General features: G+C 41.7%; 2 protein-coding genes across 2 annotated transcripts in view; both read right to left on the reverse strand.

The window, feature by feature from the left end:
• Positions 1 to 45,120: 45,120 nt before the first annotated feature.
• Positions 45,121 to 201,411, reverse strand: PRDM5 (PR/SET domain 5; the record flags this gene model as incomplete). Its single annotated transcript, XM_084252352.1, has 14 exons — positions 201,267 to 201,411; positions 190,942 to 191,025; positions 168,315 to 168,437; positions 146,318 to 146,492; positions 143,809 to 143,983; positions 142,347 to 142,468; positions 138,479 to 138,558; positions 132,878 to 132,962; positions 131,276 to 131,433; positions 122,119 to 122,212; positions 118,061 to 118,221; positions 114,786 to 114,879; positions 92,162 to 92,247; positions 45,121 to 45,285 (listed from the first exon to the last, which is right to left on the reverse strand). Exons 1-14 carry the CDS (start codon positions 201,357 to 201,359, stop codon positions 45,121 to 45,123), a joined length of 1,695 nt encoding a protein of 564 aa, XP_084108478.1. The 5' UTR covers positions 201,360 to 201,411.
• A 78,947-nt stretch (positions 201,412 to 280,358) lies between these two features.
• The window catches only part of NDNF (neuron derived neurotrophic factor), a gene marked incomplete at its 3' end in the record, with an annotated part of 8,840 nt that continues 840 nt past the window's right edge, over positions 280,359 to 288,358 (reverse strand). The window contains exons 2-3 of the mRNA XM_084252353.1: positions 284,469 to 284,593; positions 280,359 to 281,752 (exon numbers count right to left, since the gene is read on the reverse strand). Of these exons, the coding sequence (XP_084108479.1) occupies positions 280,359 to 281,752; positions 284,469 to 284,593 (1,519 nt within the window). The remainder of the gene's footprint in view (positions 281,753 to 284,468; positions 284,594 to 288,358) is intronic.

The raw sequence follows: 288,358 nt of genomic DNA on the forward strand, positions 1-288,358 counted from the left end.
AACTCTCTCCCAAATCAGTCTTCATTGCAGCCAGAGTAAATTTTTGGAAATATCATTTTGATTTCTTGCATGCCAGAACCCCTCAGCCTAAAATTCCTGGTAGACTTCCTATTGCTCCTACAATGAAGTAGAAGACTTTTAACCTGGCTCAGAAACCACTAAATGATTTGTTTTTCACCCATCTCTCCAGACTCATGTCCACACTCACTCATTATGCCTTGTTCTGAACACAACTCCAGGCCTCTTTCAGTTTTTCACAAATCTTGTTTCTCTTCAGCCAAGGACCTGGTCTGTGCTGGAATAATATTTGCCCTGTCCCCACCCATCTCATCAGCCACTTTTGTCTGTTGAAGTCCTGAATATCCTTCATTATTTGCTTACAGAAGTGTTTTCCTTTGAGCTCTTATCCTCTCTGTAATGACATGTTTGTTAGTAGGATTATTTGATTAATACTCTCTCTGCAAACAAGAATTTACTAAAGTTCTGAAATATCTGTATATTGTTTGTCCAGACTTGAATACAGCCTTGCAGTAACTGTCAAATATTGGTTGAGTGAAGATTTCACTCTCTACACCCTGTATTATTTTATCTTTTATAGGGTATATTGATCACTTTTGTAACTGAAAATGAGTGGGAAAAGAAAACAGTATCAGCCAGGTAAGAATTAAAGCTGAAGAACATGAGCTTTAGACTTGGGAAGAAATTTTCCTAAAATAGTTATAACTTGCAACTTCCCATCTATAAATATCAGTTAATGACATGATGCCTACATATCAGGGCAGTTGAAAATGCTAAGTAGAAAAACAAAGTGTTGGGTACCCTATAAGATACATACTTTATAAATATTAGTTTGTTTCTTTATTTCTGAGGAGTTGAAAGCCTATTTTTTTTCAATTTACAAAGAAATCATTCTGGAATAATCTATTAGTTATTTGAGAGGGCAGATACTTTCAGGGCAGGAAATAGACCTTGTGGGTGATATATTGAATGAAGTATTAATAGTGAGGTCTGCTGATGAATACTGAGTCTGGTCTTCCATGTTTTTTTTTTTTTTTTTTTTAAAGACCGAAATCAGTCTGGTGAAGATGAAGACCACATGTGCTATAGATTTTCAGTGACTAAATGCCAAACTGACATAAATACATAAAGTGGTGGGAATGAGGCCAGAGTTATCTGGTGATTTTCAATTAGACTGTATCTGCGGGAGGGCATTTTATCCTATGTGAGAGGATGATGGACTAGAACATTCTAGAGTATTCAGCTAAGCCCAAAGGCATTCAGTTTTACTGAGAATATCAGAGTAATGCATAGATTTAAAAACAGCCAAATGATAATAAAACAAAAAGTGTCCTGCTCTTACATGAAACAGCTTTTGTGAACATGATGGTTTGATCAACTATTAACCTTGAGTAATAATTGAATATGCCCAAAGGTCACAGAAGTGATCTTTCAACCATGTGATACTGGACACATAGGTAGTGTTCCCTAAATGTTGTTGAATGAATGATCTCCATTCATACCTTATTTGGGTTTACGAGCACACCATCTCTAATTAGGACTATTAAAATTATAATAGTTTCTCCCCATAGTAGTTAATGATTCCCAAGAAATATTTAAGAGTTTCCCCATTGGTTGGAATAAAAATCAAAGTTAGCTCAATTAAAATACCTGAATATTTTAAACATAAAGTGGAATACCTGGTACTAATTAGATACTAGTAAATATTGAGTTCTCGTTTTCTTGCATGTATTATAATATACCTTTAATTAGAATTCTCTCTCCTTCATTCCTATCCTTTTTTCTTTCATTTTCTTAACTGCTTGTAGGAATTATAGGTACTCTATAAGATACATACGTGATAAATATTAGTTTGTTTCTTTTCTTTTTGGGAAGTTGAAAATCTGCATTTTCTCCCCTTTACAAAGAAATAGTTCTGGAATAATCTTTTAGTTATTTGAGAGGGCAAACACTTGCAGAGCAGGAAATAGGCCCTGTGGGTTATAAATTGATGCCTACAACAGACCCTACATTTTATCCCCTTCTGTGTTCATAGTTTTCACCTCTGGGCACACATTAGAATCACTAGCAAAGCTTTTAAAACATTCTTCCACTGGATATTATGATTTCATTGGTGTGGAATGAAAATTCTAAAAAATTCTTAAAAATTCCCAGGAGTCCTGCTTCTGAGGAGGTATGAACCTATGTCTTTAGATCATGTACAGTTTTATAAAGCACTGTATAAGATTTGTTACCAAAAACAAATTTCTAATAGATTCCAAGTACAAAAAAAATTCTAGAAATTATAGTAAGTTCAGAACCAACAGCAGAAAAGCAAATAATTGTGACACAATGATAGGTGTAGAACAGAAGTGCTCTGGGTGTGCTTGGAGTAACACACCTACTCCAATCTCAGTAGGTGGATCAAGCATAACTCTTCCCAGGAGAAATGATTGTTAAGCTGAACAGAAGAGAGGAAGGGATGCACTGACACTGAGAAGATGCAAGGGAAAAGAGGAGGAGGAAACTTATATAAAGAGAAAAGCATATATGGAAACATGTAAATTCTGGGATTGGCAGCTAGTGGAACACATTGGAAAATAATGGGATATGACTGAAAAAAGATAAGCAGAAACCGAATGTAATGTGCCAAGCTAAGTGTTTAGATTTTATCCTGCAACATTTTATCCATCAGTAAGATCATATATAACTTTTGGAAATATCACCCTGAGAAAATTATGATGGATGAGTTGAAGGGCATCTAGAATCATATCAAGGAAGCCAATCAGGATATACTTACTGTATTTCTAGGGTAAATGAAGAAATAGGAATGAGGAAAAGTGCTTTAAAAATAGCAAAAGATTGAGAGAATGCAAATATATATTAAAGGGCTGTGGTTTGAGCAATTAGTAAGATAGTGTCATCATTTTTTCAGGAAGAAAATGTGGCATGAGAAACTTTGGAAAGAAGTTGATGATTTCTATTTGCCCACATTTTGTCAATATTTTAGATATCTAAAGGAGACTTAAGTAGAAAGAGATTTAATAAGCAGTAGATGTGTCATCGCCAGGAAATTTTGAGCCAAAGAGAAAACATAGGTGTCATTTAAGGGCTTAATGGATCTCTGTGTATGAATTGAAATTACTCAAGGAAGAGCATTTAGGCACAAATAAAAAGAAAACCCAAGACTAATCAAACCCTAATATATAGTTGCTTATGTCCATATCTGGGGGTTAGCTTCTATTTGTCCCGAGACATTGGATGTGCAGCCAGAGCGTGCACTCAGGAGTGCCCTGTGAATGGTTTTCATCATAGGATAGGAGCAGAAGTTGTGAATGTCATGTTCTCCTAACAGAGCTTTTAAGAAGAGTATGTGCTCCCCCACTTTTTCTACCTCATTTCATGTGGGATCTTCAAGTATGTCAAAACCAAAAAAAAAAAAAATCCATAGTCTTTGAATAGCCACAGAGTAGAAAGCCACCAAGAAGTCCCCCCTTCCACCCACCTTGACGCTGTGACATGAACAAGAAATAAACTTTTGTGGTAAGCCACTGAAATGACCACAATAATTGCTCACACTGTTTTGCTTACCAGATCTGCTCTTCTCCTTTGACTCTGTTCTGATGAACCATCTTGCTCCTTCGAAGCTCAGTTCAATCCCTTCCCTTTCATAGATTCTTTCAACTATGGTGACCTTCAGTGATGATTTTGCCTTCTGATATTTTAGCACAATTTTTGCTCACTCGTTTGGCAAATAATCATGCTTTTTGATATGTACTATAATTGTAATTGACTTCATGTATTTTTGGTTTCTCTAGCATAGACAGTCAGGATAGTATTCAGTATGCTTTTCATATAGTTTTTCAAAGGATGGAAAAAGTTTTCTCTCCACCAAAAGAGAGAGAGAGAAAGAATATCTAAACTGAACATTAAAATAAGATGGAGTGGGGGGTTGAATTTTAATGTTGATTGAACAATTATATAAAATTTATGTGCTTGGCAAAGGAATTAAGTTTGTCTGTGTTTGTGTTCTGGATAAAAAGGATTATATTTTAGGAGCACAATGAATTATGGAACCAATTAGAATACTGTGGCCCTTAGTCAAGTGTCCTGAGCATTTACCTTTATTCTGGGTTAATCATGGAACCCATCATATGCATTAAATGCTATGGCACTCAGTTTTGTATTTTGGAAACATAACTGAAACTACTAAATAATTTACATTGCTATGTATTAAGTATATTTTTCTTAGACTTACTGTTGTCATATTTTAGGCAAGTTTCATTCTCTCATATGATAATGATAAAATTTGATTTCATATGCAGCATTAACTTTATCTTTCAAAGTCTATCAAAAATATGTTTTGTGGCATAATGCAAAGTGTTAGATTTCGCCAGTGTTATGCTAAAAGTTGGAATTAAGGGTGGAAGACCCAGTATTCTGTTCCCTTTGGACATAGGGTGGTTATTTTGAGCCAGGTTTTACCACATCCTATATAAGCTGTCAGCTCTGAGAGGCTCTTGGCTTGTAGCCCACTGAGTATTTTATTCTCATGTTCACTCCTAAAATAAATGACTCTACATCTTTATTTCCCATCTATCAACTACATGGTAGACTATAAGGCTAATTTATTATTCTACCAATTTGGAAAAAGGAAAGGTGATAAATGGTTTAATTAGATTCCTTTTTTTGGAAGAAAGCATTTCTGCAAATGTGAGCCTGTGAAAATCATGCCTAAGGGACAGAATTAGGAAAGGAATTTTTTTTCTAGAGAAAGCACCAAAGTGTTATGACCATAGCCCAAGAATGATGAGACAGAAAGAATATGGGTTGTTTATGACCACACTGCTGCAAAGGCTCTCACCCCTGCCAGCCATTTTGGTGAACAAGAATAACACTCAGAAGATGCTTTTATAATATTTCACTGCTACTACTACAATGTGAAATCTTTATTGGACTTTGTTATTGGTGATTTCGAAGGCTGCACTTCAAAAGAAAAATGGTATAACTTTCAAATGGGTCTTCCCTCATATTTATTTTCCCTTGCAGGCAGCTGGTGTACTTGTTGTGGGGGTGCAGTATCAGCGCCCCCATGCACTGCCACCCCAGCGTGGTGGGGGTAGGAGGAAGCAGGAAGTGAGGTGGAGACAATCACTGCATTTCCAGTTTTCCCATGCACTGCATCTAAAATCCAGTGCTAAGTGGACCAGAAATAAATAATGACTAGGGCTGAATAATGCAAAACTTAAAAAAAAACTATTGATAAATGCTTTTTATTTATAGTTCCTTATAGCATCATTAAAACTGCAAGTGATTTGACCATAAAAATGCCTAAAAGTGACATCTAGATGTTGGTGTTAATATCTTAATGTTCATGGGACCCAAGTCATAGTTGCCTCTTTGGTTTATTGGAAATGAGTTATCTTCTAAAGGTAAATAAAAGAATAGGTAAATAAAAAAAGAGTAGACTTTCCATGACCTAAGATACGGATATTTCTTTTTAAGATGAGATCTATTGTGACTTCAGAATAAAAGTCATAGGTATATAGTAATAGAAATTATAATATTAATGTTTTACTAAATAAGTGAAGAAGCTTTGGAAATAATAAATTGTTAAAATAAATTCTGAAGAAATTTCCCATCTGGCAATTGAGTATCACCTAAAACCACATTGTAAGTGATGGATGTGTAATTTCAGTCCATTTCATTCTATGCTCTGGGAAAAATTAATAACCTTTAATCATCCAGTGGAACAATGTATTTTTATGCCAGTGTTTTTGAACATTTGAAAAACTGTGGACCAGTGAATGGATGATGATGTACATGCAGATGATAAATTTTAAAATAAAGGAGAAATCCAATAGGGTCATTATAGACGTTTCAATGTGAAAATTAAATACATTTCTAAAGTAAAATTAATGTCTTTTTAAAAGCAGGAGGATGACATTGTTGGGAACCATCACCAAGGTATTTGTTCCAGTTCAGTAACCACTTCTTTGGAACAAAATCAAGTGCTACATGTTATGTAAAGATCAAAGAAGTAATTTTTCTTTATTCCTATTAAATCAGAAAAAAATTGAAGTCAAGATGATAGGGTAGGAATGGGAAAAAACCTTTGGGTGAAATTGCATTGAGCATTAAGGTTAAGAGATTGCAAGTTTGTTCTGTCACGAGAGCTGTGTGTCCTTATGCTAATTTCTTGACCTCTCTGTGCTGGGTTCTTCAATCGTAATGAAAATAATTATAATGCCTAAATTCTAGGGCTTTATTAAAATAAAGCCATTAACATGGGTAAAGATATTAATTAGAAGAGTGCCTGGCATAGAGCAAGTGTTCAGGAAATATTAGTCCTTGCTCTTTGTTGAATCAGTTACATCAGGGTCAAAGCTGAGATTGTGCGTGATGGGGTATCCATACCAGTGGTTAGTAACCCCTATGTGTGGTTAAGACAACGTCTGCTCATAACAGTTGCTGCATATTTTGAAGACCACAATTGGCAAGTTCCTATATATTGACATAGATCACAGATGAAAATATTATGGAGAGATTCTTCACTGAGCTCTTAGTACTCCAGTGATACTAGATACAGGAGCACCTCAATCTAGGTGTTTGTCAGTTTCCAAATGGAGAAGGAAGCAAATTGATTCCTGAACCATTAATTTAGTAGATTTCGTTTTCCAAAGTAGTTCTTGTTCACTGATGAATTTGAATATAGTTTAAAATTTATATCCAAAGAATTATTTTTTGTGCAATTGTGTGCGTGTAATAATTGCATGTGTAATGGGAGGATGTTGCTAGGGAATTAACATTAGTCAACGTACTAGCACATAATCACTTTCAACACCTCACTTTTGTGATATGTGGGTTAACATATTTAATTCTAGTATTAATAGTACTCTAGGCACTGTTACTATCCCCACCTCGTGAATGGAAGAGCAGAGCCATGGGTAGGAAAAGTGATTTCTTCACGACTAGTAGCAGAGCTATTATTAAAACACGAGCAATGGGCCTCCCGGGTGGTGCAGGCGATGGAGGCTCCATACTGTGAAGCTGTCTGCAGCTTCTGCAGCTCTGGTTGGATCTGGGCGGGTTGTAGAGATATCCACAGCAGACCTCTTCTGTCCCGCCCGCTGCTCCCCTCAGCAGTGTATTTCAGTCAGTCTGCCTGTTCTGGTCCCCACTCTGTCTCTGGTGCATCCTCTCACCCTCCCGCGCATCTGGCCTGTACCCCAGTTCTTGCATAAATAAATCTTAAAAAAAAAACTTGACTCTGTGAAGACAAGGACCTTAAATAAATACTATAATAAACACTCTCACCCCCACTTTTCCTTCGACTGTAGCTCCAGCCAGTCTGTCCTCACGGCCCGTGGGGCGCGTCCACGTGGGCGGAGACCACAGCAGCACCTGGGGCGCAGGCTGCATATAAGCAGAGCCCGGTGCGGGCCGCTGCGCCTGTGGTCGGAGTCGCAACGCCTCTGGAGATCCTTGGAGCCACCACCCGCTCTCCGGTGACCGGCCCTTCCTCTGTGCTCTCGCTCGCCGGTGTGGGTGCCCAGGCTGCAGGTCACCCAAGGAGCCCAAGAGACTGAACCCCCATCAGGAGGGAGCCCTGGCCAGAGTGAAGCCCGGCCTGCATCCGGGTGGCCGCGATCCGTGTTCCGAGCTGCACACAAGGGTGGCCGCCTGGGGACGGGGCGCCCGGGAACCCCAGTGGGTCGCTGCGTTGGTGGGAGACTGCTCTGCACCCCAGCAGAGAAGAGCAGCGCGTGCCTGCTGGGCGGGCTGCCGCATCCAGGGCACTCTGGCCGAGCTCCGTGCCCACGGGATGCTGAGACTCCAGGGAGAGCAGAGGAGGAAGAGCTGAGGTTCGAGAAGGAATTTGGGGCCACGACTCTGCCGCTTGCAGCTCAGACCAGGTAGGCGGGCAGGAGAGGGAGTTGGACCCAAGGGCAGGAGGCACCAGCTGCCTTGGATTAAGGTCGGGTCTTTGCCAATTATGCCTGAGTTGCATTGGGGTTGCCAAAACGTTTCCAGTCACCCTAAAGTCACAGAGGTTTCCTGCTTACTTTCCTTTTACAAATCTTAGGGACTTGCATTTTATAATAAAGTCTAAGAACCACTTGAGTTAATTTTATGTAAATTCACTGTAAATATTATTTATTTTCGCATATGGACGTCCATTATTCCAGCACCATTTGTGAAAAAAGCCTGTACTTTCGCCATTTATTTTATTCTAGACCTTGGACAAATACCTAATCAACCATATTTGGGTGGGTCTCTTTCTGGACTTTCTACATTATTATATTTGATTTATATGGTTATTGTTTCATTGATGCTGTGATTTATGAGGGAAGGAAATGTGTTAATATTTTAATTCTACACTCAACAATGAGATTCAACCTATAGTGGGCCTCACACATTAGGTTGGAGAAGGTTCTTTCCTTCTTAAAGTCCAGTACTGTTGTTCTGCCCTCCCAGGCCGGGGAGGTTCACTATCGGTTCTAATAGTTAAAGAGAATTTTGGGGCCCTGGGCATCATCATCACAGATTTTAATAATAAGCAGGGGAAACAAGATAGCAGGGAGACAGTAATTTGAGCTCCATTGCTCCAGGGTGACCCCGCCTTTACCCCCTCCCTCCTTGGCTCAGGTGTGCATGCCCGCACATGCACACACACCTATGCTCAGGTGTCCACAATCAGGCACACTGCCCCAAGCCTACACTGCCCCCAGCCCACTCGCCTCCTGCATTAACTTGATCATGCCACAGGTGATAGCCACAGAAGCTAGTGGCATAAAAGACCTGATTAATTCATTTACCCTACAAGAAGGAAATAAAAAAATTCTTGAAAATGTTTTATTCCTTAGGAGTGTGGAAAAACTTGCCTAGGAAACCATCTTGTGAGGTGTGTCTTAGAAGGAAGATTGTTAATTAAGGAGTGGATGTCTTTACTTCAGAAGATTACCAAATTTATATTGCCTGTGGGATAGGTTTTTAATGTTTAGATTTCGGCCCTTGTCTTCTGAAGTTTTACTTTCTGTGCCAAAGTAGCATAAGCTGAGCCTATCAAACGGGAGTGTGTGCTCTCCCAGGTCTGCAGGCTGGAGGCCTCCTGGAGGATGGATTCCTTGGAGGGCTGGGCAGGGAGTGTGGTATGTTCCCAGTTCTGTCCTCACAGCCGAGGTTTGCTGGCAACCAGGAGTTGCTTGGTTTCTGGACATATCATCCTGATCTTTGCTTCATGGCCACCCAGTGTTCTCTGGCCTGTTGTATTTCCTCGTTTTCTAAGGACACCAGTTACGTTGGATGGGAGCCATCCTACTCTAGTGTGAGCTTGTCTTAATTAATTACGTCTGAGATTAGCCTAGTTCCAAACAAGGTCACTTTCTGGGGTGCCAGGAATTAGGACTTTAACATAGGAATTCAAACAAAATAACAATCCTTTTCATTCTCAGCTTTTTTAGGGAAAAGTTACTGTTTTTAAACTACTGCTTTACCTGCACAAGAACTATTGATACATTTTGTAATTGAGGTTCTTGTGTGCTTAAAGAAAAAAAAAATCCAAAATGAAAATTCACCGTATTTCAAATGGAATGCTTTGTTAAGCATGTTGTGAGTTTGGCCTTGTTTTCTGCCTTCATTGTTTTAATTTGAAAACTAAATTCAAAGTTGTTCTTTTAGCCTCATTAAAATGTAATCCAAATACTTCAGTAATTTGCCACAAAATTACTGCTGTTGTCAATTTTACCTTGGCCCATTTCTAATTTCTCCCAAATACACACTAATGTCATCATTTTATACAAGTTGTTTGGAAATTTTTCCTAAAAAATTTTGCTTTTTCAAAATCTTTATTATTCTATCAGTGATGTTTGTTACGGGATTTTTCTTCCTGGAACATATACTTTATTAATTTACTGATTGTATGTTGTTGGTGGTAATATGTTTCATGTTTGATTATGTGAAAAAGTCCTTCCTGAAAAATAGAGTTGTCTGCCAGGATTTAGACCTCGGGATTTAAGCCTGCAGTAGAGTTTATTTTTTATTTTTCTTTTTAAAGATTTATTTATTTATTTATACAAGCACTGGGTACAGTCAGAAGCATGGGAGGGTGAGAGAATTCACCAGAGCCAGAGCGGAGAGCAGAACAGGCAGACGGACGAAGTACACTGCTGAGGGGAGCAGCAGGCGCTGCAGGAGAGGTCTGCGTACCATGTGGGACCCTCGCCTGGCAGCCGGGATCAAATCGGCGCTGCAGAGGCTGCAGGCAGCTTCACAACCCAGGGCTCAACCACTGTGCCGCTGGGGAGGCCCTGCAGTAGAGATTAATCTTGCGAACCAGTTGCCCTAAACTAGGGGGGGGGGGTGGCCTGCATTTTCCAGGTGCAACCAATATAGTATCGGGGTCTTTGTAGCAGAAAGAGGGAGTCATGAAAGGAGACTCAGAGAAAGAGCTGTAAAGATGGAAGCAGTGTTACAGAGAGACTACGTTGCTGATTTTGAGGATGAAGGAAAAGGGCCATGAGCCTGCGATCCCACGTGGCCGCTAGAACTTGGAAAGGCCCCTACAATGGCTTTTCTCCTAGAACCTGCAGGAAGAAATCCACTCCTGCAGACTCTTGGATTTCAGCTCAGTGAGACCCAGGTTGTACTCGAATTGTAAAACTGTATGATGATTAACTTTGTTTGTCTTCACGAAGTTTGTGGTAACCTGTCACAGTAGCAGTAGAAAAACCATCCAGATAACTTTTTTCTCGTTTGAAATTTTTACTTAACAAATACTTTGTTCTTTTGTGCATCTGTCTTCTTTTTTGAATTATTTTATTTTATATATTTTTTAAATCATTTTTCATTTTTGCACAATGTTTGCATTTTCATCTTGGTTATATTGTTATATTCCCCATACAATTCCCACCCCCTTATTTTGACCCTATTCCCTCCCTCCCCCCCACCGTAGTGTATCTCTGATTTATAGTCGCTTGTTGATTTTGATTTTTACTCTATTACAATTAGTCTATTTCCTGGTCCCTTTTTTAGGTTTTCTAAATTCTTACTATAAGTGAGACCATCCGGTATTTTTCTTTCTCATACAAGAGCTGGGGTGCAGGCCAGAGAAGCGGGAGGTGAGAGGATTCACCAGAGACAGAGTGGGGAGCAGAACAGGCAGATCCACTAAAATACTCTCTCTTCTTTGAATATAGGCTGTCAGCCTACCGGCCTTTCAGGTTAAAATCTCTGTGCTATAGTTCAGTTGAATATTTATGCTTGTCTTTATTCTTCTGCTACTATTTTCTCATCTTGCCTGTTATGCTTTTTTTTTTTTGGCTCATTTATTTTCTTAGTTATATAAGATGTTTAAGCACTAACTTTCAAAATATTCCTCTACCCTACTTTCTTTATTTTTTAGACCCCCATTTATACAGTTACTAGAACTACTTACTCTATCCTCTACATCATGATAGATATCTGTTATTTATTTTTTGTATCTCTATAATGTGTTCTTCATTTTTTCAGGCCCAAATAAAAGTTTCCTAATTCTCTTGAGAGCTTTATTTCATAGACTACAATTTACTGAAAAATTAGGGCAGAGCAGTTTGACACTTCTTTATTTCAGTGAACCTGTGGTGTCTCACTGGATCCCAGGAGGGAGGACAACCTAGTAGGTGCTTGACCCCCCACTGCAGTGCTGCTTCCTCAGCCTACCTGTTTTGTTTGTTCCATTTGTCTGTTTACAGATCTCTGTTGCTCCTCTTGGCACGATGTCTGTGTGTGAATCAAGTTCTATTTGTTTTGTAGTCATTGTTCACAATGCTTTGTATAAGACAAGCTTCTACATTAACATCATTGTTGTCTTTTAGTAGGTAAACTGTGAATGAATTTTAGAGAATAAAAATACTTTTAAAGATACATCTTATTTTTCAGGGAACTTTTGTTGCTGATTTTCATAAATCTCAAATTTACTATCCACTTTTTATTCTAGGCTGTATAGGTGATTGAAACAGGAATAGAACCACATCCTGCCCTTCAGAATTTTCCGAGATATGTAAGTGAAATTTACTTTATAAACTTGTATTTTTCAGCAAGTGTGGTGTTATATGGGAGGGGGATAATTGAGTATTAAGGAGCTTGAGTTTTAAAAATTCTAAATGTTTCATCTAGTCAACATTTCTTGATTGAAATAATTGTATGAGTTTAGCAATTATGTACATATATCATCTTAAAAAAGGATAGTAAAATGAGAAATATATGGATAATGTCAAGGGAATATTAATATAAAATGTTTTAACTCACTTTTAGCATAATGAGCAGTCCTTTTAATTATGGTTACCGTGGGAACTTTAACTTGCTGTTACTTTGCCTTTTTGTTGATTGCTTGGATATAAGAAAAAAAAAACACAGTGGTCTTGTATCTTTTCTGTTGGGGTATTAGGGATTTGAGTCTTTTTTTATTCTCTTAAGAAAGAACATAAAAACAATTATTGGGGCTCTGTGTGTATGTTGTGGAAAAACAGGCAGTTTTTTGCTCTGAGGTGAAGCTAATGACCATAAATCTGAGCACATGGCAAGGGAAAGGGAGCGAGAGGGGTCAAAACTGGAGGGACACGCACAGGGACCAGGGTGATGTGTCACGGGTGCTGTGATGGTGGGAGAATTATGGGTACTGCATTTGAGGGGAGAAATCAGTATTCTCCAAGAATTAACAAAGGCATAAGAAAGGTAAATAAATATAATAAATAAAAAAGAATGGTGTTGAAAGAAAAATAGTGAGACTTACAGAGCCGAATCCTCTGACAACCAGCCAGACTCCACGTGCGTGAGCACCATCTCATCCTCTTGCCGTAAAAAAAGGTAAGTGACCTGCGTCGCTGTCACTCTTTCTCATGCACACATCACCAGGCTCACTGGGTGCTCATTTTTAGTCCACATGCTGGTTGGGATCCTAGTTACAGAGGGATTTTATGAGAAAGCATGGGTTTCACTTAGCAATCAACTCATTGGTTTTATGCTACTGAAGCAGAAAATTTAATAATGAGATAAGACAAGACTATGAGGACTACTTTACAAATATAAATAACCTATTTCTTTATATCAAAAAGTATTGTATTCGTTCTAGTAGTGTTCACGTGTGTGCTCATTGGTTTTCATTATTCGGTGAGCTGATTAAGTAATTTCTTGAATGTCATAAGCCCTCAAATTTTAGTGGTGGTGTTTTACTATTAGATTTCCCTATAAAATGGTCTGGCATTTTAGCGTGTACATTTATTTTCTTTTCCCAGGAATAAATAGAAATCTTGCATAGCGTTGTCAAATAAAAATTGTACAGGATAGAGTTAAGGAGGCAAGGGAAGTTTTATTCACCTCTCCCAAAATGGACAGAGAGTGGATTTAGCTGAAACAAAATTGGAGGACGGAAATTGTAGCAAGAGCTGTGGAAAGCTCTAGAGGATATTCAGGTGAATCCGTCAATATGATTTGACCATCTGTGTTTGCTAATTGTTACTTTTTGAAGTTAGACTCCTACTCACCCAGAGACTTGGAATGTAAGGGTGCTCTCTCCTTAGATCACATTTCAAAGGGGTTGCTCCCAGGTTCTTGAGAAGGACATACTGTGGATTATGAAAACTAGCAGAGTGGGAGAAGATACATATCTCAAAGGAGCAGGAAAAGCATTACAATTTTTCGAAATTGGATGCATTAAGAAAATGGAGGACAGAGTCTATAGTCAGGAAGAAGCTGTCTCAAGTTTGCTAAAGTTGAGGGTAGCAATAAGGCTGATGCACACTTACAAAATGGTTGGGTTGGGGAAAGAGGGAAGCAAAGTTTCTAAACTATCCTGATAAATGATTAGTCCTTATGCTAATTGGAATTAAAATTGCTTGGAATTCAGAATACACTTGTGAACAATCTTGCATTACTTAAAAAGATGAATATCATTAATTCTATGTAAAAAATAGAGTAATAATCTCTAAGATACGTTTGCCCAGTGAAAAGGTCTTCTGAGACTTCAAACACATTATCTGTGCTTGATTTTAAAAGTATAAAGCTATATTACTCTATTACTTTTATTTAAGTAATTATTATTTGCTTATTTATAAGTAGTACTTATACTACTCTATTACTTTTACTATTACTTTTATTATTAAGAAATGTCAAAACACCACCTCGCCTTCACTTTGTAGTTTTGTCCTGTGGAATTAACCCACTCGGTGATCCACTCCTGTAGGGGAAAGTAGGTTTTGATAGAATCGGATCTTTTAACAAATACTCTGACAATTTCAATTTCCCAAAACACCTGCTTGGGTCAGTGGTGCAAATTCTTCTATTGATTTGACACTTTTGAATGGGCACTGATGAGAGTTAAGGCTTTTGCATTCTCATTATATTTGAGAGTTGAAGTTAGTCGCCATGTCAACTTTGATTTGAAGCTGGACTCCTAGGGTTTTTCAAGAGGCTCCAGTCTCCCAAGGCTTAAATATGAGGTAGTAGCTTTTCCTGAGTAATTGTTAATACATTGGGTCAAGAACAGTGGTCATGAAACAAATCCTCATAGTCGCCTCAAATGTTACAGAGGCTTGTAACCAGCAGGAAAGATAGGAATATACTATCCTAGCATACAAAAGCTGCTTCTGTAAGCTTCTGCAACTCTTAAAAATTACAGCCCAGTCCATCCATAAAACTCTCTGCAAAATCTGTTTTCAGGAAACATTTTTATTATCAATCCAAACATCACAGAGCAGAAACAGAAAGACTACAACTTAATTAGAATCCCAAGAGTATTATCATCCTGCCCCTGCCACAACATATGAATTATGCTCAGAGTGAGCCAAGCAAGCCTCCATCTCAAAGATGCACGACCCCCATCCTGGGAAGAGCGCACCCAGGGAGGAGCATGACAAGCTTTTAGCACCAGGCACCCCAGAGGCTCTGAGTTCCTCCAAGAATTCTTATTCTAAAGATACAGCTTCTGCCCCAGCTCAGCAGGCAGCTAGTCCTGTGCTATTAATCACTTAATTTGTTTCTCCTCTGCTTAAATTTCCTCAGGGTATAACACAGCAGTAAAGGTTAATAGTAAAAAATGTAGGCTTTTGAGTGGCCATCCAAAAATCCTAGGATCAAATAGCACCTTTTTTACTGATACTACCTTGGACAAGTTAATCAAGCTCTCTAAACTTGGGTTTCTTCATTGGTAAAATGAGGCTAATGCCCATGAGATTACTGGGAAAATTAAGGTAATGCATGGGAGACAGTAAAGTTTAACTGTTATCTTCATTATCAGTACTGTGATAAGGAAGTTAGATTAGGTTGTCTTCTAAATCTTCAATCCACTTCTAAGAGTTTATGAAATAACAGGATTTGGAAGAAAGCACCCATTTAACCTCTCACTTTATTACCATAGAAATTCATTTGCTCATTCTGTACCATAAGGATAAGTCAGCGCATCCTTGCTGACTCAGGCATCTCTGTTCAAGCGTCAAATTCATTTTATATTTAAAATAATGATTAATCATTTTCCATTTCCTTTTCATTTTTTTTAAAGATTTATTTATGCATACAAGAACTGGGGTACAGACTGGAGGGAGGGGAGTGAGAGGATTCACCAGAGACAGAGTAGGGAACAGAACAGGCAGATCGACTGAAATACACTGCTGAGGCGAGCAGCGGGTGAGACAGGAGAGATCTGCTGCGCCATGTGGGTCAGCTCCCTGGCCGGGGATCGAACTCATGCTGCGAGGCTGCAGATAGCTTCATAAGTTGTGTCTTAACCCCTTGCACCACCAGCGAGGCCCTCCTTATTTATTAAATAATATAATCTTAAGGTGTGACCTTAACTCCCTCATTTAATTAGCTTTCCTGACAGACTAGATAGAATTTACAAAAAATGTGAATAGCAAGTCAAAACACTAATTTTTGAAAGACATCCAGAAAAATCAGCATAAAACACTCCTTACCACACTTTCATAAAGGTTATCATTTAGGACCTCCCTGGTGACCTATTGGTTAAGTCTCAGTGCTATCAGGGCTATGGCATGAGTTCTATCCCCAGCCAGGGAGCTGATCCACACATGGCGCAGCAGACCTCTCCTGCCTTGTCCTCTGCTCCCCTCAGCAGTGTATTTCAGTAGATCCACCTGTTCTGCTCCCTGCTCTCTGGCCTGCACCTCAGTTCTATTAAAAAAAAGATGATCAATTAAAGAGACTGCATATCAGTGGGATTGATAAACAAAAAACATGTTTCCCAGGGAATTACAGGTAACGGTGATTTATACTTAGGTGTAAGTCCCCTTCTCTCCCAAAGACAAACTGAAATGATAAATGGAACGTAAAAATATCAAAATGTAGCTTCCCTTTTGATTGCCCTAATGTTGCTAGGCCTTCTATCTATTGCGATGAAATAGTGATCGCATTCTTGACAGCTCCCAGTTTTGTCTTTGAAATATAAGCTACCACATCAGCTTTGGTTCTTCTTGCCTGTATCTCTCATCTGTCCTTCTGGCAATGAGTGCTTCAACCTCCATTCCTTTATTCATATTTATCACTTGGCTTTCAGCTTTATTGAGGTCTACTTACTATACAAAAAGTTGCACATATTTAATGTACACAATCTGATGAGTTTGAATATAGGTGTACATGTGTAATGCTCTCACCACCAACAAGGTAAAAAACCATATCCATCAGCTCCAAATCTATGAACTCCAAAAAAAAAAAAAAAAAAATACCACAACCTGTCACCGACAAATACTAGTCAGATAAAATCTTAAGGGTTCAATAACCCATACCAAATAAACAGAGCAAATACCATACATAGTTAAAAAAGGGTTTGTGTTTGTGTTTTTTTCTTTTTGGAACTCTGGTGAGCATGAGGCATGCCTTTAAAGCATATGCTATGTTCATCTAATGGGTAAAGGTTAATGCAGTTGTTGCTTGATCTTTATGGACTTAGACCACTGTGAAGATACTGTTGTAATGAGCTACTTTAAAGTCTTCTAATGACAAGCTGGATAGACATTGTGCTGAATTTTTAATAGATTGGAAATGATCATATGGAGGATCACTTTGCATTGGAAACAGTGTGGAAATCCACGAGGAGTAACCTCAGTGACAATCATCGAGCCAGATTTTTTCAGTAACAGATGACTTAATGTCAAAATAAGGTTACCTGTTCTTTTTGTTAATTATTTTTGCAGTGAAGTTTTTAAGCTCTGTATAGTCCCACTTGTTGCTTTTTTTCCTTCTGTTTCTGCTTTTGGTATCATCCAGTGTGGAAGAGCTTCTTCCCTATGTTTTCTTCTAGAAGTTTTACAGTATCATGTCTTACACTTAATTCTGTGATCAATCCCTTATTTTTATTAGTGGCATAAAACAGAGCCCTATTTCCTTTTTTTCTTTTTTTTGATACATTTACTCAAATTTCCCAACACCACTTGTTGCAGACACTATCATTTCCCCACTGCTCTCCCTCCTGGATATTCTTGGCTTCCTTACCCAATATTAGTTGAAAGATGATTCAGGGCTTTTATTCTAGGCTCTGTATTGTGTTCTGCTGATCACTAGATCTGTTTTTATGCCAATGCCATGTTTTAATTACTATAGCTTTGTAGCATAACTTGAAATCAGCAAGTATGATGCCTTGAATTTATTTTTCTTTTTTTGTGATTGATTTGGTTATTCAGGGTCTTTTGTGGTTCCATACAAATTTTAAGGTTTTTTTAAATATATTGCTACATCTATGAAAAATTTTGGAATTTTGATAGAAACTATGTTGGATCTATAGGTGACTTTGAGTAGCATGGGCATTTTAATACTATTAACTTTTCCAGTTTATGAATATAGACTGTCCTTCCACTTGTGTGTTGTCTTCGATTTCTTGGTTTTCAATGTTATGAATGAAATAGTTACATCCTTTTCAGATGTTTCATTGCTGGTGTAAAGAAATGATACAGATTCTTGTGTATTAATGTTATATATTGCAGTTTTACTGAATTCATGGATTAGAAACTACATTTTTATTAATATATTTATATATTTTTTTTCATCATTGCTTATTTTTGTACACTATTTGATTTCTCTTCTCAGGTGTAGTCCCCATAAAATTCCCAACACCAAGTCACGAGTGAACTGTCACCATAGTCTCTTGGGCTCTTCTTGCCTGTTTTGACTACCCCCCCACCCTCCCCTTTGAATGTATCCAATTTAGTTTGCCTGCTAGTCTTTTTTATTTTTCCTGATCCTTGTTTATTTCCCCTATATTCCTCCTATAAGTGAAAGCATCTGATAATTTTCTTTTTCCTTCCGGCTTATTTCACTGAGCATAATCCCTTCTAGCTCCATCCATGTTGCTGCAAATAGCATGAGTTTATCTTTTTTTTTGATTGCTGAATAGTATTCCATCTTATATATATGTGTGTGTGTGTGTGTGTGTGTGTGTGCGCGCGTGTATATTATATATCTCCACATCTTCTTGAGCCATTCATCTGTATTGGGGCATTTAAGTTGTTTCCATATCTTAGCTATTGTAAATAGTGCTGCAGTTAAACACAGGAGTGCAGGATTATTTTCATATTGTTTTTGTGTCCTTTGGGTAGATTCCTAGGAGTGGAATTGCTGGGTCATATGGTCGCTCCATTTTTAGTAGTTTAAGGGTTCTCCACACAGTTTACCATAGTGGTTGAACCAGTTTGCATTTCCACCAGCAGTGTAAGAGGGTAGAATCTACCATTTTTTGTTGTATTTGGGATGTTCAGTTTTATGTGAAAATAATTGCAATTTTAATTCTTCTTTTCTAACTTGGGTGTCTTTTGTGTCTTTGTCTTGCCTGTTTGCTTTAGCTAGGACTTCCATGTCCTGATCTTAGAGAAAAAGTTCAGTTTGTCTGCACTGAGGATAATGTCATTTGTGAATTTGACATATATGATTATAATATATTGCTGTATAATCCATTTATATGCAGCTATACAAAAATCTGTTGAAGATCTTCATGAAAAGATGTATTTGTCAAATCCTTTTTTTCTACATCTTTTAAGAATGATCATGTGATTTTCATTTTTCATTCTGTTAATGAGGTATATCACACTAATTTGCAGATAATGGAATTATCCTTGCCTCCCAGAGATAAATCACTTGGCAAAGTTGCACAATCTTTATTTCCTTTTTATTTATTTATTTATATATATTTTACATCACTGTTAATTTTTAACAAGTTTTTGCATTTGGTTGCTAAGATTTTGAGAATATATTCAAAAGGGATATCTGTCTACAGTTACCTTCTCATTTAGTGTCCTTCTCCAGCTTTGATATTAGGGCACCACTGGCCTTGTAAAGTGAGTCTTGAAGTGTCTTTTAAATTTTTGGAAACATTTGTGGATGCTAAGCGTTAATTCTCCTTTAAATGTTCGTGACAATTCTCTGTGGAAATCATTTGGTCCAGGGAGATTTTTTTTTTTTTTAACTGATTCAGTCTACTTATTTGTTAGTGGTCTATTCAGCCTGAACATTTTCTTCTTAGTTCAGTTAGTATGTATGATTCCAGAAAAGATCCATTTCTTCTAGATTATGTAATCTGTTGGTACATAATTGTCCATTGTAGTCTTCTGGGTCCTTTGTATTTCTATGTTGTCAGTTTTCCTTGTGTCCTCTTTTATTTCTGATTTTAATTAGTTTTTTTCCTAAGTTTCACTAAAGGTTTGTCTATTTTATTTTCAAAAAATATAGCTTTTAGTTTTGTTGGTATTTTCTCTTTTTCTGATCTCAAGTTCAGTTATTCATGCTGTGATTTTTAATATTTCCTTTGTTCTGCTGCCTTTGGACTTTATTTGTTCTTCTAAATCTATGAGTTGCAAAGTTAGATTGTTTGAGATATTTATAAATAGCTATGTCCTATATGTACATTGTTCACTATAAACTTTTCTCTTGCAACTGCTTTTTCAAGGCCCCATAGTTTTTGTGTTTACATTTTCATTAGTTTTGAGATAGTCTTTGATTTGCTTCTGATTTATTTCTTAACCTGTTGGTTGCTCAGTAATATGTCCACATATTTCTAGATTGTCCAGCTGTCCTAATTTTTTTTTGTGTTGTACCAGCATATTTGGAAAAGATACTTATTATTTTAGTCTTAAATTTTGCTGAGACTTGTATGACAGCCTATCATATGATCTATATTTGAGAATGTTCCATGTGCACCTGAGATGAATATGTATTCTGCTGCTTACAGATGGAAAGTTTTGTAGATGTCCCTGATGTCTTTTTTTGTTTGATTTGTGGCTAAAGTGTATTGTCTGTTCCTGCAAACAAAATATTAAATTTTTCTGTTGTTTACTTTTTAAAAAAGATTTATTTATGCATACAAGAACTGGGGTACAGGCCAGAGGTGCGGGGGAGGAGGTGAATGGATTTACCAGAAACAGTGGGGAACAGAACAGGCAGACTGACTGAAATACACTGCTGAGGGGAGCAGCGGGAGGGACAGGAGAGGTCTGCTGCGCCATGTGGGTCAGCTCCCTGGCCGGGGATCAAACTTGTACTGCATCCTTTTGGTGGATTGTTAGATTTGGTTTGCTAAGATTTTATTTGCATTTGTGTTCACTAGGGAGGACTGACCTGTAGTTTTCTTTTCGTGTATTGTTTTTGATTTTGGTATTAGTGTAATGTTGGCTTCGTAAAATGTATTTGGTAGTATTCCTTCTATTTCAGTTTTTTTAAAGAGTTTTTGTAGGATAGGCACTGGATCCTCTTTGAAGTTTTGGTAGAACTCACTTGTGAAACCATCTGGTCCCATACTGATACATATTCAATTCAATATTATCATTCAAAAAAACAGTTGGTAGTTGTTTTTTTCCCTAATTTTAAGCCTATATAAAGTACAAATTTTTAATTTATTTTTATGTATCATTACTTTTATATTAAATTTTAAATTTGGACTTGTAATTAGCATGTTTTTGATGCTAACATCACAAATTTGTTACAGCTCTGGGTAAATGAGAGGTAATGGAGGTGAATTTAACTCATTAAAACCTAACACATTGAGGAGATAGTCAGAATGACTACTGAGGCTGAAGGACCATCACTATAGAGTAAGCAAAGATGAAATTGACATGAAAATCTCATTAATCATGTTTCTTTGGATTTATGAATACTTCCCTGTGTTGCCATTGTAATTTATGGTGTTCTAGCCTTTCTAAATCTCTACCCTCTTTATTAAAATTACAGGGGGTGGGGGCCTCCCTGGTGGTGCAAGGGGTTAAGACACAACCTATGAAACTGTCTGCAGCCACTGCAACATGAGTTTGATCCCTGGCCAGCCAGGGAGATACCCACATGGTGCAGCAGACCTCTCCTGCCTCGCCCGCTGTTTCCCTCAGTATATTTCAGTCAGTCTGCCTGTTCTGTTCCCCACTCTGTCTCTGGTGAATCCTCTCATCCCCCCACACCTCTGGCCTGTACCCCAATTCTTGTATGCATAAATAAATAAACCTTTAAAAAATTATAGAGGGTGTATATTCAACTGATGCTAATTTCTGACTTAGTGTTGCAGGTAGGAGAATGAAGACTGTATTCTGATAGCCTTGTAAGCACACTAATGACATGAGGCAAATATCTAGGCACCCAAGTTTGTCATTCTCTTGTTTGTCATTCTCTTGAGAGTCGTTGTATGAACATTGTTCTCCAGCAGTGTCCTCCAACTCTTCAGGACACGTGGACAGCAGACACCTGGTTCCCTAGCCAGGCCTTGCCTCTAATAGGCTTTTTATAACTAGGGGTGACTAATGACATTTAAAGTGTTTTGCCACTTCATGACACTTAACCTATAAAATTCCCTTTTTCCCCTCTCTTGCTCTCAAATTATACATGTGATTTCATGGCATTTGAGGTCAGACTAGACCGAATTGCCCTATCACTAAATTCCTCCTACTAAATCCTCTGTGGTTCACATCCCTGGTGCTTCTCTGTCCTAGTTTCTGTATCAGCCAAGCCATTTTACATGTAAGCTACTAAAACCCACACTAACAGATGTTAAGTAAAGGAGTATTGTATGAGTTACAATTCTCCATAGAAACAGACTAATAGAACATATATTCTACACACACACACACACACACACACAGATATTCACAGATATTTATTATGGGGATTTCCTGGAAAGTTTGAAGTCTACAGTACAGGCCAGCAAGCTGGAGACACAAGAAGAGCTGCTATTACAGCTCTCGGTGGAAAGAACACAAAACTCCTTTGTCCATAAGGAGCCTCAGGCTTTGCTGTTAAGGCTTAGGCTGATTGGATGAGACCCACCCATATTATGGAAGATAATGTGTTTTACTCAAAGTCTACTAATTTAGATGTTAATGATAGCTAAGAAAAAAAACTTCACAGCAACTATTTAGCTTGGTATTTGATTAGAAAAAAAAACCAAAAACTGGGTAACATGGCTTAGTCAAGTTGACATGTACAATTTACCATTAACAACAGCAGAATATACATGCAGCTTACACAATTGTAAGCAGGTTTAAGAGCCAGATGTAGAAATGTAAACCAGGCCAAACCCCCAAAGCTGTGGCTTGCCCACCTGCTTTCCCTGTCATGGGTCCAGGCTAGCCTGGATTGTTACTAAAGGGGTTACTAAGCCTCTTTTGAGGTACAAACTTCATCTTATAATCACTAAAGCCACCACCCATGCTACCGTGTGTGACCTGCAGCCAAGGAACATGGGGGGAAACTTTGTGATCTTCGCTCTATTGATAATTTGTCATTCCTTCATTTAATCAATATAAATTTATCAATGATTATATTCCACTGATTATACTCCATTGAGATGTTCCAGCTACATAATGGATATGAAAACAAGGATCCTTGACCTTAGGAAACTTGCTTTTTAAAAGCGAGCAACAAAATCAGTAGGAAAGTAGATACATAGATGAGAAAGAGGGGCTATAAAGACAAATACATAGAGAAAGAGGGAATAATACCCCTGATACTGTAGTCTTGACTACAGTGGTCTAACTGTGAAGGAGGTACTGGATAAAATTGTGACAAGGTATAGAAGGAGTGGGAAATACAGTTACCTATGTTAAGAGATTCTAGATGATTTAAGACCACATTGAAGAGGTGGCTCTTTCCTGTTTATTGGGGCCTTTTAATCGGGGGAGTGAAATTCCTAATGTGTATTTAACACAATCCCTGTGGCTGCATGGTCCCTGGCTGGAGAATATTGAATGAAGTAAGAGTCAAAGCAATGAACTTAACTGAAGTGGCTATTCCTGAATAGGCTATTCCTATTACTCGGTGAGCGGTAATAAGCATTCAGATCCAAAAAGCATTTTTTTTATTAAGGATTTTTTTATTTTATATATTTTTTACATCATTTTTCATTTTTGCACAATGTATGTATTTTCATCTTGGTTATAGTCCCCATACAATTTCTACCCCCGGTTTTGATCTTACCGCCCCCCCCCATTGTGTGTCTCTGGCTTATAGTTGCTTGTTGATTTTGATTTTTACTTTATTACAATTAGCCTTTTTCTGGGTCCCTTATTTAGGTTTTCTAAATTCCTGCTGTGAGTGAGAGTAGAATCATCAGCATTTGCAGCTGATCTAGATGTAACAAGGGTGTGAAGAGTCAGAGGTGATTGTCAAGTGTGTTTCCTCAAGAACTAGAAAGATGTAATTGCCATAAATTATGAAGAGTGTTTTTCCGAAGTTCCGCCTTGGGACTACTGAATTTTTGATGTCTGTAACATATACAAGTGGAGAGACTTAATTAGAGCCTGGGCATTTGCCTCTGTAATGAAGAGTAGAGATTGAGGATGTGAAAGGGTGAGTGAATGGAGGGAGAGATCAGATCTCCCAGCTGAGTCCAGCAAAAAAACTACGAGGATTCCCTTCCAGAATTCTCCACACAGCAGCTAGCAGAACCTTGTTCACCATAAACCAAGCCATGAAAATCTACTTAAAGTTCGCAAATAGAATCCTGTCCTTCTCACATTGTATTTAAGAGAAGATAACCACTCTCTTAAATGCTACAGACTAAAACAATGGAATGGCGTGAACAATACCTGATTAGAATGGATTCTAGAGACTCTGGAGAAAGAACTCACAGTGATTGTGTGCGAGCAAATTGATGGATAATTTCTTTTACACATAGGAGAAAACCAAGATGGCAACTCAAAGGTGAAAAGGAATTTTGTACTTAGTATAAAAATAGGTTAGGGTTTCTTGAATATCAACACCAGTTCATGCATAGAAGCAGGACGAAATGTCAGTTTAGGAGCAAAGATGTAGGTAGGCTGGTTATTAATCCTTAATCTGGGAGGAGAGTATGAGTTTGGATGAATCCAGGTCTATAAATCTTTACTAGACTTACAAAGTAGAGAGAGAATTCAATCATTTTCCCCTTTGTTTCCAGAGGGGGAATGTGTTCAACTTCCATTACCCCTATATCAGGAAAACCTCCGAGGAAAACAGTATGGTTCAGATCTGTCTGTTCTCACTTCTCATCCCCTGGTGAGCTCCTCTGCCTACGTTCAGAGCCAGGCTGCAGACCTCACAGCCCATGGTTTCATGGATCCAGGGTATTTTTTATTGGACTTTGACTTCTGTTACTGACTGGATTTTAACTTGAGCGCTCTTTTTTAGTATTTAAATTTTCTTTGAAGTAGTCTGTTGGCTCTTCAGTTTGTTAACTTGACTCAAAAAAATCTTTATGATATTTAAATTATTATTTATTATATTTAAATTTTGTCTATGAGACACATGGAATCATAGGGGTTGGGGAAATTTGGAGTTTTTTAAAATAGTATAAAAGCCTTTGGCAAAAGCCCTTTTATTAAACTTTGCAAGCTTGGTTTTTGTCTTGTTTTTACTGAAACTCACCAGTCAAAGGCACAGGAGTTCATTTATTGGGCAGCAGAGCTTCATTAAAACAAGGAAGCAGCATCTCTGCCTTGTGTACAATATAGAACCTGTTTTGCTTTACATGCCTAATGGAGCTTGGCTTTAAGCCTTGATCAGTACACCATGCCTTTTGTCATTCTGGGACAAAATAAACATGGGCAACTCTTCCTAATCCCTGTGTAAAGCCAGTCTTAACCTGAAGGGGTAGTGGTGGTGGCTGTGTGGAGGAAGGATCTGAATATATTCTATTTGAAATGGAATTACATGTTTTTATCTTCTAATTAGCCTTTCTACAGTCTGCTAGGAATCAGTAATCATTGAATCCTCCTCTTCCTCATGTTGTTAGCTGTTAAATCTTTTTCTTCTGTATATTCTTTATCTTTTAATGAGAGCTAGGGAAACAGGCAAGTCTGACATCACTAACAATTAACAGCGATACTGAGACGCTTAGGAATGCATTAATGATAAAAATTACAGCTGATAGGAACTGATGGTTTTTGACTTAGAATTTATTACAAAATTTATATTAAAATGTATTTCCAATTTTTGAGAAGTTTAATAAGGTTTATCAGTGTGATACCAAAACTACCTCTGTAATCCTTTGACTATATATTTTCATATAAGTGTATGTAAAATGTAGAAATGGGAAGAATGTAGGAAATGTTAATTATTTAAATAAAAAGATATTTAATCTAAAATTAATGCTTTTTAAAATTATAAACATTTTGAAAATAGCATTGTAGACTTAAACTCCATTTTGAGCATCAGAGTTGTTTGCTAAGTAGGTGGCAATGCCTTAGCTGTATACATGTTGTGACTGAAGCCTCTCCCATCCTTGTCAAGAGGAGTGGTAACCTTTCATCCCACACTCATAGTTTCAAGATTTAATTGCAATATTTTGAATACTTCCATATAAAAGGTAGTTTTGATGATGCTATTAATAAAAATGAATATAAGGTCTTAAATAGCAATTTTAGAAAAAAAAAATTTGGATAAGTTATTTAATATCTAATCTACCCAAAATGTATCTTAGAAAATTCGTTTTCACAACAAATGTGAAGTTGGTTCCTATTTTTTTATTTTCACTGCGTAGTATCCTGACAACCATGAGGTTTAAGTCACTGATTTCTATCGGTTCTAACTATATTCCCAATAGTGAAAGGACTGGTAAAAGTCTTAAATACCTTAAAGGATTGACTAATATTAGATTTATTTTAGTGAAAATTACTACAACAAGAATGACAAAAACTATTATTTGAAAGGAAAGAAACTTGGGAATGTCGTGCTCAGGCTGCTGCATATAATCATCTGTGCACATGTTTCTGCAAATACATTAGTAAACATAAAATTCAGTAAAACTTTTGCAGATAATTTTTAATGACTATAAATGTTGCCTGGTCAATTTATGATGTAAAATTTGTTTTAACTGGATGTATTTTTAATGAGATGATGACTTAGTAGATTGTAATGGATGCATATAATTCTTTCAGTGATACAATTATTTTTTATCTAAAACTTTTTCTGCAAAACTTCATGTTTCAGGTTCTACGATTCACTTAAGTTTGAATATGTAAAATCTATACTACATTTAAAGTATTGCTGTGAGCTTACATATTTATAAGATACACTCAATGTGGAAGAATTGATTGTATCTTACATGTGGGTGTGAAATTTGAGGTATTAAAATTTAACTGTTTAGAATGAAATAAAATACATTCATATTATGGATGGGCTTACTCAAGGAAATATCTGAAAACATTATATATGAAAATCAATCCATTTACATGATTAATTTCCTACTTCTCGGTTAAAACTTCCAGTGCTATTTGATCTTTAACTATGAGTGAATTTATGAAATTAATTAACTGAATTAATTAACTGAAATCATTATAGCACTTAAACATTACAGAGCACTTTCCCATGTAATCATCTCATTGACCTTATTTGATGTGACATAATAATTCAGCTTCTTAAAATTAAAGTAACACTGCATTATAATAGTATGTAAGTTTCAGGTGTGCATCATTAAAAACCAACATTTATACATACTACTTTAAGTTCACCACTAGAAAGTCCTTTTCTGTTTTTCAACATACAGTTGACTTCTTTTACACAATTTACCTCCTCATCCCCTTTCCATTTCTGGTAACCACTAATTGGTTTTACAGTCTAAAAGTTTAGTTTTATTTTGTCCATTTGCTCTGTTTCTGTATATACTATATGTAAGTGAAATATTAAAATATTTCTTTCTTGGTTTGATTAATCTGACTATGCATAACACTCTCTAGGTTCATGCATGTAGTTGCAAATGATAGGATTTCATCTTTTCATGACCGAGTAGTATTCCACTGTGTATGTATACTTTATCTTTATCCACTCATCTGTGTTGTCTCAAGTTCTTGACTATTGTAAATAATGTTAGTTACAGTTCACATTTTTTTTTTAATTTCTTGGGTGAATACCTCGAAGTGGGATAACTAAGTAATATGGAATTCTATTTTATTCTGTGTATCCTCTACAATGCTCCTTGTTTTTTCTTTTGACTAATAGCTATTCCTACCGGTGTTAGGTGATATCTAATTGTTTGATTTGCATTTCTCTAATAATAAGAAATTAAGAACTTCTTATCATGACCTGTTGGTCATCTGTATATCTTTCATGAGGTGATCATTCATATCCTCTGGCCTTTTTATTTATTTTTATGCTTTTAAACTTGTTTTATTTTTTAATTGAAGTCATTTTATTGTATATATTTCGCACCACTCTTTATTTCTGGCCTTTTAAAAATGAATTTGTTTCTTTGTTGAGTTTTATAAGCTCTTCATATATTTTGGATATTAATCCTTTGTCAGATGTATGATGTGCAAATAAGTACTCCTATTAAGAAGGATGCCTTTTGATAATAGTTTCTTCTGCTGGGCTGAAGCTTTTGCATTTGTTACAGTCCCGTTTGTTTATTTTTACTTTTGTTTCCTTGGCCATTGGAGTTGAGTCCCCAAACATATCTCTCAGGGCAATCTCAAGGACATAGCCCTGCTTTTCTTTTATGTACTTTATGATTTCATATTTATATCCAGTTCTTCATTTTAATCCATTTTTGTTTATGGTTGTGATAGTGGTCCAGTTAACTTAGTGGAGTCCTTGGGACTAGTGGAGACCTTGGGACTTTTTAATATAGATTTTGTTATCTGTAAATAGTGGTAAGATTCTTGCTTCCTTGTATGTGGCTGTTTAGTTTTCACAGAATTATTTATTGAAGAGACTTTATTTTCTCCATTGTGTACTCTTGTCTACTTTGTCATAAATCAGTTGTCCATACATGTGTAGATTTATTTCTAGGTTGTCAGTTGTATTCTGTGTGCCTGGTTTTGTTGCAGTAACATGCTGATTTTATTACAATGACTGTGTAGTATAGGCTGAGCTTGGGGACATGATTCCTTTTTTTCTCTGGGGTCATTTTTGCTCTTGGGATCTTTTGGAGTGCCAAACAAATTTCAAGATTTTTAATCCTATTTCTGTGAAGAATGCTATTGGGATTTTGATAGGGGTTGCATTGAATTTGTATACTGGCTTTTTCTAAAATAGCCTTTTTAATGATGCTAATCTAGGCTCATAGATACCTTTCCACCTCTATCTTCTCTTTCAACAGTTTGTCAATGGGATTGTTTCCTTGATTTCTCTTTCTGCTAGGAATTTTCCTACAGAAACACAACTGACTTTTGTGTTTTAATTTTGCAGCCTGCCACCTTGCTATATTTATTGTTTCTAGTGAACAAATACTTTTTAGTGGTGTCCTTGGGACTTTTTAATGTAGATTTTGTTATCTGCAAATTGCGGTAAGTTTCTTGCTTCTTTTGCAGTTAGGATATCTTTTATGGTCTTGTCTAATGGCTGTTGCTGTGACTTCCAACTATATTAAATAAAAGTTGTTAAAGGTACAAATTTGTCTTGTTCCAATCAGAGGCAAAGTTTTCATTTCTTCAGTACTGAGTATGATGTTGCCCATGTATTTGTCATCTATGGCCTTTATTACATTAAGGTACATTCCTTCCATATGCATTTTGTTGAGTTTTTATCAAAGGATTTTGGATACTGTCAAATGTTTTTTATATCTAATGAAGTAATATGATTTTTGTCCTTTTGTTGATGAGGTTTATCATGTTGACCAATACGTGTATACTGAACCATCCTCACATCCCTGGAATATGTACCATTTAATCATTGTGTATGAGTCTTTATTAAAAAGATTTATTTATGCATACAAGAATTGTATGAGGCCAGAGTTGGGGTGGGTGAGAGGATTCACCAGAGACAGTGGGGAACAGAACAGGCAGACTGACTGAAATACACTGCTGAGGGGAGCAGTGGGCGAGATAGGAGAGATCTGCTGCACCATGTGGGTATCTCTGTGGTCGGCTGGGGATCGAACTCATGCTGCAGGGACTGCAGATAGTTTCACAGTGCTGTGCTTAACCACGTGCACCACCAGGGAGACCCCTATTGTGTATGGTCTTTAATGCATTGTTGAATATGGTTTGCAAATTTTTGTTGAGGATTTTTTCTTCTGTGTTCATCGGAGAGACATACCTGTAGTTTTCTTTTTTGTGATGCCCCTTTTTTGGGTTCAGATCGAGGTTCATGGAATTGGCTTCATGCAGTGGGTGTGGAAGTTTTCCCTGCTTTTCAAATTATTTGCCATTTCTGTTTTCTATTTCTTTCTTGGACTGTTGCATGTTTTAAAGAATCTCTCCATTTCATCTGTATTGTCCAAATTTGCCATGTAAGTGTTGATAATACTCTTTTGATCTTTTGTATTTCTGTAATATCTGTTGTAATTCTTTCTCTTGTCATTTCATTTATTTATCTTCTTTATGGGGCTATTTATAGGTTTACATGTTTTGTTAATTTTTTTCGAAGTACCAATTTTTGGTTTCATGTGTCTTTGAGGTTTTTTTAACCTTTATTTTGTTAATTTATGCTCAGGTTTTTAATACTCCTTTGACTGACTTTTTTCTTTGTCTAGTTCTTTGGGTGTAAGCATAGACTTTTTGTGTGAAACTTATTTTCTGAAGTAGGCCTGTATTGTCATAAGCTTCCCTTTTATTTATTTTTCCAGTGCATCCCAGAAGTTCTGATAAATGATGTCTTTATTTTTATTCATCTCCAATTTTTTATTTAGCCTTTGATTTACTCATAGACCTCATTAGATTCTTTATTGTCCAGTAGCATGTTGTTTATTCTCCACAAATTTGTGTGTTTTCTTTCTTTCTTGTTTTGGTTGACTTCTAGTTTCATACCAATAAGATCCAAAAAGATGCTTGATTTTTTTCATTGTTAAATTTATTTAGACTTGTGTCTCAACATATATTCTGTCCTTGACTATTCCATGAGCACTTGAAAATATGTATTCTCTTACTTTGGGGTAGAATGCTCTGTAAATATCTATTCAGTCTGTCTCATCTAATTTGTCACTTATGACCATTGTTTCTTTTTTGATTTTTTTTTTTTAACTGGATGATCTGTCCATTGATGTAAATAGTGTTGTTACCGTGTTCCCTTCAGTGTATACCTTATGTCTGTTAATACTTGTTTTATATACTTTGTTTCTGTTATGTTAATTGTTAAGTTTTCTTGATCCCTTTATTGTTACATAATATTCCTCTCTGTCTCTTGCTGCCTTTTTGGCAGGAGGTCTATTTTATTTGATATAAGTATAGTGGTTCCTGCTTCTCTAATATTTTGATGGCTTGGAATACTGTTTTCCAGGCTTTAACTTTAATGATGTTTGTCTTTCTAGCTGAGTCTCTTATAAACAGCATATAATGGGGTTTAGCATTGTACTCTATCCTGTAAGTCGATTTTCAATTGAATTTTTTTATGTCAGATTATACAACTTATCTATAAATCAATATTTTTTTTGCAACAAATCAACCACTACCATCCATTGGGCCCCCTCCACCTATACTCTGTCTGTTCCACCCTGTGGTAACCCCAGTTGTGATGTCACTAGTCACTATTTTATTTGCTTTGTTTCCTTATAGGTGTAATCATTCAGTGTTTATCTTTCTCCTTCTGTTTACTTTGCTTTGAATATCCCCATTCAGTTGTATCTTACTGAAAAGGGCAACATTTCACCTTTTTAATCATTGAATAGCACTCCATTTTATTTAATACTACATGTTCTTTATCCAGTCATCTATCAATGGACACGTAGTTTTTTTTCTATACCTTGGCTATTAAAAATGCTGTTACAGGGGACTTCCTGGTGGTGCAGTGGGTTGAGCACAGCGCTGGGAAGCTGTTCGCAACCTCTGCAGTGCAGGTTCGATTCCCGGCCGGCCAGGGAGATTCCCACATGGTGTGGCAGACCTCTCCTGTCATGCCCGCTGCTCCCCTCATCAGTGCTTTCAGTCCGTCTGCCTGTTCTGCTCCCTACTCTGTCTCTGGTGAATCCTCTCACCTTCCACACCTCTGGCCTGCACCCCAGCTATTGTATAAATAAAAAATAAATCTTTAAAAACAAAACATGTTGTTACAGGCATTGTGGTACCTGTAACTCTGCAAGTAAATGACTGAATATTCTTTGAATAGATTTCTGGATCATATAGTAACTATTCTGTTTTACGAGGAAACTAATGGTAGCACCAATTTACATTTGCACCAACAGTGTACAAGTGCACCACCTCCTCCAGTCTACCCTACTCTTCTCATTAGTAGTCATTTTGAAATAAGGCATTTTCACAGGTGTTAGATGATCTCATTGTGATTTTTGATTTGTTTCTGTAATAAATGATGAACGTTTTTTCTGTTGGCCATCTGTACGTCTTTTTAAAGAAGTGCCTATTCAGATCTACCCATTTTTAAGTTGCTTTTATATCATTCTTGAGTTGCGGGTGTTCTTGATATATCTTGGACGTTACATATAATACAACTGATAAGGGTTAAATATCTTCTGTTCACTAGGTTGTCTATCCATTCTGCTGATAATTTCTTTTGCTGTGCAGAAACTTTTAAATTTCATGTAGTTCTAATTGTTTATTTTTGCTTTCCTTTCCCTTACCATTGGTGTTCAATACCCAAATACATCTCTAATGCTGATGATATAGAATACATCTCACATATATATATTTAATATAGTTATGGCTTAAAGTATTTTTTTAAAGATTTATTTATGTACACAAGAGCTTGGGTACAGGCCAGAGATGGGGGGGGGGGGGGCGGGGCGGTGAGAGGATTCACCAGAGACACAGCAGGGAAGAGAACAGGCCGACTGACTGAAATACACGGCTACGGTGAACAGCGGGTGAGACAGGAGAGGTCTGCTGCGCCATGTGGGTTGCTCCCTGGCTGGCCAGGGATTGAATTCACGATGCAGAGGCTGCGGATTGCTTCATAGTGCAATGCTTAACCCCTTGCAGCCACTACTGAGGCCCTGGCTTAAAGTCTTGTACACAAGTCTATACTTCATTTTGAATTTATTTCTGTGTATGAATTCAAAAGGGTGATCCAGTTTCATTCTTTTGCATGTGGCTGTCCAGTTTGGCCAACACCATTTGTTGGAGATGTCCCTTTCTCCATTGCTTCTTGGCCATGACTCCTTTGTTACAGATTAGGAGTTGCTAGTTATGTGGGTTTATTTCAAGGCTTTAGATTCTATTCCATGACTTCCATGTGCTTGCTTTTATTCTAACACTGTGCTGTTCTGATTATTGTTGCTTTATAATATAATTTGAAATTTGCTACCATAACACCCTTCTTTCTCTCTCACTCGCTCTCTTTATCTTTTGGTCAGAATTGCCTTATTTGGAGCCTTTTGTGTTTTCATATAAATTTTAGTGTTTTTTGTTATAATTAATTGAAAAACATAATTAGAATGAGCTTAAGAATGGTATTGAATCTGTGTATTGCTTTTGGTGAGATGCCCATTCTGCTCACCCATGAACATAAAATATCTTCCTATCTCTTTGTATCTGTTTCTGTGTCTTTTAACAGTGTTAAAGTTTTCATTGGATAGAGCTTTCATTTCTGAAATTACCCCTAGGTATTTGATTCTGTTTTCATGCATTTATAAATGGTATATTTTCTCAATTTCTATTTGTTATCCTTATTTACATATAGGAATGCAATATATTTTTGAATATCAATTTTATAGCCTGGCGCTTTATTGTATTCATTTATTATTTCTAACAGTTTTTTTAGTGGAGTCTTTATAGGGTTTCCTTACTTAGAAATCTGTACTTTTTTGATGTTTACTGAAATAGAAAAAAAAATGCTATGTCCTCAAATATCTCCAAGCCAGGATTTTTTCAACTTGATATTTAAAGTCAAAATGCTGTGGAGCAATTCCTTTAATGTTTTTAGATGTTTGCTTCTCTGACATTGTGTCTAAGAACTATGACCCGGAATCATTCTGAGGCGTCAGCAAGTCTTTCACCTGTGCACTTGGCATCATTTTAGCCTTATATCACTTATTACTTTGTGAATTTTGCTGGATATGGAAGTCTGAGAAACAATCTATTTTGTTCAACCCGATAAGTCCTAGATGTTTTAAATTTCTCTCAAATCTTTAGACTTACACTAATCCTTTCCTCCTCTCTATCTGTATTTTATCATATGCAACAGAAACAAGTAAGTTATCGCTACTTTTAACACACTGCATAGAAATACTCCAGCCCAAATCCCCCAGTTCATTATATGTCCTTTTGTCCATGTTTCCACAGAAGTCTGGGTTACCGTTTTTTTCCTGTGCTACACAGCATGGGTATTTTTTCCTCAGCCTCTCATAATTGACTCAGTGCCCTTTAGTTACTCACTAAAATACTCTGAGGAATTTATAGTTTTTATGTGCTCTCCAATCCACAAACTAGTATTACATCTGTAAGTTATTTTGTGGCCGTCTCCACAATACCATCTCCAGATACCAATTTCTGTTTGGTTACCGATTATTTTGTGACACAAAAATATATTTTAGGACAAAAATATTGTGTGTCCTAAACCAAAACTATTTTATATCTCACAGGTTTATGAATAAACTGGGCTCACTTAGGAATTTCTTCCCTTTTGTTCCCACCGTGCTTTCTATACAGAAGTGGTTGGTGGGAACATAAAGTGATGGAGCTGCTGTGGTGGTTTTTCAAAGATTAAACATAAAATTTCGATACAATTCTGTAATTCCACTTTTGTATATCCAAATGAACTGGAAGTCGGAACTCACTCAGATACTTGTATACCATGCTCAGAGCAGCATCATTCACAATGGCTCAAAGGTAGAAACCACCCAAATGTCTGTTGATGTATGATAAAACAAATGATGAATGGATAAAACAAATGTGATATAGACATATAGTGGGATATTATTCAACCTTAAAAGGAATTAAATGTTGCCACAATCTACAGCATTATGCTAGGTAAAAGCAGCTTTGCTCACAAAGACGAATAGGCTGTGATTCCACTTTCATCACTTACCTCACACATCCATAGAGGAGAAACAGAATGGGGAAGGGAGGGATGGGAGTCATTGTTCAGTGGGTTTAGTGGGTTTCGGTGTGGGGAAATGCTTTTGGAGCTGGTGTTGATGTACTTAATGCCACTGAATCATACACTTAAAAAATTATATACTTTAATTCCCAAATTTTAGGTTTTGTGTACTTTATATCTCATTAAAAAGGAGAAACTGTTGAAAAAATTAGACCCGAATGTTCTCACATAAAAAAAGTCCATATCATTAGTTATATACTCATAGGCAGCACCAAAAGGGAAAAGGAGAGGTGTGATTTGTGTTTATATTTGATGACACATTTTTCTCAGTTACAGTGTTACACAATTTATTCATCTTATGTTCAAAATTAAATAAATTTTATATACATTGTATAAATAATACAATGTAAAACATATTACTCTGATAAACATGTAACTGTAGGGGGAAGAAAAATCCCTCTGCAGGAACTGGGGGATTTGGTTGCAGTATTTCTTGCAAAGGAAACTAGTGATTTTAGAAATGTATCGCTTGATTTATTTTCACACTTCCAAGAGGTTGGCATAGTTTGCTGTGGTATGGAAAACCACAAAAATGAGTAGTAGAATTAGGACATCAGTCAAGGCACAAAAACACTGGAAGGGAGAGGCCAGAGTCAAAAGCTGAGAAATGTTAGGGACTTTGGTACGGTGTGAATCATAGAATACACAGTGCCACGGGACTTCAGGATCAAATCACCTTTTATGTTGTAATAGTTTTCATCGTGTGTTTGCTGATCTTCATGAGATAGTTTAATATGTTCTCAATGAACTGAAAGAACTAATACTCTTAAATACACCAGGGTGCTCTGTACTATGTTAAGGCCCTTTAAAAATGAAGATGTAAGCCCCTTGCCTTTTTTGGATCAGTGCTTCTGAGTATCTGGTTGATCTTTATAAACCCTCTTTAATCTGAGGACATAGTTCTGTCTTCTTGTCTTATATTCCTGTCAAATCAATCTGATATATTACTCCTTAGAGAAACTTCTTAAGAAGCCTTGATTCCAAAGGACGAGTACAACTTGTAAGCTCATAGCTAATGTTTCTGCAGTGGTGCTATCAGGGTTGGGACAGTTCTGGCAAAAGTAGCTCATAAAATTTTTAGAGCTTACATCCCACTAATCTTTGTACCAAAGAACTGGTGTCCTACTATGAATGCTACATAGAAAAATGGACATTTAATTCGTAAACTATAGTATGTTTATGATAAAAATTCATTCCACAAATATTAAATGTACTGAAAGTGAGTATTTTTCTAGGAAACAAGAATTGCTTAAGAAAGCTATTCTTTGCAAAGGAATCACCTGGTTCTACTTAAATAATGTGTTTCTAACCGGTTAAAAGAATTAAGTATATTGAGAAAAGTTAACTAAATAAACCATTCCTAATACTGTCACCCAGAGACAACTGAGTCAGTGTCGGTCCATCCCAGTTGGAAATTGGTCCCTCCCATATTGGAATTGATTACTGATATAGTGCACAATTATTCTTAACCTCTTCCAACTGAACACATTTGGTGCCGTATTACTATAACGTCCTCCATTTTATCTTCAAATAATAATGCTGTTAAATATTGTAGTGCAGAGTCTTTTGTTTTTTAAGATTCATTTATTTGTTTATACAAGCACTGGGTACAGTTAGAAGAGCGGGTGGGTAAGAGAATTCACCAGAGCCAGAGCGGGAAACAGAACAGACAGATTGACGAAATACACTGCTGAGGGGAGCAGCGGGCGCAGCAGAAGAGGTCTGTTGTGCCATGTGGGACCCTGGTCGCCTGGCGGCCGGGGATGGAACCGGCGCTGCAGAGGCTGCAGGCAGCTTCGCAGCCCAGCGCTCAACCACTGCGCCACCGGGGGAGGCCCCAAGCGCATAGAGTCTTTTGGATTGATGGTTTCAGGTTGGTTGGTTAGATTCCCAAGAGTGGGATTGTTGTGCCATATCATATCTCCACTTTATTTTTAAAGATAGATCTGGATCACTTTTAATAATGGCTGTGTACATACCTAGCAACAGTGTAATAGGCTTCTTTCTCCACATCTTCTCCAGCTCTGGTCTTTTGAGGACTTTTTAATATATGCCATTCTCATAGGTGCAAGATGATGTCAGCGTGGTTTTAGCTTGTAGCTCTTATTAAAAGCTATGAACACTTTTCCACTTACCTGTTGTCCTTTTGGATATCCTCTTTGGGGAGAACTATGTTCAGGTCTGTTTCCCATTTATTCATCAGATTATTTCTTTATTGAATTGTCTTTTAAATATATCTTGGATATTAACCCCTTGTCAGCTATTAATGTGTAAACACTTTCTTCCATTCATTAGGATGTCTTTATAGCCTACCCATATTTTCTTTCAATATATAAAAATACTTTAATTGGAGGTAATTCCAATTGTTGTTTTTTTTGCTGTTATTTCCCTTGCCACAGGGTTTGCGTCTCAAAGATACTACCACTGATGTAGTGGAAAGTATCACCAATTTTTGTCTTACTGAAGGTCTTATATCTAGAACTTGAATTCACTTAGAATTAATTTTTGTATAGGGAGTGGCTCTCCCTTCCCCATTATATGATAAGGGAAAATTAAGTATTGGTATGTACATAAATTCTGGACTTGAATCAAAAGTTCCATTCACCCATTTGTCTATTTTTATGCCAATACATATTGTTTTTAGTTCTATTGCTCTATATGCAGTTGCTTTGGGGCTCCAATCCTGCATGCATTGCACATGACTTGATTAACATAGCTGTATAAAAAAGATAATGTTTTTGGAATGTTTTCCCTTTTCTTTAAGGAAAAAGATTCTTGCCACCTATAAATATTCTCATTAATTTTTTAAAGATGTCTGGATAATTCTTTAGATCTTTTGCTGGAATTCATTTATTAGACACACAATGTAAATTATTTGTGAAGTGACCCTTTGACCTTCATTATTCCAAGTTTTTGTTTGTTTTTTAAAGATTTATTTATGCATACAGGAACTGGGGCACAGGCCAGAGGTGCAGGGGGGTGGGGTGTGTGTGTATGAGAGGATTCACCAGAGACAGAGTGGGGAACAGAACAGGCAGATCTACTGAAATACACTGCTGAGGGCAGCAGTGGGAGACAAGGAGAGATCTGCCTCACCATGTGGGTAGCTCCCTGGCCTGCAATAGAACACGTGCTGCAGAGGCCGTGAACAGTCCCATAGACTGTGTCCCGCCCTTTGTGCTATCAGGGAGGCCCCCTTTTTTTTTTCTTTTAGTTTTTATGGGCACCTTAACTTCTTTCACATGGTCACTTTTCTTACTACCAAGTATTGTTTTTATAGTTAGTGACTGCTTGTTTTTAATATTAAGTAGCTATTCCATCTGAACCCTTGCAGTTTTGCCATCTCTACCTGATAAAAGTTGAAGGCATTTACAGAAGCACAACTGTTGACAGAGACCCTATCATCATGTGTACTTTATTCATTTTCTTCTTTCCCTTGCTCTTTGGGGTTGAATGAAGGCTTACTTTACTAAGTTTTGCTTTCTTTTTTTTCCTTCCCCAAAGGATATATTCAGATGTGTTCTGATAAAATTTAGATGATGTTGATTTTAAATATAAATGTTAAAAATTTCAATTATTTCATTTACTTGCCTTCTTACTACCTTAGAATATTAAAAGTTTGGTATAATTTCTTTTGTTCCTTTATGACATTGTCAGTAAGCTACTTAATTGTTTTATATCCAAAAATAAGGAGCATGTCACTAGTGTTGTTTTCTCTGTATTTTATAGTTTCAGGTCTGATATTCCTTTAATCTATTTTGATTTAATTTTTGTATATGGCATGAGATAATGATCTAACTTCAATTTTTGTAGGCCATCCTTTTCTCTAAACTCCAGGGAGCCATCTCTAAAGCATCTCAGGGCTGATTTGGATACCAGTGTTGGATGGTTAAATTCTGGGTATGGAAAGTCCCTCCTCTCAATCAACAAATTCTCACTTATGTGGGTTGGGTCTGCTTCCCCTCTCCCTGGGGCTGCACCACTAAGGCCAGTTTAATCACTCTTCCAGTTCCTGGAAGTAAATAACAATACTACACAGAAAAAAACTCAACTTTCTTCCTTTTCCATGCCCAGCACTCTGTTAAATAGCCCAGAGTGACATTTGACCCCATTTACTGGAGTAAGGGCCAGGAGCTAAGGAGATGGCATATCTTGGGGCCACAAAGTGCTTTCTTGCAAGGAATTTACCTGATTTAATGCCTGTGCGATACCTTTAGGCAACAGGTGGGGGAGGGTGTTTGCTGGTATCTAAATGGAGAGAGAACCACTTGTATAAGTTAAAAGAATATAAGGAAATCTGGGTTTAGTGTTTTCAAACACATCAAACCCAGATTATCCATAGTCCTAAACTCAGGGCCACACTCTTTCCTAGTAGGGCTCTAACTGGTGTTGGAGTTATGTCAAGATGCAAGTAGTGAATTTAGTTTTCCAAGTTTGCCTCTTTTTGCAATCAAATCCTAGAATTGGTCTTCAGCACAGTCTACCTTCTGGCAACAGAAGCGTGTCATTTCCTTTAACATAATACATTGGCGCTTCCAGCAACCACTCAGTTCCACAGTTCACATACTTGATATTCCGCCATGCTAGAAGTACAAGTCAGTGCAGATGCATCTATTTCTTTTACATTGCAGTTCATTGCACTTAGTCTTGTGTTATAAACTGTACCGTGTGCTTGAATTATCATCATTCCACTTATTACTGTCAGGACCACCTGACTCATACTGTGGGAATAACCTGTACTTGGCTCAATGTCTGTGTGTGTCTCTCACCTGTGCCTAGTAAACCCTGGGTCTCCCACAAAGGCCTTGACTGCTCTGCCCTTTCCTCTGCTTCTGCGGGCCTGGGATGTGTACGTGTTATTGGTTTGCTTCCTGGAGGATTTGTGAGTTCACTCAAGTCTGTCTGGTGTAGAGCTTTTTTGGAGTCCGGCCTGGCTCCACCTGGTTTTTCTCTGATCTCTTACAGGAGGTGTGAGAGGAAGTGCCCATGCCCCAATTGTGGGGATTCCCAATTTCCAGGGTGGGAGTCTGCAGAGCTCCCACAGGTGCCATGGCCCACCCTGGCATCAGAAAAATTCCTCCAAGGAATTTTGCAATATGTCCTGGGTTTCCCTGGGCATGGCTTGGGAAGTCAACCCCCAGCACGGACATGGCCCCTGCCCCATTCTTTCCCTAGAGGCCACCAACCTTAGTTCTGGAACTCCCTGGAGATGTCTAGCAGATTTGAAGCATGTGGATTTTGCTATGTGCTCATGTCAGCCTTTTTTAATAGTTGTTTTCAGCGTGGAGGGTGATTCCAGCCTCTCTATTTCCGCCATGTTGTGGGTCACATTTAAATTCTTAAACTGGAATATCCTGATATGGAAATTTTTGCCACTTACTAATTTTTAAATGGGCATTGTCATGCTTCTGTATGTAGGACACAGTTTTGAATTTTTTACTCTTCCCTCCATGCTAGCCCCTCTCTAAGGACACATAAGCACCCAGCCATATGCCCTGGGTTAGGAGTATAATCTGTAGCTCAGAAAACTATGGAATAGTTTTTCTCAGTAGAAAGCCAGTTGGCTCTACACAGACTTAGTCTAATAATACCCTAATCAGCTGAAGTCATCTGCCCCAATTTCACATTTTATAGTCAGACAGAAAGGACACAACATAATATCCTAAATATCATAATTTGAGTTCAGCAACAATACCAACTTGTCACTCTGAAAACTGGTGAAAGTGGAGACACCAAAATTAAGCAGCAGCTGAACTAGCACAGGAAATGAATTGTACGTGAGCAGGGCAGGAAAAGTCTGGAAGTGTCGCTGAGAGGGTTGCACTGGACACTGCTCTAGTTTGTGTTCTGGGCAAAGTTGTGCTCTGTTTGCCAGGAAGAAGATGACCTGAAAACAGTTACTTATGTGGTAAATCTGACGACCAAGTTCAGAGATACCCTACATTACATTTCCACAACAAAATCAGCTATAAGACAGAGTCCAAAGTAGAGATTATTTCTACAGAACTTAACTTTTTAGACTTCCTAATTACTATGTAATATGCCATAAGTTTCATCACTTTGCTAATTAAATGAATGTTAGAATCAATTAAATGTGGTCTCCCTTCCTCCTTCTATTTTTTTATGTTCCTATTTAGCATAGGAAATAGGCGGCTTCCATTTTATAGAAGTTAATTTCAGACCTTGCTTTGTCCATCGAAGGCAGCTGCATCTCTCCAGATGTGAATACTTTAGAAAGGAAAAAAAGGAGGCCACTGCACTTACTTTATGTGGGTTGCTTCATCATTTAGTAAAGAATGAATAGACACTGTTGGAGTAACTCAATCTCAGTAACAGTGGCGTCTCCCTGTAGGTTTCAGCAGTTGTGCTGCTATCTAGTCTGTCAAAGCTCAGTACTCTTTAAGGAATCTCCTCTAAGCTGTGTGTCAGCAGCTTCCTTGGAGCAGGTATAGCCATACAGAGGCAGCTCTTGGATTCTGCCTACAGTGCCAGGCTTTTGTCACATTTGTTGGTGATGAATTTCATGGTAAGTGTAAATAAAGCGCCTCTCTATCTGAATACAGCCTCTACTGTGAGCCCAGTTAGCCACCCAAATGGAGGTGGGGTGAAACTCTGGGACACACTGGGTAAATCCATCACCACAGACTCAAAAGCGCACAGTACTGTCAGACAGGTTAAAAACAAAAAGTGAAATCTTACCATAGGGTGTTTATTAAAAACATAACATTGACATATCCAGAGCAGTTTCCAGAATGGAAAAAAGGATGACCAAACAGGTACAGGAAAGCAGGTAAAATTAACGTTGAGGAAAATAGCATTACCTGATGGTCTACAATAAGACAGAACAAAAAAGTGAAGTCATGGAATGATTCAGGTGCCCACTATGGACTGGAATCTTTTCATTTTTATACTATTTTTTGCAGAGGCAAACTTACGGTGTTGTCAAAATACAATGAATTCTCATTTAGTCTTCAGTATTTGTTGTCAGAAAGTGATGTTTTACATGAATTTATTAATTTAGATGATTAAGTTTTACATTTGTACCATTTTCTCAATTTTCAGTGTACGGATTAACATTAATAACTTAATTAGTTTTCCTCCTGCCATGTAATATGTCCATGTGGCATGGGCTCCAGGAATAAATCCATCCACATTTCCTAAATGTTTGGCAGGATTAGGAAGTACATTGTGCCATCATGTATTTTAGGTTGGTTATTTTATAACCAATGTAAACACTTGTTTGATCATGTTCAATATTTTTGTTAAAAGGGGAAAAATTTGGACACTATTGCAGCAGCACTGTAGTATACGAGAGCTGTTGTGTTCCTGCCCACATTTCATGGGTCTAGGAAATCTAGGCTTTTCTAAACCCACTGCTTGGAGAGGCGTGATGATGCTATTTGGTATCACAGACACCTCGTTAAGAGCAACACCACGGCAACAAATACCTGAAACTTAAGCTATAACTTTTTAGCACCATTACTGTTTGTGATGATCAGAAAACCCTTGTATTCAGAGACGCTGCTCTAAGTTAGGCTTTTCATTCCCAGTGGCGTTTCCTCTTACATGCTGGAGCGTTTGGCCCAGGATGAGGTGAAAGGGAAGGCTGATGTTCTCACACTGCCCTGATACCAGCTTGGCTGAACTTCAGTGGTATTTTCCGGATTTAGAAACACCTACATATAAACTTTAAAACTTGAGCTCTGAGAGTAATGGCAACTGCATTTCCTTCTTTCATTACACCTTTTCAAACGTTCGTTTGGATTTTACTGTAGAACTGTGCTAGTTACAGCTGGGCAGTAAAATACCATGCTGATAGCACCGCGACAATGGTTTATAATAAATTTACAATAAAAGGAAAATCTAGGGAAGTTCTGTATTTACAAATGCTACATTTATATAAATGTAAATACAATTTAATATTAATGCTAAAATCTTAGCGTTTCAAAGAGGTATAGGCATACTTCCTCCTTAAGGACACACTGATGAAGGCAGAAGAGGATTCCTTCGTAAAATTAAACAAAAAAAAAAAAACAAATTGAGTAGGTTCATTAGAATCAAGGTGATATGTAAAACCGTAAGAATGGATGAGATCAGCTATGGAGGGAATATTAATGGGGAGAGGTGGGGACAGAAGGAAGTAAGAGGACAGGGGTGGCTGAACAAGGAGTACTTTAAGACACACAGCTGTCTTGAGCGTTAATAGGCAAAGACAATAGCTATGAAAGCAGCTCTTCTACCCGTATGACTGAACACCTCTTAAAATTATTCAGCCCTGACTTCAAGGGCACCTGAGGGTGTGGTCTTTCCGGCAAAGTACTTGAGCCATCATCTGGTACAGCAGGAAAGAAAAGAAACAGACACTTCATAGTGGGCACCTGTACTCCAGCGGTTTATAGGACTTTTCCTTTGTCATGAATTTCTTAAACCTAAAAAAAGAAAATCAGTTCTCATCTTCAGGTTATTACTAAGTGACTTACAGCACACAGATGCTAACAGAGATAAAATGTTTATCAGTAATCTTGTGGCTAAAGGTGATAGCGCATGAATAGTCTAAGTACCTGCTTTAGTTTCAGCCCTTTGTAAAGAAAGGATGTACCAGTATGTCTTTCCCCACCTTTTTCTAAAATTTTCCTTGACTGTAGTACCACCTTCATTAAGCCTGAGAGGACCCTGCGTCTCTCCCTCATCACTATCCCCCGCAGCCTGGCGACAATGCAGTTTCAATGGTGACTTCCTCAGCAACCCTGTAACTTGGGAATCTGAGATCACACCAAATTCGCATTTGGCTTTCTATCAGATTTGCCGTTCATCACATGATGGGGAGACAGAAGGTAGTCGCCAAAGAGATGAACAGAACTTGTTTAAATATTCCATACTACTAAACTTTACAGCTGTCCTTTTATCTTCCAGTGATACTAAGCACACTGTCATGTTAAATTCAAAACACTTCAGGATCAAAAAACGTACTGTTAAAACAGAAAGACCGAAACCTATTTTTATATAAAATACAGTATAATTTCAGATACAAAATGCAACATGTACCTACAGTTAGATCTTTTCTAAGTTACAATCTGGGGATTTATATTTTTTAAAGTTACCTCTGGTGACTTTCAGTGCAGTACCTGCATGGAGTTTAAATATACTGAATTTGTCTTTTAAAAACTGGAACAGAGCATAAATATTCCTGACTTCAAAGAACTATTTTCAGATAACCTTTTCCTTTAATTCATTAGAGAGACAACTTCCTAACTTCCTTAAAATCAGACATGGGCTGGTTTTGCGTGGGCACCAGTTCACGACTGGATCTTCCATTTGGTCTCTGCATTTTTGGATTCGTCTATGCTATTTTGATAGCACTATTGCCTTTCATCATATCTTTTTTCCAAAACAAGGTGTTCATTGTATGTCAATGTAAAGTATTTAACCTAAGGGAGGAAATTACGCTGCTTGTTTCAATTTCCCTTAAGCATCAGTGATCATTTCAATCATTGCAATTGCCAGGTTTACATTTTTCATTCTAGATTCCTAATTACGTAAGATGATTGAGGGCAATTCCAACATGTTTGAGAATCACTGATGCAGAGATTCTGGAAAGTCTTTTACTATGTTTGCACTAACAAACTGTGCTTTCATGGAACGAGAGGGTAAAAAGACAAGGTTCATCCTAACTCGTAATGCCACTACACTACCATGCTGTCAGTCACCAAATACTGGAGACTTACTCTGCTTCAATTTTTAGCTGGGATGTGTGTGTTTGTGTTGCTAATTTCTAAAGATGACTAGTATAAACTCAGGAGGCTTGGCTTGATAAATATATATATATAAATACAGAGCCTAATATATACACACATATATATAATGTGTATATATTTGGCTTTCTAAATATATAACTATATATATATATGGATAGACAGATATATGTATATATGTGTGTGTGTTTGTATATATATATATATATATATATATATATATATATATATATATATATGGTTATTTCGTGTAGATCCTGTAGAAGTATTCCAGGGCATGAATGTCTGTATCTGAATGGTTACAGGAAATCATCTTTCCTAACAATTGTCTAAAAGAGCAACATTTCAATAGATGTTTTAGTTTATAAATAGCTATTTGATTTCTTTTAACAAATAGCTATATATAAACTAAAAAACCTGACCTGTTGTAGGGAGCTGTTAAAAAGTAAACTTTAGGTCAATTTAACAAAATACCATGTGCTAGCCTTAAGGCTTTGAAAACCCCTGCTCGTACCCTTACCTGCGATGAAATAGTTGGATGCCACAAGGGTACTAAGCAGCAGCTGCAGTAACGAGCATGTGCATAGACAGACACACAGGATAACTATAAAATAAAAGGCCTCAAGGAGAGTGTTAAAAACCTTCATGAAAGGGACACGGCCAAGGAGGAGAGTGGGCCTTGATCCCTTTTACCATTTTTGCAGAATGCAGCACAAGTGGTATTTGTGAAGCCTACAAAGGTACCTTTTTTCCCCAATTTGTAGCAATTGTTGTTAAAAGCAGAGTTTTTATTTTTTTCCTTGCATAGGCAACTACAGACTCTAAACGTAGGCAAGTGAGCAAGAACTGTGAGACCGGGGACTTGCTGGCCTGCTCCTGCTATGCTAACCGGGAGAGAAGTCTGGGTTTCGGATCAGGATCCCTTGTGAATGGTTTAATTCCTTGACAGCGACCATTAGCTGTCAGCCTCGCCGTGGATATTGTCCATGTGCACTTTGAGGTAGTCATTCCTTGTAAACTTCTTATGGCAAAACTGGCATTCCGCCAGCGGACGATTAGGATTATGAGTCATCTTGTGCCGGATCAGCATTTTCTTCAGGCTAAAAGCCAAGTCACAAACCTAGAAGAGACCCGGAGAACCCAGTATTGCACTGAAAAACCTGAAGATACACCCATTTACCATTTACACAAACCCATCATGCAGAGTCCTGTTATCAAGTACGTGCTGACAGGAATAACACAAATTTGCTCGCGACATAAATGCACATGCAACAACCAAACTGAAGGGTAAAAAAAAAGCAGATTAGTGATAGCTCCCTAGAGTTAGGGCCATTTAATGTGTATCACTCCGCACCCCCACCTGCTGTCCTGAACTCCCCCTAGAGTAGCAACCTCTGGAAACATCATTCTCACCTGGACTTTGACAATTTCATATTAAATCTCTTGAACAAAATGCCTGTAGGTGTAGATTTCTCCCCTTGAAGGCATGAGTGGCAGAAAACTTAAGTCACCGGGAGTCCTTTCCATTTAGTCCCATTGTGAAGAAAAAGGTCTTGCCCCTTATTACAACTGCTTACTTCTTATACATCCTCGCTTAATAAGGAATGTAACAAGTTTATATCATGAAAGCTCCACCATACTGCAGCCAGGCTCAACATACGTTCAACAGGCAATAATTAAAAATGTCAAATGAATAGACAAAATGGGAGACATAATTAGTCGGATCATAAAAGGAAATAAGGGGCCTCCCCTGATGGCTCAGCGGTTGAGCACTGGGTTGCGAGGCTGTCCACAGCCTCTGCAGCGCCAGTTCGATCCCCAGCGAAGGTCACACACACACACACACACACACACACACAAAAGGAAATAAAATGGAATTCCAGTAAGCAAATATTAATACCAAAACCTCGAAGTGGGGTGTGAATCACAATTCTATTTACGTTAACTCTTGCAAAGCACATTCGTTGTAAAATGTCACATTGAATAATATGAAAAAGAAAGTGGAAGTGGCTTGTAGAAGTGTGTCCACCAAGCCCAGGGTGGGGCACAGCGGGGCTGCTGCAAGGGCAGCGCCTACTGTGCTGGTGGGTGTGGCGCGCTTAGTAGGGGCAAGCAGCCGGCACACGCTATGAGATGATGCCAATTACTAGCTGGCTACGCCACCTTTCTTGGTGACACATGTGACAGCTGGGCGCTGGCAGGACACAGCCCACTGCACTACTAGTGCTGGTAGTGCAGGCTGCTGGAGGTGTATGGGGGTGGCCTGTTGGATGGAGGGGTGTGGCCCAGCTCTAGAAGGCAGATAGGGCTGCTTGTTGGCTAGGGGTGAACCCCACCGCTAGCTGTCACTTGGCTCTCAGCTGACTTGAGTTACTCTGCCAAGGTAGGTGGAGCTCACTTGAGGGGTTTGCCTCAGGAGGCTAGTGTGCAGGGTGGATATGACAATGGCGCCCACCCGTGCTGTTGTGAGCGAGGTGGTCAGAGGCTGCCTAGCAGTGGTGCCAACCTGGACCCTGAGGGCTAGTTCTCAGTCTACATACCTTGAGCTTCCATCGCTGCTTTGCCTCTCACCATCAATCGGGGTTGGGGCTCATGTTCACTGTGCTGATCAAAAGGGTTGGGGTATAGGGCATAACCCTCCCCAGGAAAAAGTTCTGGGCCCGAGAGAACTCTTGCTGACTGCACCTCGCTGCCCTAGCACCTCTGCTGAGTGCCCCTTTCTTGCCTCAGTCTGGGTGCTGCCTTGACCTTTGCTGTGGAAGCCAAATTCGTCCACATTTCAGGGCAACTCCTGCAGGCTGGTATTTAGCTGTAGATTTTGGTGTGTCTGGGAGGAGGTGGGCGCGAGTTCTTCCTGTGCTGCTTCCTTGAGCCTGCTGAGTACTGTTGACTACTGTGTTAAGCCTCAGGTACAGGATTCCTTTACTTAAAAGCAGTTCCCATGATAAGCTGCATCTCCACCTAACTGCAGTCCTCACAGTGAGCTGAAACAAACAAGCAACTCAGACTGTTCAGCCACCCTCCGGCACTGAGTCACCCTCCACCCCTCCCAGGGTACTCAGCACTATGCTGCACCCTGCAGGCCGGCTGACAATGACCAAGTAGGTAAGGGCACCATAGCCAAGTCCTCTATTCAATGATTGAAATGTTCCTAGTTTTAGGAGATACGAGAAACAGAAATCAAAGTTGTAATCTGTCCTTTCCATACCCTAGTAAGTGTTTCACTGGCTGCCTGGGAAGCACAGCAGCTCCTCACTGGAGAAACCAAGGCCTAGACTATTCCCACCATTCTGAGGTTGTAATTCAGGGCTGGTACACTTTCTATCCCAGCAGAGAGCGTTTGGCATTGTCAGGGTGTTTCACTGTCACAGCGCCTGGGATAGCTGCTCCTGTTTTGCATAGAGACAGACCAAAAAACCCTGTAATAGGAGCATAACCGCACACAATGAGAAACAGCTCCGTGGCTAATGACTGTCTCCCATGTTCATCCTCATCCCTCCAGCCATGCACAGACACAGCTCTTGTCAAACTGACCAGCTTCCCTGCAGCCTCTTGAAATCAGTCTTCCTGCCTTAACTAGCTTCTGCCTAGCTTTCCTCAAAGTCCTCCATTAAATGTTCTCATAGTAATATTTACTTTTTTCCTTTACAAAATTTACCTTGAAAGCAACTATCAACACAATCTCTTGAATAAATCTCACTAGTCTGAGAGGAACATGAGGGCAACAGTAGAGATTCCAAACATACTGCTGAATTAAAGAAAGCCGGACAGGCAGCTAGATGAGTCCAAATCACTTTGGGTAGCCTACCTGCACCAAAGATCATGGACTACTTCTAGAGAAATCAAGAAAAGCATCTTAGACAGGTTTTCAAGTAGAAGAAACTCAAAATAGACTTTTCAAGTTAAAATATCATAAGGTAGATTTAAAATGCATTTTGTATTGTCCATTTCCTTGGCAGCTTTGCTAAACCTCATGTAAAAATGGCCCACAGGGCCTCCCCTGATAGCGCAGCAGTTGGGCGCTGGGTTGCTAAGCTGCCCGCAGCCTCTGCAGCACCGGTTCGATCCCCGGCTGCTGGCGAGGGTCCCACATGGCGCACAGACCTCTCCTGCTGCCCACTGCTCCCCTCAGCAGTGTATTTCGTCAGTCTGTCTGTTCTGCTCCCCGCTCTGGTTCTGGTGAATTCTCTCACCCTCCCGCGCTTCTGACTGTACACAGTGCTTGTGTAAATAAATTAATTTAAAAAAATAAAAATGGCCCACGGATACGAAGTCAGTAGCTTCCTGCTGAAATGAGACTCAAAGGCATTTCCATGGCCGAAAGACCACCCATTCTCCCCCCCAATTTACCTGGCATCCACCTCGTTCTCCCCCCGCATCTGTCGTCTTGCTCTCCCTGAAACCCGGGCCCTTTCCTGCCAGCACACCTTGGTGGACACTGCTGCATGGGCGCGAGGCGTTCCTTTCAGACACCTCAGCTCTCAGGTTACTTACAGTCACATTCTCGGAATTCCCCCCTAGCCCCTCTTCCACAGCCGCCTTATTTCTCTTTTCCAGTCTGCATCATAAACTCCAATTAGGCATTACTTGTATTTGTCTTAATGTCTCTACGCTGCCTGAACGTGAATTCTGGGACAGCAGGAGACATGGCATCTGACTCACCGCAGTGTGCTGCAGGGAGGGGGCTTGGGGCAAGCAAGGTGCCGCTAGCGTGCCAGGAACCGTCTCCGTTCGTAAGCCTTAACTCGGTCAGTCTTCACAACCCCCCTTTCAGATGGAGGGGCAGGAGGTGCAGTAGAGGAGTATCACCCCTCTTTTGCCTATGGAAACTGACACATGGTGGGTCTCCACCAGGTGCCCCAAGGTCGCAGTCCCAGCCAGCGGCTCCCAGGGTTTTTAAACTGACAGTCTGGGTTCAGAGTCTACCTCACCCTGCAAAGATCCATTATAAGTAAAGGCTCTAAATTCACAGATAGACGGAATTTTCCATTTGGCCAGCTGACACCGCTTTTGAGAAATCCAAACCTCTCTGGAGTAAAGGGGGCGTTCTGGAGTGGTTCCTCTCCAGTGTGTGGTGGGGGACAGCACGCGCAAGTCCACTTAGACAGTCGCATGGGGGACATCACAGCAGCTGCCAGCTGCAGAGATGGGAAGGAAACTGAGCAAGGTGCTGAAGTCACTGCTAATGGCTCTGCCCTTAGCAGGTCAGCCACTTCACACAGGACATGAGGTAGGGACGGCCCAAGAGATGGTGAGTACAGGATTCAGCCTCAGTGACTCTAGAGAGGCTGAGAAACGGCTGTGACACAACTACCTAGGCCCGAAAAGCCTAGGAAAGTACCTGGAGAGAGATTAGAATTTTATACAAACAACTTCAATTACCAAACATTTAGCACAGAAATGTGCCTCCATTTAGAATACTCTACCCTGCCCTTGTGGTGGCCACAGTCCGCATGACAGCTACCTGGAAGTGCATGAACACTGCACTGGGCGCGGTCCAGGGGACAGTGCAGTCAACTCAGCTCGGAGACCTGGGGCTTTTCACGCCCTAAGTCTGGGAATGACAGTCCAGGGAGAGAGAGGATGTTGAAAGGTACAGACGTATGAAAAAGAAGGCTCATGTGAAGTAAAAACAGCTCACTGAGGCTGATGCTTGGATGTCATTACAGAAATAACCTGAAGATGAAGTTACATTTGAGGGCTAAACTCAAATCATAGACATCCCAGTAATCATAATTAGAAACTGGTAGTATACTCTGCAATTGGTGGAAATTCATCAAAGATTCTAAAGAGAGAGACTGACACTAAACACATTTAGCCAGTAGGCCAGAGAAACTGGAGTCAGGGCAAGCACTAGACTCCACTCCAAGCCAGAATGAGCTGGACAAGAAGTAAGACAGTGCTTGTAAATTTGTGTATTCAAACATATTCACGGAGTGCTGCTATGCGCCAGACATTTTTCTGGGCCTGGGGATAGAGCAGTGGATAGTAAAGATAAAACTCTTGTCATAGGGTATAGAGCAGATGACAAATAATTTCAAGTGGATAAATATTTCAAGTGGATATAAGTGCCATGATGTATATAGGGTGAGGGTTAAGAGGTGTAAACAGGAGCAGGGCCTACAGATAGCTGAGGAGCCGATGCGTGTAGCAAGCAGGAGAAATAGCAAATACTAAGATCTCGATGGAGGCGTCTAATTTAGTGTGTCTGAGAACAGCAAGGAAGCTGTGTGGCCAGAGTGAGCTGGACGGTGGGTGTGCAGCTCTCATGGGGACTTCACACCATGGTGACACAGGCAGTATCTTCACACTCCCACACACATACAGATCTGTCTATGCACACAGCCTGGCTCAGGTTCTGGAAAGATCATCCTGGCTAGTAAATTTAGGGTCAGAGAATAAAAGGAGAGGGCTCAGTTAAGTAACTATTGCATTATTCCAGACGACTAAGATGGCAGCCCTGGAGGCGTGAGCAGTATTCAGATTCTCAACTTACTTTAAATGTTGAGCCAATCAGATTCGCTACTGGACGAGATGGAAGGTGTGAGAGTAAGAGCTGTGAATGAAGGAGGCGAGACAGGTTTGCGATGTAAATAGTAGCAAACAGGGACAGGAATTACTGGCGCTGAGGAGAAACCACATGGGGGTGTACCCTAGCATTCTACCGTGTTCAGTTAGAAGTTCCTCAGCCTCAGTGAACCTAAATGGCTTCACAGAGGTTGAAATCAGAGCGAATCCATGAGAACTGTGGAGCACCGTGTCTTTCCCACAATACAAATTCAACTAGATGATGCCGTCAGTTGAGGTGCCTTCTGTCTGTTTATGCCCTCGTATCCTGATCTTTCCATGGAGATAGATAATAATAGTACCTGTGTTTTGGATTCTTTGGAGATAGCAGACTCCTCGGAGAAAGGAGTCGAAGAAATGTAGGCTAGCGAGAGATCTGGAAATGATCACCATGTGGTTAGGAAGCAAAGATACTGAGTTGACAGGTACGGCCTGCTGGAGGAACGATGTATAAAGGAAAGTCTGGGCCTAAGGGATTACGGGAGGGTTCATGAGAGAAGAGGCATTTGAGCCACATTTTGAAGAACTGAGCTGTAGATCGATCTGTATCTATACCTATTCTGGGAGTAGGAACAGGAGATGAAGAGGAATTTGTAGGTGGAAGAAACAGTACACAAACTCAGAGCTTGCAGTGACCAAAACCAGAGGGAAAAATGTACGTGGGAAGATGGATTTTTATCCTGTAGGTTGTGAGAAGTTGTCAGACAAGCACGTGGCTGCATTTACATTTAAAAAGTCACGGTACTGTGAGGCCAACAGTACTGCTACCAAAGCTAAACAAGGAGAGAAAATTGCAGACTAATATCCCTTACAAATACAAATGCAAAATAAAACCCAGACAAGCCAAATCCAGAGACAAATTGCCATTTATCCTGTGACCAAATGGCAATTCAAAATAAAATTAATGTAATAATCACATTGATAGAAAAGAGGGAAAAACGATGAGCATCTGAAAATGGATGTAGAACAGTTGTGAAAAAAATCCAACACATTGTCTTGATAAAAATAGAAAGTCAAAGGAAACCTCGTTAACACAATAAAGGTCACTTGTGGAAAACCCACAGCTAACATATTCAAGAGTGAGTGGCTGAAAAAGAATGAACTCCCTGCCTTAATGCTATATACACACATTTTAACTCACATGGAAAAGTTCGTGAATGAAAGGATATCATGAAAGTGAAATAACCAACAGAATGAGAGAAAATTCAAAGCTGGCAAATGTCTGGAATATACAACACTGTACAGTGAATGAAAAGACAAATACAGCAGTTTTAAGAGGACGTGAGTATCTCTCTGTAGATGACACCAAATGGCCAAGCAGCAGGTACATGGGAAGATGCTGGACTTCGTTACACCTCTGGGAAATACAAATCAAAAGTAGAATGCGAGACCAGTTCACATTCCCTATGATGAATATAATTGTAAAAGGGAAAATAATGATGGACAGTTATTAGAGAAAAAGAGGTGTCTTTTCTGTTTTGTGCCTTGGTTTCCTGATATTTATGTGGTGATAATAGGACCTGTGTTTTGGGTTATTTGGAGATGGCAGAGTCCTTGGAGAAAGGAGTTAGAATCCTAGGTTAGAGAGAGAGCTGGACATTGGAATCCTTGTTCTTTGCTGGTGGGAATATAAAATGGTATTGAGTTACTATGGGAAAAACAGGGCAGTTCCTCAGGCGAATAGAATCACCTTTGACACAACAGTTGAAACGAGAGACTCAAATACATGTGTGCATTCACGCCTCACAGCACAGTCACAACAACCAGAGACAGAAACAACCCAATTGTCAACAGATGACTGGGTAGACCAGTTGGGCATATAGATCCAGTGGGAAATACCATGCAGTCATGCAGAGGAGTCACAGGCTAATACACGCTGCCATATAGATGGACACTGGGAGCATGAAGCTAAGTGAAAGCAGTCAGTCCAGAAGGTCACAAACAGCATGAACCATGATTCATAGGAAATACCGAGAACAGGCCAATCTATAGAAATGAAAGCAGCAGAGGACTACCAGGGTCTGGGGAGACTGGAGAATCAGTGAGGCATGGCACGGAACTGTATTTTGCAGTGGAAACCATGTTGTGGGGCCAGAGAAAGGTGCTGGCTGCACAACACGGTCACTGCACTAAAGGCAAATGATTTTGCTCATTTTAATTCATTTTACGTGACTTTCCACTGAATTAAAATTCACGTTGGCAGGCTGACCAGGCGAGCACACATACACTGGAGACAGGAGGTGACAAGAAACAGGGAGGCTATTTCTGCTAGAGGGAATGGGAAGTGAGAGGAAGTGATGGGTTTGAGAGCGATTTAGGAAGGAGACTTTTGGAACCGCAAGCCAGTTGGCTGCCGAGTGCTGCATTTCACAGACGCCTAAGAGCCATTTAACTTGTTCCTCTACTCAACAGACTAGTCTGAGCTACAGATAAATGTGATAGAAGCAGACTGAAGATAGCATGCTGGGAACACGATGGTCCCGATGACGCAAGGAAGTAGCATGAAGTCACCAAAATCCTCAGCGCAGACTGCAGATCTCCCTTACTCTGTGCAGTTGTGCAATTAAATCACCTAAACCGTTTTTACCATGATGATGACAAGTGCAACAAAAGCGGCACCAATTAATGAATGGCAATGACTAAGCTGGGGTGAACCTCCAGTTCCAGACATTTCTTTGTCTTCAAGTCTTTCTTTCCTGAAAGCAGTTCACTGTGGATAAAGGCATTGTTATGAGCTTGCCCAAGGGGAGTACGTGGTTGCTTTAAACTGAGCACCAAATTTTCATGGAATGACAAGGAAGACATCTCGTGCTTGTTTGTCTCCTTTCATGTGGACCATTCACCCCAAACTTTACCCCTTAGGACCCGCCCGTGGGGGCGAGTGCTCCAGTTTCCCTCAACATTCAGCAAGCATTCGGTCTCGGCAGGGCCACACGTTTCCACTTGAGCTGCAGTAATACACTTTTTGCTATTTTAGGGTCAGAAATAAGCTTCCAAGTGCTTTGGCTCATACCTGGGTCATTTCTCTGTCAATCACACACAGGAGGGTGACATTGTTGCTTGAGAAACCATTCTTTTTCCCCAAATTAATCACACTGAGATAATTTCATTTCAATTGAAACGCCACAGCAGGAAATCTAAACAATTAGCAGAAATTTTTTTTTTTTAATGGAGGCATGTTTTTATTTGTTTTGTTTATACAAGCACTGGGTACAGTCAGAAGCGCGGGAGGGTGAGAGAATTCACCAGAGCCAAAGCGGGGAGCACAGCAGGCAGAGGGACCAAAGCACTCTGCTGCAGGGAGCAGCGGGCGGCAAGAGGGTTCTGCATGCCATGCAGGACCCTCCTCCGCAGGAGAAGTCTGCGACTTGTCCCTCCGCAGGCCAGGGAGCAACCGGGGATTGAACCGGCGCTCCTCCGCAGGGGAGGTCTGCGCGCCAAATTAGCAGCATGTTATTTTAACATAAGAGTTTCGAAGCCGCTTGCCTTGTACAAAGCAAATAATGAACACCTGACCCGTTCAATCTCCGGTTTACCTGTCAGTAATTGTTCAAGCCATCAGCGCTGACAGGTGCCTGGAATCATCAGGCACTGCTATCTTGAAAGTACCCAACTGTGTTAAGACAGGGTGCAAACACAGCTTAAAGCAAATCAGAGCTTAGCTGCTGCCAGTAGACTCGGACGAGTCAAATCACTACCATGTGGGTATGTGGGTTCTGCCATCCCAAGATATAAACGGCACAAGACATTAAGAGATAGAGACCAGCACTGCAACACACACAACCACAACCGTACAAACACAGCAACACAGCGCCCTCACCGCCCCCCCCCATCCCTGTTGGCCAAGAAAAGAGAAGGCGACTCACGTCACACTGAAAAGGCTTTTCTCCGGTGTGTGTCCGCTTGTGCTCGTCCAGGCCGCGCTTCTGGCTGAAGGCCTTGCTGCACTCGGAGCACTTGTAGGGCTTCTCCTGCGGGCAATGCAAAGAGCCCGCTGTGAGTGTGAGGGGCCACAGCGCAGGGCTGCCGCGGGGATTATGTTCAGGGTAGTTCAGTTTCTGCATCGCATGATGTTATACTTTCTCGGGTGGAGTCATTTGCCCACCTAGATGGTGAACGGTTGCTGGGGTCTAGCTACTTCATAAAAGGCATGATTCAAAACCACCAAAGTCTCAGAACCCTGATCTGAATTGTTCACTGTCTAAGAAATCCTGGGAAGGAAAACTTCAGAACCAAATTTCAACAGATTTTTGTCACCTAATCTCTTTCCTAGGCAGGTGTTTGTTCTTTTATAAAACCTAGCTTATTTAATGAGGCATTTTTTTAAATAGTTGATCTTAAATAGGAGAAGAAATGCCAGCTCCTTAGCCATCTTTGATACCAAGAACTTATATTCCCATTTATTTAAAGCTCGGAATGAACTGTGAAGTAAATTTAATAGTTACATTAACAGAACAGCTCAGTTACTGGATGATGAAAGAATTTGTTTAAAGTGAACTTACCAGGAAATTGTTTTACAAATACATCTTGAAAATTATTGCGGTGGTTTTAATTTCATGTACTGTAGACAAGTTGTAGTTTATGTATGTTTTAAATTTCATTTTAGTATTTAATATTAGAAACTTGTTACAATCTCAAATATTAAAATGAAAACATAACTGAAAATTTCATACCTAAAAGTCCGTACTAAGTCACCAAATAGATATTTATTTGTCCACTGACTGGTAAGCTTTCCCCTCACTTGTCACTGGTACACCCCACCTTGGAATATCGGTATGTTGGGTATGGGCTAGCATTCTTTACCTTTGTCTATATTTCTACTGCATATATATGGAAGGATCTCTATGTAAAACATGGCATTTTGCATTTTAAGATCAGGTTAATAGTTTGTTTTTCTGAGGTCTTTATCAACCTTTAGTTCCCACTTTCATTATTTGAACACATGTAGCTCCTACACATTAATTTTGAATGCAGAAACTAGTATTAGATTAGATCTCTGGATAGAACAGTATGATTATAGACAGCCTCTTAGAATATACTGTTATGTCCTAGCTGTACACTATCAGTTTCATTTGCAAATGTTGACACTTTAGTTATTTTCCTCCAGGACCTATTGTCATTATTAAAGTGAATTTCCTATCTGTAATACATTTTCCACCTTTATATTAATTTTCTGAGTATAGGTCTCTAGTATGTGTCTGGTAGAGCCATCATTTTAATTGCAAACAGTCTTTATACCCTTATTTACGAGGAGTAACTCTCGTGAACACCATGCAGCTTCCATTTTTAAAATCCAATCCTAAATCCACTTTTTACAGAAATAATGGGAAGGATGTCATCAAGATGGCGACAGAAGCCATTTCCTGCTTTGCTCACAATAGGAGATCTAACCATTAGCCAGGAATGGGACACCACTAATTGAATGCTTTATCATGGGGGTCAGGCTGAAACCCCTCCTGCCCTTCAGAGACAGACTGCACTAGAGGGACAGGAGTCCGAAGGTGAGGGTGGAGCACAGGGCTGCCGGCCAGGTCATGGGGAGGCGGGAACAGTGGCGTGTACCCACCGCGCGTGCAGGTGGGCTGAGTCCAGGGACAGGAGGGGGTTCCATATACACAATGACTAAGTGCGACAGACTCCACCATCACCAGCAGGACAGAAATCATGATGAGCTCAGTCCTCACCAAGAAAGCACTGGACAGAAAGTAAAATCTTATTACCATTAAAACAGTGTAAGAAAGGTCGCATGTGGCAAACAAAGTGCAAGGCCAAAAGCTTTTCCTTCCAAGGTTAGGAATAAAATAATCACCTCTACTATTCAGGGTGCCATGGAAGATATAGCAAGAGAAAATAGGCAAGAAAAAGATAAAATTTTATCCAAATTGGGAAGAATGAATTAAATTTACTTAAAGATAGGAATAGTATAGTAATGTGGCAGGTTAAAGATTAAATAAGTGAAAACCAGTATCATTTCTATATGGAAATTATAAATCAGGAAAGCAACTACCTCCAAAATAGAATACTTTAGAGTACATGTAACCAAAGAACTAAAACCTATACATTGAAAAGTGTAAAACATTATTCTAAGAAATAAGACAGTGGAAAGATACCCTGTGCTCATGTAGTTAAGAAGTGACAGGGTTTATTTACATGGCTATGTACCTAAAGATTCAGATTCCATTAATCCATGTCAAAATCCCAACATTACTCTTCCCTGAAACAGAACCAGAAATCATGAGATTTAGTTGAAACTAACAATAATCACAAGTAGCAAAATCTTGAGGCAGAAGACCAAAAAAAACGAATTATACTACAAACTAAAACTGCATGGCACTAAAATGAAGTCAGTAGAAAAGAAGTAAGAGCCCAGAAATAAACGCACACATACAGGCAATTTATGACAAAGGCGGCTACAGTCTGCAATAGAATAAGGAAAGTCTCTTCCGCAAGTAGTACTGGGGAGCTAGGATAAAACCAAACCACTTTCCAACGCTAGAGGAAAACATACGTGATGATACCTTGACGCCTGCCCCGAGCATGTGTGGGACACAAAGCTAGGCAAACAAAACCAAACTACAGCAAACTGGTAAAGCTTCTGAAAATGTTCTTGTCTTTCCTCCTGCACCTGCTTGGCTTAGGATCCTGGGCAGGTGCAACCAGGTGCTCTCCCTGCCTCTCACCGCCTCTGTCCTTCCTTTGTAAGCCACTCACCTCCTTTCTGGAACCGCAGCGTCTGTATGCTTCAGAGGAAGAAACGCTTTCTGTTGAAGCTCCTTCTGAGCTTTCGTTCTCAGCTTACCACAACCTGCCCTTTTAAAGCTAATTGTGCTTGCAGACAAACCTCAGCTCTTTCTTTCCTTGTACCCATGCCAACTGTGTGCAACAGTGAAGGAATTTCTGAAAATAACTGAGATACATTTTTGATGAATTTAACAACATGATGCAAATGGTACCAACCTGATTTTTCTGACCTTCTGTCACTTAATTCATAGGCTTGTTGGTGGGGGAGAAGGCAAACACTGACCGAAACTTGCTAAATAGGAAAATCCTGCCATGTAATTAGATCTGCTCCGACTTGTGGCGAGAGGCTAAGCAGTTGGAGCAGTTGCTTTCATCAAGCCACTTTTATAACCTTTCCTAAACCTATTGATTGGAATAAGATTCAAGCTTGTAGAAAAAACCTTGATTATCCAGTCAATGACTAATTACTATCAGCATCCAATTATTTTCATAAAAGTTTATATATACTCAGTGATCTAGATCAGTGTACGACCTTTTATTCTGTTTATTAATAGACTGAGCCTAGTCCTTTCTCTTAATTAAAAGACACAATGGACTAGGAGACTCTGTCTGCTTTACCCATCGACTTGCCTGTGCTTTCACCATGTAATTAGACATGCAGAATCAAAAATAGTTTTTGCCATTACTGTAAAGGACACTGGAAAAGTGATCACCACAAAGTTAAGAATTTTAAAAGCATGCAGTCTCGCAATCAGTCTTTCCAAAGTGCTTCTAATTCCCGGTGGCAGGGCTTCCAGGAGCCAAAACTGTTTTTCCCAGTTGTCCCTCCTAATTGGCTGGGAATAAAGCTCTCCAAACGGGGAATAAATCTCTGTGCTTATTAACACTAGAGTTGTATCTTGATGCTTTACCCCACAGTACAGAATGTACCTGCCTGAAAGTACTGAGTCCAATAGTGGGGATTTGCTTTTTTAAAAAAGGGATCCTTTTCTGAGTATTCCTTTCTGTTTAGGCCCTCCGAGAGCTATACATCCACTTTCTCCTGGTTCCTCAATTTCTCTTCATTTATTAGGCAGAGACTTCTTAAAATACCATCATACTGGAGATCCTTCTCTCAAGAGGGGTAACAAATTCTCAAGTTTGAAAGTAAAATCAAAATAATCAGCCCAGTGCATTGTAAAAAAATCAAAATAGTCAGCCAAGTGAATTAAATTTATCTTGGACATCCTGTATTTGCTGTCTCTGAGAGCACTTTAAAGCTGCTTCTGGAGAGACCGATCTATGTCATCAGATACCATCCTCCTTTTGGGAGAATTCTGCTGTTGGCAAAATACATAGGGCACCTCTCATCAAAATTCAAGCAGATGCCTCTAATTTCTCCCCAGCATTAGTCAATACCTTCTAAGTTAGAGGCTGCCAGAGCTCATCCTGTTTATCAGATTCACCTTTGTATGTATGCAAAGTGAAATGCTCTTGGGATACTTGAAAGACTGGGGGGTCATCATCAACCCCAACAGCTAGACCCTTTGTGCTTAAGGCCACTGAGAAAATCGAATGGGATCCCCTCATTTTTGTATGTCATACAGTAGAAAACCCCCTGATTTTCTGTCCCCTAACTTTTTTACCAATCAGCTGCCTTACCGCCTAAAAACTTCCTTTGCTGACTGCTCCCAATAAAACTTTCCCATGGTAGTAATAACCTTCACCCAGCCACTTATCTTGCTGCCACCAGTGCAGTTCTCCACGACCTCCCGACACTGATGGAGCAACACCCTACTCTTGTGGGAATCTGTAAGAAACAGCCCTGGAGGATGTTGAAGCAGTATTTGGCCTGTGGCTAGCCCAGTCCAACAAGCTGAACTATGCCAGCTCACTGGACCTGTTCCTTAGCCAAGGACAAAACTGACAACTTTCACACTGACAACAGATAAGCTTTCACAGCTGCTTATGATTCTAGAATGTTGCAGAAGCAAAGTGATTTCCTTAGAATTCCAGCAGAGATAAAATTTAAAATGGGCTATAAATGCTCAGGAATTGCTGGATGCTATACTTTGACCTGCTGCCTTAGCTATGAGGATGGTGCCAGGACAGTCTAAAATGGACTCTCGGCACTACAGGAAATCACCTTGCTGATACTGCTGTGGGGAATGCTGCTTTTGAAAGAACCTCACTTTTGAAGAGAGACACACTATGTATTTTGCCAACAACACTAGGAGAATTTTCCCAAAGGAAGGATGCCATCTGATGCCATGGATCAAAAATCAAAACCCAAACTCTGATGGTCAAAAGGGGACATTTTTCCAGTAGATACTTTAGAAGATCTGGCCAAAGAGGTAAACCGGTGGTCCCAGACAAAGGAAAACATGACTGGAAATTTAGCAGCTATTGGTATGACAAAAAAGCAAGCTCTGTTTTGGATAAAAATAACCCATTTGTACTGGAAACACTAATAAATGCCCTATTCCTAATGTCTGTACATGCACTAAACCATTGGTTCACCAATGAAATGGTAATACTCACGGGTCAACTAGGGGTGAAGGCTTTGAAAAATGTCTACCTCTCCTGTCCCAGGTGTCTAAAGTACTCCTCTAGGACGTTTGTCTGCCCAGTTCCTGTTTAAAATGTCTAAAGACACATTTGCAGTCCAGCCATTGGATTTCATACAGTACCTATATGTCCTGGATAGAAATATGATGTAGTTATTATGATCTGTAGGTTTTACTCGTGGTGGAGGAAGAATTACACTCACCTGGGAAAGCCCTCTTGAACTGTACAGTGATTGCTGAGCAGGTGCTTGAAGTGATGCCTCTGGCAGCCCTGCAGCACTTTTGTGCCCACTCCCCTCAATTATCTGATACACTGGAATGCAACAACAGCAACTACTAGAATGCAGCTGGCCGAATTTGTAAAGATCCTGCAAATGTTTAGACCAAAACCATTGCTTTGTTAAATCCATACCTTTTGGAATTCTTAAGCCTTCCTTTACTGAGACTGTCAGAGGCTGCTTAAAATGTCCCTACTCCTTGCCTCTTTGATCCACGGTTGAATTCGGGAGAGAGACTTCAAAACCACCAAATGCTTCATTACTCTGATCAAAAACATAACCCAGTTTTCTGGTCTAGTAATCTTTTCACACAACACTCCAGAGGGACAAAGACCTAAACGAAAACTTCCTACACCCCAGAGATTTCCTCTTCCTCTGACAACATCACCATTACCAGGCCTACCTACCCTTCCTACCCCACCTACCTTTCTTCCTCTCTCTCCTTGAACAGACCTCCCACCTTATTAGAAGAAGAGAGGACCTTTATGATTATTCTTACTGTGAAACTTAGGCTATTTTAACCAAATTCCACAGTTAAAACAATTCAGCTCAGCAAGTGTTGCTTTTCTCAGGAGCTAAAACAGTTTTGAGGAACCGCATGGTCCAAAGAGGTATGTAACTGTAACGGGATCACCTGTTTGCAAGGACAAATGCCTCAGCAAAGGTAGAAACTTAATGATAGAAAAGCTAGAAACAAGTATGTGAGTTTCCAGAAATACACCACACGTCCTTGATCTAATTTTAACCCACTGCCTTTTCACTTTTGGCTTCTAGTGAGCACCGCTGCACAGACGGGGCCTGTGATATGGCTGAAATTTCTGCCTTTGTGTTATTTGAAAACTTTTCAGAAACAAGATGCTACACAGGCAAAAGAAATGATGCTGGAGCAGCGCTCAGACAGGGCTGCCACAGCCTGAGGCGTCCACAAGATGCTGTGGCCTTTGGACATCACACCAAGAAGTTCTTTCCAGGCACTGGGAGACCAGAGGCCACCAACTCTGCCGTATACCTGACTGACAGCCAGAGATGCTTTCAGAGAAAGATCTAGATCAAGAGGAGAAAATGTGGACATGGACATTCAAAACCCTTGTAGACAGTCAACAGTTGACGTACGACATCAGTTTCAGAGGCACACCACGGTTTGCTGTGTACACTGCAAAGTAACCACCCCAGCAACTCTAGTTAACAGCCATCATTGCGAAGGAGCACAGTCAATATTTCTTGGGATGAGAACATTTAAGATCTACGGCATTGTTACCTATGCTGTGGACTGAAAAGTGCGTGTCTTTTGACCTCCTTCTTATCTGACTTTAAATGTCCAGTATGCAATAGAGACTGATTATCTATACAACCATTACAGGTTAGCGTTACTTACATGCTTCATCGTTTCTTTACGTTTCATGCTTATGTGCGTGTCTGACCTTCAGAGATCTGTTTTCATTGGACTGAAATGAACATTTCTCATTTACTATTGAAAGTCTATAAATCCAATTAAATACTCATTCTGCTTTTCATGCCTCAACCTCCTTTTGCCATCACCACCTACCGGCTGCACACTATATATGTGTGTGTGTGTGTATAAATATAAATACACACACATCTATTTTAGGGTCAGATTGACTCTCTCAGCTATGAGTGACTTAAAGGGTTCATTTGAGTTAATTTAAATTACCACATTTTTAATTTTGAGAACTTTCTTGGATACAATCTGTTTACTCATGTTTTTTATAGCGATTTAAAAATACTTTAGCATGTATATAATTTTCTTTATCTGATACATCGTTGCCTTACATTTTCTGGAAGTCCGGTTCTGCTATTTGTGGTTTCCCCTGGCTCTCTTCCTTGGGTGTTTCTGGGATTTGGAATCGGAGCTTACATTTGGTGGCCCTTATGTGTTCACAGGCCCGTGCCCCTGTGTTGAGGGCAAAGCCCTCCAGACAGCATTGTTTGCTTTTGCCAGGCACACTGGGACACTATCAATCCAAGAACATTTGAAGGTTATGTCCTGCCTTAGGGCTTTCTGGTTAGGCAAGGGTTTAAGTGTGAACTCCAAACACTTGTGGAAAGGATTGTGGTTACAGACTCCAAGGAGAAGTCCTTCCCTAGCCAGCAATTATTCCAAGACAGTTAAATGTCCTGAGTGTTTCCAGTTGCCAAAAGTAGACTATTTCCAGTCCCCAATGTCACTGAGCGTATCCCTTCCAGGGTCCCAGGGTCAAGCTGGACGTGACTCCACCTTGCCCTCTGTCCTGCCTAGGGCCTCTTTTCCAGGATCTGAAGTCTCCTAAATTGCCAGAAATAGAAGCCAATAGATAGACAATTTTCAAGATTTTTAAAAGACTGTTCAGAGTCAACAGGAAAAAAAAAATTACATTTTCTTGGCATTACAAGAAGCAAGTTTACTGCTTTTGTCCCTCTAATAAGAAACAAGAACTTCTTTCATGCACTGCATTACCATTGGTGCCTATTATTTCTTCAAATATTGCCTATTAAAAAAAAAAACAAACAAGAGAAAGCAGTTCTACGCATTTAGATCAGAAAGTTCTTGCAGCTGCTGAAAATAGCTTTTATCATCAAAGTGTTTTTCTTAAACACTTAAAAGAGGAGAAGAAAAGGAAAGCTTTTGCCCCTACACTTTGTAAAACAGATCTTAGGAAGAAGTGAGAGGCACATCCTATGGCCGCTGCCCAAGCCAGGGAGGCAAAGTGGCTGCAAATCACAACTAGCCTAATGCGGTCACGGTCTGAACAACCCAGTTACCGCCTTCCAAAAATCACTCCTTTTCAATTTCCTCTAAGGAGATGGCCCTGTGGCTTCTTCCACGTCAGAAGAATCTGATTCTACTGAGGGCTACAGGCTTTGAGTTACCTCAAGAGGTTTGAAAACCAAATGTGTACCGTGCACTGGCTTCGACGGAAGAAATGTCTTTACCCGCATACATTCACCCACTCCGAGCACTATCTTTGTGATATTTATGGATGCAGGTAGTGATGAAATACAATGAATTGAAACAATGACACTGCAATGAGTCCAGTATTCACGGACCATGTCACTGCAGTCCTATGGATGGAGGCTGAGGACAGACGGGCCGTGCCTAGTACAGAATCGCACGCGCAGACTGCAGGCGGCCCGGCCACACTGGACGGCTAATGACCTGTTTTCTTTCGATTTAAACTCTTGTTCTGAACTGCGATTCCTCCCTGCCGATGCCGGACATGGATCCCATCAGCAATTCACCCCACAAGCCTGGGTGAACCACGGGCAAGATGACCAGGAGGCTGATAAACTCTGGGGGCTGAACGTGACCCATGCACCAAGCCCTTCAACTAGGATGGGCCGTCCTGATGAAACATTCACTTCAGGCTGTTTTCGTTCAACTCACTACAAAACAGCCAGTTAGAGATGAGGTGTTAGAACGGTTTCCTCAGGGAGATGTGCCCGCCCTGCTCAGATCGCTGGCCAGCTGTCTAAATAAACACGCTTCTTATGGATGCCATTCCTGTCTCTGCTCACTGGCTGTCAGTAGTGACAGGCAGCAGGACACGGCATTCCTGACAACAACATTCCTTATTTTCTCCTAAAAAGACACCAAAAGTACAATGGTGCTCACTTGTCTCTTAAGTGTGTGCTGTCAGCAAAGCGGTGGCGGGGGTGGGGGATTTATATACACACACTGCACCGGTTCAAAAAAGGTGGAGACTCACCATTCAAAGAGGCGATCTGCTTGCATAGTCATGTGTCTGCCAGGAGGCCTCCACCCAGAGCCCCCTGCACACGGATTCCCTGAGGGTTTGGCCATAAAAACGCCACAATCATACTTCTATCTATGCCGAGAAAGAAGGCTGCTCTGCATCCACAGGCCACAGCTCACTACATTCCTTGCCCCTGGGTCTTACAAAAAGTGTCCACGCTCTTCCTGAAGCTACAGCAAGGCAAGAGGTGATGACCTGACAGAGCCTGGTCGGACTGCCCGGAGTGTTCCTTGGAAGGACCTTGAAAACCCACCCAAAGGGAATCCAGTGTATCGTCCACAGCGCCAACACGAGTGTAAGGGGAGCCCCATGTCAGGAAACAACTTTAGGTTGTTCTGACCGCATTAGGTGGCAGGTCAGAGGTCACTCACCTTCCAAGTTTAGAAAACCAAATGAATTGAAATGAAAAAAATGCATCAGTTTCTTTCTCAGAAATGAAATCCTCTCCTCCCTTCCTAATTCCTTCTTATTCCTAATCAACCAAGCTGGAGAAGTAGTCCCCCTCACATGGCGAACACATCTGGGTGGCAAGAGGGGGCCGGAGAGAGTGGGCAGTCACTGCCGTGGTAGAGACGTCTATACCTCCTCCTGTCCCTTTCTCTGAGAACGGTGACAAAAACTTCCTGCTGCGTTTAGAGCATCCCTAGGTACACTCAGCCCTGACTTTCCAGGCCGGAAGCATCCGTGCGTGTGTGCACGGGTACAGGAGAACGGGGATGTCTCATCTTTCTGGCTCCCTCACCCGGCAGTTCGCGCAGAAGGGTGGCAGCCAGAGTGGCCACGCAGCAAGAACCACACGCGAAAGCAAGCTCATGCACCCCAACAGGCTGCCCCTGCTGGCTGCCAAGTCAGGCGAGAGCAGAGGCTGAGCCGTCCACCACCTGCGCAAGGACGCGCCGGAAACAGCCCGCAGGCCGGGCAGCCACAGGGAGAGCGCGCGGTCTGATACCCCGGGGCTTCCTGAGCCTCCTGCCCTCCCCCAGGAAGCCCTTCACATCCTGTCTCTTTACTACTGAGCGCATCCGAGCTCCACTCCTTTCGCACGCCATCTCCCCCCCAACACACAACCTCTAACAAGGGCCCAGAATCTGCTGCAATCACATGCTAAGGAGAGTGTTCCCGACGGCTTCCGAGGGGACAATCAGCAGAACTTACACATGTTCACTCATTAACTGGATGTACACAGAGATCAATGATTAGCTTCTTGATTCTGGTTCTGAATGATCACACAGTTAAGGGCCAAATAACTTGTCCTTTGTTACCATGACTTGGGAGCCACTCCTGAATGGAGGCAAATCTATTTTTCAGCTGAACTGTGTCATCTATCAAAGGCAGGAATAATCAGGAGTCTAATCAGTGACGTCCTGATCAAACAACGTTTGGCACGACTCACTCCGCTGGGATGAGGTCGGCTTCTGTGCCCGATGCCTTGCGAGAAACCTAAGAACCACCATTTTTGTGCTGTTAATGCCCTTCTAGACAACAGAATGACTTGAAGTGTCCTATTTTTTTTTTTTTTTTTTTTTACCAACAAAGACCAAATCATTCGTAATATCCCTTGAAAAGGCTCTATAACAAAGTCACAGTCCTGGAGAGATGGTGCAGAGTTCTCTGAAATAGGAGATGATTAGAAGCCTCCTCTTAGTTTTACTAAGGGGGGGGGGCTTGCCAGGAGGTAGAGAAGCACCAGCTGTCCCCCCACCACCCCAGCATCCCACCAAAAAAAAAAACCAAAATGGTCCTGAAGATGATTGACATGCCCTCGGTCCAGAATCCTATGACTCCTCACTGCTGCTTTCACATCAGGTCACAATTAAATAGGAAGAGAAAATACTACAAATGAACTACCCCCTTGCAGTCAGAGGTCAAGGCCAGTGGTGTCAAGTAAATCACAGAATGGGCCTCCCTGGTGGCGCAGTGCTATGAAGCTGTCCGCAGCCTCTGCAGTGTGGGTCCGATTCCCGGCCAGCCAGGGGGATGCCCACATGGTGTGGCAGACCTCTCCTGCCCTCGCCCGCTGCTCCCCTCAGCAGTGCTTTCAGTCCATCTGCCTGTCCTGCTCCCCACTCTGTCTCTGGTGAATCCTCTGGCCTGCACCCCAGCTCTTGTATAAATAAAAATAATAATCTTAAAAAAAAAAGAAATCACAGAATGCTTCATTGATCATCCTTATGACACTCCAGTCCTCTCCCCAGTAAAATAAAGGAAGGAAAATGAGGAGGCAGTTAAAGGACGGCGGTATCCAGGGAGCGCGCTGGGCTGCATGCTTGTGGCAGGCCGGATGTGCAGAAACTGGCTGCTCAGTCCAAAGGAGGCTCATTCAGCGAGCCAGACGCCACCTGCCTGGCCGTCCCCTCCTGTGTATACACAGGGACAAAGCTTTCCTCTGCCTGCTCAGGGCAGGGACCCTGCAGGAGGCACTAACTGCCATGTGGGCCACGGGAAATTCTGCAGCTATTAACCTTGACCTGTCAGAGGCCAGAAAAATAGTGGCATCTGCAGGACAGTCTACTTGTAAATGTAAAAGAAAACCTTAGAAACCTCTTGAAGCATAAATATGGAAGGAACTCCTGAAATTTCTAAGCACACAGCTTCCCAGGTTCTCAACTCCAGGTAGGGTTGACATGAAATGGGCAACTCGGAACTGCAGGGGCTGCCTTTCATTTTTAAAGGATTTGGGGCAAAAGTCATTTAACCCTCAAACTTCTCCATCTGCAAAATGTTTCCTGAATTCCCTAAGTGGCATGTGGAGCTTCGCGTGTAGAGGACATCGCATGCAACCAGGCTTGGAATGTCTCCAGCCTGCACCCTGGCAGGGCCCATGGGCCAAGCTGTCCTAAGACAAGGCCCAGAGCAGCCACGCCTTCCACTGTGCCGGGGAGCAGGGCCTCCAGCTCGGCACCACTGCTGTTTATGGCAGAAAATTGTTTGGAGGAGCTTTCCTGTGCACCCATGGAAACACACCACTCCCACAGCCCCCCAAGTTGGGACAACACAAAATATCTCCAGACAAATGGTCCCTACCAGTATGTCTGTATGGGGGGGAGGGGTGTACAGGGGTAGTTAAATAACAGATGCACTGTAGAGAGAGTGCGTCTGGAACTCTGCAGTAAAATGCTGTGCGTCCCCCTCTGTGCTGCACACGATACTTTTGCAAAATAGGACAACGTGGATAGCTACAAAAATGATCACACACACAGATGCACAGCAACGCCCAGGGCTGTGAAAGTTCTATGCATGTCCTCGCAATTTCTGCACTCAGCACGGACCAGAAACAGCTTGTGGCCACACACTGAACAGAATGGTGAATAAAAATGTCTGATCCCACCTTATACAGTGTACCTAACAGCAGAATTACATCTAAACTTTGATTCAAATACTAGTTCAACACATCTAGAAATTCCAGATGTTAAGGTGGGGCTAGTGGGCAGGTGATTAAAGGAAAGGAGCTGACCATGGGGGAACATGCACAGGGTATGTTATCTTCCCCTCTCTGCTTCTGAAGACTTGAACAAAATCATTGAGGTTACAAGAAATGATTGAAAATTGTTTCACATATTCTAAAACTCAAACTATTGCCATTCTCCCTCCTTTCCAAAGACCCTGTCTGTTTTTGGGGTGGACGCGCAAACAACCACGTCAGCAATGCCCACGAGGGAGACAACAGCCCCGGAGCTGGGCTCTGTCAACCACGCAGCACCCTGGGGGAACAGGGTACCCGGGCAGCCCCCTCACCCTGGGGTGCCCGGGTTGCCAGCTTGAATCACACCTGCATGCCCAGCAAGGGGCTCCCGGCGCTGCAGTGTGAGCAGGTGGGCGCTCTCCTTCCCCAGGGCACGGCCCCTCGCAGCTACAGAAGAGCTGGGCCCAGACACCCGCTGCCCAGCGTGGCCGGGGGCAAAGCCCTGCTGCTGTTTCCACGGCCTGCCGCTTTCCTCGGCGCCACGCGTTGTCTGAGCGAGACTGGCTCTGGGACCAAGAGCCGAGGGCCGGTCCTGTCCAACGTCCACCGCGCCACGGAACTGCGGGGTGAAACTGAGGGAGTCTGGCGCTGGCCCCGGGGCCGCTGTTCCCACGGGAGGGGCTGCAGGCCACCTAGCTGACAGGTGCCCCGAAGGCCGGCCCCGGAGCGCACGTGCAGCTGCCGAGCTGCGCGCCATTAAAAGGCACTCGGTCTGGCACTAACGAGCAGCCTCGCCTAGAAACTTCTTTCACAGATGTTTATAGCTCTTGTGGCTTTTTACTCACCCTCTTATTTTTACAGCCGGTGTGATCTTTCAACATATGACAAAACATACCCGTGGCCTAGTAAACAATGCACCTAAAAGTCACCCCTCTTAGCCTGACAGAAAGCGAGGAGATTGAAAGCAGGTTGCAACATGACGCATCCGTAATTGGGTTTTCATTGTAACTAATGGAAACCACACTTTCTATAAATTAGGGGAATGAATTGCACAATTCACATATACAAAACTAAAAATAATCACAGTTAAGAGAATAGAATTTTTATATGACAGTTGTCGACTTTAAATAGAAACGAGGGCCCTCGGTCCCCGCTTCATCAATCCCACGGCGCAATGTGTGCCGGCGAAGTGGCTGCACACACAGTCCTCTCCCTTGCACGGAAGGGAAAGCGGAGCTGGTGACTGGGACATGAGCAGAGATGCACCCCAACTAGCCCCTGACCTTGTGTTGCCAGAGCAAGGTGGGGGGGTGGACTTGAAAGGATCTGCTTGGAATAAAGAAACAAAACTGACAGACACAACTTTCCCCTGATGCCCTCCTCATGTCTAGCCCATGGATCACATCCCCCCACGCGCACTCCAAGTCCCCAAGAACTTTTTGAAAATAGCCGTGCCTGGTGCCCAGCTCCTGAGAGCCTGCTCTGACTGGGGTGGCAAGCTCCTGGGGGCTCATTGGAGTCACCTTGCTCTCAAGTGACAACCGCAGTGAGAACCAATCATGGGAGGGTAGCGACAGCAAACTGCATCGCCCCAGACTCCCCCAGCACCGCCCTGGCACACGGCAGCAGGGCGGCTTCCTGCAGCTTGGCAGAGGGCAAATGCACTTGGTGCAGGAGCAGCACGCTGGGTGTGGCTGGGCTCACCGGGCAGAGTGAGACAGTAGCTGAAGTCACAACCAAGGCAGTCGTGTAGGAGGGCAGCTCTCAAAACAAGGCACTCTGCCTCCGCTCCATGTCCACAGTCACCGGCCTGGCGCTCACTTTCTGCCATGTCAGGCTCTCCAGGAGAGGACACCCCCAGGACCCTACAGCCCAGAGAGGGGATCCTGATCTAACTGAGATGTGGCCCCGAAACCTGCCTGCGTGTGGATTCACCCAGGGAGCTCCCCAAAATGCTGATGCCAGTGACAAGCCCCCCAAAATGTGATTTCATAGCTCTGGCGTATGACCTGGGCTTTACTCTTAAAGGATCCCCAGGAGATCCTAATTTGTGGGCACATTTAAGTGCTGGGCTGAGCCAATGATGGTGCCCCACTTCCTTTGCAGTGGTTCAGGCTAGAGCAGGTGACATGACTGCAGTTACCAAGCAGAGAAAGGAAAAGGCCCTTCCCTGCCCCTTGAGGCAGACAGTGTACAGAAGGATGCCTGAGCACCGAGGAGCTCACTCGGGGCAGGAGGGCGAGAGGACCTGGGCCACTGCAGACCCTGAGCAGCCATTGTGTCAACCAACCAGGGGACAGCACCACCTCTGGTGTTCCTGCCACGCCACCTCGTAGAGAGCCTTGAATCCCTTTCCACTTCCGAGCGGGGCAAGTGCTGTACTGTTTTTATCTTCCAATCATGATGCCACAATCCTAAGACCCTGCCGCCGCGCCAGCGATGACTCCAGCATCACACCCAAGAATGATGCCAAGTCAGAGTTGGTGCCTGGCTATTAAAAATAATGATGCAGAACTGACTCTAAGACCCCCAGCTCTAAAACTGGGAATGAAGATTCTTTTGGAGAGCAACATTTTTCTTATTCTACACACAGGGAGTTCTAAAGGAGCTGAAAATGCATTTGCTGGTAACAATGCTGAGAACAATGGAAGATTTGTGCATTATAAAGAATGTTCTCTGCAGGCCTCAGAAGAAGAATGCTGCTTAAGTGAAAGTGTAAAGTGAACTGATTTCTTTCCCTGCATAATTACTAACTTTAGGTTTTTTCACAAAGATCTTAGAAAAGAAAACTTATGATATCAATGGGGAATTCTTGTAAAGAAAGAGTTATAATAAATCAAATTTTGAAATATAAATTGAAAATATAAGGAAGTAGAAGAGAAATAAACATGCTAGAAAATATAGAGGATATATTGGCTAGATCCTCAATATATAGAGGATATACTGAAAAGATAAACACACAGGGCCTCCCCTGGTGGTGCAGCAGTTGAGCGCTGGGCTGCGAAGCTGCCTGCAGCTTCTGTAGTGCCGGTTCGATCCCTGGCCACTGGAGGAGGGTCCCACATGGCGCGCAGACCTCTCCTGCTGCCCGCTGCTCCCCTCAGCAGTGTATTTTAGACAATCTGCCTGTTGTGCTCCCCACTCTGTCTCTGGGGAATCCTCTCACCCCCTGCATGTCTGGCCTGCACCCCAACTCTTGTATGTATAAATAAATAAATCTTTAAAAAAATTAAACAGCCTGGTTATTTCCTGCAAGTTCCAGAGTTTCATTTACCAATGAAATGTTCCTGAAGACTTGATAGTCTCAGACACAGAAATCTACAACCAAAGGCAAACTCAGGAAGGATAATATTAAATCCTTCCTCTAAAAAGTTCCTTCCCTGCATCTGAACTAGCACTTTTAAGATTACATGCCAATTAGTTGAAATGTTTCAGCCTCTATTTACAAGGAGGTTAGTTGAAATCAGGATAATTCCCATGACCAGATGATGTAACGGGGTAAATTCACCAGTGAAAGTCCTCATTGCTGTTGAGCAAGACACCGTCTCAGAAGCTGATGGGCCTCCCTAGTGGCACAAGGGATTAAGTCTCAGCACTACGATGATGCTATTCACAGCCACTGCAGCAAGAGTTTAATCCCCAGCCAGGGAGGTAACCCACATGGCACGGCAGACCTCTCCTGTCTCACCCGCTGCTCCCCTCAGCAGTGTATTTCAGTCAGTCTGCCTCTTCCGCTCCCCACTCTGTCTCTGGTGAATCCTCTCACCCCCTGCATCTCTGGCCTGCACCCCAGTTCTTGTATGCATAAATAAATAAATACAAGTCAGATCTGATCAGTCCACAGAGAATCAACTCAATTCAACTTGCCTACTTCCAAAAATAACAAGCGTGCTTTCTGACATCTGTCACGGTGGTGAGTGTAATGCGTCTCTGAATAAAACCAAAAAGTTTATTTGCAAGTCCGCAGGAGAAAGGAATTATGTAAATGTAAAACCTTAGAAAAGGGATATTCAGTTCTAAAGAAATAACATACTTCTCCCATTACACAATTTTGAAAATTATAAAAACACAGCAGAACGGGGCTGCCACACACGTAACCAATTTGCCCGTGGCCAACAGAGCATTCGTGTCAGCCAAGTTCACATCAACAGGTGAAACGGAACCACGGAGAAGCAGGCAGAAGTCAGAGGAAATCGCATCAGCGATAGAAATCCCTCTGCATCCAGGCACTGCCAGACAGCGCGGAGCTCACAGCAAGACCCGCCCAGGAGGCCTCGGAGAGGCAGGAACAGCAGCCTGTTAGCCCAGGTGAGGGCAGAGACCATGCTAGGTTGGAATGTGCTTAAGTCATCAAATGTTTCCACAAAAAGAAAACAAAATAAAACCAGAGGTAAAAGGTGACACAGCCAGTTACTATAATAAACAAGGATATTTTCGTTCTCCAAATTTGAATATTATTAGCATATTTTAATCCCAAAGGTAACTAAAGAATTTTATTCTCATCCCAAACATTAGCATCTTCACTCTCTCCCTTTTTCCATCTGATACAGTTCATTTTCTGCAAATAAATTTTAACACGCTCTTACAGGATGAGGGGTTCTTTGGAGGGAAGCTGTGACCTCTGGCGCCAGCAGGCACCTTCACCTCCTGCCCAGTACCGCTCCTACACCCAAGTACAATGGCCCGGTTCACTTTTTTTCCTAAACAATGATGACCTTCTACCTACTAGATTCCCATTGTTTGGGGTTCCGGATGTTGCTGCGAAGGGCATTCTCATTAATCCCCTTCATTTAGGAAGAGATGTCGAATTCATTCAACCTCAAAAAGGGTTCTTGGGCCTCCCCTGGTGGCGCAGCGGTTATGCACTGGTCTGCGAAGCTGCCCGCAGCCTCTGCAGCGCTGATTCCATCCCTGGCTGCCTGCGAGGGTCCCACATGGCGCGCAGACCTCTCCTGCCTCCCGCTGCTCCCCTCAGCAGTGTACTTCGTCAGTCTGCCTGCTCTGCTCCCCGCTCTGGCTCTGGTGAATCCTCTCACCTTCCCACGTTTCTGACTGTACCCAGTGCTTGTATAAATAAATAAATAAATCTTTTAAAAAAAGGGTTCTTAATGATCATTCGAGAACCATGACTATTGCGAACAGCTGTCCCCACTTATGGTTTAGCTCTGAAAGTGCTACATTCCAGGAAACTCCGTAATGCGGCACTTGATAGTGACAAGTGGGCTTCTCTATTAAAGAGCATCACTTGAATTTAGGAATTAACAGGCTGTCTTAATGCCTGGTTCAAGGATCCTCTAAGACAGGGAAGTCACCGACTGACAGAATAAGCAGCTCCTGGTAGCCCTCAGCTTGAAACCACTAACAGAAACCAGCTATAATTTACAGTTCTCAACAGTTCATCACCTGAAGATGCGTGGCTGCCCCACACGTGTATTTCTGCAGGGGGCCAGGGCCAGCCTCCAGGGAGTGACGGGGCCTGTACAGGGAAGATGGTGCCACAGACACACCCACAGGAAGATGGAGAGTGACCCATGCACACCCAGCCCCAGCAAAACCCACAGCTGAGGTGAAGGCCCACACAGCATGCCAAGACTGGGAGATGAGGCCAGGGGCCAGAGGCTGAGTCTGGCTAGTGTGGATGGCAGCAGCACATGGCACCGAGCAGCCTGGTCATTAAAGATGTCAGAGAAAGCTCTTGCTGGCACCAGAAACCAGTATTTCCATGGGGTGCACTGGAACACAGGCTTTGTGGGGCCTGCGCTGGTACAAAGGAGCAAGTCTGAATCAGGAGGAAATAGAAACTTGATCACAGCAATCATGAGCAAGTAAGTTAAAACAGTAATCAAAAGCCAGGGGTCCAGTGGCATCACTAGTAAATGCTACCAAATTTCAAAGATCTAATTTTTCTCAAACTATTCCAATAAAACACACAAACACCACCAACAACCAAAAAAATTGGAGCGCGGAGATTGCTCCAAACATATTTTATGAGGCCAGCGTTGACCTGATTCCCTCAAGCAGACAAGGGCAGCTCAAAAAAAGAAAATTATAGACTAACATCACCAATGAACAGATACACAACCCTTAAAATCTTCACAAGTTGACGTCAACAATGCATCACCAGTGGGATTTATTCCAGTGATACAAGGATGCTTCAACACACACAAGTCAGTAAGTTTAATTCACCCCATCAACAAAAGGAAAGATACGATTTCATGGTCATAATGATAGATGCAGAAAAAGTATTTGACAAGATTCAACATCCATTTATGGTAAAACCGTCAATGATATGGGAAAAGAAGGAACTTATTTCAACAAAATAAAAACCATAAATGACACACCCACAGCTAACATACTAAAAGGAGAAGAATGGAAAGCTTTTTCCCAAAGAAATGGACAAGGATGCCCACTCTCATGATTACTGCTCAACGTTTTATAAGACCTCCTCTGGGCAATGAGAAGTGAAAAAGATATTGAACAAAACCAGACTGAGGAAGCAAAACTGTTTGTTTGCAGAAGACATACTAATATACACAGAAAACCCAAGATGTGACCAAAAAAAAAAAAAAAAAGCTTCATTTCTATACACAATGAATTAGAAGAAAAATTTTTTATCGAAAAGGTAACATCCCGGGAATAAATTTGACAAAGGAAGTGAAAGATGTGTACACTGAAAAGTGTAAGATATTGTTAAAAGAAACAGAAGATACAATGAACTGGGGAAATATTCTGTGTTCATGGGCTGGAAAAATTACCCTTGTTAAAATGGTCATTTTACCTAAAGCGTTACACAGAATCAACACAATCCCTATGAACATTCCAATTTTCAAGGAAATGGGACACTAGAACTATACAAAAACTTGTAAAGAACCACAAAAGACCCTAAATAGTCAAAGCAATTCTCAAAGAAAAATGGAGGAATCACATTCCCCTCTTACAAACAAGATGATAGTAATAAAAGCAGCCATACAGATAACCTGGATAACACTGTGAGTCCAGCAAGAAACCCACCCATATGCGGACAGCTGGTTCACAGCAAAGGAACCATGAGTTTAAGAAGGAGCAAGGAACGCTTCGTCAATAAATGGTGCTGAAATAAACTGGACATGCAGAGGATCAAAACTAGATCACTAAAACTATTCATAACACTTCAAAATCGATGAAAAGGCCTGTATATATAAGACCTGAAACCATCACGTTCCTAGAAGAAAACATTGGGTGTATGTTCCATTATGCCAGCCTCAAAGGGGCATTTGTGTACTTGATTCCTGTTAGAAGGGAAACACAAGCAATAGAAACAAATGGGACACGTGGAACTAAATACTTCTCAACAGCGAAATGAAAACCGCCACAGAGAGGAAAAGCCATCTACTGAACGGGAGAAAATATCTGTGAGTCAAATGTCCCATGAGGAGTTAATATCCAAAATCTGTAAAGAACTTATACAACAACAACAACAACAACAAAAAAAAAAAAACAATTGATTAAAATTTGGGCAAAGGATCTGAATAGACACGTTCCAAAGACGACAAACAGATGGTAAACGGGCACACAGAGAGATGTTCTCTGTCTCTTGTAATTAGGGAAATGATAATCAAAAACACAATGTGATTTCACCTCACGTCTATGAGACTGGCCTGTATCAAAAAGACTACAAAAACCATTGGTAAGCGTGCAGAGAAAAAGGAGCTTCTGCACACTATTGTTGGGAATGTAAACTGTCTTAGCTTCTATGGAAAACACTATGGAGATGCTTCAAAAAATTAAAATAGAACTATCATATCATCCAGCACTTTTGAACCTTTCCTTCTCATACTGAGATAGTATGCTTTGTTATTTTTTTAAAGATTTATTTATTTATGCATACAAGAACTGGGGTGCAGGCCAGAGGTGTGGGGGGGTGAGAAGATTCATCAGAGACAGAGCAGGGAGCAGAACAAGCAGACTAACGAAATGCACTGCTGAGGGAAGCAGCAGGCGAGACAGGAGAGGTCTGCAGCACCATGCGGGTATCTCCCTGGCCGGGGATTGAACTCATGCTGCAGTGGCTGCGGATAGCTTCATAGGTTGCATCTTAACCCCTTGCGCCATCGGGGAGGCCCCCTGAGATAGTATGTTTTATTGTTTTGATTCTTCACACATTTGTTCCTTGGTTTTGGATGCACCACTGCCTTCAGAGTGTGCTAACATGTAAGAAAAGAACTGCCAGTACCATCTCTAAAATATCTGTTCTCTCTCTTCTTTCATAGTTGCAGTTGCAACAGTTTTCCTACTAGAAGCCACAGATTCTATACGTCCAATCAACATAAACAATACACTGTGCGGAAGATTCAGTGAACTCAATTATTTCTTTGCACCTGAAGGCACTATGTCATGAGGCCCAAATGCTTGGGGAGAGATTGGTGAGTGCATGTATTTCTTTCCTCCCAAATAAAGTACAAAACCAATCTCCAAAGACCTCTTTCCAGACGGGGAAGAACAAAAATGGGGTAGGGTTGGGAGTAAAGCGAGTTTCCGGGGCCTGGGGCCCAGCATCGCATGGAAGGAGCAGACATTGAGCACGGTAGTGCTAACAGCGCCGAACAGCACAGATGTGGGGGAATTCATTCCTCTCCTGCCAATGGGAAATAGAAACACAACTGAATATTTAAAAAATGCAAGATTCAGCTTTTGAGCCATATATTACTTGGTGATAAACTGTCCCGCATGTTAAAGACTATATTCTAGATGGAATGTCACTTCTTTGGCAGTGACGGACACATTGCTTACATGTCTGCAAACACATGTTAATTTTAGTTCTTTCACTTCTGTTTTCACTACAAAGCCAAGTATATTTAACACATCCAAAGTAGTCAGGCACATATTTCAGCAAAATGTTAATTTTAACCTACACTGGCACAGTGAACCAAATCCATTCATTCACTGAATAGAAGGAGTAGCTGAAACTGCAACCCAACTTTGGAAAAAGGTGTGTGTATGTACAGATAGTAATATGCAGACACGGAGATCTGAGTGCCTATATATGCATATGACAAAGATTTGCATTAAATTGAATGAAATCAAATTATTTCAGCGTGATGCATATTAAAACTAGTTCTCGATAAGCCATTAGACTTCCCCCCAGATGCCGACCATTTCTTGCAAGCCGATTAAGTCACCCACAATTTGCCCTTGTCCTTGAGTGAGAGGTTCAAGCTGGTTATGAGTCCCCAAGGCCCGTCGCCCATTCATGCTGGTTTGTGATTTCCAGAACACCAAACCTCAGGCTGTGACCTACACTGTTCATCTGCTGCAATGCAGCATCAAGGCCAGAATATGCACCGTCAGAATCACTGTAGACCAAAGTTTCATAAAGGAAAATATAAGCCCCAGAAAAATAATCCATCTATCTGACATCTTTAAAGTATAAATAACTTAAAAGTATAAATAACTAACACTTCATAGCATAAATGTTAGAGAAATTTCTGTCAACTCTGGTTACTAATGTTTCAATTTACAATCTCAACCACTTAGGCAACTATGTTGGGGAAAAAAAAAACCCAGATTTAAAAAAAAAAATCAATAAAATTTTACCTAATTAATGTGCACTTTGATACATTTATAAAATGATTAAAATTTTATTTGTATTGATCAAAATATGACATATACTTATATATTTTATAACTGTATATTACATAAAGAATATATAAATACATCTACTGTTTATCATTCTGATTCCACCCAACACCCAGTGGTGATTTCAGAGAACACTTAAATTGAGTAGTATCCAAAAAGTTCATTATAATGAAAAATACCAATTGATTTTTCTTGCAGTCGGGCCTCTTGTTCACTTTGCAAGGACACGCCATCACAGAACCTGGTCTGCTCCTCTCTCGCCTTTTGCTTTCCCACCAAACAGCACCTTCATGCCACCCCCAAAATTCCACCTAGTGTTGCATAACAGGCAGGACACTAACCTTTTCATCTCCACACCTAAACACATTCTCGAAATCCTGAACTCACAGCAAAGGGCAATGCGCACATTACAGATTTCCTAAAAGGAGATTTATCAAATGGAAACTAGACACAAGAAATAGGACTCGACTGAAAAATACCCCAATCTGTGATATACAGGGATGATTGCAATTGAGAACAGAAATGAAACAGAAGAGCACAAAGGCCAAGCTCAGACTCCACGAGCAGTGTGCTGAGTGGCCTCGGCGTGCTGGGTGTTCACCTCACGGCAAATGAAGATTTACTCTTAAGCAGAAAGTGAAGAAAAAGACAACTGGAGGGTCAGTGTTTCTCGAGGGAGGTGTAATTTTTAACTTCAATACACTGTGGCTTGGGTACAATTATAAATGATGTTTGTGGTGTGAACTGCCTCTCATGAAGTTAAAAACTGAAGAAATCAAAGAATAAGTCTCTTTCATAGAGAAAAAGGAAACTGTCATGTTTTAAGCTGAAACCAAAAACGACCTCTGTCCTAAAGGCCCTCTGTTTCTTTCACGAATTTCAGAATAAATTTCACTATGATGCGTACAAATACTGCAATCCAGCCCCTTAGAGGAACTCTCAACCTCTTGAGGGGCAGGATGTCCAACACGGAGGCCCTTCCAAGCCAGGGCCCCAGGGTCTGACCACTGACCTTGCTATCAACCTGTTGTGGACCTACTGGGGGCCATTCTTGGCCTCGATGAGTCTCCCTGGATAAAGAGTTTACCTAACATGGGCCTCTTCAAAGATCTGAAAGGTTCTTACATTGAATAAGCAGCTTTCACTTCCGTGGCTCAGAGAAAGTGCAATCTGAGGGACTTGGGTGAAATGTGAGAAATGTATCTGCTTACACTGAAATTTCACTTATTCAAATGGATTATAAGGAACATCAAGTATCCCTCTCTGGTAGCTTTCAAAATATCAGCAGTATTTTAGTGAAAATAGCTTAAAAATTGCAAGCAATGGGAAAATGTCTGTAGAGGTCAAATGTCTGAGTCATTTTCTTGGCAGGGTGTCTTGCTGGCAGTCACGAGGACCATCTCTTTACAGCATTCATGTGCTACCTACACGGCCAGCATGGTTCCTGAGGAGCCTGCAGTTGTGCGTTCCGGGGGACTCAGGAGGTACTATGCCAGCAATGGGCTGGCTGTTTTTTGAACTCGACAGGACATGCACCCCAGTTTTCTTAAGAGTTTTCATAAAAGATTAATGGATTTCTACAACATGGCACATACCCTAAAGCACATGCATACGGCTATAGACATAGCCATAAGGAACAAAACCTCTGGCAGTAATGAGGCCACCAGCACTGCCACAACTGGCTATGTGACTCCTGTCACATTAGCCCCCCTCAGCCAACCTCCTGGACCCCCAGCAGGAGAGACCCTCCTCCTCCAGACAGGGGCTCGCTGGCTGCAGTCCTCACTCATGGTAAGAATTCAGTAAGGGCATTTTGTATAGGATAATAACCTGCTTCCTTTTATTTATTATCATAGCATGCATATGCATAAGGTAATTCAAACTGAGGAAAGCACACACATTATGAAAATATAATTGAGATGCTTTTATGAAGAAAAGAAAGTAAGTAAGAACCTCCACAAAGCATTGTTCTTGAACTCCACTGGGAATATCACCCAGACAGTCTTTTATTTCAAGATTGTTATGATACTTCGGTAATTAAACCCCCCTGAATAGGGTGCAAGATGAATATAAAATTCCGACTCAGAGAGAAAATAGTATAGACAATGTGTTACTCCTCTAAGAATGGCCCTATTTCTTTTAAAAATTAATTGTATATTGCCTATCTTAAAAACAAAGAAAAATTCTCTTTATATGTTTCAGACAGCATGTACTTTCTTTCACACTCTGAAGCGTATTATTAAAGTCGAAAGATAATATAATGGTGGTGAAGCAGCCATCAGCTTAAATGCTAAATATTTATAGAGTTTTATTTCAGTTAAATCTACAAGCTGCTCTATACAAGCTCTCTGTCAATGTACCGAGTTCAAGGAGTTGAGCAGACAGCTCTGAAACACCTGCAGTGCTTTTACAAACAGGCTGCCCACGGCTGGGAGATGTTCTCTTAACCCCTGGGTACCTGATCTAAGGCCGCCAGGGTCAGGTCAGAGGCTGCCAAGTTTCCATCACCACGGAGCCAGCTACACAGAGACTGTGCAGGTGAACACCACCAACTACACCCCCGGGGTTTACACCTATCACCAACTGGCACTCAGTGGTCATTTGAACAAATGCCTAACGACATCCTATTGTGTGCCAAGTAGGCCCTGACATTCCACCAAGGATCAAGGCGTCTTCTCCAGTATGTGGAATAAGAGTGACAAGGGACTGTACGGGGTGAGATGGAGCATGCAATGCAGACTCAGCAGGGATACTGGATCCAGCCATGGGCTGGCTGGTCAGAGACAAGGGAGGAGCTATGTGGGGAAGGCAGGGCAGCAGAGAAGGGGAGCTCAGCCTGAACAGGTATGGAAACACAGTTCAGAAAGAAAACGAGGGCGTCCCGGTGGCGCGGCGGTTGAGCACAGGGCTGCGAAGCTGCCTGCAGCCTCTGCAGCACTGGTTCCATCCCTGGCCACAGGCGAGGGTCCCACATGGCGCGACAGACCTCTCCTGCTGCGCCGGCTGCTACCCTCAGCAGTGTGTTTCATCAGGATGCCTGTTCTGCTCCCCGCTCTGGTGAATTCTCTCACCCTCCCGTGCATCTGGCCTGTACCCTGGTTCATGCATAAATAAATCTTAAAAAATAAAGACAGAAAACAAAATGAAATTTGGGCTGGTTGACAACATTGGGGAAACACCTACCTTATATATTATATCTCCCCCTTCCCTTTAGTAAAACAAACTGATTTTTGTAGGTATGGCAACAGCCTTTTAAAAATGGTAAGCTTAAGAGACGACTGCTCCAAAATCCTTATAGCTGCGTGTGGGCATGTGGCATGGTTCTGGGCAATGAGGTAAGTTGTTGGGGACTTCAAGAAAGTTTCTTCATGGAAGGGAATGGACTCAGGCACATCCTATTGCCCTCTCCCTGCTTCCTCTTTCATGTTACCTGGAATGAGGAGGTGAAGGCAAGAGGACCAACATGTATTCTGAGCTGGGACACTGGAACCTTGGCAACAGAAGCCAGCTGCTGAGTGAAGAACAGAAATATTAAGGGAATCTTGAAAACCTTGTGAAGCTTCCACAGTGGGCTTAGACTGCCTACCTTGAGCTCCTATGAATAAACCCTTACTTAGTATTTATTTAATTGAGACATGAGTGTCTCTGGGTTGCTGAAATGGCTAGGTGTAATGATGTGAGTGGATGGCTGAAGGTGTCACAGTTGACACAGCGGAAACACGCAAGAAATTGACTAGCATTTCCTGAGATGCACGCAGATGGACTGTCACCTATCTCAAAATAAAATTAGGAGCTTCAGTGGATTAAGAGGAGTTTCTCAAGCCTTCTGTGAATGCATGGAAATTATCTAGGAGATTGGGAAGTGAAATAAAAAGGACGAAGTTACATGATCTATTTTCTATTCCTAATATGGAGTACATTTTACACAGCTGTTAGGATTTTTGGAGAGATTTCTGGATTAGAGTGCATATATATAAGTAGTAATATATAAGTAGTTAAAAGTAAATGTTCGTTCATTCTAGAATATATTCACTTATACCTAATATTAAGAAATGAATGATTTATATTTTTTTATTCTAGAAACTCTTTTCCATTTTAAAAATTTTTTCAAGGTTTTTAATCTCCAGAGAAAACAGATAAATTTCAGTAATAACTGAATTTAAATATATAAATTCTTAACTATTAAGTGAATTCTATTTTCCCACAAACTTGTGTTTTGAAATCAAATGCATTGCTTCAAAATAGCTTTGATCTCTGAATATACTACAGTAGGTGATTTCACATTTTTGAAAGAGGGTAATACTTTTACATGAAATACTCCTAAAAGTTAAAATATGATTATAACTGTAAGATGACAATGTAATTACTCTTTGATCTGAGCTGTTGTATCCCTTTAATTTCAAGACCAAATGGATTGGAAGCAGAGTAACTTCATCACAGAACAGCTACTGTACTTGTTGCTAATACATAGCAACTCCACCAAACTGAGAGAAAGTCCTCATTTTAATTTTATTTTTTGAGACTTTGTTTTAATTTATTCACATTTACGTGCCAAATTCAAGAATTATTTGCCAATCACCTTTTGGTCTCCCCCTTTCACCCAACATAAAAACATGGCATTTTATCTCTCACTTAACATAAAAGACATTTTCAGAGTATTTGTCTGGAATCAGAGGCACATTTTATAGCTCGCAAAGTTTTTCACAGTAGTTTCGGGGTTACCGTTTTGCTTTGTCATTACCCTCAATGGTCCCTAAGCAGTAGAAACTAGAGGCTTCCTGGCAAGCTGGGTTACTCATTAAGGACAGAAAGTAAAGGTTACAAATCCTTAAAGAACAAAGTAACCTAGTGCTGGCAGACACTTTTCTTCTGCTTGAGTCAATAGTTATTCCTAGAAGGAACTAGCTGCTGCAAAATACTAGGTAACTACTAATACATTGTACATTCAGACTATGCAGGCAGAGGGCAAGCCCACACCTTTCAGTGTGTGTTACCATTCCCTCATCTTTATTTATTTTTTAAAGATTTATTTTTTATACAAGAGCTGGGGTACAGGCCAGAGGCACAGGAGGGTAAGAGGATTCACCAGAGACAGAGCAGGGAGCAGAACAGGCAGACGGACTGAAGACACTGCTGAGGGGAGCAGCGGGCGAGGCAGGAGAGGTCTGCCGTGCCATGTGGGTATCTCCCTCGCCTACTGGGAATCGAACCCACACTGCAGAGGCTGCGGACAGCTTCACAGCGCTGCGCTCAACCACCTGCACCACCAGGGAGGCCCCATTCCCTCATCTTTAAATCAAGAGGCTGGATCCTGGCCTTCCAACCCTAATACTGTTTCCAGACTGCACTCAAAACTAGTCACAGATGATGATGAAATGTGAAGAGTACACCCCCCTGTATTTTGCTCCACCATTAGTGATGGTAGTAACTGCAGCCTTAGCAACTGTGTTACATACAGTTAGTCTCAACCTGCCACACAGTTAGTGACATAATAATACCTCTAATATAAAAAGTAAGAAAATTCAGTTGAGATTAAGTTGCTAGAAATGAGCATTTGTCTTCATTTCAGTTTTGTGTTTCCAATAAGCAGGGACCATCTAGGATCACCGCCTGTCCTCCTTCATTCCCTCCTGGAAACAATAAAAGCCTGTGTGGCCTTAATATGACACCCAGAGCCCGTCTCAGCACAGAGAGTTCCTCGGAGTCGTGCAGAAAGCTGCCGGTTCCCACATTAGACTCAGGTCCCCAGGCACACCCTGGGGCTCAATGACTGGGTTTCTCATCAACTCACAAAGCACAACTTCATGTCGTCTGTACAAGCGCCGGCTGATTTGGCACAGCCCACCCCCACCTTTGCTCTTTTCCTAGAAAACCCGTAATCGCGTTTTCTGACCCAATTCAGGCTTCCTCGGGGGCTCTACCTGGCCTCCCTCGGGCACCAGGAGTAGCAGGTCTCCACATCCCCGGGGGCCCATGGCATGAAGGTCTCTCTCTGTGCCAGTGGTTCTAACTGAATCCCTTCGGGGTGTGCAGAAAGCTCCCGGGGACCCAGCACAGGTCTGAGAAACGTGTACCTTTTGAGATGAATGAAGATCTACTTAGAAAGTTGCATTTTGACAGGAGGATGTAGGATAAGGATGAGGATAAAATGAGGAAGCTGCATTGCTGCATGACTAAATGCATGAATGAACTAAGCTCTAAAAGAAAAAGAAATTTGATAGAAAAAAAAAAAAAAAAAGCTTAGCTAATTGAATGTAACTGTTGGAACAGTGACACACCCCCCAGCAGAGAAGGCAGGGGAGAAAGTGATGCCTGAGCAGGAACCTGAAGGAAACCCGAGATCTCCGCGGGGAGAGCGCGAGGATGAAAGAGACCAGAAAACAAGAATTATTCATATCTGCAAGAAATGCTCAAGCAGACACAGGAAAGCACTGCTGATCTTGGAAGCACCCTAGCCAGAGGTGCAAGCCGGAATGTGCGTGCTCTGAGGGGAGCACAGGGGGTGCCCCGTTGTGCCCTCGGGACAGAGACGGAGACACCCCAAAGGCACCATTGTGGGGCTGTACTGAGGGGGGTCAGACCAGGCTGCAATCTTGTCTAGAACACGAGCCCCGTGACACACAGCGCGCATAGTCACACTACACACTCCCGCGCCGACAGTCACGCGTGCAGCCACACCCACGCATGTCTCCCACACAGCCACGGCCCCGCTCTGCTCCAACTACCCGGGCAGGCGCCAGGCTGCATTCCCCACACAAGAAATACCTTCCCTGGGGTTTCCCAGAACCCACAGTAAACCGACAGATCACGGGCCTCCCCCAGGATGGCGGTGCACACGGCCCCCCGAAGAACAGCCACGCTCCTCTCTGCGCCCCTCTCAGGTTCTCCTTCAGCCTCGGTGGTTGCACCAGGTTACACAACAAAACACACGTCCTGGGCTGCACCCCCTCTCTCAGCGAGGCAGGGCTTCCTCTGGCCCAATAGCACCCACACACTTCTCTGGGGTGCTGGTCATGCTTTCTGCTCATCTCCTCCCCAGCACCCCCAAGGGCTAGGACTTTCCCTTAACCTTCCTTGAACACAACCCTGTCACAGAAGACACCCCACAACCTCCAGTGGGCCCACTGAGAACAACATGCACTTCCAGATCTTAACGAGTTACGATGAGAAACACACCACATCAGTCAGAGAGAGTTTCTTTAATCAGGAGCTCTCTCTACACAGCGACTGTTTGAAGTCGTCGTTAAGCCAAGTTAAATAGAAACTGTCACCAGAGGTTCCCTAAGATAAATGCTTTTGTTTTTAATTTTTCAGGCACATGAGATAATCAAGAAAGGCCACATGTCATCATAAGGAATTGCGACGCACAACAGGGATCTGTTTTTTTTTTCTCCTTGTTCGGGATGACAGCAAGAGAAATCAATTAGCCAAGTATTCATAAATAATGCCTTTAAATGAAGTCCTGAATTTTGCTCAGAAACTCCAATGATAACGAGCTCAAAGCTTCACCAATAACTCAGTTGAAACATCCTGTTGATCCCAGCTGGGGTGGTGGGCCCTGAGGGGTATATGACAGATGAAAATAAAAAGGCACTGACAGGATGATTATGTTTGTCTTTGTGTTCCCGTACCTGCTGGAGCAGGGAAGAGAGGGTCACTTAGAGTGGGGAAGAGCCCCCGTCAGAGACAAGGCACAGATGTTTGACTCCTTGTGCTAAACCAGTGAGGAAAAAGAAAGACTAAAGGCAGACAAGGAAAATACTTGATCGTTACCTCTCTACTCCGCACCAAAGGACCTGGGCAGAATAATCAAAAGTCACCAGCGGGGCCTCCCTGGTGATGTAAGGGGTTAAGCACAGCACTGTGAAGCTGTCCGCAGCCTCTGCAGCATGAGTTCAATCCCTGGCTGGCCAGGGAGCTACCCACATGGCACAGCAGACCTCTCCTGTCTCGCCCGCTGCTCCCCTCAGCAGTGTATTTCAGTCAGTCTGCCTGTTCTGCTCCCCGCTCTGTCTCTGGTGAATCCTTTCACCTCCTGTACCTCTGGCCTGTACCCCAGTTCTTGTATGCATAAATAAATAAATCTTAAAAAGAAGAAAAAAAGTCACCAGCTAGTTGGGAGAGTACACGAGACCCATGAACACAGAGCAGCAGCAGGAAAAAAACAGATTCCTAACATCTAAGAACAAAGTCCACTGATCAGAGTAGAGCTGGTACCGGCTAACGATCCACTAGGAACCAAGAACTTAGCAGCATCTGGAAAAGTCAGACCCGAGGCCACTGGCACTCAGCAGCCCTGGGGATTGAGTCTAACTACCTTCCCCAGCTTCCAAAGAGCTGCCAGCTTCTGTCTTCCCCTCACCCTGGAGCCATCTCTTTTCTGCACTCCTTTACAATGAATTACTCCCCACACCTGTCACATTCAGGCAGTTCCTGACTCTCCCTGGCCCCTTGTCCCCTGCAGTCAAGCACGTCTCCCTAGGATGACCACAGCCCTAGCTCTCCGCAGGTTTAGCCCTTTGCACTCCGAACCATTTTACGATATTTTGATTTAATTTCTTGTGCCATTTCAAGATAAAACTTCAGGGAAACATGCATGTCTCAAAAAGTTGCGTTGAAATAACCTCAATTCCCCGTAATCACTAATAAAGTGCAATGTCCCCTGAGAGGGGACATCCGAGTGATATGCTAGAATTCCGATGTCCCCTGAAAGGGGACAGCAGAGTGCAAAGGGTTAACACATGTGCTGGGCTCTCTCGAGGGATACCATGACCTCAGGATCACGACCTCGTAGCCCTGGGCAGATTGTGAATAGTAAAGTACCTTCTCATCTGATCCCCCCAGGGTGACAGCAAGAGAAATCAGTTAACCGAGGATTCCATCAGTACCGCCTTTAAATGAAGTCTTGAATTTTACACTGCACAAACGGCACCTAATCTACCTCCTTTTCTGAAAATGAGATGGGCTGGGTTTGACTGCTGTCCCCTAGGAACACATTCTCATTCATTTCCCTCCTAAGTGCTCTCTGCAGGGGGCAAACAGCAGGGTGGGGGGAAGCTCTGAACTTGAAGAATTGTCCAAAGTCCACCCTGAGGTCTGGGGTGCACAGCCCACTGGAGTTTCACCTGTCAGGTGTGTCAGGGCAGGTAAAGCAAAGGAAATGTCCATCGGCAGACCACAGCCCTCCATTCCTCTCTGGCAAATAAACCTCCACAAGCAAAGCCTTTAGATCTAGATGCCATGAAAGGCCCAGGGGACGTCAGTGCCACACGAGCAGCTCAAGGCAGCAAGCAGACAGTCACCTGTTTACTCGCTGTCACCTGGGTAAAAGCAGAGAAGCAGGTGAACCGCACACACAACCATCCCAACAGAGAAGGGCCTGCCGGACACCGGGCCTGAGGACTCCCAGCTCCATGGCTTTGCACACTTGTTAGATTTATTACTTAAAATAATGTTCATCCTTCCTGATGGGTACAAGACAGGACCCGTGACCACACGTTCTGACACACCATGTGCATGTCACAAGTGCTTGTTGACTGCACATGTGCTTGTCCCCTCGGGCCGTCTGAGGATGGCAGAACTGCACTTACTCAGCGCTGTGCAACCATCAGCACTTGTCCTAGCCACCTGCTACTACAAAACAGAACGCTCCAACACGTAATGACTTCGAATGCCTAGGTTTCCTGGCTCCGGGGTGGGAGTAGGTGCTGCAGCAGCCTATTTCCAGCCTCTCTTGCAGCTGCCCGGGGCCACCCCCAGCTGAATCCTCATGTCAAGGCTTCCCTGGATTCATACTCAAAATTACTGAGTGGCCAGAGCGGCGTCAGCACGTGCCTGTGGCTCTTCCACATGACCTGGGGTCCTCCCAGCATGGGCACTAGTGCCAAGAGACACACACAGGCAAGTGCTGCCAGGTCCCTTATGACCCCTGAGGTCCTGAGCATCACATCTGCTACACACTGACGGAAGCATCATTGTGCTCAGCCCGGCATGAAGGGCAGGTAGACGCCACCTGTTGATAAAGAGTAGCAGGTGCACACAAAGCGGGACTCCCGCCCCAGGGCAGCATCCTGGAGACTCCAGGATGGTTCTGCATTTTTTCCTCCCAAAATCAAGTTAGGCATAGAAACACTGAATGCAATGGTAAGTATCACGTTTTAAAAAACTGCAGAAAAGGCACCTCTGATGCCTGAGTCCAGTCCAATCCCTCATATGAATGTATTTCCAGTCCTGTAACCCCAAATACAGTGAAACAGATTTTAACTCCTTAAAAGATTTTTGACTACTTTCCTACTGGCTAATACATCCACCCAATACATCTATCAAGTGGATGGAATCCAATTTTTCATCTCTTACTCGCAAAGCCCAGGGGAGTTCAGGAACCACTCAGCCTGCTCTAGAAGGCCTGGACCACAGTCCTAATTTTAGGAACATCATCTGCTCTGCCAAAAAAGTATTCCTAGCCAAGGAACTGAAAACTCTCTCTGCTGGTGACTTCAAGAGGGCTGGCTCATGGGCACAGCAGCAGAGAAGCAGCCCAGGCCACTCCTAACCAAGTAGGTGACCGTCACAATGAAATTTCACAGAAAGGCAGAAAATGATGCTGTCAGTCCCTGAAAAGGAAGCTTTTATTCAAATGCTCTGGCTTTACTTTTACAAGGAAAGGCAGGTTTTTTTGGCAACAGAATAAGAATTTTCAATTTCATGAAGGTAGAATCTCCGAGACAAATAAAATAAGATAGTTTCTTAAAGCCATCCATCTTCCATAATTCATTTGCCAGGCAAATAAAATTTCCTGAAAACTACATGGGTTCTAGAAACAATACGAGATTAACTCCAAAGCCAATTAAAGGTATTTGTAAACAGTGGCAATGAGCCATATGCTGTTACTCCCACAACACAAAAGCTGATGAAGTGCAGAAAAATAAAAGATGGCAACACATTTCAAAGTTTCCTGTATAATCTAATTGTAAGTTTTTAAAAATGTTATTAAAAGTGTTTATTTGGGCCTCCCTGGTGGTACGAGGGGTTGAGTTGCAGCATATGAAGCTGTCCACAGCCACTGCAGCACGAGTTCCATCCCTGGCCAGGGAGATACCCTCATGGTGCAGCAGACCTCTCCTGGCTCGCCTGCTGCTCCCCTCAGCAGTGTATTTCAGTCGATCTGCCTGTTCTTCCTAATCTGTCTCTGGGGAATTCTCTTACCACCCCCTGACCTCTGGCCTGTATGCATAAATAAATCTTTAAAAAAATTTTTAAAAGTGTTTTTTCACCTCTTCCTCTTATCTAGATGTAAAACCAAAAATAACCCGCATGCTCCAAAGAACCTCACCCATACGAGGAGGGCACCCCCTCCCTCTCCTCTCAATCCACCAGCCACACGCCCTCCTCCACGTGGACATCAGCAGACCCCACAGTGCCCTTTCTAGGGATCCAGGATCACCCGGGACTCCTTACTCTTCTCACCGAACTGCATGGCTTGTGCACACCTTGTCAGCACGACTCGGGAGGTGCCCTACCTACAAACCCCAAGACCACCTGTCCTGTGGGCTCGCAGTCTCGCTCACTGGGCTCCAGAGACCTGGCTGGGTCTCCCGGCACCAGCCCTGCCTCTTTCCATTCTCCCTCGAGGATGACTGCAGAGCAACCTTTCCAAGAGAGCTGAACAACTCACTCAAAGGAAGAGAGCACGCTTTCAGCATTCGGATCAGTGCCTCAGTCCTGGCCCGGCTAACCTCGGTCAGGCTTCAAACATGCATCCTCAGACCGACTCAGTGAACAGCCCCCCACGGATCTGCAGTTTCTGTTCTCACTTGGCCCACGAAGTCATACCTCCCTAGGCTACCATCCTGCAGGTTCCTCAAAAGCTGAACAGAAATTCCACCTAGAATCAACTCACCACCCCACCTGCTCAAGTGGCCCACTTCTGCCTCTGTGTCCTGGGTGTTCTGTGCATGCCTCATAATGTGCTCGGGGGGGGTCCAAGCTGATTCTCCACCCTTCGAAGGTCCTTTCTGCTTTCAACCAAGGGGACAGAGACCCTATATGATGCTCCTGCAGCGAGGGAAATTCTTCTTGCACCCTCTTCCAGTTAGTATTATCTTCTGGCTCCAACTCCAACAACTTCCCCATAATGAACTCACTTTTCTTATCCCTTCACCCCATCACACTTACATGGCACCTCCGTGATTCACCGGCTAGATGCTCTGGCCAGGTTTTTTTTTTTTTTTTTTAAAGATTTATTCATTCATCTATACAAGCACTAGGTACAGTCAGAAGCGCAGGAGGGTGAGAGAATCCACCAGAGGCAGAGCCGGGAACAGAACAGGCAGACTGACGAAGTACACTGCTGAGGGGAGCAGCGGGCGGCAGGAGTTTGGGGGCTTTTTCACATTGTTCCACTGGCATCTTTCCTCAAAGCCTCTGGATAAACCCGGCAGAGACTGAAGCCTAGGAACCGAGACACCCACCCCAGCCTGGCCTTAGGGACTCAGCGCCCCTCTGCCTGGGGTCAGAACCAAGTGCAAAGTTCAGGCATTGGATAAACCCGCGAAATTGCTGAACCGTGTGGGAACCAGGGGTAGGAAGTCTCACGAAAAAAATAAAAACGAACAAAATATAAAACAAAACAAAAGATCTGTCGTTACTTTTAATTCCATTTAAAATATTTGGAGGCGCTCATCTGGCTGCCATGCAAAGGCTGAATAGACAGCTGTGATGTTTGAACCCTGAAACTTGGGTCAGCTCCTCGGGTTTTTTTCACCCGTGTTCAAAAAGCAGTTTCCCAAATAACTTTCTAATTGGTTCAGTTGCTTTTCATGTTGAAAATCAAAAGTGATTTTTCAACAAGACTTCACCCAGCCTTCTGTGGGAAATAGCTACAAAAACACAGTTTCTTTTCAACCTGATGTTTACACAATGGTGATGTGTTGGCGAGTGTTTTGGCTCAAAGTGTCTAAGACAATAAAAACCCAAGGCCCACCATGCCCAGATGATGCGCAGTTCCTAAGTTACATGCTCAAGTGGGCTTGAAACATTACACAGAAAGAACTAAGCAACGGACACTTATTTAGCTCAGACACAGTTTGGAGTGGTGAGGGAGCCCTTGTAGACAAAAGACAACAGCGATCAGGAGAAAGGACCTGGCAGGAGTGCCTGGAACATCTCCACAGCTGAAAGCTCAGGGCAAATTCCTATTTCCTCTCTAGGGTGTCTTATAAAGGCTTGGGCTGCAGCCACAGTGTCGTCCAAACCAAGACAGCTCCCCTACAAGAGTCCCTTCCCTCTCGAGAAATGTTTCCTCCATCACACATGGAAGTAAAAATGCACATGAGTGGGAAGGAGAGGGCAGGTAGCTAAGACCAGACACACAGCAGGAAGGCTCGCCAGGCCCTGCGTGGGCACCCCCAGCTCCCCACACCCTGGGGACAGAGCCCCTCTGAAAGCAGGTGCCAGCCCCATGGGGAATATATGACTTCCTCCTTCTACCACCTGCCGGGGGAAAGAGAGGCATTAAGTGGGAGAAGTTACCCCGACAAACTTAGACAGCCAAGAATCAATGGCTGTGGAAACACCCAAGGTACATACCCGGACCCACAATGAGGAAACCCTGGATCAATCTACATCAGATTTGAACGAAGGGTCATGAGCTATTTTGTGAGCTGAGGTCACCATAACAGGCAGAGGAGTGGACACAGGCAGAGGGCACTTTCTTGACAGAAACCCATCAGGTATTTTTCCCCGAGGTAATTTTGACAGCTCCTCCTGGGGTACCTCCATGTCCCTCCCCAGCAGTCACAGGAGACAGGACTGCATGCACCCAGGATGCCCAGGCTGGAGTAAGCACCCCTGGCTTCCCTAAGAGGAAGCACAGCCCCTTTGCCTGTATGCTGACATCTTTACAACACAGTGACACAGCCTGTCCCCTGCACACATGTAATCTACCTCTTAAGCCAGACTAAAACTTATACTGATGCTCAGTGCAAAATAAATATTCGGAACATATACATGTAAGTCATTATCAAGAACAGTAATGCTTGCCTACTCCTGTATATTGTTTACTAAGCAATTTTATCCCCCAATCTCAAATTTCTACTTTTCATCTACAGTAAACATGCTAAAGTGAGACGTCAGCTACAGAATGGCCTGTCTCCGTCACCACTAAAGTAAAATATTTTCTTAACAGACCTCAGAAGTATCTTTTATGCCCCACAGGATAGGGCAGAAAGCTAGAAGTTGATTATACTGGACAGGATATTACTACTAGGTTTTTTCTCTTAAGTTTTTATTTCAGAGCAAAGGTAAAAAGTGAAATCCAGGAGTGATCCAAATTAGAATCACTCTGCAGGACCTTGGGCAAGTCTCTTAAAATTTATAAAAAATCTATTATTTCGATAAAGACCTTAAGCACCTCTAGAAGCCTGAAGGAAAAAGCAAGCATGTGAAAGGCAATGCCGTCGTAAAAAAGATTTGAAGAGCAAAATCAACAGGAGCTACTGACAACATCAGCTTTCCAAGTTGCAAGTTCACAGGAAGGATTTAACTGGGCCCAAAACTGAACAGGGAGCTAACAGCTGTATCTGGATGGATAAGAAACAGACCAGAGTGACAGCCGTCCAGGGAGAGGCCGACAGCTGGACAGAGGGCACATCAGAATGAGTGCCGGTCTGCCCCAGGCCGCGCCTGCAGGCTCACCACCTCCCCAGGAACTGACAACTGTCAATGTCTTTCTTACAAACACACCAGCTCCCATGCAGAGAGACTCACCTCCATCCAAGAAGGCTCCTGCTCCTGGGGAGTCCTCTGCAAGACGGCGCCTCGGTATTTTATTAGCATTAAAACATTAACCACCTTTTTGGCAATTTGTGACTGGTAACCCCTACAACTCCTGAAAACCGATTCACAATTCCTAGAATGAGCCCCTTTTCGGGTCTAGATTTTTGTTTCTTTCATTATTTTGTCTGTTTTTTAAGCGTATCCCCAATGATTCATTGTAAGTATAGAATTTCAGGGACATGTGAAGTCAAATACCTTAAAAAAAAAAAGCAAGCATGGCTTATACAGTCAATCTTAACAAGACAGCACAAGTTCTTACCCTGGTGTGCGTGCGAATATGCATCTTCAAGCCATCATTTTTGCTGAATCCTTTTTCACAGTAAGGACACTGATAAGGCCGCTCACCTGCAAGGAAGCGGCTGGGTCAGAAAAATATCAAAATAGAGATGAACACCCTGCCCGACCCCACCCTAGACCCCGCAGCGGGCCCCGGCCTGGCCAGGAGCGGCTCTGGGCCTGGCTGGCGGACGGCTCGGCAGGTCAGCACTGGCCAGCAGCCGGCTCGCTCTGCTGTCCTTGTAACACGGGGGCCCAAGTTAATCTCTGATCTTCATGGATTCATTACAAAGATTTCCTATTAATCAGCTTATTCTGCCACTGTACAGACCATTATGAGGGTACAGATACAATTATTCATCGATACAAAATATTGTATCTCAAGGCGATGAATTTCTTGAATTCATGAAACTGGTTGTGTGTTAAATAACCACAAATTGTTAAACTAAATAATCATCAAAACAAGAGGACAAGAAACGTACACACACACACCCCTTTTTTTTTTTGAATTCCACTGTGAAGTGACAAAATGTGATCTTCAGGCGGACTCGGAGGTAGGCTCAGGTCAAAAATGGGCAGTGACTCAAGATCACTCATTTATTTATTCCTCCACTTAACGATGTACCTGTCAGGAAGGAGGTTAGACCCTGCTGCAACCAGAGGTCGAGGCAATAAAGTGTTTGCCTTCAGCAAAATAAAACTTGTGTTTTCCTCAGACACAGGCGTGCATGCCCTTCCTCCACCCTCTCATGTCAGTTTGATTTTCATCTGATCCAGTGCAGAACCGCTCACATTATTCCCAAAGCTCCTTCTCAGGTCAACAAAGGGGCTCAGTCACCTGGCTCCATGGCCGCCCCGGCCTCCCCCGTCCCTGCTGCAGACACGAGGGCACGTTCTTGGGTTCTGATGCCCCTGCTCCCCTGATGCCTTGCTCTGTGCTGCTGGAGGCTTGTCATCAGCAGCATCCCGAGCACAGCCCCAACACCACCACATCCCCCCAAACTCCGCTCCTGGAGGAGCCCCAGGCACCCTCCCACTGGCCTGGGCACTGGAAAATTATGAAACTGGGACCTCCCTAGTTGCGCAAGGAGTTAAGTTTCAGCACTATGAATCTATCGGCAGCCACTGCAGCAGAGTTCGATCCCCAGGCAGGCAGCTACCCACAAGGCACAGCAGACCTCTCCTGACTCACCCGCTGCTCCCCTCAGCAGTGTATTTCGTCAGCCTGCCTGTTCTGTTCCCTGCTCTGTCTCGGGTGAATCCTCTCACTCCCCACCGCCCGCACCTCTGGCCTACTCCCAACTCTTGTATGCATAAATATTTTAAAAAATAAAATAATGAAACACCCCAAATGGAAAAAAATAATACCCTAAAAATAGCAATGACAACACCCACTAGAAAAAGGACTCTAGAATGACCTCTCAGATTCGTCAGCTTCTTCTGTGAGAAATAATTGAGCTCTGCACCACGTCAACTGCCCTGGAATTTGTCCATCATCACAGTGAGGCCTGAGGAAGGGGTGCTTCCCACAAAGAATATGGGCTTTATTGCAACAATATGAAAATATAGTCGTAAACCTACACTGATGTGTTGATGTTAATTCCAGATCTGTTGAATCTAAATCTTGAACTATGCAATTTTTATTTTCTTATTCAAAAACTATGAAAAGCAAATTAACTTTTTACATTTTTCAAAGAAAGTTTTACTTGAGTGACAGATATTGAAGTTTGCTAACACAGATCCTTCTTAATGAGCTTATTTGCCAGATCAATCAATAAGCCATATCTTGATAATGGATAAAGCATGATAAAGCCAGTAAAGTGGTTTGCACTTACAAAATATACTTCAGAATTTTTTAGCAAGTCTAAAATAATCTAATATCCACAATAATTCCCTTTGTAACACACAGCTTTTTGTAGGATCTTGCTCTCCAAATATCAATAAAATAACCAGCTACGACTTGTAGTTAGCATGTAAATTAAATCTAATATGATATACCATATTATTCATTTCATAAAAACTAAAAGTGATAAGCAAGGAAAGAGCTACAGTTAAAGAATACGAAGACATTTTAGAGAAACATAAAAAAATTAATCTATTGTACCTAAGGTCCTAATATAGAGAGTTCCCCTCTATACATGAAGGTTAACTTCTTTTAAAAGCATAGCTTTCCTTCCTGCTTTAGAATCTGACCATCCTGGGTTTGAACGCTTCTCAAATTCTTTCCAGTTTTAATTTGGGGGAAGTTGCTCAACCTCATGGAAACTTTAAGATACGAGATAAATTCTACTTATCTCTTAGGGACAGTGCCCATATGTCCAGCTTGGCCTAAGGTAGCCTCAGTTTAAGCAGCGTATGTTAGAACAATTATTAATAACAATCCCTTCACAAGGGACTGACCAGAACAATAAAAATTTGTGACAAAGGAGCTAAGAATATACAACAGAGTTAGAAAATTCTCTTCACTAAATGGTATTGGGAAAACTGGATAACCATATGCAGAATAGATAAATGCATGCCCAAGTTCATTATAGCATTATTCCCCAACACTAAGAGTTGAGCGAGCTAAGCGCCACTCTAGGAATGAATGGATAATGGTGTGTATATATACAAGGGACTCATACTCAGCTATAAAAAAAAGAAAGAAAGAAAATGGAATTCTACCATTTGCAACAAGGGTGAATCTTGAGAGTATTAAGCTTAGTTAAACAAGTCAAACAGAGGAAAGACAAACGCTACCTGTTTTTCACTTGTATGAGGACTATAAAGAAACCAAAACAAACTCTAAGCTGTAAGAACAAAGTAGCCAAAGGGAAGATGGAAGAGGGTGGGTAAATGGGGTATAAGGGATCAATAGATGAAGGATGGAAACTCGATTTTCAGGGGGAACATAATACAATATATACAGATGTTGACAGATGTTTCTCTACACCTGAGCCCTATATAATGCTATAAACCACTGTTATTTCAATCTTCTAAAGGTAGGGAAAAAATGAAAAAAAGACGAACAGGTGAAGAAACAGACACATCAGGAGAATGGGGAGAAGGCTTCTGTCAAGACTAGGGCTGTGTTGCCACAGGCAAGGAACCCCCAGAAGCCATGAGAGGCCCAGAATAAATCCTGCCCTAAACAACTTTGGGGAGGACACAGCCCTGCTAGGAGTCTCATCCTGCTAGAATCTAGAAGTCCTTGTCCTTGGACTTCTAGGTTCCAGAACAGTTCACCAACAAGCTTTTTGTCATTTAAACTACTCAATCTGCGTTGCCTTTTTATATGGCCCTAAAAGTGACATGATTGTACAATGGCCATTGTCATCAATGATGTCTATGCAGGCTGCCCACAAGGCCTGGGAGGGAAGCTTGTACCCTGCCTGCACTCTGACCTTGAGTCACTGGAGATACTGAAGTTCAAGTCCCCTTATCCATTCTCTCTCCCAGAGCATAACTCCACTTTCAATGGATGCCACTGGGCAAATAGCTTTGAAAAGCAAAATTTATTTGAAAATGATAGTCCGTGGTTTAAAAGTCAGACTAGATTCTACAATTAGCCGCTCCCCTTTGAGTGGGAGCACGCTTAGGGCAACACTGCCTTCCAGAGACTCTGAGGGCACAGCCACCTGCTGTCCCAGACAAGCTGAAGGTCACCTGTGCAAGTCAACCTGCTCACAACCACTGACGTTATTTGCTTTGTTTGCATAGTAAAGAGAAGCTACTATTTTTTCCATACTAAGCAGATGATACTTCTGTTCGTCATTTCAAGTTAGGGTGCTTGAAAGACTTACTTGCACAGGAAATTATTCTGCTGTGAATAAGAACTAACCTGCGTCAACTCTAAGAACACAGATCTTTCTCATTTCAGCACTGCTGTGTGAACACAGGTTCTGATCAACCAGATGATACATAATGGTAACTACCACTCTTTGCTGTCTGTTAGGTTTAGACACTGTCTTCATTTTGCTTAGGCTAGTCACAGTGTGCAAATTCTGATTCCATGAAAATGTGTCTGATTTCAGCTGTAAAAAGTTGATTAAAAGAAAATAGAAGTAACCAAACTATAAACATCCAGAGCCTACATACATTAGCGATTTTATTTTATTTTTTCTTAAAGATTTATTTATTTATTTATACAAGCACTGGTACAGTCAGAAGTGTGGGAGGGTGAGAGAATTCACCAGAGCCAGAGCGGGGAACAGAACAGCCAGACAGATGGAGGACACTGCTGAGGGGAACAGTGGGCGCGGCAGGAGAGGTCTGCGCACCATGTGGGACCCTCGCCTGGCAGCCAGCGCTGCAGAGGCTGCGGGCAGCTTCGCAGCCCAGCGCTCAACCGCTGCGCCACTGGGGAGGCCCCATACATTAGCAATTTTAATTATTGCAATGTTACGGTGGAGGTGTAGCTATCTATAGTTTACAAAAGAGGAAAGTAAGGCACAGGAAGACGAGGACTCTGCTTAGATCACACAGCTATTAATGGTGGAATCAGAATTTTAGCTCTTAACCCTTCACTTTTATGCTATCACATAAATTAATCGTATGACTAGTGTTTTGTATAAATTAGACTTCCTAAAGTTATTGACAAACACTGTGCTTCTTGGGAACACAGCTAACATTGACCAGACCTTTCTGACTGGTAGCTTTGGCTGCTCTTTCAGTAATCAAAGTTCATCAGGAAAAGTTAGGGGGCAGGTGGGGAATGTGTGTTATTTGTCAAAGACGGCCCCAAGTGAACACCAGTGCTGACAGGAGGTGAAGCTGAGCCTTCGGGACGCACGCAAGTAATCACCTTTGACCTTTACAAAGGAAACGCAATGTTGGCCACTATCACACACTACACAGTGAGATTTAGCCACCAATAGTCAGAGTTCACGAGCAGAGCAGCATAAATAATAATGAAGGGTACAGAGGAACAAACTATTTCTGTTTTAACTAAGGAAGACAGATGAGCTCTCTGCATCTACTTCTCTCTGTAATTATGTTCTGACATGGAATAACGTTAAATCCACTTATGTTTTCCTCAAACACAGAAGGAACAAACAGAAACATGGTAACAACTGTAAATGTTGATTTTTAGCTTATTTTCAAGGTATCTTCTAGCTATGGTGTTTACCAAACAACAAAATCACTGTCTCTTCAGTTTTACTCGGTGTGCTGAGAAGGACGAGAAAACACCAAAGAAAAACATCTGCAGGTACTGATACATTCTATGAATATGAAACAAGAAATATGTTTAAGGAAGACATCTGTGTGACACAGGCAGGAGAAGGACAGCTAAGATCCTAAGGTAAAAGAATTGAAAGGCAGCTTCTGGATGCCAGTTTAACCCTATTCCAGCAAGTTGTGTAACTCTCCAGTCTTTGAATCAAGCCTTCAGCAACAAGGGGAACAGAAGCAAAAAAAAAAAAAAAAAGGGTCTAAACAATCAAAAATGTTTTTGTACAGTGAAAGGAATTATCATTAAAATGAAAAGACACCTTACCGAATGGGAGAAAATATTTGTGCATCATGCAACCAGCAAGAGGCTAATATCTAACCTCTACAAAGAATCTATTAAATTTAGTGGGAAGAAAACACATAACCTGATCAAAACCTGGGCAGAAGACCTCAACAAGTACTTCTCAAAGGAAGACTCAGAGGGCCAACAGCACATAAAAAATGCTCGTCATCGGGCCTTCCCCATGGTGCAGCGATTGAGTGCTGGGCTGCGAAGCTGCCCGCAGCCTCTGCAGCGCCAGTTCGATCCCCGGGCACCAGGCGAGGGTCCCACATGGCGCGCAGACCTCTCCTGCCACGCCCGCTGCTCCCCTCAGCAGTGTACTTCGGTCCTTCTGCCTGTTCTGTTCCCCGCTCTGGCTCTGGTGAATTCTCTCACGCTCCCGCGCTTCTGACTATACGCAGTGCTTGTATAAATAAATAAATAAACCTTTAAAAAAATGCTCGTCATCACTGACCATCTGGGAAATGCAAATCAAGGCAAAGATAAACAGCTGGGACTATATCAAATTAAAGAGCTTTTGCACAGCAAAAGAGACAATAACAAAAACAAAGAGAAACCCCACCAACTGGGAGAACATTTTTGCACCCAACACTAATGATAAAGGACTGATCACAAAAATCTGCAAAGAGCTGATGAGACTCAACAACAACAAAGAAAATAATCCAGTCAAAAAATGGGCAGAAGAGCTTAAAAGAAACTTCTCTGAAGAGGAAATGCAAATGGCCAACAGGCATATGAAAAAATGTTCAACATCACTTGTCATCAGGGAAATGCAAATCAAAACTACCATGAGATACCATCTTACACCAGTGAGAATGGCACATATTAAAAAAACTAGCAACAACAAATGTTGGCGAGGGTGTGGAGAAAAAGGAACTCTCCTGCACTGCTGGTGGGAGTGCAAACTGGTCCAACCACTGTGGAAAGCTGTGTGGAGATTTCTGGACCTACTAAACATAGAGCTTCCATATGACCCAGCAATTCCACTCCTAGGTATTTACCCAAAGGACACAGAAACATCAATTCCAAAGAACACCTGCACCCCTATGTTTATAGCAGCACTGTTTACAATAGCTAAGCTTTGGAAACAACCCAAATGCCCAAAAATAGATGACTGGATCAAGAAGATGTGGTACATATATACCATGGAATATTACTCAGCATTCAAAAAAGATAAACACATGCAATTTGCTGCAACATGGATGGCGCTGGAAGGGATCATGCTCAGCGAAATAAGCCAAAAAGAAAAAGAAAAATACCGGATGGTCTCACTCATAGCAGGAATCTAGAAAACTTAAATAAGGGACCAGGAAAATGAATAACTATAAGAAAGTGAAAATCAAAATCAACAAAAAACTATGAACCAGAGACACTTTTAGGGGGGCGGGGGCGGGAGGGGAGGGATTGGGGTCAGAATGGGGGGCTGCAATTGTATGGGGAATATAACAATAAAATTTATAAAAAAAAAAAAAAAAACAAAACCACAATGAGATCCCCCCCAAACTCCAGTTGAGAATGACCTTTATCAAAAAGACCAGAAACAAAGAGCTATGTGAGGTTGTGGAGAAAAGGGAACCCTCTTACACCTCTGGCAGGAATGCAGACTGCTCTGGCCCCTATGGAAAGCTGTGTGGCGGTTTCTCAAATATTAAAAATAGATCAGCCATATGATCTATGAATCCCACTCCTAGGGTTCTGGCCAAAGAATGCAGAGTCACTAATTTGATGGGATGTCTGCACTGCTACGCTCACTGGAGCGCTATTTACAATAGCCACGTTATGGCAACCACCAAAGGGCCCAAGGAATGATGAGTGGGTGAGGTAATGAGCAGGCTAGATGATTGAATATTACTCAGCTATTAAAAAGGTGAGCTCTTGCCATTTGTGATAATGCTGGAGGGGCTTGTGCTAAGTGAAATAAGTTAGAAGGAGAAAGACAAGGAGCAGATGATTTCACTCATGTCTGGAATATAAAGAAACAAAACAAAGAACAGACAAAACTAAGCCAAACAAACAAAAGACTTGAAATTTGAGTGCAAAACCAAGTATCCCAGAAAGGGAAGGTGGAGGGTGAGAAGCAAGGACTATGGTGGGGGATTACAGGGGCTTTGCTAGGGGGGGATGTGGTAACACACATCTGAGGAGATGCGAGCCTATCCCCCAAATCATACACAGTGCTGTAAACCAGTATTAGCACAATAAAACATTACAGGATTTTTTTTAATTAAAAAGTTTAGGTTTCTTTGGTTACTGAGCTTAAAATAAGTATCTCCAAATTCTCACATCTGAGATAGAAATAGTTTCAAAGTACTGAAATGTGCCCAGTGTTGGGATTAAGGGAATGTTTCAGAAAAGAACTCCAGCACATTGGGGACAGCCTTTCAAAGGCAGCTAGTAACACTGAAAAGGGACAGAGAACACCTAAGCAGAGCCTTGCCTGGACTGGAAAGACACTACCTGAGACTTTGACAGGGAAAATGAATTATGACAACAATGATCTACTAAGAAGTATGCCTTGGGGAATAATAAAAAAAAAAAAACAGGAACAAATCTGATTCCAGTTAAATATATGCCATTTGATTTACTGATGTTACCATTATTTTATGCAATATAATTTTAAAGATAGCAGAGGAACTCTAGCCCTCACCAAAGGTTGAACATAGTATTAATAATATTAAAGCAGCATCTTAAATGTTGTGATAGGCACTCCAGTGAGCATGCATTTTCATCATAAATAGACCCTAAAGCCTCTCAATCTCTGAATACCCATCTCCCATCATGGAATCACCTGAGTGTCCAACATGTTGACACAAATCCTTCTACAGATCTATGCTGGCACAACAGGACATTAAGAGAAATCTTGCAAGCCTTCGTATTCTAAAACCAGACATGCTGATATTCTTAGTAGACTTAACTAAAGAAATGAACTTGACCACTCTGTCAGGAGGCTCAAAGATGAAATTTCATTTCCTGCAATTCAACACACTGAGTGCAAAAGATTCAGGAATAATGGCTGTGCTCCATCGTGAAGTTTAAAATATATTTAAAATGAGAAATTTTATGCTCTGCCTGTTTTACTAGGGTTTTGGTTGGTTTTTTTTTTTTTTTTTTTTTTGGCCTATATAGTTGTGCTTTGAAAAGTTCTTAAAACATCAAGAAAGTTTAGTATTTAAAGCATCTGGTGAAGAGCAGTTTGATTCAAATAAGTAAAATACCTTTAGGGGGTATTTTAATAATTTTAACTATTACTTCATGAGTATTTTATTTTGTGAGTATATTTTTGAAAGCTGTGTACATTTCAGAGAATGATCATCCAATAAAAATCTGCAAACACAGAAAATGTAAGAATAATCAAACTTATTTTCAGTGAGTCCAAAGTAAATACTATTTAAGTTATTAAATGTTTAAAGATTCTAAGCCCAAATTATCAGTTTTCATTTTCTAACAAAGGGGCAACTTTCAAAACTCAAAAGCGTATGTTTTGTGAGAAATATGCTAAGATGCCTCCACCTAATTGAACTCTGAAATACATGTCATATGTGGGAATTCTTTAGAAAAAGTTTGTATTTGTTTCCCAGAATGATCATTGTTCTGGCTTACTTGTTTTGGTGGGCTGAGAAAATGGTTACCAAGTATCAAAATAACTTACTCTAAATGAAAATTAAACCAATAAAAATAATGGTGCAAGCAGCACCCAATCAACTTTCCAATCCCTCCCTTTCAATCCCCTGGACGTCTAATAAATTACAAGTACACCACAGAGAGAAGGGAAATGCTATCCAGACAAGTGGGAGGAGCTCAAGCTCATTTTTGGCACTTTTCTATGAATGGAAATAACTTTTTTCTGCAGCAGAAAATGCCAATAAAAGCCTGCTGGTCCCGCTGAACCCCACACAGTCACTCTCAGAATGCTCCCATTAATCAAACCCCAAAGAGTCTCTCCTGATGTAAAGTCAATCCCAAGGACGCCATCTTTGAAAGAAAGACAACAAGAGTCTGAATTTGACATTTGCTTCTTGAATAGTTACACAGAATCTCTACTTAGAAAGCGTAAAGGGTGTGCTACTGTAAGGAAGTGGGCAGTAAAATGTACAGATTGGAAGGTGGACTGAATGAATGAGCCTTTTCTCTCAAAATACTCCTACTCCCGAATGAACAGAAATCCAGTATTTTTTTTAAAAGCAAGATTCTGAGACAAACAAGTAAAAGATGCCTCTTTTCCCGTAAGAATCTTAGAGTTATGTTCTCCCCACCGTTTTAAAGAGAGGGCGAAAGCCCAAATCAGATGAGATTCTTTACTTTTAAATTTCTGCACAGAAGAACTAGGGTTCAGGCCAGCAGCACAGAGGGTGAGAGGATTCACCAGAGACAGAATGGGAAGCAGAACAGGCAGATTGACTGAAATACACTGCTGAGGGGAGCAGCAGACAAGACAGAAGAGTTCTGCTGTGCCATGAGCGTTGCTCCCTAGCCAGGTATTGAACTCAGGCCATAGTGGTGATAGCCCTGAGACTTAACCCCTGAGGCCACCAGGGAGGCCCCCAGATGAGGGGAGATTCACTGGGAAGAAGAAAGAAAGGGCAGCTGTGAGCTCACTGATTTCCTCTGAGATGATAAAGAGCCAGCCCTGTTCATGGATTGAGGGCAAAATGAAAACTGCATTTGGTTAAAACAAACAATTGCAAAACTAAAAAGGACACGAGTTAGTGAATAATAACCTAATGCAATTAGCTTACGAGAGAAAGTGGAAGGTTCCATGCAGGGGTTCCTGCACCCCAGTACCCAGATATATAAACAGCAGGACAGGAGCCCAGTGTGAGGAACAGGACCCTCGAGGTCCTGATGTGCCTGCTGCCAGCAGCGCGGGGGGCGGGGGGGGTGTGTTTCACAAGCAGGACAAACTTCCCAACAATCCAGACACTGGCAAAATCTTCAAAGTTCTGGCCAAGAAAGACAAACTCCCGTGTGGATTTCTACACCGCTACATTAAGAGAAAATTTAAAGTAAGGTGTGGGTTTGGTTTTGTTGTTAGGGAAGCAGACATTGGTAGGGAAGATCGTTAATCCTTTCACCCAGCAGTTGTCCGTGTTTAGGAATTTCTGCCTGCGATTTATTTAAGCCGGGATTTACAGGCATGCTTGGCCAACAGTGGTCGTGGAGCAATAAAGCCGTGACACTCAGGTGCCGGCACATGAGGGGGTTTCCTGTGAATAGTGCCAGCGAGGAAGAATTAGGAGGACGGGAAAGCCAGACATTACTCCTTACTCCAAATCTAGAAAAGCCATAAAGCCTCCCGAGCCCTCAAGAACAACTCAGAGCTGGCAGGAAAAGGCAAGAGAGAAATTGTCACTGGGGGAGGAAGCGGCAGCAAGGGTAGGAAATGCTGGTGTTTCAAACTTAATTGACGTAGCTACTGGTGACATCAGCTAATAATTTACCAACTGTATTTCTGCTGCATAGTGGATGAAAGCTGTGGCTTAAAGTCTCTTCCATCTTTGAGGATCCCAGTATATGCAAAAAATGCAGAAATGACCAGGGACAGCTACATAGTGCAGGTGTGTTTCACGGGATCCCTGTGCCTGTATTATCACTTCGTTTGGAGATCGTGCACGAGACAAGACAGACGGTCACCCCTCACTGTACCTATGCACCGTGTGCCACTCTGTAACAAACATACACACTATCACTTTCGTATTGAAACCCTAGACTGTTGATGTTTTCAGTGAAAGAGAACAGATAATCATGCTTGCAATGAAAATCAAAATGAACGGTCTCTCTCCTGTTATGTACGCTTGTGACGAGCAAAAAACCAACTGGGGCAGATTTGAGTACCGAAAAAAGTGGGGGGAGGGATTATACCTTCCACAGATGCACTTGGAGATCAGAAGTTATTTCAAGTGAAGAAATACTTCTGAGAAAACAAAAATCATACAGTAAAAGGCTTTAACCATCCAGGACAATTTCTTAGTTTTGCAAATAGAAGTTCTTTAACTGAGAGTTGAGGAAACTATTTCCATGCAGAATCTATATGCAGGTAGTCTCTTAATTCTGAGACAACGTGCAGATAAAAGAACTTTAGATTTGGCCAAAAGGTAGCAATTAACCACTTAGAAAATAAAAAAAAAAAATCCCTCTTGACATTTGAAGCTAGTTCATTCTAATAATAAAAAAAAAGCTTTAAATTTTCATTTATACATAATCAAGTATCTATTTTTATTAATTTACAGTTACTGTCTTATACTGACTTTTAATTATCTATGGCTATTCTTTTATGACTCTGAACAAATACTTGGAAAAAAAGAATAAATTTTTAGAAAAAGCATTAGAGAATGAACAAGTGGTTAAAAATCCAAGTATAATATAATTATATTATAACTATAATTATATTATAGTTATATTCTGATCCTTTCTTTCTAAGCTGATCATGGGCATTCTCCCCCACCCCCCAAAGTAAATATTTCCTAAGACAGTGATTCAGGACTACATTCAAATAACAGCATGGGAGCCAGCCTAGAACAGAAGGGCCAGCACAGCCGGTCTCTATTAACACGCAAAGTTGGTTGGAACTGTAGGCAAGTAATTAACCTTCTGCCCAGAGCTTTAAAAACCCGAAAGCAGTTCCTAGAACTCCTCTTGTAATTTATGAACAACTGATAGAATTTATGTCACAGTCCGTGGATCCCCCTGTGGAATGAATCCCACTCTCACTGACCCCGAGAAGCTATAAACCTCAAGAGAATGTGCTCTACTATTTCTGCTGACCCAGAGAGCACCATCTCTGCCATTCCAGTCTGGAAAACCAGGGGATAAATCACAGAGCTGCCTGCCAGGCACAGACCCAAACACTCACCTCCGCTTATGGCAATGGCAACACACAGCACACGTAGCTTCGCTCCCCGCAAGCTGCCCTGCTTGACAGCAAACCCTCATCCGTGTTCTGAAGATGATCTATATGCTGCTGCTAAAGGTTATATAAAGATGTTGCCCAGGACACCGGGGACAGAGGGTCACGGTGTTCCCAGCGAGCATGACTGCCCGTGATTAAATCCACGGAGGAGGAACAGCATCGGCAGCAGCAGTGCCCCTTATCCCCACCTTTCCAACCTGCCTCACTGTGGGCCGTGCCAAGTTCTGCACATACACTTTCATTTCTTGCCCCAGAAACAGTGCTATGAAGATGGTACCGTCAGGCTCCATTTGTCAGATGAGAAACTAAGCTTTTAAGAGGTTCAACAACTTACTAAAGCTCATGGAAGGAGAAATTAAGAAAGCGGAGTTTGAAAGTCTGTAATCTGACTCCAGGATCCCTACTCTGGATGTGAACCAGGTATTAAATAATCCAGTATTCTAGATAGTTGATTTATGGGGTGGGAAGCCAAGTTCTTGGTTAGACCAGAAGTAACCAACTTAGAGACCCTCAAGCTTCTCAGTGGAGATTAGTATCCTCAGTTGGCTTATATATCAACAAGACAGTATCATCAAACCTTATGGAAGGAATTATGTAATTCCATGGTGAGTTCATGAGGAACAGTCAGGGTTAAAAGGTCCGTGAAAGAATATGAAGGAGAAATATCAGTAATGTGATATATCGGAAACAACTTACGCCCTTGTTCAGTGGTAGAGGAACCTCAGAAGAGCTGTGTAAGCTCAGCAAATCACTCTATTTTGTTGGGCATTACTTCAACTACAAGACTTGAAGCAGGTAATTTCTGAAATTCCTTTCTAGTCAAAAAGTCAAGAATATGATGCTTTAATAATCTATAAAGGCAGATGGCCGGTCACACTTGTCTTGGGTGCTCTCCTGCCAATCACCTAATAGGAAGAATGAATGGGCTTAAGAAGGTAGATGCAAGTTCATGGACTTAACAGTTTTGTCGGACTTTACCCTACAGGACAAAACAGTGGTGTGGGATTAGATGATGAGAGGGAGCAGATGCAGGGGAAATATCAGGAAGCAAGACACAAAGTGGTGGTCACGTAAGGGTAAAAATCAAGCAAAATGTCCAAGCATCAGAGATTTTCAATGTTTTTTTTTTTTAATACTTTCAATTAAAAAAAATGACAACAAAGACTTAAATACTAATAAGACTGCTCCTAGAAGTTACTGACAGGAGGAACCCAAGGCTGAGTCATTACTGTCTTATAAGATCATTCATCACAAGCCAAGAAGACCCGTTCTCAGAAAATTTATGTGACAGACACTGCTTTAATGCTGTGCAAAAAAAATACTGTGCTATGTCAGACAGGGAACGATGAAGGAATAAAGAGTTCTATTTACTCTTCATAAACTGTAGAGGTATTTGATGTTATAAAAAGAGACCTGGGCCTCCCTGGTGGCACAAGGGGTTAAGACACAACCTATGAAGCTAACCACAGCCACTGCAGCACGAGTTCAATCCCCGGCCAGGAAGATACCCACATGGCACAGCAGACCTCTCCTGTCTCACCTGCTGCTCCCCTCACCAGTGTGTTACAGTCGATCTGCCTGTTCTGTTTTCCACTCTGTGTCTGGTGAATCCTCTCACCCCTCCCCCCCCCGCCCCTACCCCTCTGGCCTCTATCCCAGTTCTTGTATGCATAAATAAATAAATCTTTAAAAAAAAAAAAGAGAGACCTGACTTCTCAAATCACTGGACAGTTTCAATACTATAAAAACACACTAAAAATGACACCATTATAATGGAAAAGAGATGAAAAGATTATTAAGTTCATAAAAATCTCGTCACATTACAGTGAAGTCAAATGTACATCCACCTCATTAAAAGGTCAAGCTACCATTAATAATTCTTGCCTAGAGATTTAAAAAAAAAAAAAAGGTGTTATGGCCACACAACTACATGACCTTCTGGAAAAACTATGGAGATGGTGAAATGATCAGAGGTTGCCAGGGACCGAGGGATGGGGTGTGAACAAAGGAATTTCAGGGCAAGGAAAATACTTGGTGTGACATCGTAATGATGGATGTATGTGGTTACATATTTGTCCAATACCCCCTTGATATACGACATTGAGCAAGAATCCCAGGTAAACTACAGACTGTGGGTGATTACAACGTGTGAGTAGAGGTTTGCCAGCTGTAACAAAAGTACCACTCTGACTGGGATGGTCAATGGGGAAGCCTTTGCATGTGTGGGGGCAGGAGGTAGATGTGAAATCTCTGAAATAATTGTGGGGAAGCCTCAATTTTTGCGGTGTAACCTATGACTGCACTGAAATTAAAAAGTCAAGTTTTTTAGAAAGGGAAATTGATGAAACTAAATGTAATCATTATTTCCTCTGTGTGACAACTCCCTGCTATTACAGATTACTTAGGAATAAATGAATATGGGAATGCTAAACAGGAAAAAACAAAAGCACCTTTTGTTTGCCTCTAAAGCATGTAATTTTCATTCTCATACTACCAAAATAATACAAGGCTTGGAATTTTACTCATCTTTTATACTGGGAAAGAGTTTGTTTGACCTGTAAGACTTTACTATACAAAAGTTTTAGCCTTATACAAATATATCTGTGTGGTTTTGCAACATTTTTCCTTTCTTTTCATGTTAACCATTACACATTTATAATGTTTTTACTGTCTATATACTACTCTAATTACCAAAATTACTTAGTCTCCTCAGTGCTGGATATAAGTTATATTTCCGATGTTTTCTATTATGAAACAATTCTATAAGGAACATAAAATATACTTTTTGAAACAAATCTTACTGCCCATAACCTACTTCTGGACTTAGAAATCAAACATACTTTGGTTTGTGACCAAAAAATGTAGTACTAATGTAATTTTTTTTTTTTTTTTTTTTGTGGGACCTTCGCTGGTGGCCGGGGATCGAATTGGTGCTGCAGAGGCTGTGGGCAGCCTCGCAACCCGGTGCTCAACTGCTGCGCCACCAGGGGAGGCCCAATAATTTCAAAATTTAAAAAAAAAACCAAGGGCAAGTTGCAATGTTATAAGGCAAATATTGAGTGGTTGTTATGAGGTCATTTTGTTTTCAAGAAAAACATTAGTAACACATAGCCCAGAATGTGAAATATCCCCCAAAAAGAGTTTCCAGCTGACTTGATCATCAGAATATGGTCAGCTAAAGTGCACTTTCCAAAGGTAATACATTAAGAAAATTCCATGGTGATAATTATGCCTGACACCACAAGTTAACTATCAATAAACAAACAAGATTATGTTTACAAAACTACAAATTTCAGCATAATCAACAAGTTAGTATCTCAACAAAGTTGTAAAAAAAAAAAAAAGGAAAAAATATAGAACATAAAATTCTCAGACCAATTCCCTGTAAGAAAGAAAATCTAAGGAACAGAACATGACAGTATAAGAAATTATACTCAGTAAGGCCTGGCCGCTCAAAGCTAATGAACACCACTCACTTAACTCTGGCAAAGGAGTCTTCACAAGTAGCACTATTACACAAGCATTTCAGAGATTAAACCATTAACTGACCCTCTACTATGAACCCTACTGATGATTTTACAGACAGGATTTAATATATTATTCACAAGGAACCTCTGTAGAAAAATAGGCCTCACAGAGGTGAAGTGATTTGCTCACAGTGCAAATGAGGACGAGCTGGGGGTCAGGATGGTTTTCTCCAAAGAGCCCTGTTCTTAGGAGATAGAAGTGGGACCCCCACTGTGGATCACAGAAGAAGGACTCCCTGGGGTGTGCTCCCACCCAGCAGGGGGTTCCTTAGGTGGGAAAGTCATTGAACCTCATCACTCAGACCTCTCCAACCTCAGACTGAAGATTTCAAATATGTCATTTCACAAATGTCACTGTAGCCAGGGTAACCTTTTAGCAAGTCTATTTTTTGGTGTCTCCAGGAAAATAATAGTGGTAGGTTGTGTGCTGTAACTACGAATTTGCCCAAATTTGGAGGACCTTACATATTTTTCTATTCCAGTCACAAACATAACATTATTAGCCCAACAGCAAATCAAGAGCTCAATAAATGCAATGACAATAGACCTTAGAGGGGAGCTTGAAAACTGACTATTAAGAAAGCCAGCATAGGGCCTCCCCAGTGGCGCAGTGGTTGAGCGCTGGGTTGCAAAGCTGCCCACAGCCTCTGCAGCGCCGGTTCGATCCCCGGCCACTGGGTGAGGGTCCCACGTGGCGCGCAGACCTCTCCTGCTGCCCACTGCTCCCCTCAGCAGTGTATTTCATCAGTCTGTCTGTTCTGCTCCCTGCTCTGGTGAATTCTCTCACCCTCCTGTGTACTCAGTGCTTGCATAAATAAATAAATATATCTTTAAAAAAAAAAAAAAGAAAGCCAGCATAACCGTGAGGAGCAATACCAGTCTAAGCAAGCATGCAAGAGAAACATCCCAGTTTAACAGAGCAGTCTTTGTCAGCTGGGTCCAGTGAGCATGGACCAACCCACTCTTTGCTCTTCTACCCACCTGCCCCAACACACACACAAACACTCTCTTTCCTGCTTTCCTAGGCAGTTAACATCGAGAGCATTACTTCCCAATGTATGGCCTCTGTACTCCAAGAAATCCACAAGATTCCTTCAGTGATGAGCAAGGTCAACCTGTCTTCATATTATTACCATTGTTCCATTTGCCTTTTCACTGTGTTGATTTTGTATTAATAGTATAAAAGTAACAGTGAGATTGACTGCGGGATGCCTTGCTACAGATCAAAATGGTAGGACCAGAACTCACTAGGAGTCACTATGTCTCGACAGCCAAACTCTGGCCATAAAAATAAATGCTACTTTCATGTAGGGATACCCTGGATGAAGTACAAATCATATTTGAAAGCACCAGCTTTCGAATACCCTTTGTGGTAAGATGGGAAATAAGCACTTTTAACGGATACTCATCCACCAAAGTCATCTCAAAGTTGAGCTGTTGAAATGGAACACCATTTCTCCCTGAAACCAAAATGACAAATTATGGTAATTCAGACTTGAGTAGTTGGTAAACATTTTGTTTTGTTTTTAAATAAAAGAAGTGAATCTATCATTTTGGAAGAAAGGAAGAAGGATTGGGTGGAACAGAAGTCTTTCTGACCAAATAGAATATTCAAACAGAACCTTGAATTTGGAAAACTTGTGTCTGCTACCGCATGCTTGAAGGCTTCTACATACTCAGACATGACTAACACACTGATGACATCAACACCAGATTTTCCAAATATCTGTGTGTCGCACTACAGAATAAGCCATGGGAGAAATATACTCAAAAGTGCAAGAGACACTGATGGATTTCATTGTGACAGGAAAGGAAAAGGTTCATTGGGATGATTTTTGTTTCCACGTGAGATGTCTTTAAAAAAAATCTTTTTTTAACAAATAAAATCCAGAATTATTTGACAGTGGCTATATAAAAACTTCCCCCCTCACCCTAACTATGTATCTGTGTGAGACAAGAATTTCTGCAAATTCTATACCAAAAGAACATATTGCACAAGCTGAATGAGGAGGCAGATAGGAGAATCCAGCTTTTCCTCTTGAACCAAACATTAAAGAGATTTTCAAAAATGTAAAACAGTGCCTCCAATCTCACGAAGTTATTTCTGGTTAGGAAAATGTAATAATGTCCTGTAAAAATAGGTTGTTTATGTTAACATGGAGTATGTGGATTATTTTTAACCAGCCAGTGTTTTAAATGTTCTCAACTTTAATTTCCAATACAGTAAAGAGCTACAGATAAAATTATATTAGGTGCTAGGAAAATTGGAAAGCCACACATAAAAGAATGAAGTTGGATTACTCAGTAACACCACATACAAAAATAAGTTCTAAATGGCTTAAAGATTTAGATAAAAGACCTTACAATAATAAAATACATAGAAGAAAACATTGGCAATATGTTCCACAATATCAACAACTAAGATATTTTGGTAATTCAACCCCTGTAACAAGGGAATTAAAAACAAAAATAAATAACTGGGATTAACCCATTTTAAAAAGTTTCTATACAGCAAAAGAAAATACAAAATGACTAAATAGGCACTCCACGGAATGGGGGAATGTATTTCTGCGATATGTAGCTAATAGGGGATTAATATCCAGATATGTAAAAATCTCACACAATTCAAGCACAAAAAAAAATGATAGTGACAATCCAATTAACAAATGGGTGGCAGATACGACAATTTACTACAGAAGATATCAGGATGGGCAAAAATCATGAAAAAATATTCATGGCCACTCCTTATAAGACGGTGCAGATTATAAGCACAATGAGATACCACCTCACACCCATGAAAATGGCACATATCAAAAAGATATCCCCACCAACAAGTGCTGAAGAGGATGTGGAGAAAGAGGAACACTTCTACACTGCTGGTGGGAATATGAACTGGTGAAACAACTATGGAAAGCAAACTGGATGTTCCTTAAAATATTAAAAATGGAAATGTCATATGAACTGGCAATCCCACTCTTGACATATATTCACCCAACCTGAAAACTACCAACCAAAAAATACAAACCCACATGTTCTGCAGTATTTACAGCAGCATCCTTTACAATAGCTGGAACATGGAAGCAACCCCGATCTCCTTCAGTGCATGAATGTGTCAAAGAGAGGTGGGACATCCAGATCATGGAATATTATATAGCTGCACAAAAGGATGAAATGCAGCCATTTTGACAAAATGGAGGGAAATTGAAAAAATTGCAACAAAACAATTCAAAACAAAAATATATATTGGACAATCATGGAACAATTTGACACCATAAAACTGGCCATTAACAAACATCCTGAGTCCTCAATTACTTTAAGCAAGATCTGAAGGACTGAGGCCACAATGTGAGCATCAGGGGTCACCAGGGCCAGTTCTGCAGAGGCTGCCTCTGCTGCTTGTCCTGACCGCACCCCCATTGTCATGCGTCCCTGTACTCCCCCATGCTCTTCCCAACAGTATATAACCAAGAACATTCTCAGTCATAGGCTGTGGCCTCTTACATATGGAATGCTGTAGCACAAATATAAATTGCTAAACCTACTGGGATTTTCCCTAGTGGAAAAGGGCTAAATAAAATCATGTGGATCCCTAAGGGAAAATAATAAAGGGAGAAGGAAAAAAATGCTTTTATAAACTCAAAATAGGAAAAGCACTAATGTCATAGTAGCCAAATAACTTCCATAAGCCCATCTGATGACTGAGTCAGTGTCTGGCTGAGGAGGTAAATGGATGCACATGATTTGGGGGATGAGACAAAACAAATCAAAGAGAAACAGTAATGTCTTCTGTCCAGGCCAGAAAGCCCACACTCCAGCAGCCAGACACCGGGAGGCTCCAGCCACTTTAAACACAACCTGGCCATGCTGCCAGGCAGTGGTCACCAAGGACACAGGCTGGACATCAAAATACCAAGGAACCATAAAATGTAAAAATTAAATGAGTCAGCTTTTAAACAAAAAAAATCTAGTTATACTATTGATAAATGCATACATATTTGCGTGAACCTGGGCAAACACACAGACCACCTTATATAAATATAGATTTTTAATATAGATTTTTAAATATATATATAAATAAATATATATATAAATATATATATATTTTAAATATAGATTTTTAAATTTTCCTTACTAAAATGCATGAAGTAGTCTATAAATTGTAAATTAATAAATTAAATATACAGATTTAATGTTATTTATTTAAAAGAATGTGTTGGCTGTCTCGGTACGGTTGTGTGAATTTACATGGTCAGTTCTGTTGATTAGAAACTATTCAGTAGGTCAGAATCTGTCCAACATTGGACACGGATTCACACACACAATAAATAGCCAAATGAATTTTAGAATATTCTTTAGAGTAGAATATGCACAACAGAGAACAGAGACATGACAACATCAAAAATCACTACATATACTGGATTCTTTTTATCAGGGAGAATTCTTGGAGCTCAAAATAAAAATACTGCCATTCTGTAGAGGTTAATAGTCATTTCAGGAGCAAGCAAAATTGGAAGTCCTTTACTCTTCACTACCCATCCTTCCCAACAAGGATGAGTTATTTTGATTAATCAAGCTTTCTACTTCACTGGGTTCATCTTTTCTTGCTGGAATCTATGTCTTATTGCCTTCTGAACAATACAACCCAAGCCTTTTAAAACACACCACGCTCTTCATGTACGCACTCACTCAGGGATGGATCTCAGGGATGTATACTCAGTAACGTAGGTCAGTGACATCAGGAGGTCTCAGAGCATGACCTTCAACTTACTACGAGGATCAGCAGACACGGTACACTCCCATTTCTGACCTACCCCTCTTCCCACACATGAGCTAAGCACACAGCACACACGACCACAAACAGGCACGAGACACATACGCTAAGGAATAGTGTGCTGTACCTTCAGGTGACTATATTTTGCACATCTCCAGAAATAACTGACACAGAATGGCAGGGGGTGATCTCACGCTTGCCCTTAACCTCCCTGCACATGCCCAGCACACCCCTGAATGGGTGGCACTGCTGGACCCCAACTTCTGGACCCTCTCTCTTCTGCTCCCTCTCCACAGCGCCTGCAGGGCTGCACTACGTCAAGCACAACCACCCCCGCATGGCCCTCTGCCGCCCTTCTCCTTGTGCCTCTTCCCACTGCTATTTTAGTTCCACTCAGCTTCTGCTCTGCATGTTAGATTTGTCCTGAAATCTTCAGTCTTGGTCGTTCTCAGCAAGAGGACCTCCTTGTCTGTCTTTCCATCCCTAGGCACTATGGGTTATGCTTGACCTGCTCTGGTTGTGGGTTTCATTTGACTATATTTGAAACTATTCTCATGGCCTTTAGACTAAGTTAATAGTAAGCATTAACACCCAATAGTAGGATGATCTTATATCTTTTCATTTCAGACAGAAAATTTCCAACGTAAGAAAGTGAGATCTTGGGCCTCCCCTGGTGGTGCAGCGGTTGAGCGCTGGGTTGCGAAGCTGCCCGCGGCCTCCGCAGCACCAGTTCGATCCCCAGCCACCAGTGAGGGTCCCACAAAAAAAAAAAAAAAAAGAAAGAAAGAAAGAAAGTGAGCTCCGTGGCATCCTCTCCCCCTACACCGTCATCACAGCACTGATTCCTCAGCCTACGTGAACTTACATTTCTTCATTCACAAAATGTTACTGTGCTATGGGTCCTGTGCTAGGAGCTGGGGAAACAACAGTAAAGGCCGGGCTAGGTCTCTGGAACAGGACGTGGCAGCCAGGTAAGCCTGTCACACACAGCCCAGCTTCGGGCAGCAATCTGGGAGTCACTCCAGCCAAACTGAGTATTCCCCCCGAGTCTTTTCAAGCACTTCTCTGCGTTACTGATGAATCCCAACAAGGACCTTTCAACAATATTTAGCTGTGCATCCCCCTTCACTGGGGCACAGCCTATACCCAGTGCAGAGGCTTCCCAGAGCCTGAAGAAACAGGGGAAGTCTAGGGACCGTCCCCTGCATAACAGACCCCATAGCCAGCACCGCTATAACCTATAAAATCCTGAAGCATTCAAGCCCCATTCCAAGGCTTTTATGAACTGCAAAAGGTCACCAGGGATGTGACTTCAGGAGGATATTAAAGAGGAGGCCTCACCCTTGTGTAAAAAGTTGAACTGCTCTTCCTTTCTTCATCCACCAGAGCACTACAGAAACTAGATCCCAGGACCTCCCTGGCGGCGCTAGGAATTAAGTCTCAGCACTATGAAGCTATCCACAAGCCACTGCAGCACGAGTGTAATCCCCGGCCAGGGAGGTGACCCACATGGCTTGGCAGACCTCTCCTGACTCGCCCGCTGCTCCCCTCAGCAGTGTATTTCAGTAGATCTGCCTGTTCTGCTCCCCACTCTGTCTCTGATGAATCCTCTCACCCCTCACACCTTTGACCTGTACCCCAGTTCTTGTATGCATGAATAAGTAAATCTTAAAAAAAAAAAAAAACTAGATCTCAGTCACACCAACAAATACCCCCAGGTTCCAACTCAGATATTTAGTATGGGAAAGCAGATTTAGTCAAAATTTTTCTAGAGTAAGGGATTGGACTGTATAATACTTGAAGAGAAGACAGTCAAGATTAATTCTTAATCTGTGAGAGAGACTGTCTACTTTCCCACACTTGTGTCCTCAGAACAACCTGACTGGCCCCCTGTCACCACCTACATACCTGTGTGGCTGCGGATGTGAACTCTCAGCGTCCCACTGCTGGCGAATTTCTGGCCACAATACGGGCAAATTTTCTCCTTTTCTCCCGTATGTGTCTAAATGGAAAGGCATAAAAGGAGTTGAGGACAAAGAATTAGGTAAACATGATTAAATGCCTCTGACAATAGCAAATCCTTTTTTCCCAGGACTATGTTTCATTAAAATGATTTAAAACCACAATGTGATTTTAAACCACTTATCATGAGTATTCCCACTTGTTACAAAAAAAAAAAAAAAATTACAGGGGCCTCCCTGGTGGTGCAGCAGGTTGAGCGCAGCACTGTAAAGCTGTCCACAGCCTCTGCAGTGCCAGTTTGATTCCCGGTTGGCCAGGGAGATTCCCACATGGTGCAGCAGTCCTTTCTCTCTCTCCCTCTCTCCCTCTCTCTTGCACGCTGCTCCCCTCAGCAGTGGATTTCGATCCTTCTACCTGTTCTGCTCCCTGATCTGTCTCTGGTGAATTCTCTCACTCTCTGGCACCTCTAGTCTTGTACCCCAATGCTTGTATAAATAAAACAGTATTTAAAAAAATTTACAAAATATTCAAATCGTGTTTTTCTGTTAATTTGCCAGTAATTCTGCATTTACCTTTCAAGGCTTTCTAGAGCTGCCACCTAGAAATGATTAAGTCACACAAAACCAGCAAGTGCTAGCAGAGCCACAGAGTGGAAATAGGGCTGGAGCACCTGTCACTGCTGGCAGGACACACTTCCTGAGGAGCATTTCTCACATTCTTTGTGTGGATTGAACTCTTGAGGAAAGAACTAACCTCAAGAAAGTCACCCACTGCAGAGCAAATAGGCATATAAAACTGCCTAACTTTTAAAATCAGCAGGCGATGGGCCTCCCTGGTGGTGCAAGAGGTTAAGTCTCAGCACTATGAAGCTATCGGCAGCCACTGCTCTCATGCTGCCAATAGCAGCACAAGTTCAATCCCCGGCCAGGGAGCTACCCACATGGCACAGCGGACCGCTCCTGACTCACCCGCTGCTCCCCTCAGCAGTGTCTTTCAGTATATCTGCCTGTTCTGCTCCCCACTCTGTCTCTGGTGAATATTCTCACCCCCTACATCTCTGTTCTGTACCCCAGCTCTAGTATGCAGAAATAAATAAATCTTTTTAAAAAATAAATAAAATCAGCAGGTGTTCACTGAGCAGTCAACATGAAAGAACTTTCCTTCCTGCCCTCAGCATGCCTATAATCTGGGCATAACACATGCCTGCAAGGAAGCTATTTTCACTAAACTGTTAGAATTCAAAGGCAAAAGACTGACCTCTCCTAAAAGAGGAGGCAGACCCAGGGTTGAAACCTGACTCGTCAGCATCTCGGGTGAACACTTACTCTACCAACACCAAAATAGATCACTCCAACACAGGAGGGGCAGAGCTACTTTCCAAGTCTCTTTGTTTTCCAAACACAGGAGAAGGGGAAAAAGAAGAAGGTGGTGATTCTTTGAGATATCTGGACATTTTTATGACCCTCTTTTTAGACTATTTCAATGATAACCTAAAAATTAAGAAAAAGGTGTAGTGGATGAATTTTACTATCACAAAGCACAGCTCCCAGGACCTGTGTTTGCATCTGTTTTCATGTAAATGACTAGCAGTATGATTATTTGAGTTGCCACAGGCTAATGAAAAAATATTTGAAAAGGTTTTTTAAAGCTGATGTGTCCTCAGAAGATGACGCATGGACTAGCATTGAGAGAAAGGGGCAGGGAAGTTACCTCAACACCTGACCACCTCAGAGAGCCACCAATTCAGCAAAACGTGTTCATCTCCCACATAAATGACTTAGTGAGTGTAATATCTTGACTTCATAGTCTTGTTGGGATCTAATCTGTAAATCTTCATCTCTGAATTACTGCCTGTATGCGGGTGCATACAATCCTATATGTAATTCACAAAAGAGCCATAAACTAAATTTCTTGGTCAGCATCAGAGTCCTTCAGATTTTATTCCTTTGAAAAGCACTGATAGTATACGCAAGCTTGAGAGAGATCTCGTCCAGTCACCTGTCACTCTATGACAACATCTCCTTGATTCTGCACCTGGCACGTATTTTTAACTTCTCATCTCACTCCAAATTCTTTTTTTTTATTTTTAAAGATTTATTTATTTATTTATTTATTTATACAAGCACTGGGTACAGTCAGAAGCACGGGAGGGTGAGAGAATTCACCAGAGCCAGAGCGGGGAGCAGAGCAGGCAGAAGGACCGAAGTACACTGCTGAGGGGAGCAGCGGGCGGCAGGAGAGGTCTGCGCACCATGTGGGACCCTCCTCCGGTGGCAAATGAGCAGCCGGGGATCGAACCGGCGCCGCAGAGGCCGCGGGCAGCTTCGCAACCCAGCGCTCAACTGCTGCGCCACCGGGGAGGCCCCTCACTCCAAATTCTTAAACAAAATAGTTACACACCCTTTACAACTCAAGAGCTCTGCTCTCGTGATCCACAGAGAACCCAATTTCAAGCAAACAGTCTAACAACAGAACACCTACAGGAGCTTCATTCTTATTCCCTGACAGAAGGACCAAAATATGGCAATTCTTTCTTTTTGACGGCAAAGTTGTGAAATGGTCTGTAGTATTACAACAACACAAGATTGTTCCATACAAGTAACGCCCACTTTATTTGTCATACTGTATAAAATCCACAGAATTTCTTTTCCTGCAGCATACATGTTCCCTTGTTCAAAAACATGACCCACATTTCTTGTCACTAGTATAATTTCAAAGAATATTAAGACACCACTCGTGAAAATGATTAAAATGTGCCCTTGATTTAATTCAAATATATATCTTATTATTAGAGACTGAATTTGGTTAGCTGGCGTTTAAAAAAAATATTTAAAAACAATATAATACTACAATATATTGCGGTCTCCCTGGTGGTGCAAGGGGTTAAGACGCAGCACTATGAAGCTATCAGCAGCCTCTACAGTGCGAGTTCAATCCCCAGCCAGGGAGCTACCCACATGGTGCAGCAGACCTCTCCTGACTCGCCCGCTGCTCCCCTCAGCATTGTATTTCAGTGTATTCCCCACTCTTCTCTGGTGAATCCTTTCACTGCCCCCCACTGGCTTACTCCCCAGTTCTTGTACACATAATTTTTAAAAAAAAAAAAAAAAGTTAAATATGTTGGCAGAGTAGTATGAAATTGACCACCATGTGATAATGACATTCCTGTCCATAGGGCTTAGATATGCTGCTCACTCGGGTCACAGCAGGTCTGCACTTACTTTCTTGTGACTTCTGAGCACCGAAGGCGTGACGAAGGCCTTATTGCAGAGCTCGCATCTGTATTTCTTGTGTCGTTCGTGGACCACTTGGACGTGCACATTCAAGGTGTCCTTCCTTTTAAAGGTAGCATCACAGTGGTGACACTTGAAAGTCCTCTCACCTTAGAGTCAAAAAAGAGAAACAGGAGATCAGGAGATGCAGCAGCAGGGTCATGCTAAGTGCCTCCCACCACCCACCCCCAGGGTGCACCGGATTTACTGTTGTTTAATCCCAACAGCTAGCTTTAGAGTCCTAACAATTAACCCTAACCATTAAAGCTACTTTTCCAGTACAAATGTCAATGTCCTATTTGTAGATTCGCTATGTGATCAGGGGCAAGTCCTACAACCTTCTTATATTCTCAGTCTCTTTATCCAGAAAACATGGGAACTAAATTAGCTAATTTCCTAGCAGTACGATAAACTCTCTGCACATTATGGATTGCTAGGGCTGGGGATAAGATTCATGTGGGGCCCCTCCTGAATGTCCCTTAAGTCTCACCACCCCCTGGCCTGCAGTGGGCAGAGCAAGCTGGGGTGGGAAGGCCGTGAGGGCAAAGAGACATGTCAGAGGGGAGCCCTCACCCCAGAAAGGTGCCTACACCCCTTCCTGATCTGCTGTGAAACAATGGAGAAGGTGTTCAATTTACCAAGTCTCAGGGATAGTTTGGGGGCCTGCCCCTCTCGGAGTAGCCGATGGACTGGGGTGGCAATACCCAGAGAGGAGAGCACCCTGCTTGCCTTTCTGCACGAAGGCCCAGGCACCTGCAGGGATTCTCACTGCTCATACAGACCAGGCCTGCAGCAGGGAGCCACTGCAGCAGCTACACTGAGGGGTCATAAGGTGATTTTTAAGCGTCACTTGTAAAACCTTCAGTTCTTCTTAACACCATGCCTAACGTTCAGGAGTCTGTGTTCAGCAAAGAATGTGCACTGAAGACAGTGATGTCTCCAAGGAAGTGCTAAAACCCATGTGGCCTTTATTAAGTGAATATGACAGACTAGTTAGTATTTGAATATATTTCCCTTTTAAAAGAACAGCCATATTAGCAGATTCGCACCTAACGGACACTAGAGACAAGACTTTCTACAACTAAGTTAGAGATGACAATTCAATTTCAACCCAGTTCTAATCCTTTCCACCTCCCTTACAAAAACTAGCATAAATTTGGAAAGGTGAAGACTCCAATAATCCTTCATAACCAAATTTAAGGCCAAAGGGAAAGGAAAAAAGGAAATTACTTTTCCTGGGTTTTTTTTTTTTTTAAGATTTATTTATTTATGCACACAAGAGCTGGGGTACAGGCCAGAGATGCGGGGGGTGAGAGGGTTCACCAGAGACAGAGTGGGGAACAGAACAGGTAGATCTACTGAAATACACTGCTGAGAGGAGCAGTGGGTGAGACAGGAGAGGTCTGCTGCGCCCTGTGGGTAGCTCCCTGGCCGGGGATCGAACTCATGCTGCAGAGGCTGTGGATCGCTTCATAGTGTGGTGCTTAACCCCTTGCGCCACCGGGGAGTCCTTCCCTTGGTTTTTTCAACCAGAATTATAACTCCCTCATTCAACCTTTATAGGCCTTCTGAAATCTTAAGCCTGAACCTTGTGGATCTGAAGCTAGGATTACTTGCTGCCTCTGTGCATTTCTTATCTCAGAGTGTTACCTAGTTTGCCTTTATGTATCTTTTTGGGTTTACACAAATTATTTAGTTTTTTAAATGACTGGTGAGAGTAAAAGGAGCTATCCATTGATAAAAGCTTTTAAGGTCAAATATCTAGATACAGATGGGGAAGTTTTTCGAGGCTGCTGCTGATCAACATTATGTTAAATACAGAAAGTACATACACAGTCACCACTCAGGACTTGGGTCCTCTGTCACAAGATGATGAGAACCAATCAGCTAAAATCAAAAGTGTTTGATTCTATTAAAAGTTCCTTGCCATTATGAAAAATAAAATTTCATCTAAGAGGCATATCCTGAGCATCAGCCAAGTTCAGTCACGTTAAGTCTTATCACTGGTTTAAATATTCTAAAGTATTTAGAATACTGTAAAATAAATATATGTAAGTCATTCATCTCCTTGGTTTGTTTTCGTAATTAAATGATAGCGAAATGGGATGGAATTACTGCTGGCATAGGACAGATTTTATTTCATAAATACATAGTAATTGTTAATTTAAAAAAAGGGAAGTGGAGCTAACAGCTACCCCAGGGTTGTAAGTGGATGTAAAATAGCTTAATCAGAACTCGTTTTTTGTTTGTTTGTTTGTTTGTTTGTTTTGTGGGACCCTCACCGGCGGACCTGGAAATGAACCAACGCTGCAGAGGCTACGGGCAGCCTCGCCGCCCAGTGCTCAACCCCTGCACCACCAGGGGAGGCCCTCATAACTCATTTTTTTAATTAAAGAAAAGTACATTTCAGGGCCTCCCTGGTAGTACACAGGGTTAAGTCTCAGCACTATGAAGCTACCTGTAGCCACTGCAACACAAGTTCAAACCCCAGCCAGGGAGCTGACCCACATGGTGCAGCAGACCTCTCCTGTCTCGCCCACTACTCCCCTCAGCAGTGTATTTCAGTAGATCCGCCTGCCTGCTCCCCACTCTGTCTCTTGTGAATCCTCTCACTCCCTGCACCTCTGATCTACACCCCAGTTCTTGTAAACATAATAAAAATCATTAAAAAAGTACATTTCATCATAATCACCACTCAGTATTTATAAAAGCTTTAATCTTTTTTATTGATCTGCATTTTAGATACTTTCACTTGACTAGAGAAAATGTCATCCCAGATTTTATCTATGTAATCAATTTTCAAGATTAATTGTTCTGTTTTCCTCAGAAATATTAAAAACTTAAATAGCAACAGGGACGCGACATGTTGAGGACACTGCACTGATTAGATCTGAATTAAAAGCAAGATATATATTATCTGTGCTAGACTGGTTTTCTTTTATTTTAGATACCAAGTGTCATAAATCTTTCTGATTACTTCAACATCTGAGGAAAGAATCCACCTTGAAACCGAGATCAGCAGTAACAATATCTCCTCCATCAAGTGCTGTCCTTTGGCAACGAGGCACTCACTGTGCTGTTCTAAACCCAGCCCTACCTCTAGCTGCTACACACACCTGCATGGCTACCGCAGTAGAACTCAACCCCCCTTCCCAAGCCTGCTCACCCCCTAAGAAGTCAGACTTAGGGGGGCAGATAGTAAAAAATACCACTGTCAGACACTTGGGTTCCCCCTGTGCTATGGAGCCTCAATGACATCACTGTGTTTCTCTCAGTCCCAATTTTCTCATGTCTCCTCAAATGAAGAGTTTAACTTAGATGTGTACTCTGAACCTTTTCAACTTTAGAAGACAGCCTGTGAGTTACTAAATTCATGCCAGATTCCGAATGCTTTCGAGTCAGACATGCCTCTCTAATCATCACATTTAAAAAGAACAAAACAGCAGCTTCATCACTTCAAAGATATCTTACTGGGGCTGCCCCTGGTGGCGCAGGCAGTTGAGCACAGCACTGTGAAGCTGTCCACAGCCTCTGCAGTGAGGGTTCCATCCCGGCTGGCTGCGAGAATCCCACATGGCACAACAGACCTCTCCTGTCTCACCTGCTGCTCCCCTCAGCAGTGTAATTCGGTCAGTCTGCCTGTTCTGTTCCTCACCCTCCCACGCATCTGGCCTGTACCCTGGTTCTTGTAAGATAAATAAATTAAAAAAAAAATCTTTAAAAAAAAAGATATCTTACTGAATGCAGAAAAATGTTGATATTCAAATGTCAACACAAAGAAATGATACAAAATATGAAGAAGTCCCTTGGAATGACTCCTCTTACTGTGGGAAAACAAAGCCAGGATAAAGGAAGAAAGAAAGGCAGGGTTATCCCTACTCTTTCTTTTTACAAGCAGGTTATGTGACTACCCATAGTTCGCTTCTGCGATGCCATGTTCTCACAGGTTACAAGAACAGCGCGAGAAAGGACTCTGTCATCGACCACAGTGCTTGCGTTCCACTTACTGTTATGTATGAGCAGGTGTCTCTGCAAAGAAAACGGGGTTCGGAACAGAGCTTTACATTCCTCACACTGGAACGGCCTCTCCTCAGAGTGGGTCTGCAGATGAGAGAAACCTAAGTTAGGAGCGTCTAGAAATGGTGGGTCCTCAGAATACCTGGGGCCCAATTCACATGTGAGAGGTAAGAGGGAAAGCAGACATTATCTGTTTTCTTCCACTCACATTCTCCTGCCATAAAACCACCCACACAGGGCCTCCCTGGTGGTGCCGGTGGCTGAGCACTGCACTGTGAAGCTGTCTGCAGCCTCTGCAGCACCGGTTCGATCCTGGCCGCCAGCGAGGGTCCCACATGGCACGGCAGACCTCTACTTTCTTGCCTGCTGCTCCCCTCAGCAATGTATTTCTTTGTCAGCCTGCCTGTTTTGTTCCCTGCTCTGTCTCTGGCGAATCCTCTCACCCTCCCATGCATCTGGCCTGTACCCTGGTTCTTGTATAAATAAATAAATGAATCTTAAAAAAAAAAAAAAAAACACCCACACACATACTCTAGGCTTGCAGGAGAAAAACAACTACATCTGTAAATTTTCGCATGGATTACAAATTTGAGAAATAGTAGAAGGCACAATTACCGTAATCTCAAAATGCTAACCTGAATACATATTGAGATTCCTCAGAACCTTCTTTATAGAGGGAAATGATGTCATTTCTCTAAAAACACAATCTCCTTAACCACTGAGCAGGTTCTAACTCTACTCCTACAACACTTTTTTTTAAATATTTATTTATTTTTTTAAAGAGATTTATTTATTTATTTATACAAGCACTGGGTACAGTCAGAAGCGCGGGAGGGTGAGAGAATTCACCAGAGCCAGAGCGGGGAGCAGAGCAGGCAGAGGGACCGAAATGCACTGCTGAGGGGAGCAGCGGGCAGCAGGAGAGGTCTGTGCGCCATGTGGGACCCTTCTCCGATGGCCGGGGAGCAGCTGGGGATTGAACCGGCGCCGCAGAGGCTGCGGGCAGCTTCGCAACCCAGCGCTCAACCGCTGTGCCACCGAGGAGGCCCTCCTACAACATTTTCAACAAGAAAACTGTTAAAAAGGAGGTTGTTTCCACCCTTTTCCCCCAACTTAGCTGAATAATTTCAAGTAATTTTTAATCCTACTTGCTTCAGTTCCTCTAAATTAAACTAAAACATTTATCTATTGTTATAATCAACATTTAGCAACATTCATCAAATACTTTACATTCATGAGAAAACTTTACATGAATTATTTCACTTTAACAGCAGTCAGAAGAATAAAATGTTATTATTGTCCTGATTTTATGGATGAGAAAACTAAGTTTCAGTAACAGGTGAAAGACCAACCAGCAGGGCTGCAAGCACTTTGAAATATATGAGAAATAAACAAATATTGATAAACTAGAGTCAACAGAGAAACACTTGATACAACTAAACTCAAAAAAAAAAAAGAGAGAAAACACAAGCTTATGCACTTCAGCTACTGTCCATCACAAAACATCCTATTCCAACAAAATGACAAGTTAACATTGCTCATAAAAAATAAAGAATGGATGTCAGAACAGGTATTTAAAAATCAGGATCAACTGCAGATATTCAAATATGCCTTCGGGAGATGAGGTCAGACAAAGACAAGAAGCAGGGAGGAGAGAAGCAGGTCACGGAGGGCTGGCCGACTGCGTCTGTGTTTTACCGAGACACACATAAAACCTCTGAAGGGTTATGAGCGGATGAGCTGCGGAATTCACCTGACAGTTAATAGGATTCTAAGGTGCTGTGTTGAGAACAGGATGTAGGGTACAGGAGGAGCAGAAGAGAAGCAGAGAAGCAACAGCAATAAACCAAGCAGGGGAAGATTAAGCCCTATCCCAGGATATGAGCTGCAAATGGAAGGAGAAGCTTCTGGATATATCACGAGAATGGACAGGTTTTACAGAGACTTAGACATAAAACACGAGGCCCCAAAAGGAGAGAGTAAGCCTGCCTCCCAGCTGAGCTACAGGAGGATGGACTAGCCACTAATACATATATGAATAAACAGTGTGAAATATGTTGGGGGGAAAGCTAGTGGGGGCAATTTTGAATGAGTTCAAGTAACTGTTAATATTAAAAGATTATTTTAAGCCTCAATTATTGGGCATAAAATCTGGAGATGTCAGATTTTATATGGCATTCCTATGTAAAGTCATGAATACAATGAAAGAATCAAAAATTCAAAGCGGGATATGGGTATCTTTCTAGGTGGACTAAAAGATAAGGATGCATCTGGTAGCTGGGGGTGCCAAACTTCTGAGGAGCAGTGTAGCTTTATGACCAAAAGAAATTAGCCAACTACCTTTATAAAAACATACTGACAAATTTTTGCACAAGAAAAAATGTTTTAATCAAAGAAAATGCCTAAAATGTCTAACAGATAAAAACCTGGTTAACTGAATTTTTATGGGTCTTGTATATTTATTCCCTTTGACATACAACAAGATCCATAACATGCATTGAATGTCAGGGCAGAATGCAATCCCCATGTAGAAGATACCATACTGCTTATGTTTTCTTGCACAGAACGCCGTCCAGAAGATGCTCCAGAAAACACTGAGCAGTGTTTCCATAGAAAAGCAGAAAGATATTTGACAGACCTTTTGCTTTCTTCTTTGTACCTTTCTCTGAAGTTTTAATTTTCTACCATGAGTACGGACCGATGAATAAAAAAAGAAATTTTTAGAGTGTCCGCATTTGAATACAGAGTTGCTTCAGCCTTCAAAAATTATGATATTCCACCCAAACCAGCTCCTCTTTTTCCAAATCTACAGTCTAACAACTTGTGGGTGAGATTTAGTTGTCTGATTATGAACAGAGATGGACAGCGTAACGCCTCATACCTAGGGGGGCCAAGCCAAAGCCACAACATGCAGATCAGGGTGTGACATGAACGTCCCACTTTTAGCAGTAAGCTGTGAGTCCACAGCCAGGCCAATAAACTTCCTTGTCATAAACATTCTAACACCACCAACCCCTGTTTTGATAGCATGACCTGTGAGTCTCCGCAAATGACCCCTGCATTCAATTGAACCAAGGCCCCTGAAGCAGCCACCTCCTTGAACTAGTGCAGCAAAAACAAGCTCACACGTGGTGGAGAGGACTTCTGTCCCCAGGATGGAATCCATTTCACAAGGACCAGATAATGTAAAGCTTTCATGAGGTGTCTCAGCCTTCAATTTTTCATCTCTAAAGGGTACCTTCTACAGTCTGATTAGTTACATTATCCTGAAATACAGAAAATCCCCCAATGCCAACAACATCTGCTAACCAAAAAGGAAAAAAAAAAATGCACTGGTCTGTGAAATAGTGCTGTGAAATGTAATTTTATAGGCACCGATTCTTTTTATGCACCAAGTCTGATTACTGTTGCAGATGTAAAGTATTTGTGGCACTATTTATAATACCAAATGTCTCAGAAATGCTTCAGAAGGCTATTTTAAGCATATTTTTTTTTACAATATTACCAAATTAGCACATTTCTAGCCAAAATGATGAAATAGTAATTTCATGGGATATAATAAAACTTTTAACAGGGCTATTCAAAATTAAAAATGAGGACCAGGATTATCAGGAATATATACTGTTCCACTGTAACAGTATTCACTGGGAATGGTATTTCTTCTGAGAGTAGTGTGCAAAGCAAGAAAACAATCATAAAATTCAGGGGAAACAACAAGAGATAAAATAAAATATCCCAGAGATAGATTTGTTATTCTTTTTGGGGAAAAAAAAGAGTTTTACTGAAGTCTCCAGTCTGCATGAGTGTATTACTGCCCCATTGGGTCACATAATAAACCTAACACTGCATAAAATATGTGTCACCTGCTTGATTACAAGGTCTGTGGATTAAATTTTTATTCTCAGCTTCATACCTGGCTACCTTAAAAGGACTCCTCCTCATAAAAATGAATGGTCACTGGAGCGATAAATCAGCTTCTTTAGGTACATACAGGGAGAAGGGAGCTCATGCCACATGGCCTTAAAGTTCCACCATTTGGGTTTGTAGGATATATACAGCCCCGCACAGCCAAGCCCACCCTTTCCACAGCTGGACAGCGACACCTGCACTAGGGGACTTAAGTCCCCACAGCCTCAATGACCCCTCATCAGGGCAAAGGGACTTTGCTAAGAGAAGGAATAATCACAGCCATTTAAAGCTCCACCCAGGAAGCTTTCCTCCACAATGCTGCTGAGACTAGACACTGTCTCATCTTTCTAACCAAGGATGCTTCCAACACACCTTTCAGGTATGCATAAATAATAAATCTTTAAAAAGAAAGAAGTTGACATCCTCATTTTAAAGTTCTGCTATTACAATGGCCACCATTTATTAGCATCGAGGCACACAGAACAAGTTTATTCTATCACCCGCAGTGAAGTTCTGTCTGAATAGATGCAAACCATCACAACATCCCTTCACAGTCAGACCACACAAGCAGCTTCACTCATGACACCAGAGTATTCAGATGCATCATGGTCATTATAAGGCAGAGTTTGCCTATAGATTATAAGGTAGAGGATGCTTGTAGAAGCTGGAATCCTAGGGTCCTCCCTGGTGGCACAAGGGGTTGAGTACCAGCACTATAAAGCAATCCAGAGCCACTGCAGCATGAGTTCGATCCCTGGCCAGGGAGCTAACCCATATGGTACAGCAGACCTCTCTTGTCTCACCTGCTGCTCCCCTCAGCAGTGAATTTCAGTAGCTCCGTCTGTTCTACTCCCCATTCTGTCTCTGGGAAAATCCTCTCACCCTCACATACCGCCACACCTCAGGCCTACACCCCAGGTCTTATATGCATAAATAATAAATCTTAAAAAAAGAAGTTGACACCGTCATTTACATAACCTGTATGACAACTCATAGCAACTACACTAGACCTGCATTAGTTCATCTAGTGGGTAACTTGTTTGCTAGGCAAGATGGCAAGGTAAGTTAGTATCCTGCATTTAAAATTTACTTGCCATCTGAAGAGAAATGAGTGTAGTTTCCTATAGTACAAACAAATGTACAACAGTGGAGTAATTCCGATTCATTTAAACTATACTCTCTAGAAATTAATGGTAGTTCTTGAGTAAGACATTGTTTTCTTATAAGATAAATCACTAGAATTAACAAATGATAATACTTTTCCAAATATTTTGTTGGGCAAGAGAAGAAAAAGTGTGTGTGTGTTCACATATCTGTAAGCCCCCAACTAACTCTCAAAGTGAGCACATCTCCAGAGGAAATATACTCAATGAAAGTCTCATGAAAACTAATGTTTTGGGACTTCCCTAGTGGCATAGGGGTTAAGTCTCAGTGCTGTCACCTTGTGGCATGAGTTCAATCCCCAGCCAGTGAGTTAACCCATATATGGCTCAGCAGACCTCTCCTGTCTCGCCCGCTGCTCCCCTCAGCAGTGTATTTCAGTAGATCTGCCTGTTCTGCTCCCAACTCTGTCTCTGGTGAATCATCTCACCCCCTGCACCTCTGGCCTACACCCCAGATCTTCTTTGCAAAAATGAATAAATCCTAAAAAAAAAACTAAAAACTAATCTGTTTCCTAGTAGTGGGTCAGCAGGAGCTATAAGTTAAAGCAGAGTCTATCTTCAAAGCTTACAGTCTAGGATGGGAACCAAAGTGCTCAAGTCAGAGGCTGTACAATGCTATCTCATCATCCACTTCTAAGAAAAATCATTTAATTAGGGTAAGTGATTTGCCATTAGTTAAATGAGCCTCAGATAAACACCTGCATTTTTTGCTTCCCCTTACGCCCCTCTTGGTGTGAGAATCTTTATCATTGCAAATGTGCTTCTAGAATATAAATGTGCCTCTAGAATACAAAGACAGGCAATTCTGTAACCACCTTAAGTAACCACCCACTTCACCTACAGTGCACTTGAATAAGGGAAATCTGATGCAGAGCTGAAGGGAAGAGAGGCTGTGAGAGAAACATGGAGGAACTGTCTCTAGTCTCCAACATGGCACCTTCCTAAGAAATTTCAAGGACTTTTTTTTTTCCACTATGCAAAATTTATGCCATAGAGCATGGTTTTAGAACCTAGCCCATTATCTATTTAGGAAGAGACCTGCCTTTTTCTTCAGGATCTAATAAAATTTCACATGGACAAAGTCTGATCTGCAACATCTTTCCAACAGTTTCATCATGACCAAAGAAAAAGCCTTTATATCAAAATCCAACACACACATTTTAAATTTCATTAAATGACCCTTTGTCTCTCATACATTCCATTTTAATTTTTAGAGGCTATTCATGACCCATTAAAGTGATTTCTAGAGCCACAGTGGGCAGGGCCCAGAGCTGGGGAAGCCCTGAATGAGCTGGTACCAAAGAAGACAGTGGGATTATTCCAGGGGAGCTGATGACCAGCATACCCCCAAGGCCCCCACAGCTCATCCCTGGAGCTTAAATACAGGATAGGGGAAAAAGATCCGTTATTGTAATCAATGCACCTATAACTCCAGGAGTTTGTTTATCACTTCAGACAACACTCCTCTATACTCAACTGCATCATCAAGCCAATCATGCTACCCCCAGGATCCACAACAGCTGGGTCCATCCAGATGCCCTCTAGAGCAGGAGTGGGGTATGGGAATGGCATCCCAACACTGCCTTGCATTTAATGTGATAGGAAACTAGTATGGAGGGTGAAGACGAATCCCTGGTTTCTGTCTCCTGTGGTTCTCACATCTTTCCAACTGTGATTTAAAGACCCAAAGAGCAGTTGAATCCAGTAAAATTTTACTTTAGCTAGATCCTAAAATGCAACTATGAAATCAGGTGAAATGGTTGGCAGAGGGACCAGAAAGAAGACTTATTTTGACCAAGATGGTGAAAGAAATAATGAAGTTTCAGAAATAGAAATCATCCCTTCCAAATTTCATACATAGTCATAACCATGTATTGTAAAAAATCTACTGACCTAAAAACAAATAAGTATGATAAAAAGAATGGGTCACATAATCAAAAACAAAAATGATTTAAAATAAGAACTTGTGCTCATGCTACTTGATGATCTATCTGACTCAATGGCTTTTTTGTTTTCCTTGCACAGCCTCATTTTTCAGTTTTATGACTAGCCATTAATGAATAGTGGCAGAAGGAAAACTTTGATTTTCTTTTTTCACTTTGACTCTTGGACAACATGGCAGCATGTTCAAGCACACCCTAGGATCCTAGTACAATGACAAGGAGCACATGTGTCCACAGCAGAAGGACTGGGTATGCTCCTCACATAGGAGAGTGCAGGCACTGTGGGTCTAGCCTTCCCAAGATGTCACTGTTACTTTCCTATGATTTATAGCTCAAAGTATGAGAGATGGTGCAAAGATCCTGTGCCACATTCCCATGTGGCATATAACATAATGCAAACTGTGAAAAACTCATAAATGTGGATAGATCAGTTTCACCAAGGAAAGGAACAAGAGGGTTCCAGAGACTGAGCAGGAAACAAGCCAGATAATTTTTTACAGTCCTGTCATTCCTAAGCAGCAGTAATGAATGCAATCCCGCCCCTAAACACACAATGCTGTAGTGAAACGTAGGGCAGTTGGCAAGAAATTAGGCAGAGATGATTTGGAACACTATCAATCATGCCTGTCTACTCTTTGACAAATGTGCCTTTTATTTCCTTTCAGACTGAAGCTGTAGTTGATATCATAACTTCATAACTTTTCAAATGATTTTAAAAGATATAAAATAATGTCTGAAAGTCCTAGTAAGTACTGAAATAGTACAATCTCAGTGGAATACTACAAGTGAAATATGTTATTTTAAAAGAGATTATATGTGTTGGAAAAGCATGCTAAAATAGGTCAACCAAAATCAGTAAACAAACATTGAATATATCACAAATGCATTTTAACATACATTTCTAAGATGTCGAATGCCTTTGGACGATTTTTCTGAATTCAATTCAAACATTATTATCCACACAAAGAAGATCAAAAACTAACACGTTCTGAAACAAGATCTTGAGTAAAGTGCAGGAAATGCAAACAAAAACCAGCAGAGAAAACTAAGTTTGTAACTTCAAGAGCTTCTTATTAAAAGGAAGAAGGTTGCATTAGAGGCCACGCAGAAAGACAGGCAGTCCCAGGTATGCTGAGTGCCAAGAAAAAAGGGGCCAAAGGTGAAAAGTCAGCTGAGGCCATGGTGTAGAAAACTTTGACCAGGTCAAGTATAGATACTATCACTTACGCAGGCACCAGAAATCTACTTCTAATCTTCAAGCATGAGGGTGACATGTCAGAGCTGTGCTTTGGGAAGACTTACCTGGCAGGGGGTTAAATGGGAAGAGATAAATAACCAGAAGCCTAATTTGATGGCTATTAAACAAAGGAAGATGAGTGGTAAGTCAGAATTTGAAATGGTGAAGGGGAAAGTGATTAGACCATGGACAGGGTAGAGCCTGAATAAGTTGACATTTCATTTTTAACAAGGGCCAAGACTGAAAAAGGAGGATAATCATATACTTTCTTGTTAAGAAACAGGCAACTCCAAAAAGAGCAAAAGGACCAAAGTCATTCTGAGGCAGGTTGAATTCAGTAGGTCAGTAAGATGCTCAGTCATGTAACAAGTAAGTGGTAATAAATGTGGGTCTGGGGCTTGGGACTTAAAAAAAATAGGTCTCTCTGGGTATTCCTCAGCAGAGAGTTGGTGGCAGAAGTCACGGATGCGGGTGACAACAGACAAGACAAGTCCAGTCACAGCTCCAGGACAACCTCCTAGGGAAGAAGGAGACAGAGACATGTCCACAGACCCCACAGCCCTACCTGGGTACATTGCCCAAAGGTACTATCAACAAGGTTGTCAAGTTTTATAGAAAGAAGGGCAACAACGAAGACTTGGGAGTGAGAACATCACCGGGAAAGACTGGATGATGCTTTGCGTGGGCGAACAGTTTTAACAGAGAACGGAAGGCAGAAACAAGGCACAGAACATAGAACCTGAGTGAATGGGGAGAAGTGGCAACAAGATTCTCTGCAATGCTCACAACGGACAACACAGCCCAGATACACGAAACGTTCCTTAGAGATAAACAACAGGCAATCACATCGGCAAATGAGCCAAAAACACACACTCCAGTAAAAACGAGCACTTACCTTCTTGTGATTCTTGTAAACATTTCTGTGGGCAAAGCCCTTTCCACAAAGCTTGCATTTGTAAGGTTTATCCTCACTGTGGATGACTTTGTGAGCTCCCACTTGATCGAGCCTCTTGAAAGATTTATTGCAAATCTCACAATTATAAGGTCGTTTCTCTATATAAAAAAAAAAAAAATAAGTGGAGACAATCTCAGATCTAGATAAAGGTAAAGCATCAAAAAGGAAACATCCTTACTTTATTTGCTACGGGTAAGTCAACTCCAACCTGATCAAAACAGCTGAGAACTACCTCCTGCCCAGGTCATCTGTTAGATATGTGAGTCTATTCCCTCATGCCTTTCTAGACCTAGTTTGTAAACTGTATGCAATAAGGCGCTTAGCTAGAAAGATGAAGCTTAAATTCAAGGAAGGAATCCAACTACTAATGAAAAACTGTGCTGATCAGTGTGAGTTTTGAGAACAGGGGCCTGATAGTAAAGGAGGTAAACCACAGGCCTGCCCCTCACCGCATGGTGGGCCCCAGAAGGCACAGCTTCCAGTTTTCGGCAGGAGCTACACGTTTAGAAAGTTAAGTAAAATCTGTATTTCTAAAACATTCATGTAATGCTGACAAGTAGGAAAAAAAATACTATGTTTCAAACAAAGCATACCTAAAGGGCACCAAGTTTATATCTATTTGTCTCCCCAAACACTGGATAATCAGAAACATTCTAACTTCAGTGGCCTCAAAATTATAGACACCCTAAACTCCACGAAGACACCTCATAAAGCAAAGATTTTCAGAGAAGGATTTTTTTTTATTTATTTCTGTACAACAGACCTGCTATTCGAACTTGCTTAAAATAAAACGATGGTTTTAATGCCTGTCTTTCAAAATGGATTTATAAATTTTTCACGAATAGTTACTAGTGCCATAGTGATCTTGTGTAAGCCTCTAGAAATGCTGCAACTTTAACTGTAGAATCCTTCCTAAATGTCAGCGTTTGCTAGTGGGTACATACATGGCTTCATTTAACTTTCATAGCAATTTTGAAAGGAGGATCCCTTATCACAGATGGAGAAGAGAGACACTGAGCCACAAAGAAGAGCAGGTGACACAACAAACAGTGACTCTGGAGATACTCAGTTTCATTGAATCTAACCACCTTGGCTTTAGAAATGCATTAAGGTCTAAAGAAGTTCATTAAGTTATTCAAAATCACACATGAAGGGGCGTCCCTGGTGGCGCAAAGTGTTAAGACACAGCACTATGAAGCTGTCTGCAGCCACTGCAGCACAAGTTCAATCCCCAGCCAGGAAGCTGACCCACAAGGCACAGCAGACCTCTCCTGTCTTGCCCACTGCTCCCCTCAGTGGTATATTTCAGTAGATCTACCTGTTCTGCTCCCCACTCTGTCTCTGGTGAATCCTCTCACCCCCCGCATCTCTGGCCTGTACCCCAGTTCTTATATGCATAAATAAATCTTTAAAAAAAATCACCTTTGCAGTTAAGGATTGAGCTAGCATAGCCTGGTCTCATCACTCTTCGGAGTTTGTGAAAGTAACAAGATAAATCCTTTCTAGTAAACATGATATAAATAAAGAAAATATTTCTTTTACCTGAGTGTGTGATCATATGACGTTTTAGTTGATTAGCTGAAATAAATTTCTTCATACATTCCTGACAATCAAATATTTCATGAATCTGCAAAAGGTTCAATGGACAGTTAATAAATTACAAGGAGCTTAAGTAAAAGTATAAACATGGGATAATCGCTAAATAAAATCATGTAATAATCCAACTACATATGGTAATGCAGCCCCAACTTGTTCCATTACCCTACATAGATTGAAAAGGCAGTATTTGTTACCTAACAAAAACCAATCAGTAAAAGGACAGCACACTGTTTACATATGGAATACAGCTGACCTACTGTGCACATATTTAATTTATACTCAGGAAAAAAAACTATCAGTCTATATAAACATTTTCTTTGGCACAAATTTAGACTTGAAAATATATAACCCTAGGTTAATAATATTCCCCTTAGAGTAGGCAATAGTATTCTCAGCTTGAATGTATATCTATAGAACCGACATTATACTACTGTGGAAGACAAGAAAATGTGTAATTCTGACATACACGTAGCCCACAGTAAAACTCCTGCACAACCATAGGAAAAGATTAAAAAAAAAAGAGAGAAAAAAATGAGTGGGGGAGGTGTAATGTTTGTAAACAACTGACTCATATAAATATTACTACATCACAGACACTGCATAGGTGGTCTGAAGAGCAGTAGCCCAGAAAGAACATCAGAAAGAAGAGACTAAGTTCCAAGAGGAAAGAACTGTGTGAAGCCTCATGTTAGAAATGCTGACCCCCTGTTCTGCTGAAGATCCACAGCTGGTTTGGGGCAGGCACATCCTCAATACAACCTCACTAACGGCAGAACTATTGATACAAAGCCAGACAAGATGCCCTGCTGTTCCTGCAGAGTAACTAGGGCTGCTACAGGGAAAAATACCACCAAGCGGCTGGGGGAGGTGAGCAGGTGCCAGGCCTGCAGGTGGCAGGAGGTTGGAGGTTCCTGTCAGATCCTATAATGTCATATTGGAAAAGTTAAGAAACTCAGGGGTATTTGGAGCCCAGAGGGTCCTGTGGTTCCTCGGAAGGCAGTGAGGGGTCGCCACAAGGATTCAGAGGGCAGGTCCCCGCAGTACAGAGGGGACATGGTCAAGGCAGCCTCTTCAGTCACCGAAGACTCTCACAGAGACTTGGGCTGAACCCCCACAGCACAGGAGTGATGACATGAAGTATAAAGTTTAAAGATACTTAGAACAGACTTAAGTTCTTCAACTGTTTTTGTAATACCTAAGAAGCAACTTCCATAGTAGTAACAAGAGGCGTACCTGGATGAACACTTATTTACAGTTAACATGGGTTCCGATCCAAACCTCACGAAAAAGCAAGCATCACAATAGAGTCACAAATTTTTGCTTCCTGGTACGATAAAAACTGTATTTACGATGCACTGTGATCTACTAACTGTGGTTTTTAAAATACCTAAGTGCTAAAAAATGCTCGATTTCTAAAACTTCAGATTCCAGCCTACCTGATGGTATAGCAGTTAAAGTCTCAGCACTATCAAGCTATCAGTAGCTACTTTGGCATGAGTTCTGACCCACTTGGCACAACAGACCTCTTCCGTCTCTCCCACTGCTGCCCTCAGCAGTGTATTTCAGTAGATCTGGGTGTTCTGCTCCCCGCTCTGTCTCTGGTAAATCCTCTCACCCACTGACCCCACTTCTGGCCTGCGCCTCAGTTCTTCTATGCATAAATATTTTTAAAAACAAAACTTCAGATTCCTAATATTTTTGCCAGTGGGGGGCCCTGACTCCACACAGATGAGCGCTGACTCATGGCGGGGTGGGACTGAAGGCTGGGGTGGCAAATGCTTAGAACAGTGAAGCTTGCTGCATTCATTGCCTTTCCCTCCCCCCCCCAGAGATTCATGGCAGTGTTCGATGCTATTCTGGCAGCATTTTATCCCATTAGAACATTTTTCAGAATTGGGGTCCAGTCAGTCTTCTCAAACACCTGCCATATCTACAAAGTGGATGTCATAGTCTACTCTTTTCTTGTCATGTCAACAATGTTCACTGCATCTTCACCAGAACACTCCATCAAGAAGCTACTTCTTTTGCTCATCCAGATGTTGCGACTCCTCATCTTTTACTGTGAGACAGAAGCAACTGAGTCACATCTTCCAGGCTCACCTCCAATGTGTCACTTCTTTTGCATCTCTACCTGCATTGGGTTCCTGGACCTGGTTCCCAGGTGAGCATGTGAAGCTTGCCCATGCCAGCAAGCACAGGACGCCAGCAGGGTGTCTGAGAATTTGACTCAATTCTGACACCATCTAAGTGGAGAGTCAGATTCCACAGGTTAAGAGCTCGGCCTCCCAAGACCACCCTCCACCTCTGATGCTGGCCACGAGCCTGGGCGCTTACCTGTGCTTCAGACTGACTGCACATAAATCAGAGGTTCATCCTCAGGTTCAATTAATTTGCCACAGCAGCTCACAGATTCAGCAAACCTTTTCTCACTAGATCACCAAGTGATTACTCCAGACAGAGCTAAGCAACAGGCAGAAGGAAGAGGTGCACAGTCCCAGGAGTGGGACAAGGGCACAGAGTGCTCAGCCCTCCCTGGGCGGGCCACTGTCGCCAGCCTGGTAAATCCTGCGGAAGAGCGTACTCAGATGTGCTCATTTATTGACTCATTGCTTCTGAAACATGCAATGTTCTGCAGACAGAACTGAATTGCTATCTCATTGTGGCTTTAATTTGCATTTCCCAGACGATTATTTATGGTGACCATCGTTTCACGAGCCTGCTGGCCATCTGTATGTCATCTGTAGAACCAAACATGTCATCAGGTCCTATCTCTATCTTTTTATCAGATTTTTTTTGGTTCTTGAGTTACAGTTCTTGTGTAACCCCTTGCCTGATGTGATTGTTCAGTATCATCTCCCCTTTGGTAGACTAGCTTTTCATTTGCTGGATGACTTCCTGTGCTGTTTAGGAGCTTCTTAGTTTGCTATAGTCACATGTGACTATTTTGCCTGCTGGAGTTAAAGCTAAAAAAATGCATTGTGAAGACTAAGTGCAAGGTCTTACCACCTGTTTTATCTTTCAGGAATTGTGTGGCTTGAAGGTCTTACTTTCAAGTCTTTAATTCATGTTGACTCTGTGTGTGAGACAATGGTCTGTGGGTTTTGCCAGAACTATTTATCAAAGAGACTATCCTTTCCTGTTATGTATTACTGGCAACTTTGTCACTAGGTGACCATGTGGCTTTAATTCTACTTTTTCTGTTCTGTGCATTAATTGATCTATGTCTCTAATATTATAAAATGATATTCCCAAATTATAAGATAGTGCATTTACTGTCCATGAAAGCACTTTTGCACTGACTATACCACAAAATTCAAACCCATGCTGGTCTCAAAACTCCTAAAAAGATTCAATAGAATAATCACATTTAAAGTAAAAATGACAAGTGATATTCTTCGTGCTGAATGCTAATTAAAACATTCTGTAAAATGTACAGCTTACCAAATGGACATGGAGGATAACTTCTAATTTGAAGTCCTAAACTAAGTTTTCAAGAAAGATCATAATATATCTTACCGTAATATAGGACCATTATATGGTAATGTAGTTACTATATTAGACTATAATGTAATTAGGCATATTCATAAAGCACCATCTACTGGCCAGGTGAAATACTGCAACCAAAGCCCATAAGACATTCACACACCCCACTGTAAGAACAGAATCAAAAGTGGCATCAGGGAAGGCTGCCTATCGATTCAGAAACACTGTAAGTAAGAGGAGCAAAGCTGTAATGGAGCGCTGGGCTGCCATCACAACATATGTCTTTGGCAAAAGGATTATTTCACAGGTGGGACTCCAAAGGCTGAGACGGCCTTGCTCCTTCTTGAAAGCCATTTACAGGTGTAAAGGAAAATCTGTCTTTTTAAGGGTCTTTCTATTTGGGGAAAAACCTCATCTCCTTAACTCTTATTGGTGGAAAGACAGAACTAAACCTGCAAACAGGTCATACCTTTGCTTACTATGCCTTTCCTGGTAATCCTGTAACTGACCTTCCTCTCTTTCACCCCTGCTCACCTCCCTCCCTTGTCTTTATCTGGGGTTATTGAAGATGCAGACTGAGGCCATGTGGCTGAGTTACCCGCACACTCTCTCTGGGCCTCTCCTATGTGAAACACTCCACTTGGTAAAATCTTAAATTTGATCAAATACCTTAAATTTCAACGTAAGGCTTAAAGAGATCAAGAACATAAATCAGAATTATAAATGAGGTTATTTAGAAAATGTCCAGTCTACTGAATTTTTTTCCCTTTGTCTCAGCGGGAGTCCTGATTTAGAAACCATAAAGGTCAGAGAAAGGGAAAAAACCTAAAAGGTGAAGCTTTGGGCTGGACGTCTGGGTAAAACTCATTTTTGAAAGAAGTTTCCATGCTCACCTGCACAGCACATATGTTATTAAAATGCGGATGATACAAGAGAAGACTGGAATGGCCCAGCACAAGAATCACATGCCAATTCTTGAAGTATTGCATATTTTTTAACAATTTCAGACAGAACACTGGTCAAAACACTGATTAACTCAGTATCATATTTCATAAGAAAACAAAAGCCTGATGTGACAGGGAGTGCTGATGAGGAAGAAGATAACGCTGTCCTAACTCTGCCAGTGCCTGCCCCATTACTTCACCCTGCAATCACAGAACTACCTCATGGTGTAGAAGGTTAAATCCCCAGCACACAGCCGGGCTACTGGACTGAACATCTCATGAGTTGCTTTGGAATACATCTATATCCAAATCGAGACAAAGTTCATTTCACAATCCACAACACAAATATCACTGGTACCATCTCCCCACCTCATTGGTATTAAATCTCTAGAAGAAAATCACATGCATGTAGATAATCTGAAATAATACATTAGATGAAGAAATACTTCTATCTTTGTGAAAGTAAGAAAATGAAATTTTTGCCATGAGGAACAAAAATCTAAATTCCATTTTAATTCTACTAAAAAGTATATTATCTTGTTGCAAAAGTTGTTGGGGTTAATAACTTTTTCAGACTAATTTTTCACATGAAAAATTACACTTATTATAAAATGCATAAAATGTATTTTCTCCCAACATAATCATTTCTGCCAACAGTCTGGCATATTTGTACACTTTTTGTAGCTCTTCAAAATAATGGAGTCTGTTTTGTCAGACTTTAATACTATGCACCCTTTCAATAACTGAATCCAAGGTGGATCATAGTATTAGCATACACACATATGTAGTTTCCTCAGACACATACTGTTTCCTGAACAAACAGCAACTGATAAGCTACCCACCAAAGTGAGGTGAGGTGATGTAGTGAAGGACATCGCTTTGCACAAGACAAACAGTTCTAATTCTGAACACAATCAACAACTCCACATATATTTTTCTGCAGGAGTTTACATTCTTTTCTATCAGTCTTGCATTTCAAATGTTACTATTTATATTAATGACAAAGCTCTGTCTCTGAAATATTAAAAAAAAGGCTGAAAATTGGCATGGCAGACACTATAAATGACTAGACAGACAATCTTATACTCTGACCAGTAGTACTCTGTATCTTACTGACCTTTCTATGTTCCTGAAGACTTGATGCTGAAGAACACTTTTTATTGCACACTGAACATATGAGCTTTTTCTTAGGATCGCCTAAAATAGAACCGATATTAAAAGGAGTGTCAGATACAGTGTTTTTGTGTGATATATAAGTTCTAAATGGGTATTCTGCTTTTATCATTTAGAAAGCTAAAATTTTCACTCTTGTGGAGTAAGTTGTATTTCTTCTTATATTTGAGTTGTATTCAGCTCTATCCACATATATAATACTTGCACTTTTCCACATTCTAATTTAGTATTAAGAAAAAAACATTTCTATGAATAAACTCAATCAAAAATCAAATTAATCAAGTGTGTTGATAAAGGGAAAAAATGGATTCAATAATCCATAGGCTGGTTTTACTACTTCCTTCCAAATTTAACCACATGTGTGACTTAATCAACTGGATTTTAAACATTATTCTTTCCAGCACTAGGCTCTTGCAAAAGAGCAAAAACCAATACCATAATACACTGGATTGATATTCATAGCACTCAAAAGCCCAATTTTGTCTTCTTACATGGTCATTATATTTGCAGGAGCTCATTACATATTTGAAATTTCATAGTGGTTACAGAAGTCACTCAATAATAACCTTTTCAGGCACATTCTAGTAAAGGTGTCATCAGATCCACCACAAATAATCTCCAATAAGTAAACAAATATACAATCAAAAATAAGCATCAGGATAGTGCACTACAGTGTCTCCATGGTCTGGCCCCACACCACTATCCACACCCACTCCTGCCCATTTCTCTGTTATTCTGAAGCACGTCCAAACTAAGGGGGAAAAAAATCAACATAACAAAATGATTGGCTTTTATTATAGGGCTGTGTTTATGAAAGAGGAACTTTCAGAAGAAACAAAAATGTAAACTCTCATTTAAAATCCTTATTTCATAAAATGCATTATTCTAGCATATTAAATCGAGCAATGAAAATGTTCCTTGGTGAGTGATAAGTAATATGGCCAGTAAGCAAGAAAATTGTCCCAAGCAAAACAAGTGTGCGGCCCCTGGACCTGTCTCTACATACACACATATATGAGGGGTCCCTGAGACAGCACAGCCCTCTTTTTTTAAAAAGTATTTATTTATGCATATAAGAACTGGGGTACAGGCCAGAGGTGTAGGTGGTGAGAGGATTCACCAGAGACAGAGTGGGGAGCAGAACAGGCAGACTGACCAAAGTACACTGCTGAGGGGAGCAGCGGGCGAGTCAGGAGAGTTCTGCTGCGCCATGTGGGTGGCTCCCTGGCCAGGGATTGAACTTGTGCTGCGGTAGCTGTGGACACCTTCATAGGTTGTGTCTTAACCCCTTGCGCCACCAGGGAGGCCCAGCACAGCCCTCTTTTCCAGCACCACTAGCTAGGGTTTCCTTTCTTCAACCCATGCTCCTTTTCTGCCCTCCCTCTTCCCTCATACCAGCTGCTCACCAATATCAGACCCACTCCTGCCGCACGGGAAGCTAGGGAAAGTAGTGAAGAGGGAAGGAGAGAGACTGGAGCCTCACCCCTCTTCCTCCTGCCACTGCTCCACCAGCAGGGAGCACAGACTGGGGAGCACTCAGCCCCCAACCCTACCCTCCAACTTCTCCCTCCTCCTCACATCTTCTCCTCTTCAACCCAGACCTGGAACCCTCACTCCTCTGAGAAGAAATATGGGCAAAGTCTAGGACTGCTAGCCTGAAAATGGAGATAAATGTTATCTCCCATCAATACAAAATCTGATAGAATCCACAGCCTCTAAGCAAGAGAGCAAAGATGGGGAGGGGTTAGGGAAGTCAGCTCCTTTGCTCTGTTTGCTCGTGTTCACTATGAAGGGTCTCGCCACCCTACCAGCTTCCCCAGGTTCAAGCAGACTTCACTCTATTCTAGTTTTCCTGTATTCAGGGACATCTGCTACTTAATTTATAGGAGTTGCATGAGAAACTGATACAACTATACCAAAAACCCAGTCGCTTAAATATTGCATGTGGATGAAGTGGGCTGCAGGGGCTGGTCTGAGAACCTACCTAGCACAAACTACAGCTATGGAAACCTGAGAGCCACATTTCCACATCCAGCTTCTCCCTTCTCAACATCTTCAGCTCATGCCACCTGACTAGGAACACTTGTCGCCGTCAGTAGTCACAGTGGCAGGACGTGTCTTCCCTGGAACGCCTCTGCCTCTCTAGTGACTCTCTCCACAACCACATCTCAACACTGTTGTCTTTGCTGGTCTGAATAGGAAATAGTCTTCCACTGCTCACAGAGAAAAAAGGAGAAGCAAGAGACAGGCTGTGAACCAGAAGGGACAAAAGGCAAGATGGTAACCTGTGGCTGAAAATACAGAGTTTCACATGTTGTAGGCTCCACAACATAGAAAAATAAAAACCTTCCCTTCGGAAATGATTTCTGACAAAATCACCATGAATTTCCAGAATCAGTATTATAATGCTCATCGTCAACTACAAGAAGCCTCAAAGAAAGGATGCCCCCAGCCTGAACACCACATGCCCAGAAACGAGAAGGCGAGCTTCCAGTATTTCCGTGTGCATCTGGTTTTTCACTTAGTTCAGCAAAGTTAACTTTAAAAATGACATGAAAGATTTGTTATAATCCATTGCAGACAAAGATGGAGAAAATTAAGTACAGCATTTTCAGCAAAACAGCTTTATTTGGGGGAAAAAAAAAAGACTGAAGTCAGGTCTCTCAAAAAGTGAGGCTGGCCTTTTGCAAACATAAGGTAGGTCCTGAGATAATCAATTTTTTTCGAAATGCTGTATTTGCTTCCAGAGGGAAAAAAAAAGCTATCAGAACACAGCAAGGTGCTGGAGACAGCCGGTCCTGCAGCTCTCCTTCACAGCCCACACCCCCTACACCCAGAGCTTTCACAGATGGCCTGCCCATCGTGTACAGCCTGAACTGAAGCAGCAGCCCCTTCTTCTCAGCCTCTGTAACTTTACCATTCAAGGAGACACTTGGACAATGAGCAAACACAGGCTACAAAAGCTGAGAAGACATTATCCTTTTCTCCTCTGCAGCATGGAACAAACAAATGGGAGGAAAAAACTCCACTTTCCCCATGTCCAGGAACTCCCAGAAGGGCAAAGGTGAACACATGAGGGGAATGCCATACAAGGACGGCGGGGTTCCAGAAATGGCAGCCTTCTCAAGGAAAAAGAAATCCAACGTCAACTCTGACAACACAGCCATCTGTTCGATTCAGTGCAATCGCTTCAAGCCCTAAACCTCGACACATTTACCATGTGCTAAGCAGATGAAATCTAAGAGACAAGTCAAATGTTTTTTCTCGTTTAGCTAGCCATTAGAAGGAACTCAGAGTATCTGCTTTATTAATCCAAACATATTCCACCCCTCAAAATGCAGTCTGTTCTTTTTTTCAATGGAGGAAAAATAGACACATTTAAAAAATTTAAATTTAAGTTCGAGAGCCATGTGATACTGAATCGCTAAGAAGCATTATAAAAATATGAAGCCAGAAAGGTATCACTGAATGATTTCTAGATATACCTCCCCAAGTAAATTTTGCATGCTGACATACTCAAATAATTATTGAAAAAATTTTAACTCTTTGGCCAACCGATTACCTAGCACAACTAGATTCTAGCTGCAGTTTCCCATTCTGATTACTTCAGGCAGGAAGAAAAGACAAATGCTGCTGGAATCAACTTGAAAAAGAAATGGTGCTCACTGGAAGACAAAGGCCCACAGGCCCAGCTCCACATCTGTGTGAGTACAATGGGAAAGCCAGCACTAGAGCGAGAATTACAAACAGATCCCTGGAGCCTGGGGGTTCGAGTGAGCCCCTTTGAAAATGACCCATCAACGACTTCTCACCAGCATGGACATTTTCCTGGTGTCGTCTCAGGGCATCCTTGCTCTTCAGCCTCTTCCCACAGCTGTCGGCCTTGCACACAAACCTGGCATCCCCCCGGCAGGTCTCCTGGTGCAGCTCAAAACTGCAAGACAACCGGGAAGGGGGTCAGGAAAAAGACGTGGTGAAGACCACCTACAAAACTCTGGCATCATGCTGGCTTCTGAATGGTGTGCTCCCTACTAGAGGCTCAGGGGCATGTCATGTGTTCCCTGGACAGGTCAGGAGGAAAGCTCTTAAGTTCGAGAGCCATGTGATACTGAATTGCTAAGAAGCATAAAAGCACGCATGCCAAAACGACCCACGACTATGTGACATCTGATAACTCAGACACAAAACCTTGAGGCTGAATTGAAGGATGAACTGCAAACAGAACACTGAAAACTTCGTGAAGAATCCTTCCCTCGGCTTTTTGCTGTACACTGAAGAACACTGGAGGGAAATAGAAAAAAAAAGTCTAAGACAAAAATCTATAAAAATATATCTACTTTGAGTAAAGTCATCCTATCTTTTCCCTTTTAAATATTTAGTAGCACCCAATTTAACTATATTTTATATAAAAGATACATCTGAGCTAGTTCATAAACAATATTCCATAAAAGCTGGCTAGAAAGCAGCTGTAAAGCCCACTCATGAAAAGGTATACAGCCCTTGCTTTTTTAAAAGCCTACAATATACAATTCCCAAATGTGTAATCTCTTGCTTTTATAAAAGGTTTGAGCAGAAATTGTTCGTGTTAAATGTCATGCACAAAAGGTAGATGCATAATATGGAGATAATCTAAAATATAGCATTTTTCAGAATTTGACTTTAATGAATAAAGAAATAAAGCATTACACCTATGTTAACTCTTGCTTATATGCAAGGTTACATTATGTTAAAGATGAAAGTATGTATGTATCTACTCTCTCACTTTTAAGATGCACTGTACTATAAAATATTTAAGCAAAAGGATAATTTTACATGCTGTCAAAACAGTTGAACTAACAAAGGTGCAAAGCAATGAGTGGGATCATTTAATTCATCTTATATCCTACAGCTACTCATCTTCGGATTATTCCTCCAAAGTTTCTGTGAAATAAACTACTTCAAACCAGTGAGATGCTGTTTTATAGTAAGGTATTAAATATGATGATATATTAGCATAAACAATTTTTACTAACTATATATATTAGCATAAACAATCTTTACTAGCTAAGCTTCATCATCAGAATGTTTCAAAAATCAATGTACTAAAAAAAAGGAGAATTAACCAGAATGACAATGAACATGTGGAATGCTTAAATCTCTATCTTCATCACAAACACACATTCAAATACACACACACACTCACAGCAAAGCACATAGCTTAGAAACCATAGGACAAACCAAATGGAATCATTTGAACACAGTATTAGCTTATAAGGTGGTCTTTATTGTACGTACTGTCTCTGCAAAGCCTGCTTTACTGGGAATTTCTTCCCACAGTTCTTGCATTTAAATTCTTTCTCCTCTCTGGGTTTCTGGTGCAGTGTCTGAAGATGCTCAGAAAGGATTTCCTCACTGGTAAAACTCGACTCACACTGAGGACAGGCATAGTCCTCTTCGCAGTCGAAGCAATCTGCACATTCACAAGGAAACAGATTTTTAATATGAAAATTTAGATACAAGGACTGTTTGTCCTCATTTCAAGATCAATTGATAATTGAGTTTAATGGTATCAAGTCAGTAATCCTGAACATCTCTATGAATAGTAATAGCGCTGTCCATGAAATTTAACAGCAGGTGTTATTGGCGAGAAATACATTACTGTTTAAATCATTTCACTTGTTTAAATCATTTCAGTCATTTCACTTGTTTCACCAAATTAATACAAAATGAAGTCAACTTTGAATTTACCCTATAAGGTAACTTAACACATCAAAGAGTTATGATAAATGTTCACTGGAAATTAAAAGTTGTCCCTGAAAAGGTTATTTTGAGTTCATTTTTAGCCAAAGAAAAATCCAACTGAAGTGAACTACACGTAATTAACAAAGGGAATCTTACATATGTGAAAAAAGACCAAGGTCATCAAAACTGCTCTTTACAGTAGGTACAATGAGGTTCCTCAGTCCCAAGCAGACAGACAGGACTCCATTCAAATTTGCCAAAATATATTTCAATTCCATGTATTTTCTGATTTACAAGTAAGATTTAGAAAATATGAATGAAATTAAATCACCTATAGTCCCATAACAAAGAGACCACCTATTCCCAGATCTGACTTGTTATTTGCAAATTCATTTTTTATGCAAAAATCAAGAAATAGCTATATTTATGATCATACTTTATATGCATTTTCATTTGCTGCTCTTTTTCCCACTTAACATTATACCAAGTCAAGGTATTTTTAAAAAAATTAAGGTAAGGGTCTCCCTGATGGTGCAAGGAGTTAAGATGCAAACTATGAAGGTGACCACAGTTACTGCAGCACAAGTTTGATCCCCAGCCAGGGAGCAACCCACATGGCGCAGCAGACCTCTCCTGTCCCGCCCACTGCTCCCCTCAGCAGTGCATTTCAGTCAGTCTGCCTGATCTGTTCCCCGCTCTGTCTCTAGTGAATCCTCTCACCCCCTGTACCTCTGGCCTGTACCCCCATTCTTGTATGCATAAATAAATCTTTAAAAAAATAATAAATAAATAAATAAGGTACTGTAACTGATTTGCCCAAATTCTCCACTGTTAGACATTTGGGTGTCTCCCTGGTTTCTTTCGTTGCTTGGTTAGTCATTCTTGTTTTGGATGATTTATTTGCTTTTAGAAACAAAACAATGTAAGTAACTCATTTACATCTTTTCAAAATGTTTTGAAGTTTCTGATGATTCTTATTATGAAAATGGAATTTTTTTTTTTAACTAAAGAAAAACCAGGGTGGTAACAGATAGGCAGTGAAAGACACAGCGACATCAAACCCTGGGTAGTGGAGGAGAAAAATACAAAAAAAAAAAAAAAAAAATCCCGTTACTAAAAATCTGACATTCCAAAAGGCATAATGCTTATTTGAAAAACACAACAGACAGCTCGTCCTCATGTTCTCTTTAAATAATCCAACTAAAATAAACAAAAGCATAAGCCAGCAATGCTAAGAACACTCACACTTACTCAGCAGGGGCACACAGAGAACGGAAAATGCAAGACAGTACTATATGACAGCTAGTAGAAGAAAGCCATCCTCCTGAGGGGACTCTGCCAAATGCAATGGACATACACTCAACAGCAATAATCATTAACAAATTGTGAGTACCTATCCTATCAGGAAGAGTTCCCTCGAACCCCATCAGGAGTCTAACACAAGAAACAAGACCCAATAAGAATGGTTTATTCCCAAGCAGGTGACAAACAAGTGAGGTCTACCTCCAGGGTTAGAAGACTGGCCAAAGGTCACACTTTTGGGGGGACCCAGCTAAGATGACCTAGCCACCCTGCAGGCCTTCAGGATCGAAACCCAAAAGATCCCCAGCAGCTCCAGATTCTTAAGGATCTCCAAGAGAAGGGAGCCCCAAGAATAATCTTATAGAAGCCAGCACAGCCCCTTTCCTCTTGCCTCTGATGAACACATGATAAAGTCAAGTCAGAGAGGCAGTAATATGCCCCATAACCAGGTTGACTAGTGGCAGATTCAGGTATAGATGCCAAAACTCCTCCCACCCAAGGGGCCTCCTGCACAGAAGAGCCCCCACAGCCAGGAGCCACCTCTGACCTTGGCCAACCTCCAGGTGAACCCACACTCTGCAAGGTCTTCCTGCTGGAAGAAAGATGGACACACAGCAGGATCCCCTCCAAGAGCAGTTTTGACATAAACTACCTCTATTTTGAGAACATTCTACTAGAATACAACTACAGTTCAACTCCAGTCCCAACTGTATCTCCCCTACAACTGTCATTCTCTCAAACCACCCTTGAGGAGCAGTACCTTTTCTGCCAGCTGAGCATTGTCCTTTAGAAGGTCTCACTTCGCCTTCTTGGATCACTGTCATGATTTGCTGCTCTTCCTCCTCTGCCTCCATGTCGCTGTCCAGGTAGCCAATCAGAAGCTCTGTGTCTGTTTCTATATCTTCAATAGCCAAATAGAAAATGTTTTCTCCTTCCTGAGAAAAAAAAAAAATTTGGATCAAAAAAATGCTGTTGGTCAAATGAATCTCAGTCATTCCTGCAAAATAGTGAGTCAAGTACTTGTTTCTCCATAAACTGCATAGAAGAAAATGTATGTCTTGTAGTGTTTTACCTATATCTCAGTAACATCTTGAAAGACTCATCACCCAAAGCAAAGAAAGTTAAAGAAAAGATAAATGCCTGGGATTACATCAAACTGAAAAGCTTCCGTACAGCAAAAGAGACAGTAACCAAAACAGAGAGACACCCCACTGACTGGGAAAAAATTTTTGCACTCCATGCAAGTGGTAAGGGACTGATCACAAAGATATACAAAGAACTAACATGACTCAACAAAAACAAAGTAAATAATCCAGTCAAGAAGTGGGCAGAAGAATTTGAAAGACATTTCTCCAAAGAGGAAATGCAAACAGCCAACAGGCATATGAAAAAATGCTCAACAGCCCTTATCATCAGGGAAATGCAAATCAAACCCACACTGAGATACCACCTTACACTAGTAAGAATGGCACATATCAAAAAAGCAAGCAACAACAAATGCTGGGGAGGATTCAGTGAAAAAGGAACTCTCCTACATTGCTGGTGGGAGTGCAAACTGGTCCAACCACTATGGAAAGCTGTCTGGAGGTTCCTCAGTCTACTAACAATGGAGCTACCATATGCTCCAGCAATTCCACTCCTAGGGATCTACCTAAAGGACACAAAAACACTGTTCCAAAAGACCACCTGTACCCCTATGTTTACTGCAGCACTATTTACAATAGGTAAAACCTGGAAACAACCCAAATGCCCAAAAACAGATGACTGGATCAGAAAGATGTGGCATATATACACAATGGAATATTATACAGCAATCAAAAAAGATAAACTCATGCCATTCGCAGCAACATGGATAGAGCTAGAAGGAATGATGCTCAGTGAAATAAGCCAGAAAGAAAAAGAAAACTATCACATGGTTTCACTTATAGCAGGAATATAGGGGAACCAAATAAGACATCGGTGTAAAAAAATAATAGTACAAAACACAACAAAGCAAAAACGAACAATTATAAACCAGAGACATCCTACAGGGGAGGAGGAGGGAGAGGGATCAGAGGGAGGGAGGGAGGAGCACAGGGGACTGAGGTGATGGTGCACAGGTGCATTGGAGAAGGAAACTATGGGGACTACACCTCATGGGGTGGGGGGAAGCAAATATTGTTTAAAAATTAACAACGATGTAAAAAATAAAATACTTCTTTCTGACAGTAATTAGGAAGTCATTCTAACTACTATGTGCCCATTAAAGTTACTATTCATGTCTGCAGCTCAGCTGGACACCAGAAAAAGAAACTGATAATATTCAGTTCCCTACACAATGGGACACAAATGCATAGTTTACGGAGACAGTGACATTTAAGGGTAATCATTGAAAGTGAATTTTGTAGCACTCATTCGCAGGATGTGGCTAACACCTTGCAGAGGCCTGTAAATGTACAAGAAGTTCCAGTAATGATGTTATTTACATACTCAAAGAGTGTAATGAGATATTAATGACTTCATTATGATGAATGATTTCACTATGATTAACATGAAATGCCAAACTGAAAGGAAACAATACTTTCAAGTCACAACACACACCGGAGGAGCTACAAACCAACCCTGCTAGAATTTCCACAGAGCTGAACAAGAAATGGAATTTTCCAGTCACTGGACAAGGCATCCAGGAGGTCCCAAGCACTGAGGGAATCTCCCTGTGCACCGCACCTCACTTCTATATCCCACTCAGTGGCAAGGGAGCAGACAAGACAGCAAGGTCCCCCATCAACATGTCAAATTTTTTCAAGGAAATTCTAGAAGACAGAAATCAGACAGAGCTCAAATGACTGATAACAAACGCAGAGCGAATCTCAAGCCAGAACAGACACAGAAGGGCAGGTCCTACAAAGAAGAGGCTGCTTCCCAAGGAAACCCCACAGAGACTTCACACTTGGAATCCTGGGGCACAAAAGCCCCTCCGGGCCTGAGGCCAATCACCAGGGAAGCCAGACCAGGGGCCAGGAGCCCCCAGGAGCAACACCAGCAGTGCTGTCTTTTACAGAGTTGCGGAATTTGTTCTAAGAGGCCTCCTAGTGAGGCTGCCTGGGAGAAAAAGAAGCAAAGCGTAGCCTGGATTTATTGGACCTTTGCGGTAGGCCAGGGGAGGAAAGGACAAGACAATGAGCTCCACCAGGAGTCAAATTCAATCAAGTTCAAAAGGCGGAACAAAGCCTCCTCTCCCTGGGCAATATCACAGCACTTATGTTCAGGAGGAGGGCCGGGGAGCACAGGGAGAGGAAAGAGGAATGTGTAACGAGTGAATGGATGGACTGGACGTACACACGAGCAGGAACCCCATGAAAAACTGGAAAAATACGCATCAAACTATTATAGTTATTTCCAGAATGGGCGAGGGCTAGTCTCTATTTCAATCCGTTTTTTTTAGTTTTGTTTCTTTTAAATAATTGCAAGATAAACTAGTTTTATTTACAGTTATCTTTAGGTCAGAAACATCCCCCATTGTATATTATTAATTAGAAAACAATTAGATTTTTTATATCAATTTGAGTATATTAAATTTTTTTGTTGTTTTTGCTTTCTTGTATTTTTACATCATTATTCATTTTGGCACAGTGCATGCATTTTCCTCTTGGTTATAGTCCCCACACAATTCCCACCCCCCTTGTTTTGATCCTACTCCCTTCTGCCCCCCAACCCCCACCGTAGTGTGTCTCTGGTTTATAGTTGCTTTTGATTTTGATTTTTACTTTGTTATAGTTATTCTTTTTCCTGGTCCCTTATTTAGGTTTTCTAAATTCCTGCTATGAGTGAGACCATCCGGTATTTTTCTTTTTCTTTCTGGCATATTTCACTGAGCATGATCCCTTCCAGCTCCATCCATGTTGCTGCAAATGGCATGAGTTTATCTTTCTTCATTGCTGAGTAATATTCCACTGTGTGTATGTACCGCACCAGTATCTATGAGAACAGTCCAAGGGAGAGATAGAAAGGACAATCATTTTCAGCATATACCGTGCAAGAGAGGACCTATGCAAGAGAGAACCTACGTGAAAGTCCAAAGTGATGGAGGACAAGAATAGAGAAAAAAAAAAACTGTAAAGGAGGCGCTACAAGACCAGAAACCAGGCTCACAAGGAGGTTGGGGTACAAGAGATTAGCATAGCCATTGACACAGCTATGGCAACCGAGATCCTTAGACACAGAAGACACAGTTGCAGAAACTAATATCCTTAGGCACAGACACCTAGATTACAAAGCATAACATCCAAGCAGGTTTTGGAGAGCACATCCAAAGGTAAAGATATGGAGATTGAGTCCATTGTAGGATCTCCCTTTCAAATTCTACATAGTTATTCAAAATTAGCAACTGGAGGGTCACAAGGAGTGAGCCCCTCCCAAACAGAGGAGACTATGTCAGTGCAGTCTCTGCACAAGAGGTGGGGAAGGGCAGCAATCCACTGTCCACCTGTGACTATACAGGTGCTTCTTTTCACCAACTCTCTCCCTCAGCAGGGGAGCTGCCTCCCTGCCTGCCCATGACCTCTACCTGCGGGCTTGCCTTTAGTGACCTCCCTCAGTGGAGACAGCTCTTCTTAAGGCCGCCCACCTGCAACCCTGCAGGCCTCTGTCAGCAAACCTGTCCCTTCTGGGGCAGCTCTTCCTGCCCGCTTTTGTCTCTGCAAGTGTCTTTAGTTTTCTGTCCCTTTCCTTAATAAACCTGCCCTTTAAATATAATTAACGTCTCTGTCTCGTGGAGAAACTCACCTGGGGAACTCGCCGTGTGCCGCTGAAAAGGGAGCTCTGGTGACACCTTTCCCAGAATGAACCCAAGGACCCTGCACTCGAAACCCACACACTCCAAAAACCACAACACAAAGCACTGAAGCAAATTCAACAACTAGCTACAATTCATTAAAGGAAGATGCCATAACACTGAGAACATCCTTGGAAACTTCTGAATTTCATACCTCCAGAAACATGAAAGGTGGTATTTCAAGTAAGAACACTCAATTTTGATGCAACAGTGTAGGGTAAAGAAAATATCAGGCTTTTCTGCCCTTCCGCCATCAGGATAGATGATGGATCCTTGCGGTCCTGAATGCATGCCTGATGGCAGGCACCTGGAGTAGGGTGTGGGCAGATGTAGATAGGATTCACCTGGGCTAAGACTGTGCTTTTAAGGGCGGCGTCACGGGGACGCAGCAGCAGTAGTAGCAGCAGTAGAAGCCGAAGCAGCAGAACCAACTCCAGAGAGCCCAGATAGAGTGAAGACTTTCTGGGGGCTGGGAGGCCTGCCAGCCTCCCAGCCCCCCAGCCAGCACCCCTGCCTGCCATATGCCTGGTGAACCCCAAATAAAAAACCTGCAAAACTACTGAGGACTCTGACTCCTCCTTTACCTGGTCTGCATGGGATCAGAAAACCTGCACTGTGCCTGGTCCTGCCTTTACAAACAGTAACACTTAAGCAACAAAAAAAACAACACACTCAGGGAAAGAGAGGTCTCTTTCTAGATTAACTGAGATGCTAGACTTTCCAGGGTTTGGAAAGCACTAGCTAAGAGCTGCCCCACTCCACCTCGGATTCACCTAATGAACATCACAAAACAGAGTCATAAATCTCAGTGCTTATCTGATCAATATCCAAGGAAGTTCCCTGAATGTCTTTTCAGCACATTAATCACCAATTTTGTGAGGGCCTTCATAGCTCTAAGGGAAGATAAGAATTTTTCATTTTAAAACATGGTAGCATTAACCTTAACTGCAACCCTGAGGCACAGCCTGCCTGCGTCTAGGTCCTGTGATAAAAGAACATCATCACACAGCAGCCTGAAGGCTTCCAATATAAAAAAAAAAAGCCAGCGGGGTTTCTAAGATTTCAGCTGTACCCAGCTCACTTCTGCCCACACATGGCAGATCCCACAGGTCACGGGGTTAGCCTCCCAAGTTCTGCCCCACTTAGGCGTCAGCAGTGCTGGCCACCAGCCACAGACTGGAGGTCCCCCGCGAGCCCATCCTCAGACTTTGGGTGACAGCCCAAATTCAGGGTAACCCCTGGGCTCGTGACCAATGGGCTTTGCATCAGAGGTTCGCGCAAATCTGGCTGCAGGTTCATGTGCTAGAGTGGCTCAGAGAATCTGTTGGCTTACCGGATATCCAGGTTACCAAGGACCGGAGTCAGCAGCAGCCAGACAGAAGAGAAGCGTAGGGCCAAGTCAGGGGAAAGGCATGGAGCTGCCAAGCCCCCTCCAGGAGATGTGTCTCCCCAAAACGCCACGTAGCCCCCAGTCCTGCAGCTCTCCCAGCCCCACCTGGTGGGTTTTTATGGAGGCTCCGCTACACAGGCACGACTGATAAACTCACTGGTCATCAACAATTGGATTCAGCCACAAGGCCCTCTCCCCTCCCGGGAATCACGGGCAGGAGTAAAAGCCCCACCCTCCATTCTCGCTGTTTTCCCTGGCAACCAGCCCCCACCTCCGGTGTTTTCCAAAAGTTATATTCATTAAGATAATAAGAGAGGGCCTCCCTGATGGTGCAAGGGGTTAAGACACAATCTATGAAGCTGTCCACAGCCTCTGCAGCCCGAGTTTGATCTCCGGCCAGGGAGCAACCCACATGGTGCAGCAGACCTCTCCTGACTCGCCAGCTGCTCCCCTCAGCAGTGCATTTCAGTAAATCTGCATGTTCTGCTCCCCACTCTCTCAAGTGAATCCTCCTACCTCCCCACAACTCTGGCCTTGTAGAGTAAGGAAAAATGTCAGGCTTTTCTGCCCTCCCGCCATCAGGATAGATGATGGATCCTTGCGGTCCTGAATGCAGGCCTGATGGCGGGCACCTGGCGTAGGGTGTGGGCATAGGTAGATGGGATTCACCTGGGCTGAGACTGGGCTTTTAAGGGTGGTGTCACGGGGACGCCAGCAGAAGCAGAGAAGCAGCAGAAGCTGAAAAAGAAACCGAGAAAGAAGCAGAGAACGCCAGAGGGCCCAGATAGAGTGAAGATTTGCTGGGGGGCTGGGAGGACAGCCAGCTTCCCAGCCCCCCAGCACTCCTGCCTGCCATGTACCCGCTAAATCCCAATAAAAGACCTGCAAAAAAACACTGAGGACTCTGACGCCTCCTTTACCCGGTCTGCTGGATCCTAGAAAACCTGCTCAGTGTCATTCCTGCTCCCTACAGACCTGTACCCCAGTTCTTGTATGCATAAATAAATAAATCTTTTTGTAAAAAAATAGTAAGAGACACCTGTAACACTCTCCTTCCTTAGGAAATCCTCAGGTTTTGGGGAGCCACAGGCCAGGAACTGTGGATGAAGACCAAATATGGAGGAGCAACAGATTTTGAACATATTTGACCGGCGAAGTATCTTTCTTACAAAATACAAGATCACAAGCAGTGAAAGCTTTCATGTAATAAAAGTAACGGCAGCATTACAGGCTGAAGGATATATTTTCCATCTGTATGCTAGAAATGAGAAAACAGAAAGCCACTATAGGTTCTGTTCCACATTATTACCTGTAAGAATTACAAACCCCTGTTGTGATTAACTTCGCTCTGATCTGCTCCAGCTTCAGCAACTGTTTTAATAGAGAATCCTGAAATATATTTCTTATTTCTGGTTGTTGAGTTGTGGTTTATTCCCTTGAACACAATTTCTCCATCGCTTCTCGGCCTTTTGGCTAAGATCAAGTGAACACAATTTCTCCAATTTCTCCATAACACAATCATTCCTTGTATTTAAATTTTAGCAACAGTCACCGATTTTGAGACTAAATCAGGGAGATAGTGCCCAGTTTATGCTGCCACTGGCTGCAGGTGATTCTGCTGAAAATGCTTGAGCTAAAAAAAAGCTGTTTACCAGCAAGGTCTGAACACAGTAAATACCTTCAGTCACTTGTGTTCCTCGTCCTGACACAGGGATACAGCACAAAGTGATGTGATGGTTCCTCATCGCTTACATTTTACAGCAGCTGAATTTTTTATGTTTTTTAATTATTTCATTTTAATTTTACTTGCATGCCATTTTTGGCAAATTATTTCTACTTTAAGCTGTTTGTAACACCAAGAAATTTAAGGAGCCTAAATGATGAACTGTAAAAGTTGGAAAAAATTAAATACCTAACAACTAACTTGTAGGGTAAGGAAAAATGTCAGGCTTTTCTGCCCTCCCGCCATCAGGATAGATGATGGATCCTTGCGGTCCTGAATGCAGGCCTGATGGCGGCACCTGGAATAGGGTGTGGGCACAGGTAGATGGGATTCACCTGGGCTGAGACTGCTTTTCAGGGCGGCGGGTCATGGGGACGCCAGTAGAAGCCAAAAGAGAAGCCAAGAGAGAAGCAAGAGAAGCAGAAGCTGAGAGAAGGCTGAGAGCCCAGATAGAGTGAAGACTTGCTGGGGGCTGGGAGGCTGGTCAGCCTCCCGGCCCCCCAGCACCCCTGCCTGCCATGTACTGGGTAAATCCCAATAAAAAGACCTGCAAAAAGCCACTGAGGACTCTGACTCCTCCTTTACCCGGTCTGCTGGATCAGGAAACCTGCACCGTGTCCATTCCTTGACCCTATATAACTGTTTTTTTTTTTTTAATTTATTTATACAAGCACTGGGTAGAGTCAGAAACACGGGGGGGGGGGGGTGAGAGAATTCACCAGAGCCAGAGCAGGGAACAGCACAGGCAGACTGACGAAGTACACTGCTGAGGGGAGCAGCGGGCGGCAGGAGAGGTCTGTGCGCCATGTGGGACCCTCACCCGGCGGCCGGGGATCGAACTGGCGCTGCAGAGGCTGCGGGCAGCTTCGCAGCCCAGCACTCAACCACTGCGCCACCAGGGGAGGCCCACAACTAACTGGTTTTAAAAGCTTTGTTAAACTTTAATAATTATAGAAATAGCAAATGTCATTTTAGAGGAAAAAAAACTACATATATGAAAAACTTTTCAAATATGTAAATTACATATATGAAATGTATAGCTTTTCATGTATGTAGGCTACATATATATTTAATCACCACCCCAAGACAAAATTATTGTAGGGTAAGTAAATGATATCAGGCTTTTCTGCACTCCCGCCATTAGGATTGATGACAGAACCCTGCAGTCCTGAATGCATGTCTGATGGCGGGCACCTGGAATAGGGTGTGGGCATGTAGAGAGGGTGGATTCACCTGGGCTCATACTGTGCTGATAAGGGCGGCATCATGAGGACGCCAGAAGAACCACCAGAGAAGGCCTGCCACCTCCCTGCCCCCCAGCACCCCTGCCTGCCACGTACCTGGTAAATCCCAATAAAAGCCTGAGAAACCACTGAGGGCTCCAGGACTCACTCCTTCACCTCATCTGCTCGAATCATGGAAAACCTGCACTGGCCATTCCTGCCCATGCAGTTATCAACATAGACATTAATAGAATTTGTTTCTAAGTGGAAGAAATTGCAAGTATTTCGCAGCGTCATCTGCTAGGAGCCAGTACTCCATGGTGAGGAAGTTAGGGCTTTGGGTTTCTGAGGATTCAAAGACTTTATGATTAATTAGATGTATAACTGAGCAAACAGCTTTGGCTGGCAAACCACCAGTTTCCTCATCTGTGAAATGGAGCAAAGGATAGTGCCTATCATATGCCAACTGCAAGGATTAAAAGTGAGAATATAAAACTTAGCAAGTGCATGACACTTGAACGGTAGCTATTACTATTACTACTATAATAATAAAACTTGCAGGCCAGTGCTTAAAAATCTGTTTCAAAATCTGTCCCATAAATGAGGTTGTGCGGGGTAAATGAAGATTGCTCAGGCTTTTGCGCTGCTGGCCTCCATGGCCATCACCTGTGGCCCTGAATGTGGGAGGCACCTGGGCGCCGGGCACAGGAGCGTGTGCGCGGGGCACAGGAGCATGTGCGCAGGGCACACGTGCCTGACGGCAGCATCTGAAGCACGATGTGGGCATGCACGAGCGGCACACCTGAGCCTGGAGCTGGTCATGTAAGGGCAGTGCAGCAGGGGACCGGGCGACAGAGGACCATGGGGCAGAGAGCAGCGGGAACAACCATGCGAGGGAGAGACAAGAGAACGCCAGAGAGCCCAAAAAGAGTAAAGAATCACAGCGGGACAGGAGCCGACCAGCCTACCTGTCTGCCCTGCACCTGGTTGCCTCGCTACAACTGGTGTAGTAAGATCATTAGAAGCCTGAAAAAACCACTGAGGGTTCCAGGACTCTCCTGTACCCTTCTGCAGGCTCCATAGAGAAGCTGCCTTGTGCCTTGCTGGCGCTACAAGTTGCTCCAACAATGCCGCTTTTGACTAAGTTTCATTTGGCCGAATCTCAGCCCGATTATAATTCCACCCTAGCGCCTGCCTCCACAGAGTCTGGAATGTTCTGCCTGGGATTCTGGGTGTCACGCTCGCTCACCTGCTAACTAACTGATGTGCTTCTCTGGCTGGGACACCAAGCGCAGTCTAAACGACATCTCAATGCCCACCAGCTATTCTGCCACACCTGTGGGGCTTCCAAGGCGATGGGAGGCTAGTGCTTACACTGGGAGACTCCAGAGCAAACCAAACAGCTGGTCACCCTCAATATGCACGTCCAGAATCACATTCTAATTCCGCTCTAGACACACACCAGGAATATATACTGGTTCACTGCCATCTCCAGGCAAGCTCAGGATTCTCAACATTTAGAACCAGTCATAGCTCCAAATATGGTTCTTTCCAAGTGGCCCCCCATCATTGGAACCCACTTCATCCTCTCATCGCCAACTACCCTGCAAATGACCCTGTCTGTGTTGTTCTGCACATCTTACACAGTGTTCTAAAGCAGTGTTACCTCAATAAAAAAAAAGGGAAGTGGCTTGATGAGTGTGAGGACAGACAGGAACAAGAAGCTTCTGGGCACAGAAAGGAAAGAGCTTATAGAGTAGCAAGGGTCAGCAAGGGCTTTCTGGTATGAGGTGACAGCCCAGATTTGGAGAACACACACAGGAGGAACCCAGTAAACAGAAAGTGTGTGAGGGCCTCCCCTGGTGGCGCAGCGGTTGAGCGCTGGGCTGCGAAGCTGCCCGCAGCTTCTGCAGTGCTGGTTCGATACCCGGCCACCGGCGAGGGTCCCACATGGCATGCAGACGTCTCCTGCCGCCCGCTGCTCCCCTCAGCAGTGTCCTCTGTCATCAGTCATCAGTCTGCCTGTTCTGTTCCCTGCTCTGTCTCTGGTGAATTCTCTCACCCTCCCGCGCTTCTGACTGTACCCAGTGCTCATATAAATAAATAAATCTTAAAAAAAAAATTGAAACAATGCAGAATATACATACTGAAGGTCAGTACAAGCACACAAATCACTGATAATAAGCTTTTTTAATTCAATAAAGCAAAAACAAAGCACCATGCCACATTCCCAACTCTAGAAACGGGCATGGAATGAAGCCACAGAAGAGAAAGTTTGGGTGTGCATGTTATTACTTGGGGAAGAGTAGGACCACACCTTCTTTCTCAGAAAGAAGGACCACACTCCTGTCTGAAAACTAATAGAATAGACAGATGTGTAAAGTGTACACAGCCAGATCTCAAAGGACTTAATTAACCACAGGAAAAGAAACCAGGAAGTGTGATTGCTTTAATCTCTGCCTACTGCCTACGGAGAGGAATTAAATAAAACAATCATTAAGCATCAACTTAAGTAATCATAGACACATTAGTCAATTGATTACCCATTTAATTAAGTGTAATAAAAAGACATGGTTCCTAGTCTTGACATAACCAAGATAATGATAGGTTTAATTACTTTCTGCATTTCTCTTAAAGCTCCAAATAAAGGCCACACTCAAATGTTAGCACTCCTGTTTTACAGGACCCATACTTCTCGATGCCATAAAATACCAGACAATAACCTACAGCCTGGCAAATTCACTCCCTCTATCTTTTTCCCCAGCTGCTATTTTTGAATTGTGTGAAATTTCTAAAAATGACTAAAGCACAAACAAAAATAATTAGATTAAGTGCTGAGCTGGTATTTTCCCTAAGGTTTTGTAAGCAAGGAGTTTTCAAAAAATTCTCAGAATTTAATATACCTAGCTGAATACAGGGTATCTTCGCTGTGTGAGCTACCTTAATTGAAAGATATGTCAATTATAAGAGAAAGTCTCACCTTTTTGAATATTTTATGAACTCAATTTTGGAATAGAGAACCCTGCATACTCTACTTTGCATTGCTCAGCAGTGGCTCAACTTTTTATGAGAATCTATGTATGTCCTCAATGGAGTACAGTTTTCTCTGAATAGAAATTTCCCTAGAAAACTCAAGATTCCAAAGTGGCTAATTTCAGTGTTTCGTGTTATATGCACATTTTGCAGTATTTATGCTTAAATTTAGGTGTCTAGATATTTATTTTAATACTATGCATGTAGTAAAATACATAGATAGATATCTTTTCACATGAGTATATATTTCCTAAAGTTCCTCTTCTGATAAACAGGGCATTCATGTTGTTCACCTCAATGCATCTATAATAAATGCTGCTTCATTATCATTTTTAGCAACTATGGGATTTTAAACTTTCTTCTATTTAATTCCATCCTATCTCTTCTTAAACCTTAGAATGATATAGCATTATAATGATTCAATGCAATGTTGCTAATTCTCAAACACCAGTTGCTGGTGGTTACATATGTTAAATATCATCTGAAAAAGCCCAACTGCCTCACAGCAAAAACCGCCTCCCTGTTAGCCTTTGCCGATTTATTATTTTATGTCCCCGTGTTCTGAGTTAGCCCAGATTGGACTGTTGGGTTGTTAAGCAACAAGACTATCCGAATTTAAGGCTCTGATTATCTGTGGTCATATTTGTAAAAAGATTTCCGACATAACGATGAGGTGCTATTGGCACAAAGTCTTTCAACTGAGAGATCAAAACATACAGTGGACAGAGATGTGAACACACCAGCACACACGGGCACATTTGCAGAGTGAAAATGTGACTCAGCCGGGCCAGCATCCACATGCACACCAACTGCAGGCTAGAGTTCAGGTGGAAGCAGTTGCTTTCTGTTATTTCAAAGGAAACAAAGTTCTTCCCTTACTGCCAAGGTGCAGGAGTAAGCTAGGGAGACCACATCAGGGCAGTGGCAAGAGACTTAGCAGAGAAGCCAGATCAAGCACGTCCTGAGCCCCCACAAGATGCAATCCGGCTTCATGGGTACAGGGGGAAAAAACTGAACAGCTGCTCTTGACGAGCTCAGTCTAGTCACAGCAGTAAATAGAAAATAAACTCTCTGAGACTGAGAATAGATTAGATACTTTGGAGTTCTATTCTGAATATGGGGGGGGAATATTTTAAATAGTATTTTTAAGTTTTAAACTCAATATAAATATAATTCATCCTTAGGGGCCTCCCTGGTGGCACAAGGGGATAAGACACAACCTATCTGCAGCCTCTGCAGCAAGAGTTTGACCCTGGCCAGGGAGATACCGATGATGCGCAGACCTCTCCTGATTCGCCCGCTGCTCCCCTCAGCAACGTATTTCAGTAGCTCCACCTGTTTTGTTCCCCACTCTATCTCTGGTGAATCCTCTCACTCCCCCACACCTCTGGCCTGTATCCCAATTCTTGTATGTATAAATAAATAAATCTTTAAAAATATATAATTCATCTTTAATTTAATAATATAAATTACATGTTATACATAATAGCACCCCTCTCTTACCCCGAAAGAATAATTACACAGAATTTCTGTTCTCAGTTCTACCTCACATTTTCTCACTATGACCCATGCTGCTAGCAAAGTCCCAAAGTCAATCAGGAGCACATATTCCTGAGCCCAGGGGCTCCCTTTTGGTTAATACCATGGAAGGGGTTTGCTGGGTTACGGCATTAAGGAAAGCATAAGACCCTTCTAGACTGTTTGAGGACCACCCTCTCTGGGATTCATTTCAGCACTGCCCATTCTGAAAATTATCTGAGAGCAGGGAGGATGCAGATGTGTTTTCTAGGAGACAATCAGACTACAAAAACTCAAATCTTTTAAAAAAATCTGAACTGTGTCTCAGCACAAACAGCCATAGTGCTTATATCTATCCCTCAGGTTGCAACCCACTCCACCTAATAATTGTCTCAACACAGCACACATACATTACACATACATTCCCCACAGTGCACTTCTTGCATCTAGAAAGTCCCAGTTATCTCTCCACAGAGAAGACAGGCCACACACCCACCGGTATCCAATGTCACACAGAACAGAACTCGGATGGCGACGAGGATGTGTGCTCCCTGGCAGCCACCAGCCAAGCTGCTCAGTGCAGGGAGGCAGGCTGCTGGGGCCCCATGCTGAGCATGTCAGGAGAAGGCCATTCCCCCCTTCCCTCAGCAAAGGCTGAGGGCTGAGTAGTATTCCACTGTGAATGTTGCCCCCTCGGCTGCTACTGGACTCTGTGCCAACAGCACCTCATCATTATGTCGAAAGTCTTTTTACAAATGTGACTACAGATAATCAGAGTCTTAAATACAGTCTTGTTGCTTCACAACCCAATAGTCTAGTTTGGACTAACTCAATGGACTATGGGGGCTTCAGTTCTGGGCATGACGTGGTATCATACATGTGAGCAGAAGTGAACCTGTACCCCTAAAGTCATATATAGCGTTGTAATGCAAGGTCACCTCAAAAAAATAATTTAGTAAAAAAAAAAAAGATTCAGTCATTCCTCACAGCAAGCTGTCCCTTGGGTGGAGAGTATTTACTGAGAAGTCTTCTACACTTAGAATAGTATTAGCTACCTTGAGAGGGATTTATAAAAAACAAAACGCATTTTACTGTTTTATATATAAACAAAGCCATAAAGAGAAAAACTACAAACTTTGCGGGGCAGTGATTATAAAAATACTGGCATCTAGAGAGCCCAGGTGTTTTGCATCTGTTATCTCATTTAATCTTCCCCGAAATCCAATGAGGTAAGCATAATGGCCATTAATTCACAGAGAGACAGAGAGAAGCAAAGTTTTCACCATCATGGATGCAAAGCTAGACCATCCTTTTAAATAATATCTCAATGCTGCACACAGGCCTGGCACATGGCAGATGCCTGGGAACTGGTGGATGTGGGCTGGAAACTGCTCAGCCAGCCAGGCACAGCCAGAAAGCTACTGCTTCAAGTTGCCTTTCTGAATAGTATCCAAACTGGGGCTGGGTTCTGTCTTCCTTCTGCCTCTCCATCAAGTGCTTGTTTTGTCCTGGACTCTAAACTTACAGCAAGTTTTCCCCACTGATCACTGCAGCAGCCAGTCATGAAGACGCCACCCCAAGAACACCCAAGGCGGCCTCCAGGATTCACACCTTTGTGTGACCCCTGCCTCCTGCACCGTTCCAGGGCGTGTGTGTGTGTGTGTGTGTGTGTGTGTGTGTTTCTCTCTCTCTTGAAATACTGATATCTGCTCAAAACTCTTATCCCACCCCCACAAAAAGCAGCCACACTATTCTTCTTTAACAAAGTGGAATTGAAAGGTCTCATTTTCAGAGACGTCAGGCAGCCCTGACCACACCACATGTGAGTCCGTAAGCTGGAACCCCCAAACGACCCTACTAAGTCGCTCCTAAATCCCTAGCCCTCAGAAAACAAAACAAAGTGCTAAATGTTGGTTGTTTTAAGCTGTTGAAATCTGGAGGAAACGTGTTCGACAGCAACAGATAACACAATCACAAGACACACACACACAAGAGAGATTCGATGAAGTCACTCCGAGAAACAGCTCAAAAGCCGGCTCGCTAAAAAGGCAATTCGTAAAGCCCTCATGTCACGCAAAGGGCAACAAGGCTTGGTGCTGCACTTCTGGGTGAGACGTGGACCCTGGAAACCAGGTGTGGTCTTCAGTGGGGGCAGAAGAGGAACTAACTACCTGTCATGTTTCTGCCATGAGCAGCACAGGAAGTCCCACCTATTCAAAAATGTCCCCTCCATGCAACCTGGAATCCACTGACCCTGAAATTTCACTGCTATTCATGTCAAGAGAGCTAAACGTTAATTTGAACTCATTCTGAACACATTAGCTAGCAGCTGAGATGGGGAGAAAGGAACCAGAGGCAAAAAAGAGGCGAGGACAGATGCTGCCTTGGCATGACCTTCCTAAGGAGAAGGGGCCTTGTATTCAATTACAACAGTCTGAGAACTTCAGAAAGATCATGGAAGACATGGAACAAATAACTTAAAGACATTTAGTTTTAATTAAAATGTTGTGCAAATTGTCTGCAGTTTCAAAAATACCTAACTTCAGAAAGAGAAAAGGTTATTTTCAATCTGAATTGCCTCCTTTTTTTTAAGGACTTATTTATTTATGCATATAAGAGCTGGAGTATAGGCCAGAAGTGTCGGGGGTGGGTAGTGAGAGGATTCATCAGAAACAAAGTGGGGAGCAGAACAGGTGGATCTCCTGAAATACACTGCTGAGGGGAGCAGCAGGTGAGACAGGAGAGGTCTGCTGTGCCACGTGAGTCAGTTCCCTGGCAGGGGATGGAACTCGTGCTGCAGTGGCTGCAGATAGCTTCATAGTGCTGCAACTTTAACCCCGTGTGCCACCAGGGAGGCCCCTGAATTGCCTCCTTTACGAATTATGTCAACTCGAAGGCATCAAAATAAAGGTGAAGAGAGCAGACAGCAGAGACAGATACCTGGTTCCAATCCTACTCAGCCACTCATGGGCTGTGTGGCCTCAGGGGAGTTTGCTACACTCTCTACCTGTCAGTATCCTCATCTGACAGAGGGCATGATAATTCCAGAACCTTCCTCAGAGGGTCACAGTAAGTATTGAGTAAGTTAATATATTAAAACCACTTACTGGCACAGTAACCTCATTCAATCATCATCATCATCACTATTAAGTACTACAATCTATATAATTCAAGATCATCATGTCATATAACTTTAAGAACATTTCTAGACATGCTCATGTGTCCTGTCAATAAACAACCTATATGAAAATAACAACTTGATAAGTAATAACATTCCCCTACTCCCTACAAGAACCAGGTCACAGTAGGGCTGATATTTAAAACCTCACAGAACCAAATGTTTATCATTTTATTTCAGCTTAAACTTTTACCCTAATGAAAGTCAAATATGTATCTTATAAGAAAAGCCACCAAAGCAAAACAAACTTGCAAGTTATTTTACTGATTTTTTACAATATTATTGAAGAAAATTACCTTACTATTTTGTAACAGATTCTAATAAACATCGCAGAGAGTCTATTTGTACAAATCTGATAAAAAGAAACAAAAATAGAGAAGCAGAATTAGAAGAAAGTACAATTTTGTGTGTAAGTGATCAATCTTTTGAGATTTGTTTTTTTAGGTTGTGTGGTTGATGTTGCTATTTGAAATCTGCATCAACACTATTTGATGAGCCTGTGGATCCTGGTGTCTTTATGATGATGAAGAAGATCCTTTGTGTGTTTTAGAACAACCAAGTTGCTACTGTTTAACTGCCAGGGGGGTGGGGGGAAGCCTGGACATGGGAGTACTGAGAAGCACCTTCATCCTCCCAAGGTAAGAGTAATGAGGTCTCAGGGTGTTACAGGCTAAATGTTTGTGTTCCCCCAAATTCACATATTAAATCCTAATACCCAGTGTGATGGTATTATGGCCGACGGCTTTAGGGGGTAACTGGGTCATGAGGATGGAGCCCTCACAGATGAGGTTAATGTCCTTTTTAGGACACCAAATGACCATTTTTCTTCTTCTCCCATAAGTCTCAGTGACAAGAGGCCATATACTAACCAGGAAGAAGCCTTCTGCAGACACCTAGCCCATGTTCCTGGGCCTACCACTCTCCAGAAGAGCAAGAAATGGATTTCTATCTGTTAGCAACACACCAACCAAAGAACATATTTGAGCTGCTGCTGTCTTTGGAGATGTGTGTTTGATCCCCCAGCTCTGCTATGCTGAAAGGTCACGTGTCACTGAGAAAAGACCCCAGATGAACTGCCTAAGACTATCTTCACACAAGGGAGATCACAAGGCAGGGCTAGGCAATCAAGCAATGTAATCAAATAGCTCTGCTAGTAATGGGGAAACGAAACTGACACTGGAATTGGAGCAGAGTTGGGTTGATGCCACAAGCTTGGCTCAATACCCACAGTCTCCTCAATTCACTTCAACCATCTCCACACACTGACACCCCTTATGAGGAGGGCCAGGGCCCAAATGGCTTTCCACATGCTCCTTTTTCTCAGAACACCAAGCCAGCTTTGTGCTTATGTTGATAATCCAGTGCAGAACATCTCAGGGAAGATGTGTCTGAAAACGCATCCTCAAGAACACGAGATATAAAACACCACCTCTGCAATGTCCAATGAAGTCAAAACTGCAGGTTCAAATGACTTAATTCTGTATTTAAAGAAACAGTTTTCTATCAAAAATATAAATTTTTAAGAGTGCAAAAACACGGAGGTTAAATATATTTTCAAATATTACCTATATATTTTGGCTTTAGTGTAACATCAACATTTTATAAGAATCACCCATTTCTTATGCAACCTAAGAATTCTTTTGGTTCACTTTAAGTCACATCTTTTACGACTCATAATTTTCTGGTTTTGTTGAAAATAATTTTCAGAAGTCTGAAAAATACAGTTCAACTGATTATCCTGAAATGTATGCACGTGGGAAGACTGTCTGCTTACGAGATACTTCTTTAATAATTCAGGTACTTAAATCATCGTTTCCAAAGCAAATTTTCCAAAATCAAATAAATTGCAAAACTAGAAACATAATCGAGTCTCCACAAAGAGGTTCCAAACCTCTGCCAAAACAGACCTCAAATTTTTAATCCCTTGTCCAAAAAAACTGGACCAAGTATTGACGTTTTCCACCAAGCAAGCCATATAACCACAAATGTTTCTCATTTACTCCACTCCTGGGACATACAGATCAAATAAAAAATTTCCTGAATACCCCAAATTTCAGATGCAATTTGGAATGCCAGTGATTCATAATGTTATGCAGGAAACATTATGATCTTCTCTTACCAACTCAATGCTTCTGGAATGCAATCCTCAGGAGAGTACCCCAACCAGTCAGAAGGCTGACATCGCTGTCAGCCATGTGACCCAACTATTACGCTCTCTGCTCCAGCTCAGAGGTGATTGTGAACCCTGAGCAGTCTGCTACTCCAGCTACTGTTCTAGTAAAAAAGACATACCTCAAGGGAGCTAAGAAAGATCCATATTGTGCTGCATGGCAAGAAACTTGGTAATACTCAACCCCCCTCTTAGAAGGCAAAATAGTGTTAAAAGGAATTCCAGGCACTGCCCTCTATTTTGCACGCAAAGACACTCACAGTGGCCTCAACACACATAGATTCTAATGAAATTCAAGTATGAAGCTTCAAGAGCCTCTAATACATGAGTCTCAATCTATTCTCAATCCATGTCTTAAAAGCTCCCTTTTAAGTAAAATAATACTGGGTTGTCGGAATAATCGTGACACATTTTTTCTATGTTTTCTATGCAAAAACATTTCTTGACAACCCATTTCTTGGAGTTCCTAAGGTCACAGGAGTCATCGTGTGCAGAGTCCCATCTTCTTTCAAGGAAAGACATAGTTGATCAAGAGGGAGAAAAAATACTGTACTGAATGGACACGAAAATTATGTATGTGCTAGAAAGCGTGGTCACTAAGAAAGAGAAGATGCGAGCTAAGCTAGAGAGACAGGAACACTGCCTGACAGTGTTCACTTAACTCCAGGACTCATTACGAGCAAAATGCTCAGCGAGAGGAACTCTTAAACAAGAATGACCTCAGGGAGTCTGAGGGAAAACTCAAAAATATAACACCCTGCTAGTTTGGGCAAACGAAGACAGCTGCTGCTGATGGTACAGAAATAAGAGCAACAAGATCTCTCAGACTAAGGAATGTCGGGAAAATTTTAAATCATTATTTAAGCATAAGGAGAAAAGAATGTACTTTCAGTAGAACACTATTTTCTAAAACAATATGAATCTGAAAAACAGTGGGTTTGCCTAAAGTAAATTCCATGTGTTCCATAAGAGGCAGTTTTGACTATAGTAACATTTACAAAGAAACTTTTAAACTCAATCTGCAAATGAAAACTATGAGCTACACTGAGGATTCTGTGAGATGAGTTTGCCTTAGGAAACCAAGAAACAATACAAAAACACTTGAAAAAATTAAAGTATGCACATATAAAGAAAGATAAATTTAAACTTGTGGTTGGATCAACGCATATCGTGAATGATCTAGAAAGTGGCTCAAATATCTCTGGTTACCAAAATAGCCTATTTCCATCCCAACCCAATCTTTTGGTAAGTCATCTCTCATTTATCCATACAAAACAAGACAGCAATCACACTGGTTATTCAATACTTATTTGTACTGAAAGAATTTGGTTATGAATAACATCAGGAGATGGAATATTTAGACAACTGTGTCTTCTGGTTACTTTAAAATAATATTTCTGTGCATTCTCCTTCTTGCCAATGAGGGTTTTATACTCAGAATGGAGTAAAATCAGCATAACCCTCAGCAAATTCTTACGCTCTCACAATTTTGAACACAGCTTTTGAACATAAACATGATGCAGAAGAAACTTTAAGAATTGTGCACATGCTAAACTCTTTTAAAAAATGTTACTTCTCGGGGCCTCCCCGGTGGAGCAGCAGGTTGAGCGCAGCGCTATCGCTATAAAGCTGTCTGGAGTCTCTGCAGTGCAGGTTCGATTCCCGGCCGGCCAGGGAGATTCCCACATGGTGCAGCAGACCTCTCCCTGCCTCGCCCGCTGCTCCCCTCAGCAGTGTATTTCGTCAGTCTGCCTGTTCTGCTCCCTGCTCTGTCTCTGCTGAATTCTCTCACCCTCCCAGGCCTCTGACTGTACCTCAGTTCTTGTATAAATAAGTAAAATCTTTCAAAAAATGTTACTTCTCTTAATTCTTTTCCCTTTCCTTTAGTTTCTACCAACTGTAACTTTTCTCCAAACATGGGGGCACCTGAGATGGTTAATTTTCTACATCAGCTTGACAGGGTCAAGGAGAGTCCAGATCTTTGTTTGAACATTACTTTGAGCATTTCTGTGACGGTGATTCTGCATAAGATCAACATGTAAACAGATGGACTTCAGTAAAGTACAGTATGGATGGGTCTGAATGGAAAACGTGATACTGCATGGTGTCCCTTATGTGTGGAGTATAGAGAACCAAACAGTGGGGCAGAAAAAGACAAACTTTATTTTTTTTAATTTTATTTTTATATTCCCCATACAATTGCAACCCCCTTATTTTGACCCCAATCCCTTCTTTCCCCGCCCCCCCCTCATAGTGTGTCTCTGGTTCATAGTTGTTTGTTGATTTTGATTTTTTCTTTTGTATAGTTATTCTTTTTCCTGGTCCCTTATTTAGGTTTTCTAGATTCCTGCTATGAGTGAGACCATCCGGTATTTTTCTTTTTCTTTCTGGCTTATTTCGCTGAGCATGATCCCTTCCAGCGCCACCCATGGTGCTGCAAATTGCATGTGTTTATCTTTTTTGAATGCTGAGTAATATTCCATGGTATATATGTACCGCATCTTCTTGATCCAGTCATCTATTTTTGGGCATTTGGGTTGTTTCCAAAGCTTAGCTATTGTAAACAATGCTGCTATAAACATAGGGGTGCAGGTGCTCTTTGGAATTAATGTTTCTGTGTCCTTTGGGTAAATACCTAGGAGTGGAATTGCTGGATTAAACGGAAAAAGACAAACTTTAAAGCCAACCCCTGGAAGCTGACCATAGATCTGAGGCATCCAAAGGGGGTGGGTGAAGGAGTGAGAACAGGGTGCGGGGAGAGCACAATGGACTGTGGTGGAGGAGTATAGGGGGTTCAGTGGTGGGAGAGGGACAGTGACCACACCTGAGGGGAGAAATCCTACACTGTCAAAAATATTAACAAGGATGTAAAACAATATAGGAAGGAAGAAAGAAAGGAAGGAGAGGGAGAAAAAGAAAAGGGAGTGAAGAGAGGGAGGGGTGAACTTCCCCTTTTAAGAGAGATTCCTACTGCCCGATGGTCTCCCAACTGGAATATTCGCTCTTTTTGGAATATTTTGTGGCTCTCCCCGGACCCACAGCAGCCTGCAGGGCCTCAGGCCATCAGCCCTTCCTTGTTCTATAGCAGCCTGTGACTTCTGAACTCAAAGTGGGACATTGGCTTTGCAGATTTTGGACTTACGGCTCTTCATAAGCATGTGAGCCAATTCCTTTAAAATAAATCTCGGTCTGTCTCTGAGACAGAGGGGTTGGGGGGTTAGAAATAAAGAGATGGACAGATCCTACCAGTTCTGTTTTCTGGTGAACACTGACTCATACACGACCCTCAAGAAGCTCAAAGTGTAGTCACGAGCAGACACACAAGCAAACTCTGTCCAAGAAGCCTTTCCAAACAATAACACAGAATATTATGCTATGAGCTCAATAAGCCATCAAATAAAAAGAACTATCAATAAACACTCACCAAATGAATTAAAAGTACTTGAAAGCAGGATCAGCCAAGGACAATATCAGACCATGTATTTCATTCCCTCAAGAATTCTCGTAAAGTGAGTGATCTGGTGTCAATTTACAGCGAGGCTTGCCTTGCCTGCATATGCTGACTAGATGAGATTTCTCTGCTTTTATGAGTTAGTTACTGTTATTTGAAGCAGGTCATTGGGAAATAAATTTAAAACAGGGAGTACGGTTCTAAATTAGTTCATTCTCCTCACACTACGTAGTACAAACAAGAAGCAAATAAGCTCACTTGAATGGCAGCCAGGTTCTTCTGCTCCTGAGATGGTGCCTCGTGAACGAAGCGCAGCCAGTTGGAGTGTCGCGGGTTGGTGGCGTCCAAAATGTAGAGAACTTCTCCCTTACTCCCCCGAACCTAAAACACAAAAGGCTTCTAGGGTTAGACCTGAAGGCAGCATTAGGCATACTAAACATGTCAAGGGCAGGACACGACATTCTTTCCGACGTCCTTCTTGATGACAGGTGTTGAAGAGATGCTGGGATAATAAGGCCCCTGCACTTCACACATGTGTAGGGATAGGAACCAGTATTTCACTTGGCAGATGTCTACGGACTCACAAGTGCAATCATCTCTCAGAAACATCCTGTGTTGATAGCTCTTTTCTGGTCAAAATTATTTTTGGTGCATATATTTTAATATAAGCGTTGCAACTGCAATTTTTCTGGGAATACCATCACCACAAGCCATCCTCTTTTTTCCCCCCAAGAGGGTAGTGCTACCTGCTTCTCCACTGAGGGCGGTGGGATAGGGCTGATTCTTCCATTTCCTTCTCCACCTGCTTGCTGCCAACATAACCAGTGGAATTTGACCGCTACTGCACCCCAATTTCACGCTTTTAACCAGCAGATGAATAAAGCCAGTTCCAACATGTCTTTTCAAGACTGCTCGTGGCTAGCTGAGGACAGGGGACTCCCTGCTTTTTGTTCCAAGCACATTATCACATCAGGTCAAGGTTCGTGCTAAAGCCAAGCAGAAGGAAAAAGTGAGGTGAGAGGGCTGTGTGGACAAGCTGGTCAGACAGCACTCTCTGCCTGGTGCCCTGATATGAGTTCCGAATGAAAGCAGGAGAAGGATATGAAAACTACCACGAAAAGATTTATGCACCTATATCCATAGTAGCACTATCCACAACAGCCACATCATAGAGCCCACCTAATTGGGCAGGGACAGAGACTGGATAAAGACATCGTAAAATATATCTCTCAGTGGAATACCACTAGGACAGAATGCATGAATCTTTATTTTTAAAAAAGATTTATTTATTTATTTATTTATTTATTTATACAAGCACTGGGTACAGTCAGAAGCGCGGGAGGGTGAGAGAATTCACCAGAGCCAGAGCTGGGAGCAGAACAGGCAGACTGACGAAGTACACTGCTGAGAGGAGCAGCGGGCGGCAGGAGAGGTCTGCACACCATGTGGGACCCTCCTCCAGTGGCCGGGCAGCAGCCAGGGATCCAACCGGCACTACAGAAGCTGCTGGCAGCCTCGCAACTCAGCACTCAACCGCTGCGCCACCAGGGAGGCCCAGAATGCATGGATCTTGAGGCGATTATGCTAAATGAAATAATTCAGAAAGTGAAAGGTGGTCTCACTTATTTATGGAATATAAATAACCAAATAACACATACAGGCAAAGCACAGCAAAAACAACTCTTAGACTCTGTGAAAAACATACTGGTCCCCAAAGGGGATGGGAGGGCAGAACAGTGGAGAAGGGAGGAAACGTGACAGGTATTGGCACTGGAGTTTTAGTGAAGAATGAACTGTGTGCACACGCACACACAGTTATATAGATATGTAAATGATTTCAAAGACTGACACTGCAAAATTCTAACATAGATTGTCCAGGAAAACACACAGTCCATCTGCACCTACTGTCTCTTGTGCTGCCAAGTTTCCCAGTATCCTGTTGGACCAAGCACTCTCCATAACCATTTAAAAATCTCTCATGAAATGCCAGACCCTTCACTGGGAAGCAGGAACTTAATTTTCGCAATTATAATTCCTAAAAAAAAAATAGTATGGAGACATCTCAAAATATTAAAAATGGATCTACCATGTGACCCAGCAATTACACTCCTAGGTAACTACCCAGGGAATGCAAAAACACTAATTCAAAAGGATCTGTGCACTGCCATGTTTATTGCAGCACTATTTACAATAGCCAAGTTACGAAAACTATCTAAGTGCCTAAGGACAGATGAGTGGATTGAGAAAATATGTTGGATATACACAATGGGTTACTACTCAACTATAAAAAAATGGACGAACTCTTGCCATTTCTAACATGAATGGAGGGGATAATGCAAGGTGAAATAAATAAGGAGGAAGACAAATACCAGATGGTTTAACTTATATGTGAAATGTAGAGAAACAAAACAAAGGGCCACACAAGACCAAACCAAAAACGAACCCTAGAAATATGACTGTAGTACTGAGGCTTCTGGGCTGGCAGAGGGAGAGCAAGGTGTGGAAGGGGCCCAAAGGACTATGGTGGAGGACTAAGGGTGCCTTAGTGGTAGGTGAGACGTTGTAACAATACATTTGAGGGGTCCTCCCTGGTAGCGCAAGGGGTGAAGACATAGCACTATGAAGCTATCTGCAGCCACTGCAGCACAAGTTCGATCCTCGGCCAGGGAGCTACCCACTGGTGAGGCAGACCTCTCCTGTCTCGCCTGCTGCTCCCCTCAGCAGTGTATTTCAGAAGATCCACCTGTTCAGCTCCCCACTCTGACTCTAGTGAATCCTCTCATCCCCCACACCTCTGGCCTGTACCCCAGTTCTTATATACATAAATAAATAAATCTTAAAAAAATACATTTGAAGAGTATGAGCCTGTATCTCGAATCTTATACAGTGTCATTAACCGATGTTACCACCATGGAAACAGAAAAATTAAAAATCAGCAACTGTTAAAATCCACACAATGGAAGCAGTTTTTTGTGAGGAAACCGCACGGCTTCCCCATGGCATACCTCGGCCTGAGAGGCTAGCACTACTCACAGAAACCGGTGAATGGGGACTCTTAGTCATGTTTGTTATTCAGTATTTAGCACAATATATATCAGATGTGTTTCCTTTGGAATTATTTCTTCAAAGATGTGAAACATAACAAAGATTTCTCTGTGACTTATTAGGGTAAGCACATTTTACCAGGGGCATTGTTTGTTCTTTCTATATTTCAGCTTCTTCCCAGGCCCTAAGGCTCCATTGATGTTCAATGACTCAGTTTTAGTAACTCATTTTCCCTCCCAGTTCATTAGCTGCACGAAGGAACTTTTGAGTCCTCCATTACCTTCTCACACCATATTCCAGCTGAAGAGAAATACACAATTTAATTTTACATTAATACACCCAAATTTATCCACTGACTTATCCTGACTCATATTCTCATTACAAGACTATCAATGGGCAGCCAGAGACCATAGTTGCCTATGCATTCACATCTGAAAATAAACTTTTTGCTCATTAGCTGAGGCACTACCATTTATTTTATTCTAAACATCTTTACACAAATGACTTTTAAATTCCTACATAGCCTTTGTGAGCTGTTTTCTCCATCTTTCAAGTGGCTGGTCATTTCTTCATACCCTCATTCCAGTCTTCAACACTTCACTAAAGCCAGTGGATTATCTGCTCACACTTTTACATCTTACCCTAACCACATATAACCCTCACCAAAATATCTAAAAGAGACATCCAAGGATAATCTAACCCATACTTCCTCTTTCCAGAGAAACCAAAACCAAAACAAAACAAACAAACAAACAAAAAACTACTGCAGGGCCTCCCTGGTGGCGCAGTGATTAAAGTCTCAGCACTATCAAGCTATTGCCAGCCCCTGTGACATCAGTTTGATCCCTAGCCAGGGAGCTACTCACATGACATGGCAGACCTCTCCTGTCTAGCCCACCATGCCCCTCAGCAGTGTATTTCAGTCAATCCACCTGTTCTGCTCCCCACTCTGTCTCTGGTGAATCCTTACAACCCCATACCTCTGGCCTGCACCCTAGTTCATGCATGCATAAATATAAATAAATCTAAAAAAAATCCCCAGACCGATGGCTACTATTAAAGTCTCCATTTATCTATTTTAATTTGATACTGAAACCTAAGGTTATAAATTGAACATGTTTTAAGTCTATCAAATAAAGAAGATTCAAAATCCCTCTTAGTATCCTATGCCAGCACCTAACTAACCTCAGCAAAATAGTTTTTTATTCCACTTGTCAAAACCAGTCTTCCAAATCCAATGTTCTTTTATACGAATTATTTTGATGGCAGGAAACATATCAACTGTCCACCAATGTTCGGCTCGCATAGACCTGGGGCCTGTAATTAACACAACATTCTCATCTTGCAGTAAGAACCACCTGAATTCCAAACTCTGACTTGCACATGTTTCCCAAGCCAGTTATACTAGAAGAGTTAAGCAGGAAAGGACAATAGACCCTCGTGTAAACATGAACACCTTATGCTTCCACAGGGCTGCTCCTATCTACATGACTTTGCCACTTCATACAATGAAGCTAAATGATCACTATGTAGGGACTGGCACCTTCTGGTCTCTGCTAAATGCTGCTGGCATCATTTTTCAAGTGTCCAAGGGAATGTGCTTCCATGGATCTTTCCAGATTACAGAACTGGGCTTTGAATACACGTCACAGTTAGTTCTGACTTCTCAACCAGCAAAGGACAGCGATGACAAAAAGATTCTGCTCAAACAGAGAAAACCCTAACATGTAAGTGAAAGAAAAACCTGGAACTAGGCAATCAACACAAATTTTCTTTCCTTAAATACAATCTGTTCTTTGTTAAATTGGGTCAACTATCTAGACTGAGAAGCTTAATTATTATTTGGATGGTGAATTCTCACAGAAGGGTCTACAGTATTACTCTCTTATTTCATTTTAGTATTTCCAACACCCAAGGAATTTTTTACTCATTCCACAGATGCCAACAGGAGTCCAGGGTAAAGCTGATTAGCCAGACTTGTTGCCAGATGGGGCAAAATGTAACCAAGAGAATTTTATTTAACATAGGGTAAAATTAAATGACAGCAAAATATAGTCAGTTACAAAAAGTATAGCAATAGTATCCCTAATAATGGCCCAGGTATGTTAAATGGAATGATTTTTTTTACAAAAGAAAATAAACTTCCCTTTCTATCTTGCAACAAAGTCTTTCAAGGAAGGCAGTTGTAACCACTAAGATTTAGAGTGCGGATATCTTTATTTTTGATTTTTATTTATTTTTAAAGATTTATTTATTTATACAAGAGCTAGGGTACAGGCCAGAGGTGCAGGAGGATGAGAAGATTCACCAGAGACAGAGTGGGGAACAGAACAGGCAGAATGAGTGAAATACACTGCTGAGGGGAGCAGCGGGCGAGACAGGAGAGGTTTGCTGCGCCATGTAGGTTGCTCCCTGGCCAGCCAGGGATCGAACTCATGCTGCAGAGCCTGCGAGTAGCTTCATAGTGTGGTGCTTAACCCGTTGCGCCACCAGGGTGGCCCTGTCATTATGTTTTGATACATACTTTTTCTACAACTACTAAAAGGAAATCTGCTTCACCCATTATAATCTAATTGTATTCTCTTCATTCACAGCTTCAAAATGGATAAAATTCAAAGCATAAACAAATGAATTATCTCACATAAGAATGCATCTCAGGCAACTAAGTTTATCCCTATTCCTAGGGGTCATCCTCGCCCATCTCAAACTCATCCAAGATCATAGTTCTGTGCTGACGAATTCTAGAACATAACACCAATCATCAGTAAACATTTATTGAACAACATTTACTGCATGTACATTTTTCCATGTAGCTATAAAAGCTAGAAACGAAATTCTAGAATACGGTTCCTTTAATCAAGCAACATCTTTAGCGTCAATGAGGATAGAGAAAACACAAAACAAAAAACCTCCCAGAGTAATGGCTGATTACTAGCAAGTTGCCTATGCATTCACATTTGAAATAAGTGGATGTAAGTGATTCTCATTCATTTCAAAAATACTTAGGACATGAGTGGACAGTAACCTGTAGGGAGGTCCTGAGGGAGAGCTGATGTTAGAGAAGTGTGTGTCACAAACAGCTTCCAGAAGAGCAGGGGACAGAAAGGGCAGGCCTGGCTCTAAAAGGCCGGCTTGGAGGACTGCCTCTTATCTGTCCAGTGGAAAAGTGAGTTCTCAGGGTGCCTCCAGTCAACAATCAAGGGATAAGGGGAGTTCACTTCTCCAGGACTGTGAAGACAATGTGGCTGATGCAGAATACCTGTTTTGCCTCTGAAGTCTGGAATTTTGGTATATGCCAGGCAGAAAATGCCTATGTGATCCCCATAAAAACCTTGGGCAATGAATTTCTTATGAGCTTCTCTGTACAGAAATGTCACTGCATGTGACTGCATGAGTGTTACAAGGAGGAGAGCGGGTGCTATGACCCCTCACGGGAGGCAGAGAGCACTGGGCTCCAGCAGACTCAGCCTGAGACCTTTGCCCTGTTCATCCTCTGTCATCACTTCTAGAAAGCTTAGTTTTGAGTACAACATGCTGCATGCCAGGAGTCCTTCCAGCGAGTTTCTGGATGTGGCAGTGATTTGGGGAACCCCCAACATGCAAGATGAGCTTAGTCCCAGGTAGTCAACCAATAGGCTGCAAAGGTGTCAACAGGCGAGACAAAAGGTCGCTTCAAGGTCAATGGACTCCTACCTCACAGGTATTAACATCAATTCCACCAAAGGAAAAAGAAATGAGAAAAATCAAGCAATGAAAATAATTGTAAATAGTAAGGACCATTCTTTTTCATGGCCCATAATTTTAATTGCATGATATTGTGGCTTCATGAATTAGAAAGACAGCTCCAAATAAGATAGGGTGCCACTTTTGGTGAAAGGAAAAAAGAACTAAATAGGCTATTTCAACCAAGCTGTGAACTAATGAGGTTTGGAAAGCGACAATGACTATGAAGATGGAAACCATGAGTAACTACGAAACAAACACATAGCAACTATCTGTGATTGAGGCACGAGCGAAGGAAAGGTTTGCAAACACCCCAAAACCGTAAGCCTAACTAGTGAGTCTCTTGAACGATCATGGGAACTAGAACAGGTAAATGTCTATGTGAAGGGAGGAGACAGGCCTGGCACTCAGCTTGGTAATTTTCATAGATAAAAGGGAGACCTACCAAAAAGTATGCTTTTGAAATTAAAAAACAGCGCTAAGGTGAAAATGAAAGACGAGGGTGGGAAGTGTCGATGGAAAAGCCGTGAAAGTTGGTACCCAACATCTGAAAAGCAGAATACTGGAGAAAATCCGAAGGGGCACCCCTCTGAGAAGTTTGAATTCAGGGCAGACAAAACCAGACAGAAAGGCATACTTAAGGTAACAATAGGGCGAAGAGTGAAACCACGAAATTTAAATAATATTTATGTTACAGGCATGCAAAGAAGCGGTCAAAAAGCTTTTCTCAAATCCTCCTCCCACACATGTAGCCTGGACAATGATCCCCAAATCTCTGTCTCCTAGTGAAGCCAGAGACAGCAGACATCAGAGCAGGACCCTCGCCGGCATTCAGAGAAGGTTCTGGATGACCACAGAAGAGCAGAGTGAGAGTAAGTCACAATAACACCCTCCCAACAAGGGCTGTTCCGAAAAACAGGTCTTCTCCAAGAAGCTCATCTCCACTTGCTCCTAGAAGATTTAGGCTCCATGTTCAGTTTCTAGCAAAAGATCTTACTTCCTCCATCCAAAGGAGAACAGGAGGACTGGCTGGGAAGGGGCCACAGCATCCGTGTTGTACACGCTTCTCTCTTACGGGAGCTCATTTTCCAGAATTCTGCCAAGAGGCTCAAGTTGCCAGGATCACTGCAATAGGAATATCTCCCCGCTGCAGACCAAGCTGTGTCTGGCATCAATAACTGCTCTGGCAACAGGGGCCATGCGAGGAAGGCATCCAAACCCAGGACGCAAAAGCTGCAGAAGAGAATGTTTTCTGATAAAGCAAGCTGGGGCTTTCCTCTTGATCTGATTTTCCCACAGCTGGCATGACATGCCCTGGACAGAGGGAGTGATGGAAATGAGAACTCCCCTGGAGGGGAGCTGTTCAGAAAGGGAATCCGGAGCCCTTCAGGGGATCCTCCAGGAATACAGGCCCTTTGGAGCTCAGAGGCTTCCTGGGCTCTCTAGGCCACTGACTGGCACGGGGGCAACCCACCCTCACTCCCAAGCCTCAGTCTGCAGACAAGCTCCTGGACTATTTGGGAGGACGCTGAGGCCATTCATTCTTCTCGACATCACCTGACTATTTGCTTTTACCTTCCTGCGCTTTCATTCTGACGTTTTAAAGAATGAACCCAGCACCCTAGGCATGCCAGTCAGAATCCCCATAACAGCAGGACCCCAGGCCCATGAGCTCTCTACCTGCCACCATGGTGTGCAGCCACCCAGGACTTGTGAGTAATCACCCTAAAATTTCAAAGTTCTGAATTTGCATATTGCAATCCCAAGGCCCAGTCCAGCCACAGGGCTGGCTCTGGTGAAGGAAACATCTGCAAGGACTCCCCACAGGGTGCTAGGGAGTGCCCCTAGACATTCTGAGCCAACAGCATCACTGCTGATAGGCTGCCTGAGACTGACCCAAAAGGCAGGTACATGTCCACACACACCTGGCCCTGGTCGCCTAAGAACACGCACACTTGGGAGAGGAGAGCTCACAATTGCATCCCGGAGATGCTCGTGAGTCACACACCGCACGGAGGAAAGGCTTCATTTAGATCAGTACCATGTGACCTCTGCTGAGCATGTATGCTGGGTTTCGTCAGATCCGTTCTACGACAGCAAAAGATCCTGCTTAAAAGAGCAAATAACAGTGACAATAGCTAACCATTACTGAGTGTTTAATATGTGTCAAGCAATTTGCTACAAGCACCTTTATATAAGTTATAGAATTGACTCCTCTAAACAACCTTACAAAGCAGGGGCTCCACATTGATCAGGTTTAACAGATGAAGAGACTGAAGCACAAGTAGAACAAAGAACACATTCCAGCTGTCACAACTGGTAAGCACTGGAGGGAGGGTTGGAACCAATACGATCAGATCCACAATGCACCACATTACACTAATGTAATTACTACTGTAGTTCCAAGCTGGAAGCTGGTGAGTAGTTGTCAGCGGCAGGCAGCACCCTAGGAAGGATTCCTCAGACCCTTGCCTTGTGGAGCATGGGTGGACCCTGGCTCAGGGGTTACCACTCGCATGATCGTGCTGTTTCTTGCCTTTCAGGAGCCTGATCTGATCACATGAGCTGCTCACCAGGTCCCTCTGGCTGGTACACAGACACGTCAGAGTGCTGGAAGCATGAGACAGACTGACATGAGGGTGGTTCCCCACTGCTGAGATGGACAGGCCATAAGGAGCCTGAGGAGGCCCCCAAGAGATCTAAGGACCCAAAGTAAAAGAACCCATGGACCTACGTCTTACAACCTCAAGGAACTGGATTCAAGCAACCACCTGAATGAGCTTGGAAGCAAACTGATAACTTAGAACCTAGAGTTAAGAAGCCACCTTGATAGGGTCTTGAAAACCCTTAAGCAAAGGGCCATAGACCTCCTCCAATGCAATACTGTAGATTTTAAGATCCTTAAAATGGCGCCACCAGGAGGTTCTTGGACTTTTTAATCTAAACAAGTACCGGGGTCCTCCCTGGTGGTATAAGGGGTTAAGACGCAACCTATGAAGCTATCCACAGCCACTGCAGCAGGAGTTCGATCCCCAAGCAGGGAGCTACCCACATGGAGCAGCAGACCTCTCTTGTCTCGCCCGCTGCTCCCCTCAGCAGTGTATTTCAGTCAGTCTGCCTGTTCTGTTCCCCACTCTGTCTCTGGTGAATCATCTCACCCCCCACACCTCTGGCCTGTACTCCAGTTCTGGTATGCAGGAATAAATAATTCTTAAAAAAAAAACAAAAAACACAAGAACCGGAAATGCTCCTACACTTGCTAGGTGTTGCTCATCACAACACCTTAACCAGATGCTTGTGAGAGTGAAATTTTTGACACGTTATTTTACAAAGTTAACCTGGTGAATATATTGTTACTGTAACATTTTCTGCAGGGTTTGCATGCCATCCCATTATCAAACACATTCATATTTCTACAATGACATGTTTGAAAGTCATGCTAAGTAGGATAAAAACTAAAGATTAGTCTCAAGTTAAGTTTTGCTCTAAAAGTTTTTATTTTTATTTTTTAATTTTCATTTTCAGAGCTTTTTGGAGTTCAGAATCCCAGGTGAAGGTCTATGGTCCTAGAGGTTAAAATTAGCACTCAGACAGCCTATTTGAGTTCTTTTTCTCAACTAGCATGAAATAAATCTATTATACTGAAGACAGGCACTCTGGAATGATGTCAAGGGAAAATGCAATGGCACAAAATTAAAGAAAACATGCTCATTTACCTGGGAACAAGGATTGTTAATATGACAAATCTGCAAAAACTCATGTTACAGAATGTGTCTCTCCATGAAAGGAGGAGGAACATCACACAGCAGTGAAGAAGCACCATCTCCCCCAACCCCACCTACATATAGCCACCTTGCATTGCAACTCCCAACATGCCAGGAACTAAGATTCCTGAAAGGGAGGGGGCAGCTGGGAAGGGGCAAGGTGGATGTATAAATGGAAGTGGACCGAAGGAGGAAAGAGAGATACCTGGAGCAGAGAGGTGGACAGGAGACATGCGGTGAGAGACATGTAGGGAGCCTCAACACTTCTGTCCTTGGCAGTGACAATGGCAGCTGTCAGCTTGACCTTGTGATGGACTATACAGTACATTTTAAATTTCAGATTCCTCCTGTCCCAGCTGTCTAGGACCTGCCTAACCCCTTTCTTGTGGTTTCCCATCAGAAGCTGCCCTAGACTTGAGGGAATCTTTTGGACCTCAGTCACCTGTTTTGAGTAGAACTTTTTTGACTGGGAATATGCCCACAAGGGAGGGGAGGTGTTTGATCAGGAGTTGGATCTGGGTTTGATCAGGAGTCTGTTATTAGAAATTCTTTCTCTGGGCCTTCCCTGGTGGCGCAGCAGTTGAGAGCTGGGCTGTGAAGCTGCCCACAGCTTCTGCAGCGCTGGCTCGATCCCTGGCCACCGTCGAGGGCCCCACATGGTGCGATAGACCTCTCCTGCCACACCCGCTGCTCCCCTCAGCAGTGTATTTCATCAGTCTGCCTGTTCTTTTCCCTGCTCTGGTTCTGGTGAATTCTCTCACCCTCCCGCGCTTCTGACTGTACCCGGTGCTTGTATAAATAAAAAAACAAATCTTTAAAAAAAAAGGAAGAAGAAAAAGAAATCCTTTCTCCTCTCTCTCTCTCTCTCTTTCACTCTCTCTCTCTCTCTTTCACCACACACCAATTAAAGATTTTTCACACTAAGAGTCTGCTTTCTTTGCCTTTGAGTGCACAATGGCCAAACCCTTTTAGGAAACACACCGCTTAACAGGGCACCCCTCAGCTGTATGGTTACAGTTGCACAGACAGTAGCTGTTCTATGAAAGTACTGCTTAGTACTACAAATCCTAAGAAAACATTTTCTTGATGGAGAGCTACTTCCAGACTCCCTAGGACCTGGAAGCAAAGCCTATAGATATAAACAAGGCATGTAATACTAAGACCTACAGCCTTTTCTGTTCATGCGAATATATTCCCTTTTACTTGTAATCTACTTATTTAATGCAAAGCAGAGACAATATGCAAATCCTGGGCAATATGTCCATGCAGCCCTCCTCTGAGTTTTGAAACGTCTGAGATTTATAAAACACAAAATTACCATCTTAAATGCAGACTTCAGTATATGTATGCGTTTCAAATGCTCTGAGGGTCTGAAAGAAGGATTTTTTAAAAACCATGATTCGTTAATCAAAAGTTATAAAGTAACAAATGGGCACATCAAAACATTAATTATCTAAGCTGTCCTAAAAATTCTTCAAAGAACAAAGTGCTTCAGCGTAGTCATTTATCATACAGCAAGGAAATTATAGGCCAAATCGTTAAGTGGAATTTATTCAAATCCATGGACATTAATCTTCTTTATATAAAAAGAAACATGGAATTCCTCAGGTAGAATTTTATGCAAACTTTCAGCCAGGTTTGGAGACCCTCCATTGTGTGCAAAACAATTACATGCGTGTTAGTAATTTTGACTTGGAGAAAATAACATACCTAACTGTAGAAAAACTTCATTAAATCACTTTTCTGTATTAAACATAAATTAGAGCTGCAGTTTGTTACTAAAACAGACCCAAACTAAGTAACCACACAATAGCTTATCTGCTCAGATTCAAATAAATCAAGCTGCTCATAAAGAGACTTCTAATCTGTCTGTTGTTCTCACATTTAATTTACTATATAATAACAGCAAAACAGCTTGGCAAACATAAAAATGTAAACTACTCTGAATATAAACAGAGGCTGTGTTGCTATAATATTTAAGAATCAACAGATGGTTGGCATCAGAAGACAGGCACAGATACAAAAAAAAAAAGAAAGAAAGACAAATTGAACAAGGTATGTTTGAACTTCATTTCCTATACTGGAGGGGGGAAAACCCTCATGTCAACATACAAGTGATCTGGAACCTCTGTAAGGGTGCAAGCATCGAGGTCTTGGAAGATAGTCAGCGCATGCACACAGGTACTACAGAATATTTAAAAACCTGCCTAATACTGGGTAAGATGATGACACAATTCATAAGTGGGGGAGGGATAGGAAGGAGGAGGAAGAAAGGAGAAGCAGGAGGGGATACGGAGGAAGAAGAGGGTCTGCTCCCCTGCACGTCCCAACCAGATAGGATTCCAGAGCCACAGGATGATGCTATGACCTAAAAAGGCGGGAAATACACACTCCATTTTTCCATAATTCCGCAAGTCACAAGCAAGCTACATGTCAGGCAGTATAGACAGGTCTGGGGCACACAGATAAAGACTCTGAAGACTCCATTCCTTTTCCTGTCATTCAATAAATACGTTCTGGTTGCACTAAGAAATGAAAGCTCAAAGACATTTAGTCAATGTAAACGAGCTCACAGTGCAGTGATGGGGACAGACGCCCGATGGGGAGTTAATGTAGAAACCACACCCCGTCTCAGGTATTCAGAGAGCCTGAGAGGAATTAGGGACCATACGGGCGAGAAAGGAGAGTCGAGTCCAAATAATAGGTCTAGCAAAAGCAAAGACAATGTGGGGTGACTTTGACATAAAACTGTGAGAGTTAAGTGTGAGGCAGGATATCACAAAAAGAGAGGTCCTCGGTGAGTCACCTCTTGGGCACTCGGATATCTAGGGCCAGTCTGGAAAGACGGGGCTCAACAGCACCCCCGATGGATACTCAGCAGACAGAACAGCCAGAGAGCTCCAGACTCTTCCTAGGGGAACATGGACTGTCTCGGTCTAACTAGGGTTGCATCTAGGCAGGCAAAACCAGTCACTGTTTGAGGCTCTTGAGTTCAGAACTGGCTGCGTCTTGCTTCTCACACTCTGGTGCAAGCAAGGGGGGGCTGCCAGAAAGGCTCTTCTCTGGTTAATTGGAAACATGTTCCTCTCGGACTCCGTATCTTTCTTATTTTAGTTTTGTCCTCAAACAAGAAAGCTCAGTCTCCACCATCTCTCACATGACAACACTTTAAGGCATCTGAAGACAACGATCTCATTCAACTTCTGCTCTTCGTGAGGATGAGTCCCTGGTCCCTCTGAGTGATCAACGGGGCAGAGTTCCCAGACCCTGCCTAGATGGCTGCTGTCTGCTGAGTGTCAGGATCCTTATCTAACACCCAGAACTTGATGGGTGTCCTGGCCATGGTCTGACCAGCACCCAGAACAACCCCGTACTCTCTCCCATGCTGGCAGTACTATACTTTTTTAAAAATTGCAGCCCTAATTTTTGATCTAGCCAAAATGTCCTGTTACAATGCTAACCACAAAGTGCTAACCAAAATGTCCATGTAAACCAGGAAGACACTGAAAACATCTGCCTGTGAGTCAACATCATGTCTGATATCCTCATCTTAAAGTCCAAAAGCTGATTTTATCTTTGCACTTGTTTCATGTCACTGTGTGAGCACTGGGTCCACCACTCTGTTTACTCACAGTTCTTAAAAATCTTGGCTACATATCTTAAATATTATCTATCCCTCACACCTATTAGGATAGATAGTAGGATAATCAATAAATCAATGAATAACAAGTGTTAGGGAACATGGAGAAACCGGAGCAATTGTGCATTATTGGTAGGATTACAAAATGGTGCCATCGCTATGGAAAACAGCTAGGTTTCTCACAAATTGAATGAAAAAGTAGATCCAATTGTATGATCCAGTAATCCCACTTCTAGGTATATACCCAAAGGAATTGAAAGCAGGATCTGAAAAAGATATTTGTATACCCATGTTCATAGCAGCACTATCACAATAACCAAGACGTAAAGATACCCCAAATATCCATCTGTCAAAGAATAGATGAACGAGAATACACACATACAACGGAATAATACTCAGCCCTTAGAAAAGGCAATCCTATCAAGGATTTCCATGCTATGACATGGGTGAACTTTGAAAATATTATACTAAGTAAAATTAGCCAGTCCTAGAAAGACAAATGCTGTTTGGTTCCACTTACATGATACATTTATTTAAAAAAAAAAAAAGACATTCACTTATGCACAGAACTGGGGTATAGGCCAGCGGTGCAAAGAATGAGAGAATTCATCAGTGACAGAGCAGGGAGCAGAACAGATGTATCTACTGAAATACACCACTGAGGGGAGCAGCGGGCGAGACAGAAAAGTCTAGTGCGCAATATATAGGTCAGCTCCCTGGCCGGGGATCAAACTCAGGCCACAGCAGTGTTAGCATGATAGCGCTGAGACTTAACCCCTAGGCCAAGTTCATAGAAACAGAAAACAGAGTAGTGGTTGCCAGGGCTCAGGAGGAGGAAGAAAAAGGCAGCTGTTTAAGGCGAACAGTTTCAGATCTGCAAAGATGAAAAATTTCTGAAGATGAGTTTTAAATAGATCTAACTCTACTGAACTTCACACTTAAGAAAGATTAAGACATAAACTTTTTATTACATTTTTTTAAAGATTGATTTATTTATACAAGAACCGGGGTACAGGCCAAATGTGCAGGAGGGTAAGAGTATTTACCAGAGACAGAGCGGAAAACAGAACGGGCAGACCCAATGAAATACCCTGCTGAGGGGAGCAGCGGGCACGACAGGAGAGGTCTGCGTGCCATGTGGGTTTCTCCTAGGCCGGTGGGGATCGAACTGGCACTGCAGAGGCTGCAGACAGCTTCACAGCACTGCGCTCAACCACCTGCACCACCAGGGAGGCCCTATTACATGTTTTCTTTTTTTTCTTCCAAATTTAGAAAAGTGAAAAACATAGTATCTCTGTCCCGTCTTTTCCCCAGCTCACACATACAATGAGATCCAGATAGACACTCATTTTCATGAATCTTTGCTAAAAGACTGAATGGGCAGAGCCAAGACAGAACCTACTTTTTCTCCCCGGTGGCACAGAGGTTTGAGCGCCACGCTGTGAAGCTGTCCGCAGCCTCTGCAGCCCAGGTTCGATTCCCGGCCAGCCAGGGAGATACCCACAAGGTGCAGCAGATCTCTCCTGCCTCACCCTCTGCTCCTCTCAGCAGTATCTTCAGTCCGTCTGCCTGTTCTGCTCCCCGCTCTGTCTCTGGTGAATCCTCTTACCCTCCTGCACATTTGACCTGTACCCCAGTACTTGTATAAATAAATAAAAACAAATGTTTAAAAAAATCCAAACTCTGGCTGTAAGAAGTTAAACCATTCATCAATCCTTCCAACCTCACTAGTCCCAGCCCACAGTTCTGCATCTTACACACAGTTATCATGACAGCCTGAGAGAAATGTTTCACTGAAACCAAAAGCTATAATATCTATGGGACACCCATGAGTGTCCATAATCATGAAAAATCATGTGTCCTAACTCAAAGTTCTGTTAGACCTACTGGCTTCTAGTGTTGCCACTTCCCTTACTATTCTGGTATTTCATTCCAAAATTGTGTAGTTGAAGAACTTAATTTGTAGTATCTCATTTTTCTGATACTGGAGATATAAACTAATTTAAAATACTGCATTTTTCTATTAGCAATTATGGAACTTGGGCTATTATGTACACTTTATGTTTCTCCAGATTGAGCATGACTTTCATTCATGAAGATTTTTCCTGAACAACTGACCAGCAATCAAAACCAGGAGCTCAAAAATCCAACAGCAAAAAACTCTATTATTAAAACAGAAGATTTATATGCGAAGTCCATAAAATGACTTTAATCCCTAGTCAACAAAGCTGGGAAAGTGAGAGGAGGGAACAGGGAAAGGGAAATACTATCTTCTCTTTCTGTCTTTACTTACTAGATGAAACAGAGCTAAGTATGTAGAATTTAAAATGAGATTTCTGCTTCAGAATCACAAGAGAAGATTAAAGCAGAGAAACCCCATGTGACGACTACATTTGACCAGTTTCACTTGTCACCACACTGCTGATAGAAACTCTTGAATTTACTAAATGAAAAGATACTACTCTCATATGAGAACAATATGCAATTTAAATCAAAACCAAAATACTTCATGTGGAAATGTAAACACTAACGTTGGTTATCACTGAAGGAGAAGTCAGGAAATGGGTTAGGAACAGGGTGCCCCAAGCCCTAAGTCCATTTATCAGCCTGATTGAGTAACAACCACAGACAGGAGGGTGCCCCCCCCCATTCAATTAAAAATGAAATATTCAGAACAGCAACATAATAACACCATAGTAATGGTCAAAGCTGGTTTCTAGAAAAGAAGGCTGGGTAATATGGGAACCCTCAGTGGACCTCAGTAACCTAGAAGACCCCCCGAGGGCCCAACCAATCCGGAGGAGACACATGTGGAAACACCCAACAGCCAAAACCCCCACGCCTTGCCCACTGTGACAAGCACATGCTTCTTGTCACCTCAGCTGGCTACCCATTTCGGACCCCTCTGCACTCGGAGAATTTTCCTGTTCTTCTTCCTATGTATCGATAAATCTCTGGCTTTTCTGTAACTTTGGTCTTGTTGTTGAATTCTTTATTTGCCAAAGACAAGACCCAAGAAAGAACCTGCCTGGGATCCTTGGACTCTGGGCCTGCTCCCTTAAACTCTTAATTCATTGTTCATTTTAGGCTAAGCTGAAAATTCTAGCTAAAGTCAAAAAAAAAAAAAAAAAACCCAAAACCATGAAAGACTGCCTTTGGCTTGCCCAGCTCTGAAGCACTGCTATCCACTGAGGAAGCTGGTCCCTGGCTGTAGGAATCTATCTGTCGTGCCTTTGTGAATCCTGACAAGAAGTACACGCTCTTCCGAAGGTCTGACGCCACAGTCAGTGCCCACAAGGCATCAGCAGTGCCTTGCAGGGAGAAGGTAGCAGAGCGTCCCTAAATGAGGCCAGCATGCTTCTCAGAAGCAGGTCACACCACTGGGCTGTGGACAAGCTCCCTCCTATACCAGGCAGTGAGTAGAAGGTGTTCTCTGTTGGGTGATGTGAAGAGGAGCTTGCCTGGCCTGCTGGGAGGCTGGGAGAGCTGTACTTCCTGGCCAATCTGGTGACCCAGGTGGGTGGCTGATCTTCTGCATCCACCTGTGAATCCACTCAGGGTCCTGACTCTGCCCACCTTGGAAGCCCAGACACAGAAAGAGATTAAAACAAAGACAGGGCAAAGGTTTTCACTTGCACGCTCAAGGCCAACTGACCACTGGTGGCCTGGGGGCCATGCTGAGCATGATTCTGAGGCTATGAAGGGGCCAGCAGCCCCATCATTTCCAACCAGAATCCAGATAGAACAGGGCAGGGGCTTCTTCCCTCAGCAGCATCAGTAGTAACAGCACTTCACATGCCTCACGGTGGCAACCCTAAAAACTGGTCCTCTCATGTCCAGGAGGAAGAGCAACTGGGAAAGCTGACTCTGCCTTCTGGGGGCCAGGCCAAGTAAAAATGGGAATCACCCAAGTGTCATTAAGAAAACTGGCCAGGGGTTAAGTCTCAGCACTATCAAGCTTTCATCAGCCACAAAAACATGAATTTAATCCCCGGCCAGGGAGCTGACCCACATGGTGCAGCAGACCTCTCCTGTCTCACCCACTGCTCTCCTCAGCAGTGAATTTCAGTAGATCCGCCTGTTCTGCTCCCCACTCTGTCTCTGGTGAATCCTCTCATCCCCTGCACCTGTGGCCTGTATCCCTGTTCTTGTCTGCATAAATAAATAAATCTTTTTAAAAAAAGGTAAATTGACATATTTATTGCAGTATTCACATATTTCTTTTTTCTTTTTTTTAATAGAATTCTTTTTTTTTTTTTAAGATTTATTTATTTTATACAAGAACCAGGGTACAGGCCAGATGCGCAGCAGTGTGAGAGGATTCACCAGAGACAGAGCAGGGAACAGAACAGGCAGACTGACAAAATACACTGCTGAGGGAAGCAGTGGGCGAGACAGGAGAGGTCTGCTGTGCCATGTGGGACTTTCGCCGGCCGGCCAGGATGAAACCGCTGCTGCAGAGGCTGCGGACAGCTTCAAAGCACAGCGGTCAAAAGCCTGAGGCACCAGGGGAGGCCCTTCACATATTTCTTAAGCATTTAACACATGTAAAACTATGCTACCATTTTTATTAGCTCTCTATAGCTCTCTCTCTTATAGGTCACTGATAGAGTTTTTTGTATACCATGCCCTTAATCCCATTTTCCCCATAAGTCTTGTGATTGTTATGGAGTAACTTTGCATAATAACTGATTTTTTAGAAACACATATGATAGCAGAACTGACTATATCATAAAGTATCAACAGGTAAGAGTAACAAGGTCTAAAATAAAAAGATTTTACAAAGTAAGAACACTGAAAACATTTAAGACCATAAAATAAATTCCAGATCTGGTGTATGCTCCAAGATAAAATTACTGCAGATACATTTGATGAAAAATCCAAAGATTCTATTGATGGAAAGTCTCAGAATCCCCAGGACATGAAGAATGCATGTAAAATTTTAGAAAAATGCAACCACCTTCCTTCTTTATTTCTACAGGAATGAGGATATATTCAGCTTTACATAGCTTTAGTAAAATATTGACAGAAATCTACAATACCAAGTGGCATTGGCTGAATTCAGAGGAATCCAAAACAAACTCTTCCAGGACAGTCACTTGCAAAACTCAAAATAGTTGTGTCATTAAGACCTATCCAGAAAAACCTCATCTGAGAAATAGCACATAAATTTACTACAAATGAAAATTGTGTTCTTCTTTTCATGATAAGCATGAAGACCAGCTCACTGAAAAGGACTCCAGAGCTGACTGTGAGACAAGGTGGATTCAACAAGTCAGAGTTCAGACTCATAAGCTTAACAAGGAGAACACGATATAGTAGGTTCAACTATATTTTTATAGCACGAAATAAATAGAAGACTCTGTTTCCAAAACCCAAGTGACCTTTACAAGTAGTTAGCTTACTCTTCAAACACCCAATTTCTGACCAAGCTACTTTCATGTACCACATCAGTGGAGCTAGACTCGCTAGGGGAAGAAGCAAGGTATCATTTGTTTAGCTCAGCTCCTTAATGTGGCCAGCTGCTGTAGTAACCATATTCTGTTCCTGGGATAAGTTTCTGACTTAATAATCCATTGCTTTTCCACTGCTGGTACTGGTTTTTAACTCTAGGATATTTGAAGATGATTTCAATTAAAATAACCTTATCTTTTGACCAACTTCATGTAAACTGCCCAGGAAATCATAACATGTGGTATGCAAGAATCTCTGGTCACATGAAAGACAAGAACAAAGTAAGGAATTAGTTATAAGAGCCAGTTAAAATAAAACTGACCATCTTATTTTCAGATCAGATGTCAGCAAAGTCATAGTTGAAATCTCTAATAAAAGAACATTTTAAGTCCATAATCATAGCTAAAAATTCCACAGAGAACAATACAATTTCTGAAAAGCTAACTTCTAGAGGATTTCATTTCTACACTTGAAAATATCTATAATGCCCTAACAAACTTGAAATCGCCTGTTTATTAAAAAGCAATATTTAAGACACACTAAAAAAAAAAGAAGAAAAAAATAGGCAAATGAAAAGGAGAAAAGTCGGGCCTCTCTGGTGGCACAATGGGTTAAGCACCACACTATGAAGCAATCCACAGCCTCTGCAGCACGAGTTTGATCCCCAGCCAGCCAGGGAGCAACCCACATGGCACAGCAGACCTTTCCTGTTTCGCCTGCTGCTCCCTTCAGCAGTGTATTTCCGTCAGTCTGCCTGTTCTGTTTTCCACTCTGTCTCTCTTTTTTTTAATTGCATATTCTTTGCTCTTCTGTCAAAGATTAGTTGACCATAAATCTGTGGGTTTATTTTTGGATTTTCTATTTAGTTCCAATGGTCCATGTGTCTGTTATTGTTCCAATACCATGCAGTTTTGATTATTATGGCTTTGTAGTATAGTTTGAAATCTGGACGTGTGGTGCCTCCATTCCCTTCTTTTTTTTTTTTTTTTCAGGAGAGCTTTGGCTATTAGGGGTTTTTGGTGGCTCCATATGAATTTCATCAATATTTGTTCTATTTCTTGGAAAGAATGTCATTGAAATTTTTATTGGAATAGCATTGAATTTGTAAATTGCTTTTGGTAGGATGGCCATTTTGAAAATGCTAATTCTTCCAATCCATGAGCAGGGGATGTCTTTCCATATCTTTGTGTCTCACCCCCCCTCCACATCTCTGGCCTGTACCCCAGTTCTTATATGCATAAATAAATAAATAAATCTTTTTTAAAAATTCCCATTTTTAAGGTAGAAAGCTATGATAGAATAATTAAAATAATCATTTTGTAATATAAATACATAAAATACACACTATTTAGAAGCACATTTTCAATAATTATTTCTACATAATTACTAACTACAGTCTACAAAAGTATCATTGTAACTCATATTATCTGCATAAAATACTCAGATTACAATGTGACCTAGGTACACAGGGAAAAAAAAATCATTTATTTTCAAAAATTCATTTGAAATTTTTTATTGACAGAGATTAAACTGGTGATCTATTTCTATAAAATATTAGAAACAATACACATGCTTGACACACACTTACAATACAGCCCCATCCCACATGATGCAATAGTAAATGTAGTCCTAACAAATAAGCAGTTTTAAATGGGGGTGGGGAAATCACACAACCTCAGGTTTTTAAATTGAAATTAAAAGAAATATTTAATTTTAAAATTGTTAAACTTTAATTTTTAAATATACAAAATTAAGATAAAAATACAATAACCTTCATGTCTTACTTTTTATCTTACACAGAAGTCTAAAAAACATAGTAAATATGAACTAATTTCATGAAATGCTTGCATTTTTATTTGTGCAATAAATGCTAAAACTTCTACCAATTCCCACTAATATTGTTTTTTTCTTTCCCACCAAGCTACTTGACCTAGACTCTGGCATTTTCCTAGATACATGTCAGGTCTAGATGGATGGCAGAAAGTTGACTACCTCCTGATAGGCGCCATCTTGTTAAGAGTAGGCAAATGACATCCACAGAGCAAATGCAGGAACTTCCAGGACATGCAACACTCAGTCAGCTTTATCCCTAGCCAGATGGCAGTGTAGCAGGAACACTCTCTGTCATGAGGATTCCCAGTGTTCTCTATTGCTTCCTAGGTGGTATTTTTCCACAAACATATAATCTAAGTAGTTCCATTTGGAACCTAAAACAAAATGTTATCATCATCTGCTACATAAAAACATTTGGTAAAAAGACTTCTTTGTTCCAAATACCTAAAAGGATTTCCATAAACAATAAAGAAAAATAAAAGATTTTAAACAAGTGAAAACATTTTTTCCAAAACATATCAGAATATGTTTTCTAAATGTTTTCTAAAACATATTGGAAACCTGGTGCTGAATCAAGATCCCAGACAGCAGAACAGCTGTGATCACAAAGTAACCGCAATAAAGAAAAAAAATATCTAAACAAAATATCCAATTAATACCCAACCAATCACTTCTTTAAAAACCATATTTCAGGGCCTCCCTGGTGGCACAAGGGGTTAAGGTGCAACCTAGTAAGCCATGTACAGCCATTGCAGCACAAGTTTTATCCCCAGTCAGGGAGCTACCCACATGGCACAGCAGACCTCTCCTGACTCTCCTGCTGCTCCCTCAGCAGTGTATTTCAGTCAATCTGCCGGTTCTGTACCCCACTCTGTCTCTGGTGAATCCTCTCACCCCCCCCACACCTCTGGCCTGCACCCCAGGTCTTGTATGCATAAATAAATAAATCTTTAAAAAAAGGAAAAGAAAAAGACACCCACTTGAATGGGAGAAAATGTTTTAAAAAATAAAATATATGTTAAAGGCAAGGTACATTTTAAAGTGGAATTTCCATGCCAACGTAGAACAAAGAATTGTGACTGTGCAATTAGGACTGCAATTGGGAAATAAAGTTAGAGGAAAGGGATAATTTCATTTACAGAAGTCAAATTCTAAATCCAGTATAAGGACGTGCTTCTTTTGAAATCCAAACATCCTTACCCACGGAAAACTTCTTTTTCAATGATGAACTAGCAGCCTCAGAGTTCTACAAGAATTGTCTAGTAAGATATTTCAACAGTATTTCTTTTTAATGCTAAACTTTCAAGCTACTCTGGTATCCTCATTAGTCAATTGAAATCAACATTGATTAACTTTGCCTTGTAAATGCACACAAAAGAGTAGAGAACCAGACTTTAAATATCTGAATTAACAATTCCATTCTCACCTCCCACATCAGCCTATAATCCATGTTTTCGTCCAAGTCTTCAGGCATTCTCTTCTCTCCAGCAAATGGTCCAAACTTTTCACCCTGTACAGTGACGATTATGTTGAAAAGTTAGCATAACTATCTAGTAATTATGATCAATTATGATTTCTATTCTGGGAATTTTTTTCCTCAAATCATTGTGGCTTATGCTGGAAAAGCATTTAAAATATTTAGCTAATTTACACAACATAACTATTTACATATTTAAAATCCATCATAATCTGCTTTTAGCCTCACAGCCTGAATTCATAACACAGGAGTCAACATAAAAAGACTCAATTGCTTAACTTTCAAATTCTGACCAGGTTCTAACCATTGTACTGACATGTTTCAATCTTCTGCAGCCTCTGGCGATGGGGCTTAAAACGACAAGCCTGGAGTTCTGCCTGACTTGTGAGACGAGCCCACCAGGCAGAAAATCACCTGGTTTCCATAAAAATCATAAATTCATCCCAATCATGAACAAGCAAGAAGTAGGCTTGCCATTCTGAGAAAGCCCATTCATAAATACAGTTTGGATTCCCCTGCCAACCTTCCAAACAGCCAGGCAGGGTTTCTCCCAGTGCTTTGAAGCCCACCTGCACGAGAATCACTGGAGGAACTTGTTTGAAATACAGAATCCTGGGCTTTATTAGAGTCAGAATCTCTGGCAGGGGAGCTCGGGGAGTTACATTTCCACACGGTCCCAAGTGACACTGCTGATGCTGACCAGAACAGCTGGCCTGGGGTTCGCCCGGGAGGGTTGGCCAGGCAAGCCCAAGGAGTCAGTGCCACCCTTCTCTTAGTGAGGCAGGAAGGAGGAGCTAGAGGGCCGAGGGAACTAGCGGGTGTCCATGGGACACACTGCACACACAGAGGACACTGGCCAAGCCTGCCATTGCACATCCTCCTGACATGGACGTAACCTTCTCCAGCAGGACATGGCCCTTCACAAAGAGGTGGGGGAAAAAAACCCAACAAATCCAGCCACACTTCTGATGAACACATTTGGGGGAAAATAAGCTCCACAATGATATACTTCAAGGAATAACAACTCTTTAATAAATATCAGACAACTAACTCCCAGGAGGAGGAGTTTAAATAACTTTAAAGCCTCAAGTTATTACGAACAGCTAACCCAGCCACTCTTTCTACAGAGGAAGGAAAGAGTAAGAAGACACAAATGATAGCAGACCCAGGACACGGGTGCTGTAATGTTACTTTGGGGGCAGAAAATATCTACAGACACTATCACCCTTTGGTGGTGGGTATGGTGTGGAAATATGCATCTAAAAAGGTGTGGACCTGTACCTCCAAATCATAAGCTGTGCTGTAAACCAATGCTACCTCAATAAAAATAATACAAGAGTGAAAAAAGACTATAATCCTAAGTAACCCAAGCACAAGCACATCAAACAAAAGGGGGAGACTATTGACTACTGAGATAAGTAGTCTCTTTAATCTGCCACCCATTGGACTAGGCAGTAACTTCTAATAAAGAAAAATATGTATGATTGCAAACATGTAAGCCATTTTCTCTCATATCGTTATAGGACAGCCCCGATATTGAACGGGTTGCCTGGCTGTGGGCCCTCACCTGCGCGCTTAAAAGGGACTTATGAATACTCCACTACAGGCGCACACAAAAGGTTAATAAAATGTTTATTTACAAGGGAAAAGGAAATAAGGAAAATGTACAACTCAGGGAGAAAATAGGGAAATAAAGTCTTTAATGCATCCTACCCGATCCGCCGACCTGGAAACCCAAAGTCACTCTCAGAGCTGGCCGGACGCTGCGAGCTGGCGGAGAGCCAAAATGGGGGACCCCCCCCAATGCCCATGTGTCTGTCTTTATACTCACTTGGCTGCTTAACCCACCCTCAGGTCCCAGCCACCTTCCCTTTGGTGGTGATGGGATTTGGAGTTCCCAGTGTCTTTGGCTTTGGCCTGGGGTGGGGGTGGAGTCCACAAAGCCTGTATAGAATTAGCTTTAGGACATCCTTTTCCCCCTAACAATATCACTTAATGCTATTAGTAAGAAGTTAAAAGCAAGATTTACTGCAGAGAAATCTCTCAGATCTCAGTGTTCTGGTCAAATCACTAGCTGAGGCTATAAGAGATCTGGATCATAATTCTGCTCGATCATTTATTAGCTGTGACTTATTAACATAGTCATAACTAGATTAGCATGTCATAAACTTCTGGCTTCAGTCTCTTCACCAATAAAACTCAGAAATGGGGATTAGTTGCTTTCTAAGATTCTGTCCAGCTCTTAAAATCTATTGGAAGTCCAATCTTAGAACAACTGGAGAATCAAAAAGAATAAGAGTGTAATTGATTGAAACACACTACCAAAAGAAAAGGAAAAGGAAATAAAAACGACTTATTAAACTTAAGAGAAAGAACAAAGTTTCTTCTCCTACCTTTTCAATAACCCCAGTTCAGAATAACCATACAGTAGAAATGGAGAGAAAGTTCTTTACAGAGAAATGCCAATCTATAAATAAAGGAGGAATATTTGAGTTAAACCATTTTGAAAATCTAGTAATATAACCAATTCAGGTAAGGATTATTAATGGATGCTAAAATCATTAGGTAAGAGGTGGGTAGATAATCATAGTGTATCAGTTCACAGATTATCAGTCAAGGACAAGTATTTTTACAATAGGAAAATTAGGTTAATCCACCGCCAGCACTGTCAGCGGGAAAACATATCATTACTCCCTGCTAGAATGCAGTACAAAGTAAACCAGCATCACTTCATGATGTACCCTTGTCAAATATGTCTACACCTCCCAGATTAGAAGAAATACAGTGGAGAAGCACATTAAATAAAGCCCTGGGATTTTATCTTTCAGCCCGTGAGGATTAGATAACACTGCTGTTCTCTTTAGGGTTAGCTCTTCCCTTTAGAAAGCTCTACAAACAACGGGTCAAAACTTTCAAATTTACATAATAAATGATAATTACCACTGTCTTTAAAAAAATTGCCTGGCTACTTCAGAAATTCAAGAATCTTTAAAATGCCTTCAGTTATGCCCCGTAATTGCTGAAATATGGCCATTTCTTCTCCTACATAGAAATGAAGAGGAGTGATGTAAGTCCCTACACCCTACACCTAGATAATGTTGGGTAAATCTGCAGGTTAAATTGGAGTAGAAGTGCATCGTAGAATTTCAGAGAATATTCCAATTAGGATTCTAGATTCTGTTTTAACTTAGTCACACTGCATAGGAATTTGGAACCTGACTTTATAGGTTGTCAAAACCTTTGCTACCAATGCACAATTTTGTCTTAATATACACAGAAACTTTGTGTAGATTTCTTTTTTTTAAGATTTATTTATTTATGCATACAAGAGCTGGGGTGCAGGCCAGAGATGTGGGGGGTGAGAGGATTCACCAGAGACAAAGTGGGGAGCAGAACAGGCAGACTGACTGAAATACACTGCTGTGGGGAGCAGAAGGCGAGACAGGAGAGGTCTGCTGCACCATGTGGGTAGCTCCCTGGCCAGCTGGTGATCGAACTCATGCTATAGAGGCTGGGGATTGCATCACAGTGCAGTGCTTATTAACCCCCTTGTGCCACGAGGGAGGCCCCTTTGAGTATATTTCTAATATACACAGAAACTTAATATCAAGTTTGCACAAGTTCACCAGATGGGCATTCCAGTGATTTTTTTTTTTTCTTCTAACCATTTTTTCCTAAATATATGGGGATTTTTTTAAGGCAATAAAAACTATAATTTCCATTTGTCCAGAAGCAATCATTTCTTGATAACTATATATTAATAATTTTTAAAACCCACCAATTACTTTAAAGCAGAATTAGATTTAGTAACTTCTATTTAATACTGGGCAGCATGAGAAATTGAACAGCATACAAATGGTAACTGCAAATTTCTTCAGAAAATGAAAGCCACTTCTTTCTATTTCTAAAGACATTTTTCACATCAGGTCTTGAAAAGTAGTCATAATTAGATTAATTAATACTTGCCAGTTTAGTGTGATAGGCAATTTAGATGAATTGAGAAGAGACAAAATCATTAATTACTTAAAGAGGGCTTCCCCCCTCATAGAGCTAAATGACTTTTATAATGTTTTATCCACAAATTTCCAATTTCAATCTCTTATGCTTTCACACTGAAAAGACTTTCAAATTTTTCCTTTGAGTGCCAATTTCTCTTGCATTATTTTTACATATACTATTCCTTAATGCAACATATTTACCTGGACTGTATTTTAACTATTTTTGTATGGTGTAAGCTGAAACATGTACATTTTTTACACTGCACTTGTTTGTGTTGAGATATATACAGTGTACCCAACTGATCTGCACCATTTGATTCTGCTGATCTAGGAATGTTGGTGATATCAAAAATTAAATTTAACTAAAACCACACTTTTTAATTAAAAATAACTTTCAAATATGCATGGGCAGATGTGTTGTGACGTGATCTGTAATTATCATGAATTGCACTATTCTTAATGATTGTGATGTAATAAAAATGATTTACTGTGAATAATTTTTTTTTTTTTTTTTGTGGGACCCTCGCTGGCGGCTGGGGAATGAACCGGCGCTGCAGAGGCTGCGGGCAGCGTTGCAGCCCAGCGCTCAACCGCTGTGCCACCAGGGGAAGCCCAAAAAATATTTTTAAAATAAAACCCTGGGAAAATAATCAGGTAAGTCCAGCTTGTGAGATACTCTACAAGCAAGTGATCTGAGCTCTTCAGAAAGTCACTGTTCCTGATAAAAGGAAGTGGGACAAGGAGAGTCTCATAAGAGATTTTCCAGACATAACAATATGTAATGTGCCCCTTGACTAGATGGTGGCTGAAAAATATTTTTAAATAAATATATAAAAACATTGCGGCAACTGGCGTAATTTGAAAATGGGATGGAAGTAGAAGACATGAGGAAATTGTTATTTTTATAGATATTAAAATGATACTATGGTTATTCAGGAGTACATTTTTATGCTGAAGTATTTATGGGAGAATTGTCTTAATGTCTGTTATTTTCTTTGAAAGGGTTCAGCAAATAAGAAAACATACATATAAATGAAGTAGGTTATAGCAAAGTGAATCAATCTGCAGTGGAATCATTTCCATGTGAAATGATGATGGTTTCTCACAGAAGGAGCCTAGAAGCCCCACTTAGAACATAATTATATTTCAGTGTTACACGGCTCTGCATGCATGTGCTCTTGCAGTACAATTAGGTCTCCAACAAAGTATGTTCCTAAAAAAGTGAGCCAGTGTCTTCTCCCTGCTGTCCCTACTGTTCCTCCTGTCTGGGCATGTACAAGCTGCGTCCCTATCTCCACTCACCTCAGTTCCAAAATAGTGACCTTGCTGAGGGCACTAATGTCTCCAAGGGACAAAGTGACTTTTACCAGCTCCCCATTTAGAGAGAGAGAACTACTTACAACCATACCCCATCTCCACCTAGTATAAAATTAATCGAATATGTTCATTGTTCATTTTCTATGTCCTCTCACTAGAATGCAAACTTTTTTTAAAGATTTATTTATTTATACAAGAGCTGGGGTACAGGCCAGAGGCGCAGGAGGGTGAGAGGATTCACCAGAGACAGAGTGGGGAGCAGAACAGGCAGACTGACTGAAACACACTGCTGAGGGGAGCAGCAGGCGAGATAGGAGAGGTCTGCTGCGCCATGTGGGACTCTCCCTGGCAGGCCGGGAATCGAACCAGCGCTGCAAAGGCTGTGGACAGCTTCACAGGGCGGGGCTCAACCAGCTGCACCGCTGGGGAGACCCTAGAATGCAAACTCAGCCAAGGCCAGGATTCTAAAGGGCCAGGATAGTTCTTCCTACAGAGATTTATTGAGTAATGTCTAAAAGACCTGACTAAATAGAAATGATGGCACATGCACAGCGTAGACCACAGTCACACTCAGTAAAAATAATAAATTTGAGCCAAAATAGATGACTTGGAAGAATGCCATAGGGTACTGTTGAATGAGAAATGATAGATGAGGAATTAAGGTTTCTTTTTTTGTAAAATAACTTTTAAAGTGTGTGAGTAGGTGTTTGTCTATAATTGTGGTATGTGGGCCAAGAAACAGGGTCTTATGAGAACAAGTACTGATAAAGGGCACATGGAAAGATCTGGATTCAATTTCTGATTGGTCTACTTCTTATTGATACAACCTTCCTCAAACCTAATTCCCTCATCTGTCCTCCAGGATGATAAAGGCCACCCACCAACTTGCAGGGCTGAGTGAAAATCTGGAAATGTTTCTGTCAGTAGTCACCAACACAGAGCCTGACACCTCCAGTGGCTCAATGAAGGTGCTGAAAGAATTCGCTGTAGCTGCTGTTCTCACAAAAAAAAAAAAAAAAAAAAGAGGTTTCTGAGAAAACAATAGCTTAATTGGATTAGACAATTTTTAAAAGTTTGAAAATACCAGGAAACAAAAAAGCAGCGCTGAGTGGCGATTGCACAGTGTGAATGTGTGAACACAAAAAAGAGACAGACGGATTACTTTCCCTCTGGTTATGTTTCCAGATTAAGTTATCATCAGCTACCAGGAAATACAAGCAAACATCCACTGGCAGAATTTTAGCCCCAGTATAAAGACTCCTTATTTCTTCAGAGAGTCACTTCAAAGCTATCAGCTGGGCCTCCCCTGGTGGCGCAGTGGTTGAGCGCTGGGCTGCGAAGCTGCCCGCAGCCTCTGTAGTGCCGGTTCAATCCCCAGCTGCCGGCAAGGGTCCCACATGGCGCACAGACCTCTCCTGCCGCCCGCTGCTCCCCTCAGCAGTGTACTTCGTCAGTCTGCCTGTTCTGCTCCCTGCTCTGGCTCTGGTGAATTCTCTCACCCACCAGCGCTTCTGACTGTACCCAGTGCTTGTATAAACAAATAAATAAATAAATCTTTAAAATAAAGAAAAAGGTGATCAAAATGCCTTATTCCACCAAAAACTAGACTTATATTAACGTTTATGCATAGTGCTTTTCCTTTGTTTTTATTTGCTGTTCTACTTTAGGTTTCCTCATGTTTTCCTAAACTTGCACAACTTGTCTTTCTTTTTAACTCTTGTCATATTTTCACAAATCCAGTATGAAAGGTTTTTTTCAAGCATTCAGGATTGGACCTTGCTGAGAATCTTTGAGGTAAATCCCTGAGAGAATCAAGGCATGCTGGTTTGAAAGACAAGAGCGGGTAGCGGGAAAGTCCAGGAGCTTGAGAAGGCAGCTGTTAGTAGCCAGATCCCCTGCAAACCTTCTCCGGGCTTCCTTGCCTTCGCTGGAAAATGAGCCTGTGCAAATGAGAATTCTTCTGGAGTTCTGTTGACATGACCATTTAGAAAAGTGTCAGACTCTAGAGTTCCCTTTCTTCCTCTCATGGTCATACTTTCTCCTGCTCCTCATAAGAGACCCGCTCTTGAAGTTTCTCTGCAGGAACACTAACCATGTGACCTTGTGCCAGAACACCGAAAGCAAGGCAGAACATGAACAAAAAGGGTAGATCTTCGGGGGTACAGATTATTAGGAATAAACTTGGATAAACTGCAGATTTATGTGTGTGGGGAAAGATTCACCCAGCGAATTCCTGTAATATTTCCCAGGAAATGTAGGCAAGAATTATACTAGTCCCCACATACTAATCCCCAGAATCTGTGAGTGTGTTATCACCGACATAGTAAAAGGGATCTGCAGATGGGGGTTATATGAAAGATTTTTAAATGGAGTGATTTTTCTAGATTATTTGGATGGAGACAATTTAATCTAATTGCCAGGTCTTTCTAAGAGGAGAAGGAGAAGGTGTGATTTATAATGTGAGGAGGGGGTGTGATGAACCAAGCAGTGGAAGTCACCAGTCAGGGAATGTGGGCAGGCTCGGGAAATCTACAAAAGGCAAGGAAGAAGACCTCTCAGCTGAGCCTCCAGAAGAAACCAGCCTCACTCCGTACTACTGAAACACTCTTTCCAGATGGTTTGATATATGGACAGGTAAGCCTCATAAAAGATAACTTGGAAAATACTAAGAATCAGGAAAAACTATATGAAAACAGGTAAAGAATACATCAATATTCAGCGTTTGCCTTACAATACAGCTAATATCTGCTATTCTACTTCAGCTTTATTCTCAGCCTTGGGATGGCAAAAGAGCTGAGGCCTCCTTCAAGGTCATTTCTGCCTCCATTAATCTGTCCACAGTCCACGACCTTATGATTGCTCACCTTGAGAACAGAACTAAACTATGTCAATACTAGTAAGTCACTTAGATTTCTTGTAAATATCTGTATATTCACTTGGAAATATAGGTAAGCATTCTAAATATAATCTGGATGAAAATCTCTGTTTTACATGTTGAAGTTACATAAGTCAAAAAGAGATAAAGTGTATTTAGTTTCAGCTAGTAAAATGCAGCAATTTCTGATAATTTTGGAAGCTGTTCATTCTCTGTCAATAAATAATTTAAAGCTTCCAAATAACCAAATAGATGGGGGATGGGGGAAAAGGTGGTTTAAAAAAAATCGAAAGAATTACATTAGTTGTTTCTAAAAACCTAACTGATAGAAAGAAAAAAAATAGGAATTAAGGAAAAGTGCTACTACTACTAGTTGAATGTTTTAGTATATTACTAGTCATAACAATAAAATAATTTCTAAGTACTCTCTTTAATTTTTTAAGTCATTACATTTAGGCCTCAGACTTTTCAAAAAACTTGTGGGGATGTTCATATCTCGTAAGAAAGAATTCAAGCAGAATTTCAACTTTTGCTTTCAATAAATGCTGATTTTAACATTTATCTATTTGACAGAAACATCATTTTATGGCCCTTCTTATCCAGTACACCCCTAATCCACTGCACCTGAATCCAGACAAAAGGTCACTCCTGTTTTTCTCCTTTGAGCATTTTCCCAAGCTCTCATTTGCAAAAGTAAGTACAGGTTATATTTTTTCCAGTTTCACCATGGGGGTGAAAGTATAGATCATGCATAGATTATGAGGTCAATGAAGGCTTTCCAAATCACTTGGCAGCGTTTCTCTCCAGATAGGGGTGTGTTGGGGGGCTGGGAAGGAGATTATCTCAGATGAAAGGCCCCCTGGTGTCTCTCTGTGAATCCTGGGAGCCTCTGATGAGCACACCTTCCCGGAAAAAACCTGCTCCTGGTCAAATCTCTATACCTCATCATATCTAACAGAGGGGCAACGAGTGGAGTGGGGTGTCAGGAAGCTGACAGGGATAGATCTGGAAATAACATGAGCTGTGGGCTCAGAAGCCATGGATTTGAAGCCTAACTCAGCAGGAGAATGAATCTCACAGTACTCCCATCTTACATGAGGTTAAACACTGTTCTCAGGAGAGCACTGTGCCATTAGGTGCCAATGCAGGTAAAGTACCAAGGAGGGGCTGGGCACAAAATAATTGCTCATTAAAAGATATCTGTCACCACCCTGCCTTCCTCGCTGCAGGTTTTACATACCCTGCGAAACGATTCAGACTTCAAGTCTCACCAAATACAAATGTCTGGAATTTTCCAGTCATCTCTCCTCCTAGGCCTTTGCTTTCAACACACACCATTTCCAAGTGCACCCTTAAGGACAGGACAGCGCCTGCTCACATGGCCTCTAGCTTTCAGGAAGGAGAGTTCTGGTCATAAAAAAGTACCCTAAAACGCAGGGAGGTGGGGGTAATCAAAGCTTCAAAGATGATCCAGTTGGCATCTCCCGAAATCCATCTGACCCAGACTGGCAGGCAGGAAAGAGCTACAGTCTGGATCAGCAGAGACGCTAAGGCCTGCCAGGAGCTGCGCACCGGGCAGCACCCCCGCCCCATCCGGACAGCGCCCCCGCCCCATCCGGAGAGCACCCCCGCCCCCATCCTCACAGCAAAAGCGGGGTGTCTGTGCTTACAGACTCCCCCGAAGGGAAGCGAGCCGGCGGCGGGGCCGAGTGCGCGCCTGGAGGACACGCGCCCCCGCGCGCCCTCGCCAATACCGAGGGGCCGCTCACTCCCCCGGCGAGGAAGAGGGAGGCTCCGTCCCGACCCACTTCCTGCGGGCGGGAGGAAAGACTCTCGCCCAGGGCGGCCGCCGGCAGTTCCGCCCCTGGACCGTCCGGCAGCGGAGCGCGCCCCGCCGACACCTACGTGGCGCTGGCCGGGCCGCCCGCGGGGCGCAGCGAGCAGAGGCCGCCCCGCCGCCCCTGGGCCCCTGGGCCCCGGCGCCCGCGAGGGGGGATCAGGGCAGAACCCCGCGGCGCCCCCGGCCCGGCGGCGGGGCGACCCCGGGAGGCGCGCAGCGCGCAGGCCGCCGCCGGGGCACCCACCTTTCTCACTCTGCGGGCGGTGTAGAGCCCCATCCCGTCCTGGACGCGGGAAGACTTCAGGGAGAACCTGTCCGGCACGTACATGCCCAGCATTCTCGCCGCCGCGCTCAGCACCGGCGCTGTGCGCCCGGGAAGCGGCACATCGAAATTTGGGGTACCCGGCTGGAGGCAGAGGCCGGCGGGGAAGGAGGAAATGGAGTTTTCCTCCCAGAATCCCCACCTCCCCGCCGATTCCAGGATCCCCCGCGGCTCAGCCCCTCCTCGTCCCGGGTCGGGCTCGGCCCGGAGCCGCCGTGGACGCTGCTGCCATTGCTGCCGCGGGGGCGCGGGGGGCGCGGGCCGGGACGCCGCGCGCTGATTGGCCCGAAGTTGGCGGCTCGGACCCGCGCCCGGGCGCGGAGCCCGGAGCAGCGCTGACCTCCGGGCCTCGAAACCCGAGGCCCGAGGCCGCGCACACCCGCCTGCACCCCGAGCCTGGCGCGCGGCGCGCCCGCCCCCGGAGGCCAGCTAGCTGCGCGCCGGCCTCCAGGGCAGCTCCAGGTCTGCCAGTCCGCCCGTCGGGGAGTTCCCCTGTCCAGTTTTCAGAAGCAAAAGGAAAGGGCCCTTGACATAGCCGGGACATCCTCCAGAAACACTTTCACAAGTTGCAGCCTGCAGGAGTGCGCCCTCTCCGACCGTGGAGAACAGTCCTTGAGCGCCCGCACGATTAGGTCCTTCTCACTTAGGGGTTAGGCAGCTTTCTATCACGTTTGCTGCAGAGGTTTGGACCTGAAGGGGACCTGCAAGGATATTGGTTAATGTACAGAGAAAGAGTCTGCAGCCTGCAACGCATCCATTTCAAGTTCATTCCAAATGTGACGCGCAATGACTTAAGTAACACATAAATTGCAGACAAACCTGTTCTTATGTTTCCATGACCCATGGGAAGTCCTCACAGTGGCCAAGATCCACTATTCTTGAGACCTCTCTTGCTTGAAACCCAACAGACCTCCCAAAGAGGTCAGACATACCTTAGTGGCCAGGGGAGCGAGGACCCACATGAAAGAACCCAAGTACATCAACTGTGAAACCTCATGGCACTCATCAGAACACTCAAATGTTCTGACGGTGAGCCTAGAACTCATTTGTGCCTCTAAGAATCTGGATTAAATAGATTTTCTGGGATCCTTGGAAACAGTGCTAAAAAATAAAACTGTTATAGAGCAGCCCCGATATTGAACGGGTTCCTGGCTGTGGGTCCTCACCCGCGCGCTTTAAAGGGACTTATGAATACTCCACTACAGGCACACACAAAAGGTTAATAAAAGGTTTATTTACAAGGGAAAAGGAAATAAGGAAAATGTACAACTCAGGGAGAAAATAGGGAAATAAAGTCTTTAATGCCTCCTACCCGATCTGACGACCTGGAAACCCAAAGTCACTCTCAGAGCTGGCCGGCCACTGTGAGCTGGTGGAGAGCCAAAATGGGGGACCCCCCAAAGGCCATGTGTCTGCCTTTATATCAACCTGGCTGCTTAACCCCACCCTCAGGTCCCAGCCACCTTCCCTTTGGTGGTGATGGGATTTGGAGTTCCCAGTGTCTTTGGCTTTGGCCTGGGGTGGGGTTGGAGTCCACAAAGCCTGTATGGAATTAGCTTTAGGTCATCCTTTTCCCCCTAACAAAACCAGGCTCCACCAGACCCATTGGGTCCAGCTAGAACCAGACCACCGTTTAGAGGGTGGCCCACGGTGGGTACCCCCGGAGCCATTAGACCTTGGCCAGACACATACTTTTCAGCTCTGGTCCTCACACTACACTGACTTCTCACTCAAATGTTATGACCGTGGCTCCTTGATGCGGTCAAGGAGACAGTGTTTTTAATAAAGTTGTTTTTTAATAAAGTTGATGGATAGAGGGGTGTGTCCAGAGGAATTTTAAAAGACGTTCACACCTCAAGATGAACCCAGAGATTTCCACTCATTTCACTTGATATTCTTGGTAATAGTCTACTCAGCGGTCTTTTCTCTGAAACCATTTGATGTTCCCACAAGCATTTGCTGCTCATCGTAAGCCGTTCAAAGTAATAAAATAGTTTTAACAAAATTAAGGACCACACGCAGTCCAGAGACCTCACAAATGATTCCTGTTTCTTCAAGACAAAGCTTGCAAGTATGCGTTCTAATTTCCTAAGTAGTAGAATTATATAACATTTTAGGAAAAGATGTTTCTTTAATTATTACGAAGAAATTCATTCATTAGCAATATTTGCAGATTTTAAATAGATAAACAATCCTTTTTTTGTTTCTTTGACATATTTAAGGGTTGCAGAGCCAGGGGTGGGAGGAATAACACCTTAATCACCTTCAGAATTTTGGTCCCTTTGACCCTCTGTAAAAAATGTAGCTCACTCTCTCTAGGGGAAAATGAATCAAGATATAATCACAAATTAATACAGAATTAATTGGCCTTGAAACACCTAAGCTGTGTTCAGTAAATACAAGCCACCCTTGAACGACACAGGATCCAGTTGGATTTTTTTTTTTCAATTCCTGCCTTTTCTTCCTCCTCTTCCTACTCCACTTGAAAATGACAAAAATGAAGGCTTTTATAATTGTCCACTAATGATTTTCTTTAAAACAATTTCTTTTCTCTAGCTCACTTTTATTGTAAAAATATAGTATGTAACTTAAAAAAATCCGTGTCAATGAACTTTAAGTTATGGACAAGGCATGCCATCACTAGCAATTAAGTTTTGGGGATGTCAAAACTTATATTCAGATTTTGGTGGGGGGTTCAGCACCCCTAACCCCCAAATTCTGGGCTCACTGATGAAAAGTCAAATCTGGAGATTATCTGGGATGTTCAAACTACTCAACGGTGAGCCTGGAACTCACTTGTGCCTCTAAGAATCTGGATTACATAGTATTTTCTGGGATCCTTGGAAACAGTGTTAAAATCAGGCTCCACCAGACCCATTGGGTCCAGCTAGAACCAGACCACCGTTCAGAGGGTGGCCCATGGTGGGTACCCCCAGAGCCATTAGACCTTGGTCAGACACAGTCTTTTCAGCTCTGGGCCTCATACTATGCTGACTTCTCACTCAAATGTTCTGACCGTGTCTCCTCGAGCACAGACGTTCCCACAGCTTTTGATCATCAGAGAGAAAAAGAAACATGTTTTGGTGGTAGTCTGACACACCCTCACTCAGGGAAGACACCGTTGGCAGAGTTCCTTCGTGGTTGCCTACTCTGTTTCTGGGTAACAAAATCACCAGCTTGAGAATGCTTCTCTTTTAGAATGTAGGCATCTTTAGAAATTAGGAAACTATACAAAATAAAAAAAATCTGTAAAGATAAGTCTGAAATTAATAAAACAAGAAACTTTCCAGAACTTTTATGAATCTCTACCAGTGATTTTCTTACAACTGACGCAAATAATATATTTCATTAAAGCATACTGTTCTTTTTATCTATTTGATGAGATGTCCTCAGCTTTCCTAACCGAAACACGGAAACCAGCAATTTAAAAAAAAAAAATCCATGATCACTATATTATACATATAAAAAAAAATCATGTTTGCCAAATAAAATACACAATTTTATTTGACCAGAAATTTGATTTTGAACCATATAAGACACTAATGGGACAGTGAATCATTCTTAAAACTTTAAATGCAGGTCCTCCCTGGTGGTGCAAGGGGTTAAGACGCAACCTATGAAGCTATCTGCAACCACTGCAGCATGAGTTCGATCCCCAGCCAGGAAGATACCCACATGGCGCAACAGACCTCTCCTGACTCACCCGCTGCTCCCCTCAGCAGTGTATTTCAATCAGTCTGCCTGTTCTGTTCCCCACGCTGTCTCTGGTGAATCCTCTCACCCCCTGCACCTCTGGCTTATACCCCAGTTCTTGTATGCATAAATAAATCAACCTTTAAAAAAACCAACAACTTTAAATGCTAGAAAGTGAGCTTTCAAGATTATCTTTGAAAAACGGGAAATTAAAAATCTGCTATATATCAATGTTTAATCCATTCTTTTAAAAAATCAAAATATTGATTTTGACATGAAAATACTACCACGCACCTGTTTTACTTTTTCTGGAACATTATACTACCTTGACACAAGTGTAATAATTCCAAACAAATATCTCCTTACTTTTCAGCTTGCTTTTAAAAGGCATTTCCCTCCTTGATATGCCTAAAGCAAGTTCTAGTTTCAAACTTGGGTTTTGATGTTGGCCTTGCTTTCTTCATGACAGGGAAGACTTGAATTACAGTTCTATATTAATTCATTATTTTACCACACATGCTGTTGAATTCTTTTGATTGCATCTGGGTTATTAATGACAGCTTCCCAATTGCCAGGGGAGAATAAAAGCCCTATAAAGAAAAAACACTGAGATTTTTTTGTCTTTGGTTTCCTAAGAGTTAGAGGAATTTTGTAGTGAATGAATATAAAAACCCAAGCATCTGTAAAGAATACAGAAAGAAAACAAAAATTCTTAAAAAATAAAATCCGGAGTGGGATTGTCAAATTCTTGCTCTGAAAGCATCCCTGCTTAGAGCCTTGATTCCACAATAGCAACGTTCCATGGAAAGTTGACCCTGAAACTGGGCAGGGCCTACACATTAAATTTTCCTTAATCCCTTGGTTTTAAGTGATGACACCAAAGACTTGTACGCAGAACTGAAAAGCAATCATACAAACCATGTAGTTAGAAGAAACCTAGAAATTGTTGGAAGTAATGTAATATTATGAAATTAAAAGCCAGAGGGTAAACCAGTGGCCATCCCATGCTATTGGTGGAGCAGAGTATGGAAGGGTAAAGAGAAGCTGAAGGTAAGTGAGAGATGAAACTAGGAAGAACATTAGTTTTCTTACACTGAGTGTCTGCAAGATTCCAGAGATTCCCAGGGATTCCCTCTCCATCTGGCCCAATCCAACTCTATATCTAGATACACTTCCCGTGAGGCTTAGCAGGACTACTGAGACACTGTCTGTCTGTCTGTCTCTGTGTGTGTCAATCTCTCTCTCCTCTCCCCAAAAATCACTTCTCTTTCACCTCTCCTCCTAATTCCCCTCCAACTTCTCTAGAACCAGGCAAAAATTTTACTGGCCAAGGTCAATAGCCTGGTAACTTTGTGGCCAGATGCTTCACTTTGGTCCATTGACAGTGTTGAGGGGATGGCAGTCATGTCACTCTCCAAGGATCTCTCTTCATCAAAGTGGGCTTATAAGATAAGACCCTCCTTTACCTAGAGTTTCTCTGAAGCTTTGAGGCTTGACCTATTTATAAACACAGCCTTCATTACCCACAAATTTTTAATCCACAGATAGGACAACATTAAAAAACTTTTGTAATTAACTGAAAAGCAATACTAATCCTCCTGGGTTTGTCAGGACCCCTCAATTTGTTCTACTGGTTTTCCTTGTCCCTTATTAAAATGAAATACTGACTTCAGAGCTCAATTATTATCAAAACAAAGGATAACTGCTTAGTATACTACTCCAAGGATTCAAGTGATCATTTTCTATAAACTCTCAGAAACAGTGTAGAGTCAAAATAAAAATCATGATAATGATGACAAGGTTTTACTAATTATTTAGTACAGAGGCAAGCACCAAATTTTTTCCTTAGAAAAGGTTATTTCAAATAAGCATCAAATTTGAGGTCTGATGTCTTAGGGACCTCTCAATAAAAAGAGAAACCTATATAACCAATGATATAATTACCTACTGAATCCGGGTCTCTGCAGGCCTGCCTCTACTCCTTTCTACCGATTGGCTCTTCTTACGTTGAAGTTTCATGGAGTATTACATCATCAGTTTAGTATCTTTTTAATTCCATCCGGTTGATTTGAGTATGGATCATAGCAAATTAACATTGAAGATCATTTATTTTAGAATTTCTTTCTATTGCTTTCAGTTAACAACCAGGTACTGTATTAACATTTTACAGCTGAATGAAGAATATTTTTTATCTGGTCTCTTAGGTGAGATTAAGAAAATATGTCGATCAGCATTACTTCGTTTTAAAAAATCTTTGTAGGAGCCTCAGGGCTATCAAGCTATAACCAGCCATTGCAGCATGAGTTCCATCCTGGCCAGGGAGCTGACCCACATGGCACAATAGACTCTCCTGTCTCACCTGCTGCTCCCCTCAGCAGTTTATTTCAGTAGATTGCCTGTTCTGCTCCCCACTGTCTCTGGCCCCCTGCACCTCTGGCTTACATCCCAGTTCTTGTATGCATAAATAAATAAAAAGAAATCTTTTTAAAAAATAAAAGTCTGTGTACAGAGGGAACTGTTTGTTGATATCACTTACTTCTCACACACCCAACGAAATGTTCTGATGCTGAAACAAGTCTGTACATTTTAATCTCTAATCACCAGATTTAAGTATTTAAATCTTATACATGAAGAAAATATGAAATTTCGTATCATTCTGCAAATTACTATAATTGCTGCCCTGAAGATAAATTAGATCCCTTATTAAAAGAAATTTGTAACCATATAGAAAAACAAACTAGAGTATTTCTGCTCTGTCACAGGTATATTCTCTGAAGAACAGAAAAAAAATTAGATCATCAATATGACAAAAGTAACCCTTGCTCTTATACCAATGGGTCAGTTGCTTCCTCCATAAATCACAATCTATCTAGCCTATGCACTGCCTTTTATCTGAAGCATTTACTACTACTACTACTACTACTACTACTATTATTATTATTATTAATACTATAAGTCTTTACCGACTGCCACTATGCAGTGGGGAAGAAAATATTGGTATCATGTCATTGTCTCAAGTTATCACTTCTAAATATTTTTACACGATTTAACCATAAGGAGCATTAGGCCAAAAAGAAGCAAAAAGGCATTAAAAAAATTACACAAGATTATGCCAGAATCTGTGCTAAATTATACATGCTATTGGCAAAAGAGCTTCTGGAAACCTCTTCTTCTAGATACAACTGTCAGGATAGTGCCTCTTCACTGCCCCTTCCTAGGAGAAGATGGGAGTGATTCACTGTCTCTGTTGGAAGGGCAAAGAGCCACAGCAACAGCGAGAATCTTGGGTTGGGAAGAATGGGGTTCTTCCCAAGAATGGGTCTGAGATGCATATTCATGAGAGACACGGGAAAAGTTAATAAACACTCTAAACCTCTATTTCCAGGTTTGTGCAATGAGGGTGATCACACTGACTGTGCAGAACTCCAGGCACAAATAGGTTCAACATAAATGCAAGTTGTTTCGATTACCATGGAGTAAGACTAAGTTCCATAGTTATACGTCAATGTTCTTCACCAAGCCATCTGGGTTTTGCTCTAATTATATGGTAGTGAGCCTATTAACTTGCAATGTAGCACATGGCGGCCCCAAATCATCCATCCAGGGCAAGAAGGATGTCTCCAATAACTGCACAATGTTGTCTGGAAGACTGTGCTGCTTCCACAGAGACAAGCAGGAGCCTAAAAAGTCCCAGTGAGAGCTTGCAGGGAACTTTTCTCTTCTCTGGGCTCATACATCACTTGTGTCTCCCAATAGGGAAAGAAAGAAACCTACCAGCAGTTAAATTGTGTTAAATAGATTTTGTAAATTTGAAGTGCTTGAATATACTCCCAGTACAGTTAAAACTTCACAAAATACTCTTCAATGTTTAACTCAAATTGTGTTGTATCTATTTAGAACATAAATCTTTCAGATCATCATCTATTTCTGCCACGGGGACTTAGAGAACTCCTAACAAGGTGCCTAGTACAGAGAATAGGCAACACAAGTTATCTGGCCTGGCAAAATGAAAAGTGCATACAGCTACTTCAGCACAAGTTCAATCCCTGGCCAGGGAGGTGACCACCCACATGGCGCAGCAGACCTCTCCTGTCTCTCCAGCTGCTCCCCTCAGCAGTGTATTTCAATAAATCTGCCTGCTCTGCTCCTCACTCTCTCACACACACCCCCCCCACATCTCTGGCCTGCACCCCAGCTCTTGTACACATAAATAAATAATTCTTTAAAAAAGAAAAGTGCATGGAACCAACACTACTTCAGGGTGGAAAAAGGAGAAAGGGAACCTGTTTTGTGTGTTACAAAGGTTGTCCCATACGATCCAGTTGGAGGTGGAATGAATCTGGGGGGAAATAAAGTCCTAAACAAGCTTCTATTTTCTTAATAGAAAAGGAATACAGGAAGCAGTCACATTGGAGATAGGGCACTAAAAGTCTTGAAAGACACAGCAAACATCTTGTAGAGCTTACAGGGAAGAAACAGCACAGCCTTTGCTAAGCATCTATGGACACCAACTGAGCATCAACACACTATGAGCTGGTGATTAAGAAAAGCCTGAACTTGGCAGCTCAGTTCCCAAAGGTAGAGGTTGATATGACTTTTCAATTTGAATGAACAATTGTAAGGAATACTTCAAACAGAAGAGACACAGAAGAGCCTTCACAAGGGTGAGAAGTGATTCTTTACAAAGTTAGGAAATAAAAAGACATGGGGACCCAACACATAGAGTATATATAATAAAGCATCCACATAACAAATTAGAAATTGATGCAGGGACCCCCAATGGCCTGAGTTAAATCCCCAGCCAGGGAGCTACCCACATGGCACAGCAGAACTCTTCTGTCTCACCTGCTGCTCCCCTTAGCAGTGTATTTCAGTAGATCTGCCTGTTCTGCTCCCCACTCTGTCCCTGGTGAATCCTCTCCCTGCCCCCCCACTGCACTTCTAGTCTACACCCCAGTTCCTCTATGCAAATAAATAAATAAGATTTAAAAAAAAGAAAGAAATCAATGTGAAGAATGAATTGGAGGTTAGTCTGAAGAAGAAACTTCCCCAAGAGATTCAGATAGGCCTGGCCAGGATATGTCACTTTGGATTACTTTGAGCTAAGTTCAGTGAAACCCTGCAGCCTCATGAAACCTCTACAGCCCTCTTACCTATCTAGAAGAAAGAAAATAGGGACTATGGTCCACAATCAGGATTTTTATCAGAAATAACATTTTATAGGCAAAGCAAATATGTAATTACATGGGATTTGGTTTTCATCATGGGTCACCTTCTCCTTCCCATGTCTACCCCTCCTCTCTCCTTGAAGCCAGGCCCTGCCCTATTCTTTCATATAAAGGTATATACCCTCATTTGGCCCCAATGACTTCAGACTCTACATCCAAGTCGATTCTCCACATACATGTAATTAAAGTTGTTCTTTTCTCCTACTAATCTGTTTGATATTAACTTGATTGCTTGCCCAGCCTGAAAAGAACCTAGAGGGGTGGGGGTCTATTTCCTTTTAGCTCCTACATTTCTACATTCTATATATGATTTATTTATTTATGCATACAAGAGCTGGGTACAGGCCAGAGATGTGGGGGATGAGAGGAGTCACCAGAGTCAGAGTGGGGAGCAGAACAGGCAGAATGACTGAAATACACTGCTGTGGTGATCAGCGGGCAAGGCAGGAAAGGTCTGCTGCGCCATGTGGGTTTCTCCCTGGCTGGGGATTGAATTTGTGCTGCAGAGGCTGTGGATAGCTTCGTAGTGCAGTACTTAACCCAGGGAGGCCAGCCCCTAGATTTCTTCTTGAGAGAATAGACATGGACATCTTAAACAAATGTTTCATTGGGAATTTAAAAAGTTTCTCCAAAATTAATTAAATATGAACCGCATAACTGCATGACCCCTACCTATGCTTTGTCATCAAAAGCCTGGTGCAGGGCCTCCCTGGTGATGCAAGGGGTTAAGTCTCAGCACTGTGAAGCTATCCATAGTTATTGCAGCAAGAGTTTGATCCCGACCAGGGAGCTGACACACATGGCACAGCAAACCTCTCCTGTCTCTCCTGCTGCTCCCCTCAGCACCATATTTCAGTCAATCTGCCTGTTCTGCTCCCCACTCTGTCTCTGGTGAATCCTCTCAATACCCCCACCCTCACACACACACCTCTAGCCTAAACCCCAGCCCTTGTATGCATAAATAAAATAAATGTTTTTTTTTAAAAATCCTGGTGCAGTAAGCAGCTTACATTAAGCAGCATTGCTTACAGAGTTCTGTCTATATAGGGCTGAATTTTTGTCTGGGTATATTACATTACACTAATGTTTAGAAAAGATAATTAAACACAAAAAATAGAACTATTTGAAACACTTGAAATACTTTTCATACAATGGAAATGTAAAGATGAAATAATATGAGTTAACCTTAAAACTATTTGGTTCATTTATTTTGGATTCCAGGGTCCAATATTTCACATCCATTCCCCCATTCCACTCCTCTATTTCCTTTGCCTTTTCCTGCCAGTCTCCTGGAGCTCCAGTGTTATTATACGCTATAAAAAATATTTTACTCATGCAATTGCAATGCTTTTTAACTTTCAAGCTCATAGGGGAAAATGTGGAGGTATTTAATTCTCCAGTTTTATATTTTCTTCATGGGAAATGAAAGTCAAAATCTGAAAAGTAGCAACTTGCAGTAAAAATATCATTTTCCTTCTTTTCCCAATATGTCTAAATGGCATCAAGTTCAAATACTTTATTACAGATAATCCTAGCCAATTTAAATGTCCAATTTCTCAATAAAACATGAATCAGGAAAAGTCAATATCTTTGCAAATGTGATTCCAAATTCTGCCCTCAGATAGTCTAACTAAATTTCCACTCTCTTCAGTGGGAGTTATAAAAAGTACATCTGAGAAGAGGATTTGGCCCATGAAATTTAAAATGATTGTAGGGTAAGAAAAATATTTCTCATGCTTATGATTATATAGTAGCTGTGGAACTTTCAAAAGGAAGACATTTAAAACCCATACTATTGCAAAATTCAATTAAAAAGAAGCTGTTAATTTAAGTAGCTTTCAAAAGTTTCAACTTATTTTAAAGAATACACCTAATAAAAAATGCTTTATTCATTTATTCAAAAGTACTTATACAAAAGTACTTCACTTTTTAAAAGATGAATACCTCCTACTCCAATAATATTACATATGAAAGTTAGTGCTAATGTAAAATCTGAAAAACTTCCAACTATTGCTTATTTCCAGAAAGAAAAGTTTTGATCCATGTAAGGTATTTATTTGAAATCAAATGATCGTAACATTGATTTGAAGAATAGACAGAAACAGTAATAATTAAAATTAATAAATAACTACAAAAATGACTATTTTTTTTTCATTGAATTCATGAGGCAAAAGCTTTAGACCATTAGTGACACAACCTCAACCTAGTGTTCTGATTTTCCTATTCTAGAAACAGTTCTGCCAGCTTCTGGGCTTGAAATACCAATTCCTTGTTTACCAGATGTCTTAGATTTAGATTCATTTCATTCTTGTCTTGCCTCTTGCCCTGTCATTGATGCTGTCCATAGATTAGAACCTCAAAGTCCCACATATGACTGTGACAATATGTGTATAATATCTCTACTCAAGCTTCCCTTTGCTTGAATGCACTATAGACATTACTGCTAGATGAACACTCCTTGAGTACCATCTTGACAACCCCCTTTTGGTATTTTGGAATAAGTCCACAAACTGACTGGATATTACAAAATCATTATCCTGAAGTCAAATGCAGTCCACAGCCTGGTTCCATCCAACCCTTTCAAACTTAGTTCCACTATTCTTTTAGATTCTTTCATTCAATCAAATTCATTTATTCTTTCTTCTCTCAAACTTCATCATGCCTGGATCAATGTTGTGCTTTCATTTTCCCATTGCCTGAAATAGCCTCTTAATATTTTCTTCTTGTTTAACTCCTACCATCCTTCACAGTTCATCTGTGAAATCATTTCTCATCACAATGATTGGACTTGGTCTATTAAACCTAAAAATGCAGACTTGTTCACCCAGCAGTTCTGCTTATATGTTTTCACTCCTACAGAAACACTAGCACATATGCTCAAGGGGAATTGCAAAAGAATGTTGTCACAATATTCATTGTAATTGCAATTAAAAATTCAAATATGACATAGTCACAGATGGCTAGAGCAGTTAACATGAATGAGTGAATCTGTGTGTCTCATATGGCTAACTCACAGCTATATCACACTGAGCGATAAGACACTCACAAAATTATTTATTCCACATGTTAATTATATGAAAAATAACACACCAAACCATACTGTATACACATTTTTGTGGATATTTTTGTAAGTGAAAGATTTTAAAGCTCGAAAATATACACTACATGCACGAAATTTTTATTTCTCAGAGCAGGGAAGGAGAACAGGCTCAGAAACAGTTTCTAAAGGTATTTTAGGTTTAACCATAATATTCTAGCATTACCAGGAAAGTACATTTTTCTCGAATAATGTGTAGCTTCGCTTTTTTTTTAATGAAAGAAAGGACGGATTTTGGGTCCACAAACATCATGGTTTAGCTTTCCATCCAATGAAAATGCAGCATACATACAGTACTTGAGGCCTTTCATGAGGGTGCACCTAATTTGCTAGTTCACCGTCTATATTAATCTATCTGTATCCAGTCCACACTGGACAAAGAGGATGGGACAGAACCCAAGTCCTGAGCTCAGACATGATCCATGAACCTGTATACAGCCTTGACTTTTCAAAACTCATCTGACAGTTGCAAAACATTCTGTTTCCCAGTCAAGGAAACTTCTGTTTCATTATACTAATTACTTAAGAAAACTAGAGAAAAGACAAAAGATCTTTCAAAAAACATTTCTTTGCCTCTTAGACAAATATTTCTAGTCCCAGTAAAATTAAATATCCCATTGTAAAACAATAAAGGGCCACCAACTAGGATATTACTTTCAGAAGAGTCCTGTGGTTATCCCCAGTTTGAACACCAAGCCATAACTCACTCTTGGGGGTTTGTGAGCATCATAAACTGCCAGAGTGCAGCTTTATGAAGGACAGAAGGACCTCAGACTGAACTTGTCCAATTAAATAGATTAAATTTTAGCTGTGACTTCAGTACAGGGCCATGCATTATTGTTTTACTACAGAATAAACATAAATTTGCCAATGCAGTGAAGCCTGCAGCTGGTGAAAGTCCACAATATTCCCAATGGAAATGTTTATTTATTTAACTCTGATTATAAAGTTAAAAAAGAATCTAATGCATCTAGAGCAAAAAAATGAAGAAAGAAAAACATCTGTAACTTAGAGATAAACATTTGGGACTAAAGTGATTCTCAGTTATTTGTGAACTATTTTGATTTGAGTTAGAAGCAAGTGTTTGAGATGCACAGTTCCCCAGAGCAATAAAATCTATCTTAAAAACATAAGGTATTACATAAAAATAAATTAAAATAAATTAAAAAATAAATTAAAATGAATTAAAAATAATTTAAAAAAATAAGGTATTAGTGTACAAGGAACAACAGAGATAATGTCTAGAAAAATATTTGGCCTTAAAAACCATGTGTTCAACATTTTTGCACACAACACTAATGATAAAGGACTGATCACAAAAATCTACAAAAAGCTGATGAGACTCAACAAAAACAAAGAAAATAATCCAGTCAAAAAATGGGCAGAAGAGCTAAAAAGAAACTTCTCTGAAGAAGAAATGCAAATGGCCAACAGGCATATGAAAAAATGTTCAACACCACTTGTAATCAGGGAAATGCAAATCAAAACTACCATGAGATACCATCTTACACCAGTGAGAATGGCACCTATTAAAAAAAACAGCAACAACAAATGTTGGTGAGGTTGTGGAGAAAAAGGAACTCTCCTGCACTGTTAGTGGGAGTGCAAACTGGTCCAACCACTATGGAGAGCTGTGTGGAGATTTCTCAACCTGCTAAAGATAGAGCTTCCATATGATCCAGCAATTCCACTCCTAGGTATTTACCCAAAGGACACAGAAACATCAATCCCAAAGAGCACCTGCACCCCTATGTTTATAGCAGCACTATTTTCAATAGCTAAGCTTTGTAAACAACCCAAATGCCCAAAAATAGATGAATGGATCAAGAAGATGTGGTACATATACACCATGGAATATTACTCAGCAATCAAAAAAGACAAACACATGCCATTTGCAGCACCATGGATGGAGCTGGAAGGGATCATGTTCAGCAAAATAAGTCAGAAAGAAAAAGAAAAATACCGGATGGTCTCACTCATAGCAGGAATCTAGAAAACCTAAATAAGGGACCAGGAAAAAGAATAACTATAAGAAAGATAATATCAAAATCAACAAACAACTATGAACCAGAGACACTCTATGGGGGCTGGGGGGCGGAGAGTTCTATGGAGGGTGGGGGGCGGAGAGTGCAGGAGAGTTCCTTTTTCTCCACAACCTCACCAACATTTGTTGTTGCTGGTTTTTTTAATAGGTGCCATTCTCACTGGTGTAAGATGGTATCTCATGGTAGTTTTGATTTGCATTTCCCTGATTACAAGTGATGTTGAACATTTTTTCATATGCCTGTTGGCCATTTGCATTTCTTCTTCAGAGAAGTTTCTTTTTAGCTCTTCTGCCCATTTTTTGACTGGATTATTTTCTTTTGTTCTTGTTGAGTCTCATCAGCTTGGGGTCAAAATCAGGGGGTTGTAATTGTATGGGGAATATAAAAATAAAATTTAAATAAAAAATAAATAAGTAAAAAACAAACCATGTGTTCAAATGCAGTTTGTTAATGTTTTGGTCTAATTTTTATACAAGATTTTAATAAATAATTAATTTTCTTTACAAATACATAATAGTCTTGAAAGTTTGAGCACAGTCTTTAAACATCTGTCAATTTTTTGACAATCTGACCTGGGGATAGGAAGTAGGACTGAGGTGTTATTTGTAAGATTGTTATTGCTTTATCTTGATTTTGATTAATTTTTTATTATAAAATTGGTCATGTTCATTACACAGCATCATACAGTATCATAAAGTCATTAGCACACCATCCTGTGATAACCTATAAATAAGTGAAACATAAGGCATTGGCATTCTATAATTGCCACACGGTTGAAGTGGTTGTTGGCAATGCTTGCAAGGGTAATAGACAAAATATAAAATTTGTGCATTGGCATTGCAAGGATTCTGAATGCGGATGCAATAAAAATGCCTGTTAATGAGTATTTGCACACAGTAGAACTTAACATTTAAGATTTTTTCCCCTTTGGCGATGCACAGGGACAAATACATAGAATCCCTTTCAAAAAACACCACTCCTGACTCTTGGGAATAATGGAAGTTTAAAATGCTCAGTCAAAAAACATATGGCCTTAAGAACTGTGGTTTACTTTTTTCATGGTGGTTTTCTTGGCATTCTAATGCCCAGAAAGGCATGAGCTCAATAGACTGATAGCTTTTGAACACATGTATATGGAGGGGGGCGCTTCACTTGGGGTTCTCTCTTGTGCCCACACATATATAAGCTCACATGCCTTCACTCAAATAACCAGGTTTGCAGAATCAAAAGCAGGCAGAAAATTATAGTAGTTCCCAGATGCTCTTATAATCAAATCTGAATTACCCATCAGCAAGTGCCTCCTGCCAGGAAGAAAAGTAATGAATCCTGACAGATGGGACACCTGGGCACCAAATCAAAGCAAATCCCCTCACCCAGCAAGACATCATGCTGTTCTCCACACCCGTGGCCCTTCTTCTTCATGCTGACTCTTGCCAGCATGGCCTCCGCCACTGTTCCCGTTTATTTACTACTAACCCTCCACAGGAACCCCATCCACCAACACACTGATCCCCCCACTTCCCAAACATACCCAGCAGGTACATTCCTCTACCAGGTGCCCTTCTGTCTTCTCCAACTTAAATGTCTTCCTTTCCCTCTGCCTACCAGTTCTACTTATCCTTCAAACCCAGAAATTAAAACAACACACACATGCACCTTATTTCCTCTTTGATGCCCTCTTTCATATCCCCAGAAAACAATCTTGGTCTAAATATCAAATATATTCATCCAATTTGTCTATTTTACTTATACTATTCATGTACTTTGGTTATAGGTACCCTCTCACCAAACATGGTAAGGAACTGAGAGGCCAGGTTGGGGAAAGAGAGTCTTATGGAATGGAATGGACCTCCTATATGCTCTAGAGTTCTCCCTACAACTCGGTTTCATTCATTAATTGCAGGATAAGGGGATTGGTCAGTTAATCTCAAAAGATACTTTCAAATTCTAAAAATTAATAATGCTAGCATGTTGCTGGAATTCCTGTTTTTATTTCTTGCTTTCATGCTTTTTACTAATTATATTAGCTTGCAAGGACAGCTTTAACAAAATCCCCAGAGTTCTTCAAACCTTGCTATCTATCACTTAAGTGTGATTGGCTGCAATCTCCTGTCTCAAAAGAATGTAGTAAGAACAGTGTAATAATGAAGATTTGAAAGCATACTGGGGACATTTTACCAGGCCCTACCAATAAATAGGAGCAAAACTATTTTCATTTCAAAGACATTAACTCTTTCAAACCCTAATATTGTGAGTAGAAATACAGGGCCTTATAGGGAGTTATTAAGTCTAACTCTAATGATATTTAATCAAAAAGCTTCCTTTGAAAATCTGATCCTCTATGAAAAACAAGTGTCAAGTTATATTGCATTTCTTTCTCCAGCTGATTACTCTCTTTTAATCTCCTGGAATTTGTAAAATGCAGTCTTTGTGGAACTAATCTGGTGATGAAGCTCTGAGCACGGATTTAAACCAAATATGAAGTATGTTTCTCATGTAATAAATATAACATTGATGGATTTTTAATAACTTATTGTCAGAACACTATCATTTATGTCTTTCATCTCTTTTTCTAAATCATTCAAGTCCAGCTCTAAGCTTGTGGATTTCATAAATCCACATTCAGTTCTAAACCCAGGGAGACCAGCCATCAGTGTCTGCCTGTGTTCCTAAAAACCCCAACCTCTATAATGGTTGGAGCAAATTATTTTCTGTAAAGATGAAGGTAAATTTTGATGCAAAATGGAGAAAATGGTGTGAAATTCTTTTTTTTTTTTTAGATTTGAATTGATTTTATGAAAAAAGGGAAGATGAAGAAAAAACACATCCAGGCATTCACAGAAGAAGAAAATATGGGTGGTGAATAAACATGAAAAATTCTCAAATTAATTGGGAAAATACAAATTTAAGTCATAACCATTTTCCATCTGCTTATTGTGTGGTGTGAAATTCTTATTGAAGTCTTATTGTTGGCATTTCTTAGGGGGGAAATCTGCATTTTCAATCAAATAATCTGCTTTCTAAAACAAATTTCCCCAGGAATTGTAGATGGAACTGATAGCAAAAACTGGTAGGTTCTACAGTATGGACAGTGGGTCCAGACCCCCATGGTTGGGCCCTTGATTCAAGGCTGCTCTTTCCTTGAATCCTGCCCCCCAGCACACATTTCACCCCATCACCCCAACCTGCACTTTGCCTGTCACCTGGAAGTAAGTGTTGTTTCTTTTGCCAAACTCCACACAAGCAGGGTTCTGTCCCCTCTTAGCTTGTAAAGGTGCCAGCACTTATTCAGGCTGTCTTTATTAAGTCATTCACCTGGCCTCAAAGAAGTTCATAAAGAATAAAATATCTACTCTCACATGAACAAATATACAACTCAGCATTTCAGTTCTACTAGCCAAGAAAGTATGCCACGATTCCCGGTATGGTCTAAAAGTCACCCATTATTTGAAAGACAAACAGTGTAAAATCACATAGACTTAACTAAATAGATTTTTTTCCCAATAAATTTATTTTCTTTCAACATTCAATTATACAAATCACAACACACATGAAAGATATCAACTAGACTTTTAAAAAATCACTGACAACGTGTATTTTTCAAGTTCACAATTAACAGCCTATTGACTCTGCTGGAAAAAAATTTGAGACTAACTTTCTTCACTAATTAATGTAATATTATATAACATAATATGTAACAACTTTAAATTTCATTTCCATTCTGTATTAGCAAAGAGAGGACCTAGAAGTGATTGACAACTCTAAAAATTACACGCGAAGTCACTAAAAATTTTGCTTGCTTTCTCTTCTCATCTTCATCCATTTTTTGTTAACAAAAGTGTTAAAACACAAAATTGTAACCTCTCCTTCTGAAAAAACATAGCAACAATTTCTTAGTATTCCATCCCTAGATGAAGTGGTAGAATGTTGAGAATAATTATTTATAGATGCATATTGTTCTGTATTTGCTGCAATATAATGAATAGTGCTTGGTAATGTAAAAAAGCAGCAAAATTACGCTTTTTGTTACATTTGAGTCTATAGTATGTAAGTAGGAATGGTCTTCTTTCAGAAGTAAATCATTCAATAAATTAGATAATCTAAGCCAGATTTACACCTTTTTTAATTTAAAGATTTATTTATTTATGCATACAAGAACATGGGTGTAGGCCAGAGGTGTGGGGGGGTGGTGATGGGGTTCATCAGAGACAGAGTGGGGAGCAGAACAGGTGGATCTACTGAAATACACTGCTAAGGGGAGCAGCAGGCGATACAGGAGAGATCTACTGCACCACATGGGTCAGCTCCCTGGCAGGGGAATCTAACTCATGCTGCAGTAGCTGGTGGTAGCTTGATAGTTCTGTGTCTTTAACGCCTGAGCCACCAGGGAGGCCCCAGATTTACATCTTTTTATTGCATTGAAATTTAATTTTCCTTTGCTCCCTCAAGGAAATAGGAAGCAATTCAGTAAATACAGTATTTAATGAGTTTGTGTCTAAACATCGCACCCAAAGTTTCTTCCTATGGATTACATCATGGTATACCAGACCAGGTGGTCTCCTTTAGAAAGAACAGGTCTTCTAGATCTAAAATATGTGGCATGCATTTAGTGATACTCAACAAACTTCCCAGAACCTGAGGGAACCATAGCTTTGCATATTTAGGAAAAGAATATTGGGGAAAATGAACTGCAAAGATGAACTCATCCGTCTTTATTCAGTAAATGACTGGTATGTATTAAAGACATCCTTTTTCTACTGATCTATCACAAACAGTAATTATAAATACCAAACATTAATAACCTTTCAAGGGTTCCTACATTGATATGGGTAGAGGCATAACCTTTCTTTAATTAGTTCCAAACAACCTATTTGCTCTTCTCTTTTTTCCTTAGATGTGTCTTCTCATGCCTTTCTTGGCTTTGCTGAACTAAATCCATCAATCTGAAACTCTGTTTCTCTTCTCCAACCCAAACCTTAAGTCTTCCTTGATTCATCAGACCACATCTCCTTCTTTATGTATAAGTGGTTTGAATATTAAAACAGCTGCTGAGATATGAACCCGGTGTCACTATACTTGTTCTACTGCAGACAATCAAGTCCCATCATTTAATTACAAGCATTTTATAGTTATATTGGTTTTCATACGTCATAGAAAATTATAGCAATCTCTAAGAAACAACTCACTTTAACATGGAATTTGGTACCTTAATAGCATTGATCCTACTACCTATAAATCCAGAGACTGATTTACTAGTACTATACGCTACTTACGTTTGATATTATAGGAAAGCAAATACATGCCACCCCAAAATGTCTTTTTGGCAAAAGGCTGATTTCATGGATGGAGCTCTGAAGCCTTCCCTAACCTCCCCAGTTTAGCTAAACTATTTAAGATGGCATCTGAACTGATATGTAAGCATAACCCAGTTATGCTTGTTCTCTCCCAGGTATACAGGAGAAATACATATCATTATGAAACTTCTTTAGAGTTTTTTTTTTTCTCTTGGCAATCAGCCTGAAACATGTTAAATTGTCAATAAAGAATAACCCAGAGGAGTACTGGAGAATTTTTTTGTTCTTTGACAATATCAACATTTAAGAAAATGATCAAAAAGGACACGTCTCTTCAGATTAACTGTTCCGAATATATTTCACATCCCTTCCAAAGGAAGGTTGATAACCATGTTTTCTCGAATAAGTTACTGAGTATTTATGCAATTTCTTGGCTGTCTCCAAATAGTTAAAACCCAGAATTATTATAGACCAGAATTTTAAAAGATGAGGACTTTTATTTTTTTAAGGATGTTTCTCTTTCTTGCCCCTAATCAATGGCTTGTCTCATGAAGGAATTTTATACTTGATCTTTGAACCATTAGATTTCAAATTGAGCTTTAGTGTTTTGCATAATGAGCCATTCAATTTTATAAGCCCAAAAAAGTTTAAACAAAGGAAAATTCTCCTCCAAAAATAAAAATGAAGAGCTCATTTTTCCAGAAATCTTTCTTTCATCTTTCTTTGCCAGGTAAGAACAGTCCTGTGTAGGTGTCATCCCATGGGGGTCCCATTCACCACCAAGTATCATTATCTCCCATTGCCATATTCCCATTCTCAAGCAGCCTTGCCTCTGCCAACCCCTTAAAGTCTCTGTCCCCTTTGGTATGTTCTCCCTGTATCTGACAGGGAGAACCCACCTTAGACCACAAATTCATAAATCAAGATATTTCACCTCACAGTCTTTGTCTGAACCTATCAGGTGCCCATTCTGACCTCAACGCCCTTAAAAAAAACAGGGAGAAGGAGCCATAAGTCCCTGCTTTTGGTTCAAAAGACGATAGTGCTCTCCTAAGAATTCTTGGATGCAAAATCTCTGACTTATGCTACTCTCCCTCTGTGATGAGTGGCAAATATGAAAATCTGTCACCTTTTCTTCCTTTTTTTTTTTAACAAATGGTTAGCTTTAGCTTTTTAGATAATTCCCCCTTGCTATCTGTTAATTGTGTGTCTGTGACTGATCTTTGTGTATATAAAATAATAAATAGAAAGTTTTACCACTGCCCAGTCCTAAATACATCTTAGTTACACACTTAGAGGAACAGCTAACCTATAGTAGGAACTTGATCAGTATACCCAATTTAATAAAATAAAGAGTAAAATGTTTAAAGGGCTGTCAAATTGCCTTAAATTACATCTTCTCAAGAATATTCTAAACATTCATGAGAAGAATATGGTATAAAAATAATAAGCATTATTTTTTAGAAGTTGTTTTTTTTTTTTAAGATTTATTTATTTATTTATACAAGCACTGGGTACAGTCAGAAGTGCGGGAGGGTGAGAGGATTCACCAGAGCCAGAGCAGGGAGCAGAACAGGCAGACTGACGAAATACACTGCTGAGGGGAGCAGCGGGTGCGGCAGGAGAGGTCTGCCCGCCATGTGGGACCCTTGCCCAGCGGCCAGGGATCGAACCGGCGCTGCAGAGGCTGCGGGCAGCTTCGCAACCCAGCGCTCAACTGCTGCACCACCGGGGAGGCCCAGAAGTTGTTATTTTAAAACATCTTTTAGAAGTTTTTATTGTAAAACTCAGTTCTAGCCTAATCCATCACAGCACACGTTTGATCCCTGGCCAGGGAGCAACCCATATGGTGCGGCAGACCTCTGCTGTCGCACCCGCTGCTCCCCTCAGTAGTGTATTTCGTCAGTCTGCCTGTTCTGTTCCCTGCTCTGTCCCTGGTGAATCCTCTCACCACCCTCCTGCACTTCTGGCCTATACCCCAGCTCTTGTGTGTATAAATAAATAAATTAAATCCTTAACAAAAATATAGTAACACTAAATCAATAAAGCATGGATTACAAAACAACAACAAAAATAGACGCTAAATTTATTGGTTAAAATAAATTTAGGTTAAAATAAATAAAATAAATTTAGGTTAAAATCCCATGTAGATTTTCTCACTTTTCGTTATAAATGTAAGGAACTTTAGATTACTTAGAAAAACTATTCAGATACCAAAAAAAATCAGCCATAACAATTACCTAAATGATTCAAACACTCTTAAAGATAATCATGTACATCTACAAAAAAAAAACTATGCATTTTATTTTATTTTTATTTTTTATTTTTTTCCCTATGCATTTTAGCTACATTTGTATAATCCAATAAAGTGAAAAATAGGTGTTTTGCCTGAATTATCTTGCAATTGTTTGGAATTTTCATCTCACAATCTCACTTCATAACAAAACCTAGTTAACCAGTAGAAAGTTAAAATATTTGCTCTGTATTTTACTTATTGAGGTTGTTGTGGGAAGTATATGAACTGATGGATATAATGCACAGAATCAAGCACATACTGTGTTCAACAGATGATAATTATTCTTACTATTTCCTACAGTATTGTAATCCAAGAGCACTTAAGGCTAATCAATGGTAGCTATTGATGGTTAAGATGTATAGGACTGTCCTCTCTTCAAAGTTGAATCATATTGTTTACTTGAAAAAAATCTGGAAGACATTATTTATGGGCAACTAGTCCATCAATTTACTGATGTCAAGTATAAGTTACCCAAAGAAGAGGAGAGGAACATGACTAGAATACAATGGAGAAGCGGCCAAGTATTAATAACCCAGTATAACCAACATAAAAAAAAAAATGAAGCTAAAATGAAAAATGTAGGACCATGTGCAATTTTGTCTTGAAAAGGTCAGCTTTACTTAGGTGTGGACAGAAGTGTGATGGGCAGATACTAATCCGTCTTTTGCAAAGACAAATAGAAGAAGCACATGGCCTCTGAATGTGTGGACAACACTTTGACAGTGTACTCAGGAAAGATAGGGCCCAGTACTTAATATTTGGCTTTAAAATGTTTTAATGTTTGGAAGTTGAATTAAATGAAAAGCCTTGGAATCTCAACTCTCTTGCCCTTTAAATATCTAAGGCCAGTGGCCTACATTCATATGGATATGTGATGTAATATTAAGGGAATTAATTTGTTGTCTTTGAACCAGTGGAAGCAGGCTTTCTCCTCCTAAACTGAGAAAGTTCATATTAAAACAGTTTCTAACTCCTTGGGAGTCTATTAGTAGCTGAGAGTTAGTGACTAAAAAAATGTGAAGAGTTCCTAGACTTTAATTCAATTTTAATTTGCTATTCAAATGTATTTACTTATGCAAAACGTGTGAAAAATCCTCTGAAGACAGTAATCTCAAGTCAGGATCTTTAGTATAAATGACAAACGGTGAAAGATGTTAGGTTATTAAAATATACATTATACTATACATAATTTTTACTATTATTACTATTCATTATATAACAGTGACTCTCTCTTTACTGAAGTGCCCCAAAAACCTATACTCCAGAGACAAGTTATCCAGTGCCCAGAATCACAAGCAATACTGGATTCAAACTTTTCTCCTATATTTATAATTTCCTTTCATTTTAGTGATTGGGATGTTGCTGACAGAAAAAATAAAACAGGGAACATCTGATTCATATTCTTAAAATGCAGGCAGAGAAATTTAGTTACATGCATCTCCTTTTCAATATAATGAAAAGTATCAGTCCCTGACTCTTGAAAAATGATTCTTTTATGACACATCCAACACAGTGTTGTAAATAATATCTTCAGCAAATAAATGAATTACACCTCCTAACAGACTAATGTTTCACTCATCGGTCATTAAAACGGCAAGTGAAGTAAGGTCAGGAAAATGGTAAACTTGGAAGAAACTTTTAGAAGATTTAAATCAATATTGGAAAGAACAAAATTTGACACAGAAGCCACAAGACAAAGACTCCCTAAGTCTTTATAAGGGGTTGCAAATTTTCTGTGGGCTCAGGTGAGCATATGGGAAAGTGCTGAGTGGGTTTTTGGCTGAGTGTCAAGGTTTGGGTCTGGAAGGTGACATCCTACTTAATAAAAATTGTCTTTGACAGCCCTTATACTTCCTCAGCAATAGCTCAGTGCCAGAAGAGTCCCCTTGTGACTTTGGGAGGATGAGGATTAAGGCAAGGATGTGGTGTCTCTGTAAGGCCTGGGCAAGGTTATATGTGGTCCTATGTAGGACACTCTGCTTCTGGAAGAAGGAGCTTCCTGGCCCTTTTTTGCTCCACAGTCTGGTGTTGATAGGAATGGGACAGTTGCAGATATAAGAGCTGGAACGAATCACGTTGACATGAACTCAACACAAACCACATGTTCACTACTGATTTCAAACTTTGCGTTCCTCAAAAAAAATCAAAGACATAATCTACTTTCTTAAACAATTAAATGGGCCTTTTGTCAGTATATGAGGCCACTCCATCCCTGGGGAATCTGCTCTCCCTGATCCCCCAATTTCATAAAGTTGTTTTCTCTGTTTACACTTTTGATGATGAGAAAAACATATGTGTTTTTCCTCTCTAATTGATTTTCATTTACTACGTACAAATGATTTATAAAGATAAAGTGTGGTCACATTTACTTTGAGAAGTCATTTCAGAAACCTATGACTTTGATTAATATTTCAACCTAGTCCGTTCACTTCTTAAGCCTTAGAAACCATAAGCGAATGACCTCCCTCACTAAATTAAGTCTAGGTTCGGTCAGATTTGGAGAATTTTATTTCTGATCAGCAGAAAGATGCTTATTCAAGTCACATTGTGATGTCAGCTTGCTACTCCCATGGAAGAGGCTTTTATTAAAATTATTTCTCAATGTTTTAGTGTTTTCCCTCTATCCTATTCATAGTTTAATTAATATTGCAAAGAATATTGTTTTTCCTCTCATTCCATGGTCCAGAATCCCACTCAGCCTCACAAATCCATACATAAATAAAATTTTCAAAAGAACCAACTGTGTGGGTCATGGACACAGGACACACACTTTGCAGTTTTCATCTGACTTTTATTTTCAAACAAGCCCGCTCTCATTCACCAAACCATTTTGCCTCCATTCCAGGCTTTTACTCTATACATTATTAAAAAGTTCTGTTGTTCTTACACCATGGGAACATAGACACTTAATTAATTACCATCCTCATTATTTCTTTAAATAATACCCAAAATTATAGGGCAATTTAATACAGGGACTCATCTTTAAAACACTTTACAAACCTAAACTAATTTGCATTGTAATTCCCCAAGAAAGGCTATTATCCTCTCTTTACAAAGGGTGAGCTAAAAGGTTAAGTGAAGAGCTTAAGGCTACTGAATAAGTTAATACCATTTCTGGGAGGAGATCACAGGAGTACCAGGTTCCTGCCTTTAAGCTCCAATTAGAATACCACATCCCCAAGAATGGCCCATTGAAAAGTTTGAATAAGGGTGTATTTTATTCATGGCACTTTCTCCTCTTTAAAAATAAATAAAATATATTGGATCAATTTAATCTTAAGGATTTTTTCCTGAATGAGTGCTTCTTGTAGAATACTTGGAATATACAGAAATAAAGGATAAAACAGTAGCCATTCATAAAACTGTGTGTAGATGAATACGTTCTGCACATACTTTTGCTTTTATTTTACATAGTTGGTTATGCTTGAGTTGAGATTTGTATTTTTTTTTCATTAAAACCTATATTATAGTCATAACATACCTGATGTCAATTTGTTTTTTTCTAGGTGACAGCAAAGGTAAAATGTCAATAGTGAACAGAAAATAGGTAGAACAGAGTCAAGGATACAACTTAAGCAAATGTCTGATAAAGACTCAGAAAAATGAAGATTCTCTATGTTTCAAATAAAACATAGGCTTGAATGAAGTTTAAAAAAGGTTGGGGTTAGGAGAGAAAAGGGAACTAAACTAGAACAAAAGTAGCAGAGAAGAGTTGCTCAAGAAATTCAAAGGGAAAGGAAATTTTGAAGAGAAAAAAATGGGATGGTAAGTATAAGATAAAAGACAGAAGTATTGAAAAATAAAAGAGACAGAAACTGGAGACTAGGGTAAGAATAAGTGCTTGAGGTAGAGGCAGATAAACTCAGATTTAGAAATAAATAGAGGGCCTCCCCTGGTGGCACAGCGGTTGAGCACTGGGCTGGGCTGCAAAGCTGCCCGTAATCCCTGCAGTGCCACCGGTTAGTGGTGCGCAGACCTCACCGGCTGCGCCCACTGCTCCCCTCAGCAGTGTACTTCGTCAGCCTGCCTGTTCTGTTCCCTGCTCTGGTTCTGGTGAATTCTCTCACCATTCTGCGCTTATGACTGTACCCAGTGCTTGTATAAATAAATAAATAAATCTTTAAAAAAAAAACAAAAAACAAAGGGGAAATTTAAAACAACCATGCGAATAGGAAGATTAGTGAAGGGAAACAACATTTAAAGAAGATATGAATGATTCAAAGAGCCCAATCCCTGGAGAGAATCAGAGTTAGGAAGTGAGAAAGAACATTTGAGTTTTTCAGAGCACTACTAACTATATTAAGTTTTTAAGAGTTGAGAATAAAGGGATTTTATTGGAGAATGTACTTGCTAGAAGTTTCATTAGCGATGTTCATGTGAGCATTTACACACCCTCCTGCTCTTTACATTCACCAACTTCTTGAATATCTTTTTTTTTTTTTGCCTCAGTTGCAAGAGACACACAGCAATGTGAGGAATTATTTTCAATAAATATATCAAACATAAGGCTATGAGTGAAAAGAACACAACCTTGGGTTCTTTAAAGGCAGAAATTGTTTGTTTTATGTTTGCATTTTCTGAACTGAACCTGATAATACTATTAGAAGATGAAACTTATGTGGTAAGTATGTACTTAGAACTTACTACCTTTTTTTTTTTTGGTGTAGAACTGGGGTATAGGCCAGAGGTGCAGGGGGTGAGAGGATTCACAAGAGATGGAGTAGGGAGCAGAACAAGTAGATCTACTGAAATACACTGCTTAGGGGAGCAGTGGGTGAGACAGGAGAGGTCTGCCGCGCCATATGTGGGTTAGCTCTTTGGCTGGGGAGTGAACTCAGGCCTTAGAGGTGATAGCTCTGAGACTTAACTCCTAGGCCACCAAGGAGGCCCAGAACTTACTACATTTGAGGTGACCAGTGACCAGCAAATGAATGACATGTGCCTAGTGAATAATGGAATGCTGAGTCAAAGAATCTTTGATTTCTCAGTGTTTTCTCTCCTGCATTTCATCTTACCGCCAGGACAACGACCAAAGTGGAAATTGGTGCTAGAATATTTTAAATTCAGAGCGCCAGACAATAATATCAGGTTTAGGGAAGAAAATGGTCAAATAAACTATATAATGGAACATGTTAAAACTACCTCTCCACTTCCCCTCTACGCAGTAACTCTTCAGTGTGCATGGGCTCACCATTAAAATCCAGGAGTGAACTTTGATTGATACGTCAGGTTAATTTCATCTCCTTTGCCAAAGAACAGGTAACTGATGCTCAGGCCAGGTGAGTATAAGACATTTGCCTGGCCATACAGATTATTCAAGGATGGCCTAATCAGCATAAAAGTCAGGGCATTTCCTGGGGATTCTGGCATCTCAGCTCACTCTCTTCCTTTTGGGATTGGGATTGAGCCATAAGGCAAAAAGCATAAATTGTCTGTTCGATGCTCTCTTTTATGGCTTAGTTTTCTTGAAGTTGGACCAATACATAGTAATCTGGAGGAGTGCAGAGGAGAGAAAATGATGCTTCTAGAATTAGAAAGGAATGGAGGTTGTTAGGTAGAGGGGAACTGTACTGTGCTCCGGGACAGAGCCCTTGGAAGGAATGGTTGTACAGTACTCACAGGGATGACAGTTTTGAGTCACTAGAACTTTCTGAAAATGTCCATGCAGTATGGCAATAGCAGGTTCAAAAAGACCAGTCCTCCTGGGGACATTTGGGCTATAGCCCTCACTGTCTTATCAGTAACCAGTTTGGAAAAATGGCCAGCAGTGACCCTAAAGAATCTTTCTGATGTGCTGGGATATATAAAAAACTCCAGGACACTTTCTCAGTTTTGCACAGAAGTTCCTAGTAATAACTGAAGCTGAATTAACTTCCAGCTCAACTGGATAAAGCTTTTAAAGAAAATAAACACTTTTTTTTTTCATTTTGTTTACTTCAATTTGTGAACTAAAATCATACTCCCATCAGCTGTCTCCTACATTATGCTAAGATCCATAACACCCCAAATAGAGTAGCTTAAACACCTCAGGGACCCAATAGATAATGATGGATGCAGGGATGGATGGATGGATGGACAGGTAGATAGATGGTTATAAAGCATCTTAAACCAGACATGAAAGTAGAGGCTATAATGGTAACCATCCTATAACTTTGAGGATAATGACCAATGATTAGAGATTATCCAGATTCTTAAAAAATCTGTAAGAGTCAAACCGGGGTGACTTCTACTGAGAATTACTATGATTAAATTATATAAACTTGTTACCCTATGTCTGCATCATCAAGGCCAAACAAAACTGAGTTGAAAAGAACACAAGAGAACTCTAAATTGCAAAGAGTTCTTGATGACGTGGGTCAGAGCTGTCTGGCCTGTCATCCAAGCACAACAGAAGTACAGGTGCAAGCAGGCGGACAGAAGTCAAACAAAAAGCACATGTGATCTTGAAAGACATTGAACATATTCACAGTGAACCAAGTGATTGTTTAACACGCCTTGGCTGATTTTCCCCTATGTAGGACTGTCCATTTGGAAATGTATAAATTAGGTTCTGATCTAGGGACCACTTTGACCTATCTGTCAATTCTCTCCATTTGGGAGTATAGCTATCCAATAAACTTATTATGCACTCTCGAATGAGTCTACACAGTTTTGCAGATCTTAATAACGTTATTGAAACTTCTTTTTAAATATAGAAGTTTAAATTCCACGTTGGAAAATTCCCAGAAAATTAAGGCAACTGTAGAACTGAAACTTTTCTAATTGGGAAATGCCAGCTGACCTATGTTGAATGTGAAGTGTTAAGTATTTAGACGCACCCATCATTTATTGAATTATATTAGATGTTGATGAATAACTATAGAGGATAGAAATAATTCTTAAGAGATGGCATTTTCAACAATTGCCAGAAAAGTAATATTTTTATTGGAAAAAGAAAGGAAACATTCTGAGTGTTTTCATAACTAACAGTACTTTGGAAAAAACATTTTCGTTCTTTTTTTTTAAGATTTATTTATTTATGCATACAAGAGCTGGGGTACAGGCCAGAGGTGCGGGGGGCGGATGAGAGGATTCACCAGAGACAGAGTGGGGAACAGAACAGGCAGAATGACTGAAATACACTGCTGAGGGGAGCAGCGGGCGAGACAGGAGAGGTCTGCTGTGCCATGTGGGTAGCTCCTGGCCAGTGATTGAACTCGTGCTGCAGAGGCTGCGGATTGCTTCATAGTGCAGCGCTTAACCCCTTGTGCCACCAGGGTGGCCCAAAAAAACATTTTCCATACTGTACTTTAGGGCCTCCCCCAGTGGTGCAGGGGGTTGAGTGCCACCCTGTGAAGCTGTACACAGCCTCTGCAGCGCTGGTTCGATTCCTGGCCGGTTCGATTCCTGGCCGGCCAGGGAGATTCCCACATGGGGCCGCTGACCTCTCCTGTCGCGCCCGCTGCTCCCCTCAGCAGTGTCTTCGGTCCCTTTGCCTGTTCTGCTCCCTGTTCTGACTGGTGAATTCTCTCCCCCTCCTGCGCCTCTGACCTGTACCGCAGTTCTTATATAAATAAATAAATCTTTTTTAAGAAAAAAAGAATGTACTTTATGTTAAAAAAAAAACCTATCTTTAAACTTTACTCTTTTCCATATATGATGAAGAGGATCATTGACCTCCAAGATGATTTCTCTAGATGACAGAGGAAGTAGAGTCACTACACACTGTCAGAGGAAACATTCTGAACATTCAATAACATTATTAAGACTTGTATATAACTCCACAACAGTGCTGAAGTGGTTGACACCTCTAAAACATATTGCAATTGAAAAGCAAACTTACTGTTGGGTTGTTGGGAAAGTCACGAACATTTTTCCTTGAAAAACATAGAAAAAATACATCACGACTTTTCCAAAACCCCAATATTTATATGGTTTTCAGGACAGCTTGCTCTGGGTCTCTTGGGAATAGCTGAAGAACTGCTACTTGTCTCCAGTTGGATGGTGTTTTTGAATCTTTGTCTACACGAGTCCACTCTGACATTTGCCTTCAAACTATCCTTATTGTTCTTAGCCATGACTTATTCAGTTCAAGAGGTAGAGGTGACGGAACAAAAGCACAGTGGCAGGAAAGTGTGCATTATGCCAGCCCAACTAAAGGATCCTGTGTCAGGGAGTCCGTTCAATGTGGTTGGAGAGTGAACTTCAAAACAAACGGTTAATGAGCAGAGGACTGAGGAGACAGGAGGGACTAGAAAAAGTTATATTTTCCTGCTCTAGCTGTGCTTTCAAACTTAGTCAAGGGTCACCTAGACCCCAGTTCTTGTATGCATAAATAAATAAAACAAATCTTTAAATAAAGGGGGGTCCTCTGGTGGCTCAGGGTTTAAAGTCTGAGTGCTACCAAAAGTAATCAAGGGTCAAGGGGAAAGTAAGGTCATAATGCCTGTATTTTCCTGGGAGTCAATTTTTCTCCCTCTCTCCAAGGTAATGGGGAAACTTCTAACTCCCTGAGAAGGCTGTGAATGTCCCAGAACAGGGTAAAGTCAAGTTGGTGGGATTGTAACAGTTGTCATTTGGCTGCTGTGACCTCAGAGGTGACTGATCCTGAACCTGTAGGGCTCTTCGCAGTCACCCCTGTCAATTTTCCTCTTACTCCTCTTTATCAGGATCATTTTCTTTTTCTTAAAGATTTATTTTTTATTCATACAACAGCTGGAGTACAGTCCAGAGGCGCGGGAAGGTGAGAGGATTCACCAGAGACAGAGTGGGAGCAGAACAGGCAGATGGACTGAAAGCACTGCTGAGGGGAGCAGCGGGCGAGGCAGGAGAGGTCTGCCATGCCATGTGGGTATCTCCCTGGTCAGCTGGGAATCGAACCTGCGCTGCAGAGGCTTTGGGCAGCTTCACAGCGCTGTGCTCAACCCGCTGGGCCACCAGGGAGGCCCCAGAATCATCATTTTCAAAAGCATTGTAAGACCTGTCACATTGCAGTGGTTACTGTCCAATCTGTGCCTGAAAGCAGTAAATTCACATGTGACAATAACACACCTGGGTTTAGGGCCTCCCCTTGTCACCCACAAAGCACTGGCAGCAGGGAGATGGGGTGTTCAAGGACATCTCCAGGAGACTCAAGTGCTCTTCCTTGACTCAATCTAGGAGGAAATAGCTCAGCAATGTCAGAGCGCTTCTGATGCAGCAACAAAGAATGTCTCTCAATTTACCCTCCAGGCTTAGCCAACTTATTTTTCTTATATTCCAAGGGAAAAGAGCATCCTTAGGAAGATAATGTCGGAACTTTTGACCACCAGATGATATCGAAAGCAAGCTGGCACGAACCAGAACCACCAGAAGAAGCTTGTGTTGTGAGGATGGATATGCTAACCCTTGCCCATCCCTCTCCTACTCACTGTAACACTAGACAAACAGCCCTGCTTTCTGCGAAAAAGCAGGACAGTGGTCTTTCAGACACTAGTCGGCTATCTTCTCACACTGTCAACAAATTAAAATACTTTCCTTCTCTTCAAACTCTCCTTCCTTTTATTGCCCCAGGGAACATTCCAGTAACAATTCCACTGAGTTTTTCTAACATATCACCATTTTTTTTTTTCATTCTACAAACTCATTACATACTAATGGCTGATTTTGGCAGCTGTCCTTAACAATTTTCTGAACTATATTTGGTCTAAGACTTCTTGATTTGTATATTAGCCCCTTCAAGACATTGCAGTCAAGGGCTGAGATGCATTAAGTCGATGGTACACTGTGGATCCTTTCAGAAGATCATTTTGGCCCAGGTTTGAGAAAAAAATATTTTGACATTAGAGACTCCCAAGAAATTTGCTTACAAGCAAATATGCTTTGTTTCCCTTTGCTGGACTATGAAGAATGGACACAGAAGACTGTCTTTGAATGTATAAAGGAAGACAATGAGCCTTAAAATTGGACATGCATACCCTTTGTCTTGCAAACCCTCAGTTTTCTTCCATTGGTCTAAACTGAGGGCAATGAAAGGTGAATGTCGCAATGAATGACCCTAGTTCCCTCAAATCTGGGATGACTCTTTCTTTACAGGGACTGAGAGGAATTAGCAAGTAGCTAAAAGGCCTCAAAGGACTGTACTTCAGAAAAGACAATGAAATCCTTTACTGCTTTGTTAGCCTCTGGTTATTCTGTATAATTCAGCTGTGAAAAGTGTTGATCAAGGTTTTTGAACTCATGTGGAAAAGAATAAGGTTGAGAAGAAGAAGAAAACACAGAGGACAAAAATCTTGAGGTAAATAAGGTACATTAATTCATTGTTTATCTTAATGATTCGTGGTTAGCTTACTCTGTTAACTGAACATAATTTTTAAAAAAATCTCTGATGGTGTTTCACTTCAGGAAAGACTGCTTCAAGGAAAGTGAAATCCAAATATCAGTTAAAGACTATTTATTATGGAGAATACAAGTTTCCTATTGTTTAGTAATCTAACGTATTATTCTGTTAGCAAAATAAAGGCATATATTTGGGTTCAAGTAACCTATATATTTATGATGAAACAAGAGATGTAAATTGTTTTTGTTAAACTAGTGAGCCTCTTTGGAGCATGTCTACAGAACTTCCAAAAGTGAGATTTTTGATAATTTGTGCTTCTGTGAGAGCTTGTTTATGCGGACCTCAGAGAGAAAAGATGGCTGAGAGTGTAACAGGCTGGTCCTCAGGGAAGGGGGAGGTCTCAGGTTCCCTCCCCCACTCTAAGGAAGGGTGGAGCTGGGCATGCAGGAGAAGATAGAAAAGAGAGAAGAACTGGCTCAAAGCTGGGAAAGTGAAAAAGAGAGGAAGGAGACCTGGAGGAGACACATGGAGCAGAAAGACATGTGAAGAATCTGCACCTCCTGCTCAGACTTGGATTTGTACTGGGGACTTGGGGGACATGGAAGGAGACACTTGGAACATCTGTGAGTGAGAAACCCATGGGGAGGTTAATAATGGCAGCCTTTATCTTGATTTTTATTTTTCTCCTTCCCTTCCAAATTTGCCTGACTCCTTCTGTCCCGTCCTATGGGTCTCCACCAGAAGGTGCCTTAGACTTGTGGCAGGCTTTCAGGCCTCAGAAGCCCTGCTTTGAGCCAACCCTGTTTGGGCAGTTACCTACCAGGGGATGGGTAACTTTGGGTGTTTGGTGTGATAACTATTTTATCTATTCTTTCCTTTCTCCCTATAGTGCACTAATTGTATTAAAGATCCTTCCATTGAAGATCTTACTCACCAGAGCATGTTTTGACTTCATGTGGCAAATGGCAGAATCTATTTAGTGCTGGCAGATTTGGGGGTTCCTGAGGTGCCCCTAACCTTGCCCAATAATAAGAGTATATGAGGTAATGCTAAGTGCTTAGCACCAAGCCTGGTGCATAACAGAATCTTGCTCAAGCTTAGTTATTGACATTGCTAGCACTGCTTTTTATCATCATTATCGCCATTGCTCTCTTTATAATTATCAGAGTCAAAAACATTATTTCTGGGGCTTTTAGGTTTGCTCATTCCCTCACTCTCCATGGAGGGAAATTTTCCATTCTCTGAGACCACTCATTCACTTTTTTTTTTTTTTTTTTTTATAGAGGCATGCTTTATTTATTTGTTTGCTGGTTTGTTTGTTTGTTTTGTTTATACATGCACTGGGTACAGTCAGAAGCGCGGGAGGGCGAGAGAATTCACCAGAGCCAGAGCGGGGAGCAGAGCAGGCAGAAGGACCGAAGTACACTGCTGAGGGGAGCAGCGGGCGGCAGGAGAGGTCTGCGCGCCATGTGGGACCCTCCTCCGGTGGCCGGGGAGCAGCCGGGGATCGAACCGGCGCCACAGAGGCCGCGCGCAGCTTCGCAACCCAGCGCTCTACCGCTGCGCCACCGGGGAGGCCCTCATTCACTTTTTGTAAATGTTTATAACTAGAAGAAAACGGGACTAAGTAGGACTTTATTCTAATGAGTTATGTAGCTTTTAGCTAGTAGCATCCAAGCAGGTGTTCTCTTACACATTCAGGGAATGTTCCCTAGTAAAAATTCAGATCAGTTTAGCACATGGCTGCTGCCTGAAAAATGCACATACCTTAATGTTGAACTCTAGATATGCGGACTAGATTCTTTCTACTTATAGATATTACCAAAGAAAGGGAAGCTAATTTTTGTCACTTTTCCCTTCAGATATTAAATTGAATTTTAAATCTATCTTACTCTTTAAATTATCCATCACATGTAAACAAATCGTTTTTGAATATTTATTCAATTATTTGCATGTTTTAGCAAAGAATTTAAATCTGCCTTAGGTAATAGCAAGTGCTTTTTATTGAACATATTGAGGTACTTGCAAAGCAACAAGGAAGGCTTCCTCACCAACAGAGGATTGCTCCCAGTTCCTGGTCTCCCAAACCCTTTTGAGAAGGTACCTTTTTTGTTGTTGTTCCCGACTGGCCAATGGAAAGTGATGGACAAGTGTAACTTATCATCCAATGAATTAACTTGTGCAGACAACCATACAACTGCCACAAGCCAAAGAAATCATTTGAACATTTGGATTCTTTCTAGAACTTTCTGAACTCTGTAAGAAATAGTTAATTTTCTTCAGGCTTTTGTGTTCGCTTTACCAAAAAGAGGAAAAGAATTAGGCCTTTGAGCTTACTTAGTAGTAAATGACAGACAAATCCTAGCCCTGGGAGCAATTCCTTTTCTATTTCCTAAGTCTGACACTACAGTGATATGGCCTCCTTCCCACCCTCCTGCATGAAAGTGCCTCTGGGAGTTACCTTATCCAAGTTCACAATAGAACACCTCATTAGTCATGAACAACACCTATTAAAAAGCCGAAGATTCCTAGAATTCCTCTATAAAATTACTCATCTCAGAATTGTTATTTTTGATTCAAATATATGTTCAGGAACCCAAATTCCAAGCCTACACTAACACCCTGTGATTTGGGTCCTTTAGCTTCTTAGCTTCCCTCATTGTTTAGTGGAACATCATAGGCATGGAGATTGCTGATGACTCCCCCCAGAAAATGCAGTGCAAAAAATGATATGTTTCTGCCCATGAAAACATGTTTGGCAAAAATGCAAAATTAAAACAAGGACAGAATATTAAAATATTTAATTATATCTGCTTCACAGCCATATGACAGGGAGCATGGCTGTGAGGTGTGAAATGCATGAGGTTGGTACACAAGTCCAGTTGGTTCTAGAAACAGAAATCCTGACCACACACTCTTCAAGGAACTCTGGTCAGGTCTTGTCCACAGCAGGACACGTTTAGATGATGAAGCTGCCAACTAGCTAGCCAAGGCCCTAGGAAACAACTAAGGAAAATATCCTTCAATCTTTTTTTGACTGCAGTGCGTCATCATTAATTTTGCTTTCAGGTTTAAGGAGAGTATTTTTCCCCACCCCATCATAAATCCAACTTTATGTATTTAATATTAGGTTTCTGGAACTAAAAGAAAATTTTAGTGGCTATCCCTGAAGTGGAAAACTCGCAGCTTAGGGTTTTGACATGTAAAATCTGAGAGAAGTTTTCTAATCCTCATTCTACTTAAAACTCACTTTCCACCAGTATTGTGCTTATGCCCAGGATTGCTTTTGTTTATCCCTCACTGAAATCTGAAAATAACAGAAATCAGAACAGAAATGGAACTAAATCTATGTTATACAGAAATGAGCAATCCTATTTATTTCATCAGGGACACCATAATATACTATTACTACACAGAGAAATTATATGTAATTAATGAGATGACTGGGTATCCTGTCAATGTTGCACTGGACTTATGTCTGATATTCTGGGAATTGCTACAGCTCCTATAAAAGCAAAAGTTAACTTGCAGATTTTTGCTCATTAGAGATATGCATTGTTTCTCTCTGATGGAACAGATTATGATGAAAGCTAATCATCCTGGGCCTCCCTGGTGGCACAAGGGGTTGAACGCAGTGCTGTGGAGCTGTCCGCGGCCTCTGCTCTGAGCATTTGATCCCCAGCTAGGGAGCTACCCACATGGAGCAGCAGACCTCTCCTGATTTGCCCGCTGCTCCCCTCAGCAGTGTATTTCAGTCAATCCACCTGTTCTGCTCCCCACTCTGTCTCTGGTGAATCCTCTCAACCCTCGTACCTCTGACCTACACCCCAGCTCTTGTATGCAAAAATGAATAAAATAAATCTTTTAAAAAAAGGGTTTTTTTACAATGAAGTTTTTACACACTAAGAGTATGCTTTGTCTTTATGTGGTGGATGGCAGAACCCATTCAGAGCAGGCAGGTTTGAGGGTCCTGGGGTGCTCCTCATTCTGCCTGCTAACATTGATCTCATCGACACCCTGGTGGTAAGATAATAAGGAAAAATGTGGACCTCCCTGGTGGCGAGGGGTTAAACAATGCACTATGAAGCAATCCCGGCTGGCCAGGGAGCAACCCACATGGCGCAGCAGACTTCTCCTGACTTGCCCGCTGCTCCCCTCAGCAGTGTATTTCAGTCAGTCTGCCTGTTCTGCTCCCCACTCTGTCTCTGGTGAATCTTCTCTTCCCTGCATGTCTGCCCTGTACCCCAGCTCTTGTATGTATAAATAAATACATCTTTAAAAAAAAAAAAAGAATAAAAAGTCCTTGTCTCTTCCACGCCACCTACCTTTCTGTAAAAAAAAAAAAAAAGAAAAGAAAAGAAAAAAGAAAAAAATCCCTAAATTCTGGGAATCCTACCTCCTTTTTACTGCTTAAGCAACATTTCATGGAACCCTCAAGCCCAGGCTACCCGTCCCCCTCTTACATGACACAGGCCTCGAACTAGCTTCCCTATTTCTGTTTTTGTCTCCCTCTGTTGAGTACATAAACACCCGTGTGCTCTTTCAAAACTATCCTGAGGGCCTCCCTGGTGGCACAGGGGTTAATGACAGAGCTATCAAGCAATCGACAGCCACTGCAGCAAGAGTTCGATGCCCCGCCAGGGAGCAACCCCCATGGCGCAGCAGACCTCTCCTGCCTCGCCTGCTGCTCCCCTCAGCAGTGTGTTTCATTCGATCCGCCTTTTCTGCTCCCCACTCTGTCTCTGCTGACTCCTCTCACCCCCCACACCTCTGGCCTGTACCCCCGTTCTTGTATGCATAAATAAGTAAATCTTTTAAAAATTTAAAAAATAAAACATAAAAACTATCTTGCCATGGCATACCCTGTTTAAATTTTTCAATGGCTTTCTGTGTGTCCCCTGACATGAAAACAAACCAGTGTGACTCACCTTTTCAAGACTGTTTCTTGAACAAGACAGTTACTTCACCGGCCCCATCACCGATGCTGCCTTTCCAGCCTGGAGGTCAGGATTTAGCGCACATTTCTCCCTTCAGGACTAGGTAATGAATATTTTAGGCTTTTCAAGACATCAATCTCTTCTGCAATGACTCACTCTGAAACCAGGGTTCCTTGGCAGCAGGGTGGGCCCGGGGGCAGGAGAGCTGGGAGCTGCTGGAAAAGCAGTGGCTGTTTCCCCTGAAGCACCAGAAGCTGCTGCTGTTGGGCTGCTGGGCCTGGGGCCAGGAGCTCCCGCTGGCTGCCCCCTCCCACCTTGGGGCAGCACCCAGGCCTGCAGGGAGCTGCCCAGGCCCAGGCTGCCTGCTGACAGGGCTGCGGACCGGACCGGACCCGCTGGGCCTGCTGCTGCGCTTCCCTCTGTCTCTTCTGTGCAGGCTCCACAGATGCGCCCAGGAGGCGCGAGCAGCAGCTCCTCGGGGTAACTCAGCCCCAGGGGGGCTCGCTGGCCCTCAGGTGGTCCAGTCATTCGGTAGAAGTGAAGGGGGTCCAGTCAGTCAGGGACCGGCTGGGGAACCTGGACGAGCACAGAAGGCGGCAGGTGGCGGCTGGGGACTCTCGCCGACTGTCCCTGTCCTCTGAGGAGGACAGAAGAAGCCATGGGGCTTGGCAGACACCGGCTGCGGCTCCTGCCTCCAGCCCTGCTTGTGACCGCGCCTAAAAGGGGCGCCAGAGGCCCCGGACCTGGGGTCTCAAAGGGCTGCTGTGGTGTGGGGCGGCCGCTCACACAGGGCTGGGCACGCCGGGGCCCCCTGCACGTTGCCGGGCGGGCGGCCAGCACTGTGTCTGGGTCACCTTAAGAGCCACTGTCATCCGGCAGCGGCTCCCAGAGCGGCTGCCTCCAGGGCTGTCGGGTCCAGCATGGGGTGCTGGCTATCCTGACCTTCAGACTGGATGGGGTGGCTGCAGGGTCCCCTCAGTGGCCCCTGGGAGTGCCCCCAGCTGCCATGCACTTCAGCCCTCATTGGCTGGCCTGCGCCATCTTGGAGGAATGACCTTCACTTTGGGACTTCTGGACACTGTGGACACTATCTGAGGTGAGATATCCAGCCACCTATGGCCTTAGAAACTTTGTTTTCCCTGTTTGTTCTATTTATTTATTTATTTACTTATGCCTACAAGAACTGGGGTACAGGCCAGAGGTGTAGGGGGTGAGAGGATTCACCAGAGACAGAGTGGGGAGCAGAACAGGCAGACTGACTGAAATCCGCTGCTGAGGGGAGCAGCGGGCAAGACAGGAGAGGTCTGCTGTGCCATGTGGGTAGCTCCCTGGCCGGGGATCGAACTTGTGCTACAGTGGCTGCGGATTGCTTCATAGGTTGCATCTTATACCCTTGTGCCACCAGGGAGGCCCTTTTCCTGTTTGTTCAATAAACCCCATTGTTTCCTGAGCCTGAGAACCCTGAGGCAATGTTCTCAGGCATTTGTGGCACCTCAGTAGCCTCTTCTGGAGCCCTCTTTCAACTCTGCCATCATAGAGCAAAACAAATCCATAGCCAACCCCATAACAAACCCATAGCTTTAGCTCATACTGCTCTTCTTTCAGCACTGTCAATAGGGTGAACATTTTTCTGCCTCAGGATTTTTGCAAGTACAGTGCAGTGCCTGCCTTACTTTGAAATAAAAAAAAGCTTGCCATTATTCCCTCACACCTGGCCTGCTTCACACACACACATATATAATTGTACGCCCCCTTCAGGCTTTTGAGAATATGATGCTTTGTGAGAGGTTCACTTCTGGAATATTCTAGATGGAGTGGAGTCCTGGCCTCCTCCCAACCTGGAAAGGAGAATACCTGCCCAAGTGCAGGGAGGTCTGGTGTGGAAGAGCCCTCTGTTGCCAGGCTGGGTAGGAGAGAGCTTTGGAACGACTGACTGTTTGGGATTTCCAAAGGTGGATTTTGGCTTTGAGCTAGGAAATGAGCCACTTTACATATGTCTCTGAAAAACTTTTCCAAGTCCGTTTGATGAAACTAGTAAAGCCAAACATTTTTTAATTTTAAAAACCATCCTTCATGTTTTTTTTTTTTTAGATACAGTAGTTTTATAATTTTTAAAGATTTATATATGCATTCAACAGTTGGGGTACAGGCCAGAGGTGAGGGGGGCGAGAGGATTCACCAGAGACAGAGGTGGGAGCAGAACAGGCAAAATGACCAAAGCACACTGCTGAGGGGAGCAGCGGGTGAGACAGGAGAGGTCTACCGTGCCATGTGTGCTGCTCCCTGGCTGGCTGGGAATCGAACTCATGCTGCAGTGGCTGCAGACAGCCCCATAGGTTGCGTCTTCCATCCTTCATGTTTTAAAAAGAAAAGCACCAGATCTCCTTTCCTGCAGATACAGGGAGTAGAAGATTCCTCCTTGTGGTAACCCTTTTAAGGAAACCAAAGTTAAAACAAACATAGGGCAAGAAACAAACAAATCCCTTTCTAGATCAGGGCTGATGCTCTTTTCAATCATTTCAATGTTGGTTTATCTGTTTTGGTGTGAATCTGCCAGTTCTCTGTTGTCCTTCCACATAAGTTTGTGCCCAAAATGCTACCACGTTGCAGTAAATGCCAAACATTGATGTTAAGATCAGGTCCCTCTTTGGAAACAAGTCTCTGGCAAAAAGCTGTATGTTCACATGCATATTGTTGCCATCCAAATTCTGAGATACACAAGAATGAAATGCTGTTTGGACTTTTATGCCAAACATAAAGGCTTTTTGAAAATGCTACAGCCAAGACTCTACAGAGCCCATTTCTTAGAGAGGAAACAATGGTTATGCCCTGGAAGGGCACGTTTCTTTTTATGCTCACACACCAGAGGTTGGAGGTTTGCTCACACGGCTCTGTGCTGTGAGTTGGGTAAATGGAGCAGCAGCCCCCAGTCCCGTATTTGCTAGACAAGGAAGCAACGCTGCTATAGAAACCAGTGGGCACTGGGTGGGAGGGGAGTGAGAGAGCGGTTGGTGTCAACAAAAGACCTCAGGGAATGAGGTTACGAGAAGGGCATGGAAGGTAACCCCATTTATAAAGCTTTTTTTTAATTAGAAGTTCTCTTTCTTTATTTTTAAAAAAGATTTATTTTATTTATGCATATAAGAACTGAGGTGCAGGCCAGAGGTGAGGGGGTAAGAGGATTCACCAAAGACAGAGTGGGAAGCAGAACAGACAGATCTACTGAAATGCACTGCTGAGGGGAGCAGTGGGTGAGACAGGAGAGGTCTGCTGCACCATGTCAGGGATCGAACTCATGCTGCTGTGGCTGGCAACAGCTTGATAGTGCTGAGACTTTAACCTCTGCATCACCAGGGAAGCCCTCTTTATAATATAAAGAGACTGCAAAATTACTGCAGTAGCGTTGGTGTACAGCTCCATACGTGTTCACACCTCTTCACTGAGATGGCATCACACCACACCCACTGCCAAAGTTCCTGAGACCCTCCGCAGCCCACTGGACTTCCCCACCCCCTTTGCGGCCACTACCCCTCTTTTTCTTCTAATTTTGACATTATTGATCATTCCTTTAAGTCAAAATTAGCCTATATGGTTTTTAGAGGTAAAAGAGTAAAGTAGATATAGGGGACATCATTTCCCTGTCCCTCCTTAGAAGACCATGTTCCAACTGAAGGTGGTCCCTAAACCACAGACTGGATTCCAATGACACCCATGATTCTGACATGCATTCGGGGTGGTAATTATTACAGAGGTTGTCCTCTATAATAACAGGATGTTCTCCAGTTGGGACAACCAGAATGACCAAATTGCCTTCAGCTGGAAATTGTTATGTCAGAGTGATCTTATGTGATCTTGTGTCTTCTTCATCTGTGTGATCACACTCTCTGCAGCCCAGTCATGTCTCAGGAGGACTTTTGCCACCAGTCCAACATTACCCCCCACCCCCAACTCCTCACTTCAGAAGCCTCTTCAAAACCACCATCAAGAGACATCACTGCCTTCAGGGATGAATGCAAGGCCTCTGAGATCTGCCATCCATAGGCTCTCTAGACAATAATGCTCATCTATTTTTTTCTCTGCCTCCTTCCTTCCATATCCTCTGGCTAAAGATGATTCTCATCCTCAAGCCCTGTTGGGTCTCAGCCCATGCTTTGTAGCTCCTTCTCACAAGGATGCTATTCCCATTTGGGACTGAATATATTCTAAAGATCTCAAAATCTGGGCCTCCCTGGTGGCTCAGGGGTTAAAAGCAGTGTTATCAAGCTATATAGCCAGCTGATGCAGCAAGAGTTTCATCCCAGGCCAGGGAGCAATCTACATGGTGGAGCAGACCTCTCCTGACTCGCCTGCTGCTCCCCTCAGCAGTGTATTTCAGTAGATCTGTTAGGCGGAAAGGATGTCCTAAAGCTAATTCCATACAGGCTTTGTAGACTCCACCCCCCACTCCAGACTAAAGCCAAAAGACACTGGGAACTCCAAATCCCATCACCACCAAAGGGAAGGTGGCTGGGACCTGAGGGTGGGGTTAAGCAGTCAGGTTGGTATAAAGCCAGATGTGTGGGCTTTGGAGGGGATCCCCCATTTTGGCTCTCCACCAGCTCGCAGCGTCCGGCCAGCTCTAAGAGTGACTTTGGGTTTCCAGGTCGTCGGATTGTTATAGGACAGGGAGAGGGGCAGCCCAAACCCCGCAAACCTGCCTATTCTACATGGGTTCTGCCATCCGCCGCATCAACAAAAAACATAGGAGACTTTAATGGGAAGGAACTTTAATAAAACTAGGAAACAATACAGGTAAGGCAAAGAGTCTAGTTTCTAAATGAAGCATCCAGAGTTACCCGTCCCCTCGTGGGTAAAACTCCATCCAAATGGGATTGGCCCAGAGCAAGGCCCCAAAGCCTGCTACAAGTCTAAAGCATCTTCCAGTGGGGACCCACTGAAAAGGGTCACAAACAACTGGACAAGCCCGGAAGGAAAAGAGCAAAATCAACATCCAGATAAAAGCTGCCATGGTCACCTCCCCACGGGTCTCACCCACATCTGTGTCACCCAGTCCATGACCAAAAGACAAGCGCAGTTTCTTCACGTGTCTCTAGGCTCCATGCGCCTCCTCCAGGTCTCCTGGCTCCATCCTGCTTCCTTCCTCTGTCTCTTCTTCAGCTTCTCCTCTTCCTGCTCAGCTCCACCCTCCCTTGGGTGGGGCAGGGAACCTCCCCCTTTCCTGGGGACCACCCTGGATCGGGTAGGACGCATTAAAGATTTTATTTCCCTATTTTCTCCCTGAGTTGTACATGTTCCTTATTTCCTTTTCCCTTGTAAATAAACCTTTTATTAACCTTTTGTGTGTGCCTGCAGTAGAGTATTGATAAGTCCTTTGAAGAGCGCGGGTGAGGACCCACAGCCCAGCAACCCGTTCAATATCAGGGCTGCCCTATAACAGATCTACCTGTTCCGCTCCCTGCTCTGTCTCTGGTGAATCCTCTCACCTTCCGTGCCTCTGGTCTGTACCCCAGTTCTTGTACGCATAAGTAAATGAATATTTTTTAAAAAATGTCAAAATCTGGCCCCACTAGCTTCCCAGGATGCTTCTCTTGCAGCCTCTGCCTGCGATAATACCTCTTGCACTTTAATCTGTGGTGGTGGGGAGGGATTTCTACATCATCTGGTATTATAGAAAATGCAGTTTGTGGGAATTTTGTGTTTAGTTTCACACCCCCTCTGCTCCACAACATTATTTCTCTGTGTAGCTTTCAGGGGGACAGGGAAGTTTCACAAGTTAATTGCCAAAGTTCTTCCAAGAACTAGAAATCCTGAAATGCATTGAAAATATTTTTTCATTATAGAAAACCATTTTCCCCCCTGTGGTGGATATAATGGATTGCAATTAAAGTCCATTTAACCCTGTGGTAGGGAATCTTCCTGTATTCCTTGCAATAGTGTCTGGAGCCTGGTTTGAGTTTCTGGCTATCAGAAATAGTCAAACAGGGTTTTGATGGCCAGAGATGCAAAAGCTTCTGCCTGTTCAGCTTTCTGCCTGGAGGCATAATCTTTGAGACCCTGGAGTTTTCTTCACAGCCAATTCAGTCACTTTGTGAGTGACAAAATGTAGCTATAACAGTGACAATGACACTGCCTTCTCCCCTGACCTCAGCTCAGGCAAAGGACTTTGTGAATCTAACATTTTAATTGTGGTAAACTATACATAACATAACATGTAGCATCTTAACCATTTCTAAATATTCACTTTCGCAGTATTGAGTGTATTTACACTGCTGAGTCCGCATCCAGAAGTTTTTCTTCTGAAATTCTATACCCATTGAAAACATCAAGTCTCCATTTCCCTCCCCCTATAGTTCCCAGCAACCACCATTCTGTTTTCTCTTCCTGTGTCATTAACTGTTCTTGATAGCTCATATAAATAGATTCAGCCAGCATTTGTCCTCTTGCAACTGACTTATTTTACTTAGCATAATGTCCTCAAGGCTCATCCCTGGAGCCTCAAGCAGAATCTTCCTCTTAAAAGCTGAGAATAGCCTATTATATGTAAATACCACATTTCTGTGTCCTTTCATCTGTGGGTGGGTTGCTTCATCTCTTGGCCATCTGAAATATTGCTGCCAGGGTATGGGTGTAGACTTTGTGGTCTCAAGTCCCTAATTCCCCTGACAGCCTTCTCAGCAGGGTCCCACAAAAAAAGGGGGGGGGGAAGGATTTTAGGTTAGGTGAGAGAGGCAAAATGACCTGGCAAAGACTTCTCACTTCATTTTTCCTCTCTTACCTGACCTAAAATCCTTCCCCCCCCTTTTTTTTTTTTTTTGTGGGACCCTCGCTGGTGGCCAGAGATCGAACTGGCGCTGCAGAGGTTGTGGGCAACCTCACAACCCAGCGTCCAAGCGCTGCGCCACCAGGGGAGGCCCTCCTTCCCTTTTTAAAAAAGATTTTTAATAATTTATTTATGCATACAAGAACTGGGGGGCAGGCCAGAGGTGCGGAGAGGTGACAGTGTAACAGGGTGGTCCCCAGGAAAGGGGGAGGTTCCCTGCCCCACCCAAAGGAGGGTGGAGCTGAGCAGGGAGAGAAGAAGCTGCAGAAGAGACTGAGGAAGGAAGCAGGATGGAGCCAGGAGACCTGGAAGAGGCGCATGGAGCCTAGAGACACGTGAAGAAACTGTGCTTGTCTTTTGGTCGTGGACTGGGTGACACAGATGTGGGTGAGACCCGTGGGGAGGTGACCATGGCAGCTTTTATCTTGATGTTGATTTTGCTCTTTTCCTTCCGGGCTTGTCCGGTTGTTTGTGACCCTTTTCTGTGGGTCCCCACTGGAAGATGCTTTAGACTTGTGGCAGGCTTTGGGGCCTTGCTCTGGGCCAATCCCATTTGGATGGAGTTTTACCCACGAGGGGACGGGTAACTTTGGGTGCTTCATTTAGAAACTAGACTCTTTGCCTTACCTGTATTGTTTCCTAGTTTTATTAAAGTTCCTTCCCATTAAAGTCTCCTATGTTTTGTGTTGATGCGGCGGATGGCAGAACCCATGTAGAATAGGCAGGTTTGCAGGGCTTGGGCTGCCCCTATAACAAGAGGATTCACCAGAGACAGAGTGGGGAGCAGGACAGGTGGATCCACTGAAACACACTGCAGAGGGGAGCAGCAGGTGAGTCAGGAGAGGTCTGCTGCGCCTTATATGGGTCAGCTCCCTGGCTGGGGATCAAACATTTGCTTCAGAGGCTGCTGATAGCTTCAGAGTGCTGAGGCTTAACCCCTTCCACCACGAGGGAAGCCCAGATCCTTCCCTTCTTTCATCTTTTCTCCTTTCTTCCCTGTCTCCATTTCTTTCTTCTCTCTCCCTTAATCTTTCTGACTCTTACAATATTTTTTTGGCTTCCTGCAATTGTACCTTGCCTCACTCTCTGGTTAATTTCAAAATAGTTGCAAGCAACTAAACCTGACTAGGGAGACTAGGACTGGTTATGGTCCTTTTTTGTTTGTATAGGGACAATCCAGTTATCAATGGAGAATGGGACATGGCAACAGCAAGCGTGACCTAAGTTATCCTCAGGAATAAAAGTCCCCAAATGCAAGGCTGGCAGAATCTGAGAGGCTGGTGAATGGGCAGAATGGAGGGAATGCAAGAAGTAGAGGGTGAGCTGGTTCGTTCTGATTTCCACAGAGATTTGAAGAAAGATTATAACATTCTGGGCTTTAAATTCTCACTTCAATTAAGAGCAGAGAACCAGGGGCCTCCCTGGTGGTGCAGCAGATTAAGCACAGTGCTGTGAAGCTGTCTACAGCCTCTGCAGTGCGGGTTTGATTCCCTGCTGGCCAGGGAGATACCCTCATGGTGCAGCAGACCTCTCCTGTCTTCGCCTGCTGCTCCCCTCAGCAGTGTATTTCAGTAGATCTGTTATAGGACAGGGAGAGGGGTAGCCCAAACCCCGCAAACCTGCCTGTTCTAAATGGGTTCTGCCATCCGCCGCATCAACACAAAACATATGAGACTTTAATGGGAAGGAACTTTAATAAAACTAGGAAACAATACAGGTAAGGCAAAGAGTCTAGTTTTTAAACGAAGCACCCAATGTTACCCGTCCCCTCGTGGGTAAAAGTCCATCCATATGGGACTGGCGCAGAGCAAGGCCCCAAAGCCTGCCACAAGTCTAAAGCATCTTCCAGTGGGGACCCACAGAAAAGGGTCAGAAACAACCAGACAAGCCCGGAAGGAAAAGAGCAAAATCAACATCAAGATAAAAGCTGCCATTGTCACCTCCCCACGGGTCTCACCCACATCTGTGTCACCCAGTCTACGACCAAAAGACAAGCGCAGTTTCTTCACGTGTCTCTAGGCTCCATGCGCCTCTTCCAGGTCTCCTGGCTCCATCCTGCTTCCTTCCTCAGTCTCTTCTGCAGCTTCTTCTCTTCCTGCTCAGCTCCACCCTCCTTTGGGTGGGGCAGGGAACCTCCCCCTTTCCTGGGGACCACCCTGTTACAGATCCACCTGTTCTGCCCTCCCACTCTGTCTCTAGTGAATCCTCTCACCCTCCTCCGCCTCTGGCCTGTACCCCAGTTCTTGTATAAAAATAAAAAAATCTTAAAAAAAAAAAAAAGAGCAGAGAACCAGGGGCCTTCTGTGAGTGCTTTCAGAGAGTAGTATCTCTTTGTGTTTCACAGATTATAAAAAATCAGATATAGAGTCCAGCCTGACAAAGTAAGTTAAATTCATAGTCTTTCCTGGTTTATTACATGACATTTAGAGATTGGTTGAGAGCAAGGGAAGCTGAGAATTGGAATGTGGATGCTGGGGGAATTTAGATTAATCAAAGTGCCCCCAATTTAAGCTTCATTGCACATTACTTGTCCAAAAAAGAGAAAGCGCCCCCTCCTTTTTCCTAAGGATGACGGCAGAAAATATTGCTGTTGAGATGGACTTATTAAATTCAATGCAGATGATGCAAAGCCTGAATGGGACCTTCAGAGAGCTTCAGCAGAGCTAAGACAGGCAGGGTTACTGGAGCAGGCAGCAGGCTAGGAGGGGTGATCAGAAAGGCCTGACCTTTCCTGCAGGGAACTCTGACAACAGCTACAGGATAGGGCCTCCCCTGGTGGTGTAGCGGTTGAGTGCTGGGCTGCAAAGCTACCGATCCAGGCCGACCACAGGCGAAGGTCCCACATGGTGCGCAGACCTCTCTTGCTGTGCCCTCTGCTCCCCTCAGCAGTGTGTTTCATCAGTCTGCCTATTCTGTTCCCCACTCTGGCTCTGGTGAATTCTCTCATCCTGCCGCACTTCTGACTGACTGTACCCAGTGCTTGTATAAATAAATTAATTAATTAAATAAAAAAAAACAGCTACAGGATAAATGGGGATCCTTCAACTGAAATAGAAGGTCAAGAGACTAGTTTCTAAAATATGTCAGAATTAGCAAACACAGCAGCCTAACTTGACTTATCAGAGGAGAGAGGCATGGTTTCCCACGCAATTTCTGGAGTCCCTTACTGTGGAATGCATTTAAGGAAGTTTATTATGTAGATATTTCTGCTGCAACTAAAGTTGCTATGTATTTAGACTTTTCGGGGATTATTCTCCTTAGCTAACTAAGGCTGGTCACATAAACCTGTTCTACAGTCTGGGCTTTTGGAGCTTTGGTGACAGTTTTGGCTTGAGATTGTCTCATAGTACACAGAGTGGCTCTCAAACATAACCTGGCTATTTCCTCCATTTATACATACAGATTTTAACAAAATACATGGCTACTAGTAGTATATAAACATTACTAACTGATGAAATAAAGACTATTTTGATGAAAGTGCCAAGGGGAAGCACTTGGAACCATCCTTCCCCATCAAAAGAGTTAACCAAAAGCAATATCACTTTTCTGGGTGAATGATAGACATTAATGTCATCTTCGAACCTTGAAATCAGTGGAGGTGCTATTTCTTATAATCTTCCCTTTTAACTTTATTTTTGGTCTTGGGAAATAAAAAGGAATTTTTCTGAAATTAATAAGGTGGTGACTCAAATCATAATTGCTGTTCCAGATGTGCTCTATTTACAACACCGCTCCCAGCATATGGTATGCAGCCATTGAGTTGGAAAGTGCTTACACTGCACCAGCTGGAAAGACTTCTCGTGCCCAGAGCCAATCACAACTGGCAGCTTTATGGCTTATAAGGTAGAGCGTAATGTTTATATTTATACACATATGTATATACACATATATGTGCATACACATCTATGCACGTAGATGCATGTATGCATACAGTGTCATATACGGGCCGTAAAAGTGATATATGCTACTTTCAGTACCCTCATGGCAAATCCCTGTTCTTATGGCTGGTAGCTGAGAAGGAGGACAAGTTGCAGCAATTTATATTTCAGACCATTTTGGAAATCATATTCTGATGTGTCCCAGATTTCAAAAGATCTCTGAACTAGAAAGACTAAACGTTGCTAGGTATCACTCTTTTTGGCACGTAACTATTTTACTAAAGTGTCCAGAATGTTTGCTACTTCTTGCTCACAATAGCCTATCGTAATGGTATCATCAGCATAGTGGACTAATACCCTGTGTGATTCCATGAGGATGAGTTATTTTTTTAATGTGGGGCACAGACATGAACTGTTGTAAGTTTTTGTTTGCTTAGTTTTTTTAAGTTACTGATCTTAAAAACTCACATTAAATTTACCATCTTTAATCATTTTTAGGTATCCATTCAGTAGTGTTAAGTATATTCACATGGCAGCACAACAAATCTCTCCAACTTTCTCACTTGCAAAACTGAAACTGTATACTCACTAAGAACTTACTCTCTCTCCTGCTCCCCACAGCCCTTGTCAATCAGCATCATTCTGTTAATATGTTCTTGATTGCTTTTAATACTTATTATTAATGGAATCAGATATGATTTATTCTTTTGTGACTAGCTTTTTTTGGGTTTAGCATAATGGTCTCAAGATTCTTTCAGGTTGTTGCTTCTGATAGGGTTTCCTTCTTTATCAAGGCTACATAATATTCCCATATATATATATATATATGCACCATATTTTCTTCATTCATCTGACAATGAACATTTGGGTTATTACCACTTCTTGGCTATTGTGGTTAATGCTGCGATGAACATGTAGGTGCAAATATCAATTTAAGATCTTACTTTCATTCTTTTGGTTGTATACCCAGAAGTAGGAGAACAACATTATATAATAATTTTAGGAAACTCTTTCCAGTTTTCCATATTAACAAACACACTGAAATTACCCTATTTCCAAAGATTATTTTTCTTTTCTGTGATCATTATGACAGATGGACTTTATGCTTTCAACGCCTTGGTATCAAGAAGGCTCCCTTGCTTGAGAACCCTTATCTTTATTGTGGTAGAGAGGAAATGTCATGCATTGTAGGTCCACTATTCATTGAGTGGCCTCAACTTTATTTCTTAATGTCTTACTGAATGTAAGACACTTAATGTCTTCACACCTCAATTTGTTTTACTGCAAATTTAGCTTTTCTGGTGAGGATAGCATGAACTAATACATGTGAAAATGCTTCATAAATGAGAAGGAATTATAATTTATTAATCCATTCATGTATATTTGTGATACTCACAAATTTCTTCAGTCAAAGGAGGAAAATACCTATCTTCATGGATCTCAATGTAAATAGATTGCCTTCTGTGACCGTTGTTTTAAAAAAAGATAATTTTTAAGGATCACTGATTTTATATTTACTCCTCACTAAGGAACTGGAGATAATCATGAAGGAAAAAAGAGCAAGAATGAGTCCTTGTATGTATTTATTTTCCCCACAGAATAAGGCCCTTCCTTACATTCCTTTTTGTGATAGAGTGGGTGAGTCATCTGATGCTGCAGTGGTTGTCTAGTAGCATTTAAGATTCAGGACAGTTCACATCTGCTAAAATACAGACAATTACCAAAGCAAAATGATTATTATTCATTAAAATGACAGAGAAGTCAGGAAACTAGATGAATGCATCTAGGCCATGAAAGCAAGGCCCATGATACAGCAGGGTCTGTGTTCGAGAGACAGGTGAAATTTTCCTTCATTGTAGTCCCAGAATTCCATGCCCAGCTAATGGTATTTATATAGGTGCAACAGGACTGTTAGTTATGACACCTTATGCCCCATGTAGCCAAGACAAATCAAGGGTTAGATGATTATCTGTGATAATCCTTGCTGGCAAATTTGAATTAATTTTTTTGGGGGGAGACTGAAGTGCATTTGCAATTTTACTAACAATATCTTCCTATGTTAGAAACAAATTTCATCCATTTTCTCTCATTCAATTATGTCTCTACTTTTGGAATAATAGTCCATGCTCTATGAATGTTCTACGTTAAGTCAGACCACTTCATGGAGTTCTCTTGAGAAGTCCTTATTCTGTTCACTTTTCAAGTATCTAGATATCCTCTGAAAGTCTCCAGCTATTATGTTGTATACACAGGAGAATTGTATATTAGTTAAATAGTTATTATAAGTCTGGCATCCCCATGAGTAGTATCTTACTAGGGTATAGATCATCACAATAGGACTAAGTCATATGTTGATCCCCTGCACTGGCTGCAGATTTTTTGAGTGGAATTAAACAATTTTTGCAAAGCAAGCCAAAGAATCTAAAGAGAAAAGAAACAAAGGGATACAAAATGATACATCTGGTATCTGTAGTCAACTCTGGTGAGGTCAATGCTACTGACATGGCTGCAGAGATTTCAGTGTAATTATTTGATTGACATGTGGTCTGGGTCCAATTTCCCTAAAGCTGAAGATTGCCTTATAAATGTGAGGAAAATTCAGATCCCTGAAGGTACTTGACTAAATTCTGTGACTAGAATGAAATGAAATATTCCTTCTGATATTTCAACTGGTCTATTAAATTTTTGTTAGTAGGATTAGGTGGGAAAATGACAAATCCAGTAATCGACTAGTTCTCTTTTGGTGATAGAGAAAGCTTATGGGAGGTCAGTCATTTAAAATGACTTATATGTGTGCAAACACATTGATGAACCTTTTGGGGCAATTTTAGGGATTCTCAAGGTCTATATCATAATAAGTAAGATTACCAACCTGGCTCCTAATACCTTCTGTTTCTGGGGAATTCTTAAGAATCCCTGGCTAAAGATAGCCTGCTAAAACATGTTCGACCAATGGTCAAGGGAAGATGACTTGTGTTTTTTAAATTAGAAAACATGGATTCCAGGGTCAATGCCTAGGATCTGAAAAGCTTTGTTTTTTTGTTTTTCTAATCAAAGTTTGAGTATCATCTTTTTCCGAAGGACTCAAATTCTGCATTGGAGAACATTCACAACTGCCTAGTAGAATGTTATGGGGGAGCTCCTTACACTTGTTGATAACCCTGGGTGTGTGTTGTAGTACTTGTCCATCTCAACTCGCAATGGAGACTGGGGTGAGGGTCTTAAAAACATGCCGCAGCTGGTAACTTAACACATAAGGTGAATACTGATAGAACCCCAAAAGTAGTTGACTTCATTGTTTTTAAAGCTAATGAAACACCTTTGGCAAAGTGAAAAGTGAAGTTGAGTATCTATGAAAGCACTACTGATTTTAGTTTTAGAATTTCATTTATTTTCTTTATTTTTCCTGAAGATCAAGAATTAGTAAAAGTCAAGGCTTTGCAAAGTTCATGAATATGAGTCCTTGGAATTGTCTGCCCTGTCACTGGAGAGATGGGTTAATTTTCCATATATCAGAAATAAACAAACAAAACCCGTAAGTTTTCACTACCACCTTAGTCTTCTTTTCCAGCAACAAAAAGCATCATGAGAATAACCAATGACCCAAAGATCCTACCAACTACTTGTGGGGTTGAAGAGGGCAGGAGCTTGGAGGCTTTGATTTCTGTTCATGCCCCATCTTCACAGCCTTGCAAGAATTATGCCATTGACAAGACATACACTGGGAACATCCTTAGCAATTCTTTTAAAATCATCCAGCCAGTGGTGATTCAATAGCATGACCAATTTAGGTACATGACTACAGAAAAATTAATGCAGCACTTTTCTTGACTGCAGATCAGTTTTGTGACTGCCTTAGTTACCTCCCCAAGGCTTTCTTAATCAGTCAATTCATGGATGTCTTCCTTGACTCTCTCCAAGACTTTTCTTCTTTGAGTGACATGGCTACAATAATTTTAGTTAATGCTGCATGTTTAGCCCAGCAGCACCTAGGTCATTATCAGGATGTTCTGGAACACTATGCTTTGAATGAGCCTCCCATTTCATCATAACTAAAGTTTGTTTCTGTTTTTTATACGTGTTTCTGCAGAAATCAGGACAGCACTTTGATTCTGAAGCATTACCTCCAACAGAGCCCATTTTTCCAAGCTTCCCTCCAGCCCATGTACATCTTTGCCTCTTACTTGTTGCAACCTGGTTTTCTCAGAGGGGAGTGATCATTTTCAATCTGTGATACTATAGCCTGCTTAACATTTTTTATTTCTTATTTTTATGTACAGATAAAATTAAATTAGGATTACCTAAGAGATTTTCCAATAACTTCTCCCACAAAAGTCAAACAATGAAGGGATCTCCTTCCTCACTTAGAGGGTTGTTGGGTTCTGGGTCCTACAGAAACAGAGATATTCAAAAGGGAAAGCCATAATACTCCAGTAGGAAGTCACTGTCAATAGTGCTGACAGTGTCAGAGAAGTGCTGACACTCTGCCCTTTATGAGGAACCCTCAGATTTGCGGAGACCTTTAGAACTGTGTCAGCTGAAGATTTTACTAATTCTGTTACTTCAATGCCAGGATGCATATGCACCTGCCAACAGGTGATAGTCCCAACGGGTTTCTAATCATTTCTTGTAGCTGAGGCAATACTCCAAAGCCTTCCCAGGACACTCATGGTCAAAACTAAAAGACTTTGTAATAATTAAATATACCTAACATTGTGGGTATTGAAGAGCCTTCCTTTGTTTGCCAAAGAGGTGTGTCTGAAGCTCCCTTTTGATAATTAATCCAGCAACTTCCTAAATCATCTAATTGACTTTTTCTTTACAATGTCCACAGAGATCCTTTGTAAGAAGAGTCCATGCTTTTCTATTTTTACTATTAGTTTCCTCTTGGTAGCCATTTGGGCTGCTTCTGATCTTTAGCTACTAAAATAATAACCTGTGAATCACTGAGGCTATTAAACACATGTGTCAGTCTGTCCAGAAATGGAATTGCCTTCAGAAATTGCTGGATCTGGGGCAAAAGAATGCTGACAGGGCCTGTTTTACTGTCCATGCCCTGCTCTCTTTTACTTTACTCTAGGTACTCATTTTAAAAATGGAATAAAGAAAGATTTCTATTTTAAATGTGATTGTTCATGTAAATCATTAATACCTACCTACCTATGTATTAATATTAGCTTTCCTGGAACATAGTAAGCAATGAAAAAAATGCCAACTATTATTTTTGTTTTCTTTCTGTTACTTTCAGTAAATTTTATTTATGAGGACTGAATTTGAATCTCTATCCAGAAAGCAAGAACACCTGCATTTGAACAGTGGACAGTAGTTTTTGTGGGCTCTTGCCCCATCATAGCCTGTCCTGCCTTCTCTGGCTTCATATCCTTTTTTGTGACATACATTACAATCAAACCAAACAACCTCTCAATGCCCCTGGCAATGTGAGGGTCACCCTCTCAAGAAGCTTCCTAAATTGCCCAGTTAGAAGTACTGTCCCCAGTCCAGTGGATGAAGTTCTTTCTGATTTATGCTAAGGTTTCCTCCATATATTTTCCCTCCTTCTGCCACATGACAGTGGGTCTTGGATGAAAAGGAAGACCATTATTTGAGAAACTAAGGCAGACATAAGAAAAGAACTTCAGCGCCTCCCCTGGTGGCGCAGTGGTTGAACTCTGGGTTACAAGGCTGCCCACAGCCTCTTCAGCGCTGGTTGGATCCCCAGCCAACCGCAAGGGTCCCACATGGCGCGCAGACCTCTCCTGCCACCCAGGCCTCTCCTGCTGCCCGCTGCTCCCCTCAGCAGTGTATTTCATCAGTCTGCCTGTTCTGTTCCCCGCTCTGGCTCTGGTGAATTCTCTCACCCTCCCCCGCTTCTGACTGTACCCAGTGCTTGTATAAATAAATCTTTAAGAAAAGAAAACTTCAGAGCTTAAGAATGCAGAATCCAAGTTCTTGTATGCATAAATAAATAAATCTTAAAAAAAAAAGAATGCAGAGATGAAGATCATGGGGGAAAAAACAAACTAGTAGTACATTACAATGTGCCATTCCCAAAATACTGGTGTCTTTTGAAATGATGATTGAACCAGCCACACCACTAGGATTAATAGTAATATAATAAATATTACATTCAATAAAATCTTACTGAGTGCCTGAGCAAGAACTCAAACTCCCTGCCCCGTGGAGCTCACAGCTTAAGGGCAATAATTTTAGTAAAAGTGAAAAGAGGGGCCTCCCTGGTGGCGCAGGGGTTAAAAACAGTGTTATCAAGCTATGGCCAGCCGAGTTAGATCCCTGGCCTGCCAGGGAGCAACCCACAGGGCACAGCAGACTTCTCCTGCCTCTCCCCCTGCTCTCCTCAGCAGTGTATTTCAGTGGATCTGCCTGTTCTGCTCCCCATTCTCTCTGGTGGATCCTCTCACCCCCTGCACCTCTGGCTTACACCCCAGTTCTTGTATGCATACATAAATAAAATTTTAAAAAAAGTGAAAAAAGAAGCAGACCTGGGTTTGACAACAGAATTGTTACCACAATTCTGCAGCTTTAGCTCTTTGACCTTCAGGAAGTCACTTAATGTCTCTGAGTCTCAGTGTCCTCATCTGAGAGGTGGGGACTAAAGACCCACCTGACAAGGTCACTGTGAGAACTAAGCATTGGCTCTGTGAGTGCAAAAAATGTAAATCATTGTGCAAATTGGTATAATTATTGTGGCATTTTCTAAGTTACGAAGAATACTGTCAGATTATTTTTATGACAAATCGTTTCTCCCTGAAAGCTATAAATACAGTATCGAAATCCTTTTCGTTTTTTTTATCGGGATTGCTTAATAGTACAGTGCTATCTATATGTAATAACTGTGTCTTTAGTTTTACATGATGAAGAAATAGGACTTGAAACTATCCAAGATTGGGCCTCCCTGGTGGCACGAGGGGTTGGGCACTGCACTATGGGGCAATCTGCAGCCTCTGCAGCGTGGGTTCAATCCCCTGCCAGCCAGAGAAACCCACATGGTAAAGCAGACCTCTCCTGTCTCGCCTGCTGTTCCCCTCAGCAGTGTGTTTCGTCAGTCTGCATGTTCTGTTTCCTGCCTTGACTCTGATGAATCCTCTCTCTCCTCTCTCACACACACACACACACACGCACACACACATACCCCCTACCCCCCACCCGCATCTCTGGCTTGTGTATGCATAAGCTCTTATATGCATAAATGGATAAATCTTTTTTTTAAGATTTATTTATTTATTCATTTATTTGTTTATACAAGAACCGGGGTATAGGCCAGATTCGCGTGAGGGTGAGAGGATTCACCAGAGACAGAGTGGAGAACAGAACAGGCAGACTGACTGAAACACACTGCTGAAGGGAGCCGCAGCAGAGACAGGAGAGGTCTGCCGTGCCATGTGGGTATCTCCCTGGCCGGCCGGGAATCGAACCTGCGCTCCCGGGCTGCAGGTAGCTTCACAGTGCTGCACTCAACCACCTGCGCCACCAGGGGAGGCCCAATGGATAAATCTTAAAAAAGAAAGAAAAAGAAAAAAAAGAACTACTTCCTAGGCAGTATGAGAATTAAAAAAATGTATATATCCAAGTTCTCTTTTTTAAAATGGGAAGCATGAAAGAAACTTCAGATAAAACTCACAAAGTTTTTACTATCTAGGAAAGACTTCATTTCCTGAAAATTGTTTCCTAAATTCTGCCTAATTTGCTTAACATTATTAAATTTAAGCTATACTGTAATCCCCTTGATTTAAGTATCGTTGAAAACATAAAATGTTGCTTTTCTGTTCTGCCATTTTATTTTCACCAGATATTCTTTAGTGAGCTCATCCCAGCAAAGAGTTCATGGAGTTACATACCATTATGAATTTTACAATTTTATTATTGAAAATGTTATAGAGCAACCCCGATATTAAACGGGTTCCTGGCTGTGGGTCCTCACCCGCGCGCTTTAAAGGGACTTATGAATACTCTACTACAGACACACACAAAAGGGTTAATAAAAGGTTTATTTACAAGAGGAAAGGAAATAAGGAAAATGTACAACTCAGGGAGAAAATAGGGAAATAAAGTCTTTAATGCGTCCTACCCGATCCGACGACCTGGAAACCCCAAAGTCACTCTCAGAGCTGACCGGACGCTGCTGCTGGCCAAGAGCCCAAAATGGAGAGACCCCCCAAAGCCCACGTGTCTGCCTTTTGTATCCACCTGGCTGCTTAACCCCACCCTCAGGTCCCAGCCACCTTCCCTTTGGTGGTGATGGGATTTGGAGTTCCCAGTGTCTTTGGCTTTGACCTGGGGTGGGGGGTGGAGTCCACAAAGCCTGTATGGAATTTGCTTTGGGACCGCCTTTTCCCCCTAACAATTGGGATCGGCCCAGAACAAGGCCCCAAAGCCTGCTACAAGTCTAAAGCATCTTCCAGTGGGGACCCACAGAAAAGGGTCACAAACAACCGGACAAGCCCAGAAGGAAAAGAGCAAAATCAACATCAAGATAAAAGCTGCCATTGTCACCTCCCCACGGGTCTCACCCACATCTGTGTCACCTAGTCCACGACCAAAAGACAAGCACAGTTTCTTTACGTGTCTCTAGGCTCCATGCGCCTCCTCCAGGTCTCCTTCTGGCTCCATCCTGCTCCTTCCTTCCTCAGTCTCTTCTTCTTTTTTTTTTTTCTCCTCTTCCTGCTCAGCTCCACCCTCCCTTGGGTGGGGCAGGGAACCTCCCCCTTTCCTGGGGACCACCCTGTTACAATCCCCCCTTTTAATTTTTATTCCACCATATCTATGGTGGCACAGATTTTATGGTGCAATCTTAGGAGACAGTCTTTTTTCAGGGTTATAATGTGTGTAAGAGAAGCAACAATTAGTCAGCAGCATTGTCCATGAATGTCCAGTATGAGTTTCATTACTTAAAAATAGTCCATTATCCAAGCCAAAAGAAAAAATTTGGAGCATTGGCTAAAACAAGATAGTAAATATATCAAAATCACAGGGAAAAAATGTTAAAATGGTTCAACTTATGCAAAAAACGAATTCTCTCAACCTTGATCCCAAACTTTAACAGCATAGCAAAAATTTGCAAATTAAATTTACTTTTAAACCATTTTTCCTATTTTTGCATAAAATCACAGGGCAGAAAATAACTAACAGCAATTTTTAGCTGGCTTTGTTGAAATACTCCACACAGGATCAGAGCGAACCGGTGGCATCCAGTCGATGTAGGCTTCAGGTATAAAGTTGGTCTCATCAGACTCCACCTGGGCTTTCCTCTTCTCGAGGGTACCAGGGCATTTTCGTTGGCCGGGTTGTCCAGTCCTGCCAATGGAGGCAAGCTTCCTCACCTTCGTTGGAGGTCTCTGGAACCCTACAAACAAGGCAAACAGGTTCTCCTCTTCTTGGTTCAGCTCTGTTTCAACTTTCTGGAAGAACTCCACACAAAGCCACACAATGAAACTTATGTCCAATTTTTTTCAGTTTAAACAAAATCCCTATGGAAGTTATACAAAAACAGACTCTGAGATAAGTAGTAAAAGATTACTACCACTATTTTTACGCTGTGTTGGTATCAAGGGGAGAGAAAATGCAACCACAAGTTAGCTTTGTTGGAAAAAAAATTACAACCTTGCTGCAGATCCTGGTCACCAAAACAAGAAAACTTTGTGGATTTAGAGCAAAATGCAAAAAAATCATCAGTATTATTATGTCAAGGAAAACTTAGTAAATATGAGGTGTATTTCCAAGTCTATTCAGTCCTTAGTAGAAAAGTTTTTACTCTCAACAGTTCCATCAATAGGAATCTGTTGAGACCTTTTCTCCCTATATTTTCAGAAACAATTTCTGTAGATGTGAAACAATTGAATTATACAATATTACAACCTGACAAAACGTTCATCTGAGACTGCATCCCAACCTCCATATATTTGATCTTCATCACCATGGAAATGGTGGCAAAAAGTAAAAGGGGGGAATTGTTAGGGGGAAAAGGCGGTCCCAAAGCAAATTCCATACAGGCTTTGTGGACTCCACCCCCACCCCAGGTCAAAGCCAAAGACACTGGGAACTCCAAATCCCATCACCACCAAAGGGAAGGTGGCTGGGACCTGAGGGTGGGGTTAAGCAGCCAGGTGGATACAAAAGGCAGACACGTGGGCTTTGGGGGGTCTCTCCATTTTGGGCTCTTGGCCAGCAGCAGCGTCCGGTCAGCTCTGAGAGTGACTTTGGGGTTTCCAGGTCGTCGGATCGGGTAGGACGCATTAAAGACTTTATTTCCCTATTTTCTCCCTGAGTTGTACATTTTCCTTATTTCCTTTCCTCTTGTAAATAAACCTTTTATTAACCCTTTTGTGTGTGTCTGTAGTAGAGTATTCATAAGTCCCTTTAAAGCGCGCGGGTGAGGACCCACAGCCAGGAACCCGTTTAATATCGGGGTTGCTCTATAACAAAAAGAACATTAGGGTATGTCTGATCCACGCCCTCATTTTACAGTCCTGGAAGCCCAGCTGCTAAAAAGCTAAGTCCTTTTCACCCATGGCCAATGAGGTTAACCTCTGAGCAGGACCTCTGGTTTTCTGACACTTGTTCAGTCCTACCAGCTTGGGGTTCACTGCACCTAGCCAGACCTCTCCTTGCCAAAGCTGTGCCCTTATATGAGTTTCCCCAGATCCCTGGCGGCTGGAGACATGGAAATGAAAACCCAGTTGTTTTATCGTTAGATGACATCATACTATTTTTCCATTTGAACTTGTCCTTACTCTTTCTTTCCCTTCATCCAGTTGCATTAATTGTCACCCACCATCTTTGAAACAGTCTAGCTCTGGAGTTCAAGAGCAGAAAATAAAGCCTCTCACCTTTGACTTCCTTGTGCTACATTTCTATTTTCATTTAGAAGGAACAGGAGGATATCTTTTGTATCTTAACCTTTTATATTGACTTTTATAGCAACTCATGCTGTTAGCTTATTCTTGAAGTCTGATTTGAGGCACTATTCAGATTCGAAACCCTGGGGCAGAAAAAAACAACAGGGCAAACAACAAAACTCTCTAGTTGCTTCTTGCTTCTGACTGATCACAGAAGAACTAGAAACTCAAGCTAGCCCTGGGGGCATTCGAGGCTCCTGCTAAATCTACCCCACATTACTCCTGCTAATATTCCTGCTAATACTCCCCCTAAGACAGAGAACCCCTCACTGCAGAGACACTTGTGCAGGTGCCATCCTGCATTTGCTCTCCCCCCACCCCACACACACCCCTCCCACTTCTCTGAGCGCCTGTTGCAAGATTCCACATGGGACAATAACTGCCTTCTCAGCACATCCTGATGCCACCGCAGCATCCTCCCTGCTGAGACCACCTTTTGCTTTCCCATTGTGGCCTGTTTCTGCCCAGCTTTGGCAATTATCAGACCTTCAGCTCTGCCTTCAGCTCTGCCTGGAAGTAATTTTCAGTAGCACTCAGAGGCCTGCAAACAACTGGTGTCGCCTAAATTTCATACAGTTGTTATCAGTGATCACTGCTGCTCAGCATGTCAGCAGTAAGAGTTGGTCCCGACTTGTTTCCATAAGAAAATGGACTTTGATAGATAAGAATGTCTTAAAGGACAGCTAAAAGAAGAACTGAATTGTAGGTTAAGCTCTCATCTTTCTATGGTGAATAATAAATGCTATTTTAATTTTTTAAATGACATACCTTTGACCTGCCACCCACAACATCCTCATCTCTCTCTGGTATACCTCAGTTGTATGGTCAGCTTTCAAGGTGACCACACTTTCCTTCTTTTATCGAAGCAATAAATTCTCCATGCTTATTTTGTGATATAGGCTATAGGAAGTCATTGAACTTTTACAGTTTCAAAACACATGTGCTTTCCAAGACCCTGTGGTAGCTGTTTTCCAGAGACTCCATTCTGGTTTATAAGTAGGTGCAAGCAGTACCAGAGGAAACTTGAGTAAAACTAATGTCAACAAAAAGAAAAAAAATAGAAAGGCTCAGGTTAAGTTTCTCGTGGTCTGACACTGTGTTTGCTTTCTTTATATTCCACATGCAAATGACACCATCCAGTACTTATCTTACTCCTTCTGGTTTATTTCACTTAGCATAACCACTTCTAGTTCCATGCATGTTGCTGCAAATTGCATTAGTTTGTTCTTTTTGATTGCTGAGTAGTATTCCATTGTGTATATGTACCACATCTTCTTGATCCACTCATGTTTTGGGACAATAACTGCTGTTTTTAAAGCAAAGCTCCAAGTCTGTATTTTTAATGATCAATATTATTGCAAATTGGAAACCTGCTGAGAAGTGGAAGTGTATGTCCAGATCATCATTGTTACTATTTAAATCTGAAATGCAGGAGGTTTTGATCACTGGAAATACTTTGGAAAAATGATTATGACCACCAGGTCAGAGTTTGTTAACTAATTTGGATTTGTGAATGCAGGAGTGAAACAATGTAGAGAAAAAGCTTTTGAGTAGGGATTGAGGTACCACCTCTGCACTTTGCATGAGCACTGACCACCTGCTTTATCACTCTGGACCTGTCTCCTTAACTTTGAATTAAGAAGCTTGACCGGATTAGCTGAGAGAGCTCATTCAGGATTAATTATGCACAGTGGTCTCTATCTCTGTAGTTTTATGACTTTCTAGAAATTACTCAGTATGGAGGGGTAAGATTGTTTCCTTTCTGTTTCTGAATTGTTGACAAGGTATAGTGTTCATTTTTCATCATTTGAGCCCATCTGTTTCATAACATTGCAGATTTATAACCCTGTTTCAAGGTACCCACTTTATCTCTATTGCAAATGTGGAAGGTCATAGACTGTTTTTAATAAGTTAGGACCAAAACAGCAGGACCATTCCATCAACTTCTCAGAACAGGCATGTGTTAAAGAAACTAATCACAGAAGCTCAAGTCATAACATTAAGCAGACCTCCAAAGAGGGGCATTTACCCTCTATTGCAAGCAGTCATTTTTAATTGGCCATTGGTAGCATGTAATGTTTGCTTAATACATTTAAATGGTATGGTTTGCCAGCTTCTGATGCATGAGAAATTATTAGCACACGCTTTTCCTTCTTTTATCGAAGTGATGAATTCTCTGTGCTTATTTTGTGATATAGGCGATAGGAAGTCATTGAACTTTTACAGTTTCAAAACACACGTGCTTTCCAAGACCCAGTGGTAGCTGTTTTCCAGAGACTACAATCTGGTTTGTAAGTAGGTGCAGGCAGTATGAGAGGAAACTTGAGTAAAATTAATGTCAACAACAACGACAAAAAAGGAAGGCTAAAGTTTGCTTATCTAAAATCAGGCTTAGTTTCCAGGCAATTTCCTCTTTTGATCCTGATGTCCACGGTGGTGTCAGCAGCCTTGAGTTTATTTATGGCTGCTTGGTATGATCTAGCTACATATAAAAGCCTGGTACCAGGCTTCCCCAAATGTCTGGGTGATAAAGGTTAGTCCAGAGCAGAATTAAGAGGGGAAAGAGCTCTCTTTACTCTGTTCAGCTTGACTTAGCCATAACACAAATGGCTAAAACTTCTATAAGGGATCAATATGTGTACATAATGATGTGGGCATGCATTTTATAGATAATAGACACGTTCTAGACAATCATCCGAACAAGGACTGGTAAGTTGAATATGGAAAGAGATGGCTCAGGTCAAAAACTATAAGAGTCTAAAATATTGCTATGGCTGCAGAGCAGCAACTTTTAGTTGTTTCTTAGTGTCTACAGTTAAGACAAAGGTGTAAAACCAAGGAAAGAAATCAACAAGGGAGGAACTTCTACATTCTTGAGTTTGTGGCACCATATCACTAATAGAAAACTCAGCAGATTCTTAAACTTTTGTCTTAATATTTGAAAAGTTTTCTCAAGCAAAAGAGTCTTTACCTAAAGGTGAAGATCTAATAGCAAATACAGCAGCAACAGCATCCTTAAAGGTTTTTGCATTTAATAGCAGCTCTCTCTCTCTCTTTTTTATCAATTGGAAATGATGAGGCAATATCTTTTGGGTTTCTAAATTTCATCTCTGTAAAAATAACACTGCCGCCAAAAGATCCTAATGAAAGTTTCCCTGTGACAAGCCTAAACAATGATCCAATAGGAATAAAAATCCAAACTAATGAGAAAGTGATGTAAAAGGCCAGCTTTCTGCTCTCCCCACAAAGATTTTAATTACAGAGAAATCAACAGCTGTGCCAGGGGTAACACAGGAGTGCTGGCCATGCAAAATAACACCTTGGAGTGGAATGAATTTAAAGTTAATGGGCTGGAAATATTAGCTTTCCAAGCAATCAACAATAACCCATAAGGGGAAACATGGAACCTTTAATTTGGTTAAGTGTGCTGACCCCAGACTTCTCCATAGCAGCTGATTCCAGGGTGTGTGTAGAATCTTGTGATCCTTGATTCAATGGAACATGATCTTTCACATAACCTGCCTGTCTCAGATCTGGAAAGCCAGGTGCTGTTCAGCCCAGGATCTCATATGCCAGTATATATTTTCCCAGTTACCAAGTCAGTGCTGTGTTAATCACTATAAGAAAGAGATATTCTTTATCATCATTGCCTTCTTCTACAGCTCAACTTACACAAATGATCTAACATAAACTTTTTCTTCTAACTTAAAGAGGGTTTATTTATTTATTTTTAAAATTCATTTATTTATACAAGAACCAGGGCACAGGCCAGATGCGTGGGAGGGTGAGAGGATTCACCAGAGACAGAGAGGGGAACAGAACAGGCAGACTGACAAAATACACTGCTGAGGGGAGCAGCGGGCCTGACAGGAGAGGTCTGCCGCTCCTTATGGGACCCTCACCGGCCGGCCGGGATAGAACCGGTGCTTCAGTGGCTGCAGACAGCTTCACAGTGTGGTGCTCAACCACCTGTGCCACCAGGGGAGGCCCTAAAGAGGGTTTATACCTTTTTCTCTTCCTGCTCCTTTCTATATGAAGATTATAATAGAACTTAGATGACTTAAAGCATTTTCTTGTTCATCAGCCCACTAACAAGAAGCCTGGATACGCTGATGAGTATCTGATTTGGCACTCCATCAAAAAGTCAATTCTTTATTGACAATCAAGAATGTCAGAGGCTTCTCAACTGGATTCAACACTGTAAAATAACACAACATAGAAAGGGATGGAGCAGCTGTTTTCAGCTTTTGCAACTAGATAGTAACCCTTCAGCTTTTACCATTGCTTTTAATTTTTTATAGGAGTAGTATGTACACATGACCTATTTCTTGAATATTCTGTTGCACATTGCAAAGTGAAAGAGAATCTCTCCTATTGAGGGAAGAAAATATGCACTTTGGTTCATCAGTAAGGATGGATTGGCCAGAGGTGGCCCTCTCTGATCACACGCTCAGGGCTTTCTCGTGGCACTCTGTGTAGTGACATGGCTCGTCCGTGAGGGTTTTCTGCCCAGGAGAGCAGCCTGGGTATGTGGAAAAGGCCTGGACACTGGAGTCAGACTTGAATTCAAAGCTCAGCTATATGATCTGAGCAGGTTACTCAGCCCTCTGAGCCTGGGTTTGTTTAACTAAGCCATTTGTCTAAGGTGACCTGCTTAGCAGATGGAGGAGCTGGCCTTGGAACTTATGGCTGTTTGCCTTGAAGCTTGTACTAATTTAAGTTTAATTTTTTTGATGAAGGGGCCTATCTCACATGCAGTCAATGTGGAGGGACATATATATATATATATATATGGATTTCATTAGAAGGCTCTCTTTCCTTCCTAATGCTATGCAAATTTCTTTTTTTTTTTAAGATTTATTTATTTATTTATACATTTATACAAGCACTGGGTACCGTCAGAAGCGCGGGAGAGTAAGAGAATTCACCAGAGCCAGAGCGGGGAACAGAACAGGCAGACTGATGAAGTACACTGTTGAGGGGAGCAGCGGGCGGCAGGAGAGGTCTGCGTGCCATGTGGGACCCTTGCCCGGTGGCCGGGAATCAAACCGGCGCTGCAGAGGCTGCAGGTAGCTTCGCAACCAAGCACTAAACTGCTGCGCCACGGGGGAGGCCCTGCTCTGCAAATTTCTGGTTCACTTGGTAACAAGTGAATGACCTGGGGATGCCAGGGTCCTTGGCTCTGACAGAATGTGCGTTGTCTGAAGCTCCCATCTGTCCCCATGACCCAGGTTTTGCCAAGTTGGTATGAAAATGCAGAAGGAAAGACCTTCCCCCTGTTCAATGTGTGCAAACCTCTGAGCCAGGATTTCCAGTTGAGTGAAAAACAAGGCTGGGTCTTGTTGGTTCTTAGTTCCTTTTATTTCATACTTAATGACTGAAATTTCTTATAAAGAATTGGGTGCCTTATTCTTTTCCTCCCCAAAATAAAATACTCGGGACTCAGAAAATACTTGGGTTTCTCTCTATTGGTTATACATCACTACTGCGGAAGCTTGGAGCCACCTCAGGAGGCATTTACCTCAAACCAGAAAGGATTGTTGAATGTTCTCTGCACTGAAATTTCACAATGTCTGTTTTTTCCCTATTATATGCCCAACCTGTAGCATGATGACTGGTCCATGGAGAGCATGCAGTAAACATTTGCTGAAGGAATGGATAAGTAAGAAGATAGCATCTTAGTTTCAATATGGTTTATATACTTGTCCATTCATTCAAGAAGTATCCGGTAACCACATTCACTGAATACATTCATTTAGATGCTCAGGGGCATAATTTACACCTTGAACATTCTGGTGGATTCACTAGAAAGCTCTATTTTTCAACATTAGACATATGCTGGCAGCATTCTGAGATTTTTCGGAGATGTTGTCATGAGACACATTATTTCTTATAATAAATTTTGTTTTTTTTTTTTAGGACTACATTAAATGTAAAGGAAAATTGTGAAGAGAAAGTTCCCAAATACCCTACATCCAGTTTCTTTTATTTTTAGCATCATATACAAGTAGGGTTTATTTTTTTTAATTTTTTAAATTTTATTTTTTAATAGAGGCATGTTTTATTTATTTATTTATTTATTTATTTATTTATTTATTTATTTTGTTTATACAAGCACTGGGTACAGTCAGAAGTGCGGGAGGGTGAGAGAATTCACCAGAGCCAGAGCAGGGAGCAGAGCAGGCAGAAGGACCGAAGTACACTGCTGAGGGGAGCAGCAGGCGGCAAGAGAGGTCTGCGCGCCATGTGGGACCTTCCTCCGGTGGCCGGGGAGCAGCCGGGGATCGAACCGGCGTCGCAGAGGCTTCGGCAGCTTCGCAACCCAGCGCTCAACCGCTGCGCCACCGGGGAGGCCCACAAGTAGGGTTTATTTGTCACAACTGATGAATCAGTGTTGGCACATTGCCATTAATCAGTGTCCATACTTGATGAGTATTTCCCTCAGTCATTTTTACCTAATGTTCCTTTTCTTTGCCAGAATCCTGTCCAGAACCTACTTTGTATTTGATCACCGTGTCTCTGAGATCACTTTCAACTATGCCCATTTTTCAGAGTTTCCTTGCTTTTTATTTATTTATTTATTTATTTATTTATTTATTTATTTATTTATTTATTTATACATGCACTGGGTACAGTCAGAAGCACTGGAGGGTGAGAGAATTCACCAGAGCCAGAGCGGGGAGCAGAGCAGGCAGAGGGAGCAAAGTACACTGCTGAGGGGAGCAGCGGGCGGCAGGAGAGGTCTGCGCGCCATGTGGGACCCTCCTCTGGTGGCCGGGGAGCAGCCGGGGATCGAACTGGCGCTGCAGAGGCTGCGGGCAGCTTCACAACCCAGCGCTCAACCGTTGCGCCACCGGGGAGGCCCCAGAGTTTCCTTGTTTTTGATGATCTTGACAATTTTGAAGAGTACTTGTCAGGTAATTTGTAGAATGCCCCTCCATCAGAATCTGTCCAATGATTTTTACATGGTTAGATGGGGGCTATGGGCTTGGGGACCGAGGGGTAACGTACCATTTTCAATGCTTCACGTCAAGAATGCTATCAAGGTGACTTATCACTGTTGGTGTTGACCCTCATCTTAGCACCAAGGAAAGACTTGTCAGGTTTTCCTGCTTTCCTTTCTAGATTGACCCTTCCTAGACTGTACACCTTGGAAGTAATCATGGCCCATTCTAACAGTGACAAACTATGCTTTAATTCTGCCTGGGAGATTTGTCTCTTCTTACCAGTTTATTTAATCATTTCTTTTTATCAGTATAAACACATGGATATTTCCTTCATACTTTGGGTTTAACCTAACATGACTATGTAATGTGTTTGCTTACCTTGTTCTAGGTTTGACCATGGGGAACGCTTTCAGTTAGCTCCTACGGAACACTCACATAAACTTTTTAAAGCACACCCTTACTTTCTGGTAGTGTAAGATATTCTAGGATTATCTTGTATATTTTCTGTCCTAGTCATAGAATCAGCCATTTCTATAAGAAGCCTTGATTCCATTTTGGAGAATGGTATTAGAAACAGTCTGATATCTGTGTCTCCCCAAAACTCCATGTGTGAAAACCTAATTAGCCCAAGGTGAAGGAATTAAGATGTGCAATCTTTGGGTCATGAGGACAGAGCTCATATAAATAGGATTAGGGCCCTATTAGAAGATCCATAGAGCTAGCTTGTTCCCTGGCCATCTGCAACCCATCAGAGGACCCTCACTAGAACCTGATCTTGGACTTTCAGTCTTCAAAACTGTGAGAAATAAATCTGTGTTGTTTTTAAGATACCCAATATAACAAAATCATATCAGCCCAAATGGACTCAGACCAAAACCTAGACCTCAATGTTAGCTGTGCTTTATACCACTGGAGTGTCACACCTTCTAGACTCTCTCAGCTGACAGAACATGGAAATATATGTGTGTAAACTAGTCCATGTAGTTAACACATACTGATCACTTTTCCTATATGGAACCATCTTATCTGTATTAATCTAAGCATGAGTTGAGATAGGATCTTCAGCTCTATTCTGTTACCACACACATGGGTCTAGCCTCGTCTCCTTGCTTATTGGTAAACTTGGGATACAGTGGTGAGAAATCTGTCTTCCCCATCTGCCATAACTTACCTAATTGTACAATTCCAGTATACAGGTATTGCACTATTAGAATTGGTAACCCTTAGCCCATGGAAAACAACGTTATGAACTGGTTACAGTGCTATGTACTGTTTCTTCTATCCTAAAACTCCATTCATTTCCAGATTTAGCTAGGTTAGCAAGTAGCTCACCCTCTACCCTTCCACCTCATCCCCTTTACTGGGATATTTCATACATTTGTCATACCATTGGTTTCATAGGTAAAAATCTATATTCTACCCAGGGAGCCCCCTGATCCTAAATGATTTCTTAAAATTTGCATACATAAAGTTATAATGTTATAAAATTTAAAAAATGTAAACAAGATAAGTGATGCAGTTAAAAAACCAGTATAAATGCAAAGAAAGCAGAAGAAAGTGATAAAGAAAACAATTTAGACTAAAAAAACCAGAAAATCTTTTCTTTGAGAAAAGTAAAACAATAGATGGGCTCATGATAAGATTTTAAGAAAATGATAAGACACAAATAATTTTGAAAATTTCAAAGGAAATTATAAATATGTAGAATGTTTAAAGACCATAATATGATACTATGAACAACTTTGGAGCACTGCATTTAAAAATTTAAATGAAATGACAAATTTTAAAGGACTATATGAATACTGAGCATAGAGAGAGAGAAGAAAAGCATCCCCATTAATTTTGTGAAGCAAAGTTAATCCTTATAAGAAAATAAGAGTATGAGAAAGAAAAATCGAAAGGCCTTCTCATTCTGGAACATGAAATCACACATCTAAGAAATACAATTTATGGTTATTATGTTCCAGTTATGATTTTATAAATAACTTTACATGCTCCTTGCCATTCTATAAAGTACAAGTAATTTTGGGGTGAAAAAATATAATATCAAGATTTGTGTAACAAATCAGATGCTGACATTAAGTATATATTTTATCTTACCCAAAATGCTAATGCAATAACCATGAGTTGTTTCATTTTACTTTTTTAAAAAAAGTTTTATTTGTTTATGCATACAAGTACAGGGGTGTAGAACAGAGGTATGGGGAGGAGGGTAGTGAGAGGATTCACTTGAGAGAGTGGGGAGCAGAACAGGCGGATTGACTGAAATACACTGCTGAGGGGAGCAGCAGGTGAGACAGGAGAGGTCTGCTGTGCCATGTGGATAGTTCCCTGGCCGGGTATCGAACTCATGCTGCAGTGGCTGCGGATAGTTTCATAGTGCTGAGATTTAACCCCTTGTGCCACCAGGGAGGTGGCATTTCACTTTTTTTTTTTTAAGATATTTTCTTTTCTTTTTTTTTTTTTAAGATTTATTTATTATTTATACAAGCACTGGGTACAGTCAGAAGCGCGGGAGGGTGAGAGAATTCATCAGAGCCAGAGCGGGGAGCAGAGCAGGCAGAAGGACCGAAGTAGGAGCAGCGGGCGGCAGGAGAGGTCTGCGCGCCACGTGGGACCCTTCTCCGGTGGCCGGGGAGCAGCCGGGGATCGAACTGGTGCTGCAGAGGCTGCAGGCAGCTTCACAACCCAGCGCTCAACCGCTGCACCACCGGGGAGGCCCCATTTCACTTTTTTAATGGTCATTTCACTGAGCCAGAATTTGAAATGAGCATGAAATGGGAATTATAAAGGTCTTTATTCCACCTCTTGTCAGATGAGAGACTCATGACTTATAAACCCCAGAGGACCCAGTTAATGAACTTGAGGCCTCTTTTATGCTTTCTCTGTCTGCCCCTGTTTGGTACATTCCAAAGGTGGCGTGAAGATGTTTAGTATTTCACCGTCACTGAATTATATGGGAGTAATGGTGGTAAACAAGTTGGCTTCCCCACTCATTTGACCCCAATCAGGGAAATGATGGTGGTTCCATATGATTGTAAAGAATGGACCTGCTTCCTACCCTTATTGGGTTAGGTGGGTGGAGATAGAGTTTTATGCAGAATATAGTAAAAGAGAAGCCAAGAGATGACCTGCTTTGAACTCACCCTCTTTCACATGCCATTTCTGCAGGGAATGATATTGGCTTTACCTGTCAAAGGCTAACTTGATTATGGTGGAGCAGAAACACAGCTCATCACCAAAGTGTTTAATATACATGTTAATATAAAAGTTACTTATACTGGGTGTGAGAAATGTTTTCTTTGAACTTGCATTTGAATGCATTGGTCTGATTCTTAGAATCATGTGTGCATTAACTCCTCTGCAATAATCCATATTGTGGTGTGAACATCCCCATAAAGATATTAGTGCAATTAAAGGTGAAGACAAGTTCTGCGAGTTCTTTTTTTTTTTTCTTTTAAGATTTATTTATTCATGAATACAAGAACTGGGGTAGAGGCCAGATGGGCAGGGGGTGAGAGGATTCACCAGAGACAGAGAGGGGAGCAGAACAGGCAGACTGATTGAAATACACTGCTGAAGGGAGCAGCAGGCGAGACAGGAGAGATCTGCGCCATGTGGGCATCTCACCAACCACTGGGGATTGAACCTGTGCTGCAGAGGCTACGGACAGCTTCACAGCGCTCAACTGCCTGTGCCAAGGGAGGCCCCCTGGAAGTTCTTTACTTGTGTCAGCAAAGAAAATATTCTGATACTTATTAAAATGTAAGGCAGCTTTCATTCAGAAGTTCTATTACTACTGTAGGTACCACTGTAATGAGGTTTTTCAGCAGGGAGAGAGATTGGGTTCAACTGAATACAGCAAAGAAATGTCGAGATTTATAGCCAAGGAATAGGGACATGGGAATAGGGACATGGGTGGGAAATTACTGTGAGCCTGTGGTTACTCTTGCTAAACTGACCTAAGATAGATTATGATGAAAATATTACTTGGAGGGTGGTAAGTTTGTGAGAAGTTTATCAGCTTTGAAGAGTTATCAGATTGAAGATGGAAGATAGAAGGAAGATTCTGGCTAACGTGACTTAATAGTATTTTTTTTAAGATTTATTTTTATTATTCTATGCATACAAGAACTGGGGTACAGGCAGACATACGGTGGGGGGAGAGTATTCAACAGAGACAGAGTGGGGAGAAGAACAGGTGGATTGATGAAATACACTGCTGAGGGGAGCAGCGGGCGAGGCAAGAGAGGTCTGCTGTGCCATGTGGGTAGCTCCCTGACCAACCGTGCTGCAGAAGCTGTGGATAGCTTCACAGTGCTGTGCTTAACCCCTTGCATCACCAGGGAGACCCTATTTTTGCTAAAATTGGACTCTGTAGACCTTACAAGAGTGCACACTGAAGATCCAGGATTAACCAGCTCAGACCAGCCTGGCTGAAGTTAGGTCAAGGCAGGTCTTCGTACCTGTTAAGAGAGGAAGTTCACATGCATCAAGGAACACTGGAAGCAGGTGATGACTGAGCACTGACACTGGCCACAACCGTGTGTTTATACAGATACACACTTTACACAGACATCTGAGGAGAATGTCTAGGAGAACCAATGTTTAAGAAAACAAAAGAGATCAAGCTGACATGGAAAGTGCACTAAAATAAGAAGTTCAAAAAAAAAAAAAAACACAGTTCCAGACTGTGCATTCAGCATAATTCCATATTTGATAAAAAGAATGATAATAATAAATATTAGTTTATGAACAGAGAAGGAAAAAACATTGGAATGTAAACAGAATTGTTGAACATAGCATTTTTGGAGGATGGAATTATAGTGGAGGCCCAAATTTCATTGTGTTTTAGTAATGTTGTGGTGTTTGTTTTTTATTACAATGAACATCACCTTAGCAATTTGGAGGAAACTATTCCTTAGCCTTATCCAAGGAAGAGTAGAGCCCAAGCAGCAGCCTCCACCAACACACTGCCCCTAAGGGGATCCATGAATCCTGCATCGACTCCTTCTTCCCTACTCAAGGTGCAAAGTTCACCAGTTTTCAGCCTAAAACTAAGGTAGCTGCTGTGTGAGCTCCTTAAATATCAAGTTCGTGGGAAAATTTGTATGGAACAAAGGTGTCAGTAAGTGAATTAGGAGAATATCAATACCAAACACTCAATGTGCAACAAACCAAGTCTTTCATAGAATGACCTTCCAATGCCTGCTTTATGACTTTGGATTCAATACTGAGCTGAGCCTCTTATACCTGTGTGATATGGGGAACTAGCTTAACCTCTCTGATCCTTGGTTTATTCATCAGTACAAACTGGAAAAGAATATTATATATGTCATAATGGTGTGATGCCTCAGCTCAGATGATACTCTCAGATCAGAGTTTGATATATTGAAGACCTAGAAGAATAAATATTTGCTATTAAAAAAACACAACAAAAGAAGGCAGACAACTCTTTATGTTAAAATACTAATGCATCACATTAAGTTTTATTGGCATTATATCGTAGATGCATTATATTATATGTAAGCATTCCAGCAAAATTGATATAATAAGACATTTAGACAAATTAGAAGCAAGGCTGCTGTAATGTTGTTTAAGACACCATTAAAATGGAAAATTTCTGCATAATAAGAGGAGCTTAGCAATGCCTTGTGAATTCTCTTCCATCTCCAGCTCTCCATACTTAATCATGTCAGAGATAATTTGTTTATACAGACCCAGGGAAAACTTTGAAATGATTTCCACTTCTCATTTTTATCAATCTACTCCTCATGTATTCTATTCTGGAGAAATTCTGGTTCACTAAGAAGCTCTAAAGCTCACAATCAAATAAGTAGAAATGGAAAGACACTTTTCATTTAGCTCCAGACTTCACAGAGTTTCTGTCATTTCTTTATTCTTTGGGCTGCTTATCTGTCCAAAGAGATACAATTATATCCTCATCTCAGGGCTGTAAGATGATTAAATAATGATACGGCACATGCCTGGCACATTGTGTATTCTTAAAAGTTCTGTTAGTTTCCCTGAGTTTTGAAAAGGAAACTTTGAGATCATCACCCTTCTCATTTTATAAATGTGAAAGCTCAAGGTCACCAAAGTTTAAAAAATCACCCCCCAAACTTCCAAGTCTACCCTCTTTCTATTGCTGTCCTTTCTCTAAGAGCTTGTTTAACTTCAATAGAGAAGAGAAAACTCAGTGTAATCAAAAAGTATTCTTTTCTTCTTTTTAATATAGGTAAACCCACAAGAGACTTTTAAAGTAGGAGTGACTTTTATGAAAGGTAATAAGCAGGCTAAGCACTGTTTTAAATCCTCAGAGATATTAAAAACAGAAGTTCTGTTCTTCCAACATTTCCATAGCAGAACATAAGTATTCTGTATGCTTTGGCGCCAAAAACTCCAGAACTAAGTATTTATCTGCACATTTCAACTCAGTCTCCCCGGAATGCAGGCCCATGGAATTGGCAAGGGAATTCATCTACCCTGTTTAGAGCAGCCCAGTTTGCCCTGCACACTTTGGAGGCACAGCTCTCTACAGTTAGCCTAGGGAATTTGCACTGAACAATGTAGATTCTGTGATTCTTCCCCAGCTTTCATATCTCTGTCATCCCTTTCTGTGCCAGAAGATTCTCCATGGATAACCCAAGAGGATTTGTGATCATATGCAGGATGGAAAATTCTGCAACCTCTAATTTAGATCTTGGTCTCTTTCTATGAGGAAGCTTTATTTGACAGGAAGGAGATATTCAATACCACCATTTCATATGAGTTGGCCAACAGAACCTGAATTCTTTACAAATATGTTTAAAATGAGATTTTATCCATCACAAAACTGCTTAAATTCTCTTTGGTTGCTTTAAGCATGTATGTGGACTTGTTTGTCCCTCACTTGTCTTACTTGCTTCTTGTCTTGAGTTCTCCTGCTAGAAAAAGCAGGAGACATTACAAATGGCTAAGGCTAGGGTGGCTGCTACACTACCTGGGAACTCCATCATCGGAGATGGGCCTCCTCTGTGACTCCATCCATTGCTCTTAGCCGCCTGCTCATTGAGCAAGTTTTATCTGTTGTCCCAACTATGAAAGGGTTAAGCCACAAGCCAGGTATTTTTGTCATATGGACCCACACAAGAGCACGAAATGGGTCAGACAAAAACAGAGGCTTCTTAGGCATTTCTATGGTCTTTGAGGATAAAACCCTGCTTCTAAAAACTGCCTGCTGATCTGGCATAGGCTGAAATTTTCCAGCCTGCATGGAAAGGTAGCTGATCCATTAATCTTATATAATAGGTTTGTGTTCATTTTATAGGAAGGCATGAGATGGAACAGTCCTACTGTGTATTCTTGCACTTGGTTCTGTTTATTAGAAACAATTTTTCTCAGAAGCAAAAACTCTGTCAGAGTTATAATTAAATATGGACATGATGGGGTCTTGTCAAATATATCTTAAAATGACTGTTTATATTATCCAGTGCTGCCCTAATTATACAAGTTGGAAGGGTTATACCAAGAAGTAACTATAGACAAGAAATGGATATCTGCTTATTTCCAAATCATGACAATTTGGATATTAATCTTGGCAGATAGTTATACAAAAAGACACTGGAAATATTTTGAAATCACTGTTTAAAACTCACCAGCTTCTGGGGCCTCCCTGGTGGAGCAAGGGGTTAAGACGCAGCCTATGAAGCTGTCCGTGGCCACTGCAGCATAAGTTCAATCCCCGGCCAGGGAGGTGACCCACATGGTGCAGCAGACCTCTCCTGACTCGCCTGCGATCCCCTCAGCAGCATATTTCAGTCAATCTGCCTCTGCCTGTTCTGTTCCCTACTCTGTCTCTGATGAATCCTCTATCCCCCCACACCTCTAGCCTGTATCCCATTTCTTGTGTGCATAAATAAAACTTTAAAAAGAAAACAACCCACCAGCTTCTGACAGTAATAACAGGCTCCAAAACAAAGCAACACATCCATCATACCTCTTAGTTGTAAGATAGTCATTTTTTCTGCTCTGACTTTTCTGTTTTATACCTGGGTCTTGAATTCAAAACATTATTTCAGATTCCAAAGCCTTGGGACATACCCATATCCAGGAGGCTCCTCATGTGTCCCTGGCTCATAGTCTCAAAGTTCTCTTTTATAGCATTATGTGATGATGAGTTATATTCATATTTTTGTTTTTTCATGGCTCTTTTATTTTTTAAAAGATTTATTTATTTATGCATACAAGAGCTGGGGTAGAGGCCAGAGATGCCGGCGGGGGGTGGGGGGGGATGTGAGATGATTCACCAGAGACAGAGTGGGGAACAGAACAGGCAGACTGATGAAATACACTGCTGAGGGGAGCAGCGGGTGCGACAGGAAAGGTGTGCTGTGCCATGTGGGACGCTCGCCGGCCTGCTGGGATTGAACCATACCTGCAGAGGCTGCTGACAGCTTCACAGTGTGGAGCTCAACCACCTGTGCCACCAGGGGAGGCCCCACATTGAAAGAAAATTTTTAAATATTTCCAAAAGAGATCTACGGGTGGTTATAAAAAGCCACTCTAAGTAATTTAATTGCTAGACTTCAATGACTAAGTTTGTTTCACAAAGGTTGGAGAAGGAGAAATAGCAATAAACAGAAAAGTAGGTAATTTTACCCAGGCATGATGAACCATTCCTGGGAAATCAAATGTCAGAATTTTAGTAGAGGGAGCTTTATTTTTATTTTACTTTAATAGAGGGAATTGTAATAGGGTGGATGGTGATCTAGGTCGAAATTTCCAGTGTGGGTTTGCATACAGACAGAATCCTGTACCTTCATAAAATGAAGCTATAGTAGATCTTTCATTCTCATTACCCCTCAGTCTCCTTAGAGAAAGAAATTAGATTAAATGATACTTTCTTCCAAGTTTCATTTCCTTTTGCTGTTTTCTCTTTCCCACTTCTGAACAAAACCCACATCCTAAACTACTGTCTATTTTTTGGGCCAAAACTCCACGGGAAGAACAGAAAGACAAGTGTGCCCTGATGCCTCCCAGGTCCCGCAGAAGACTACAAAGGGGGCCAGCTGAAGGCTGCCCGTGGTCACTCCGCACGGCCTGGGGAGAGGCCCAAAGGCTAGTTCCCAGCTGTCTTTATCTCTATCACACCATATCAAAGTGGGGAAGGAAGTGGTGGGAGAGACTCCAAATGACCTTGCTTTTCAAGTTGGAGGCTGGTTTGTTTGATTTTGCTTTGAATCCAGTCAATGAAGAGAGACACAGAACTACAATCTGGGAGAGTTAGGGCACACTCTGGAGTAGAGAAGCACTTAAAATGAAGTCCTGGAGTGAACCTTTTTTTTTTTTTAAAGATTTATTTATTTATACATACAAGAGCTGGGGTACAGGCCAGAGGGTGGGGGTGAGAGGATTCACCGGAGACACAGTGGGGAGCAGAACAGGCAGATCCACTGAAATACACTGCTGAGGGGAGCAGGGGCAAGACAGGAGAGGTCTGCTGGGCTGTGTGGGTCACCTCCCTGGCTGGGGATCGAACTTGTGCTGCAGTGGCTGGGGATAGATTCATACTGTTGGGACTTAACCCCATGCTCCACCAGGAAGGCCCCCCTGGAGTGAACTTTAAGCTGGGAGTATGGGAATCTGAATTCTAGTCTTAATAGGACCTCAATTTTCTCATCTTTCAAATAGAGTATTCCATCTAGATGACCCCTAAGAGGGGATTGGTAATGTTATGGATGGATCCTGATTGGCTTGTGGTCCATCAATCCCTTGAATTGTATGCAAAAGTTAAGCACAAGTATGTGTGGTTTCATCTGGAACTCAGAAATCTGAAAAGCCACTAAGTTGACTCCAAACTCTGAAGTTCAGCTAGATTTTTTTTTTTTAATTGAAGTCACTTGATTTGTCTTTTCAGGACACCAAAATCTTAATTTTTTTTTTTTAAGATTTATTTTATTTATTTATGCATACAAAAACTAGGGTATAGGCCAGAGGTGCAAGGGGGAGGGGTGAGGATTCACCAAAGAAAGAGTGGGGGACAGAACAGGCAGATCTACTAAAATACACTGTTGAGGGCAGCAGTGGGCAAAGCTGGAGAGGCCTGCTGCACCATGTGGGTTAGCTCTCTGGTCAGGGATTGAACTCAAGCTATGGTGGCTGGTGATACTTTGATAGTGCTGAGACATTAACCACTGCGCTGCCAGGGAGGCCCCCCAAATCAGTCCCCTTTAGTACATTGCTCTTAATTTTCTCAAAGGCATTTCTGAATAAGGAAAATAAGGACAATATATATCCTTTCCAGCACTAATCCTTTAATGCATGTTTTAAAAAGTCATCCAGACATTGATTATAAAGTAATTTAGCCAAGAAAATCATCTGTTATAACTTTTTACAGATTCTGAATAGCATTAGATTTAAAAAAAATATCAGGCTCATCGTTAAAGTGATTGACTAATGGTCTTGGAGCCTCAAGTTTGTGTGTGCAAGCAAACCTAGATTAGAATACTTTTTCTCCCTCAAACCAGCAAAATTATCATAACCTTATTTTTTCCTTACTAGATTGAAGCTGTCAGTTATAGTTTACACACAGTCTTAAGAAATTCTGAAATGGTCTTTATAGTAAGTTGCTTTGAAATCAGAAACAGGACAAAAATTTCCTTTGGGAAGATGATCCACAAGTAACTTTCCCTCCCAAGACTTGGTGAGTTATAGTTTGTACTGATTTCAATCTGGACAATTGTACCATATAACTCAACTATGAGCATGTTATTTTTATTTCTCTGTTCTTCAGTTTCTTTTTGCACATGAAAAATAAGGATAGTGAACTTGAAACTAATTATCTTCAAAGATTCCTCCCTCCTTATTGATACTATGACTATTGCTGGGATCCTAAATGCCCTATACTCAATAGAACTACTCTGGAACTTATTGAAAACATGGCGGTATTTCCACATTAACTACTTTGGTGTTTTTTTGATAATTAAGAATGAATTTTTCTTTCTTGTTCCCAGTTCACCTGAATGCTCCTAAAATCTGAAGGTATTAGTAAATAAGAGAGCTTTATTTTAAATAGTTTTTCTCTCTTTGTGAGTGATAGAAGTTTCACAATGTGTATTTAATTTTCCTATAATTTTAAAAAGGCAAATTTCACTGGGGCCATGAAAGAATTCTCAGATTTATCCAGATTGTGTAGAAACCACTATCACAGCTGGCTGAAAAGCAAAAGCTTGGTTAAATGGACTTGGCCTGGTTCCCAGGGTTTCCCAGGCATTAAGCAATATCTGAGAGTTAAGTCCATCACCTTCAGAAGCTGCAAGGACTCTTTGATTCACTGCAGTCTCCTTTAGTACATTGCTCTGTAATAATAATTATGTGAGTAATACGAGAAAGTTCATTCTCCTTCCAAAGGCATGACATTTATAACTTAGGACATAGCATCTCTGGGATTTTGTCAATTAAAGTCCATTGGTTGGTTATCTGGCCATTGGGTACATATTCTTAAAAAAAAATAGAACTAAAAAAAATTATTTTAGTTTTATGTGTGCTATACAGGTATGATCAATTTTGATCTACTCTCTGGACACCAAGGGGTTGGATAATCCACATTTAAGGCTAATGTTCTTTTCTAAGGTAAGCCAAACACCACTCATAAAGATAACCACTGCCATTACCTTAGCCATAGCGATTCTGCATTCCATGGGAAAGCTACTCATGCATGCCTGCCCCATGGCATGGGAAAACACATGAAGGGTCCACAGAGAGGTGAGAGATTCTCTCTGTCCCCACTTAAAGTCAAAGAAGCACTTTGTAATTTAGAATCAGAGAATTCTACAATAGGCAGTGTCTTCCGAGAGAAGGCACTATCTTCCAAGGTCACGTTACCCAAATCTCTCACTGCCTAATTTTATCAGTGTTTGGAAAGGGAAACAAAGGGAAATATGCAATTTTTCCAAAGTCATCTAGCTGAGCTTATCATAAATTCCAGACTTTTCTGAATTCTGGGCCTGTGTTCTTATATCACCTTAGGGGTGGAAGAGAAAGAAATGACTGCAGAGAAAGAAATGACTTAAAACTGCATCGTTGTGTAGGATCTTTGATAAATGGTCTTTTCTTACTTGATTTATTTGAATGTATGCCTAAATTAATTTTTACAAAATTCACAAAAAATCAAAGTCAAAAGCAGCTGACTATTAATGTGCCAGTTCTCTTATCACTGATCAAAGCCAGGATGGGTCATCGCTAAGTTGCTTAAACTCTATTTTATTTTATTTTTTTTTTTTTAATTTTCTAGAGGCATGTCTTATTTATTTATCTATTTGTTTGTTTGTTTGTTTGTTTGGTTTATACATGCACTGGGTACAGTCAGAAGCCGGGAGGGTGAGAGAATTCACCAGAGCCAGAGCGGGAAGCAGAGCAGGCAGAAGGACCGAAGCACACTGCTGAGGGGAGCAGCGGGCGGCAGGAGAGGTCTGCGTGCCATGTGGGACCCTCCTCTGGTGGCAGGGGAGCAGCCGGGGATCGAACCGGCGCCACAGAGGCTGCGGGCAGCTTCACAACCCAGCGCTCAACCGCTGCGCCACCTGGGAGGCCCTAAACTCTATTTTAAAATAGTTATTTTGCTAATGCTCAAGCAGATGGAAAATAGTTGGAATATCCACTTTTGTAGTTCAAACAGATGCTTACTTTTAACATAGATGTTAAATAATTAGGTTGCTATGGACGATTTGTTGAATACTCATGGACTATCATGGTTGGCTTGTCCTGTGCTTTCACAACCAGTCTATGGAAGCTGTCTCCATGCTCACTGTAGCTAGCTCCTACTCAGTGCCAAAATGCAGATTGTAGTAAGGATCTCTAATGCCATAGTAACTTTAGAGAGAAGCAGCCAGCCTTGTAGCTATGCAAAAGGGTCAACTTGGATACCAAATTACATACAGGTACTGTGTGGGGGCACAGAATAGAAACTGCAAAACCAAGGTCGCTCCTTGGGAAAACGAACAGTATATAATCTAATATCTTTAATTTTATGTACACGAATATAATGTATGGCAACTTTGTACATGAGATACATACAGTATTTAAACATTTTACTCAACAGATAAGAATTTACAATAGCAATATAACTGACTAGAGGGCTGTCCACTTCATATACTTAAGATTAGATCTGTTTTTTTAACAGGAAAAGAATTTAATAGTTTACAATCATAGAAACACGGACATTTAAGACAAGACTTTATAAAATAATTTATATATATCCTAGCATCTATAGAGAGGATTTGTGGATGTGTGCAATGAATGGCATATTTTTAAATTTTTAGGTAATAAAATAATTTAGAAGCAGTTCATGCAGTGGTCAAAGCAAGGGATGGCAGTTCCTTCAAGATGTCCTCAGACCCATGCTGGGCATCACTGGGGCACACAAGGACAGGTCTCCTCCAACAATGACGTATACACAAGCTGATATCCTTCCTTCCACCGTACAAGTCCAGCTCACAACTTCGCGCAGCTGTGGGAGTAGTCAGTTTATAGGTAAAGTGATTTAAGGTCTGTCCGGAGTTCTAGGTAATACATTTCTAGACAAGGTAACTAACAGAACTTGCGGGTTTTCACGACTTTACTCTGATACTTCACGGAGTGGCCCCCGTGTCCTATGACATAAACATCCAGCAGGTATGATTTCCCAGGCTGGAGACCTTTGATGGTTTCCGTGGTCACTGCCTTTTGCAGGTTTTGACTGTGGAAATATTTACAGAGCACCTTCTCCGATTTCTTCCTGGTATCGGGCCCGAGGCACTGGTTTTGTTCTCTCCTCTTCTGATCTTCGTTGTAGTTCTCGTCCACTTCCTTTTTGTAGATGCAGAACTTGTTCCTTTCCTGTGTGCCCAGCCAAGCCACAGTGGCCGACGAGCAGGTCCGGAGCTTGTCGAAGGCCTTGATTCTGGTGTCCTCAGGCAGCGAGGGGAATGACTGCTTGGTGGGCCTCGTGGTGGCCAGGATTTTCAACATGGAAGCTCCCTTTTTGTTCCCCTTTAGCCGGATGAGATATTTTGCTTTGGGCTTTCCTCTGAGCTGAAACTGCCGAATGCCCTCCACGTTCTGAGCCAGGAGGAGCCGCCCGTCTCTTCTCACTTGGATCTGGACAGCGTCCAGACAAGAGTGAACAAAGAAGGTGACTTTCTGATGAGAAGAGACCGGAGCAAACCGGAGAAATTTCGCTCCCTTCCTTTTAACAAACACATCTGTCACCTTCCCGTCTTTAAGCTCCAGTGTCTTCTGCTTCGCCTCCTCCTTGGTCCTGGCAAAGGTGCCCACATAAGCGGTGCTCATGTTGCTGTTGCTGTTGACCACGAAGACGTCAAAGTAATACTGCGTGTCTGGTTTCAGATCCGACACGGTGAAGATGTTCTTGTTTCCAATGCAGATTTTCTGAATGTCCACCTTGGGCCGTGTGTACACGTGCCGCCCCAGCTTGGGAGCTGGTTTGGCGAGGAAGCTGCGGTCCTTCCCTGAATTGTCCACAGGAAATCCAAAGTGGGCGAAGTCGAAGGGGCTGAAGTCCAGACCGGGTTTGGGTGCCAGCATGAAAGCGTCATCTGCGCTCAGTTTCGCTTCCACGGCACAGAGGCTTTTGAAATTGTGCTCCTTGTTGATGACCACACAGTACTGGATGGGCTGTCGCAGCAGAGACGCCGTGGGGCTCGGCTTCCAGGCCAGAGTGATGGTCGTGCGTCCCAGGGAGGTGACATCTACTCTTGGGTCATAAGGCAGCTCAGGGTAGGGCTGATCTGACTCCGGGGTGGTGGTGGCATAGACTTTGAAGTGAGTGTCTTTCTCTGTTGAGAGCAGCTCCAGCTGATACAAACCAGACGGCGAGCTGGAAGACAGGAAATACTCCACGTCATTGCCTTTGTAGGAGAACAGCTCTGTGCCCTCCTCATTTATGATCTGCTGCTTCTGCTGCTCCAGAGGCTCTGGGTCTCCTGGAAGACACAAGAGAAACAGGCCACGCATCAGCACGTGCTGTTACTTGTCAAGTTGTGCCTTTCAGAGGAGCTCATTTTTTTCTCCATTATAAAAACAATACACATTCCTGTTGAAGATGAGGAAATAGATAAGAACCAGATAAGAGATCATTCAGCCATCCATTCATGATCCAGAGATGGTCCTTTTTTTTTTTTCTTTTAAGGATTTTTATTTATTTATGCGTACAAGAGCTGGGGTGCAGGCCAGAGATACGGGGTGTAAGAGGATTTACCAGAGACAGAGTGGGGAGCAGAACAGGCAGATCTACTGAAATACACTGCTGAGGGGAGAGCAGTAAGCAAGACAGGAGAGGTTTGCTGTGCCCTGTGGGTAGCTCCCTGGCCAGGGATTGAACTCATGCTGCAGTGTCTGTGGATAGCTTCGTAGTGCTGTGTCTTAACCTCTTATGCCACCAGGGAGGCCCCAGAGATGGTCCTTTATTAATAATTTGGTTTATTTCCATCCAGTCTTTACTTTACTTTTGCATATTTTGATGCCATTGATAAACTCTTTCAGTTTTTTCTAATTTAACATCTATTCTCATGCATCGGTTCCTAGCAAACCTCCCCTTTTGAATCCTGCCTTTTTCATTTAATGATATATCATCAAATAGTAGCATAGGATAGCTTTTGACCATCATAAAAAAGGCTCATATGTGTGTAAGATTTTCTGAGTTTAAATGATTTCTTCATGATAGACTCCAGTTAGGGGGAAATTTAGGTCAAAAACAATAAAAAAACCTTTTAGAGATGAATCCCTATTGTCCATATGCTTAAGGAAAGGATGCTATAATTTTGCATGAGATCAGCCAGGTATTTTACTAACTTCACTTTGGTTAGTAGGACTGGACAATCTCATTATAATACAGATCATGAAGCAGCAGTAAGAGCAGCTCATTTTCAATGTATAAAAGATGTGCTTAGGCATAATATGGGAAAAGTAATGACGCCAAATAATTTTTTCCATCTTTTATTACTGTAATGTCAGCTATTAAACAGACACCAGTGTACAGAGGTTTCCAAGAATGGGAGGAAGACTGGGTGGTCAGAGTTGGAATGAACCTACTCCAGGTATCACTGCAGGTCCACAATGAGGGATGCAGTTTCCTAACTCCAATCTATGAGATTATCACACTCATCACTTGGCTATTCATTGCCTCTCTCAGTCTCATGGCTGCCTGCATGCACGTCCAGGGTTTTCCTGGTTGCAGTTCCCTCCTTGCTGTAAGCTCTGCAGCCCGCAAGCTCCCCTGCGGGACACCAGGTGTAAGCTTCCCCTTGAAGCACTGATGCCTCCAGTCCTAAAAGGGCACAGAAGCCCTTCAGGGCCTCCAGTGGACTCTCCTCTTTTCCTTGTATCTTGTAATCTGCATCTTCTTTTTTCAGTTAATATATTTTTTTTGAAGTGTATCATTCTGTCAACATCTTGTGCAGTGCATTAAGTCCACCACTAAAAGTCTAATTCTAGCCCTCATCATACAGTTGATACCTTTTACCTGATTTATTCACCCACCACTTTCCCCTTCCTTTCTGGTAACTACTAATCTGGCCTTAGAGTCTAACATTTTTTTTTTATTTAGTTCATGATTGTTTCTTTATACATCACATATGAGTGAGATCATATGGTGTTTGTCGTTCTCCATCTGACTTAATTCAGTGAGCATAATACCCTCTTGGTCCATTCATGTTGTGGTAAATAACAGGATTTCATCTTTTTTATAGCTGAGTACTATTCCACTGTGTATATGCACTTAGGTTGTTTCCAGTTCTTGGCTATTGTGAATAATGCTGCCATGAACAAGGGGACATGTATGTCTCTTCATCTACATTCTAACCCATTTTGCCTCCTGATTTTCTTCTCATCTTGGACTTTGAGTGATATGAAATGTCCTTTGTGGACCCCTCTTTGTTTCCACAATTTATTACGCAGGGGTGAGAGATTCAACATTGGGTGCATCAAATAATCAAATAGGTCAGTCCCATATTCTAGACCACACCCTCAGCCAATTCAATCAGGACCTCTCAGGGAAGGATCAAAATATCAGTAGTATTTAAAGCTCCCCAAAGTAATTCCAGTGTTCAGGCAACATGGCAAACCAGAGCCAGAGGCTAGTCCAAACCTTTCCCCTTCTCCTTGCTTCTCACTCTCCACAGTTTACCACAACTACCACCATCTGATGCCATCCTCACCCCCTCATCTTCATCCCTACCTCCAGCCTTACATATGCACCTGTGCTGTTTTTGTTAGAAAGATGCATTTAAAAATAATTTTCACTCCAGTAAAATTGTTAATAAAACAGTCATATATTTAGGGGCCTCCCTGGTGGCCTAGGGGTTAAGTCTCAGCACTATCACTGCTACAGCCTGAGTTCAAGCCCTAGCCTGGAGCTCACCCACATGGCACATCAGATCTCTCCTGTCTGGTCCACTGCGCCCCTCAGCAGTGTATTTCAGTAGATCCACCTGTTCTGCTCCCCACTCTGTCTATGGTGAATCCTCTCACCTCCTGCATCTCTGACCTACACCCAGGTCTTTCATGCAGAAAAAAAAAAAGTCATACATTCATACTCCTCATTGTATTCACTAATTATGCTTCTTGCTACAAGTGGCTGTATGTTTCTCATGCCTTGCAGCCCTGGGTTCACAGGGCTGGGGCAAATACACCAGAGCTTACCAGAGCCTTCCCCGCTCGCCTCCTCTGGCAGCTCCTGGAGGGTCAGCTTCCACTCCAAAGGTGCGTCGCAGGGAGTCACTGTGACTGACAGTGGAGTATTGTCTTCTTCAACAACAAAGAAATACCTGTAGGAAAGTGGACCGATTCAGAGGGAGATCACACATTTGAACACTTAGAATCAAGACTTACAGGGAGAATCACTTGGTTACATTTATTCATTTCAGAGAATAAAACTGTATTTAACACAAATCATGATGCGGTCATCATTAACTGTGCAAGTTCACTAGCTGGAGGTTCTCAATTCACATGTGCCAGCAACACAGTATAAAATAATAAAAAGATATTGAAAAACAACTATTTTGACTTAAGAATCAATACCCTTTGTGGGGTATTATTTAACATAAGCCCTGCCATTGTGAAGTAAGTTGTAAGCAGGAAGAATTTCCAGGTTCCCTACAGGAACTGCATTTTTTCCATATATTTGGTCATAAACCTGTTAAGTTACCCTGAGGGCATGCTGACACAATGGCCGACTATTTCTGAAGACACAATTCTAAAATGCATATTGGTTCCTGGCAAAATAACATGGTATTCACATCTTTCCACAAGTGACTTTTATTCATCGTTCTGCTTTTCTTATTTGTGGATAGAGGTGTCTGATCATCATTTAGGAAATATATTTATTTAAAAATATTTATATCTTTTATTTCCCTCCACCAAACCACCTCTGCCCACACCCCATCTTCCTTCCCACCCCCTCCTATTCCTTTTGGTAATCATTATTATCTTCTTTTTGTAAAGTTCACACTTTTATTCCTTCTGCTGTTTGCATGTAATTTTGGGGGCTGTGTATATGTTCTGCAGTTGAGTGAAACCATCCGAAGTCTGTCTTTCACTTTTTGGCTGATTTCACTCAACATAATCACCTCGAGGTCCATCTACTTTGTAGGAAGTAATTTTAAAAAGTGAACTTCCCTGTGTCCGTCAGTGGCCAGACACATTTCTCTATCATTTTTCTGTCACTATGATTTTCTGTCGAGTAGGGTTGTGTCCCTGGAGAATTGGTGGGTGGTGAGTCTTCTACACCCCTGGATTTGGACTTCCCAAATTTTATTGTTACATCAACTAGTGGCAAATCAATCAAACTTGAAAAAAAAAAGTTTATGTTTTAAAAAGATTTTCTGTTGAATTAAATAATCCAGTGATTTTAAAACAAATTAAAAAAAATCAAAACATTCTGTTCCATGCTTCCCCCTTGGATTTTTTTTAGAGATTTATTTATTTATGCATCCAAGAGCTAGGGTATAGGCCAGAGGTACAGGGGGTGAGAGGATCCACCAGAGACAGAGTGAGGAACAGAACAGGCAGATTGACTGAAGTACACTGCTGAGGGGAGAAGCAGGCGGGCAGGAAGCAGGAGAGGTCTGCGCGCCATGTGGGACCCTCACCGGTGGCCAGGGATCGAATCGGCGCTACAGACGCTGCAGGCAGCTTCGCAGCCCAGCGCTCAACCGCTGCACCACCAGGGGAGGCCCTCAATGAGCTTTTTTAAGAGTAGAATTTTGGGGCCTCCCTGGTGGTGCAGGCGGATGAGTGCAGCACTGTGAAGCTGTCCACAGCCTCTGCAGTGGGGGTTTGATCCTGGCCAGCTGGGGAGATACCCACAAGGTGCAGCAGACCTTTCCTGTCTCACCTGCTGCTTCCCTCAGCAGTGTATTGCGTCAGTCTGCCTGTTCTGCTCCCCGCTCTGTCTCTGGTGAATCCTCTCACCCTCCCGCATATCTGGCCTGTACCCCGGTTCTTGTATAAAAAAAAATCTTAAAAAAAAGAGTAGAATTTTGTTCTTGTTGGCTAGGTTGCATGGGAGATGCCACATAAACACAATTGAACCTATCTATATTACAAATAGGCACCCTAAAATACTTTTTTTTGTATGGTGTAAGTTAAAAACTACTCAAAAATTCTCATCTTCATTTGTTTTTATTTGATGTGGGTAGCAGAGCCAACGGATGCTTAAGCAGATACCAGTGTGCAGGCTCATCTGTTACCTTCTGTTCTCATTTCAAACAAGTAGTGTATTCACCAGAGTTAAGTAACTGTGTGTCAGTAACTTAAATACAGGTCACAGGCAAACAATAACAAATAAAGCAATGTTTGCATTCCACTAGGTAATCATTATACATATAAAACAGCAGGGAGTTCCTCTAAGTCAACATCTTCATATGGAAGCACTTATGATGAGGGAGAAAAGATCATCTGAATAAACCTTAACAATCTGACAAATATTTGTTGTCTTCCATGCACGAAGCTCTTGCGGAAGTGAGTGGCCACCGGAAGCAACAGGGATGTCTCCAGACACTTACTCACTGGGGAGGGAGACAGATGTCGCGAATATGCCCCCAATTACAATGCCAAGGCTGAGAGAACAATATTTCATGAACTTAGCCTTTGGAGTTTAAGGATGAACATAAGAATAATTAACAAACTTGCTGGTTGTTTCTGTTTGTTGGGACTAAATGTTGTAACAAATGTTACAACAACAATGGGATCTCATCTTCAGTCCTAATACAGACAGTGCCAATGGGTGCCTCCGTGGACTGTTTCACCCCTAGAAATGATATTTCTATTGTGGCTGCAACTCTTAATGCCTGTAAATTAACATCTAATTCAGTCACTTTTTTTTTGTGAGAGAAGTCAAAAAGAATAAACAAAGGAAAAAAATAAAAACAAGGGAGAGAAGGAGCAAATCCTGACTGCTTTGAAATGCCCTTTAGCAAAAACATGTCTTTTTAAAGACAAAAAAATATGTAATTTTTAAGACACTTCTTAGAACCAAAACTTACTTCATTTTTAAGAGATTGGAAGAGCAAGGATAAATTATGTGACTGATAGAAGCATGTAAGGAGGGATACTGTATTTAAAAAATACTGCAAAGCAAATGCACAAATATATTTGGGAATTAAAGTAAATTTTAAAACTTTTGACGCACTCAAAAATTTCAAAACACCAAGTAATATGAAAAGCAAAATGTGCTCTGTAGGAATTCTGCTGATATGTAAGACTCATCTGAATTCTTGGGACTGACTGCTGTGTTCTTTCCTGTTTTCACAGACTGAGCCTTAGTAAGTGGCAGCAGGCCTTCAAGTTCCTTTATTCACTGTCATCATCTCTGCAATGTGACTTCACTCTTACAAATGTCCTGAGAGTGTCACAGCTATTTTACATGCCACTAACAAGTCAGTTCCTAATCTCATACATTTATTCAAGCAAATAATTTAATGTACACAGTGCTGAACTGATACCTAAATTATAGGCTATTTCAATCAAACCAGGTAAACTGATCACCTACTAATCGCAGAGGAACCTGATGGTAATGGGACTGGGCCATGAACTGGAGGAGGTTTAGACCCCCACCTTCCATTATTACTGATATCAGAAGAACAGTGAGGAACAAATTCCAGACCACTGACTGATGTCTCGCCCGCTGCTCCCCTCAGCAATGTATTTCATCAGTCTGCCTGTTCTGTTCCCCACTCTGTCTCTGGTGGATCCTCTCATCCCCCGCATCTCTGGCCTGTACCCCAACTCTTGTATGCATAAATAAATCTTTAAAAAAAATTTAAAAACACATTAAAAAACACATTAGAAAGGTTAAAATGGGATTTTTTTCCCTTAACAGGTTGGGGTTGCCTGAGTACCCCTCAGTTTCACCAGGTTTCAATTGTTATAATTGTTGACATGAATGGAGGTGACAAAAAAAAGATACTCTAATGATGTGATACATCTTCTTTGGAAAATGGTTTATTGGTGATACATGACTTTTGTCCTTTTGGATGCCAAAGGCTAAAAGGATTTTTTTTTAAATATAATTATCTAAATCTCAACAATAT

The sequence above is a fragment of the Talpa europaea genome (assembly GCF_964194135.1).
Source record: "Talpa europaea genome assembly, chromosome: 13".
Lineage (NCBI taxonomy): Eukaryota > Metazoa > Chordata > Mammalia > Eulipotyphla > Talpidae > Talpa > Talpa europaea.